Source organism: Tiliqua scincoides, chromosome 4, assembly GCF_035046505.1.
Source record: "Tiliqua scincoides isolate rTilSci1 chromosome 4, rTilSci1.hap2, whole genome shotgun sequence".
In the NCBI taxonomy this organism is placed as follows: Eukaryota; Metazoa; Chordata; class Lepidosauria; order Squamata; family Scincidae; genus Tiliqua; species Tiliqua scincoides.
Genome location: NC_089824.1, coordinates 68828536 through 69072328, shown reverse-complemented (window position 1 = coordinate 69072328; position 243793 = coordinate 68828536). Strand labels below are relative to the sequence as shown.

Here is a 243793-nt window from a genome sequence, read left to right as displayed (position 1 = left end):
TAATAAGTTGGACACAGGATTACCCCTCCCCCCAAATTTTGCAAGCACATTGTTCTTTTGTAGGTGAGTCACAGGAAGGGGGTGTACGTGCTGTTGATATATCATTTTCACAACCAGCTGCACACCTCACCCCTGTGTGAGCCTAAGAGGACATGCAGCAGTTTCCAGAACTCAGTAATTCGGTCTTTAGACGTCTTTAGTCACTTGGCAGAAGCTGACATGCACAAGCGATCTGCTAATGAATCAGCCCTATTAGTGGAATAATTTGTTTTGCAGGTGACTCATTTGGGGGCACGTAGACTTTCCCTGCGTTTTTCCAGAACTTTGTGCTGATGAGACAATAGTAGATCGTGTGTGCATTTAATATAGAACAGACCATTCTCCCGGCTGGGGGAAGACGTCAGCCTATACATCAGGGGTGGCATACACCAGGATCAGGAAGGGGATTCCCTGCGGTGACGCTCCAGCCCCAGTGGGTGCAAAGATCCCTCGCCGGCCAAAGGGCACTGGAAAGTTTGGAGCCCCGGCTTAGAGCTGGGCTGAGAGGGGGGCACAGACGCCCCCTCCCTGCTCGCCGGAGTGGAGCTGGCGCGGTGAATCATGTGCAGCCCTCTCCCGATTGCATTCAGCGCATGGTTTCACCTTCAGGTTCTGGTTTGCCTGTGTCCTTCTCCAGCCACATCACCTTTCGCAGGGGGGAGGAGGTAAGGCTTGGGGGGGGCTCGGAGGGGTCCGCTGGGGAGGGGTGCTGGGGAGGGGGGGCGAGGATCGGGGAATGGAGGGAGAGAGAGAGAGAGAGAGAGAGAGAGAGAGAGATGAGCATATTCTTCATACGCCCGTGGGAAAAACTTCGAGCTTCCAATTAATAGTTAATCTCGCTCCCTAATTGGAAGGACTTGGGCAGAAATGATAACTTTGAGCTGTTTGCCAGGAGAAAAGGGGGTGGTTTTGCGGGGGGGGAGCAGGGAGGTGCTCTTGGGTGGATTTCTGGACGATGTGAACCTTTTGGCTTTGTATACTTCGTCAAAGGCGGGGGGGAGGAGGAGGAGGAAGGAGACGAAACCCTGAATTTAATATTCATCCATTAAGACACACAAAGAGGCAATGTGTCTGCCTTGAACCTGGAATGCTTTGGGCTGCGATGAAGGTAAGGTGAGGATGGGTCTTCCAGCTTCTCCCAGCTTGGAGTAGCCACTTAATTAAGGCTGCAGTCCTAGCCACACTTTCCTGGGAGTAAGTCCCATGGAGCACAATAGGAGTTGCTTCTGAGTAGACATGCATCGGATTGTGCCCCAAGGGTGTTTTGCAGATTGTAGTGATTCGGTGGGGGCTTGAAATGCTTTTGTGCGCGATCTCCTCCCTCGCCACTTTTCTTTCTTTTTTGGTCACCCTCCGATTAAGCTGAATTAAAGGGCATAGTTTTATCAAAGAAAGTTGAGGGTTGCAGATGTTAAAACATTGATTCACCTAAAGAGGGGGAGAATGGGAGACCTTGAAGGGCAATAACCGTGGATGAGTCCTGCCCATTTGATGGCTATTGAATGTATAGAGAGAGAGAGAGAGAGGGAGGGAGGACTGGTGGGGGAATAAAGAGAGAAATAATGCAGACATTTTGTCCTATGAAACCCTCCTCCTGCTCTGCCCCCTCCCATCTCCACCCAAAATTAGCATACCAAATAGTTGCAACCGTCATTCGAATTAAGCTGTTCCTCCAAGTTGCAGAAACTTTGGAGGGATGAAAGTGAAGTTGTTAAAGAGTGGCGGAAGAGTGATTTGAAACAAGGCTTTGTAAGGTGGCAGGGAGAGGTTGCATCATCATCATCATCATCAACATCATTATTAAGAAACCGGTTAGCCTCTAGAAAATCTTTGCCCCTTGCTGGAGAAGTGTGAATGCTTGCTGGGGAGCATCGATCAACTCCAGGCACACTAGCAAGTATGTCCAAGGAATGTGCATTGTGTAGGGGGTCCAAATCCAATTCATTCCACGAAGCAGATATAAGCTTAAAAAAAAAGAAGACATTTGGACCCCCCCCCCCTCCCACGAAGATAGGCTTTCTTGGGAACCCTCCCTTGGTCTTTATCTAATCCAGATGCAACCCCTCCTACCCCCAACCTCCTCCCCCATATACCCCACAGTTACTGCCTTATTGTTAGTTTACATTTTTTTTTAAGGAGACTGGTGTAACCTGTGGAATTTGAAATGCAAATAAAAGCCTGTGTTAATTCGTTCTGTTGGGGCAGAACCAATCAGCATTTATAAAGTGGAAAAAGATTGAATGTCTTTGAAACCTTTGGGCGGATTCCTCCCCCCGCCCCATTAAAAAAAATGTATTGAATAGTGACGTCAATTCGTTTGGGAAAGCTCCCTTTGTGTATGTCTACATGCGTGTATGCGTGTTGTTGTTAATGTCTAAAAAGCGGGCATGGGAAGTGCTTACAGGAAAACAGATTACACGATTAACATCTGTTAACATGATCGTTTATCTCCAGCCAAAAATAGGTCAGTCCTTTCTTAAGGAAACATGATTGCCAGGCGCATGATTTAATAATGAAATTACACTAATGAGTTCATAAATTAGATAGAGTTGGGGAGCGTGCAGTTAGAATCCAAGGGGCCTGCCATTAAATCAGAAAATAAAAGAACCAAAAGGCACATGTACTAAATTCAGAGACTTTAGGAGATCAGTGTAAGGTCAAAGTCCCTTTGGAGAGAGCCACACAACTCCTTCTCTCACCTACCCTTCCCAGTCCCTTCCTCCTCCCTTCACAGCTATTAGTGTGTTCCAGCCTCTGGCTCTAGCATTTTCTTCTCCCACAGAAGCACTGCATGAATATTTTCCATCTCCAGTGCTATTGGTTCAGGAGACCAACTCCTTCCATGGAAATGGACGTTTGCTTCCAAAGCTATGTGCTCTGTGTGTGTGTGTGTGTGATTAGTGAGTCCATGGCAAAGAAGAATGGGCAACACCGATGCAAAGTAGCCTTGTTTTGCCTGGCGCTGCCTTCTTGCCAGGATTGGCAGGTCTACCCGCCAATCGCCAGCTCCTACTGCTGACTGTGTTTGCATTGCAACTGTACGTTGCAGCCACCGAAGCACTGTGTGCCCTTGTGTGTTTTCTAGATGCATTGCTGGGATACGTCACTATCTCTATAGGTAAACGAATACCTCCGCCTCAGCCCCTCCATCTGCTGTGAGCCAAAATCCAGTTCTTGGGACTGGAAGTCAAATCATGAATAGAGTTATCATAAGGAGGTGGTTTGGTTTCAGATATCAAGTTGAGACCTGCTGAAACCGAGGAAGTATAAAATGATCTATGGGTGTAGTTTAACAATGTGGCAGACTTGCTTATCGGGGGCGGGGGGGAGAGGTGGCATGCATCCAAAAATTACACCCATTTCACTCCAATAATGCGATTATTTATATCTCTCAAGAGTGATTGCTATAAAAGGATTTTTTGTGAAGGGGAAAAAAAAATAAATGGCCTGCAGAATTGCATTGAATCCATAACACAATAGATGGTGTGTGTGTAGATGTACGTGTGGTGTTGCTGGTGCATGTGAATTCTTCATGGCTTCCGAAGGATACTGCTGTACAGTACTGTAAAACAGAAAAAGTGACTTCCTTTTTCCAGTGAATAAGGCAATATTTCCTGGATTCTTTCAGCGTTAATTTTTTTTTTTTAATCTCATTTTTAAAAACAAAAGATAAAAGTTCATCTTAGTAAATTCTTGAATGTCAAACTTAACTGTCCTGGCACAACAGAAGTACTGTTGACCAACGTGTTACATGAATGCTATGAATAATGGTCATTGCTGGGCCTGTACAATAAGCACATTCACTTGGTGAATGGCGGTCATGGGCCTTGTCCGATTTTGTCCTTAGGAAAGTCTTCCTTTTGTGACTTTGCCCCTCCTCCTATCCATATGAGAATTGATTCTGGGATTGTATGGGGAACATACTGGCTGTTAGCATATTGATCATTGGGATTGACAGAGATCTCTGTGCTTCCAAGGGCAAATTGTTGATTGCTTGGATGCTTTCATGTTGCATCTCCAATGAATGGGTGGGATGGACAATTAAAGGACTAAATGCAACCTTTTGTGCAGAAGCCAACTACCCACTTCACTTTGAAGACTGTCAGAAGGATTCCTTGTTAAAGAGAAACCCCAGTATGGTCAAAAGGGAGTTCCTTTATGCTTTGGCCTGGTGCCACATTCTTTATTTCATAGCTGCTGCTCTAAATGAGTTAACTACCAAAGAGTTTTTCATTAACTCACTTGGCAGCCTTATATTTAACTTTTTTTTAAAATGAAGCATAACTCAAAGAGGACCAAACCCAGTAGCACTCTACTGTTCAGTGAAACAGTTTTAGAACCAGATTTCCCCCCCCCCCCCACTCTTGTGCCCTATGCCTCCTTTGCCCATCCTAACTTGGGGTCAGGTTCAGGGATGGGGGTGGAATTTCTGTGGATATTTCAAAAGCTTATTGCAATAGGCAAGCAGTCAGGATAGTGTTATTTTTCCACCATTTGAGCTTTAGTATCACCCCTCCTCTGGCTTTGATTTTTTTTCAGGATTGTAGTCATTGTTAGGCAAAATGGTTACAAAGCACAGTATTATAAAATAAATTAGAGGGACAGCTGTGTCCTCACTTGCCCATGAAGCATATTGGGTGAACTTGGGCTAATCACCATCTCTCAGTTGAGCCTATCTCACATGGTTGTTGTGAGGGGGAAAGGGGAAGTACCATGTAAACAACCCTGAGCAACTGGGTGGGATAAAAATATAATTAACAGCAATTGCAAAAGCAGCTTTTTTGCCATATGATATCAGCAGCAGGCTTTGGTCAGGGGTTTCAATCTATTATTACACCAACATGTTTGCTTACTTAGAAGTAAGCCTAAGTTTGCAGTCCCATGTGTGCATCCCTGGGAATGACTTCTAAGTAAATTGTACATACAATTTAGTCTACATAGGTCCTTTTTGCATTTCCGAGACCTGCAGTGCAAAAGTAGCATCCATTCTAGAATGTATGTTCCATTTAAGAATGTCTCTGTTGCTTTTTGGGCCAAATTCCTAGAAGAAGTGCAAGAGACTTTTGAAGGACAGCCCGATCTTCTACATGAGAGTTATTTCTGAATGAACCTGTGTCGGACTGCAGGCATCGTGTCATGCGCGAGGGTGCCTCCTGACAACACTGTGGTGCTCATAACTGGCAAACATAGTGGAGCTAGTTTGTGGCACTGTCAGATGGTGCGATGTGCAATTGTGAAGCATAATGGTGTCAGGAGTGCCACTGCAGCCTGATATCAGCAGGGGCATTGTAACACTCTTTGTGGCAGTGTCAGGTTTTATTATATGCCAGGAGCGCAATTAATTATCCCAGAAGTAGTTTTTAAAAAAGGCTCTGGATGCTAAAAGTAAAATTATCCTTACAGAAGAGAGATTTTGAATTGGGTTTGTAGCTGAAAGGCTACTGTGTTTGAAGGCAGCGGCGGGGGGGGGAGAACTGTACCTGTGAGGGAAGAGAGTGAAGCCCCTCTGGTCTCCCTGCAACAGCTTGTTGCTGTGCATTAGTCCAGAGGAGGGAGGAGGCAGCAGAGAGGAGGAGAGGGAGGAGTTGAGCTCTCAGTTGTTTTCTCCCCCTTTTCATGTAGCTGGAAACGTCACACAGCCATGTAACTGTAACACAAGAAGTGAAAGAGGCAGAGAGAACAGGGACAGTTCAACTTCGAACCCTGAACAAAGGCAAAAAGGATTTGTCCGGGTTCTATCAAGAAGCAGTGTAGGTGGGCAAAGGCTACCATCAGTGAAGATCAAGTCAGGCTCAGTTTCTAGAAGAGGAGGAGAAGCCGCTCAGGAGATTATAGCTCTGCCCTATTGGATTATGTGGGGCTCTGGCTGAAGCACAGTGGCTTGGAAGGTAATTGCTTTCTATTTTCAACTTCAGTTTGTTATTGTTGAAAGGAAGGGAGAAAGGGAGTGTTGCAAGGCGTGAGCCCCACAGTCATTGCATAATTATTAAAGGGGGGGGGAGAAAACACCCTGGGTATAATGGGTGGATGTGAAAGACAAATATGTGTGATGCACAGGCATTAAAAAAAATATCCAAATGGTGTGAGATTTCTCCCCCCCCCCCGCCCCATTGGTAAGCTTTTTTGGGAGAGAGAGTGAGTGAGTGAACTGAGGAATGGGGTTAAAGGGGAAGATCATCTCTCAAGTCTGGAAGAGAAGAAACTTTAGTAGAAATCCAGATGTATTTCTTGGGTGTGAGATGAATGTTGTGCCATTCTGCATAACAAAGGGAAAAGACTGGGACCTGAATTTCAGTGCTCTTGAGTCCCTTGTTCTTGGGTCTGTGGAATCTTCTTAACCCAAATTTGGATGAGTTCAACTCCGAATCAGAAGAAAAACACAACAGTGTCTTGTTGGATCTGATTCATTGGGGAAGGAAGGTATGCAGAGAGCATTCTTAAAAACTTAAAAGGAATCTCAAAGTTGAAGACAAGGTCTTAAATTGTTAAGGATCAAACGCCCCACGAAACACAGATATCTTCTGCTGTGTAATCAACAGCTGCATTAAAACGTGGAACAATTTCCAGGAAAGGTTGGTTTCACCAATGATCAAGTGTCTTAATACAAAAAAAGCAACAATAAAACACCCTGCAACTCGGTCCACAGAATGAAATGTCACTCTGAAAGGTAAATATTTTATCAACTAGGTGAATATTAGTTTTTCCAGGTATAATTCGTATGTGTGTGGGGAGAAGAGAAGTTTGTTTTGCAAGGTCACTGCCTTTTCTGTCAGTATACTGTACATTTAACTGGAACCTTTCATAATCTGGGAGAAGATGTGCTGCTACTTGGTAGATGTATAATTGAATGTGTCAAATTGATAGGAGAAAGGAGATAGACCTTATATGAGGATTTTGTATTAAAACTGGAGATGGGGTTTGCATTCTGGTGTAATTAGTACTGCAGCTCCGTTATCCAAGGAGACATCTTTAGTTTCACAAGAGTAACTGCCATAGCCATCTTGAGCAAGCCCTGAGTAATAAAGTGATTTTCAGTTCTGCTTGTTTCAGTTTGAGCCATTGATATATTAGGCATATATTTGTTTAGACTTTAGGTAGTATAAGGGTTGCATCTCATAATCCTCTCCTGCAATCATTTGCAGGGTTAGTTATTCTAGGAAGTGCTCGTCGCCAATAGTTTAAAAAAACAAACAAAACCAAGTGTATAAATGTTTGATTAGATTACATTTCATACACAATTCTGAAGAACATTTAAATCTCCAATGCAAAATTGATGACAAATGAATATGTTCTTAAAACTCTCTCTGGCACAGGCTGAACATGGCAGCCCTGCCAGCTCAGACCAAAGGTTCTTCAGGCCTAGCCCCCTGTTGCCAACAGATGCCCCGAGACCTTAAGACAGTAGCTCTTCTCCCTGGTTGCCTCCCAGCCACTGGTATTTAGTGACATATGGCCTTTGAGCAGGGAAGTGCCACACAGCTATCATGTCTAATGGCCGCGGATAGACCTGGCCTCCCTGAATTTGTCTAATTCCCTTTCGAAGCTTTCGAAGCTGGTGGGGCTGATCACCACATCTTGTGAGCAGCAAATTATGCCTTGTGAATTAATAGTCAAGGTAGTGTTTATATACCACAATAGTAGTGATAATTTTAAAAAATGCCACGGGTAATTGCCTAATGTGTTTAGAAGCTGAGCCTAACCTTTTCAATTAGGAACAGTCTCATTTATCTGTCTGTTCTTAAAAGTATGTTTGATTCTTGAAATCATTTGCAACATTGATCTGTTAGGAATATAATAACCCAGTAACATAACTAGTCTGAGTCCTGTGTCAGGTGGAGAGGTATGCCAAGTGGGCTTCAAGTGTCATGTCATGTAATATATTTACAGAATTAAAGTGTTTTCAGTTTGAGTAATTTTACATTTCCAAGTGGTAGAATAAAAGCCAGATTCCAAGTTCTTGGGAGGCTTGGGGGGCAGTCTTGCAACTTTTCGCGGTCTTTATTTTTCTGGATATTTATATACTGCCTTTCTATCTCCTAAGAGGCCCACACAGGTCCTGTTTGTCCCAATAAGGCTGCAATCGTATCCACCCTTACTCAAAAGAAAGCTCCATTGAAAGTTGCTATTTTGTCTGAGTGAAGGTGCGAATGATGGGCTGCAAAGCATATTTTCAATGGAACCCTAAGCATGTTTATAAAAGCAACAGTGCAATCCTAACTTACGCTGGCCAGCCAACTTGTGCTGCATTCAGTGCATGTTTGGGGCCAGAATCAGCGCAACCTGAGGAAAGGGGAAAACTCTCCCCCTACTCTGTGTTGCGTTGGCCCAAATGATGCAGGAAGTGGCACAAATCTGAGTAGACCGGAGCAGACAGAGGCTGCTCTTCACCACTTGGGTGGCAGGGTCAAGAACTGGTATAACAACCAGATTGTGGTTCTACCTCCCGCTTGCCACACTCCTGCCCCTGGGAATGCCCACTGCCTGTCCTCCCCCCACTCCGTAACACCTTCCCTCCCGCCCTTCCCAGACCCCTGCATCAGCTGATCTCGGCTGATGCAACTCACCGAGCACACGTTAGCGTGGGGAGGCCAGTGCATGCCTGTGTGCTGGCCTGTCTCCCCGGAATGTAGCACAGTAGAGCCTTATGGCACTTTTGTGACACTTTCAGGCTAGCACTTGCACCGGCCCAAGTGAAGGACTTGGATTGTGTTCTAAGTCTCATTGAACTGAATGAAGCTTACCCCCTTGTAAGAGGGTTTAGGATTGGTGCTTCAGCCGTAGAATACTGTTGATTTGGAAAAAGATAATCACAGGAATATGAATTTAGCCAGCAATACTACTTGGACAGCAGTAGCTAGCCCCCTCCCAGAACTATTTGACTAGTGCAGAATGCAGAGACTAGTCTCTGTACTAAGTAAGTTTTAGAGATCTCAGTAGTCCAGGGATGGCCAGCTTTTCAACTCTAGGGCTCCTGAACCTTTAGAAATTGTGTAGAAGAGGGAATGTCCAGAATGATAAGCTGTTCCTGCTGAAATTCCCACCTCTAAACAATTGTTAAAGATCCAGGAGCCCTAAATTTGAAAGATTGGGCACCCCTGAACTTCTGAGATCTCTAAATCTTATTTTAGTATAGAGCTGTGAGCAGAGAGAATTGGAGTGAGGAACGAGTTCAGCTGTGGTACCTTTACGTATGCAACTTTTTTTTTAAACTCATCTGATATGTTATCAGTCACTTCTCATAGTTACTTTCTCATAGATATGGCTCTTTCTGTACTTGTTGCACCTCATAATAATGTCCCAGGAGGTATTTTCGTCCTTTTGAAATGTATATGCTTGCTAGAGCTTGGAAAGGTGAGGAAGGTCAGGTATCCTACCACAGATACAGAAGTAACTAGTTATGTACCTGTACCACAGGTACAGAAGTAACTAGTTACGGCCTTGCAACCACTTGTTGTTTGCTGATGATGTAGTTTGCTAGTTGGGTAGACTGCACTAGTGGTTGCAGTGCATTACTCAATAGTAAGTTGCACTGTGTTCCATGGAGCCTACTCTTGGGCAATTATAGGTAAGTTTTTAGCCTTAACCTGCTAGGATACCTCCGTGTCAGTGGATAGCATCTCATGTTTTAAAAGAAACCCAGATGCATTATGCACTGCTGTCAGTAAGATTTAATAAGACCAATTATCACTGCAAGACTGTTAAACGAACAGATCAAAACAATGGTGTCATCATCCTAAATCTTTGCTTACCTGGCAGGTTTCAACTTTGCACTTTGAATTTCATTCTAACAAACATGAAGACAATGAAAAAAAATTCAGGCAAGGCAAGGCAGAGATAGTTCACTGCACCAAAGTGAAGGATGAAAGCCCTTTATGCATTGTGCAAGTGACTGGGAGATGTATTTCAGGTGGTAATATAAGATAAACAAGGCCAAACCTGAGAAGCTTAATAATGCTAGTATCTTAGCTTTTCATTGTGAGGAAGCGCGAGTGTGTACTTGGCATTTAGGGTTTGTAGCTCTTACACCAGATCTATTAATTTTTTGTTTCATATTTTTATACTGCCCTTCCTCTAAGGAGCTCAGGATGATGTACATAGTTCTTTTCCTCCCTTTGTCCTCACAACAACCTTGTGAGGTACATGAGGCTGAGAGACGGTGACTGACGCAAGAAAAGCTTTGTGGCTTAGCAGGGATTTGAACCTGGGTCTTCCAGGTCTAAGTTCAACTGCAGAACCACTGTATCATCTTGGCTTTCATACATTTATGTGCCTTGATTGGGCCGAATGCAAGGTAGCAGTCCTCTGCCACAGTGTCCAATAAGCACAATGCAGAGAACTTGGTCTTCTTGTGTTAAATGGGCCAGTGATTAGTGAGAAAACTATCTGTTTTTCACCAGTGTTTCTTGGCCAGAATGGCTCTTTTTCTTGAACTCTGCTTGCCTCTCCTCTCCTGTCTTGAAGGCAGTTGTAATCATTGCTAGGAAAACTATTTAATCATTAAAGGCCTACAAGTTAGTATATATTTTATTACAGCCAGATACAAATATCTGCACACGTGAGTCTATGTTGATGTGGAGTCATTTGTGGGAAGATATTTGAATGCCTGAGAGAGAGAGAGAGAGAGAATTTTTTTTCCTCCTGAAGCTTAGAATTGTGGAAAAAAGAGGAAAAACACTCTTATGAAAAAATTTTCTCATTCAGAGTAATGAGTGAAATAGCTTTTGAAGCAGTATTTTAAAATAATATTTGATATATATTGTAAATAATTACAATGTATATCAGTTTGTGCTGCTGCAGGTCTCTTAGATCCAGGATTCAGCGGCCCTGGTGTTGATGATCATAGCTTTGCTGCACTGTTTGACTGGGTTACTAAGCAAGCAGCACTCTGAGGACTTGATGTTGAAGAAGTTCTTTCAAATACTGCAGAATGCAGAACATCATCTAGAAATGATGCAACCTGGGAGCTTATCAAGCATGTTGTGCCTGCTCCATAGCTTCTGAGAGCTCCTGCTTCTCACTTCAAAGTGTTCCATTAGGTGAACTAAATTGAATGCTTGGAAATACTTGCATGCATCCAAGGAACATGAAAATGGATGTGAAAAAAACTTCAGACCTTTCAGTTCATTCAAAATTTGAGTTTCCTTCATGTAGCTCAATTTGAAGTTAAGAATCACACACACACACACACTTCAGTACCTTTATTGGCATATTAAAAAGTTAAGAATCATAAGCTATGGATCTTTCAGGTCCCAGCAGTGCACCCCTGTGCACATCTACTTAGAAGTATCCAGAACCCTTCTTTATTTAAATCAGTGTTTCTCAAACTATGGGTTGGGACCCACTAGGTGGGTTGTGAGCCAATTTCAGGTGGGTCCCCATTCATTTCAATATTCTGTTTTTAATATATTAGACTTGATGGTATGTGACTGCATTTGGGGAAATGTTACAACTTTTAACAAGTTACTGTGTATATTCTTTTGACAATGATAGTAAATGGGACTTACTCCTGGGTAGGACTGCAGCCTAGGATTGTTAAAAAATTTCCTACTGGTTGATGTCACTTCCAGTCATCATTTAGGATTTAGGGTCCTGACAGATTCTCATTCTAAAAAGTGGGTGTAAGAACCACTGATTTAAATGAATAAATGCGTTTTCTTACAGAAAATATAGTATATCCTTTTTATGCTTCTCTCTCTTTCTAGGATCATTGGGTCAGTTCCGATTGTCAGGATTGGGAGGATGGGAAATGAACTTCACAGCACAATCCTATGCAAATCTACTCAGATGTAAGCCCCATTGTGTTCAGTGGGATTTATTCCTTGGAAAGTGTGTATAGGATAGCAGCTGGGGCTCAGAAGCTCAATCCTCCCTATCTTCCCCTTCCATTTTCTCCCCACATGCAGTGTCCACTCTAACAATTTCTGCCACTGTGTGGGACCCTTCTATGACTGTGCAGCAGTAGAGTGGGGCCTCTGGATGTTCAGTGATGACTTCCGGGTAGTCGAGCTCTGAGCTGCACGGCTTCATGGCCATGCAATTTAAGGGAAATGTTGCTCACATGCTTCGATTTTCTCCTTCAATTTTTGGTTTGAGCAAGCCACGGTTTGCCATCTTGCCAATGGGGAAAGTATGCTTGAACCACAGTTTGTCTGCAAACCAGAACTGGAACTTCAGTTCAAACTGTGGTTGCTAGTTCTGCATTAAAGACAAACTATGGATTGTGGGAAAATCTAGAAAGAACCTCATGGCAAACTATATTTTGCTCAAACCAGTAAGTGAAGAAGAGAATTGGAGCACATGAGTAGAAGAGGAAATGTGTGAGCCTGAGGCTGATTCCAGTTCTCTAAGCACGGTTTGGAGGATCATTTAAACTGACCCCATGTTTCTGATTAGAGAAAGGAAACTGCATTATGATAACTTTCTCAAGGATATTTTATTTATTAGAATATACACTACATGTAGTCAAAAAAGTTTTCAGGATAATTAATTTTGTCTACTATAATACTTGCTGTGTGTGATAATATGTTATAGAATAATCCAGTGTTATATATTTCACTTAGTATTCAGATGTATCACTAGTCTCTAATTGCATTATAGGAAAGTTTCTTTCTGAGTTTTCCTCTAAAAATATGAGTTTATTCCATTTCTGCAATCAAGTAAGTTTAAGAAGAAAGTATTGATGATACTCAATCCCCCTCCCCCAATTTTTTGGTCCATTTTTCTCTCCCAAATTGAAAAACTAACAGTCCCCTCCCCACCATCAACATATCTAAAACTTATATCTCTAAGTATGGGAGGGGAAAATTCATTAGAGAGTGAACTTCCACTTTTATGGTTAAAATATTGCATTTGTGATGTTTTTAATAATGTATATAATTACAGGAGAGGAATAATTTCAGGCTAGTCACATGGCAAATTATTTTGCATGACTAGACCTTGCATTGAATTCTAGCTATACATGGTGAGATTGGAAGGAGAAGTTGCTTCCTCAACTTAAGGATTATGACAAAGCAAATTTTAAACTTTTTATGTCCTTCTGAGATCTTATAGTTTCTGGACTTTAACAGGACTTTGTTCTTGTTGAATTTTTGTTCTATGGAAAAGGCATGCTAAAGGACAACTCTTCTATTGACTTTATATATATTTTTTTGAATCTGATGCCAACAATCATGTAAGGATGCCTTCAGAGAGTCACAGCCCAAGCCTATGTGGCATTAATGCTTCTGGAACTAGTGTTTCAGTGTTTCACTGGAACTAGTATTCCAGTGGCAGAAGATGCTTCACGGGATCATAAAAGGCAGTCCGGAAGGTCATGTAGTTGCATGCTTCCAGATTGCACCAGAGATGCCTTGGAGGCCCTGTGTCCAGAAGTGGGGAGAAGAAAGTCTGCCGATGCTGGTAAGTTGGCAGGGTGGGCATAACAGGGCAGTGGAGTGAGCAGAACAGGGTGGAATGTGGTGAAGACCAGGGGGGAGTATTGGAAGTGGAAGGGGTGGCACTTGGGGTGCATGACTTGCACCAGATTCTATCCCCTCTGAAGTGATCCAGCACACCCCCTTTGTCTCCTTGTACTTGCTCTAGTTAAAGAGCTGGTGCAGGTCCGAGAAGATCCATTGGGGTTTGAGGGGCTTACAGAGGGTTAAGGGAAAATATTATTCCTTTCCCTCCCAATCAGGCCTTTCCGCCATAGCATGCAGCACAGCCTGTTCTGGCATGGCTGCAGAGCATAGGACTTGGCCCTTAATGGGTTGTACCCCCCAAAATATATCTTAACTAGGCATAAGTGAAATTCAACAGCAGTTAAGTTAGTTGTGACTCTGCTGATTTCAGTGGTTCTTACTCAGGATTCATTTTTTTGTATACAACTCAGTACATAACTGTATAAGACTTACTGGCATTATTGTGTGAAACTACCTGTTGCATTCCAGGGAACCAGAGTTTCATTTCACTCATTGCTTTACATTACTCCTTGCTTTGTAACTTCCAGAAGGAATGGCAGTGTTTCTTTGTTGCAGAAAACATAAGTCTTGTATCTTCTTAAGGACTGATATGGGTGAACCAACATATCTGTGGGGGGTCTATTCCAGGGCCCCCCACAAATATGGAAACCATGGATATGAGAACCATGTATCTGTAGCTCCCTCTCCCTACCCCTGAGTGCCCATTAACAAAGTTTAGAACCTTACTGGGGTGAAAATCTGCTGAAAATCATGAACAATTATCCTCCTTATACAGGTTGCTATAAGCATTCAAGCTTATAGTGGCGTTAAGGCAGGCTTCCAGCAGCCTGAATGCTTGAAAGGACTCGATCGAGGTTAACAGGAAGCTTCCTGGTTCCTGTTAACTTTGACAGAGTTAATGGTAGCCTGCCTTAATGTCACTATAAGCTTGAATGCTTATAGTGACCTGTATAAGGAAGATCATTCTCTCCCTAGTAAGGTTCTAAACTATGTTAATGAATGTATGGGGAGGGGCCTTTGTTAAATTAATTGAGGTATGGGCATAGGAAGAATTGTTTACTGGAATCTAAAATGACCTAGACTTGTGAATGATGGGCCCAAATAGCTATAAATTGTGAGGTGCACAGTGGGGGACTATTCTTGTGGTAACCTAAATGCAGAAGATAAATACAAGTAAATTATTATTTACATAAGTAGAGAGATGCTAATTTTTACCACATGTATATCTTGTATACTTTGTTGTACTGGACGCCTCATTAATTTTCATTTGTAGGAAGAAAGTAGAGTCGTGATTTTCAGCAGCACTTTGTCTTGGTTTTACCAACCTAGGAAGTTGAAATGCCATCCAGCAAGAGAAATCTTGTCTGAACCTGTGCATTTAATTTGTAAAATGCTCCAGTGTTCCAAAGCTTGCTTATGTAATTCATCTAGAGACAGTGTGAAGTATCTGTGTGAAGAAACAGTAATGGCTATTGTGGTTGTCAGTGTGTTTTGTCAAAAAATCTTGATCCCATTTGAGTTGCTATACAGTTTAGTATAGCTAAGCAACTGCACTTTCACTTCAACAAGAACATGGAGAACAAGATGATATAGGACATACTGTCACTTATTATGGTAATGTATCATTTGGCTTCAGTCTTTAATAAGTTTTCATGTTCCTAAAAGCATGGATGCATTCTTTTCTCACATTGTGTCTGGATAGCCATGCTCAGCAAAGTAAGAATTAAACTACCTCCAACCATTGGTGCCTTTTAAAGCATGAACATAAGCTTGGTTCCCCCTCACTGGGGCCATAAAACACCACCTTCTTTTCATTGTAATGATTTCTCATTGTTTAAATTTATGTAAGCTACTTTTTTTGGGGGGGGGGTGTCTTTCTGCCGGAGTGGTGGGATATAAATGTTTTAAATACATACATAAATTACAGAAAAGTTCTAAAACTTTTGTTAGGCTGCAGTCCTAACCACACTTTCCTGAGAGTTAGTCCCGTTGAACAAAATAGGACCTACTTCTGAGTAGACCTGGCTAGGATTGTGCCCTTAGAGAGAGCGCTACATATCCCTGTTGTTATTCGACAACATCCCAGTATCTTCAACACTGCACCCATTTTTCCCCCATAGCAGATTACAGTATGTATCCAGATGTAATATGTGATGTTGTGGCCAATGAATATAGTTGATTATGATTACTTATATACTGCTTTTCAGGAAAAAAAAAGTTCACAAACCATTTTGCATAGCAAAATAAATAGGTGGTTATCTTTCCCAAAAGGGCTCACAATCTAAAAACCACAGAAGACACTCTGGCAAACAGCCACTAGATATAATGGTGTCCTAGGGTGAAGAAGGACAGTTAGGGCACAGTCTTAACCAACTTTCCAGCACTGGCAAAGCTGTACCAGTGAAGCATGTGGTGCATCCTGCAGTTGGGGGGGGGCGGTCATGGAGGCCTCCTCGAGATAGGGCAATGTTTGTTGCCTTACCTTGGAGTTGCATTGTCCTTATGTCAGTGCTGGAAAATTGGTTAGGATTGCAGCCTTACTCTTCTTCTGTTTAAATATAACAGAAGCCGCATAAATGTCTCTCTTGCCCACTTAACTGGTTAATTGTGAGGAAGTGGTGCGCTTAGTTCATTGAAGTCAATAGGGTGTGAATTTGAGTAACCATTGAAATGAATACAGCTTAAGTTCCCTTTTCTCTGAAAAGGATGGCAGTTGCTTATCTCTTGAGAAAGGACCCACCAAGTGTGGGAAGAGCTCATGGAGGTGTGATTGTTATAATTCTGTCATTACTTTGGGTGTGACTTGTGAGAATCCACCAGCTTAATTAAAAAGACATGAGAAGTGGCCCCAAGGGCTGCCTCTCCTCTGACACATACACTGACAGTGACAGTTGTCAGTGAGAGTTGGGTGTGTGTATCTGAGGGAGGAACTCTGCTCTGCTTAGGTCATCACTGAAATCCTTGAATCCTTTTTTGAACAGTGATAGGTGGGGGATTGTAACCTTAGTTGCACACTGCAAAAAGAAAAAGTTCTAACTGCTTTTGTAAAATTAATGACCGGATAGCAGGACCCAGCAGAAAGGCCCATTTATTTGAGTAGACATCTTCAGTATAAATATTTGTACCTTGCAGCAACATTCCTTTTTCAAAGCAGACATCTTACATATTATAAATGTTTATACATTTGCAGTGCTAGGTTAAAGCTGTTATGACTCACTTGCAGCAACATTCTGATCTCCGTTACGTTGGGGTAATTCTGGCTACTCCATTGGGCATGGCAGTTTTGCTTGAGTCCAAGGAGAACATGTCTACAAGTTACTGTTTGATGTGCGTGTACTTTGTAGCAAGCCCTATGGAAGATGGTGGGACTTCCAGTCCAATCCTGTGCCTCCTGCTATGTCATACGTTTGTTTATTTAATTGCTATGATTTTTCACTAAAAAGTCGCTTCATCTGGAATTGTCGCTGTGACCTGAAAGACTGAACCTTAAGTGATCTGAGTCAATTATTTTTGCTTAGTGTAGCTGTAAATTTTGTGTTTTCAGTGCAAAATGTTTTTATCATTGGGGATTTGACATCTAGCAAGTGTCCTGTCTCATAGTTCAGTGAACCTGATTCACTGATTTGACTCACTGGATCTGACTCACTCATTTGAGGTTCACTGTTCTTTTTTGGGTAGAAGTGGTGTAGTAGTTACTTGACTGTATATCTCTGATTGTAGACCATCGTCAGCTATAGAACTACCTCAACCTTGATGACATGTTTCCTATGGCTTGTTTCTCATTGCATTCCTGACATTGGATTACAGCAACAGTTGTTTACTCCAGCACTCAAGACACATGCGTGTGTTCTGAGATGTACTTACTACAAGGACAGAAAAAAAAATTATTGGTTAAATAGCTGCCAGATAACTGTTGAAGTGAGGCTAAAATACAGGTTGAGCCTACTTATCCATGGATTTTGGATACATGGATTTGGCTCAACGCAGGTTCTCTGGACTGCTGTTGAACCAGTTTTGGTCCAACCTGAAACCTCTGGAGGCTCTCCTGAGGCCTGTGGAGGCTGTGTGCAGGAATGGCCTCTGGAGGTCCTAGAAGGGCACTTCCAGTTTTTGGCCGAAGAGCACTTCCACACGGCCTCCACGGGCCTCAGAAAAGCTCCAGAAAGCATTGGGAGACTGCTGAAAACCAGAAGTGACCTTCTGACACCTTTGAGGCCATCTGACATCTTCTGAGGCCTGTGGAGATGGCGCTTAGCCTCCACAGGCCTTGGAACAGCTCTGGTCACATTTGGAGCTTGGTGGTGCCCAAAATTCACATTATTTGGTTTCACACAAAATTTGGTATCTGCAAGGGGTCAGGAACAGAACCCTCACGGATAACGAGGGTCCACCTGTAAACGAAATAAAGTGTTCAATATTGTTTAAAAAGTTACAGGACCAATGATCATATGTCCGAGTGTAGTGAGTGTGGTTTCACAACTATTGCTGGAAAATGTTTACTGGAAAATATTTTTTTAAATAATACTGTACAGCATTTTTGCTGCATTAAAGTGGCCATTTTCTTGATATACAGTAATTGAAATTATCTTCAACAGAATATTGAATATATAGGTATAATCTAATTATCCATGAATATTTCACCCATGGTTTTATTTCAACCCAATGAGAAGGGCCCTTTAAATTAATGGAAAAATAACAATAGCCTCATTAATGTGAGAGAGGGCAGCTGGCTGACAATCCTTCAGTTCATTCCCTCTCCAGGCACTTAGAACAGCTTCACTCCAAGGCAAGCAACCCCCTCCCTTCCCCCATATCATGTGAAAAAAATGCTAAATGGCAATGATTATCACCTCCTCCATTCCCCTCCTTCCTGGTGAAGGGAGCTATTGCTGCCTTGGAGTGAAGCCTTTCTAAGTGCCTGGAGAGAGACTGATTGTCTGCTTGATGCATCACAGAGGTCAGTAAGACTGTTTCTAAATCGCCTAGCAAAAGGGACATTGTTTTTAAAATGGATTTGCTTTAATGCGATTTTTGCCATCCACATGAGTTCTGAGAATGGAAACCTCCTGAATAAGACTCTACCTGCATGGTCTTTGCCTAAATGCCCTCAGTAAGATGCAAGAAAAGGACCTTAGTGTTAAACAGGCCAGAACTGTATTATAAATAATACAGGTACCATGCAGTGCTCCTAAGTCCCTAAGTTTCCTCACACTCCACTCCATTCTGTGTGAGCACGTTTCTTAGGGGAAACAGCAAACAACTGTCTACTCTTTCCCCATTAAGTATTCCCACTCTGAACTGTGGATTGTCTGTAGATGATCCCAGTTTATCAGTCCTTGTAAAGGGACCAAGAAAGGTCTCAGTTGCATTCCCCCCCACCCCCCAGCCAAGAAGCCTTTGAGGTGGGGGGGGGAACCCTCACCAAAAGCCAATCTGTAGAATAGCAAAAAATTCCTACCCAGCCATAATAGGTGGCCAGGTGATCTACATGCTGTTGTCCTGGGCAGGTTGGTGGGGTCACCAGCAAAAGCTGACACTTCAGTGCAGGCACATGGAAGCAGTGGCTCCAGTGGTTGACAGAGCCCCACCCTCCAAGCTTCCCATCAATTAGATAACACAATTTTCTCTGTTTGTCCTGTGATGGAGGAGTGGTCAAAATTCCTCATTCCTTTGATCCTCCTGAGGGAGGGCCCATTGTTCCTCCTTCTCTCTCCCTCCCTTACTTAATATTGATAATATGTAGATCAAATGTTTACCACTGTGGATCACTGAAAGTCAGAAGTTAAGTTCAGAGGACTTGCTTAGAATTTAAAAGTGCATTGAAGTAGAATGGAGCAAAGCACATAGGCCTTGTTACTGATATGATGACAAACTTTAATTAGTTCAACAAGGAAGGAACCTTTTGCCTGTCTTGTCTTGGCACCTTGTTGTATAGTATTCCTTCTGTGCTAGAGCTGTTTATGTTTCATCTTTCAACAGAAATGTTTTCAAAACAGCAGATGCCCTACTATAAAATGGTATAATTTTGTGCTTCCAAAATGTTTAAGTGTGGTTTTCAAATTGATCTAGCTTTTAATTTTGTTCCCTTAGTGCAGCGTTTTTCAACCTCTGTGATGCAGCACACTGAGTAGACATGCCTAGGACTGGGTATCAAGTCTGCCCTGCATGCTGATTGGGCAGTGAGAAGCCTGGAGGAGGTCTGGGCGGAGTGAATGAGAATGAGGGAGCCAGGGCAGGCAAGCAGGTAGGAAGCAAGGGAATCTACTCAGGCCACCAGCCTAAGAATGGGCTAGCTAAGGGTCCACGAAAGTCCCTTCTCCTTGCCACAGTTGCCTGCAGCTCCCCAAAGCGACCCTCCCTGCCTTGTCTTTGCCTTTCAGAAGAAGGTCACTGGGCCACAATCCTATCCCCACTGTCCTGGGAGTAAGCCCCATTGACTATAATGGGACTTGCTTCTGAGTAGACATGCCTGGGCTGGGCTCTCAAGTTCCTCTCCTAGCTCCACTTTCCTGGGAGTAAGCCCCATTGACTATAATGGGACTTCTGAGTAGATATGCCTAGGATTGGGCTTTTGGTCACACTTTTTCTGAAATACAGGAGCAGGCAATTGGAGGGGGAGAATGTGAGGCAAGTGATTCTGGATCTTTGGAAGGTGCGGACAAGTGAGGGGAGGGACAGTAGGGGAGGTAATTGCTAACTGCAATTATGAGATGGGGGGAATGTGCCTGTAGGAGGGGTGGAGTGGGGGAGTGTATTGGAATTGCGGAAGATATTACCGAGGAGATAGGGTGTGGTGTCCACAGTGCCCCTTGCTCTAAGTGAATGCAGGATTAAGGCCCAGGTGGTAGCTGGAGGTGTGCTGCACAGCTGCAGCCACTAGAGGCTAAAGGAGATCCCTCAGGATATAAGGAGCACCTGAGATAGAAAGGATGGTGGGTGATAGGAATGCAGGTTGGAGGTAGGAGACTGACTGACTTGGTTTATGGAATTGGGAATTGGATTGTGACTGGACTTTGGCTTTGAACTTTGATTTGGATACCCTGATTGATTGGACTGACCTACCTGGAACCTGACGGATTGGACAGTGACTTGGCTTATTGGCAACTCTGATTGATTGGACTGGCTTGCAAGGCCCAGTGGATTGGAATTTGGCAAAACAATTGGTACCAGGAGTGGGGTACAAGCCCAAGGCAAGTAGTATCCCCTTGTCTAACAAGAGAGCAAGCAAATGGATCTCTGGCAGATCTGGGAGGCCCTGGACCTTGCTATATGGAAAGCAAATGCTCCTGTCCTATTATGGAATGTCTGGGCTACTTTGAGCATTCTTTGGACCATTTTCCAGATGGTGCAGTATATGGGAGGACTCATTAAATATGGCATCCTTTCCCTGAAAAGGCTCAGGGGGTCAGGTGGGGAGGATGTGGAGAAGAGAATTCTGAGAGAGGAAGTTGCCAAGTTAAAAGGGCTAATTTGCATTGAAAGAGAGAAAAATCTCACATATGTGAAGGCCTTTGCAAATGCCCACAAAGATATAAAGGCTGCAGAGAGCCTGTATAAGGCACAGGCAGGATGCCTGGTTGAACTGAAGTGCCGGTCTGGACTAGAGATAAAGGGGTGGGGCTGCAGGAGCAGCAAAGAGGGCCTCTTTGACTCTTTTCAGGCTGGCAGATTGGGAAGCACTGTGTTTGTTGCCAATTTGAAGTACAAAGTTGGCTGGAAGAAACTGAAGGATGTGTTCAGCATGGCCGGTGTGGTTGTCCGTGCAGACATTTTTAAAGACAAAGATGGCAGAAGTCGAGGGATTGGCACTGTGACTTTTGAGCAAGTAATTGAAGCTGTCCAGGCCATCTCCATGTTCAATGGACAGTTGCTGTTTGGTAGACAGATGCACGTGAAGATGGATGAACGAGCCTTACCAAACAGAGACTGCTCTCCTCCAGAGCAACCCCAGCAGCTTCCTCATGGACTTGGGGGCATTGGTATGGGGCTGGGACCAGGAGGGAGACCTATTAATGCAAACCACTTGACCAAGGGCCTAGGGATAGGCAACTTGGGACCCAGAACAACGGGTATGGAAGGCTTGGATTTTAGGATGAACAAAATGGGAGGAATGGAAGGCCCTTTCCATGGCATGGAGAGTTTGGGCCATTATCCTCCTAGAATGGGACTTGGCAGGATGAATAAAATGGGCTTTGCTGCTGGAAGGGGGTTTGAAAGAGCCTCCCCAAGAAATAGAATGGGAATGCCTTGTAGTTTTGGGGATGCCCTAGAGGGGGGAACAGATGGAAGTGGAGGAGCCAGCATGCCTGCAATTAATAGGATGGCCTCTGGACCTAATTGCAGGACCACTGGGATTGATAGGCTGCCCTCTGGGATGGGGCATGATATAGACCAAATGGGCACCAGAATGGATTGGACTGTATGGGAGCTTCAGCAACCGGTATGGAAAAGATGAAACAGACCAAGGGGTGGATGGTCCAAGAAAAAAGAGCAATTGATCAAGGGAACCACTGTGACACCAAGGGGTGGATTGTATTGGAATTGCGGAAGATATTACCGAGGAGATAGGGTGTGGTGTCCACAGTGCCCCTTGCTCTAAGTGAATGCAGGATTAAGGCCCAGGTGGTAGCTGGAGGTGTGCTGCACAGCTGCAGCCACTAGAGGCTAAAGGAGATCCCTCAGGATATAAGGAGCACCTGAGATAGAAAGGATGGTGGGTGATAGGAATGCAGGTTGGAGGTAGGAGACTGACTGACTTGGTTTATGGAATTGGGAATTGGATTGTGACTGGACTTTGGCTTTGAACTTTGATTTGGATACCCTGATTGATTGGACTGACCTACCTGGAACCTGACGGATTGGACAGTGACTTGGCTTATTGGCAACTCTGATTGATTGGACTGGCTTGCAAGGCCCAGTGGATTGGAATTTGGCAAAACAGGGAGAGGAGGAGAGAGAAGTGCCAATTGCCTGCTCATGTATTTGAGAAAAAAGAGTGCAACCAAAAGCCCAATCCTAGGCATGTCTACTCAGAAGTAAGTCCCACAGGCACATTCCCCCCCCAAGTCTTTGGCTGCAATCCTAACCACACTTTCCTGAGAGGAAGCCTCATTGAACAAAATAGGACTTACTTCTGAGTAGACCTGGTTAGGATTGTGCCCTTTGTCATGTAGTAATTTAATTGTATTCATTATATTAATTAAAAATTAATTGTAATGTAGTAATTTAATGTAAGTAAAAAACTGGGAGTGTGCCTTGACAATTTTAGTGCCTTGACAGTGTGCCGTGAGCTGAAAAAGGTTGAAAATGGCTGCCTTAGTGAAATGGAATCTACAGGAGATTTGCAGTATGCATCTATTTTTAGGATTCAGACTTTAGTGCAGCCATTTTCAACACCGATAGGGCTAATGGGAGATGTGAGCCCCCACTGGCAGCATGGTGTGCCTTGTCAATTGTCAAAAACCTGGTGGTGTGCCTTGACCATTTTAGCGCCTTGTCAGTGTGCCATGAGATGAAAAGGGTTGAAAATCACTGCTTTATTTTATAACACACTAAATATTTAACAAACTCTGTGAATATATGGAAACAGGATATTTCTGAGCTGCCTAAAAGTTGTCTGATTATTTTGCGCCTACTTAATGATTATATTTGGTCATAATAATTACTAGTGATTATTCTCTTGTTTTTCTAATGCAGAGTCAAGTAATTTTACTCTGAGTAGGGACAGCTTTCTGCACCAAGCAGTTGCAAAGTTGTGAATTATCTGTTGGAAAAAATAATAATGTAGCTAATGGCCCAATCCTGTCTCCCACTTACGCCAGTGGAGCAATCCTATCACCCTTACTGGGCCTGATCCACAAACATGGATCAATGTGGACTTGTGCTACTGATATATATCGTGGCTGCTGGGCTTACTCTGGGGCAAGGGGACAAATGTCCATGAAGACCTCCAGCAGCTGAAATTCTCCTGCAGGATGCAGAGTAGCCTACTGCAGGTGCTACTGCATCGCTGTACAGGAATTTAGTTAGGATTGGGCTGTCAATCCTACACCTGGGAAATGTACTAACAGGTATGCCAATGCCAAGACAACTCCACCATCGCTACAGGTACCTCATCCATCGGCTGCTGCACAGACTCCAGGGCAGCAGCTGGAAAACTGTGTGCCACCAGCAACAATGTGCATACTGGCTGCAGGCAGAACCCCAGAGAGGCAGGGAATGGGTTGGGATGAGGTGGGCTGAGATGCAGATGTCAGCCATTGTATCCTAAACCCCTTCCCTCACTGGACACACCCCAGTGGCTCCCAAGCTGTGTGCTAGCAGCAGATCTGTTGTAATTCTGAGGAGTCCCATAGGAGGCTCTGTGACAGTCGGGAAGCTCAGGTAAGTACAGTTAGTTCTCTTTATTAGCAAATTCACTGGCGAATTTGCATTTCTGCAAAGGGCAGAATTGCTACTTTCTCTCATTATCAGCGCCTCTGTTCTCATTATCTGCTAAGCAGAGACCTTCTGGAGGCTGCAGAAACCTTCAGAATGGCACCCGTGACCAGCATGGACCCCTTTAAAATGGCCAACAGAAGCTTCTGCTGGTCATTTTAAAGAGGTCTGCATTAGTTGAAGGTTCTGATTCTGAAGGCCCCTACAGCCTCTGGAATGTCTCTGCAGCATGCAGAGATATTTTGCATTCCTGCTCACTCTGCTGGTTTCCTGAGGGTCTCTGCTGGATTCTTCTGATGGCAGGGAAGGTACCCCTTCCCTTCCCCCCAGGGTACCTCTTGTATATAACCCGATTGATCCCATAGGTTCAGTGGTTCATCTGTGAATTCACTGCCCGCTAATGTTTTCCAGAAATCTAACCCCAACAGATAACGAGAACTGACTGTAGAACCCTATTCACTTCTCTTGATGGGCTTCTCCACTTGGATGGTCTGCAGACATTGTGATGGCAGCCCTGCAATCTCAGTGCAGCAGCCAGATAGGATTGGGATGTTAGGGGAGTTAATGTTAGGGGTTAATGTTAATGTTAGGGAAGTTAAAGTTACTCCACTTTCAGGGGAGTAAATCCCATTGACACAGTCTGAGTAGCCATGCATGGGATTGGCTGTGTTTTTAAGACCCCCCCCATCAAGATTTTATTGAACAGGACCCCCCTACTTTATCTGACAAAGTGAACTGTTGCCTACAAAAGCTTATGCTGCAAGAAAGTGGTTGGTCTTCTAAATTCTTTTAATTTAGATGTTCAACAATCAATCAATCAATCAACAGTATTTATATACCGCTTTTCAACTAAAAGTTCACAAAGCGGTTTACAGAGAAAAATCAAATAACTAAATGGCTCCCTGTCCCAAAAGGGCTCACAATCTAAAAAAATGCAAATGAATACCAGCAGACAGCCACTAGAACAGACAGTGCTGGGGTGAGGTGGGCCAGTTACTCTCCCCCTGCTAAAAAGAGGAGCACCCACTTGAAAAAGTGCCTCTTACCCAATTAGCAGGGGTAATTTTTAATTGTGCCTCTTTTCCTCAATTCTGTCTCTCGTCCATTCTTCATTTCCCTATATCTCTGCTTTCTCAAACTATCATTTTCACTCGTAATAGTTACTCAGTGCCTTCACAGAACCTTCTTGTAGCTCCCATAGTTCCCTGTGCTTTCCTTAGAGAGGTCTTCTGGCTAAGTTTTCCAGTCCTATCTCCTTCCAGACTCTCCTATCACTAAGCTGTTTCCAAGGTCTTAATCTTGGCCAAACATACAACGTTCTTTTCCCATTTAGTAGCTGTACTGTGAACATTCTGTTGCTGCCCATTCCCTGAACAGTTGGCATGTTTGGGAACATTTTGTCATGTTACATCAGTGCCAGCAAGCCACGTCAGAGGCCTTATCACCACAAGCGCAGTATAATGTAGCTGGTAGAGTTGGCTTGTCACCGCTCCTTCACTGTGATGAATTGCTTTTTGTCAGACTTCCTTGATATTGCTGTCCTATAATTATTTTTTCCCCTTTACATATTTAAAAAAAATGTGTTGCATGAGACTAGGTCTGTAGCACTGACTTTCAGGAAGTATTGAGGGCACAGGCTAATAGGAATTAAGATTCTTATTCTGTTTATTCATTATGATTTCAAACTATTTAAGATTTCAGAGACTTTTTTCCCCTGTGTTCAAATAGCTCTCATTAAAAGTGATAGTTAAAAAAAAAAAATCCATATTTCCTTCTTTTCACATTTAACTTCCTCCTCCCAAGAATTTGAAGGATTTTTTTTTCTAAGCCAGTCAGACAGATGGTAAGGTGATCCCCATATCCTGTAACTAGATCAGGGATTGCATTTAAGCAGTCATTCGGTTCAGTGTTTCCAAATGTTCTTTCCCAATGCCGGATGATACACTGAAAGTTGTGCAATGGATCTGTGGGTTTAACAGTTTATTGTGGTACTAGTTGAATGAGTAAGCGCTGTTATATGCTTTTACCAGAATAATTTATATAACATTCTTAAGACTTGGCTACTGGAATATGTGGGGCAACTTTATGCTATGAATCATCAGTAGAACATGGGACATATAAGAACACTAGCAATAATTGTGTGTCCTCATTTATTGGTTGAAACAAGGGCTGTTTGGAAGGCTGAGGTCCCTTGAGAATAGCATTTTTGAAAGCAGCTTAAAGACCGTTTATACATGTAGCATATACATGACATAGGGCCCAGTCCTATCCAACATTCCTAGGCTGATGCAGCTGTGCCAGTGTGGATGCATTCAAGATAATGGAGTTTCCTTACCTCAGGGCTGCATTATCACTGCATCTGTGCTGGAAAGTTGGATAGGGTTGGACCCATAGAGGAGTTTGTTTCCGGTGAGTAAGATAGGATTACAGCCCAAATCTTATGAACACAAGAGGCTTACTTCTGAGTAAAATAAATAATACTGCTTTCAAACGTCTCTGTACTACACCTCTACATGTAATTGTACCTTTGTTGTTCTTTCTCTTTCACAAATTAAGCTATATTGCAATGGGACTTAGACAGAAGGGTGTCTGATAACACCACAGCTCTGCCTCTTTGACCCTGTGGTAGAATTTTGTCAGAAATGTTCATGAGGTTGGCTAATTGAAAGTGAGCAGTTTTGTCACTTGTGTGCACCACTGGCAAACACATGACCCCATTATGATGAAATAGGCATATCATGAAAGGAGGGTAGCGTGTGATTGTATAAGTGTGCACAGAAGAAATTGCACAACGGTGAGGTACTGAGGATTTTAGCTGTGACGTCTTGTGCAGTGTGTTGCACAAGCACAATATCAAGCCAAGATTCCTTTTGAATTTCTAGGCATGAGAAGTTTGCGCAATCATTTCCTCCCTCATAGCCCCCTCACAGAAGCAGGAGAATAACTTGCGATACAGCCCAAAGTTTCGACTGACTTACACAAGAGGGTAATTGCTCTCCTTAGCCATGGTCTTCCAAGCATAGCTTTAGCATCTTTTGGGGCAAATATCAGCTGCACTAAGGTTTCATTCTAACTGAGGAAACTGAGCCGGGGCTGGACTACTTCAGTCCATAGGTGGGGCTTGTTATGATTGTATGGAGGAATATTCAGTCATGTGGTACAGTCTGAAGTGGCACAGCCCCAGATGCAAGTTTACCACCTCAGTGACAAACAGCCCAATCCTATCTTTTGCCCCCCAGTGTCGATACAGCCATGACAATGGGGCATATGTTGCATTCTGAGCCGGTGGTGGGGAAATCATGAAGGAGTTCTCAAAGTTAGGGAGTGCTTGTTCCTTACCTTGGGGCTGCCTTGGGGCTGAAAGGTGGTTAGGATTGGGCTTAAAGTGGCCTAGGTCTGATTGCAGTCAGCGGGTTCAGCTGTGATTAACTTCTGCATACCCATTAGGTGGAAGTGTTCTCAGCTGAACTAGAAGAACTTCTGCCTTCTACATAATTACGTTACACAAGAGGGATTGTAAAAGCTGTGAGTGAATTCAAATCCAAATTTCACCTATTAATGACAAGATAAATGTATCTGTCTGTGTGCCTCCTATTGAAGGGCCCACTCATTCACTTGGAGCACAATCCTACCTTTCCTTCCCTGCTGATGCAGCCGTCACGAAACTGAGCATGTTGTATCCAGCTGGGAATGGGTGGTGGTGGAATCAGATGGCTTCAGAGGGGAAAGGAGAATTATTTCCCCTCACCCCTCTCTAAGCCTTGCGCTCTGCCATGGGTCTCTTAGACCTCTGTGCAGGTCTGAGGAGAAGAAAGGGGTGGGGAGGCTGATAAAAGGGGGATAGGATCCAGTGTGTGCCATTGCACTGGATCCACCCCCTCCTGCCACCTTCCTGCCTCCATTCTTCCTCTTCTCCACCCCCGTTGCTGCCTTACCTTGTCCAGCAGATGCAGCGGGAATTGGCGACAGATGTGGAGCGCTGCCATCTCTAGTGCATTCTCCATTTGCAGCCAATTGATGACAGCGGAAGACTCTTCCGCAGTTGTAAATCCCTCCCCCAATAGTCCAGTCCTGGATAGGATTGGGCTGCTAATGGTAAATTAGCAGCCCTGCAGGATGCAGCATGTGCTCTGATAGTGCGGCTGTATCGTTGGGAAGGTGTTATATAGGATGGGGCTGCCTGTGTTTTAAAACATTTCTATTCCATTTCTTCACAGTTAGTGGTAGCTTGCAAAAATTGTTATTCATAATGAATAATCCCACCATTTAGTTCATTAATTTAACATTGATAATAATTAACATAATAGCATACTATTAGAATATGTTAGAAGCAGGAAACCCACCAGAGAAGCGGTTGGCCCTCTGGATGGTGAGGGAGGGAAAGGGGAGCTAAAAGGAGAATTAGAGATGGCAGAGAAATTGAATGAGTTCTTTGCATCTGTCTTCACGGCAGAAGACCTCGGGCAGATGCAGCTGCCCGAACGGACCCTTCTGACCAAGGAATTAAGTCAGATAGAGGTTAAAAGATGTTTCAGACCTCATTGATAAATTAAAGATCAGTAAGTCACTGGGCCCTGATGGCATCCACCCAAGAGTTATTCAGGAATTGAAGAATGAAGTTGCTGATCTCTTGACTAAAATATGCAACTTGTTCCTCAAAACGGCCACGGTGCCAGAGGATTGGAGGATAGCAAATGTCATACCAATCTTTAAAAAAGGAAAGGGGGGGACCTGGGAAACTATAGGCCGGTCAGCCTGACATCTATACCGGGTAAGATGGTGGAATGCCTCATCAAAGATAGAATCTCACAGCTGAACATGCCTTTCTGAGGAAGAATCAGCATGGCTTCTGTAAAGGTAAATCTTGCCTCACAAACCTTTTAGAATTCATTGACAAGGTCAGTAGGCATGTGGATGCAGGAGAACCGGTGGACATTATATATCTGGACTTTCAGAAGGCGTTCAACACGGTCCCTCACCAAAGGCTACTGAAAAAACTCCACAGTCAGGGAATTAGAGGACAGGTCCTCTCCTGGATTGAGACCTGGTTGAAGACCAGGAAACAGAGAGTGGGTGTCAATGGGCAATTTTCACAAATGGAGAAAGGTGAAAAGCGGTGTGCCTCAAGGATCTGTCCTGGGACTGGTGCTCTTCAACCTCTTTATAAACGACCTGGAGACAGGGTTGAGCAGTGAGGTGGCTAAGTTTGCAGATGACACCAAACTTTTCCGAGTGGTGAAGACCAGAAGTGATTGTGAGGAGCTCCAGAAGGATCTGGGCAGGAGGTCTGGTCTAGAGGGTTGAGCCTCCATTTGCCTGAAGATAACATCTGAAGGTCGCCTGTTCAAGGCCACTGGCACAGTGCGACCTTGAAGCAGCTGACAAGCTGAGCCGAGTTATTTCCATCTGCTCCAAGCGTGGGAGGATGGAGGCCAGAATGTGCAGCCAGATCAAGAAAGAAACATCTGATTGTTGTGGTTTCTTGAAAGATAGAACCTTTCAAATTGTAAAAATCCCTACGGGGATTTAAATTTGCCTGCCTATGTAAACCGCCTTGAATAAAGTCCAAGGAGAAATCTGAGGACCAAGAAAGGCGGTATAGAAATACCTGTATTATTATTATCTCTCCAAACTGGCAGAATGGGCAGCAAAATGGCAGATGCGTTTCAATGTAAGTAAGTGTACAGTCATGCACATTGGGTAAAAAAATCAAAACTTCACATATAGGCTGATGGGTTCTGAGCTGTCTGTGACAGATCAGGAGAGAGATCTTGGGGTGGTGGTGGACAAATCAATGAAAGTGTCGACCCAGTGTGCGGCGGTCGTGAAGAAGGCCAATTCTAAGCTTGTGATCATTAGAAAAGGTATTGAGAACAAAATGGCTAATATTATAATGCCGTTGTACAAATCGATGGTAAGGCCACACCTGGAGTATTGTGTCCAGTTCTGGTCGCCGCATCTCAAAAAGGATATAGTTGGCTGAAATTGGCTCGCAACCCACCTAGTGGGTCCCAACCCACAGTTTGAGAAACATGGGTCTAGTCCTGTATTCTGTCTCCCATCAGAGAACAACCAGATTGCCTTGGGCACCTTGCAAACAGAGCATGGAATAGGTATCTATCTCAGTCTGCTTGACTTCATACTTTTCCAAATCCAAGGTACACCTGTCTCTGACGAACATAGAGGTTCTTCCCAGCTTTCATACCCAGGTGTGATTCACTCACAGGTACTCCCAGAGTGTTTTGCAATATCTGCAGTTATAAGGTTCCTATGGCCTTGGATTGTGTAGCTGGTCTATACTACTCTGATGGGAAAACTCTCATGTTTGCTGTAAATAGCGGTGCATTTAAAACAGTGTGCTGACTTCGAGTATGTTGATCTTGAAGATCTGAGTCTTTAATTATTTTTGCATCAGTGAGCGGGGAATGAGAATTTGATTTGCATATTCTTTTTAGTCAGTCTCATTGACGGAATTTTGAAGGGTTCTACAAACCTCAGTTAGTAGCATTTTAGTGGTGTCTCCCCAAATTCTGCTTTGTGCCTCATACATTTTTGCACCTGCTCCCTTGCAAAATTGTATGTAGGGTAACTCTATCCATGGCTGATTAACACTGTTCCTTGGTGACATCCTAATTAATGGGTATGCTAATATATTTATGAGAAAAGGAGGCACAGTGTGTTTGTAGATACCTAGAATGCCTTACAAAGACAGGATGCTGGGTTCAGACTTGATCTGGCTTCTGGATGAATTTTAATGCGGTGAGTTAATGTCATGATGTATAATGCATAATTTATATTGTCATCAACAGGGATGTTAGGCAAATGTTTTCATGCCAGGTTAAGAAAACAGTGCTTTTAATCTTAGCAACTCTGTAGTCACGTACTACTTAAATTGGTGTTGCTGGAGATGTCTGCGTCAGTGGAATAATAAAAGAGTTCATCCTTTTTCTTAAGTGGGTCTGTTTGGAGGAATCTTTGTTATAAAAAGTGCACATGGCATTCAAAGGTCTGGCTGGCAGCTTGGATTTGAAAGTGTTTTTAAGGAGCAATTGTGCTAAAGCAGTCTCCCAAAGTCTTCAGTATCAAAAGAAATATTTGCCAATGTTCAGTGGAATTCATTGGTAAACAGGAGCTGGATATGAAAAATGCAACATGACTGATTTGAATTGATGGGTTCCTGGTAAGAGTAAACATGGCCTTAGTCAAAACCATTTCTGCCATCTGATTGGTGTAGCAGAAATGTTATATGATGTCATAATAGGCAAAGCTGAATATTTCATGTGGGTGCACATTGGCACTGCCTGAAATGTGATGTAAAAATTGGTATGTGGAAGTATAATTTCTGTATTTAAGAATGCAGATTTCTGTATTCTGTTTTCATAGAGAAAACATCAGACACAGGCTGCAGTCCTATTCACACTTTCCTGGGAGTAAGCCCCATTGAACACAGTAGGACTTATGTCTGAGTAGTATTTTGCTCCCAGCTGCTCAAAATATTCTCAGAAAGGATCAGGAGTTAGATACATGAGTCCGGCCCCCAGAAAGTTTCTGACACATCCTGTGGGCCTAAATCCTTTCCTTGGTATTCAACTTTTTCCAACAAAATGAGTGATTCAAAGCAAACTTACATAAAGATGTTTAATTTTTTGTTACTCTATGTATAGTGGGGTGTTTTTTTCTTTTTTAGTTTTATACATATATATTTGATTAATGTTAGCCTTCTTGGACTATTTTGATGAAAGATGGGCTGTAAAGCTTTGTAATTAACAGCCCAATTTAGTGCAAATTAGCCCTTGCAAATACAGCAGCACAGGCATGGCGTGTGCTGCATCCCATAGGAGAATTTAGCAGGCAGAAAGTCTCCTCGGGCTGAGAGAACTCATCCCCTTGCCCCAGGGAAAGGCCCAGGCTGCACAATGGGTATATTTGGACCTGTGTGAGCTCTGTAGCTGGTGCACGTCTGCATTTGACCCATGTTAGCAGATCAGGCCCAGGTACAGAATGCAGCACTCGCTGGTGGGCACCCCTGCCCCTGTTGTTGCCCTCCTCATTACATCCCCTTCCCTGCCCTTCCCCTACTTCTGTGCCGCTCAACATGGAACTCACCACATCAGGCGTGCGCCACTCCTTCTGCCAGTGTGCACAGGCCAGTGTGGGCCTTCCCACTGGTGCTGGCATCTGCTATGCTGTTGTAAAGTGCTTTAGAGCACTTTTGCGGTGGCTAGCAATTGAGTTCCACCTCTCATAAACCCCTCCACTCAATGGCCCAATCAGAGAGAAGAGAGTTTATTATAAAACTTGTTAGAATTGCAAATGTCTTTTAGAAATAATAAATGTTGAACTCATGTTTGCTAGGATTTTTTTAAACACTTGGTAGTAATATGAGTTTAATAATAATAATAATTAATAAAAGCTTCTTCAAATATGTTAGAAGCAGGAAACCCGCCAGAGAAGCGGTTGGCCCTATGGATGGTGAGGGAGGGAAAGGGGTGATAAAAGGAGACTAAGAGATGGCAGAGAAATTGAATGAGTTCTTTGCATCTGTCTTCACGGCAGAAGACCTTGGGCAGATACCGCTGCCCGAACAGCCCCTCCTGACCAAGGAATTAAGTCAGATAGAGGTTAAAGAGAAGATGTTTCAGATCTCATTGATAAATTAAAGATCAGTAAGTCACCGGGCCCTGATGGCATCCACCCAAGAGTTATTAAGGAATTGAAGAATGAAGTTGCAGATCTCTTGACTAAAATATGCAACTTGTCCCTCAAAACGGCCACGGTGCCAGAAGATTGGAGGATAGCAAATGTCATACCAATCTTTAAAAAGGGAAAGAGGGGGGACCCGGAAACTATAGGCCAATCAGCCTAACATCTATACCGGGTAAGATGGTGGAATGCCTCATCAAAGATAGATCTCACAACACATAGCTGAACAAGCCTTGCTGAGGGAGAATCAGCATGGCTTCTGTAAGGGTAAGTCTTGCCTCACAAACCTTTTAGAAATCTTTGACAAGGTCAACAGGCATTGGATGCGGGAGAACCCGTGGACATTATATATCTGGACTTTCAGAAGGCATTCGACACGGTCCCTCACCAAAGGCTACTGAAAAAACTCCACAGTCAGGGAATTAGAGGACAGGTCCTCTCATGGATTGAGACCTGGTTGAAGACCAGGAAACAGAGAGTGGGTGTCAATGGGCAATTTTCACAATGGAGAGAAGTGAAAAGCGGTGTGCCCCAAGGATCTGTCCTGGGACCGGTGCTTTTCAACCTCTTCATAAATGACCTGGCGACAGGGTTGAGCAGTGAGGTGGCAAAGTTTGCAGACGACACCACACTTTTCCGAGTGGTGAAGACCAGAAGTGATTGTGAGGAGATCCAGAAGGATCTCTCCAGACTGGCAGAATGGGCAGCAAAATGACGGATGCGTTTCAATGTAAGTAAGTGTAAAGTCATGCACATTGGGCAAAAAATCAAAACTTTAGATATAGGCTGATGGGTTCTGAGCTGTCTGTGACAGATCAGGAAAGAGATCTTGGGGTGTTGGTGGACAGGTCGATGAAAGCGTCAAACCAATGTGCGGCGGCAGTGAAGAAGGCCAATTCTATGCTTGGGATCATTAGAAAAGGTATTGAGAACAAAATGGCTAATATTATAATGCCGTTGTACAAATCAATGGTAAGGCCACGCCTGGAGTATTGTGTCCAGTTCTGGTCGCCGCATCTCAAAAAAGACATAGTGGAAATGGAAAAGGTGCAAAAGAGAGCAACTAAGATGCTTACGGGGCTGGGGCACCTTCCTTATGAGGAAAAGCTACGGCGTTTGGGCCTCTTCAGCCTAGAAAAGAGGCGCCTGAGAGGGGACATGATTGAGACATACAAAATTATGCAGGGGATGGACAGAGATGCTCTTTACACTCTCACATAACACCAGAACCAGGGGACATCCTCTAAAATTGAGTGTTGGGCGGGTTAGGACAGACAAAAGAAAATATTTCTTTACTCAGCGTGTGATTGGTCTGTTGAACTCCTTGCCACAGGATGTGGTGATGGCATCTGGCCTGGATGCCTTTAAAAGGGGATTGGACAAGTTTCTGGAGAAAAAATCCATTATGGGTTACAAGCCATGATGTGTATGTGCAACTTCCTAATTTTAGAAATGGGTTATGTCAGAATGCCAGATGCAAGGTAGGGCATCAGGATGCAGGTCTCTTGTTGTCTTGTGTGCTCTCTGAGGCATTTGGTGGGCTGCCGTGAGATACAGGACACTAGACTAGATGGGTCTATTGCCTGATCCAGTGGGGCTGTTCTTATGTTCTTATGAGTTAATGGCAGTCTGAGTTAAATTCAATATGATTTTCTGATCTCATGTTTTTTGAAACATATACTTTCATGGTGCTATTTAAATAAGTTATAATGTAACAATGTTTTGAGCAACTGACATGAATTGAACTCAGTTTCTTGGAAAATTGCCATCAAAGAAATGCATCATAGTGATGTAACTAAACTGCAGATTAGCAGTTGCCACTTTGATCTTTATCTGTTTCCAGTATATACTTTGGTGCTGAACAAGGTGCACTTCCTTGGTGTGCAAAAAGGAAAAAGGCTGTATGTTTGCTGAAGTAAGGAGAGAAAGAACAGGTGTTGTGTTTTACAAGTCTTAAGTGGACTGTGTCTTGATCTTCAGGTATAATTCTTATTATGTGTCAGTATTTTGTAACTGTTTTGCAATGGTTTATATCAGCAGTTTGCAAATTTACTTTGTTTATGGTGCCCTTTGTGTTGGAGTAACTTCTTTGTGGCACCCCTACAGTTCCACTGCTGACTTAGAGACATGCATCTGGAACTTCTGGGAAAATATCCTGCGGTGCACTGCAGCGCACAGTCTGACAACTGCTGGTTTATAGTCTTGAATAATCAATTGACATTTCTTGACACTGTGTATCGTCTAGTGTGAGTCTTCAGGGCCACTTCACAGATTGCCTTTATTCCACATAGAGGTGATGCTTCCTTGTGGAGAAAAGTACATCCACTGTGCCTTCTGAAATGGGGTGCAAGTGTTGTTTCAGCGAGCAGCAAACTTTTGTGTGAGATTTCCTCCTTCATGTTTCATAAAACTAAGGGCGCATTCCTAACTAGTGCTGGAACAAGCAGGACGATTGGCCTGAGCTGAATTCAGTTCAAGGTAGATGTGTACTGGGGCGCAACTCGGAGTAAGGGAATTTTATTCCCCTTACTCCAAGTTGCATGCCCGATAGCCCTATGGGGATACTTGGATCTGCACTCGTGATTTTGCAGATGGAAATCCGAGTAGCCTGTTTAATGTTGGTCAGGTCAGGGACGGGGTTTAGGATCTGTCCTGCGCTGCTGTGGCTGGTTCTGTTCCCCCCCTGAGCCACCCTGCCCTCCCCAAAATGCCACCTCCCACACTTCCATTCCACCCTCCCGCCACTCTCTCCAGCCCCCTGTACTGGCCTGCTTAGGCCTGCACAAACCTAATTTCTCCAGCTGCAGACCTGGTGCTGCTAGTCCAATGCACTTCCTTGTGCTGGCCTAGCCTGCTCCCAAGTAGCTATACTGTTGCAAAGTACTTTAGAGCACCTTTGCAGTGGCTAGCACTGGTGGCTAGCAACTGAGTTCCACTGTCATAAACCCCAGAAACGTGCTTTACGGCATGTTTGTGACATTCAGGAGCTGGTGCAAGGGACTTGAGCCAGCTCGGGAGGGGGGTTTGGATTGCTCTGTAAATCTCTGCATTGAAAATAACATCCACTGCAGCCTTTGAAGAGTGTCCTGTTGGTTTTTATTCAAGCATCCTGATAAAAATGTCCTCATTCTGTTCTGGGACTTTGGGTTTCTGCATTCATGGCAAGATGGCCTGAGATAACCCTGGGGAACTTGACTGTAACTCGTGCTGTGAACTAGTTGACAAGAATTTGTTGGTAGGTAAGTAGCCCTTGAGAGATGAAGATGTTATGTAACACCTATAAGTGTCTTGGCTTTGTGAAACATTTAATACTTCTTACAGCCTTCTTCGGCCTTTTTTTAATGGGCTTTTTGATCCATTGCATGAAGCCCAACATGAATGGAAGTGAATGAAAACAGGATATGACATCATCTTAACTGTGTTGTTTTGGATGCCAGAGTCAAGTGAATGTAATGAAAAATGCTCTTCCTGTGATGGAGCTCCAAAAATTGGAAAAGGCACTGTATGTGAATTCACTGTATGTACATTTGAGCTGAATTCCTATCTCTTCCAAGTTGCTGGTGTCAGCTGTTCTCTCATTCTTTTGACTTCTTCTAAGGGAGTAAGAAAGTGTGCCAACTGGTTTTAAATTGGTCTCTTCATAGCAAACCATCAGCCAAAAAGACGCCTGTCCTCTTTTATTCAGTTGCGAGGATGTCTGGTGAAACAAAGCAAAAAAAAAAAAAAAGAAAAAAAAGCAGAGGGTCATATGAAGAGAAATGTGAACAGAATAAACTTAAAAAAAAAAAATCCCTCTTCTGGTCTTCCTCCACTGATCTGTGGATCAGTACTTTGTAATGTGAAATGATTTCCAACATGTTTTGTATGGAAAACTGCGGTTTGGTTGTTGATTGCTGAAGAAAGTATATTAGAGCTGACTTTAAATGTTTATTATAAAGAAAGCATTTATGAGTGCATCACACCTTTCTATGTAACTTAAATAATAAAAGTCTGAATCTGGGGGATATTAGACCAATAGACTGTGCTAAGCCTACAAAAGCTATCCTGGACTGTCCTTTTCCCACTTTCTGGTACAGTTCCTACCCTGAGAAGTTACCTCTGAAGGTACTTCTCAGTGGATTTGGAGAGCACACAATTTGCTCTACATCTTCATAATGTTATTACTTTAACAAAAAACTGAGCAGTAATTTCCAAAACTGAAAGTTTCAGTTGCAGACACCCACCTAAAACTGTCTTCTCTGTAAGCACTGGGATGGTGGAACAGAATATGCAGTATTATTCCTGTAGTTATGGAATTAATTTAGCCTTGCAAGTCTGTCTGCAAAATTTGCAAGCCCACAAAATGCTTTACTAGTTGGCCTGTCCACTCATCCCAGTGTTAGTCATTTCTTGTACATTGACAGACTGAAACGCCTCTTTTCCAGTCTATAAAAGCTTCTTGGAGAAAATTCTTATTTGCCACTAGTGGCTAAGCAACTGGTTGTTTGCATTACATATGTATTCAAGTCAACAATTCTTTTGCTCTTTTGAAAGTCCCAGGAACTGGGCCAGACTGGCAGACTGACTTTTAATTATAAGAAATTTGCAAACTGGCTACAGCTTTAAAAAGTTGTGAAACAAACAGCCTCTTTTGATTTGATCTCCTGATCTAATAACTAAAAACCTATTTATACATGATAGGTGGGTGAAACTTTATTGTGAGTTTGTTCCCTTTTGCACTGTCATGTACAGTATCTCTGGACGTGGGCTGTTACGAATGTATGTCAGGGTCAAAGGGTCCAGCCTAGAGCTTTCTCCCTGCCTTGCTAGTTTTCTGTGTGATGAAAGTTATGGATGAAGGCTGTCATCTTAAATAGTCTGAAAGCTAAAGGGAAAAGTTCTTGTGGATTTTAATTGCTCTGAATTGCACGTTAAATGCACATTTTTGCTGTGATGGAATCTGTGCCAGTTTGGCTTTGGCTGGGAATGTGTTGTGCAGTCTGGTCTTGTGGAGAGTTGATGTGCCTAAGCTAATTTAAATCAGTGGGCTCAGGCAGTGGCATCGCTAGGGGGTGCGGGGGGTGCAGGCCACACCGGGTGACGCGCCCTGGGGATGATGCGCTAAAACCGTACTTTTATGGGCTACCATGTCACGCCATACACCGTTGGATGCGGAATAACCAGCGGAACACAATGCAAAAAGCCCCGTTGAGATTGCTCCTTTTGTTCAAAAATTATGGCCAAAAAACCAGATGGAAAAAATGCATGGAGCCCTATAGAAAGTGAAAGTGAGCCATATCGCGTGTTTACTCACGAGTAGGCGTGCTTGCCTTCTGGTTGGGAACCTTCAGTCTCGAAAGACTATGGTATCGCGCTCTGGATGGTGTGTCTGGCACAGCGTCTAGTGTGGCTGAAAAGGCCGATTCGGGAGTGACAATCCCTTCCACACTGGGAGCAAGTGTAGTGTGTCCCTGGTCTGTCTCCCTGGCTATGGGCCTTCCTTCTTTGCCTCTTAGCCTCAGACTGTTGGCCAAGTGTCTCTTCAAACTGGGAAAGGCCATGCTGTACAGCCTGCCTCCAAGTGGGCCGCTCAGAGGCCAGGGTTTCCCACTTGTTGAGGTCCACTCCTAAGGCCTTCAGATCCCTCTTGCAGATGTCCTTGTATCGCAGCTGTGGTCTGCCTGTAGGGTGCTTTCCTTGTACGAGTTCTCCATAGAGGAGATCCTTTGGGATCCAGCCATCATCCATTCTCACAACATGACCGAGCCAACGCAGGCGTCTCTGTTTCAGCAGTGCATACATGCTAGGGATTCCAGCTCGTTCCAGGACTGTGTTGTTTGGAACTTTGTCCTGCCAGGTGATGCCGAGGATGCGTTGGAGGCAGTGCATGTGGAATGCGTTCAGTTTCCTCTCCTGTTGTGAGCGAAGAGTCCATGACTCGCTGCAGTACAGAAGTGTACTCAGGACGCAGGCTCTGTAGACCTGAATCTTGGTATGTTCCGTCAGCTTTTTGTTGGACCAGACTCTCTTTGTGAGTCTGGAAAACGTGGTAGCTGCTTTACTGATGCGTTTGTTTAGCTCGGTATCGAGAGAAAGAGTGTCGGAGATTGTTGAGCCAAGGTATACAAAGTCATGGACAACCTCCAGTTCATGCGCAGAGATTGTAATGCAGGGAGGTGAATCCACATCCTGAACCATGACCTGTGTTTTCTTCAGGCTGATTTTCAGTCCAAAATCTTGGCAGGCCTTGCTAAAACGATCCATGAGCTGCTGGAGATCTTTGGCAGAGTGGGTAGTGACAGCTGCATCGTTGGCAAAAGAGGAAGTCACGCAGACATTTCAGCTGAACTTTGGACTTTGCTCTCAGTCTGGAGAGGTTGAAGAGCTTTCCGTCTGATCTGGTCCGGAGATAGATGCCTTCTGTTGCAGTTCCAAAGGCATGCTTCAGCAGGACAGCGAAGAAAATCCCAAACAAGGTTGGCGCAAGATCACAGCCCTGCTTCACTCCGCTTCGGATGTCAAAGGGGTCTGATGTGGAGCCATCGAAGACAACAGTGCCTTTCATGTCCTTGTGGAAAGATCTGATGATGCTGAGGAGCCTGGGTGGACATCCAGTCTTGGGGAGAATCTTGAAGAGGCCATCCCTGCTGACCAGGTCGGAAGCCTTCGTGAGATCTGTGAAGGCTATAAAGAGTGGCTGTCGTTGTTCCCTGCATTTCTCCTGCAGTTGTCTAAGGGAGAATACCATATCAGTGGTGGACCTGTTGCCTTGGAATCTGCACTGCAATTAGTGCGTCGGAAAGGGCAGGCCGAGAGGAATCCAACAACACCTGAATGGTCCCAATGCAGTAAATGCAGTCCCTAAAAAACACCCAAGAAGGAGGTCCCTATTCAGCCCTATGAAAAGCAAGTGAAACCTCGTGGCTGCATTTACTCACGAGTAGGCGACCTTGCTTTGCTCCGTCCAGAAGGGCAGACTGAGAGGACTCCAACATCAGAATGGTCCTGATCCAATGAATGCAGCCCCAGAAACACCTGAGGAGGAGGTCCGTCCCCCCAGCTGCGAGTGTATGGAGCCCTATGGGAAGCGAAGCAGCCTCACGTAGCGTTTACTCGTGAGTAGGCAGGCGTGCCTTGGCTGGTGATCAGGCCAGGCAAAGAATGTGAGGACACCAGAATGGTTCTGATCCGATGGAACTGGAGTGCAAAAAAAGCCCCAGAAGGCAGCCTCCCCCCCGCCCCCCCACTAGAAAGGACCAACAAAGAGGCTTGAACTGGTAAGGGGAAAGTTTTCTATTTTGCACTTGCAAAGTTTCCCTTACAGCCCAATCCTACCCACACTTTCCTGGGAGTAAGCCCCATTGACTCTAATGGGACTTACTTCTGAGTAGACAGGCATAGGATTGGGCTCTCAGACTTGTACAGCCAGGTGGGTTTTTGTATTGATGGGCTTGAAATAGAAGGACTTTAAGCTGGGCACTGGGCAAGGCTGAAGATCTCACTGATTCTTTTGGGGGGGGGTTATTGCAGGCAGACTACAAAGAAAATTCGCTTGGAGGAACAGGACTGGCTCCCCCTTATTTAATTATTTCTTTTATTTTAATTTAACTATTTATAATTATTTATTTTAATTTGCTTGATGGTGTCACTTCTGGCCATGACATCACTTCCAATGGGTCCTGGACAGACTGTCATTCTAAAAAGTGGGTCCCAGTGCTAAAAGTATGAGAACTGTTGCAACAAGGTGTTAGTAAGTTGACATGGGTGTGTGTGTGTGTGTGTGACTCCAAGTTTTCAAAATCACTAAAATCAGAATTTGGAGGAATAATACCATCATGTTATATTTCAATCAATGTATAATTTCATGCAGAATGCAGTGAAACAAACCACATTGAAATCTCTGTGTTCTATCAAAAGGCACTACCAAAAAACCAGTGGGGCGGGGCAATGGTGGTCACCACGCCTACCATCTGGGGTGTTGCCCCACCCACTGCATGGGGTGACGCGAATCCTAGTGACGCCGCTGGGCTCAGGCATGTGTGCTGGACCCCTCTTGTTCCACCTTGTCCTGTGGGGGGCAGGTCAGCATCGTACAAGGTCAGGTAGAACATGGGTTTACCATGGAAGCAGGTGGAGTAAATAAACCTATGGAGATGTGCAGGTGCTTTCAATTGCTTTTACTCTGGGTTCTCTGTCTGTTCAATTACTTGGTTTCCTGAATGCTTCTTCAGACCCCTCCTTAAGCCTCAAGCCTTTCTCCCTCTCAAACCCTTTACTCTGATCCTCGGAGGGAGTTTTTTGTCCTGACATGCTCACCCTAGGGATCTTCTCCTAACCACATAGTTTTTGGGATGCCTCTGGGCCTGGCTGCAGGGCTGTGAAGACTATGGCTTCTTATAGCTAGTGGGTACACCCCAACTTTATAGCCCTGGCCCAAGGACAGTCTGTAGACTGGGAGAAGCTGCTTTCCTCCTGTATTGTCTACCTTCATTTCCTCTCTTGGTCTCTGTCCCTTGATTCCTTCTTCTGTCTCTCCTTTGCTCCCTTGTGAGTTGGCTTTCCCCTTCATCTGCCTCTCCCTGCCCTGATGGCTTCCTTTTTGACCTCTTCTCTCTCTTTGCTCTCACTCATCATTATTATCCCCTTTGCTCTTGTTCTTTGTTCTTTCCTCTTTTTTTCCCTCACAACTCAGCCCTCTTTCCCCTTATTCCTTCTCCTAATACTTTCAACTTGCCCACACCTTTTTTCTTGTCCTGTTTGCCCCTTCTTTCACCTCCCTTTCTGCTTCTTCCTCTTCCTTGTCCACTCCATCTGCTCCTTTCTCTCCCTTTAAATCCCTTGCTCTCCCCAAACCTGCCACCCTTTCACAGAGGCTGGCAGTGGCCCCCTGCCTCTCCCGGAGTCCTCTGGTAGCTGGAAAAGACATCTCGCCAAGTGACTGAGGACAAGATGTAACCTGCTTGTTGGTATCTCTTGTTGCAGTGGAATACTGTGGCATTGGAAGGGTCTACAGCATGCCTGACATTGCATAGAATTGTGCTGCTGTTTGAAGCACATGTATAGAAAAAAAACATAATCAATTTCATCTTAAGTTTTATTTAGCTGTTTTACCATTGAAGCAACAAATATTGACAGGGAAGGAAAGGAACGTTGATGCAGAGGTGGATAACATCAAGAGCAGTGGTGTACCTGGGGGGGACAAATGCCCCAGGTGCCACACCTGCAGGGGCAGTGCCACCAGCCTCACCCCCTGCCGCCCATTTATCTCTTAAAAAAGAGAAAGAAGCCGGCAGCTCTGCTGGCTTCTCTCCCTTTCAAAAAAACAAAAAACCCCCTCCTGATGAAGGCAGGGGCAGCCCGGAATCACATCTGGAGAGTCTGTGAGTTGCTGCCTCTCTGGCCGTGATTTGCAGCTGGACCGGGCCACTCCCCTCCTCAGCCCCTTTATAGGAGGAGACGAAGGAAGCTGCCTAGAGCGGCAGTGCCTCAGGACTCGTAACTTGCAGTGTGCTGCTGCTCTTGGCCGCCCCCCTCTTCTCCTCCTATAAAAGGGGAGAGGAGGGGAGTGGCCCAGTCCGGCTGCGAATCGCAGCAGGAGAGGCTGCAATTCACAGCCTTGCCAATCGTGATTCTGGACTGCGTCTTTTGTCTTCTTGGAGGAGATGAAAGATGCTGCCCAGAGCACATCACGCCCGGAGTGGCAGCCACTCCTGGAGTGATTCTGCGCCACTCCTGGTCACGTCTTTCATCTCCTCAAAGGTGACAAAGACATGACAGAGTGGCAACATGCTGGGAGGCTCCTGGTGTGATTTTGCGTCGCTTTCCTTGGATGACATGATGATGTCACTGCAGTGACTTTTGTGTTAGGGGCGGAGGGACAGCAAACAGAGTAGAGGCCCTGGGCAGGAAAAGACCCGGGACCACCACTGATCATCAGAAAATTAGTTGATATTCCTAAACTACTTTTTGTGATTTCCTGCATTTTCTAACTAGTTTAGTAATTATGTAAAATAGAACTTAATTTTACATAAAATTTTTGAGTCAGTTACTTAAACTTTTTAAGTCATCATCACAGTTCTTGTTTGTGTACACGTGGGGGAAAAAATCTCAACCTTTGAGGCTTCTGTACGTATGTGTTTAATATTTCCAATCTTATTGACTTCTCTGGAGTTTTGAAGCCTAGGGCAAAACAAGTTCTGGAAAAATTCTATACACCAGTGCTATTTTTGTTTAATTAATATCCCTGTCAGTGAAGATGAGAAAGTGCCTTCACAATGGCTTCTGGTTCTTGGGCAACATCATGTAACATCTCTTACCAAAGAAAGAAAAGCAGAATCACTGCTGCAGACATGGTACCCACGTCATGCAAAATCTAGAGAAGTGTAGCTGTACTGTGGCATGATGACAAGCCACAATTATGCCATTATTGGCCTTCCAGAGGTCATGGTATCTAGAAGCTGGGGTGCTTCTAGAGTGGGGAAAAAAGCAGACAAACAGCTCTAAACCATGAACTGAGATCAAACGTTGTTTGAGTTCTCAAGCAGAGTTAACCCAGACTCTAGTGTAATGTCCAGAGTTATCCTCCTGTGTTTATTGAACATGTGGAGAGCAGAAAGCTGAATGCACAGGTGCCTGAGGGACATGGCAAACTGCAATATTAGCATAGTGGGATGACTAGCTGATGTATTTCCATACCTTCTATTAGGGGACATAGGAAGGTAGCTTCAGTGGTGTTCATTTGGATGATAGCATGGGGTAATTCTGATAGGAGACTCCTGGTTCACAGTGAGGTGACCCTCTGTCGGTTCCTTCCTTCTTGCCTGTGCATGCAAATAACTTAATTTTGAACTGAAAAAAATGTTTTAAATCCAGAAGCTGTATGTGTTAGATTTAGTTCATAACTGTTCATCCCCAAGGAACCTATTCCTCTTTCTTAAATGTACTTGATGAATATATTTTATTATCCTGAATCAGAACCAAATTAGCTGAACCAAAGAAATCTCTCGTCTAATTTAAATGCTAGTGGAGTTGGACTTGGGATAATTGTTACTAATTATGTTTACTTATTAAAGCCACAGTCTTGAGACTACTTACAAGCTTATTAAATCTTGCTGATTCCAGAGTTCAGTCTAAATGGTGACTTTGAGGTTTAACCTATATTTAAGATGATTATAGATTAACAGTCCAATCCACATTAGGTTATTTAGACATTTCATTCTACAATGACGATCACATTCACTGTGATTCTGTATGCAGCTATCTTGATTAGAAACATACGAGTATGGTAACGTAGAGCTCAAAGTTTTTACTGACAGCACTTACGAAAATTTGTGCTTGTATTGCTTCACACAAACCTTTGTCAAACCTTGGAAAATCTATTGATGTTTTCAGAGTGTTACTCTTATTCACCTGTAAATGTGTAAAGAATGGGAGGAGTAATTTGCATAGTCCTTGGCATTATATGCTTTTTCTACAAAATTCTAACCATCATAGTGCCTTTATGGGTGTAATAATACAGGTGCAATATGGGTGTATTAGTTAAAAGACAAGGCATAATTAACCACTTGAAAAACTGGCATCTCTAAAAACGTCTATTGTACCATTCTGTTTGTGATGTATCTATAATAAAATAGTCATTGACAAAAACTTTCTCACAAAATTCATGCAGAAAACATCATCTATAATGACAGGCCAATGCACCTTTTGCCAACAGACCAGGCCAACACACAATAGACTTGCAATGGGTATATTTGACGTGGTGATTCAAAAAATGGCTTTGTCGGTTTTGCCGTATCGTGTCTAGTTTCAGAGATACAGCATAGCATCATTAGTGAATGGCGCAGGCAACTTTCTCATGAGGACACCTACGCCGTGGCTTCCTCATGAGGAAGCTGCTTGAACTATTCAGTAATGAGGCTATGCCATATCTCTGAAACCAGTTTTGTCATAGGGCAGAACTGATGCCACTGTTTGAATCAGCACTCCAAATTCATATAAACCCTCCATAAATGTTTTTCTGACCCTCAGTTTCATAGGTCTATGTACTTAGACTATTTTTGAGGGAAGCCAGGTAATTTAGTAGATAGATTTTCTGCCTAGGATGTTTTACTATTGTTGAGAAATAATAGAGAGAGAGGATATATATTTTTTTAGTAATGAATGTTAAGAGAAGAATTCCAAGAAAAATGCTGTGAGTACTCAGGCAAATTCCTTGATGTACTAAGCAGCAATTTGGGGTTGGAATGAAGTTGCAGCTAAGATATACAATTATGTAAGGCTTATGTGAGCAAAACATTAGCAAAATTAACTTTAAGTTAATGAGCTGGGAATTAAACATGGATGAATCTTTCCTTTCCTTTCCTTTCCTTTTCTTTGCAGATGTGGGTCTAGATGCTAGAAAATGTCATCTTCGGTATTTTTACCATACCAATTGTTTAAAAAAAAAACAGGCAGCACAATCCTGTACTGAAGTTGCACTGATGTCGCTGCTGTGTTGGCATGACAACCATTGTATCCAGAGCCAAATAGAAGATGCAGTGGATCAGAATGCATACTCATTGTTTGTGAGGGAAAGTAGTACTATTTAGGTTTTGCATGCATCACTGCCTGTTGGGGGTGAGAACATGTTGCCTCAGAGCATTGTTTTCCTTTCCCTTCCCTTCCCTTCCCTGATGGGCTTTGCACTGGAACTTTGTGAGAAATGATTATTCTGCCCCAAGTGACATTGCCACAGTCCTGAAAAACAAAACCATTGCCAGAAGAGTGTGCGACAATGGTTGGAATACCTGGCATTCACTGGGAGAGACACTAGGCTATAGCAAAAAGAAGGGATAATTGTGTACCTATGTATGGTTGGCAACTTTCAGTCTCGAAAGACTATGGTATAAGCCTACAGCACCCAGTATTCCCAGGCGGTCTCCCATCCAAGTACTAACCAGGCCTGACCTTGCTTAGCTTCCAAGGTCAGACGAGATTGGGCATGTGCAGGGTAACCAGGGGCATTTGGCAGTACTTGAGCAAGGATGGAGAGACATGAGCCAGCATCAGTACATTGCAGCCTGAGATCCTCTCCCCTCTGTTGCTCACCTGGAGACAGAGTATCTGCAGTATAAATTCTGAGAAGCGTTAACAAAACATCTTTTCATACATGCTGGCAGCAGGCCGTTTCTGCAAAACGTTTTGTTTGTGCGCAAAGTACCCTTTGTCCATAGGTCTCATCACTTCAATTTCCATGTGTGCTCTAAGAGTGCACTACTTAAGTCTGGAGAGGTATAGCTTCGTGCCACATGCCCTGTCATCCAATGTCCCTGGCAAGGATTTTAGTGCAGGGGTTGGTGTGATGTGATTGGCTGTGAAGTGTCTGTATCTTGTGCTCTGCCATAGGAAAATGGACAGGGCAGAGTGAATGATGAGTCTTGATATTTTCTGAAGTTTTTTCTTTCTCTGTGGCTTTCTTAGGTTTTTTTAAAAAAATTCCTATGCCTGCTCTGATGTCAGTGTAGCATTTTGCTGATGTTCTGGGGATGTCTGTTGTCTGAAATGCATTTAGAATATGGTGTATGTTCACTCCTCCTTAATTCCTCTCATGCCCTATCCCTATCTCCATCCTGTTCGGAGGTTTACTTTGACAATAGTTGTGCTGCGTTGGAGGCACAGTCCATCTACCCATGGTGCATCCTGGTGGAACTGGGGCCACACTGGCGCAACTGTTGTTACTCTGGTGCCCAATGGCATGTACCATATTGTAAGCTGCTCCTTCTGGTTTCGGAAGAATAGGATTGCACTGTCAGGATAGATTCAGAGGTGTTCTGTTAAATTGCTTTCCTTTTCCCTAAATCAAACATGTTTCATAGTTCATGATTACAGAAGCATTTATAGTGTCTTCTGAGAACACATTCCTGAGATACTGTGAGAAGGCCTATGAAAAAAAAATTGCTTTGTTGGTAAGAGTTTTGAGAGAGGCTGTAAAGTTGGTCAGAGCTATATGTTAACTAATAGCCTAATCCTATCCTGTAGTCTGGCACAGGATCCTCAACATGCTATAGTCACCATTCTGTGCACTGTTGCTACGGCTGCTGCACCAGCAGCCCGGGCCTTTTGTTGGCGGAACATGAGTTTCATCAGTGGAAGGCCTGGATAAAGTTGGGCTGTAAGCCACTTCTCTCTCCCACACACACTTTGTAAGTGCATATAGTCACTATGAATATAGAAGCCCAGTGGAACTGGAGACTCGTGTTCTCAACAGAGTGGAACAAAATACTAATGCCTAGAATGTAAAAAGCAAGGTTGGTGTGTTCATTTAATCATCTTGAGATATTCATGAGTCTTATCTGAGCATGGACCTCAGTCTCCAATCTGAATAGAGAAAATGTTAGTACTGAGAGTGATTGCTTACAACATTTTATGTGTCAGTTACTCTTAGCAAATCATGCTTAGGCAACAGTGGTGCCCCTTCAGACAACTAGACCATCCAATAATATTACTCTGTTCTCTGATTGGAATAATTAGCACCAGCATGGTTTCCAGAAGAAACATGTGGTGATCCACATATTCCTCCTTCTCCTTCTGTCTCTGCTTTGTCTCCATATTATCAACCCTTTGAAGAGGGGCACACTGTGTTTTGACAGAACCTAACAAATGGGGTGCTGCTTTTGTTGGAAGCTTTTTGCTGAGCACAATTAGGTTTGTAGGTGCCAGTCGCAACATGGGTGGCTGCTTCAGATACGACAGGCAGGCAGCCCTCATCATGGGGCATGCTGCTTTTGTGAAGCAACTTCCCACATGGGTTGGACATTTTTCAACCGACCCAACACCCCCCTCCTTTATTTTGGCAGTTTTCAGTTAATGAATTAATAAAATGTATAAAAATAATAAACACCTGTCTAGCACTTTCAAGTGTTCACAGTGCTCAGCTTGTGTTAACTTCTAATCCTTACAAGAGCCCTGTAAGAAAAAGTGGTATTTTCATCCCCAGTATTACAAAAGGATGGGGTGAGGCTGAGAGAGTCTTGTCTAATGAGTTCATGCCATAGCCACGGTGCTACCTCAGAATTGCCCTGAACACCAGGGGAAATGGCTTCACACAAAGGGCTTCCCACATGCAGCCGTTTCTCTGCTGTTGCATTTGGAGTGATCTCCCACATGCCTGCTTGCATAGGGGTTATTGAGTCTCTGTGAGCCCAAAGTTATCATTGTTTCCAATAACCCCGAGCAAAAGATGTATGCATGATTGCATGCTTCTTTGTGCAATAGCATATTTGTGGTTTTAATGCTGCAGGACCACAAGGAGTCCTACAAAAATTCATAAAATAATGATGCAGCTTGTGAGTAGCATGCCTCGATGTTGGCAAAGTGTTAAAATTACAAAAACATCTTAATATATGTACTGTTGGCTTGTGAGCTGAATTAAACAAGCCGGAAAGAGTTTCCTGTTTCGAGGACTTGTGCTTTGTTTTCCTGGAATGGAATTCAGATAAAGCTTAAAAACAACTGTTTCTCCCTGACCTTGACTTATATTTGTTTTCCTTAGCATAATTAGAAAAAGAAACCCAGAAAACGCTGGATGGCAATACAGGCACAAGAATAAGACCCTGCATTTGACTGGATGCACATCTGGACATGCTTCTTGTATTGCCAACCAGTCATTTTTCTGCTTGCAGTCACATGCAGGATTGCAGTTGCTTGTACACGGCGGTGCATATGATTGTCTTGGGCTACTTGCATTGTACTGTGTCTCACACAGTAGTGAGTGGAGCCTAGCTAAACATTGTTGAGACATTGGTGTCTCAGCTACATTGGTGTGTAGCACTTTTTTCCATACTCACAAAAACTCAGAAAAAGTGGAACAACGATGCTTCTTTGAGTCCACACATGCTGTGCCACTCATCTCAAAAGTGTTGGATTCCCTACATGCACGACCCAATCCTATGTGGGTCTTGCACTGCTGGAACACTCTTTTTGGTGGCTTAAGGTCCTTTACAGGTGTTGCAAAATGCAACAAGCCATTAAGTGTGGCCTGGCTGCCTCAGCAAGCGGCGAGTAGCTGGCTCCCCATGCCAGTGGACTAGGGAAACCTGCTGGTGCTGGTAAGTAGGGGGTTGGAGGGAGGTAATAAGGGAGCAGAACAGGACAGGGAGGGGGAGAAACGGGAGCAGCGAGGAGAGTGGATCAGGACCGGCGCTATATTGATATCAGCAGCGCATGCCAATATCTTAACCTCCTTCCCAGACTTGATCCTCCAACCTGGGTCCACATGGACTTGTGCCAACTAAAGAGCTGGTGCATATCCGAGTATACCCAGTGGCCCTTCGGGGGTCTACCCCAAAGCGAGGGAACAAATGTTCCCTTGCCCCAAAGAGGCGTCTGGAGGCCGAAACTTCCTCATGGAATTGAACGGGTGATGCACTGGCACAGCTTCATCTCCACACAGGGAGTTAAGTACAATTGATCTGTAATAAATAGATGGAATATCACATAACATGAAATTTCATAAAGAGTGAGAAAATGTGTCAATCTCAGGTTTGACACTCATCTGGAATTGCCCTTTGACACTTAATAATCATTCTTTATTTCATTTTGTAGTTTATTCTTCTAAATTAAAAAAAAAACACCAGCAACACTTTGAAAGTTTGTGAAGTTCTTCTCTAGAAATGCTAGAAATAACTAGAAATGGACTCTAATATTTTGTGTATATGTTCTGCTTCATCATACTGGGCACTCTCTCTGGAAATATTTCATTGTGCATTTATTCTTATTTTGCAATGGGTTTGGGGCGACCAACAGCATTGTTTTCCCTTTTAGGCATTTTGCCAGTGGGGATAATAACAGCATAATAATATGAGAATTGCTGAATGAAACATTTCTTTCCTTGACTGGGCAAAAGGATAGAGAAATGAGAATGCAGATGTGTAATATAACACAGGCCTACAAAATTGAGGGTCAGAAAAGTTTTTCCCAAACTTTATGGTGGTTTGATATGAATTTGGGGTACTGATTCCAAAAATGGCATCCATTTTGCCGGATCACATCTAGTTTTGGAGATATAGTGTAGCCTCATTAGTGAATGGTTCAAGCAGCTTCCTCATGAGGAAGCTGCTTGAACCATTCACTAAAGAGGATATGCTGTGTCTCCAAAACTAGACACAGCATATAATCCCAAATATACCCAGGAATTAGTGTAACGCTTAAGGAAGCAAAATGTGTGTTGGCCTGTGTGATCAGGAAAGGGCGAATACGGAATGATTTGGGAGCAAAAAGAGCAACTGTTTTCAGGAATTATGCACAAAGTAGAATAAATCCGGATTTAGTACTTTGGTGTTCATGTAAACATTGTACAAAAATATAATACATGGAACTGCAAGATGGCACAAACTTTCAGCTGTGCCACTGAAACTGGTGCTTGCTTATAATAACAGGACACACAAATACTTGTGTAAGTATGTTCATTTGGCATCAAGGCATTGCATTCAGTGCAGTTGGCACCGGAATGAATACAAATTGACGTTCTTGCAGCTTGAGTTGTGATAGTGTAATATGGCACACAGTTCAGGCTAGCAACAGTTCAATACTCACATTGTATATTCCCTTAATTACTTGTGGAGGTCTAGGTGTGACTGTAAATGATTTTATGGTGTGACACATTGATCTTGAGATTCCTGTGTTGTGATAGTCAGACTGGCAAATGTGATTAAGGGAGCAATCCTAGCTTCCCCTTCGGCTGGCACAAGTCCCTTGCACTGGCCCAGGAGGGTCGCAAATGTGCCCTTTTGAGAGTTGGTTGGGCTGGCACGTGGAGGCGTGCTGGTTTGCGGAGGCTGCATCCAGCCTGCATGCCGACTCTCTGAGGAACCGTGTGTCAGCCAAGCTTGGCCGAGGCAAGGCTCTGGGGTGGGCGGTGGAGGGAGATTTTCCAGGGTGGGGGAGGCGAGCGGAAGGCGGTCCTGGGGTAGGAGCGGGAGGCGGGGCTGGGACCTGGCAGTTATGCTGGATCCCATCTCTGTTCCCTGAGCAACATGGAGTGGCTTCAAGCTGCTCCACTCTCCTCAGGGAGGGGTCAGTACAAGGGGCAGCTGACTCTGGGGGCGGGCAGTTCCCTGGGGAATGTCCTTTCGCCTTCCCAGGAGGAAGGCGAGGGGCCAAGGGGGTTGGCTCACTGTACAAGAGCAGGGAGGCCAGGGATGATAGGCGACCAGTGGAGGCAGGAGGCTGTGCAATTAACAGCCCCAGCCTATGACCCAAAGAGAGTAGTCATGCTAGGGAGAAGGAACTGGGTGTTGTAACCTCCTTCCCCAAGCCACTCTGAGGCCTGCCTGGGGGCTAGAGTGTGTACCCCGCCTCCTTGCCAAGGGACTTCCTCACATTATCATAAATATGATTATCATTGAAAGTATTTCATTTTCGGTGCTCTGTCCCTACTGACGGCCATTAGCTACTGCATGGTTTGTAGCTAAACATTTTCATTTCAGAAGAACATAAGAAGAGCCCTGCTGGATCAGGCCATGGTCCCATCTAGTCCAGCTTCCTATATCTCGCAGTGGCCCACCAAATGCCTCAGGGAGCACACAAGACAGCAAGAGACCTGCATCCTGGTGCCCTCTCCTGCATCTGGCATTCTGATGTAGCCCATTTCTAAAATCAGGAGGTTGCACATACACAGCATGGCTTGTAACCAGTGGTGGATTTTTCCTCCAGAAATTTGTCCAATCCCCCTTTAAAGGCATCTTGGCCAGATACTTTCATACTTGCATGTTTTTTGTGGTTGTGAGACAGCATTCTTAGTTTTACAGATTTTTTAGATTTCCTGGAAAATAAGGAAACATTTAGATTTCCTTGAAAAGTGGTACACAATATTTACATGATGATGGCATATATATTTATAACTTCTGTGGCAACAGTGGTAGTTCGGAAGCTCTTTTCTGCAAGCCAACAGTATTCAAAACTCTTATTTCATGACTTTTAGAATGATTTTAGTGGCTGACTCAGCAATTTTTTCCTTTATTACTGTAACTTTTTAAAAATTCGGATGCCACAGAGGAAGCACCAGCATTGATAACTGGGCCTTTAGGTGAGAGGCATGGTCATTGCTGTTTTGCCAAACTTCTTTTCTATGCCCATTTTAAGCTAATTAGTTTCCCAGACTCAGACCTGGCTCACTCTAGTGGTGTACAAAACTATTATTTACCCTCAGCACTAGCATGAAAGTAACCAGTAGGTAGCTTGCCTGTGGGGCTGCAGGGATCTGGTTCTCAAAGCAACAGCTCTTCTGGGTACAGTAGCTCCCCCATAGCTTTCTACCACCTAGCAGTCTTCAGCTATCCCTGTTCCACCAATCCTTGATAGTATGTTTGCCCGTGTGCCCATCCATCCGTCAGTCAGCCAGTCAATCCATTGTTCAGTCAGCAGGTCTGTAGTCTGTCAGCCAATCCATTAGTCCCTCAGTCTGTTAGTCAGTCTGCCAGCCAGCTAATCAATCAGCCATTCTCCTCTCCTTCTTCCAACCTTTCCTCCTGCTATCCACAAAAACTCTTCCTCTTCCAGGTACTGCTTTTATCCTGGAGGGCCTTGTTGCCTCTGTGGCTGCAGCTGTGGAGCACACTGACTACAATCTAAGGCCCTGGTATTAACCCCATGCTTCCCAGATCTATCTGAGCAGGGGGCTACAGTTAACACCACACTCTGTCTTCTTGAGGGATCTTGTGCATTTCCACTGCAATTGCATATTTCTAAATTAATTGTGGCTCTAGACTTAATATGAGGCTTCAAAGCTGAACATGTTGCCCGCTGATGTTATAGGAAATCAGTCAGTGTGTGTTTTTGGTTATGGATTACAGTGTGCTTGGCATACATATGACTTGTGTTTGCAAGACCCATGATTCAGGGGAAACACATGACAAGTGACAAAAGAGTATGTGTGTGTGTGTGTGTGTGTGTGTGTGTGTGTGAGAGAGAGAGAGAGAGAGAGAGAGAGAGAGATTTTATAAAGTTTGGGCTGGAAGCTTTCCTGCAGAATGAGGACCCAATAAAAATCCCTTTCAAGCCTGCTTTCCTTTGTAAAACTGCCTGAGGCAGCAGCGGTGAAATCATTTAAGAATGAATACCTGCACTGAAATCCTATACAGTATATTAGTTTGTACAATCTTGCAGATGAGTTTAAAAAAGAAAAAGAGAGAGAGAGAGAGAGAAATCCACCAGACCAAACAATTTCTAACTCACAACTTGCAGACACCTGTGGTGGGTGTGGCAGATTTGCTCAGAAATCATTGATACTCCTTTCAAGTGTATAGGCAAACAGGTAACTGCAATTCATACTACAGTATATGAATGTAGCACAGTGGGCTTCCAACATGTAGATTCAGGTGCTACCTTTGAGACCAGCTGTCACTTTGAACCATCAGGATCATTTTTAGCCTCCTTGATGATGCTTGATTCAATGAGGCCAAGCTAGTTTTTAGTGGGGAAAAAAATAGTGCAAATGCTATATGAGAATAAATGAAACCTGAGAAAGTGACTTGTGGACTGTCTGTGGCCTCATTCTAATGCAGCCATTTTCAACCTTTTTCAGCTCGCGGCACACTGACGTGGCACTAAAATTGTCAAGGCACACTACCAGTTTTTTTACTTACGTTAAATTACTACATTACAATTAATTTTAATACAGTTAATACAATTAGATCATTACATGACAAAGGGCACAATCCTAACCAGGTCTACTCAGAAGTAAGTCCTATTTTGTTCAATGTGGCTTGCTCTCAGGAAAGTGTAGTTAGGATTGCAGCCAAAGACTCACAAGAAGTTTGGAGAGGAAAGTATATGTGATTCTGGAAAGGATCTGGAAAATGTTATTAAAGTGTTATGCCAGAAAGTGTTGGCAAAGAGAGGTCAGACTGAGCACATAGTGGAGAGGTGTGAGGTGAAGGGCAGTGAAGACACATGATTGAAAGAAGTGCAGGATTCAACTGGAGTGGGGGGGGGGAGAGAATGTGAGGAAAGTAATTCTGAACCTTTGAAAGGTGCAGTGGAGTGAAGGGAGGGACAGTAAGAGAGGCGCTAACTGCTATTATGAGATTTGGGGGGGGGATGTGCCTGTGGGAGGGAGTGGGGTGGGGAGAAGTGCCAATTGCCTGCTCCTGTAGTTAAGAAAAAAGAGTAGATTTAAAGCCCAATCCTAGGCAATAGGTCTACTCAGAAGTAAGCCCCACTATAGTTAGTTTAAAGTGGGGCTTTAGTGGGTAAGTGTGGGTATAGTTTAGTGGGTATAGTCAGTGGGGCTTACTCCCAGGTAAGTGTGGATAGGATTGTGGCCCAAAGCCCTTCCTCTGAAAGGCAAAAGGCAAGGCAGGGAGGGTCGCTTTGGGCAGTTTCAGGCAACTGTGGCAGGAAAAGGGGTTTCATGGACCCTTCGCCCAGCCAGCCAGTTCTTGGACTGGTGGCCTCAGCAGACTCGCTCCCTTCCGGCCTGCTCCTGCCTTCCTCGTTCTCACTCACTTCATGGTCCTCCTCCAGCGTCTCTGGCTGCGCAATCAGCTTGCGGGGAGGACTTTACCCAAGGCGTGTCTACTCAGAAGTAAGCTCCATAATAGTCAATGGGGCTTACTCCCAGGTAAATGAGGATCAGGTTGCAGCCTTCCTCTTGCTCAGCAGCAGGAGATGCAAAGCAGCTGAGGCTGCTCCTTTTTTGCCAGCTGCCGCCTGAGGGTGAAAGCAGCCGCTTCTCCCCCTTGCGCGGCTGCTGCCTGCCTCCTCTGGCCCTGAGGCACACCTGAGACACACCAGTTGAAAACCCCTGTTCAAATGTGTTCATTCTAATTTGTATTCTAGTTCAGAAGGTTTGTTTTCAAACATTCCCACAGCCAGAATGACTCAGGAGAGAGATGAGGATTCTGTGGCTCAAGATAAGGGACTTGCTCCAAAGGGGTTGAAGGTGGGAGTTGCAATGCTGGGGTTGGCAAAATAGTCGCAATCTGCTTTAATAGTACTATGAATTCCAAATAAATAGTGAACAATAGGACCTGTAATTCTTTGAAACATGTTGTATGTAAAAGCCGTGGAACAAGTTGTGCCAAGGTGTGATCTGCAATTAGATCGCACAGAAGCAATGCTTACATTTCAGCAGGAAGGGAACGCCTTGCTTCTGGCTTTCAGCTGCTTTTCAGAGGCAAGGGACCAAGGGGTGAGTGAAACCTTTGGGGAAAGGCTTTTCAGGTGCTACTGGAAGTTTTGGGCATGGCTAGATCACATGGGCCAGACCTATAGCTCTGTCTGTAGCACAGTACGACACGGTTGTGTCAAATGCTAAGATGCTTGGAGCAAAAGGGAGCAAGTCAAGTTAAAAAATAAACAAAAAAACCCTAGCTTCATCCGCTTTTAGCAGTAAACCCTTTGGTGTAGCATAGCAGGAACTGTGGGTAAGACTTGATTCAGATGGTTGACCTGATGACTCTTTTTGGTGTGATTTCACCCAGGAAATCCTTATTATTGTGGATGTTGATTTATAGTTTAATAAAGTTGGAGAGATGTTGTTTGTCTTCTCCAGTCTCTGGCTGTAATGTTATCAAGCCTTCAAAGTACTATAGATGACCATTTAGTTATTTGATTCCATCTGTAAATTGCTTTGTGAACTTTTTGTTGAAAAGAGGCATATAAATGCTGTTGTTAATAATAATGATAATGATGATAATAATAACCTAGTGTACATGCACAGATTTTTTAATTAACTGACTTTTAAATCCTGAGAGTGATAAAACTACAATTGCTAAGTAAATATTGTTGTGTTTGTCTACTCTAAACCTAGGGCTGTTGAAATGTAAAAACTAGAAAAACAAATGAAGTATTAGCAGATGCTACAGCTGCTAATTAAAATTATGTTAGAATAAAGCATGTACTTAGCAAATCCGTTTGAAATCTCCTTGCATGTGTATTTTATTTTTGGATGGTTTTGAGAAAATAGTTTCTTTATTGTAGTACATTGGATGAAATTTAATATTTTTTTGCTTATTTTATTTATTTTCCAGGTTATTCTGTTGAACACACACACAAAAATAAACATGACCGTATTAAATTGCATTCAGTTTACTGTTAAATGTCATCCAAAATAAAACACACATGTACTGCAGTTTCAAAGCATCTGCTGTATATAGTTTAATTCAAATATGATTTCACAGTTTATATGCGCATTTGATTAGGTTGTGATATTTTCTCTTGTTAACGCTGTAGCTCTGAAAACGCATGCTGCGTGCTTTGTGAGTGTATTAAGTGGAACATGTGTATTATGTGCTTAATGTACCCAGAGTAATATGAGTAACGGGTAAACTTAATAGAAAGAACTTCATTTAATAAAAGCAGTATAACACAAATGAACACAATTGACTTTGGGTATGTAGAAACAGCAGTAGGCGTTTGTATGTTAGGAGCAGAATAATGACAAAGTCACAGCATAATCCTTGCTTATTTGTTGTGTAACAGGTTAAAGGATTAACAGTACAATCCTAGGCATGTCTACTCAGAAGTCTCACTGTATTCAGTGGAGCTTACTCCCAGGTAAGTGTGTATAGGATTGCAGCCTAACAGTGCTATCTTATATATATTTACTGAGAAGTAAGTTTCATTGTGTCCAGAGGGCTTTACTTCCTAGTTAGCATGCTTAGGATTGTATCTCAGTGGTGTATTTCATATTCTGCAATGTGAGAAAAAAACCCTATTTTCTCATTGTCCACCCAGGTGTAAACAACAAGAGTTCCCAACATGCTAAGTAGCACTGATATGTTTGTACATGGTACAAGCTGATATGTTCAGTACATGGTACTGAAAATAACATGCTTTACTTTGTCACTTTGAGAGGCTTTTAAACACATTCACAAGTTATAAAGATAGTGATGGAATCCCTTCTCCTTGAAGTTCCAACTATCTACTACTCTGGTCTCTTTTCAGAGTCAGGTAAAAACTTTTGTACTCTGCTGTGCTTTGGAGAATTAAGAATTTACATGGCCATCTACTGCTTCTCAGTATTGAGGACTTTAAAAAAAAAAGTGTAACAATGTTTTACTTATTGTTTTAGGGTTGGGGGTTTTCTTTTTTCCTCCCTAAACCACTTTGGAAATGTTTAGTTGAAAAGCAGCAAATGAATAAATATTATATTATCTGTAAAACATTGTAACACTTTTTTAAAAAAAAGTCCTCAGTACTGAGAAGCAGAAGATAGCCATGTAAATTCTTAATTCTCCAAAGCACAGTAGAGTACAAAAGTTTTTACCTGACTCTGAACAGAGACCAGAGCTGTAGATAGTAGGAATTTCAAGGGAAAGGGATTCTCTCTCTCTCTCTCTCTTTCTCTCTCGGTAGCCCCCTACACCCCCCCCCAATAACAGTAGTTCTTGGAGTGCGGGTTCATTGGCCAGTTGTAAAACTATGGAGGTGAAGAGAAGAGTATATAGGTGAGTATATAGGTGCTGTCTGAAATATTTAGGACTTGGCCCCCTTAGGGTTTTATCCAATATTGTCAAATAGTCTTGGAAACAAACTGGCAACCAACAATGTTTCAAAATAGGCATGGTAGATTCAAACCAGCCTACATCAGATAGTGGTTGAAAAGCTGCTTTCTGAAGCAGTTGCAGTTTGCATTATCTAATCCAGAAATTATCCAGACTTACATGATACAGTAGCTAGGTCTCTATCCTGCGGCAGGGAACAGCTGACCCAGCAACCCAGGTTGGTGAAAAGCACTCCAGACCAGGGCCTAGGAGAGGGGGTAAAGGGGGTAATTTGTACCTGGGCCCAGGGTCAGAAAGGGGGCCCAGGAGTCAAAGGAGGGGGCCCAGAAAGCTCCTGGGAACTTACATTTTCCTGTCTCACCCAAACTCACTGCCTATGAGTTATGCTGGGGGCATAACTGGGCATGCAGTGGCAACTGCTGCTGCAAGCCATATACACCCGGCCCAGAAATGCATCCATGGCCTTCCTTAATACAGTGTCAGATCTGGGAATAAACTGGCCTGCTATAGTAGCTCTTTGGCTTGTGTATCTGATAACTATGAAGAAGTGTATTGGGGCTCAGGGGCACAGCTGCAAGGCTACAGCTGCTGCAGGAGTGTGTTTTGGTGCACCCAGGACACTGTCCATTCTAGTGTGAGCCTAAATACAATGATGCTAATTTTCAGCAATGATTTTCTAAATTTCAAAGAGACTTAGAAGTGTGTTTGGTTTTTCATATTACTTTATCTAGTTGCCAATGCCACATGGTTGGGTAGACCTGGGTTCCGCATCAAGAAGACTGGTAGACCTGGGCTCCAAAGACTATTCTGGCTGTCAGCACCCCCCTTGCCCTATTTTGCCCCCCATTCTGCCTTCCCCCCATTGTTCCCTTCCCCTTTGGGAAGGCGCCCAAAAGAAACTTTGTACCCCCTGATAAAACTCTTCTCAGAGGTCCTGCTCCAGACCATGGTCCCTGCCTGATCATCTGGAAACATGGCCCAAGTTCATGAATGCTACCAGAATGTAGATCTTGTCTGATCTCGGAAGCTAAGCAGGGTCAGGCCTGGTTAGTACTCGGATGGGAGACCGCCTGGGAATACTGGGTGCTGTAGGCTTATACCATAGTCTTTCGAGACTGAAGGTTGCCAGCCATAAGTGTGACTCATTCAGGACAGAACTGGTCCACTGAGCTTTTGTCATAGGTTGAAACCTTATGCTTTATAATTGTTTTCCTTGTTTTTGAGCTAAGACTGGGATTTCAAGAGTGTTCTATTGTTTTTCTTCGCCCTTTTTGTTTCTTTCACATGATAATTGCAGGCCACTAGTTCATGCTGAAGCATGGTATATTTGAGGCCGACTGGTAGTTATTTAAATCAGTGGGGCCTAGAGGAATTTTGAAATACAGCCATACTATTGCCTTCTTCAAGACCTTTCCTTAATTAGGCACTTATAATTATATCCAATGGAGCAGTCCCCTTTGGGCATCTCCCATAAACCAGGAAGGGCAGAGGTTATGTGTGCAAGGGCTAAGCCTGTTTTAAAGTTCTCTGCCCCAAGAAGCTTCCGTAACTGAGACAGTGGAGAGAAGGGAGGAAAGAACAGCAGTGGGTGGGAAGGAACAGAGAGGCAAAAGTAAAGTAGTTGAACATAAATTCTTAATAAATATTCAGAGATTTTTATAAAGTAGCTAAACTGGTAAGGCAGACTTGTCTGCAACCTTGGGGCTAAAAAAGCAGGAGAAAGTTCAGTCCAAGAACTCTGGTTAATTTGTGCTTCAAAGTTAGCTCCACTACTTGCTTCACTTGACAGTCAAGAGGAGTGTTTCTGCCCTTTCTTCAAGGGGCAAAGATTATTGCTCAGTGAAACAGTGAGTTTATTGACATTTCAATTTGCCTGTTTTTAGATCACTTTACCTGCCTATTCTCTGGGCTAAATAAAATGAATTCTTGCTGTAGGCAGAGAGAGAATTCTTTTCAACTTCTGAGCCTGTGAAAGACAAATGCATCTTTCGATCTGCTGTCTGCTTTCTCTTTGCTGAAAGCAAGAACTTTGAGACCTGTTTTGGAGAAAAGAAAGGACATTCCAGTTAATCAGCCAAGCGAAGTGAGGCCTTGTACGTTCAGCCTGTTCGCTTTGCTTGTAATTTTGTCTCCCTTAAATGTTGAGCTGGACAAATGAAGCTTGGTGCGCACATTCAGGACATGAGTTAACATCTAAAGTTTGAAAAACTAACCTTGTGTTTGGAGGGGCACAAAATCATTCATAGCAGTTGCTCAGAAACTGTTAAACATTGCTCAAAGCAGAGGGATACTGGAATAAAGATGTAATAAGGCTGCTCAGCTAGGAAGTCCGAAAAGTATTCAGTCTGTTGCAGACTAAGAAAGAGCCATGTGTCACAGGGTGTGGTGCAGCCATTTTCAATCTTTTCCATCTCACGGCGCATTGACAAGGTGCTAAAATGGTCAAGACACACATCAGCTTTTTATACTGACAAGGCACAATGCACTTCCAGCGGGGGGCTTACACTGCCCAGTGGCCCTACTAATAAATGGTCTTGCCCCAAATTCCTGTGGCACACTTGCAGACCATTCGCAGCACACCGGTGGCCTTGGCACAGTGGTTGAAAATTGCTGGTGTGGAGGCTAATAATAATAATAATAAAAAACTTTATTTATATCCCGCCCTTCTCCCTAAAAGGGACCCAGGGCGGCATCAGATGCCAGAGAAATAAAGGTGCCCTATAAATGGATCACAGAACTCTATAGTTCATAGCAGTAGACTCATAGCAATGAGTGTGTGTAACTTAAAAGGGATTTTAAAAGGGATGAAAGGAGAAGGGTATAGACCAGTGTTTTTCAGACTGTGTGTTGGGACCCACTAGGTGGGTCGTGAGTCAATTTCAGGTGGGTCCCCATTCATTTCAATGTGTATTTTATTCTTAACGTATTCGACTTGATGCTACCATAGTAAAGTAAAGGTTCCCCCAGCATTAAGCTTAGTTGTGTCCAGTTCTAGGGGCGATGCTCATCTCCGTTTCTAAGTCAAAGAGCCAGTTTGTTGGTAGACAGTTTCTATGGTTGTATACCTGGCACGACTAGATGCCTAAGCGCGTGGAACAGCGTTCCCTTTCCACCGTGATGGTACCTATTTATCTATTTGCATTTTTACATGCTTTCGAATTGCTAGGTTGTCAGGAGCTGGGACAAGCAATGGGAGCTCACCCCATCGCGCAAATTCGAACTGCCAGCCTTGCTTTCAACAGGCTCATTGGCTCAGCGGTTTAGCCAGTCATAGTATGTGACTGCATTTTGGAAAATGTTACAGATTTGTACTTTAACAGGCTACTATGTATATACTTTTAACAATGATAGTCAATGGGGCTTACTCCCTTTGGGATGTTTGGGAAATGTTTTAAAAACACATCAGCAACTGCTTGGGAGGATTAGGAGGGTTCTTTATTTTAAATTTTTTAACTTATACTTACTGTAAACTTTTTTATTTACACAGTTTGATTTTGTCCTATAGGGGCTTGTTAAAGATTTTCCTGCTTGATGATGTCACTTCTGGCCTTGACATCACTTTTGGTGGGTTAATGACATCACATTCAGTGGGTCCTGGACAGATTGTCGTTCTCAAAAGTAGGTCCCACCTAAAAAAGTTTGAGAACCACTGGAGACAGTTCCGACCACAGCAGAAAGGGTGCGACTTGACTCTCTGTACCCTGAACCAAGGGCTACAGGCAATGGGTGAGGCTAAGAACGGGAAAATATTTCAGTCACTTGCAATGGGGGAGCTACTCTCTCTTGCCAATTGATTAACCCATTTTCACCTGGCCCACAGGTGTACACATTTGGTCCCTGTTGCATATATGCAAATGTTGGCAGAAATGGCTTAAGGACCTCTAGAGGATTTGCTAGACCAGCCAAGGGAGTTTGCTCTTAATGTGCATGGAGGCAGTAGCCTTGAAGGGAGAGTGCTAGGGAGCCAAGCTGCTGTTATCTGAGGGAGGGAGGGAGGGAGGGAGGGAGGGAGTGCCTCTCAAGAGAGGGGTGTCCCAAGTTGTTTGACAGACAAGCCTGAGCTGGTTTCAGCAGTTTCAGTAGAGCTTAAGAAGACTGAAGAGGGCAGGCTGAAGGGTGAGGGTTGCAGGGTGTTACCAAGGCTGAGTGCCAGCTGGCACTGTGGTTCTTGGATGGCGTCTGGAATGGGGATGCTAAAACAGACCATTGGTCTGTCTCACTTTCATGTATGTTGACTAGCATCCACTCTCCAAGACTTCAGGTTCTTTCCCAGTCTTGCCTGGAGATGCCAGGAATTGAAAATGAAACCTTCTACATGCCATGGAAACCATGTGCTGTACTGTGAACTATGTCCCCTTCTTACAGAAGCCATTGAGTCATCCTGCAATTTTCCCTGAAGGCCAGAATATTGAAAAGGCCCTTCATGCAGAGCCCCAGCAGCTCTGTTGGTACAGGCATTTATGCAAATCGTAGTTATGATTGAAAAGGGAAGAGAAGATGAGACTGTGGGGCATATTCAAGAGATCTAGAAATGTTGCCTCTGCCCTAGACCTACACAGACCAAGTTTTATTTTAAAATAAAATAGACAAAAGAGCCCAATCCAAATTGGGCTCACTCCAAGAGCCCAATCTGCAAGTTTGCTCAGAAGTACCCTCCATTATAGTCAACAGGGCTTACTCCCAGGCAAATGTGGTTAGGATTGTGGCCCAAATCAACCTCAGAATAGGTCAATGGTTGGTTAACTGGGTAAGGACTGCTCTATTGTTGTTTGGTTTCATTTCTTTCATTTTCATGTAAGTAGTTTGTCAGCCAAACAAGTACCTATTCCAGGGCTTTTCAAACTGGGGCATCATGACACCCCAGCCTGTGAGCTCTGGTCTCTGCCCCCTTAAGGGGCGGGGGCAACCTGGAGGCAGGGAGGAGGTAGCGGCGCGATCCTCAGAATTGTGCTGCCCAGGGGGGTTGTAGGGGCTTGGGTGTACTTACCCAAGCCTCCTGCAGCCTCCCCAGGCTGTGGGGAGCCCGGCGCGACCTGCAGCAGGGCTCCCCGCAGCAGTGAAAGACACAACATATGAAAGACAATCTAATTGTGACTTTTATGAAAATGAAGGGATAGTATTTGGGAGACCTTACTTCATTATAAGTAATATATGAACAGCAGGAACTTGAACCATTTATTTGTACATACCCATTTTACTTACAGAAATGCCTGAATTTAGAACTCCAGGCCACATGACTTGAAATGGGGAAATACTATCTTCCAAAAACTCGTTTTATAAAAGGAAAATTAAGTAATCTGAACTGTCCAAAGGGGCTGAGATGGTTGTGTTCCCCCCCTCCACATGTGGAATGTGAGTGATATGTGGTTATTGTGATAGTCACATTTTGAAAACAATCTCACTCAGTTTTGAAGACCTAAAGTGACCTTCCTATAAAGCATCCCTCAAGGCATATTTCACTTACCACAATAGCTTCCTGTGCTCTCATACTCTACTGTCTTCAATTATCAACTGTGGATATTGCAGCCTACTATAATTGTGCTTATTGGAACAAGAATCCTCAAATGAGCTTTAATCAAACTTTTGAGTGGGTAAAAATAAAATAAAATGATTTCCGTTTCTTACAACCCAATCCTAACTCCCCTTCCCCCACTGTGTCTTCTGGCGGGGGGGGGGGAGCAGTTATGAAAGTATCCTCCAATCCTCTGCTGCCCCAGTGGGTTTTTTTGGGTCTCCGTTTTGCTGGCATAGGTCTGAGGAGAGTAAGGGAGAGGGAACTGGGGAAGCAATGGGCTGAGATGCACTTCAGCTGGTATCCACCCCTCCTTCTTCTGTTCCACCTCCTCCCTGTCCAGATGCTCCCCCATTCCTCCCACTGCCTGCCCTAGCTTATATGTGGTCCCATGCACAGTTGATTGTGCGGTATGCTTCACGGTATACTTCACACATTGATGTATGGCCATGTACAACAATAATAAAGCCTAATTAGAATTGTGCTGTCAGGCTGCAGTCATGTAACATTTGGGAGTAAATCCTATTAAACTTATTGGGTTTAATTTTGAGCAGACATGCATAGTGTATTTAAGGCAGTTGGATACTGCTTTTGGAAACTAAGGATTCAGGACCCAAATCTGAATAATATAAAAAATTCTAGTTCTTGTACACCACCAAGGCACATAAAAATAGAACATGGATTTCAGAATGCTATTAGTTATCAGTACATTGTCTAAACCAGGGCTTTTCAAACTGGGGAATCGCGACGCCCCAGCCTGTGAGCACCTGCCTTAAGGGGCAGGTGCAGCCTGGAGGCAGGGAGGAGGCAGTGGCGTGATTCCCAGAATCGTGCTGCTCAGGGGGCTGCAGGGGCTTGGGAGCACTTACCCAAGCCTCCTGCAGCCTCCCCAGGGTGTGGGCAGCCTGGTGTGAACCTTTGTTAGGGCTCCCAGCAGCGGTGAAAGTGGAGTGATTGCGCTCAAACTCAAAACTGTCATCTATTAAACAGGTCTTTGCTGAATTAGCAGTCATACAGAAATTGGTCTTCCATAATGCTCTATTGAGCATTGAGAAATGCTGTACTGTTGATGTAAAAAGTAACCAGAAACCATCTATCAATAAATGCCCATTTGTGTTGATCCACCACACAAATATGCTTTGGAAGTGAAAAATTATTTGGAAGGCCTTGATTCTTGTTCCTGTGCATAAGATCAGTTTTCACTGATGCTAAATTTTCAGACAGATGAAAGGTTTAAAAAACTGCAGCTTTCAACTACTGTATATAAAGAACACGTCTGGAATGTTTTCTTCTGCTTCTGCGGGTACCATAGAAAGCGGAAGGCACTGTTATCTGTTCTCCTAAAATCTCCATTACTCGATGTTCTATAATAGTCATGTGGGACATGACTATTAGTCATATAATAGTCATGTGGGACTAATAGTGGGGCAGCCATGTAGTTGCATGCTCTCTGAATAGATAACCTTGTCCTGGACCACCTGTGTTGTGTACTGTCTTTTAGGATATGTTCTGTAGGAATATAAAGCACATCTATTCATAGCAGGCAAAGTTAGATTAGGAGCTCTCTGTGTGCAAGAGATGGGATGGAATGAGAGGTTCACAAAATACTTATTTGTGGTTTGCCTTGTTGTATACAGCAGGGTTCAGAGAGACAGTGAAATATGGCTTGGGAATGTTATTGGCAGGAAACGAACAGTGCTTCTCTTTTTGCCATTGTGTAGCCTGACGTATTACAGTGATGTTCCGTATAAATAGTTCAGCACTTTCCACCAAAATAAGGCAGACTGGGGTGACAGCTGAAAGGTTTGATTTCAGGTTCGATTACTCCTCTCAAGGGTTTTACTATGCCTTGCAGCTTTTGAAATTCAAAATACTCAGCTTGGGTTTCACATTTTATTTGCTATACAAAACTATTACCTTCCAAATTGTCCCTTTTTGTAGGTTTAAAAAAAGATCTGTCTGTTATTTAGGGCAGCTCAGTGTAGTGCAGTTAACATTGCTGTTGATACGCAGATGCTCATGAAATGTGGGCAGATCAAGACAGAAATAGGATGATTTTAGATCCCATGATTGGATTAATCTAGAAGTCTACAATGTCCTTTCTTTATATGATCAAAGAAGGAGGCTGTCTTGTGGGTCTCATTACCCTCTGAGGTTTGGTTGCTGGTGACTGACAAGAGGGTCTTTTTAGTGGCAGCCCCCCCAGATGTGAAATTCTGTACCTTTTACTGTGCTGTTGTCTGTCTCCTTGCCAGTAATTCATCAGAGGTTGAAACCATGGGCCTTTACTCAAACATTCCCTGAGTTCATTTTTGTCCTCCTCTATGATTCCGCATCTAATTAATTAATTAATTAAAAGATTTTTACCCTGCTTTTGCTCCCTGCTGGGCACTCAAAGTGGTTCAAATATTACTATTTTTAATTATTGCTGCCCACTTACTGTGTTCTGAATTTGTATTGTAAGCCTTCTTGAATTCCCCAAGGGGGGAAAGGCCGGGTAGATTTTTTAAAAATAATACTAATCATATTGGGTATTATTAGGCTATCCTTCATTGGTGGCCTTGCCCCACAATTCAATTACAGATTAGATAGATTAAGTGCTATTGTTGAAGTCACAGAAATACATTTTGTCAGCTCCTCCTGACCTGCAAGCTGTGATCATACTTGAGTCCGCATGTGCACAAAGGGGAAAGGAGTTTATATTTTCTTCTGGTATTAGTCTCTCATCCCCATTGCATGTTGCTCCAGAGGACCCTTAACTTTAGATTGGTATTTTTGGGCCATGGTCATTATCACTAGAAGGTGGAAGCTGAAAACTTTGTGCATGCAGGCTGTTTGGATCCCAGTCTGTGTGGCTGTTCTTGAAGAAGCTTTGCAAACATCTTTTAGTACAAACTGTCACTGCGTATTTTTTTTTTGATGTTCATAAGGAGGCAGGGATATATACAGGGAGCACCCCCATCCATGGAACCTCTATCTGTGGATTCAGAGCCCAATCCTATGCATGTCTACTCAGAAGTAAATCCCATTAGAGTTAATGGGGCTTGCTCCCAGGAAAGCATGGATAGGATTGGGCTGCCAGTTATCCACGGATTGGGTCTGTGGAGTATTCACCGCCCCCCTGTGTGTCCTCTGTGCGCCCTCCCCGGAGGGGGCACTCTAAAATATGCAGAATAATTCCTAACAAATTCTTCACATCTGTACTGGTTCTGTTCTGAGATTTTTGGATCTTATCAGTGATCAAATTGTGCAGTCATCTGTCTTTTATTGTTTCTCTTTTTGTGAAGTCAGCTTCAACTACTGGTCTTTGTATTCTAGGAAATAAGTCACTGATGACCTTGTGCATTAATAATGTGCATCTAATGACTAAAAGTTTGCCATTTAAGTATTTTTTCATTTAATTCATTCCCTCCCATCTGATATCCATTTCTTTCTGACAATTTTAATAAGATACGTTGATAAAAAATAAGTGTGTGTGTGTGGGGGGGAGAACTTACTAATTTGAATTGACACACACTAATATTTTAAATCTATATGGTAAAAATGGGCGTGCAGTATTTTTGTTTCCTACATGATAACTTGTTTGTTTACATGAAGTTGTGTTATGCGTGTTTGCTTATATCACCATTTAACAGTAGTTGGACACAATGTTGAAATGGTTATTCATTGAGAGAAAAAAGGAGCTTAGAAGAAAATAACAATGGAGGTGTCTCCATTTGAATATGTGCTGAGTTCCATTGGTCCTGCAATTATAGCAAGAAACTAATTTTTTAAAGTAGGATTTCATCAAGAAGAGAATGTGTGCATACTCATATGTGTCTAGTGTGTATTATATTCTCTCTCTCGCACACACTCACACACACACACAGAGGGAGTGTTTCTGAGATAAGGGGGTACTGTGCAGAAGTCTTGAGATAAAGGGGTACTGTAGATAGCTTTGTCAATGTTATGTATGACCAATCATTTCAGTCTTGTGATGGCAGCATTTTGTGTGTTCTGTATCATTGATTATTTCCCCCCCCCCCTCTCTCCATGGCAGAATTGCTAATACTGGCTGTCCTTTTATTCTTCATATTAGAGTGGAAATGTAGTTTGGGCATAATGGATTATTGATTGGTCTGGGAACAGCAGAAGCCCCAAGGCCTTGTCATCAATGGTACTTACTCTCCCATTAGTGAATGCATCACTTCATGCAGCTATTCGGGATCCAAATCTGTAGAATATAAGCTTATAATTGTTGATCTTGTATGGTATTTAGGGCAAGGAGCGCTTCATTGTTGTTATGGGTTTCCCCCCTCCCGGTTGTTCAAAAGAATAGCCTCTTTGTTTTGGTTGTAAGATAAGCTAGACCAGGATGTTAATGATGTATTTTAATTCATTCCTTATAGTGTTACAGTGTAACCAATAAAAAACCTTTCTTTGTCTCTGGGAGGACAAACATGTTCAGTATATTGAAGCACAAAATATGTAGTGAGTGGGTGACAGGCCCATATTTCTCAACATCTCCTGAAGAAGTTCTCTTAAGTGCTCAAGAATAAGGGGTTGTCTTCCTAGAACTCCTTCAGAAAGTGCTATATGAACTGTCTTAGATGTATGTTTCCACTGTTTCTTTTGCTTTTCCTTTCAAGTAACTTTCCCTCTTTTGCTTTGCTAGGGTGTTTTGAGTGTGTGTGCATGAGATAGACGAATATAGATGTTTATAAGTATTTCCCTTTTTTTAAGGGGGGGGGGGTGTGTTCTTTTTATAAGGGCTATTGTCTGTGGTGCTGTTTTAGAACAGCCTCACTATTCTCTCCGGAGGTTTGGAGCCCAATTAGAATATCATTAGATCAGAGGAAGGGGTGAGAGAAAGAGAAGAGAAAACAGATGACATGTCCTGAGGAATCGGAGAGAACAGTTGTAGGTTAACTGTTGCAAATCAAAAAACCTGAAAATGCTGGGTCCCTGGATGCAAAGAAGAGCAGAGACCACAAAAGAAAGTGGTCGAACACTGTAAAGATTTCCTTAAATACAAGCGAGCTGCGTGTTAAGGCTCCATGTTTTACAACCCTGTTTTGAGTGTAGCAACCTCTCCTTCCCCTTTTCACTTCTGCCTCTCTGCTTGTGACTCCTGCTCTCATTTGGTTGTAAGTTACAAAAGTATTTTGTTGATCAGTCAGTTTTCCATGTTTTTTGTGGGTGTGGGGGATGGGAACAACAACTGGCAAAGTTTAGCTTCAGCGGCTCTCAGAAATGATCAAGGCAATGTCATGCTGACTTTCCCTAATGCCTGTGTTTACTCTGAAGGACATATGCTGCTAGGATTTCCTGTGAATTCAAGGATATGCTTACTATTTAAAGTCTGCCCCCCCCCGTCTCCCCTCCCATTGTATTTAGCTGCCCAGAATTATAGAGCAGTTGTGTGATCTTTGGAAGTGAGAGACGCAGAGGTGAATCAAGTGGTCCACAACAGGACTACAGAAGAGCATGTCTGCAGTCTTCCCCCCCCCCCCAAGTAAGTGTTGGGCATTCCATTCAATGTGTAGGAGTTCTGGTTTATGCATAAAGTTCTGGTGCGCATCAGATCACTGACAGCTTTGCAGTTAGGAGTCGAGAAAGGGTCGCTGCAATAGATGGTTGGAAATAAAACAGGCAGACTTGAGTTCAAATTCTAGCACAGCCCTAAACTCTCCGGAAGACCTTGAGGACAATCACAACACTCCTGTCGTCCCAAGTCACATTAATTTCAATGCAGTACATTTCCAAATAAGCAAACTTTGAATTCCAACTGTAAACATGCATCTCAGTTTCAGAAAACGTGCCCCAAATGTTACGGTCTGGTTGAGAACGTTTTTGGCTGTTCCTCTGATGGGGTTGCTAGGCAAAGTTTGGAATTATCATCTCAGAACTGAAAGTTTATTTTTAAACTTGCTTCATTGCTTAAGTGACCCTCCCTGCAATCTTCAGTCGCAACAGATGTTACTCTGAGATGAAGGTGACCTGCTGTTATAGTAATGAAAGCCCAGATTCTTACCGCATTTAAATATGAGAGTATCCTCAAGCCTGTGAAAAGAATGGGTGTGAGCACTTCTTCATCTTAACCTAGGTCATGCTTAAACATACAACTGATCTGTAGGTAATGCTGGGGGCATCTGTTGTGACTGTGATAGCTGTGATTATTAAATCAACTCAGAGCTTGCTCATATGGGCTAGTCCTATATCCCTCACTATACCTGCCAGTGTAACTAGCATTGCTCTGGCAGAGGTTGCTTTACTGCAGTCGAAAAGCAGTTTCTACTGGTGTGCTCTTGTATTCAGTGGGTCTTACTCCCTAGTAAGTGAGTTTAGGCTTGCAGCTTAATTTGTTTAGTGATACGTCTCCCCTGTATTGATTGAATTTTAACTTAATCCATGTCCTTTCTCCAGATTCTTCAATATATTCTGTGAATTCAATTATCCTGTCTTCTATTTTTTCTTCTTCTTTTGGTTCTTCATAGCCATTATAGCTCATTTTTGAATGCTTACAGTTTTATTAAATTCCTGCTGCAGACCACTGGGGAGTTCTTTTCTCAGCATGCCTCTTAATTATTGGGCTGCTTTTAAAAATTCGAAACTGCTAATTTCTGTGATTCGTTCAGATATCCTCTTTGTACATGGGACATGTAGGTACACATTTTTGCTTGCAGTTTTGAGTGATGACAGAGTAAATCCATGCAGGGCATAATGTCAATCTGAAAAGAATGTCATCCTCTGGAGGCGCAATGTAGATTGTACGGAAAGCCTTTTGTGAGTGTTCATAGCTGTAGACCACCAAAAGTATAACCTGGATTCCCAGCTTTTAAGCTGGAAAATCAGAAGTCTTAGAAAGATGACTCAGCACACTGTCCTACTTGCTGTCTCGACAAGTAAATGTTCAGGATTGGGCCTGCTGTGCCAACTGAAAGGAAAGACTTGTGGTAGTGCATTGGTATCATGAGCTAACTGTGACTTGCAGGAGCCTTGGCTGAACTTGCCATGCTGGTAATAGCCATTATTGTTGGACAAAGCATTGTGCCATTGCCCACAGCTTTTCAGTGGCATGGAGCTGAACAATGAAGGGGCAAGACCCTTAATGATAGCATCTTAATAGTGTGCTCTTCTAATAATACCATCAGTCCAGTAAGGGCATCATTCACAATTAATGTTCTCTGGGGCTGGAGTTCTCCCTTCCTGTGCACTTGTCCAAGTCTAAAATCTTTTGGAAGTTCTGCAAGGTCCCACACACACATTCATGTTGATGACCTACGCACACATTCATGTCACTTGATGGCCATTTCTGTTCATGAAAGTTAGGAGGGGTGGGAACAGAGATGTCTCTTATAAGAGGAATGTGAACCTTCTTCCTGAAATGTGGTACATTTAAATGTTTCATTAATTTTCCAGATTTATATTCCACTTTTCACACATATTTCCAAAGTTTGTCAGTGCAGCTCCACAGAGCTGTTCGCAGGATGCCTCTGCCTCCTAAAGAGAGGATTTCTTCTTTCTTGGGAAGTAGAATGAAGGAGAACTCTTAAAATAGCAATGCATGCCTTCGCTGAATCTAATTGTGCTTCTGGTAAAAAAGTGGATGTTGTGCTCCTATACAGAGTGCAGCTGCAGTCCTGTGTAATGGGATTCCAAGGCAGTGGATTTTAAGTGTCCCAAATGTGTGAGGGTTTGCAGCCTAATGATGTTCAGGCACACACCCATGAATAGCTCTTCCCTAGAGACCAACAAGTATAATCCTACTCCTATTGAAGCCAATGAAAAATAACATTAGAACAGCAAAACACCCTTCCATTGATATTGGTGGTGCTGGATTGAGGCGCAAAGCATTTTTACCTTTTGCTCTTCTGTGTGTACCCCAAATGCAGTCTTCCTTAAGAAATTACAAGGTTTCGTTAGCATTTTTACCTAAGCAAGGTATGGGAAGGTTGTCAATTTAGGGCACGATCCTAACCAGGTCTACTCAGAAGCAAGTCCTATTTTGTTCAGTGGGGCTTACTCTCAGGAAGGTGTGGTTAGGATTACAGCCTTAATGTGCTAGTTTAGAAATTCTGTTTAACTGAATGGTTGAATCAAAATATGATGTACCCTGTGTACAGCAGACGTGCCTGAGATGCAGTTTTCATTATAGGGAAGGAGTACTGTACTCTACGAAACCTTTTCATTGGTAGGCAAACAAAAGTTTGACTGTTTTTCATAAAATTATATACATCTGTAAAACCGCAGACTTAAAATATTACTGCCACTTCAAGAAAGGGCTTATTCACTTGAATCTGTGCACACAAACACTTTTACTTGGTTTGGAAACAAAAATTAAAATTGTGTTTTGGGAGTTAATGTTCTCATTTTTAGTAAATGCCAGTAACCTGTTCCCATAGTCTGACACTAATATTTCATAGGTTTGTATAAATTGTTCTATTGAACATATTTATTAATGATTCTATTATTTAAGACAAAGTCATACTTAGTATAGTTGGTGTGAAAGTTAACAAGTTGGTATGGAGGAATATAAAAAATTTCAAATTGAACCTCTTGCAAAAGATTCAAAAGGAAGTTTTTTGAAAAAAATGAAATGCTTTGCATTTTGTAAATTTGTTTTGTGTTCTCTGCCTTGGTTTCAGATCCTCTTTGCCACCTGACTCAAAAACACCAAAGAATGCATATATCACAGATGCTTTCAAGCAGCTGAGGGAAAACCGGAATACAAGAATGAAGAGATAAAGTCTCATTCTGCAGAAATGGGTGATTGAAACGGCAGCCACCATTTCTCATTCCTGGCCATGGTTCTGCTCTTTTGACCGATGTTGCCATAATACTAATGGATTGTAGCATACAGGCAAACATGGAATTACGGAGAGCCTCCAGTCCGCACAAGATGAGCAAGAATGAGATGGATGCAGACAAGTCCGTCTTACACAGCTGCTGCATATGTGGCAAAAGTTTTCCTTTCCAGAGCTCCCTGTCGCAGCACATGAGGAAGCACACTGGGGAGAAGCCGTACAAGTGCCCTTATTGTGACCACAGAGCTTCCCAGAAGGGCAACTTGAAGATACACATTCGGAGTCACAGAACAGGCACAATCAGCCAGGGGCATGAAGTGGAGATGGGAGGGGAGGCACAGCTTGGAGAGATGAGAGTCTCAGAAGGCCTTGACGGCTGCACCAGCCCTACCAAAAGCACCTCTGCCTGCAACAAGATATTGAATGGTACAAGCTCTCCAGAGGGTGGCAAGATCTTGCTCAGAAGCAGTCGGAAGGAGGCTGTTTCAGATCCCGCCCTTGGCGACAATGTTAAATTATGTCCTTTTCAGTGCACCTTCTGCAAAAACAGATTTGAAGACAAGAAAGAATTGGAGCAGCACATACACCAGGTCCACAAACCTTTCAAGTGCAGGCTGTGCAACTACATGACGTTAAGGCAAGAGACGCTGTTAAACCACATAGAGAGAGATCACATTACCACTCAGGTCCCAAATGGGGAAACGTTCTCTGAGAACTGCAAGAGTGAATCGAGTGCAGGAGAGTTTCCTTGTGAAGTCTGTGGACAGGCTTTTAGTCAAACATGGTTCCTCAAAGCTCACATGAAAAAGCATAGAGGGTCATTTGATCATGGATGCCACATCTGTGGCAGGAGGTTTAAAGAACCCTGGTTCCTCAAAAACCACATGAAATCACATGGCCCAAAATCTGCCAGTAAAAACAAGCCAAAAAGTGATTTGGAGCCTGTAGCCACTATTAATGATGTCATTCAGGAAGAGACCATTGTGACTGGCTTGTCCCTCTACGAAGTTTGTTCCAAGTGTGGAAACCTGTTTACAAATATGGAAAGCCTCAAAGCACATAATTCTGTACATGGCAGGTTTCCAGGAGGCCGCAGTGAACACAGACTTGAAAGGCTGGGTGACGGAGACCTTGACCCATCTATAGCCAAGCAGTTCTTCCTCCAGTATCTGAACCTGAGGCCATCTGTAGGTGTAGATGGTGTTGCAAGGGGGCAGTCAGGCAAAAGAGTAGCTGAGCTGGATCCTGTCAATAGTTACCAGGCCTGGCACCTGGCTACCAAAGGAAAAGTTGCAGAGCCTTCTGAGTATGTAAAGTATTTGGGATGGGATGAAGTCCTGGCAGATGCTGATGTCACTTATGACAGAGACAAAAGGGAATATATTCTTGTCAGTCAAGAGAAGCGCAAGCAAGAGCAGGATTTACCCAGCTCTTCCAGTCATCCGAAGAAGAAGAGCTGCACCAGCGGGCGTTCAGAGAAAAGCAATAGCACACAGTCAGGGGACAGCTGCATCCTTGGTGAAGATGATCTAGAGTACAGGCCATCCTCACGGCAGAGCAGAAGGGTATCGCAGAACAAGTCTACCGAGTGTTTTGAGTGCGGCAAGATCTTCCGTACGTATCACCAAATGGTGCTTCACTCCCGCGTGCACCGGAAACAGCGCAGGAGCTGCAGTGAGAGTGTGGCAGCTGCTCAGCAGGATCGATACGGATCCAACAGTGAGGATGGGGACTCTGGTTCTGTTAGTGCGCCAAGCACGCCAGGCTCTACTTCTGCCCCAGAAGATTCAGTGACCTCTGGAGCGGGTGAGGAAGGGCCTGAGGATAGTTTAGAAGAAGCAGTACATGAGCCGTCACCATGTAAGTGCCTACAAACTATTTCACTTCCTTTTCCATTTCAGGGTTTGTTTTCTAGTTTGTTCTGCATAACTTTTTGTCCTCCTTTGATCCTAAGGAAGGGTAATGATCACATTTGAATTTTAAAACTAGAGAGATGTCTGAGCTGGATCTAGGAATCTTTATGTTAAAATATACCATATATTCAGTTTCTCTAAGGTTTTTTTTTTTTAAATAGCACCCTTCACATGCCAAACAAACACATATACACACATGCACAGAAAGATATGGAAGCTTCTTCCACATGGTGTGATCTCACACTGTGGGGATGTGCGGATGAATGAATATTATAGTCCTACATCTTGTTTCTCATAGGCCACAGTGGCAACTCACAAGCAGGCCAGACCATACATGAGGCCAACTGATGTGGTTGCCTCAGGCAACAGATTGGTGGGGATGCCCATCTCTGTCTGCCTACTTGCCTCCACTGTACTCCTCCTCCTTCTACTTCCTGGATTGGCAAAAGATGAAGAAAGGTGGAAAGGAAGAAGGTGCTGTACTGGAGCATTGAAGAGTGGGAGGAGCAGAGGCTGGCATATAATTAGGTAAGGGGGGCAGCATTTGGCATGCCGCCTCTGGTATCAGGACTTGCTTACAAGCATGTGTTGAAGCCTACCCTTTTCCTGCCATTGCTTTCCTGCAACTGGTATCAGACCAATACCACCCCTGAACTTGGAGGTCCTGTGCTGTAGGTTACTCTGCTGTTCCCTCTAAGAATGTGGCACAATCTGTGTTCTGTCACATGGATCGTGCAACGCTGCTGTAATGTTACTCCTTGAACGTGTTATTTTGGAGAACCATCTGTTGATTTCAGTGGGTTTGGGATGTCTCTGAGACATCCATTTCTGTGAGCAGCACAGTTCTGTGGTCTATGGTATTTGTTTATGCAGATGGAGATACGTCAGATATGCTGGGCAACACCACTCTCTCCTTTCTGCCTACACTGTTGATCTTGATTCATTGATGGCTGGCAGAGTCCTGTTTTGCTGATGCAACCTTAGTGTACCCAGTCTTGCTAACACTCATCAGTGAAGAAGTAGGCATTCTTTTCTTTTGGTTCTCTGCCTTCCAAAGTTGTGTAAGAAGAACTTCAAGGCTGTAATTAATCCCTCTGGATTACTGCAGTCCTCAGAGTCTAACTCTGGTTAAATGGAACAAATTATTCTCCAAATAGAAGCAATGTAAATATTTGAAGGAACAACTGCCAGTGCTTTTGTATCATTCTTACAATTTTCATTATTTATCTTCCTTTGTTTATAAGGCTCTTTCAAATCCCAAAGAAAAGAGGATTTCTTTCCTAGTGCCTTCCTACTATCGTTTTCCCTTCTTTGAGAGGCAAATGATGTGAGTTTAGCTTTCTGCGGGGGTAGCACTGAAGAAATAATCAGCACATTTTGGAACCAAATGTAGGTAATGTGTGTAGTCATTATACTGGCCAACATTTCACACATTACACAAAGGCAAACCTTACTTTGCCATCTAGTATATCCTTAGCAAAAAGCTGCAGCCAGTTGCAGCTCTCTGATGACTGTACTTTATCATAAGCCATTTGCAAACACATGTTTGTCCATGTTTATAGATGTGCTCTGTGGTGTACTCCTTACATTATACGTGTAAAGTGCCTCTAAGAGCCCTGTTCTATTCTCCCTCCCCCACTGATGCTGCAGTGCCAACATGGCTACCACTGCACCCCCAACAGGGGGCAGTCCAGGAGATTTCCCTGGGTAAGGGAACAATCACTCCCCTACCCGGGGGTAAGCCTCGGTGGCGTGGGGGGGGGGTCTACTTGGGCCTATGCTAGGTGAATAGCTGGCACAGGACCATGGAATTGGTTCTGGGAAGGGGTTAGGATATGAGGAGGTGGAGTGTCATTCTATTTTAAAAAGAGGCAGAGAAGGAGGCCCTCACAAAACCTGAGATTTGGCAATCCTAATTTTATATAATCACCATCCCTTCAATTTATTTACAGTTTATTTATCCTAACACATAGGATATTTGATGGAAGTGTTCAGAGTCTCCTGCAGATCGATTTTACCTTTTGCTGAACTCATCCAGTTATGTAATAATTTTAGCTATAAATTCTTGATCGTGGAGATAACTAGATGTTTAATATAATTGAATCCTGAGAAGGTTCTACCAGATATATGTGTGTCCATGCTCCTTCCTTACACAGCTAGGACAACTAGTGGATGTCCTGCTCAAATGGGGGTCTTTTAAAAAAGCAGTTCTTGTGAAATCATCATACAACTCATTGGTGATTGCTTTTTTCAGTTTTTATTTTTAAAAGGTAGGACTTTAATCTATAAGTAAATTAGCTAAAATTCACTGGAAATAAATGAGTTTTGCCTACAATCTTATATGTGCTTATTTCTGAGTAAATTCCATTGAGTTGAACTCAGTAGGACTTACTTTAGACTTGCATAAGATTGTGCCATTGGTTGATTTGTTGACCAGACTCAGTGACAACCCAATCCTGATCTGCCCGGGGCGCCCAGCTTCGGCAGCACTGAAAACGGCTGCCGCTGGATCCTGTGAGCCTCGGGCTACCGTGGGTGTCACCTCAGGAGAAGGGGACTTTTGTCCCCTTCTCTCAGGTAAGGGAAACAGCCCCGCAATGGGGCTACTCAGTTTACCATCAACCAAAAGGTCGGTGGTAAGGTAAATGCTTTTCTGTAGGGCGCCAAGCCCCACATGAACGGAGGACCACCGAACCCACTGCCCGCCCGCCCTTTCCACGCCTCCCAACCACACCTCCTCCCTGCCCTCTCTCCATCCACCACCTGCCTCCCCCCTCCCTGGAACACCCCCTCCCCGCCTCCGCTTACTGTGCCACAGCTCAGTGGTCCGTGAGACCGCCGAGCAGTGGAGGACGGGCGCCCGTTGTGCGCTAGCCCAGTGCCAGCCAGCGCTGGGCCAGCATGGGCACTGGCCTGGCAGTAATCCTCACAGACACATTATGGCACATTTGCGACAGTGCGCTCTGGCAGAAAACCGGAGCGCCGAGCTCATGCTTGCGCTCTGAGTGCTTGAAATATATCTTGAAAACAGAAGTTAGAATGTTGTCACCACCATAACCAAATAATTCCATCAAATATTTTTATTGTGTTATATTTTGTCTTGGGGGGGGGGTTACAGCATACTACCCTTTCGTTCATGTGTGTGTGTTTCTTAAAACTCCTACTTACTAGTTAAGTGGTTGATCTTTCCAGTTGATAAGAAAATTCCTGTAATTAGAGCCACAGTGTAAGATATAGTAATATTCTGAATTTGTATAGCGTATTGATGCCGTACTAAGATGAAACTTTAAACATAGTTGATTACAATTCTTAGCACTCATAAACTATTTGAAGTTTTGTTTTATTTACTATTGTTGTTCTTCCTGATTTAACTTTTCCATAATCTGAACTCTGTGTGCAGCTGTCCCTTCAGGCCATTTAGCCCTAGAATTAAGGAAAAGGTAATGAAGTTTAACGGCACTTGACTTCAGTTTAGGTGTATGATTTTTTGGCTTAGGACCATAATGATGAGCACCGTCCAGAACAAAATCAGAGAAGTAAACCAAATGCTGCTGAAGATGCTATAAATTTGAATAGTACCTAGAACAAGTCATTTAATTGTGGCAGATTAAAGTCAGTGGGAGATGTGCCAGAGACTCCAGTTCAGCTGGCATTTCCTTCAGGGTGGCATTTGTCTCCAGGGCTTAATTGTACAGGTTATCCATGATTACTTAAGTTAGTCAAGATGTGCTAACTCATATATGTTAACATGTTGAAGTAGATGTGCTGGCTGCAATCCAGATATGCTGGCTCTGTGCAGGTCATTGTGAATACATATGAGGAGCTGTCCTAGACGCTGCAGTCAGCGGAAAGTCCTTACTCATGTGAGATCTCCAGGTATACATCAGAGTAACTACATTTATAAGTGTCCCTAGATTGGGGCAATCTGACAGTGGCCTACTCTCAAAAGATGACTCTCTTTTGTCATCTTAAAATCTCTGCACTCAGCTGGAAGCAGTCTCTTGACAGCAATCCAGTCCTATTGGGCTGCTGCACCAGCAGCATTCTGCCACCAGTCTCTGCTGTAAAGCAGCCATAAAGTGCACTCTATCAGCTTGCGCTGCTGGTGCGCTGCTGGTGCTTGCGCTGCTGGTGCTGGCGCAGGAATGGTGCGCCAGCTTTCTGCACGCACCAGCAGATCTATGGAGACCCACCAGAGGAGTAAACCAGAGCAGGGTGTTGGAGGGAAGTGGGGAGGGGTTGACTGGGCCCAGGTGGGCAGAATGGGGCAGTGATGGGGCAGGGAGGAGGGTCAGTCAGGCCCAGGAGGGGGCAGGATTGATAGTGGTGCATGCTAAATCCTGCCCCCTTCCCAGGCCTGATCTGTCTTCCTGTGGCAATGTGGATTTGTACTAGCAATTGAGCTGGTGCAGGTCCGAGTTGCCCTGTATCAGCTGTTGGGGCTTACCTCGGGGCAAGGGGACAAATATCCCCTTACCCTGAGGAGACCTCTACAACCAGAACTCCTTTTTAGGATACTGTTGCATCACTGTGTGGGGAGTTGGATAGGATTGGGCTAATAAATCTGCATGTGTTTTGCATGAAGGCAGAGACAGAGAAAGAGACTTCAGGCTTCTCGTGTGTATCGGTCCACCGTGAGTTTTTTTGCAGTCTGTCTTCTGGAGATATTGTAAAATATATGCATGTGGTAACTGGTATGAGTAATGGATTTTTAAAAATTACAGGGGGAACACTGTATCTGCTGATCCCATATCCATGGATTCACTTATCTGGGGCTTCCCCAGGCATTAAAAACATTACTTCCAGTTTCATGGAGAAACCGGAAGTAGCTTTTTTTTTTTTTTTTACTGTTGGGCTCAGAGGACTCTGTGGAGGTGAGGGGAGTGGAGCTCCCTTCAGCTCCGGAGGAGTGGGAGACATTTGCCCGTATCTGCAGTTTTATTTAACTGCAGGGGGTTCTGGAACAGAGCCCCTTTGGTACAGGGACATGCCTGTACATATTTAATCTGTTGCATATTCTTATTTTAAAATGTGTTACGGGTAAGCTCATCGTTCTTTCTCAGCGACACAGGTTGCGTTTAAAATCCAGTTTAATTTTATGCCTAGGACTTGAATAAGAATTCAGGCATCTGTGTTAAATTTGCAGTCCATCACAGAAGCCTGAAATAAATAAGATTTCTGGCTGTCTGGGTGTTTTCTAGCTCGGTATAAGCCAGAGACTTCCAAAGTGAAAAACATATAATGTTTTAAAATATAGACATGTTCATTCTTTTTCACTGTCTTTTCTGGTTGATGATGTGTTAACAACATAATACTGATTATAGGGTATATGGTGATAATTATTGAATTCTGTATACTTTATTTTTTAGGAAACGTGTAGGAACAAAAAAAATACGAAGTTCATCTAAAATATGCGGGGGGGTTTTTTTTAGGATGGTAGACAGTTGAGTTGTGTCAAGTTAGAATTTATGAAATTCTTGAATAGTGTGTATGTCTGTATGCATGCAGGTGCCAGTCACCAGATCCCATAAAAGCTGTTTTGTTATTCCACTTGCTTTCCGCTTTGCTGCAATGGCTCATTCTCCCATTAAAATACCTGTTTTCAGCTGACAAATGTTCAAAGATTTGTGTTGCAACAATATGAACATGTATTAATTTGTGTGAATGCTCGCTGTAGCTGCCATGATTATTTTTTGTGAGTGGGACTTCCTACTATCTGGAAACCCTGTCTGTATCAATTTATTTGGTGATGAGCCCCTGCGCATTTGTTGCTGACCCTGCGTATGTTGCCAAAGAGTATGGAGAATGCTGATACATAGTATGGAGGAGGCATATATAGAGTCTGTTGATGCGTACTGGGTTCTGGTCAGGCCTCATGGATCTCGCCATCACTGCACATGAACTGAGAGGTCACTGTAAAACAACTGGAGCAGGAGAGGGTGAGGTAGAAAACCTTGTGCACTTCCATGAGCAACTTGGAGGATGGGTGGATAGAAATGTAGTGTTGTTATCAAAGCACCCCATAAAACAATTATTCTATTGCTGTCATATTGAAAAACAACAGTAGAGAATCCTATGTTGAAAGCATTGTTTAGTGAAAGAAACAAATAATAAGTTAATGCCAGAATTCTCATTATAAGTGCATTTGAAGCTGCCTCAGTGAGTGCTAATAGTTGTTCCTCGGCAAAAATACCATGATCTTTTTTTCACATGTTAATTCAGCCTCAGCTGAAAATGTGAAACTAGGGAGTTAGAGAGCTCTTAGTTTACAAAATGTTTAGGAAGAAAGAAACTTTAATTTTTTTTATCTCATGAAAGCATTTGTAATGGGAAGAGGGAAAAGTGGCGGAAGGAGCGTTCATATCAAAATTGAAAACAGCTTGAAAATGTATACATTTATGTGTACAGAAAATGAACAGCAGACACAGCAGCATCGGCAGGATCGTTGCACATATCAGAACTGTTTATAGAAGCAGACTGAAATGTGGGAGGATACCAACCACATCATTCTTTCCACTTGAAATGCATTGTAAAGTGGCATTATAATGTATGGGCAATTTAATGGAGGCAGAAGGCCCAATCTTGTTTGGATGCCATGCTCACGTCATACATATTGTATGCATGTCTTGGCAACACCACACCAACAGCGTGCTAATGGCAGCGCAACGTGGGCCAAATGGCAAGCCTGCCCTGGCAAAGCAGTGCTGGCACATCCCTTCTTAGTAACACCCTCAGCAGCCATGGAAATATTCACACAACTTGTTTATCCATGGTGTGGTGTCTTGATGTTGGCATGCTGTTGTGACGTTACCAAGACATGAGACGGAGTTGCAGCATGAGTACAGTGTGGCATAAGATTCCCCCCCCCCTTGCTTATCACTGTGGGATGCATTGTACTTTCCCCATGGGGGGGCGAGCGGTAGAGGTTCCAGCTGGGTGTCAGCCTCATGGGGCAGAATTCCTGCAATAAAATTTCTGAGGAGTCAAGTTTTAACAAACTACCTTGTCATAATGTTATGAAGGACAGGTTATTGTGAAGGAGGTTATTTGTGTAGGGTGCTCCCTTGGTGCACCAAGTGCTCTTTCACCATGGTTCCTATCTCCAAAGTTCCCCTTTCAGAGATCAGAGAGACCCATACTGGCTGTCTGATCATCTGAGCTGTAGTCTCCCTGGCAGGGTCTTTAGTACTAGGGCTGGTGCGGTGTGATTGGCTGCCAAATGTAGGTTGTATCCTATGTTCGATTGTAGAAAAGTGGGCAGGACGGGGGTGGCAGGAGTGGCAGTTTTTGGCTGTTTTTATTTTCCTCATTGTACCTTGTGGGGTTACTCCTACTTGGAGGGAAAGTTCATTCTGTAGGAAAAGTTCATCATGGGTTACAAGTCATGGTGGGTATGTATAAACTCCTGGTTTTAGAGGTAGGCTACCTTAGATTGCCAGATGCAGGGGAGGGCACCAGGGCACAGGTTGTGTTTTGTTGTCTTGTGTGCTCCCTGAAGCATTTGGGGGGGGCCAATGTGAGATACAGGAAGGCTGGACTAGATGGGCCTTTGATCTGATCCAGCGGGGCTGTTCTTATGTTCTTACGCTCCAGTTCCATTGTCGCAATAGCTTCTGGTGTTGAAAGTGTGTCTGAAGGGGGGTTAGAATGTGGTATACATTGACTCCCCATCCCTCCCACATCCCTCTTGTATCTCTCCCACATCATGCCCCAATCGCCTTTTTCTTTTTGTCCCTCCATCAGCAGAATTGTGCTGGTGTCTGAGTGACATATGAGGTATGTCTGCACATGTTTTCTGGTGTCATGCTGATGATGGATGTGCCATGGATGCAGTCTTCTACACCAGTGGGGCTTTTGAAGCATTGTCATGTGTGCCACCCAACTGCAGGATGCAGCCCACGTCCCATTGGCACTGCTATGCCAGCATTGGAAAGTTGGTTAGGATATGGGCCTGAGAGGCAGAGATTTTCTTGAGAGTGGTAAACATTAGTGCTTGGGCACTACCAGGCTGGATTTTTAATGCCAGGATATTTAATGGGCATATGCTTCAATTAATTGTTCAAATGTGTTCTTAACACTTTTGTTGTTCTGCATGTCGTCTCAGTTATTTTGCAATGAAAAGTCATTTATAAACTTTTGCAAGTAGAGAATCGGGCAGCGCAATCCTAACAGAACTAGGCTGCTCTTAATGATGGCGGAACATAGTTCCATTGTTGTAAATGACCATATGGCAGTCATTCTGGGTTTGCCAATGCAAGTGGTGGCAGTGTCTGAGGCCCACTGTCTCTGCTGGATAATTCTTGCAGCAAAGGGAAAGTGGCGATGGGGAGTGTCCGGATGGGGTTGAAATGGGTCGGGGAGGGGAAATTTCGGGGGGGGGAGCATACAAGAGGTAGAACAGGGGAGGGAGGGGCAGATCTCAGTGGCCCTGGTTGCATCAGATCTTAACCCCATTCCTTGTCCCCTTTCCTCTTCCTTAGACTTGAGGAGACTTCCTTACTCTCCTCAGCAAAAGAGCTGGTATAGATCTAAGGAGGCACATTGGAGCATGGAGCCTTCCCCTGGGGCAATGGAACAAAAGTTCCCCAGGATACAGCACACTCTCCATTGGTGCAGCTGCATCTGTGGGTAGGGATTTATAGCCCAATCCTATCCATACTTTCCTGGGAGTAAGCCCCATTGACTCTAATGGGACTTACTTCTGAGTAGAAATGCATAGGATTGGGCTGTCAGTTAGGAATAGGCCTTCAAGCAAACCTCTGACCTGCTGGTTCTTAATCTGAAAACATCTCTAACTTTTGTTGCGTTTGTATTGCCTGTTGAAGTCTTGATTTGATCTAAACTCTTACACTTAAAAGTCAGAGGACATCTACAGCACTTTTGCAGTCACTGCGGCACCTATTAATTGAATAACGTAGTTTGATTAAAAACATTATAAATATAATACAATTATATACAAATATTATATTAAATATAATAATATAAATGCTGCTAACCCAAATTTTGGTGATGAATTTCATTTCCAGCCATCTAGATCTGTCTGCCGCAGAAAACTGTCTGAGCTGATTCAGAGAAGATTGTAAATGTTAACTGCATTTCACTTCTTAACTTGTGTATATAAATAACATAAAATGCATGCATGCAACCATTGCTATACAATACATCAGAGAAAATCCCCACGGCCTATGACTGTGTGTCTCAGAAGGGAATAAAGATGCCCCCTCTTAATTACCCAAATTAATTCTGAACACAGAAAAGAAAACATTAGCACAATTAATCCTCAAGGCCTTTTCAGTTGCACAGTCTGAGTGACTCAAGTACAAGGAATGAGGTAAAGCAGAAGCAAAGGCCTGTAGTGAAAATGCGGAAGATTCTCCCGAGAAGACAGTGTGTGGTGTCATAAGAACATAAGAACAGCCCCACTGAATCAGGCCATAGGCTCATCTAGTCCAGCTTCCTGTATCTCACAGCGGCCCACCAAATGCCCCAGGAAGCACACCAGATAACAGGAGACCTGCATCCTGGTGCCCTCCCTTGCATCTGACATAGCCCATTTCTAAAATCAGTAGAAGCCCCTTGTGTTGACAGGTCTGGAAAGTACAGAGTTAACACCAGAACTTTTGCTTGCAGTTGGTGTAGTTTACAGCTGTAACCTAGTAGGGATAATGAGGACTTCAGAGATAAAGGTGAAAGAATCATTGCCAGAGTTTGAAGGGGGTGTGTGTGAGGGTGGGCAGGCAGGCAGGCAGGCAGGCAGGCACTAGAGAGTGTTGGAGATTGCTGGAAACTGCTGTGTGGCTGCCGAACCACAACACAGCAGAGAACCAAGGTATTGCTGCTGTGGCTGGGGAACCTGTTGACTGGAGCAGGGAAGGGGAAGGTGGACCTTGCAGCTTGAACAGGTGAGCTACCTACTGTTTGCCTTCACAGAGGTGGTGGGGTTCGCATAACTGAAGTTGGCTATTTTTGGATAAGGGAAGCTAATTAACCTAAAGTGAGCATAAGGTTTCTTGGTTTGGAAGAGGAACTCGCTTAGAAAAGGCCTACTTTTTGCAGTCATACCCAGGTGTGTAACCAGTGTGTGGCATCTTGTGAAGCCTGAACTGTCCTATCGTAGAACTAGAACCGCAATTTTCAATGTTTTTCTTCTAATGGTTTTCTCTATGGTCTTCGTCTCGTGTGATGTCATTTCCAGAAGACTGTTCTGGTTCTGCGACCAGAAGTAACGCCAGTGGAGGAAGAGGGACAGACAATTTGTTACTATAGACAGTTGTCCTAAAAACAGAAACCGGAAGAGTTTCTCATTGATTTTCAACCACTGGGCTACAAACTGCCATGGCATACATGTGGACCTTACATGGCACACCAATGCAAAGCACTTATAGTTACATTGTTAATTTACACTTCCATTATATCACATCCATTAGGATATTGATAAATTGAATTGGATTTTAATCATGAGCACATGTTTAATCATGATGCACATGTTGAAATACAAATAGAAATATAGGTCAGATCTACAGCTTAATTGGTCTGTATCTTTTGCGTTGGATACATGCAAATCCTTTCCATAGGGTACCTGTTTTCGCTCATTAATATGCATCTGTGTCCCCATCTGTCAAATACATGGAAATACATGAAAAATCTGTCAAATACTTGACTCAGTAAATATGGGGGGATCACACTCCGATTTAGATGCCTGCTCTGTTTTAATAAAATGGTTGGGATGTAAAATATTGTTTGACTCTTATTGGTAGTATTTTATCTTAAAGGTAGTGTATGATTGGCTATACTATATTATAATTTTAAAGGCCTATCTTTGAGTGGCCATTACAAAGACATGTAACACATGGAGACACAGTTAAACATTCTAATATCTTCTGGTAATATGATATGCATAAGCAAGATAGCAGTGCATTTAAGTACACTTCAAATATTTATAAAATATTTGTAGTACATATAGGTGCATTTATTGTGTACTTGGTGTTCTGTAAATGTTTGACAGGAGATCTTTATGGGGTGCTATCCATGTTAGCTGCAACTATACAAGTATTTAGAAAACAAAATACAAGCAATTTATATTTAACCTTATAATCATTATAGTTGAATTTTACTTTAACTTTTCTTACAACATAATTCCCATAATTTTGATTGTGATCTTCTGTAAATCTGTTAATGCCAGTTGTGTAGGTAAGGGGGTGCAAGAGTAGCAATTGCACTGGGCAACAGGCTTTAGGGGGGGAACAACCTGAGCTTGATACTAGTGGCCAAAATTGTGAAAACTTTGATATTTTTGAATAATACTATCATGTTATATACCATTCGATGCAAAATTTAATGCACAATGCAATGAAACAAACGACATAAAAAAATCTCTATTCTGTCAAAAGTTATATCCAAATAACCAGAAAATTAAAAAAAAACTACATTATGTAACAAAAACTGAATTTTCTTAACTCAGAACTGACCAATGAGACTGATTGGTCTGAGAGCCAATTAGTTGTTGTTGTGATTCAGCATTGAACCAATAAGGTGTTAAGATGAATCAGCTTTTATTTCCATGTATCATAATACAGTTGCCCCTTCTAACTGGGCAAAGAGACACTTTTTCAAATGGTGCTCCTCTTATATTTAGTAGGGAGAGAGTAACAGTTCCCCTTCATCCCAGCACAGTGTCTTTATCCAATATGGGGCACACTTTTTATTTATGTACTTAATTAATTAAACTTGATTTATTTGTGGAGAGGGGCTGCGAATTCTTCTTTGACCCCTTGGTAGCAGATGCTTTAGTGACAGCACTGAGTGGGGGGGGGGGGGGAGGTCAACAGAGTAAGTGGGTGGCGAGCTGCTGGGGGAGGAGTCAGATTTTCCCCCATTTTTACTTTCTAAAAGTCCGGGTGTGATGTCACTTCTGAGGCATCATTTTAGTCTTGGCCCTGGGCTACATGATCATTAGCTACGCCACTGATTAATGTTTCTTGTTTCTTTCTAATTAACAGGAGAAAGTGAAATTATGCTTGCCATGTGATTATTAAATAGTTAACAGTGCAATCCTGTGCATGGCTTCGCAGAAGAAAGCCCCATGGAATTCAGAGGGACTTACAGAATTGCATTTGATGCTATTGTGAAATATGCACTCAGTTCTTGGTAATACTGGCAACAGTCTAGGAAAACCACAAAGAAAATGAATTGCTTTTTATTCTGAAGTTATAAGGAATGTGGAATGAACCCTACAATCTGAAAATTGTTTCAAATGCGAACGCAGTGCCAAACTTTCTGTTGCCATGAAGAAACATATTCATGAATCTGTCTGAAGTCCACCTGTTAGCTACTAAATATTTGTGTTTCCTCAGAATCATACATACTCCATAGAGTCAATAATATGTCTGGTACATATATTTGAGTAAAAATTAGTAAAAATTGGGTTCTGTCCTAGGTTCTGTCATCAGACACTTTATCCAAATGTAAGATGTGTGGTCAAGCATGCTCTGAGACATGTATAACATGTGTAGAAGGGGAAGTTGGATGCATGCCCAGGAACCTCAGTAGAGTATTTCATGACACATGCCCAAGCAAAAGCAATGCAAGATTGACCTGGAACATGCTTGCCTGATATGCACTCAGTACCACATATAGGTTTGCACGTACATGTTAGAATAGACAATAGATACAACCTATTATCACAAACTTGTACACTAGCACCCCAATCCTACTAAACTCTCTACATGGCGATTCAGCTGCGCCAGTGTGGCATCAGCTATAAACCATAGGGGAATTCCAGCCTCTGGGTTTGTTCCCTTGCCCGAGGGTAAGCCCATGCTAACCTACTGGGTCTACTCAGGACATCCACTAAAATTGAGTGTTGGGAGGGTTAGGACAGACAAAAGAAAATATTTCTTTACTCAGCGTGTGGTTGGTCTGTGGAACTCCTTGCCGCAGGATGTGGTGACGGCATCTGGCCTGGATGCCTTTAAAAGGGGATTGGACAAGTTTCTGGAGGAAAAATCCATTATGGGTTACAAGCCATGATGTGTATGTTCAACCTCCTGATTTTAGAAATGGGCTATGTTAGAATGTCAGATGCAAGAGAGGGCACCAGGATGCAGGTCTCTTGTTATCTGGTGTGCTCCCTGGGGCATTTGGTGGGCCACTGTGAGATACAGGAAGCTGGACTAGATGGGCCTATGGCCTGATCCAGTGGGATGTTCTCATGTTTTTATGCGTTAGCTCTGCATCTGGCACAAATCCATGTGGACCCAGGTTGATGGCTTGAGGCTGGGAAGGTGGTTAGGATATTGCCAAGCATCCCTTCCTGGCCTCAATCCATCCTGCTCTCCACCCTGTTCTGCCTCCCTCCTACCCCCTGTGCTAATGTACTGGCACCAGCGGGTGTCTCCAGTCTGCTGGTGCATAGACCCAGCCTCTCACTGCTTGTGTCATACTGTGCCAAATGGCTTGTTGCATTTTGTGATAGCTGTAAAGGTGCTTATGCCTCGGGAATGACCGTTCCATTGGTGTAAGGCCCAAATAGGATTGGACTGTAAGGCTGCAAACTGCACACTTCTCTGGGAATAAACTCCATTTAATACAGTGGGGTTTACTTCTGAGTAAATAGAATGGTTCTTTTAATGCCTTTTCATGTTGCCATTGAAGTTCTATTTCAGTAAATGTTAGGCTAATTCCTAATATCTAGTTTAATAATGTGCAATTGGGGTTGTAAAATAGGCAGCGCACAGTAGTACTTTTGACACTCAGAAGCTGAAAAGCATTCCACAGAGCGATATGACTTGGCTTGGCTGCCTTTGCTCCTGTTTTAACCTGCCCCTGCACTTGGGATGACGGGAAGGGCAACAATTGAAGTCATCTGAGTTTTCTCTCATCCTTGTTATACGTAGCAGCTTAAAAAAATTTTCCTTGACTTCTGTGATTCAGTGGACATGAGCCTAATATTTTGAGAGTCCTATTTTGTTCTAGTTTTTTAACCTGAGAACATGATAAAAACATAGATGATAGTGGGCAAAATTTGACATTGTATATACAGCAATTATAGAGTGTAAATTCCCTGATTTTCTACTTTTGCCTTCATATCAGCACCAGTGTATTTAATAAAAAGGAAACATTATGGGAATGTGTGTTTTTTTTATTCAGCAAATGTGGTTATATGTCATTAAAGAGATTACAGTTTCCTTGGCCTTCTTTGGTAAGCTCAGTTACAAAATGTACCTTTTAAAAATCTGCCTGAAGATGCTTTTTAGTGTATTGGAATGTTTGGTCTGCTAGACTCATTCCAGGGTATAATATTCTGTGAGATTGATTCCATGCACAAAATACTTCTGCTAAGTATTTCTTTGGTCAAAATCCAGCGTCAGTGTTTGCTTCTGAGACTACCAAAAGTAGAAAAGGAAATGAAGCGCTGTTGTGGATATGCTGCTGATGCATTTAGGAAAAACTGTATCTTATAAAGAAAAAGGAAGAAAAGGGTTGTTGAGGGTTTTTTCCATGTGTTTTTTCTTGAAATAAGTGCAGAGCTTATTAAATTTGCCCATTATTAATTCTGCACAGGCTACAGAGGGTCAGTGCCACTCTAGGGGTTTGTGCTGGGGAGCAGATCCAGTGTAAGAAGACTAGCCCAGGAAATTCATTTATTGCATGGTTTTTGTTGAACATTAAAGACATAGTATTCCCATAACAATTGCTTCACAATGATTATGAAATATCTAGGAATAGTTGTAAATAATATTACTATCAGAAAATTGACTTTTCTTTCATATTATGTGATCTAAAACATACATATGGATTAATTTAATAATGCCGTAGGCTGCGGTTTGAGGAAAAACTTCATTCTGAACAACCTGATCAGTCAGACTGAAGTTTACAAATAAGTGGTGGTTGCCTTTTGCCTTCTTAAAACTATTCCAATAAAGGAATTACTGTTGTGTTGCACATGGAATGTTTGCTCTAGTACTAAGTGGGTGTTCATAGATTTGTGGGAGGGTTGCACCATAGCTCTTGTGCAGATCTGTTTATCTGATTTGCAGTGAGTTTCAGTGCAGAAATGGTTTTTGGGAGGTAGTGTGTGCAGAGATTAGAGAAAGGAAATAGTTAATGTTTGCTTGGTAGGCTACTAGCCGGCTAATTAACACTTACCTGGGTAAAGCTGTCACCATGAGAATAGCTATCTCTACTCAAGGGAAATGAACCTGGTGCAGAGGGCCGCAGAGCAGTGATGGATAAACATGCATCCTAAGTGTGTTGGAAATGGTTGGCACTGTGAACACATATCAGTCCCTTTCAGAAGTTTGTGGAGTTGGGGGGCTCCATGTGTTCAATGAACACACATAGTGCAGTAGGCTCTGCCTCCAGTACAACATGTTCTGTTGCACATTTGCAACTTATCTACATGTGCATATTCTTCTCTGCATGTTATAAGCATAAGCATATTGCAGGCTTGCAATGGAACTTGAACGTGATGTACTAAACCAGGGGTGTCAAAGTCATTTCATATCGAGGGCCGAATAGCATTCATTATACCTGCTGAGGGCCGGAAGTGATGCCATTAGGCAGGAAGTGATGTCATTAAACAGGTCATAACCAAAAATAAGCACTTTTTCTCACTTAAGAACTCATTAACTGCAAGTGACAGAAGAGAAAATATGCAAATCCAAATCATATTTCAAGATATGGGAGAGCCCAATTTTCATGTGGGCTACCCTTTCAGAACCTGAGGGCCAGATAAAAAGCTTTCGCAGGCCACATCCGGCCCCCAGGCCTTATGTTTGACACCCCTGTACTAAACCAACTTGTCATCATGTTAGCTGTATCTTGTACACATTCATGGAGCAAGTGGCGTGCCCTCTTGAACTCTGAAAACATGCTGTTCTCTGCCCTGAGAGAAAATGCCGAGTGGGGACCAGCATGTTCAAACCTGTTCCATCTCATTTTAGCATGTGGATCTTCTTTCATTGACAGTGTACATACCCTAACTACAGAACACCCCAGACTGAATCCTCAGTATCTCAGTTAAAAAAGGAACTTGGGTTCCAAGGCTGAGGAAGACTTCCTTGAATATGAGTGTGGAAGCTATTGCCAAGCTGTCAATGGTATGGCCCAGATGGGCCAATGCTTTGGTACCTTGTAATTCTTATAATTCTTTCTCCAATCTCCCCCTCTGTTTCTCACTGCCTCATTTTTCTAATCTTTGAACTGTATTATCCTGTGGCTTTCATCATCTCGAGGACTAGGGCGCACATCAGTAAATGTGTGTTCCGGCAGCAAACTGGTCATAGTGACTTGTCACTTGCACAAGTGCAAAGTTCCCCTGAGGGCTGGGGATAAGAATAGGCCTTCGGTTTGGCTGTACTTGTCGTAAGAGGCGACTGAACAGCCACCGGGTAGATGGGACTCGTTAGCCTGGGAAGGCAGCTCATCTGAGAGAAGGAAAACTCTGATCCCAAACCTCCACTGCCTTGTGGCTACATCCAATTATGGAAAAGGCTTCAGGAGTCAACCTCGAGGCAAAATCCGGAGCCGGAGTCCCTGAGGCAGTTCATGGCTGAACACAGTCACGTTCTGGCAACTCCTGCGACGTCGCTGGAAGCCGTATTGGCTTCTGCCTTACCATTGGACCATTTCAGTGATGTGGAGAGGGGGGATTTGCTGCATGGGTAACAGTCTATCCTCCATATCTACTTTACCCAGGCTTCGCGCACTGGAGAGGACACTCTGTTCCAGAACACTATTCAGAGTGCGATACCATAGTCTTCCGAGACTGAAGGATGCCAACAATAAAAGTGCAAAGACATTTCAGTTGGGGATCTCAAGCAACGTTGCTCCTTGAAGAAGAAAAAAATTGGATCCCTTTTCTCACACATGTGCACATTCACACGGCACTATAAGTGAATGGAATCAATGGTGAACTGTTCACCAGTACACAAGGTATCTGTTCAGGGTCACCTCTCTGAGAAGCAGCATAATGGGAATCTGCTGACTAGCAAAGGAGGAAATGGAATCCATCACCTTCCCCCCCCCCCACATCCTTTATGATAAACTATCTGTGAACATTCTTCCTTTTCAGGTAGTTTCCTTTCAAAGGATGAAGTAAAAGAATGTGAAGAGTTCTGACAAAGAGCACTGCAGGCCTGGGTGATTCTGGATGGCTCTCTTTGTTATATAGTCTTCTATTAAACTTACTGTTTTCTATTTGGATAGTGGAATCCTTTTGTTTCTTAGCAACCATCTGTTCCTTCCGTTTATTCCCCCACCTGAGGTTGTAATCCTTACTTTGCAGCATCACAACTGATTACTGTTGAATTGATTACAGGATGACTGTCAAGGAGGGAAAAATGCCCTTATTTCCCCTTCGCTTAAGGCACACCTGAAATTTCCGTTAATTTTTTCTGATTGGCAGGGGTTTTGTATATGTGAGGTCCCACTGTTATTTTATGAAGTAACTTTTGTTTTATTTTGCAAGAAATGAAAAGGGAATTGTCATTTTGCAGGAAGGCCTCTTTACTAAAGCATAAAACTGGATAAGAGAAACAGATTCTCCACAAAGCTAAATGAGAATACTTCCAAAAGCTTTAATTTTTTAATCTCAACTGGAGACACACACACCTTGTCATTGAAGATTTAACTTGACCTCTCAAGATTAACCTCACAAGTTAATCAAATTAAAACAAAAAAAACCCTTGTACATTCTGAAAAACTGCATTCAGGATGTAAAAGAGAAGCCATTTTTTTCAAGATTTTTTTGTTAACTTGGCCTGCAGTGTTTCTGGAACTCTGCTAAAGCTGAGATGCATCTCCCCGCAAAAGCGAAAAGCATTAGTGCCTGCTAGATTTTCATCTATGTTAAGTTCAAACCTCTTACCTGATTGTGGGAAATTGCAACTGTCACATCTATGCAGTTTAATCCTAAATGAGAAGCGGAATTTATCTGCTGCTTTCTGGCAGCTAGCTGCCATTAGGATCTAGCCAGGCCATCTGCTGTTATTGAGCATTGTCATTTGGCCACATGGTCATTTAAAATGGTTGAAAGGCCTTGGTCAAGTACCTCACTTGGGAGGCCTGGTCAGAGAGATCACTTTTCCCATTGTATTGCCCTATTCAAGTGTTTCTCAGACTGTGGGTTGGGACCCACTAGGTGGGTCACAAGCCAATTTCAGGTGGGTCCCCATTCATTTCAATATTTTATTTTGAATATATTAGACTGGATGCTAACAATGGTATGTGACTCCATTTGGGAAAATGTTACAGACCTGTACTTTTAACAAGCTACTATGTATATTCTTTTAACAATGATATTAAATGGGACTTACTCCTGGGTAAGTGTGGTAAGATTGCAAGCTAGGATTGTTAAAAAATTGTCCTTGATGATGCCACTTCCGGCCATGACATCACTTCCGGTGGGTCCTGACAGATGCTCATTCTAAAATTGGGTCCCAGTGCTAAATGTGTGAGAACCACTGCCCAATTCATTCCCTCCTCCGCCCAGATTTTCCAGGAAATGAGAGCACAATATTTAATGTTGTTGTCTAGCTTAACTGTTATTACAAAGGGATAAAGCAATGTTTTTCAAGCTTTATGAAATCATCCTTTGCCAGTGTACTAGGTTATCTCCCACCTCAAATTAAATTTCCATTAGGTAATCCTACCAGGCTCCCCTATCCTGCATGCCATCTCTTCCCTACAGACTCCACCATCCTTTGCAACATTCCCCTCCCTGCCCCCATCTACCTGGCTGCTGGTTCTCCCTTTGACGTTCTGCACTTCTGTCCCTATGAGAGAGTTTTTAGAGATCTATAGTATTTTTTTAAAGGTTCCGTTAGCACCACGGAACAGTTAGGTTACTTAGGAAATGGAGGAAGATAAGGGTATGTGTGTTCACACGGTGCAGGGTGTGTTTTGCAGGCCTTTGGGGTGTGTGGGTGAGTGTTGGGAGCATGTATTGGGGGAGTTGTATGGTGCATAGATGTATTTGAAGTGGTGGGGTGTTATCTTGAGGTACACCTAATAATAGAGGTGTTCTTAAACATGTTTATTTTTCACAGATTTTGTTTTTTCCCAAAGAGGAAAAGTGCAAAAAGCAGTGTGACATGTTTTAATTTCAAGGGTGCATTTTAATAAATTATAATTATGAATTATAGTTGCTTTAAAAGAGTAGTAGTTAGGTGTTATAGGTGGTATGTTGCCAACAGATGCAGCCACAGTCATTACCCATGCACCCCCCCCAGTCTAACCCATTATTATTTTTTTTTTTTTAGTTTTTTGCAGATTTCCCAGTTTATCTTTTTCAGATTTGGGGAATTTTTTTGTTTTATTTTATTTTTTACAAAAATGAGAAGTACAAAACGTGGTGTTTTTATTTCATTATCACCAAAAAATCACACTTCTAACTAAGGCAAGTTTGCATTAGTGGCCCCTCTGTCTTTTGCTGCACCCAGAACCAAGGCATTTGCAGCATTCTAAATAACTGCTTCATGTTCTGAGCCAGTCTCAGCTTCTGAAAGAATTCTAGATACAGGAACAGACATGGGCTGTTGCTTTCATATGCTGCTCATGAACATTCCAGGGTAAGAACATAAGAACAGCACCGCTGGATCAGGCCATAGGCCCATCTAGTCCAGCTTCCTGTATCTCACAGTGATCCACCAAATGCCCCAGGGAGCATACCAGATAGCAAGAGACCTGCATCCTGGTGCCCTCTCTTGCATCTGACATTCTAACATAGCCCATTTCTAAAATCAGGAGGTTGCACATACACATCATGGCTTGTAACCTGTAATGGATTTTTCCTCCAGAAATTTGTCCAATCCCCTTTTAAAGTCATCTAGGCCAGATGCTGTCACCACATCCTGTGGCAAGGAGTTCCACAGACCAACCACACATCGAACTGCAATATTACTGCGATATTAGAGATCTGGAAGCTGTGCCCTTCCTTTTGGATCCCAGAGACTGGTTCTGAAATTGTAATAGAAGTAGCAGGCTTAAGTCTGAAATACCTTTGAAGTTAGAATGCTGAACTGTGGTTTTGAAATTCCAGGTTCAGAACCACATTCAGAACCATGAAGGCCACTACGTGATCTTGGGCCACTCACTGTCTGCAGTTGACCTTTCCCACAGGACTGTTGTGAAGATAAATGGGAAGGGAAAGAAAACCACACATGCCTCCCTGAAGCCTTTCCACATGCAAGCTTCAAAGTGGTTGGCTTACCTTCCGCTCTACACAAGCAGCAAAGAGCTTGTGTATCCTCCCCATTATGCTTGCTTTACAAAGTAGTCTGCAGGTAACCACACTTTGCCTTAGTTTTTCATCTCCGAATTGAAGTAGGGAGGCTGTGCCTGGGAAGAAATTCAGCAAATTCAGAAAGGTAAAAATAATACAAGCAATGATTAAATGCATTACTGCTTCGATGTTAGAACCAAAATGGGAGTGCAACCTGAGATGTGGCTGCTTTTCGTCTCTCAGTTACATGGCTCAGATATTCCGCCAGCCTCCTTAACATGCCATTTTCCATGCTTTTTGGGGCAGAAGGGAGAATAGTAAACAGCTTAACCCTCATCAGAAACCAAAGCTTTTTAAAAAAAAAAATATTTTCATCTAGGTTCAACAATGGACTTTACTTTCATTACAGTAATACTAAAAGGTTTATGCCCTTTGAAGTGCAATATAATGTTTTCTTTTCTAAAACAAAAAAGGCAACTGAAATGTAATATGTTTTACCTGAAGACAAGGCAGAAAAACTAATCTGCAAAAAAAGAGTTTCAGCTTTGATAGACTATTAGCAAACAGATGATACATTCATATGACTTTTCTGCCTTGGTAACAGGAAGTGATCTTGTAAATCTTTAGAATGCCATCCAGCTGCCTCAACAGGGAGATCTAACACAAGCAGAACTGAAGGGAACACCTTTACCATGGCAGCAAATGTCTTTGCACCCTCCACCTATAGGTTTAAGACAACAAAAATCATCTTTGGTGTTCTTTCTTTGATTGTTAGTTTTTTTTGTTTTCTTAATATGAGTAGTAAGTATCTGCATCTCCAAAGATTAGCTACATTGTAGAGCACTGGTTCCCAAATGTTTTAGCTTTGTGGCCCACCTTGTTGTCCATAGTGCACTATAAAACATTCCTGGGAGCCTCCGGAGACTGTATCGGGGTTGCACAAGACCCACTATCCACTCCTTTGGCCTTCGTAGGGCCCAGAATGCCCATAAAAGCAACCGAGAAGTAAAAGAGATGTTGTGGACAAAAACCAGAAGTTGCTTACTCATTGCATTCTGAGGCCCACGGAGGACAGTGGAGTGGGTCACAGGCCCAATGTGGCTGGGAAGCAGCCTCCAGAGGCTCCCAGGAATGCTTTGCAGCGCAGCATTGAGCACCATGTCATGACTTACCACAAATTGGGTTGTGACCCACTAGTGAGTCAGAATCCACAGTTTGGGAAATGCTGCTGTAGAGCACGGTCTCCAAACTTTTCAGTATGGGGGCCACATTGCATATTATGCATTTTTGTGGTCCCAAAAAAAACAACAAACAGTTTTATATATGAGTGAATGAAATTGAAATGAATGAATAAGAACATAAGAACAGCCCCACTGGATCAGGCCATAGGCCCATCTAGTCCAGCTTCCTGTATCTCACAGCGGCCCACCAAATGCCCCAGGGAGCACACCAGATAACAAGAGACCTGCATCCTGGTGCCCTCCCTTGCATCTGGCATTCTAACATAGCCCATTTCTAAAATCAGGAGGTTGAACATACACATCATGGCTTGTAACCCATAATGGATTTTTCCTCCAGAAACTTGTCCAATCCCCTTTTAAAGGCATCTAGGCTAGACGCCAGCACCACATCCTGTGGCAAGGAGTTCCACAGACCGACCACACGCTGAGTAAAGAAATATTTTCTTCTGTCTGTCCTAACCAGCCCAACACTCAATTTTAGTGGATGTCCCCTGGTTCTGGTATTATGTGAGAGTGTAAAGAGCATCTCCCTATCCACTCTGTCCATTCCCTGCATAATTTTGTACGTCTCAATCATGTCCCCCCTCAGGCGTCTCTTTTCTAGGCTGAAGAGGCCCAAACGCCGTAGCCTTTCCTCATAAGGAAGGTGCCCCAGCCCCGTAATCATCTTAGTCGCTCTCTTTTGCACCTTTTCCATTTCCACTATGTCTTTTTTGAGATGCGGCAACCAGAACTGGACACAATACTCCAGGTGTGGCCTTACCATAGATTTGTACAACGGCATTATAATACTAGCCGTTTTGTTCTCAATACCCTTCCTAATGATCCCAAGCATAGAATTGGCCTTCTTCACTGCTGCCGCACATTGGGTCGATACTTTCATCGACCTGTCCACCACCACCCCAAGATCTCTCTCCTGATCTGTCACAGACAGCTCAGAACCCATCAGCCTATATCTAAAGTTTTGATTTTTTGCCCCAATGTGTATGACTTTACACTTACTGACATTGAAGCACATCTGCCATTTTGCTGCCCATTCTGCCAGTCTGGAGAGATCCTTCTGGAGCTCCTCACAATCACTTCTGGTCTTCACCACTCGGAAAAGTTTGGTGTCGTCTGCAAACTTAGCCACTTCACTGCTCAACCCTGTCTCCAGGTCATTTATGAAGAGGTTGAAAAGCACCGGTCCCAGGACAGATCCTTGGGGCACACCGCTTTTCACCTCTCTCCATTGTGAAAATTGCCCATTGACACCCACTCTCTGCTTCCTGGCCTCCAACCAGTTCTCAATCCATGAGAGGACCTGTCCTCTAATTCCCTGACTGTGGAGTTTTTTCAGTAGCCTTTGGTGAGGGACCGTGTCAAACGCCTTCTGAAAGTCCAGATATATAATGTCCACGGGTTCTCCCACATCCACATGCCTGTTGACCTTTTCAAAGAATTCTATAAGGTTCGTGAGGCAAGACTTACCCTTACAGAAGCCATGCTGACTCTCCCTCAGCAAGGCCTGTTCATCTATGTGTTTTGAGATCCTATCTTTGATGAGGCATTCCACCATCTTACCCAGTATAGATGTTAGGCTGACCGGCCTATAGTTTCCCAGGTCCCCCCTCTTTCCCTTTTTAAAAATAGGCGTGACATTTGCTATCCTCCAGTCTTCTGGCACCGTGGCCGTTTTGAGGGACAAGTTGCATACCTTAGTCAAGAGATCTGCAACTTCATTCTTCAATTCCTTAATAACTCTTGGGTGGATGCCATCAGGGCCCGGTGACTTATTGATCTTTAATTTATCAATGAGGTCTGAAACATCTTCTCTTTTAACCTCTATCTGACTTAACTCCTCGGTCAGGGGGGGCCGTTCGGGCAGCGGTATCTGCGCGAGTTCTTCTGCCGTGAAGACAGATGCAAAGAACTCATTTAATTTCTCTGCCATCTCTAAGCCTCCTTTTATCTCCCCTTTCCCTCCCTCACCATCCAGAGGGCCAACCGCTTCTCTGGCGGGTTTCCTGCTTCTAATGTATTTGAAGAAGCTTTTATTATTCCCCTTAATGTTGCTGGCCATGCGTTCCTCATAGTCTTGCTTGGCCTCCCGTATCACCTTCTTACATTTCTTTTGCCACAGTTTATGTTCCTTTTTACTCTCCTCATTAGGGCAAGACTTCCATTTATGGAAGGAAGCTTCCTTGCCCTTCACAGCCTCTCTAACTTGGCTGGTTAGCCATGCGGGCACCCTCCTGGATTTAGTGGAACCCTTCTTTCTTTGTGGTATACACCTCTGCTGGGCCTCTATTACTGTTGTTTTAATTGGATCTTTTATGTAATCAGCATGTTATTCTGAATGAAGAGTCATTCAGAACAAAAGAGAAATGTGACAATTACAAACAAACAAGGCTGTGCTTAAACTGAGAAATGGTATATAATGATTAAAAATGTCAAAAATTAGGAAATGCTCTGACAAAAAAAAAAGGTGCTGTGGGCTGGATTCGCTGGGCTGTAGTTTAGAGACCCTTGCTATAGGGCAATGATTTTCACTTATTCCCAATTTTATTTCTCTTGAAGCTATATTTGCACCGGATCTTTTTATAATTTTTATTTATTTTTCACATTTTTATACCGCCCTTCCTCCAAAGAGCTCGTGGTGTACACAGCTGCTCTCCTCCTTCTTGTCTTCATAACAACCCTATGAGGTAGGTGAGGCTGAGAGAAAGTGACTGGCCCAAGGTCACCCAGGAAGCTTCGTGGCTGAGGGGGGATTGAACCTGGATCTTCCAGGTCTAAGTCCACCTTCCAAACCACTACACCACCCTGGCTCTTGATGTTTGGAGTTCAGACAGTTATAGAACTTCCTACCAAGAGAATTAAGATCTACCTCCTCCCTTATGGAGAGGGCTTAAAACATTTTTGTTACAGTTAGAGTTTGGGTGATGGGTTGTCAGCCTCCTATACCTCTGTAACAGTTGCTTGAATATAAATAATTTTTGTCCTCTTCCAATTGGTTTTTATTTTTTTTAATTTATCTTTTGTGATTTTATTTATTGTTTTTATACTGTATATTTCTATTCTGTTGCATGATTTTAGGTACAAACTGTAAGCTGCCTTTGGGCATCTGCTTCTGCAGAGGAAAGACAGGGTAGAAATCTATTAAATACATAAATTTGAATTACAGTGAAGCTCTGCTTAAAAAAAAAATCTGCTGAAGTTCATTACATTAATGATGTAAACCTACAAAGAGAAAGAAATGTGGTGGTTTACCCAGTCATCTCATTATATATAAAATGTGCTTTTTGCATACAGTGCCATGTTAACGTCATAGGCAGGTTCTTTGAGTATCTAAACTTGCAGTCCTCCTTTGTAAAAGGACAATGTGGTGTTTGATCAGGCCTCTGAAAAACTAGAAGAAAGTTTCATAGAAAATCAGTTCCACAGATTCCAAGGAGTTTAGCCCTGGGGGCTTGCTTTCTGCTGCTCTTCCGTCATATTCCACAGCAGATGTATTGTGCATTGTATTCCAGAGATGGCACGAGCCTTTCTGTCATTCTGCAGCAACTCTCCTTACTTCATCTGCGGAACTTACTAAAAGTTTGCCACAACAGTCCCATGCAGTTTAGCTGTCGCAAGCAGCATTAGGCAAGATGTCTTAATTCAACCATACATTTGACTGAGCACAACTTTCACCATTCTGATTTCCCTGAAAGATTACTGTCGTGTCATAACCCACAGTGCCTCTGAGTATGTAACACTTCTGCCTGTGTGCGTTCTCCCTCTGCTCAAGACACTGTCTTTAATTCATTGACTGAATTCTAAACTCATTGTAATAGCTCAGGAGGATTGCTAGCATTTGAACAACTTCTAACTGGCATTACCCTCACTGCCTGTCATTTTCTTAGTTGTGTTATCAGTTGTTGCTTGAAGAATAAAAAGATAGCTGTTGCACAAGTTAACTAGGGATCATTTGCATTCATGATGAACGTCATGTGGACGGGTTCTTTCCTCAACCCCAAGCTTCAGTTGCCAAATAATCTGCTGTCATTTAAATTATTGTATATCTGTATATCCTAATCTGTATATCATTACCCCATTTTTGGCAAATCTTCTTCAATTTGCAATTTACAGATATATCACTGGAAAGTAGCATATGCCACTGAACATAAACAGCAACACTCTTGAGCTCTGCAGCTCATGAATATCCAAGCTTTAAAGAAACTTGAGAATGCGACATACAACTTAGCTGATTTTTTTCCTTGCGCAAAATAAGTAGATAAAATAGTCTTTTGATCTCTCTCTCTCTCTTCCCCCCTCCCTTTTTACTTCTCTGCACAGCTAATCCTTTGGAGGATTAGCTCAGTTTTTTCTTGCAAGGTAATGTTGCAAGAGATCTTGAGATAAGCCTGGTCTGTGGTGGTCATGACTGGTAAGTTTTGGCCGACACAGTTGGCTTCCATTTAAAAACAAAAATTTGGGAAGAAGGCCTAACTTGCAAAGCATTCTATCCTAATTGATGTATGTGTTAAGATATTAAATGTCTCCTGCCTGTTTCAGGGAGCAGTTTGATGGGATGCATCTATCTAGCCTTCACGGCAATGTTTCTCAAACTGTGGGTTGGGACCCACCAGGTGGGTTGCGAGCCAATTTCAGGTGGGTCCCCATTCTTTTCAATATTTAATATATTAGACTTGATGCTACCTCGTATGTGACTGCATTTGGGGAAATGTTACAGACCTGTACTTTAACAAGCTACTATGTATATTCTTTTAACAATGATATTAAATGGGACTTATTCCTGGGTAAATTTTCCAATTTTCACTTTTTAAAAAGCCCGGGCGTGATGTTACTTCCGGTTATGACATCACTTCCGGGGCAACATTTTGAGGTTGGCACTGGGCTACACAGTTATTAGCTATGCCACTGGCTAAGTTCACCCAGTCTAAGGAAGAAAGAAATACATCAGCCCAAATAAGGGGTGGCCTTACCCTTACCCTTGCCCTTGCCAGCAAGTTGGGACATTAGTAGTCTTGGTGTTTAATTCTTATGAGAATCCACTTAGGACTTTAGGCAGCAAAAAGCAGAGGAACGCTTATTGAAGTATTTCTATAATCTTTCTCAAATAAATACTTATGACTAATAAGGAACTAAAAATTTGAATAATAGGCTGTAAAGCAAGGGGATAACTTCTATTATTTATTCATTACAAAAGCAATATACAGTAAGAGTAGTGTTTGCTGCATGTTCTGAAATGCAGTTGATTCACTTTGGAAGGGCCCAAGATCTATTAAGGCCATTTTATTAATTCAACTATCTAGGTTTTGCAACCTGTTCATGCTTCATTCTTGTCATAGAACTATTTTTTAAAAGTTAGTATCTCAAAAATGGCAAAGGTTTTCAAATAAATTACATGTTTTTTATAAAGCACATTTTGGCCTCAGATTTTTCTAATACAGCTTTCTGTTTAGGAAGAAGTTTGGGCTGTCACTTGATTTCAAGATATTTAGATGATTATCTGTATGACTTTTAGCAGATAAGTAGAATGATTTCATGTACGTATTGTAAGACTGAAAAATTATTGTTTGAGCGCGCCTATGAAGTGACAGTAGATGTTCTGTTTCTAAGGAAGCCATTTTTTCTTGTTTTGGTTTAGATGCAGACAAACCATCTTTGTTAATTTGATCAGCTTTGGGATGTTGCATTTATTTATTTATCCTGCTTTTTGGTAGTATTGCCCTCAAAGGGGCTTATAAAAGCTTAAGAACAATAAGTATGTATGTTACAAATAGAAAAATGATTTTTAAAAAGATCAAATAGAAAGTGTTCTGGCACCCTTGGGCTTCTGAGTTTGACAGAGATTAACAACTATTGTTATTTTTTTGATATTGTAGTTAAATTGTAGTATTTCACTTTGATTCTAATACTGAAGCTTGTTTAAAATACCAGCCATGCTGAATGCTACTTCACAAGTCAATGAAGCAGTTTCAACACGCGGGGCATGGTAAAACCTGGATTGTCTATGAGGCTTTTCATAAATCGCCATTGGCAATGCCACGGGCCCTACCTTCCTTAGACTCCACTTGACGGTGGATGATGGCGGAATGCAGCACAGTCGTTAGTGTTCTTGGCTTGGTGTGCATTGAAGATAAGGGTTTGATTTATTAGATATCCCAAAGGCATTCTGTGGAGAACCAGTTAATGGGGAACTACAAAAAAAAAGATGCTCCATGTAAACTACTTGATCCTTGTGATATTTTAAGGGTTCTGTTGATAATAGGGATAAGAATTCATAGTGTTAGTAGAGAGGTTGTTGAGAGTGATGACTTTCAGATGTCCTCAGACTTCTGCGAGTTTTAGGGGTTCTGATATTGACACCCAAATCAAGCACAACCAGGATAACTAGTCACTTGTTTTCCTCTGCATCACTTTTTCTGATCAGAATTTTTTCAGGCCAAAAAAAAAAAAAATCCCCTCTTCTTAACTCTGTAACATGTCCTATCTCCCTTTCGTTTTTCAGTTTTGCTTCTAGCAGGTGCTGCTTGGCTTCTGCTACAGTGATAAGGGAGGCACAACAATTTTGCCTTTGCTGTGATTATATCTTTGTAGACAGAAAATACCTAGCCTTTTGTTTGTTTGTTTTTGGCAGGGAAATATCATGTTGCTGTTCTTGGGTTAGAGCTTCATCTGAATGTAAATAGCAGCTTTGAAAGTCCCATCCTGTCCAAAGGACAGATTGGCGGGAAGGTAGGGATAGCTCTTAGCGTCTTGCCTTTAAATCTGGCCTTATTGATGAAATGGCAAGAAGGGCAATCAGATAATGCTCTTGGAAAAGAGTTTTTACCATAAGGGGAAGATGGGTAAAGAAGGTTCAGTGCATAAAATGAAGTTTGGAAATGGCTCCATATGTTGACATTCATATGTTCATATGTTTACTATTTTGCTGGACTCAGAAGATTGGGATATCTCATGTTATAAATTCATACATGGATATTTGCAGTGCTTTTTTTGTAAAAAAAAAAAAAAAAAAAGGTGCCAGAACTCACAACTTGTTAATCTTTTATTTGTTTGTTTGTTTGTTTGTTTTTAAACTGTACTTTGAGAAGTTTTGCAACCTCAGCTGGCCCCCCTTTTGGCAACTGGCAACCAACCTTTATATTTTGCAGCCATGGAGCACTTCTCCTCCAAAAAAAAAAAAAAAAAAAAATTACCTCATAGGGATTTGAACCCCTAGCCTCTGGCTCCACAGACCAGCACTTTAACAGTTGAGCAATAGGAACTCTTAGACTCAAAGTTTTTGGAACTAATACTTGAGGTGCTGATGGCCACCAGCTGGGCTCAAGACCTTATATATTAGTTCTGAGCACTTTGACTACAGGCTTTCCTATAGCCCAATAGAGAGAGTGCTGGGCTGTGGAGCATGAGGTCAGAGGTTCGAATCCCTCCCTAGCCCGCAGTTTAAAAAAAAAAAGGTGGAGCACAAGGTCAGAGCCGGGGGTGCAAAAAAAAAAAAAAGGTGGAGCACGAGATCAGAGGTTCGAATCCGTCCCTCAGTAAAGGGGAAAAAAAGGTGCCGGAACACCATTCCGGTGTGTTCTATTAAAAAAAAAGCCCTGGATATTTATATTTGTATATGGGGCAGATTGGGAGTGAATAGGGTGGATCTAGGCAGCACTGGCAGCCACTGAATCCTATACCCCCATCCTGGACCTGACATGCCCTCTTTTACGAAACAGATCTATGCCAGCAAAAGAGCTGGCATAGAGTAGGTCCATAGAGGACCAGGCAGCATCCTGAGAGGTATATAAAAGTTTTCTTTATTTTTCCTAATTCCTGACTGGCCTGCAGAATGCAGCAGATTGTAGAATAGGATTGGGCTGACCATCTTTTTATTTGCTCTCTGTACACTATACCGGCACTTGTAGACACTGGTTTGTATTGAAAAAAGAATAATGATTAAATTCTGTTGAAATTAATGGAAGTGTAGTCAGGGTCCATCCTAAGCACACTTTACCAGAGAGTGAGCCCCACTGAACAAAGTGGGACTTAGAAGTAAGTCAATGACACAAGTTAGTAGTGACTGTTACAGTAGTACAATCTTATGCACATTTACTCAGATGCAAAGACACAACCTTATTATAAGTGCGCATCTCAAAGTAAGGGCCATATTCCCTAGCTGCTGTTGCTGGACTGCAAAATCAGAATGAAATCCAACTCCAGTTGTAATTAGTGTCAAATCTGTAAAAAACAAAGGATACGTTCCTTGTTTAAAGAGGATGATGCATGTTTGTAATCGTTATGTTAATAAACTATAAACATGACACAAAGCTGTAAGCAGCAGGCTTTATGGCCTCAGGAAATACTACCAGTATACTCAGTTCTGTACATAAGCCTAAGATGTACAGACAATCACAGTGGTGGACCTCTCATTAAGGATGATGGGGGCAAATGCCTGAGGTGCAAGCCTTTAGGACCCCACGGAAGCCTCTCTGAAGCTCCCAACGGGGTCAGAAACTGCTTCTGGAAAAGTGGAAGCAGAGTTTAAAGCCTTGGGGAAGTCTCAGGAAGCTTCCCCAATGCAGCTTGTGGTCACGTGAGGCTCCGTGGGTGACTGGGGAGGGGTGGATTTGCATGCGGGGGGTGCCAGCATCCCATGGGGGGGTGCCATCTTGGACCTTTGTCCTAGGACACGAGGCTGGGGCGGTCCATTGTTGGACAATCATCTGGTTCAAGTGTGCAGTTGAGATGGATTTTCAAGCACAGTGAATAAGCTTTAAAAAAACCTTTTCCTCTGTCTGTGTGTGTGCACGTACAAGTGTGCACACGTTCACGTGTGTGCCTGCCAGGTGCTGTGTCAGTTTAGTATCACAGAACCATCCACATGGGAAAGAGCCCTAGTTATGCACATGGAACATATGCATATTTTGGGGGAAGAAAGACAGCCGGATATTCCTTCAGCTACTTAAGTCCCAGCCTGCTAAACCTCACATGACAAGCAGTTGTGTACCACAAAAGACAAATTAAAATGGGTAATCACGTTCCACTAAGATATGTCCCATTGGTAATTCATGGGGATCTTAAATTGAGTCATAAAACTAAAAACTTACAATGCAGCCTTACGATATAATTTCATTGTGTCTTTTGACTACTTGCAGAGTCTCTTCCACCCTTGAAAGCAGGTGTCATTGATTTGATATGTTTTTCTGCAGGTATTTTCACAGCAGTTACCTCTGGCAAGATTCAAGATGATTGCATGTACCACACAACTGTGGCATAAGAGAGGGTGCAAAGCACCAAGTTTTGCAAGGCACCTCACGGCGGCAGGCAAGCGACTCCTCCCTTTCAGAGCCATTCTGGGCAGGGGAGCAAAATGGAGGCACACACTGTGGTGAGACGCCCTGCAAAACTTAGCGCTTTGCACCCCCTCTAGCTATGCCACTGCCACCCAGCTTTGCTTTTGTCTCCATACTGCGTTCACATGTTCTCCATTAGGGCTGGGACCAAGTATTTTCTTTACTAAAGACAGGCCCCTCTTCCTTCCCTATGCTAGCATGAAAATCTTATAAGACATATAGTCAGCCACCTGGAAGAAAGAACTTTGTTCACGTGTAGCGTTTCTTGTAGAAAGTTGGTTTCTTTCAAAGTACTCCACGTGTGTCTAGATCTCTCCATAAAGGACACATTTCTTCTTTGGTAGGCACTTGATAGCTACATTTGTTGGGTATTCTTAAAGAGCCACGGTCTGGAAAACACGCTTCACCTAGTTGACAGTCCTATTCTGATACTCAGCATGGGAAAAGAAAGGAACTCCACAGCCCACAATTTGCTAATATAATCACTTTAAAGGAAGTGATGATTGCCAGAGCACCTTCCCTTGGTCTCTGCTGGAGACCAAAACCACCTCCTTCATCCCCTACCTTCATCATATTGTGTTCTGCAGTTTAGTTTCTGTTTCCAAATATTTCACAAATTTCACTACTGTACTAAGGCTGAATTCTTCCAGCTTCCTCAAATGCTCTCAAAAAAATGTGATCCCAAAATAAGAGGGAGTAAAAAATGAGAACGTACCCCGCTGTTTTTCCTTCTTGATTGTATCCAGTTACCTTTCCTGTGCATTTTAGAATAGGGGGGGGGATCATGCTACTAAGTCCTGCTCATACCTTTTCCAGCCTTTCTGATTACATAATGGTAGGGAACGAACACAAAATATGCCTCTGAAAACCCTAGAAGTGCTGCATCCTGGGTCCTGGTTATGCAGTGGGGACAAACTTCTCTTCCTGGGACCTGGTTATGCAGTGGGATCAAACTTTGCTTTGGCATGGGAAAGGCGGGATGTAAATTTCTTAAACAAACAAATAGAAGAGAGATTATCTTTCACAGTCCTGCACATGGTCTGGATGTTGGCTTCCTAATTAACTGTTCACAACTCAGATGCGTTGATCCCAGGTGCAGTTTTTGTTGCGAATCTCTGGGCAGTGTTTAGTAACTTCCACATACCACATTCCATATAGCATATTCATTGCCTTTTAAAATTTGCTTTTTGATTGAATATCATGAGTGCCTATTGGGTATAATTTCTGATGAAATATTTGCTTCCCTTCCGAATGACGCACTTTTTATTTTTTCAAACATGCCATGTCATTTGAACCTTTCATTTTTAAGCCTAAGGTGGCTTTTGTAGCTCGATAAAATGTGGTGGTCGTCGTCCCCCCCGTAGTTCATTTCTCATGGAGTATATATGTATAGGAAATTTTAAAAGCATGATCCCTTTCCATCCTATTCTTGCAGAATACGACCGTCACTTTATTGTTATTATAGTAAATCGTAAGGAAGAGGTTCTGTGCTCGTGTTGTGTAGTGATCATTTGTGGTAATATGGTGGAACAGCTGAACTACATTTGGGCTGGACAGGACCATAAGAAATTATGAAAGGTAGTTTTGACAGTCTCCCACTCAACATATTATGCATCTCAAAATCAATAGACTAGTCAGCAGAAAGTGGAGGAGGATGGAGATAGCTGTATCAGTTGTCATGCGTATTAATTGTTGTTTATTTACAGACCTACTCATATGAGGCTATATAGCTCTACTGTGAACTGACATTCATTGCTAGAGCATATATTGTGATCACACCTATGGGAACTCCACGCGAGGTGATATGCATGGAACTCTCCACCATGATATGGAGAGTAGCATTCCCATAGCTAGTTCTCCACTCACTCTGCTAGAATATTTAGTATGGTTTACTGTGCAGAAGGCTGCCAGCATATAGAAAGTTTTGGTTTCACTTCTAGCAGCTGCCTGGAATGTGGACAGGCTGTGTTGACTCTCTTCTCATGATGGTGATGACCGGCATTGAGAACTATGCTAAACTTTGGCTGGTGGAGGACTTGGCATGAGGGTGCTCTTCTCCAGCTCACAAAATCATCCTGCGAATACCGCATACCACTGCTGTGGTTTGAAAAGTCAAATTGTGAGAACATGGACAGAGTTACTACTGCACAATTGTTATGTTGTCGCGTGGTTCTTCTTTGAGATGTTTGAATGATCTGAAAACCCTAGACTAGTGAGAACAAAAGGCGCATAGTTGGTGATGCAGTTTGTGCATAGTTGGTGGTTCTAAACCAGGGTGCCAGAGGGGAAATTCAGATTGAAGGTCCAGTGGGCAGATTCCAGGGATGATTTCTCAATACATTGTCCCCACCATGGTCTTTGGAGCATCAACCAGCTCTGGAGAATGTTCACATACTACAGTGGCTCAAAATAATGTCACGCTAAACCCACACCGCAAATTTCTTACGGGCAACCCAAGTTTGTAAGGAGGAGAGAAGCTAGGATGTTACTAAGTTTCCCTTTTGTAGTTTGTGTTAGAAATCAGTCCCCTTAATCTTGAGTCAGAGCCCCAACCGACGAAGCCTCGTTCAGCATTCTTTTCTTAATACACGTCTGAATACTTCTCAAAAGACATCTTGCCCAATTCCGATACAAATATAAATAATTTATAATTTTCTGCAGAGTTGTTTCCTTTGTTAATCTCTGTTACTTCCGCAGGAAGAATTCCAGTTTCTGTTTACGTGTGAATCATGTATGATTACTGCTTTGTAAACTTTGTCTGAACTTTTTCTAACATTGTGACTCAGGCAACAGTCTGCATAGTTATCTTGGTTTTTGCTTTTTTTATTTTTAAACTCAGCTCGTTAAAATGCATTAATGCCTGTCGACAGTAATAAGAAATTATTTTCTACTATAATACAGTAAAATCAACTTGCTGTTTGCCATTAATCCCTGGTAACCAGAATTTGACTTAAATATCAAGCTTAAGTCTTTTGTTTTTGAATGCTCTTTCCGCAGATGTAGATTCTTTATTAATGAAAACTTTTTTTGTGTTCTTGAAATAATTCCATTCATGGTAGCCAGCCTACCATTCTTCAGTTATCTCCCTGTATCAGATTCAGCATTTCCTTTCCCAGATGTCTTATATTGCATAATGCAATGTCTGCTGTGATCCTTTGACTCAGAAGTAATTCCCACTGAAATTTTGCTCGAATCACAACTTCTGTTTTCCTTAACCTTATGCAGTGCCTCTGCCTGAACAGTCATTGTCTCATGCTCCAGGATCTGACAAATCCTGGGGCATGGTTTATTTAAACCATTCTAAAATGCAGCATTGTTTCCTTCCATACTCTTCAACTCTCTGGAGTGTGTTTTGTTGACTTCCAAGAAGTCATATGAAAGCAGTGACCAGTTTTGTTTGGTTTTTTTGGTGGCAACCACACAGTTTTCATAAAATTAGCATCAGGCCTAATGCTCTTTCCATCAGAATGGCAAAAACATTGCAGTCATATCTTGGTGATCTTATATAATGCAATAATGCAATCCGTTGTTGGCAACCTTCAGTCTCGAGAGACTATGATATCGCGCTCTGAAAGGTGGTTTTGGAACATAGTGTCCTCTCCAGTGCGCGAAGCCTGGGTAAAGAAGGTATGTCACATAAATATAATATAATATATTACAATTATAATATATAAGATAATGCAATAAAGGTCACAACTAAGATAGCATTGTTACATCACAACGTTTTAAAAATTGTAATCTCATTTTGGACAAGTATTTTCATTCCTCTAAATGTGCTGTAAACCAAGGACAACTCCCATACACGAGGAGTGTGGGAAACAGAATTATCATCTTACAGCTGGTATCCCGTAGTGACTAATAGACTGAGCTCTGAACTAGGCCTCCCCTGGTTCAAATATCACTTTTACATGAACTTGCTAGGATGCCTTAGGCAATCCGTTTCCCCACTGGAATATAGGACAATAATTATTTACTTACTGCATAGGTTTTGTCGTAAGGATTACAACAAAATCATATGTGTGAAGCTCTTGTACACTCAGAAAACACTATATGAATGTTGAGAACTGTGATGAAATTTTCCTGGCAAGATATTGGTTTATTCCTTGTCAGTTCAATTAAGGGCACAGCACGGTCCTGTGCAAAATTTTTGCTGGCTGGGGTGCTTAAGGATTTGATGCAGGATCCCTGTACTGGCAGTTCCTAGATACAGTGCCACCACCACAACCAGCATTCCTATGCCAGGGAAATGTTCCACACGTGATTTTCAACCAGTGTGCCGTGGCACATGGGTGTGTCTGCAAGTGTGCTGCGGGAGTGTTGGGGAGGGTCATTTATTAGCAGGGCCCGTCTGAGATGTGAACCCCCGGGCAGCAGCATTGTCTGCCTTGTCAATTGTCAAAAAACGGGTGCTTTGCTTTGACAGTTTTCACACCTTGTCAGTGTGCTGTGAGATGAAAAAGGTTGACTGTAGCTGTGTTGCACTAACAAAAAGAGTCACTTTTTGTAGGCCAAAAACACTCCCATAGAACCTCTGGATTGCTTAGCTGGTAAAAGTAACTTTCACAGCTATACAGATGAGATTTTGCCATTTAAGAAAACATCAGAAAGGGGTCCATAGTTTTTAAAAACATTGTTAATACCTCTCGATGATGATTCAGCACTTACATGCTGAGCTTTAGTGAATTACTTGATTTGCTTCTTCCTGGATTGACGGTTTTCTTAACTACGTCTAGGCATTCTTGTCAGTGGTCCTCCTTGTCCCCTTCCTTTATGGCAGTAAGAAAACAAAATTATTTACAGATGGATCTGCATTGTATTTAAGATAAAAAGGTTCTTTTGCAACACAGAAGCAACTGAATCCATAAAGAGTGAGAATGCAAGATTGAAAAAGGCATTGGTGTGAATATTTTCAGGGCACTGTGTTATTTAAAAGTTTCCCTTAGCTTTGATTCATTGTTCTTGTTTACAACTGTATTTTGTATAGGAGACATTCTGTTGCTGTTTGATCCATTTCTATTTACAGTTCAGTAAATTGTGGAGGTGAGTCCTTGTGGGATGGATAAGCTACTTTCTAATACAGAAAAATCATATCAGACTGCTGTTGGGTATATGTTGCTAGGAAATCAAAATAGAAGGTTGGCAGAGCTCCAGGGGGGAATAATGTGGAGATGCAAGTGATTCAGCCACAGAGTCTCTTTCTGGAGATACTTGTGGACACTGAGGGATGTGGACAAAATAGTTTACTGCTGCAGACAACATTAAAGTGGCATGAACATATTTTATCTGGATTTTTGAAAACTTTGGTCTTTGAAAAAATTGCAGTGTAAGAGCTGATGGGTAACAGCCCTGGGGCCCCCCTATCCACAAATTTAGTTATCAGCAAATTGGGTCCATGGGCTCCCCTGCATGAACCCCGTCTGGAGGTGAGAGGACCTCTGCTGCCCTCACCCTGGAATAAGCTTCTGAGCTCAGCAGAGACCACAGATGTCTGTCTGCAGACTCTGCTAGATTGAGCTCTGAAGGTAAAAAAAACAACTTTTTAATGACTTATAAGGCATTAACATGTCACTTCCTGTTTCCTCCGTGAAGCTGGGCGTTTTTTCACCTTCAAAGCTCAGTCTGAGCCTGGCAGGCACTGCAGAGGGATGTCCACAGCCTCTGCTGAGCTCAGAAACCCCTCTGGAGGGGAACCAGATTCCCCTCCACTCCAGAGGGTCGAGACCATAGGGACAGGCATTCACCCACATCCATGGTTTCAGCTATCCATAGGGAATTCCGGAACCGAATTCGTGTGAATATGCAGGCAAGTCTGTATTGCGTTTTGCAATAGATAGTCTGTGTCCTGTTAGTACTTTTTTCCTTGCCTTTCTGCCCTCCCCCCAAACAGATAATCAGATTTCCAAAAGCTTTGATGGATGGTAGCAGTCAAAAATAATCTAGATTATTCCACTATAGTGTTCCCCCCAAAAACTTTATTCTCTGCCTCTCTCAAGGCAAACAAACATGAAAACACTGTCCAACCATTATCATGGCTTCATCAAAGTAGTCTCTTTTACCTTTGGCCATTTCAAATAGATCATTTATTTTCTATGATAGTGCTCGTTAAATAGTATTTTAGAATCTGAGGAGGAACTGAGACTGAATTTTTCTCATTTTTCTCACATTACTTGTCATTAAGAATAAAGGTGTTTTTCTAATTTGAAGCTCAGCAGGAATGACACTTTTACTTCTCTTTTCAAAGTTTGCTTGCAAATCCCCTTCTGAGAAATGTCTTAAGTGTTTGGATTGTGTGAACATGTTCAGGAATGCAAAGAGTTGGGGGAGGGGGAAAATGAAATTGGAAAATGTTACCTTAATATCAGTAGCTAGAATATACAAGTGTCTTTAAATCCTAAAAGATGTTCCTGTTTATTTCTATAAGATAATAGCAGTGATTGTGAAAATTTGGCAGGTTCCAGTTGTCATGGATTGGTCAAAGCTTGACATTCTTCAATCCTATTCCTATGGACTTGCAGTGAAGACCACACACCATGTAAAGATTACAGTTTAGATTATAAATTGTGAAGAGGTGCCATCTTGTGGTGTTTTTGATACAAAGCACTTCCAACTGAATAAATTTGAGGCAGCTGTCCTCTGAATGAATGCCAGTGTCTTATTGTATTACATTCTTAACAAAGATCACTTATGTTCTGGAATGTTTTTTTGTGCAGTGGCATACACTATGGACATTTCACAGTTCAGGTTTAGGATTTTTTTTTTAAAGAAAGAATACTTATCAAAAAAGCGATAAACCTTTTAAGAATAGAGATTAATGGCTAACTTTCTGGAGATTTGTTTAAATAAAATGAACTGTTTCAGGACATCTGCACAATTAACAAAATGTCCAAAAAGGTTTTTTATAAGGTCATTTTTCTGTAGAATGTCTCAATGATTTCTTTGTACTCCATAGCAATATACTGAAACATTATGCCACAAAGGATCTTGCATACATAGAAATCCTGTATTTTTATTTTTGTCAGAGGCTTAGTGACAAACCCATGGGGTTTTAAGATTTGCATGCTATAAATCCAGAGCAGGAATTTCTGCATTGTGCATTGCAGATGTTTCATCATTAGTTAATTGCAGTTAAGCCATGGCAGCAGCAATAAAAAATTCTGTGTGCACCCTAAAAATCGCCTTTAGTAGGAAGGAGGTAATTAGTGCATCATAGAGCCTTCTTCAAGAACTTTAGCAAAACCTTTATTTTCAAAAAAGAAACCATTAGCAGTGTTATCTACATAAGGATTGTAGGATTCTAGAGTGGCCTGAAAGGTATGTGGTATATTTGTAAGGTTGGCTTTGTGTGATCCACAGGGAATATTATTAATGTTAATCCTAAGCATCAGTAGAAATCCTTAGGTAATGCGGAAAATCAGAATGTACGGTCAAGACCTGATAGGTGACAAAAGCTAGAGTTTTTCTAGAGGAGAATGTTTTTCTTGGGGAGAAAAAGGACAAACCCTATACTGTCATTGTTGCTCTCTGACATTGGGAAAGTATAGCTTGCACCCATTGCAATCCCAAGGGTATTTCTGAAGGGGGAAGAGTTATGAATGAGAATCAAGCTGTTTTAACCTATGTCCTGTTCTGCAGTAAGGGTTTTTATTTGCGATCACCCTTGGGTTGCAAATATTCTCTAGGCTATCTGCAGAGGTTCCTGAAGTTTTAACAGGGAAACAAGAGAGACATATTGATATTGGCCTACCCTGTGGAAATGGCATCAAATGTGAGTACTGTCAGGGAAGCTGCAGATCTCTTCCAACCAGAATTGCAGCCTCACACGTGAGCATTCAGCATAGCAGAATCTTTGGTAATTTGGTCTAAATAAGGCATGAGAGAGGCTGCAATCCTAGACACACTTATTTGGGAGTAAGTTCCATAGAAGTCAGTGGGACATACTTCTGAGTAGAAATGCATATGATTGCACTCAAACACTTGTCATGTTCCTTCTGCCATGATAATTCTTTGTTGATTTCTGTAGTCATTAAAAATTCTACTACCTCTGCATTTTCACTCTGCACAAATAGTCACCTACTTTCTTTCATCAGACTGAAATCATCTGAGACTACAGGTGAGCCTGTTTGGTGAATTCGGTCCATCAACCTCCTATATAATTTCCCTAATCATACCTTTTTGTTTTTGATATTTGTGTACAGGTGTTCCATGTTGTATTTCTTCACTTGTGGCTACTTGCTTTCCTCAAGTGAAAGGGAGCACATATGACTTGAAGTGAGTTTTCAAAACAAAAATGATCTGACTCTGATTTTCAACCTTTTTCATCTCATGGCACACTTGGCAAGACACTACAATAGTCAAGGCACACCCAGTGGCATAGCTAAGGGGGTGCAGGGGGTAGCAGTTGCACTGGGCATCAAGCTTTAGGGGGGCAACAAGCTGAACTTGACACTAGTGACAAATTGTGAAAATATTGGTATGTATGAATAATACCATCATGTTATATATCATTGGAAAGGTAATTTCATGTGGAATGCAATGAAAGAAACCGCATTAGAACATCACTATTCTGTCAAACGTTATGGCCAATTAACCAGAAAATGAAAACACAACTGCCTTTATGGAACAAAAAGTGGATTTTCTTAACTCAAAACTGACATATGAGACTGATTGTTCTGACTGCCAATGAGATGTTATTATGATACAGTATGGAACCAATAACTTTTTATTTACTTTACAAATTAAATTTGTTATGGAGGGGAAGCTACAAAATTTTCTTTGACCCCAGGTAGCAGATAGATGCCTTAGCAATGCCACTGAATGGGGGGGCAGCAGAGCAAGTGGGTGGTGAGCTGCTGGGGGGAGGAGGTGGGTTCCTTCCAATTTTCACTTTTTAAAAAGCCAAAGTGTGACATCACTTCCGGGGCCACATTTTGAGCTTGGCACTGGGCTACAAGTTCACTAGCTACACCACTGGGCACACAATCTGTTTTTTGACTACTGACAAGGCACACTGTGCTGTCAGTGGGGGGGGGGGTTGGGCTCACATCCCCCAATGGCCCTATTAATAAATGACCCTCTCCCAAATTCCTGTGGCACACCTGGGGACCATTCACGGCACACCAGTGTGCCACGGTGCAGTGGTTGAAAATGGCTGATCTGTTGGGATTTTGTAGGGCTGGTAAAAGCAGTTTACAACACAGAAATAATAATTCCAGTATTTACCGGAAAGAGTATACATAGGCATCACAGATTCTGTGATGGTACAGAGTGACCATTTGATATACAGTCACATCTTACGTGCACTTCACTTATGCAGATACGCACTTGGCAACAACAACAAAACAGAAAAATAGCAATTTAAATCATTCAGGCAAATTCGCCTACCATTCCAGTTACTCAGTATATGAATGCCCCAGAGTGAGCCTGAGATGGGAAAATGAATCTGCTGTTCCCTCACTTGGTCTCAGCTTCCACAAGTTTCTCATAGTTTTTAAAGAGACAGTATGTATTTTTCAAATGTAAGAGATCTTCAAGGTAATTTTTAGTATACCCTATTTTAGCTTTAGGCACTGTCTCTGGAATGCAACCCTTGCATAAGATGCAGGCTGACTGTATAGCACAGCGGTTCCCAAAATCTCGGGGATAGTTTGGGACTCTGTAAGTGTTGGGAGGGGTGGGGGGGTGGCAACACAATTGCCTGTCATCGTGCTGCTGCAGGGCACAAAAGGGCTTTTAAAAACTTACCTGCAGGTTACTGTGGCCCTCCTGAGGGTCCAGCAAGCCTGCGGCCCCCTCTGCTGCCATCCCCACACCTCTAAAGTACTGTAAAAAGCAAAAGGAAAAAAAACCCACTTTCGGTTTCACAATGAAAACTAGAAGTGGCTTTGTAGTTTGGAGGCCCGGGCAGGACTGCAGAAGGGGGTTGCAGGCTCCCTGGACTTTCTGGAGAGCCATAGCGACCCCCAGGTAAGTTATAAAAAACCCTTTTGTGCCATGTGGCAGTGTGATCATGTTGCCGCTGTCCCCCCACCCTTAAGGGGGCAGCAACAGAGGTTTCCTGGCTGGGGCATTGCAGTGTTCCAGTTTTGGAGCCTCTAGTATAGCACTTCTAAAACCAAATTGTTGGAGAAACAAATAAAATGGGTACAGGTTTGGTCAGTGTCTCATGGTATGAATGCAGCTGTCTTGCAAAGGGATTGAGAATTTTGAAATATAAAGCCTTGTGACCTCTAATGACTTTTATAATTGAATTTTGTTCAGCAAAAGTAATCTGGAACCCAAAAACTGCTTTGAGAATATTTATGTTGTTGAAAAGCAACATGTATATATTTTAAATAAAATAGAAGACCAAGTTTTGAAACAGAGTACATGCATTAATTAATTCATATGTAACATTTTAATCAGTTACATTTTAATCCAAGAAGCTCTGGACAGGCATACATGGTTCTCCCCCTCCCCACTTTATCTTCAGAACAACCCTGTGAGGCAGTTTATCTCAGAGACTGTAACTGAGTCACTGACTGAGTGGGGATTTGAAACTGAGGCTCCCTAGTTCAACACACTACCTTTGCTCCACGCTGGCACTAATCCACATCAATCTAGGTTGCTTACTCTCTTGATAGTACTTCTGTCCTGACAACGAGGAAACAAAAGCTGATAGGATAGTTTACACTTCTCAGGGTGAGTCAACACTTAACACTGCTGTGTACTGAGGCAAATAGATAGTGAAAGAAAAGGGACAAGAGCAATTTAGCCAAGGAGCTTTAATATTACTTAGTGTTTACAACAATTTGGGTTACTGCTTGTTTCTTAATCAGTTGTCCTTTTCTATTATGTGGGGTGTGGCACAGAGAAAATCTTGATAAAGGACACACTATAAGTGGCAGTGTTGTCTTTTGATCCATGTCCCTTTGATTCAGATCTTTTCTTTTCAATAGAACTTAGTTCCAGTATTTACTTAAGATGTATTGTTTTCTCTGTGGAAAACAGTGGCGGAGGAGTTGTTGTGTTAGGGTGCAATCCTAACCCCTTATGTTAGTGCTTTCCAACACTGGCATAGCGGTGCCAGTGGGACATGTGCTGCATCCTGCAGCTGGGTGGCACTCCCAGAAGCCTCTTCAAAGTAAGGGAATGTTTGTTCCCTTACCTCAGAGCTGCATTGCGTTTATCTCAGTGCTGGAAAACACTGACTTAAGGGGTTAGGATTGCACCCTTATCTATCAAAGCAAAAGCAATAAAGAGCCCTATGGCAGCTTTACCCATTTTTGCCCGGCCCACAGGTGTACACATTTGGTCCCTGTTGCGTATATGCAACGTTGGGCAGAAATGACTTAAAGACTAACACATTTATTTCAACATAACCTTTCACTTCATGTATCTGATGAAATGGACTGTAATTCACAAATGCTGATGCTAAAATAAATTGCTTAGCCTTGGAAGGTGCTAATGGACTCTTTGCTGTCTTTTCTGTGAAACCTCTCTGTTGTTCTCGTACAGATTCTGACATTTCTGCAGTGACTGATGGGTTAGATTTTTCACCCAGTATAAGCTGCTGGACACTGTGAGCATGTAACCTCTTTCTTTACTTTGCTACTAGGGTGATGGTTTTCACTTCCCTTATTTGCATTGTCCCTTTAAGAAGCAGGTTCAAAAGGCCTCAGGATGAGATCAGCCATGTGAAGGAACTGGAAGAAACAGTTTCACTTTTGCAGCAGAAGTATTTGTGAGCAACCCTGACAGGCGCATGTGTAACCAGAGACAGTTCACAGATGATTTCTGCCTGTTGTTGCACCAATCTAAATTTTCTTAGACCTTTCCAGTGAGTTTTAACCAATAAATAGGTGGCATATGTAGAAGAAGACTAGTATGTGCTGCTGTTCTCAAATATTCAGTAGTGTGTAGCAGTCAGGTCTTTGGATAGGCCTGCCTGTATTACAAGAAAGAGTTGTTTGTGAGTAGAAAAAAAATACACTGAGAGCATGGATGTACTACAGTATTGTTCTTTTTTCCTGCCTACATTAGCTCACGTTCAGAATAGAAAGAGCTTTAAGTTTTTCACTCACTTTTTCTTCTCCTCTCAGAAGGAGAACTTCCACACTGAGCCAGACAGTGGCAGTGTGTTTCAGCGTTTTCTTTGTGTACACCAAATGGCCTGTTTCCATGCAGTTCCTAATTTGAATTGGGGGGGGGGATCTTGCATGTAGTCCAACACTGAAATATCTGCATGATATGAACTACCATCCTTTTCCTGCCTTCTAAAAATTAATAGTGTGTGTTGTATCAATTACTATGACTCACCAGTCAGCTACCAAATCAGTACTGCATGTGGATGGAGTTTATTTTAAAGGCAATGTTGTTTTTTTAAATGAGTTTGGATTTCATTTCTTCTCATGGTAATTTATGCAAAAGACCTTATAACAGAACTCCAGGTTGCTTTCCTTGTCTCATTCATGAAAATATTAGCAGTACCCATTTTAAAAAAATGCTTTCTGATTGTTGGTAGAATTCATTTGAGGAATAAATGTCCCCTGGTTTCCCTTCCTGTCATGTAGAAGGGTCCCTCTAGTTCAAAATAAATCTGCTCTGATGTTTTGATATTGATTGGTGTCTCCTCCCTCCCCTTTCCTCTTTAGGCCTTTATTCATTCTTTCAGGGATCTACATTCTTTCAGCTGCTTAGTCTTTCTTATAGTTTAATTCATAAAATGTTGGATTTTGAAAGGAGTTGTTTCTTCACATCCTTACGGAGTCCTTTCCCCTGATTTTCAAAAGTTATGAAAATTAAATAAAGCTTTCCCCTTCTACATTTTAAAAGTAATGCAACACCATAGTTATTACTGAATTTTTTAAAGGATAGTGCCCCAAGAAGTGACCCCCCTGCTTCCTTGTTCGATTCTCTCAGATTTGTTGTCCCATTGACTCCAAAGGAGTTTATTGAAGTTGCCAGTAAATGGCTGATGTCTTTGACGATCTGAGCAAGACTGTCACAGGACGGTTTCACAGCAGTGTTGAAAGACCATTTACTTTTTTTTTTTAATGCCATGAATAGTTATTGTTGCTTCTTCAGTTCTTGCACAAAGGAGAAAATGGAAGACAATGGAAAGAACGGAAAGGGAAATGCAACTTTATTTAGTGTTTGGTTGACCTGTGGAATTTTCAAGCACAGTAGAGCATTTCAGACAGATCCTGAAACCAGTTTCTAGAAGAAGGTACACTGGTCTGTTCCAGAGTCATTAGGCTCTGTGGTGTCTCCAATTATGGTATGATATGTGAACTTTGTAAAGGAAGCAGCCAACAAAACTCAATTCTTTCTAATTACTTGTATCAGTTCTCATGTTTAAACTTTTGTTTTTACTTTTTTGTCCATCTGGGATGTTCTCCCCCTTAGTTCAGCTTTCACATTGATTTACCTCATCTTCCTCATTCTTTAGCTTTCTGGGGGGAAAAAAGCTGGTGTTTTCCATTGAAGACCATTTTATTCCCTTCGTTTTCCACTTGTGTTATTTGATGAAATCAGTACAGGCTGCAAATAAGCCCCCAAAGTACCTGGATGGATTGGCCCCCCATGTGGTTTGTCCATTTGGGGGCTTATAGTTTGGCAAAACAGGTCATTTGCTAACCTCTGTAGTTAAACCGGCCATAGGTGCCATGCTAATTGAACAAATAGTACCACTTATCACTTTCTTTCCACAGGGATCTAATTTCCTACTTTTACTTTAGTCTGCGTTGTCATAGTCAATGGAATACCGAATATTCTACATTTGAGCAGTGACACTGACACGATACTCCAATTGAGGAGTCTGGCATATCTTTTACTCCATAGTAAGTTACAACCACAGTAAGGACTGTTGTACCCATTACATATTTTCCTATATGGATATTGTCTCCAAACATGTGGTCCATTATGTGTGAACACTACAGGTGGGTTTTTGTTTTTTTTTCTGCGTAGGGTTTGTTGCACTCTGCCTATTTGGAGAGAAAAGCAGGAAAGAAATAATTCAACCCAGTTTTGTCCAGTCCACAGGTGTACACATTGGTTGCTGTAACATATATGGAACGTTGGGCAGAAATGGCTTCAGTAAATAAATAAAATTTGCAGTTAAGTGTCTTTATAATATTCTTTCTTTCCTCTCTCTACAGTCTTCCTTTCTTTGTTTCACTGCTTTCTGTATTCCTAACATAAAGATACTGTAGTTTTTTTTCCTCCTCTCATCATTCCAACTTTTCCTCCAGTATTGTTGATTGCTGAATGAAATCCTACCTCTTGTGATCTCATGGCTCACAAACTTGGTCTTTGGTCATGAGGTGGAATTCCTTACAGGAAGGGTTTATGTTTCACTAACACACACACACCCCTACCTGAAGTCATTATTCCTGAAAATGAAACAATTTTGCTGATGAAGCCCAATAGCCTTTCAGAATGCAGCCCCAGTTGCAGTCAGCATTTGGGAACAAAGAAGCACACATTGTATTGAATTAGTCTGCTGGTTGTCTATTCATCTTTTTCACTGACTGAATTGTAAGCGTCTAGTGGCTTCTGTTTTCCTAAGCACCAGGTGCCCACTTAGACAATATTTGAGTAATTAACAATGAAATATGTTATGAGTTGTGGAATTCCTTTGGTATGTTTTTTTCTCATTTTTGGTATCCTCATTCCTTCGGTATGTTTTATCCTCATTTTTTTCCTCATTCATTTACTGCAGAGGTTCTCAAACAACCTGCAGTAAGTCCTTGCGGGGGGGCAGCAGCATGATCACCAGGATCGTGTCGCTGTGAAGGGGCGCAGGGGCTTTGCTAGACTTGTAGCAGCCTCCCAGGGGTTTGGGGAGCCCTGCGTGACCATCCGCAGGGCTCCCCGAAACTTAAAAAGTGAAAGCAATCGCACTCTACTTCCATTTTTTGTAGAGGTGGAGCATGATTGCTCCACTTTCACTTTCTAAGCTTCGGGGAGCCCTGCAGACAGTCACGTAGGGCTCCCCAAACCCCTGGGAGGCTGCTGCAGGGGCTGATAAGTAAATGCCAGTCCCTGCAGCCCCCTTAGCGATGCAATCCTTGGGATCACATCTCTGCCTCTCCCCTGCCCCCACCCCTTAAGGGGACAGAGGCCAGGGTTGTCAGACTGGAGGATCGCGACGCCCTAGTTGGAGAAACTCTGATTTAATGGATTTTTTCATAGTGACTTTCAAAAAGAAAAGCAGAGTTCTTAAATGGGGAGGTGGGCCATTTCTGCTGTTGAGCCATTGGGTATTCTTAAGTATTTAACAGGAAAAAAAAGTTAAGGCAGAAGATGGTCTTCCATCTTTCAACTTTCACTAGAGTTAAAGGTATGGAAAATGAAATGACAAAATAAAACAAATGGTTTTATAGAAAAGAACCTTTGGCTTTCCTTAAGACCCTTAACAGATTTTCCTTTCAAATAAATAATTATTATAACCTTTCTTTGCCCAATCCTCTCCCACTGACCCCAATATTCAGCTTAAAGTGACCAAAAATTATGATTACTGAATATTTACATTTGACAATACATAGATTGAAAAATAATTGAGAAATCTCTTTAGCCAAACTAGCAAAAATTATGTCAAAGTATACCTGGAAGCAGCAAAAGTGACAGAAAACAACAAAACACAGAACCAACTGAAAAGCAACCAGCCTAATTTGATGTCTTTACAATGTTTTATTTATGATTTTTGTGTTTTAAAATGAGTCATGTGAGCATTAACCAAGGTTTCCGGGTGCATTAAACCCTCATTTTAATATTAGGCTGCCAATAAAAACCATCTGTATTAGCTCCTCATCTTCTCAGCTACCAGAGTAAAATATAAAACCTTGGAGGCAGCACCACCAATCAAAACGGAGCCAGAGGTCTAGCAATAAAATGTAATAATAACCAAAAGCCATGTAATACAAAACAGAGCTGCTTGTTTTGCATCTAGGTAATAATCTCAAGGAGTACAAATATCAGGACTTAAGTTCTTTGTAGTTAAGTAGGTCAGGCCTGTGTTTTTTTACCTTCTCAGTGAGTGAACTTGGCAGTGGCATAGCAAGGCTGGTGCTGCCAGGGTGACCTGCTCCGAATAGGGCACTGGGGAGGGGGGAGTGCCATCGCTGTTTGAGTCTTCAGTCTGGAGGGGTGAGTGGAGTTCTGCTCTTGAATGGGCCCCCCTGCCATCCCTCGCTTCCGATTAGCCCCAAATCGGGGCATTCCAGAAGCAATTGGTGATGGCACGACAATGTCATAGTGTCACCTGACTCCTGAACATTATGTCAGCCAGCACTTGCATGACTGCTATGATGGGGGAAAGTTATCAAATGAAGGCAGTTTCCAAGAGATCTTCTCATGATGTTTGCAGCATGGCCCTCGCTCTTAGAACTGACCTTATTTGACTTTCTTGCTTTAGAAGCCCTGGATAATCCTCTGCGTAGGTGTTTGGAGAGGTATTGCTTAGTGCCGAGGCTGTAGGGTAGAGAAATGGAACCTGGGCATGAGGAAATGAGGGCATGAGGAAATGGTGAAGACAGAAGTTTATGCAGCATCAGGTCAGCCATGAAGGTGGAAGGTAGCCATGTCTTCCCAACAACTGGCCCAGAAGGAGTGGCACTGCGGGCACCAAGACCCATGCCACTCCTCCAATTTAGGAGTGTTATCTATAGCAGCAGTTTTCAACTAGTGTGACATGACACATTGGTGTGCTGCAGATGGTCTGCAGGTGTGCCTCAGGTGCTTTTTTCAGGGTGTGTGTGTCCTGTATTAGTAAAGCCATTGGGGATGTGAGCAGGGGCAGCAGTGCAATGTGCCTTGTTAATTGTCAAAAAACTGATGACAGGCCATGACAATTTTAGCACCTTGTCAATGTACCATGAGATGAAAAAGGCTGAAAATTGTTGGTCTATAGAGTGCTTGGGTATAAAGGCCTACCCAAGTAAAATACTGCTCAGGTGAGGAAATGGGTGTGTATTTGACAACTGTCATAAGAGGCAAAAAGAATGTGAATCCAAATTGGAAGCAGTGGCCAAGCAGCTATTTGCACAAGCCCAGAAAGGAGGAGGAATGTGAATTGGTCCCAAAAGAGTTACTCCCACCTCACAGAAACTTTGCTGATGGCAGTGCACAAATAGTATCATGTAATGTTCCTCTTTATCATCACACTGTGCTGCCAACTTTCAGTCAGACCCAGCTTTTGTCATTTGTATATGAATACCTGCACTGTCACAAAATTTTCTAGCCTCCCAAACCCAACAACTACATTAACATAGTCACTGTTCTTTATTTATCCAATCCTACAACTACCTCCCCACAACATGAACTTTTCATGCTCAATACTTAGGTGTGTAGATGCTGTTCTGTAGAGCTTGAAACTCAAAGTGCTGAACTTTAGGAATGTATATGATCCCAACTCCTATTAATATTCACTCCACATCCTTGTGGAATCTTGTCCCCTACAATGCAAAATTTGCCGGCCTCTTCTACCAGAGCCCTCCATGCACCCTCAGATTGTATTCTAAATTCCCACATTCTCTTAGCTGATCTGTTTTTCCCCTGGCGGTGTAATGCCGTTGCCAAGTCTCTCCTGACAGTAGGTCTCTTGATTGGTCAATAAAGAGAACTCTTTGTATTATTACCGGGGGCACACTTAGAAGAGTTCATTAAAAAATTATACTCAGCAGCACCTCCAGCAGCTTTTTGACATCAAGGACGAGTTGTGGGATTTGGGGAATGAGGGGGCCGTGGCTAGGAAAATATCAAGGCGTTTTTCATGCAGGATCCTTCTGCAATAGTTTGCCTCTCTTTAAGTCAAAGCAAGTCGTTTTAAATACTGAATATGAAAATGTGGCACAATTTTTAGTTTTGTGTTTCCTGTGCATGTCTAGATGTAGATATTATGCATGTGGAAGCTGTGTAGAAAAAACTGGTTTGTACTGCATTTCACCCATCCTTCCTCCTCCAAGATGTGTTGTGGCATGTTCTAGGAGTGGTATTTATGGGCGCATGTGCTTATGACCCCACTAATGCATAGGTTGCCAACCAACAAGAAAGCACTTACTTTCAGGAAAGAAGCAGGGAAGCTGATTGCCTCCCTCTGTCGTTTTCCCATTCCTGTTCTAAATTATTTATTTTATTTAAGTTAAAAAAACCCGAATGCACAGCATGTGAGCCTACATTCGAAAATGGTTCAGAACTGCTGATGACTCAATATGAAGCGTCTGCTGTTGGATACAAGGAAGTTTACTTATATAGTATTCTATCTGTTAATGCCAGGTTGGTTAATAAAAAGATCTATGTGAACTTGATCCGAAATGAGCAAGCTGATTTTGCATCTGCAGCCAAACCTATTGGGTGAAGGACGAGAGCTCTGCCTAGGAGATTGCAGGATAGGCTAGAGGGCAGCGAAGTAGGATTCTGGTAGCTTATCATGACTCCATTCCCCTATCATTGTGCCCTGTCTGGCAATCACCTGATTTGAAGTGCGTGTATTTGTGGTGGATGACTGGGACAGGACAGGGATTGTGTTGGTGTACCACCCCCACCCCACAGCACAACAGTTTGCTTGCCTGAACTGGCAGGGATGTTCTTGCAGGTGTGGTTGACTTCTCCTAGACCAGCAGATGCCAAACCCCAGCCCATGGGCTGGATTCGGTGCCTGAGCACCGCCTTCCTCATTGAGGACTGAGCTTACTGTTCTGCGGGGCAACCTGATATCTCCCTCCCCAGAACTTTGTGCCGGGCAGCCACTTCCTCATTCCGTCAACCCAGCATGCTCTGCACCTGGATTTCTGGGCAGTCGCAGCTGCCCAGTGCAAAGTTCTGGAGAGATTGGCAAGGAAGATATCAGGCTGCCCTGTGGAATGGTAAGCTCCATTTGCACCAGGGTTGGGTTTTTCATTGTGCATTTGTTCCTGAGTTTGGAGACTGCTGTCCTAGACTAATTGTTGAAGGTTTCAACCTCTATGCTGAGAATGCTCCTCTAGATGCAGCAGCTTAGGAATTCATGGTCTCCATGACAATCATAGGCCTGTCTCAAATAATATCTGACCTCACACACCTTGCAAGGCACGTGTTCAGTCTGATGTTCCTGATAAAACAGTATGATGGTGATCTGAAAGTGGGGAGATGTCACTATGTCCTAGTCAGATAATTTCCTTATATATTTTAGACACCAATCAGTCTAACTTCCACAGGGGTGGGTGGATAGTCTGTTCCCTGAGGGAACTGAGGGAGTTAAATGGTTTCCTGACCAATGTTCCTTTGCAGCTGCACAGCTCAAAACCATTCGGAGCTCAGCTTTCCCGGAAGTCTGGCAATGACGTATGGCATTATCATATTGACTTGGTCCTCAGGGTGGTGGAGATGAGTTGTTTGTGTCCTGTTGTGACAAATTTGTGAGATACTGATAAATGTGCTTGTATCCGTTCCAGCTTGGACTTCTTATTGAAAGTTAGCCTTACAATGTGCCTGTGGCACCTTCTTGTTCTATTATGTTATATAGCTTTAAAGGAGTTTTGCAAGAAGATGTAGACAGGCTGTTTGGAGATTTGTAGCCAACCACTTGCCCTCCTGATCCTTGCCCTTCCTGGCCCCTTAATGAAGCCGGGGTAGGATTGGGTGACTAAAGTAGTAAGTACTTCATTAAAAGAGGGCATGGTACCAGTTGTGATGAAGCAAGCAGTGGCAAGATGTCTACTGAAGTAGATCTGGATCCAGCTGACCCAGGAAATTACTGGTCAGTTTCCAATCTATCTTTTTTGGACAAGGTACTTGAGCGGGCAGTGGTGACTCAGCTTCAGACTGGGGTTCAGGACCAAAACTGATTTGGTCACCCTGACGACCTGAGCTGCAGACTGGAGATATACATCCCTGTTTGTTTTGTTGGACCTCTCAGCAGCTTTCATTATCATCTATCATGGTATCATTCTGGACTGCCTTTCTGGGATGGGATTAGATAAGCAGGCACTGGGTTACAGTGGTTTATAGTGGTTATAGTGGCTCCACCTCTATACAGAAAGTAGGTTATAGAAGGTGGTGCTTGTAGAAAGTGGTGCTTGTAGACTGCTGTTTGACCCTTTGTCCTATAGGGTCCAGCAGGAATCCATCTTGTCTTCCATGTTTTTCAACATCTACATGAAATCCCTAGAAGAGGCGATTCAGAGCTTGAAGCTGATGTATCATCAATATGCAGATGATGCCTAGTTCTACTTTTCTTTTTCAGCAGATGCTATTGCAGCAGTGGCCCTGTGATGTTGCTGGCTGTGGGCAATCAAGCTGAAGTTGGGGAAGGGGGTACAACCCATTTAAGATGGGATAGTTAACTCCAGTGGAGTAAAGAACTATCCTTCCCTTCCTTTGTGGTGTTTTGGTGAGAACTCAAAACATTTTTTTTTGTCAGGCATTTGGGTGATGTGTTGGTGGTTACCTCCTGTGTCTCCCTGTGTGGCGTATCATCTTGCTGCTATTCTTTCATTGATGCTTTTCTATTTTTAATTTATATCCTGGTCTAACTAGCTCATCCCAAATTGTTTTTATTTACAATATATAAAAGTTTTATTGTTTCTTATGGAACTTTTTAAGCCAGCCTTGGTCATTTGGCTTGACAAGAGAAAGATGGGCTATAAATTTTAAAATAAATAGTTTTCCTTCTGAAAGACCAGGTTTACAGTGTGTGTGTGTGGGGGGGGGGTGTCTCCTGGATCTTGCTTTGTTCTGGATAGTTAGGTAGCAGCTGTTTCCAGGGGTCCTTTTACAAGGTCTGATTAGTTCTGGTGAAAGCAGATCTGCCTGCTGTAAGCTGGTCCAGAATGTGGCAGATTCTAGTTGGGGCCTGAGCTTGGGAGCCTGTGGACTTCGACTCTGTACCATCTGCATTTTTTACCACAGGTGTCCCCCACTTAACAACCTTCTGCTTAATGACAGACCATTTATACAACGGTGGTCAAAGCACAACAAAAAGGCTCTTATTGAGGCAATCAGATCTCCCATAGCCTGCAGGAGAGTGTCTGTTTACACAACAAAGAGGTTCTTAAATGCAAAGAAGAGGCAATCAGTCTCCAGTAGTCTGCTCTGCCAGAGAGTGTCTGGTAGGGAGTGTCTTTTTACGCAACAAAGGCACTAGATTGAGCTGAATGTCCACTTAATGACCTGATCACATAACAGGGAATCGGAAATGTATCCCCATTGTTAAGTTGCAGACACCTTTAGTTCATTTTTGGGCTCAGTTCAAAGAGTTTGTTTTGAACTTTAAATCTCTAAATCAGTGGTTCTTGAACTGGTGGCTCACGGCCCACCGGTTCGTGTAAAGTTTCTCCCATCCCTTTAAGGGGTGGAGGAAGGCGGAAGGCAGTGACACAATTCCTGGGATTGTGTGGCTGGCAAGAGGGATGCTTTACCTACTGTGGGTTTTTGCAAGCAGCAGGAAGTGAGGGGAGCCCTGTGCAGCCCTCCACAGGGCTCCCTGAGGTTTGGAATGTTGCGAAACAGCGCATGCAAACCACTTCTGTTTTGCAAGACGTGGTTTGTGCACACTATTTCTCAGCATTCCAAGCATTGGAGAGCCGTCGGAGGGTTGTGCAGGGCTCCCCTCACCTCCTGCTACTTGCAGAACCCACAGTAAGTAAAAGCACCCCCTTGACTCCCCCTTAGTGACGAATTCTTGGGAATTGCATCACTGCCCTTGTTCCTCCCCCGCAAAGACTTACTTAGGAAGTAATGCTCCCTAAGAGAACCACTGCTCTAAATGGCTTGAAACCAAGTTCTTCCCCTATGAATCTGCCCTCCCTCTTCATTCTTTACCTGAGGCTGTGTTCCATGGGCCCCCACTATCAGTGGCTCAATTGAAGGGTAATGCAGGATAGGGCCTTATCAAGACTTGTGGAACTCTCTGCCTTTGAATGTTTATTTGCCCTTTCACTATGCTTTATTTGCCCTTTCAGTGCAAATGTTTTTGTTTTGTTCCACGTTTCAATTGTTTGATTGTCCTCCTGTTGAATTGATTTGTTTCTTTGCGTCTGTCCTCTTTAATTATAATTAATTATAGATATAGAACTATATAGATATTAAGGTAGATATTGTAGTAGTTATAATTATTTATTAGCTGTTGAAGGGTTTATATATAGAAATGTAAAAATTGTGTTACTTTGGTCCAAATCCTAACCAACTTTCCAGCAGTGACATAGCTTTGTCAGTGGGGCATGCGCTGCCTCCTGCAGTTGGGTGGCAGTCATGGAGGGCTCCTCAAGATAAGGGAATGTTTGTTCCCTTACCTTGGAACTGCATTGCCCTTTCCTTGGTGCTTTAAAGTTGGTTAGGATTGTGCACTTTGTTAGGAGGGATAAAAATACTTAAGTAATAGATAGAGGTTTGTTGTGAAAGTAAGCTTATACGGAGCTGTAAACTCCTTGGAGGAATGGTATGATTAAAATGTAATAAATAACACAAATAGTAGTTGCTACCTACCACTTGATTTTGCAAAGACATTTCATTTTGCATTCCTGGACAGCGTTTAAGGATTAAAAAAAAATCTGTAAAGTTATTGCAATACTTTGGAAGGCATGGCAGTCACTAGATGGAAATATATATTTGAAATGTTGCTTTAAGTCTTCAGAAAGGAGTTATATAAAATAATAAAAATATGGAGGAACTGAGGAAAGAAATTGGTACATTAGTACCAAGAAGTTCTTCTGCTGAGCATGTGAATTATAGGCTTACAGTATTGTCCAGGGTCTTCCATTTCATGACTCTTGTTTTGACCAGGCTGTGACAAAATCTCAGATGTTTGTAATAACATTAGTGCCCCAATTGCACTTGTTAGTACAGTATTTTATGGTGAGGTTGTTGGTTCCCCTTTTTAGCAGACAAATTGTGAGAGTGGGCCAACCAGAAATAAACGGAACATCTTTGTAATAAGAGAAGACCCTGTAATAAGAGAAGACAGAGCATTCTTGAGCCTATGTACTATTTTTGTGTGAGGAAGGAACAATATGACTTGCTTGCTGAAGTGGCCTCAAAAGTAGAATAAAAGGCTCCCTGTAAGGAGATAACTAACACAGTGAACATGCTGATTAAGTTTACTTATCCAAGGAAGCAATTTAAAAAAGGCACCTGCAACTCACACTAAAATTGTACCACTTACACTACTACCGTACTTTAATATTTAAGCCACCTACAGCCCATCCTCTGCACATCTACTTAGAAGTAGGTGCCATTATGTTCAATGAGACTCCCAGGAAAGTATGTTTAGAATTGCAGCCCTAATTGTGTTCAGGATTGAAGTAGTTCCTGGTTTTTGCTGAACAGACAGGGAGTTTCTCTTGTCCTGCAAAACCCCAAAAAACTCTATAGCAAGCCCATTGTCCACCCCTTCTTATTGTGAATTCTATTTAGTGGAAGGCTGTAGATCCTTTTCCTGCATTACAACTGATCTGGAATGCTTTACTTACATACTTCCATTTATTGTCTAGCATTTAAAGCAAACGAATTGTACAGCTCAGGCTTAGAATTGCAATGCCCCAATATTGAGCTGTGACAGATGTGCTTTGAAAATAACACAGATGTGCAGCGTCAGATTACATGAATCTGTGCAGCTCTTTTGATTTGGAGTGTAGATTTCACGAGTAGTGTTGGGCATGGGCTTTCAGGAAGTCTTAACTTCTTGTAAAACAGGAAAAAACACTTTAAATACAAAGGACCTTGTCCCATTGAGAATTTGAAAAGAAAATGATCGTAATGGAATACTCAGCCCTGCTAGACAGCAAATCTATGGGTTATTTTTAAGCTAATTACTCAGAATTAAACAAAGGCTTAAGGCTTTTTGCCTGAATTGGAGCAGAGGCCAAATTAAATTGAGGCTGAGACGTTGTTTTTGTTGAAAATTCAACCTAAAACAGATCACATTTGGCAGGGTTGGAATAGTGCCTGTGGTATCAAAGTTATGCTAAGCAACAGTGATGTGTTTGACTTTCCAAAACACTTGCTTTTATAGTTGTTGCTGTGAGGAAATACAGCTATAGAAAAGGCCACTTCTGATCTGATTCCTCCACTCGCAGCTGTTCCAAGCATTCTGGGCTATGGTGTTCTATAGATGGTACATACTTCCCAGCTACCCTGGACCTTTACAGTTTAATGAAGGGTATAGAGTTAACATAGCGTGGTTTGGCATGGATTATAGAAGGGACAGGGGGAAATAAGGGCTTACTTGGTTTGAAAGCAAATGCTTGGTGAAGTGATCTAAAGTCATGCTCCCCTCCCCCCAAGTAATTTAAATCTAACTGTTATATATTTATATAGAGTTTTGGCTAAGCACGTTAGTTGTACTGGAATGTTGGGTGTAAGACAATAAGAAACCAAGTTGGAAGATGCTTTAATTGGGTGTTTTAGGCCTGTAAAAGTATGGACGTGCAGGTATACCAACAGGGATATGGGGGCTATCACTGCCTAATATTCAACTATAAATATATGCTAATGTAAAACTCTGAGTTTATGCCAGAAAAGGTTGCATACAACTAAGGCTGCAATATACACACTTACCTGGGAGTAAGCAGTGGGTGCCATCACATCCTATCCACCCTTCTGCCTGAAAGCCCTACCTGAAACGACTTGAATCTGCGCCAGCAACTGAGCTAGCACGGATCTGATCCATAGGGACTTCTGGGGCCCGACATGGGGTAAGGGAACTATCATACCTTTTCTGTGCAGGCTTCCTTCTTTCTTTCCTCTTGGACAGTGGTGCATAATGGTCTTGCAAAACTACTCTTAAAGGAACCACACCATACTGTGCCTCTGAGTCAAAGGATTTGCAGTACCAACTGGGGTAATTGGTTGAGAAAACTTGCGTAACTGCTGGGATGGTGGCTGTGCTGTATCATCTTTACCATGCTGTGCAGATTTGTGCAAGCTCAATGTACAGGTAGATTGCAACTATTGCTTCTGCTTCATGCCACAATGGGGCAGCAAAACAGAAATGAGAGGGCGGCCTTAGTGCTGGCTTACATGGTGGTTTTGGGCTGGTTTTGTTTGTTTTCATACATGAATTAACCTCTGTATGATCATGTGAAGGAAATACATGTTGAGAATGAGTTGCTAGACAGCCTATAAAAGTGTGTCTGTGTGTGTACCGTTAGTTCATATGATCCTTTCTCCATGTTACCTTAGGCAGAAACATACTTAAGGAGAACTGAATGGCGGAAAAAAGCAGCAGTAAACATGACTGTGTGAACTTACCTGCTGTCTCTGAATTCTAACTTTCGTGGATAATTCAGTTATTTTTATAACACAAATACGTACTATCTAAGCTTAATTGTGGGCTTATGCCATGGTTCTGGGGGAGATTTTAAAGGTTTAGTCCAATTCCTGAAATATTTTGGATTAGGGCGAAGTCCCTTTTTTCACAAGTCACCATTTATACATGGATGTGCTCGTGGAACTGTTATGCACAGTTTTCGCTATTTCTTTTCAATGGGGGCAGTTCCCAGAGCACAAAGGAAACAGTGGGAACATTTTGCGGTGGAGAGAGCTCTCTGGTTGAATGAGAGACTCCGTACTTAACCTCAGTAAACCATGTGCTGCAATGTATGCTTTTGAGTATCAGACTGCCTATTTTTCCATCCGCAGATTTCCAGCCCTTCTATTTATCTTGAAAATTGGCATCTCATTTATCTTTTTCTTTGTACTGATTTTGCTTTCTTGTGTGCTCTTCAGGTAAAAAGCCATACCTCTGTAGTTATCCTGAAGAAGATACTCCTGTGGCAGCTGTACAGCTCAACCATGGAAGAAACAAAACACAAGGAAATTATGTCAGTGAATCTAAAGCAAAGATACCAACTGTGGCGTCTTCACTAGAAAACAAGATCAAACAACGCTTTCCAAAATATGTGGAGGGCAAAATTTCCCCAGACTTCAAGAGGTTGACATTTCAGCTAAGCCAAGATCTCCCTTGCTCCAGTCGGACTGTTGACTTTGTTTCTAGTACAGGCCAGATGTGTTCAGATGTGAGATTAGATTTGCAGACCCCATTAGAAATGCATGATAAACACCCTAAAGAGAACCATCCTGATCTGCAGGAGCACTCTGTGCTCAGTAAAGACGTTGACACACAAGAGAAAATTCCATTAGATCTGAGTGAAAAGTCAACAAGAGCTGATTCATACAATAGGAGTTTTACCTCAACCTTGCAGGCTGCTTTGATTGTCCATCCATGCCCTTACTGCAGTCATAAGACCTATTACCCAGAAGTCCTGTGGATGCACAAAAGAATTTGGCACAAGGTCAGTTGTAACTCTGTAGCTCCTCCTTGGGTTCTGGAAAATGGATTCAAGAGTATTAAAAACCACACGGTTTTTATGGCGAGAAGTGGGCGCACTGGACCCCCTCCTGCTCTTGGTGGGAAAGAATGCCAGCCCTTAGCTGTTGCCAGATTTACACGTACTCAGGTGCCGAGTGAGTTGTCGGGATCTAAAACCAGTTCTTCTTGTCTTATTGTAACTGGTAAAGCTGGGACTATGCCTAAGGAGGTACCATCTACTGGCAACTATGGCCCACAGTCATCCGGCGTGGATGGGTACAGGCAGTCCAAACTGAACCACACCCATGAACAATATAGCACAGTAGCCCAACAACCTCAGTTAAAAGCAAAATTTGAAGTGAATTCCAAGGTGATGCAGGCAGGATGCTTTAGCAGAAGTTCCTCCTCTTCCCATACAGTTATATCTAGACCCAGCTCACAGCCCTCCAACAGCAAGCAAGCAGAAAAGTATATAGTCCCCCAAGTAAGTGCTGGGTTTCCCCCTATCAGTAAACATTGCAGTTCGGATGCAGGGAAAGCCAAATTTGTCTCTCCACCTCAGTACCACTCTCCATGTAAAACTGAGCCATATGTTCCTCAAGAAGATCTGTCAGTGCCTCCGCAGGAAGCTAGTACGAAGCGAGAGAATGAGATGAGGGCGCTGACAAATTGTACGGCAGGATCCAGGGCAAGTCCACTGATGCAGCCTCAGCCTAATGCAGCAGGGCCTCCTTCAACTGTACATTCCATCAAACAGGAGCCACCGTCTGAGGGGCATGAGAAGCGTTTGGACATTTTAAACATCTTCAAGACCTACATTCCAAAGGATCTAGCTACTCTCTATCAAACATGGGGTGCCAATAGCCCTGTAGTGGACCATGCTGGTAAGAATGCTAAGAATTCTTTACAAGAGTTTTAAAATTCATAATTAAAGTAACTGTTAACATTATGGATTCCTTCAAACGATGTGGTGTGAAGGTTATAAACACATTCTACTGTTTTACTTTGTCACCGAGTCATTTGGAGATATATCCCTCGTGAGGTGCTGGATTATGTTATATTCTATTCTTATAATTTAGTGCACAACAGAAAAATTTAGTATTCCTGGGTGGCACAGTTTTGGGGCTGCAACACTGCCCCCACACCCATCCGATTCTTTGCCTCCTGACCTGTACCCTTCTGAATGCCACCAGAACGGTGCATCAGTCACATCCAGAGAGTGTTCTGAGTCCTGTGGAGGTTGTGCTGTGCATGATCTCCCTGGGCCTCAGGAAGTTCAGTGGTTCTCAAACATTTTCAGCCTGCGGCTCCCCTGATCTCTATGGATGTTGGTCACGGCTCCCCATTCATTCATTCATTCATTTATTTGATTTATACTCCACCTTTCCCCCCAAAGGACACCCAAGGTGGCTTATATAACCCCACTTCAATTACCTCCAAAATTGGGATGAAGGTGTTATAATTATACAAACAATCATAGAAAAAGTGAATTTGAAGGCACCAGGGAACAAAAAACTAGAGAAGCCGGAACTGCCAGCACCCGAGGTTTGTTAGCAGCAAACCTGGAGGATTTTGGAAAGGGACTTTTTTGTTTCTTGTAAAGGGGGGGGGGGAGAAGCGAAGAAATTTGCTGGGGGAGGCAAAGACTTGGTTTTGAGTGATTCTGCTTATTGCACACTGATGAGAAACAGAGACCCAGGCTGTAATCCTAAACACTCTTTCCTGGGAGTAAGACTAATTGAACACAATGGGACTTACTTCTGAGTAGACATGCATAGGATCATGATGCCAGAGACTGTTCATCTTATAGTAGCATCCAATGTGGGATGCCAAAAAGAAAAAAAAACCAGGAGAAAAAAGAGGATGGCTGAAAAGCAATGTGTATTTTTATTTTTTAATCATTTTGGGAGACAAAGCTTGATTGATCAAGTGTGGCTTTTTTCTTTTGGGGGGGTGGAAGGGAGACGAGAAAGAGGTGATGATTCTTGGCTAAGTGGACACAGAGTGAGACCACAACTCACTACCAAAGTAGATAGTAGGGGCATGCTCGCACATACACCCCAACTGAAACACTCACAGAATCCACCCCACTTCCCCCAGGCTAGACAGAGGAATGCAGACTGTGGCATTTGGACCTTCTCCCCCCCCCCCACCTCCATGACTAAGAACAGACTGTCAGCCCAATCCTATCCACACTTTCCTGGGTGTAAGCCCCATTGACGCTAATGGGATTTACTTCTGAGTAGACATGCATAGGATTGAGCCCAATCCTATGCATGTCTACACAGAAGTAAGTCTCATTACTGTCAGTGGGGCTTACTCCCAGGAAAGTATGAATAGGATGAAGTTCTGGGCTCCCTCTCTGTTAGGTGGAGGGAAGTCCCTCACTGTGTGCACTTACTTGTGGAGCCCCCTTTATCTTTGAGTTTCCCTCCCGGTCTGGAGCCTGCTAGGAGGATGATGCGCACCTCCCTCCTGACTGGGAAGGAGGCCAGAAGCTAGAGGGGGCTCTGTGCTGATCAAATGCAGCACCCCCATCCTGCCACTCTCCTCTCCTCCTGCTGCAGAGAGACCCAGCCAGTAAGCAAGGTCCCACGCTGAGCGAGCTTGCCAGTCAGATCCTCTCTGGCCTCGGGCTCCCCTTGGTCTGGAGAAGGCTTGGCTGGTGAGCAGGAGCCTTCTCTGTACCGGAGGGAAGCTTCCTTCCTAGTACGGAGGAGGCTCCTTTTCGCCTCCTCTCCAGCCAAGCCTTCTCCAAATGGCTGCTGATCTCTCTTTCTCTCTCTCCGGGGGTAAGCCTGATGCTGGGGAGGCTCCACCACCCCCTCTCCACCATGTTTCACACTCACCTCATACTGCCCCACCCACCTCATTCACAACTGCAGCTGCTGTTTTTCCCCATGAAAGCAACAAGCAGAGAGGCCACTACCTGCAGCTGACCTGCTATGTTCACATCTCTCCTGGAGATACCTTACGCCCCTGGGGGCTTTCTCCGCCTCCCCAGACCATTGTGATGCACAGATTAAAAACCTCAACCTTAGAGCATCACTTCCAGTTTTCCAGGAAAAACCATTATTCATTTATGTCAAGTTGCAAAATATATATGGGAACAAACAGGAAAAAAGTAGCAGCCATTTATACATAGGCACATTCAGAGCACAACAGCAGCAACAGTGGTTGGAGGTCTAACTGCAGGGAAAAGAAGCTGAATCTCCAAACTAGGTTGGTTCCTATAGTTTACGCTGTGGCAATCTTAGCCAGGAACTTTGTTACCACCAAAAAGCTAAATATACCAGTGCTTAGAGTTTAACAGTTATGTGCACAATAAGATAATAGGGCAAGGGAATAGCAGGTACTTAGCCTCACGGATATGTCTTTCCTGTGGGACTCTGCTTGTATAAATTGGTTTTGAAATCTACTTCCTTTTGTTCAGTGCTCTAGAGTAAACATCTTTTTTAATCCTAGGGTTTTGATTGCTAGAGAGCACAAAATAAATATAACGGTTACACTTAACTTACAGAGGACCCAATCCTATCCAACTTTCTAGCAGTGGTGCAACCGCATTGCAGCCCCGAGGTAAGGGAACAATTGTTCCCATACCTTGAGGAGGGCTCCGAGACTGTCTCCCCACCACAGGTTGCAGCGCATGTCCCATTGGCATGGCTGCACCGGCAATGGAAAATTGGATAGGATTGGGCCCTAAAACAGCAAAGATTTTAAGAAACTGCAACTAGATAAATATAATGAGATCCTTTTCTGAAGTGTTTCTTGCAAACTTGTACATGCCCACCGACCTCAGCTTGGACCATAGAAATATAGTATATATGCAGAACTGCAAAGGAAGAAACTGAGACAACCGGTAGCACTGTATCTTCCATAATAATTGTTTTAAATGTATATCACCTTAACTTGTATGTTAAAAGTTTCTGTTGTTTAGGCCCCTTCCTCATGTTCTCTTTATGTGTGGAAGCTTCTGGGCCAATCTCTTCCTTTGCTGTGAAGGCACTTCAGAAGCCCCAGGTTATGTGACTATTTTTTGGCAGGGATAGTCCGTGGGGAGGTACTACAATGTGCACTCTTCCTATATGGCTCTGGGATTCAGATGCTAACCATACTGGCAAGGGCCCATTGCAGCAGCCTCTATGCTGTGACTGTAAATGCGAGAAGATACTTTGGATTGGGAGCTTTGGCCAAAGTCCTTCACTCTAGTTCTATATGTTGGCTTCCCAGAGGTAGAAGCAAAACTGCTGGGGATAGTGAGCCAAGGACAATTCCTAGAGCATGATGATGATGTCATTATACAAGCAAAGCAGGCCTTTCTCCAAATCTGACCACAGGAGCATGATTCAGCAGCATAACACACCCTACAGTTTCCTGGAGTTGGGCTGTGAATGCTATAGAACAGGCCCAAAACCTGCTTGGCAAATGTCAGCTAAAGGCCTCCATCCTTCTACTACGCATTGGAGATTGATCTTGCTGGCCACAGACCTGTGTTGTTGCTATGCATGTTTCATCCATCTGTGAAATGTGTGATTTCTCTTGGGTTCCCAGTAAGGAATTGAGACATTTATAAGAAGGAATAGGGGGAATTAGGATGCAAGTGGGATATGTTTTTGAATGTGTAACTGTAGACTGACTGATTTGTCTCAACATTCAAGGATGCCAAATTGCAGGGGGAAAATTGCAGCATTGTTAGACCAAAGCAGGATATGAACTTCATCACCCTCCCGTTTAAAAAATAGGATGTAACTCAAGCACACAATTTATTTCTCTGGAACATTACTCATCTTCAACTTCTGAATATTCAGTGTACTTCTCTTTTTCAGTAGACCTTTATTAGTCCCAGTAGAACATTCCCTTATGAATGTTTAAGTATCAGGAGGAATTGGGGCAGGTTTGGAGCTTTGGCTTTTTACATTTTAAATTGCCCCTGTGTTCTCAGGAGACAAGTGCACAGTTTTGTTTCCTTCTAGTAACAGTGATTTCCCCATCCCTCAGAGACGTAGCTACAAGTACTGCAAGAATATCAGTGCTAGCTATTAGCATTTGTATTATGTCAGGCATTCACTAGCTTGATGCTTGCTTAAGAATTTCTAAAACAACAGCAAAACAACAACAAAGAAAAAAAACCCACCTCAGCTCCGTAAAGGTTATTTTTCTGTTTTACTGTTGGTGTTATTCACAGCAAAATATAGTATTAAATGTGACACTGGCAGCATGGTAATTACTCCTGATTTCAAAGGAATTCCCCCTATATGAAGAGAAATTGAAATTTATGTAAATAAAAGTGACTAATATTTATACTCATCTACATCCTCTTAATATAATATAGTTTACCCTAAGAGTTAATTTCACAAAGGCGGTGTTGTGATCTGCATAATACCCTGGGAACGGCTGTTTCTCCGTTTGCTGGGTAAAGCACATTCTCTTGACACCCATGGTCTACTTTGGACAAGTCCAGTATACCACCAGTGAGCAGATTCCTTTCTGTGCCTTTATTCTGCACAAAGAAAACACATGCAAGAGAGAAAACTAGTAAAAAAAATGGTTCTCTTAGTAGTTCAGAGTTGTAATCAGATTGTAACTACAGGTCCAACCTTGTTATACACAGATTTTTTATACACGGATTTCACTCAACATGAATGGCCACTGCAAATGAGAAAGAATGTGCTGATCCCTGGAGAAGGGGAAAAATGCATCCCTTTAAAATCACAGTTTAAAAACTGCTTTTTGCTGTTGTCAAGAGACGGTCATGCAAGTGATTACAGATATAACCTAATTATCCATGGATTTTTCACTGGGGAGGGGGAATCCACTCAATTCTATCTCAAGCTGATGAGAAGTACCTTTTAAATTAAAGGAAAACAGTCATTTAATAATGCAAGAGAGAGGGCAGTCGGCTGACAATCATCAATCATTCTCTCTCCAGGCTTCACTCCTCCCTTCCCCCTGAAAGAAGGCTAAATGGCAGTGATTATCACCTCCTCCATTCTTTTCCCCTCACTGCTGCTCCTGGTGAAGGGAGGTACTGCTGCCTGCTAGTGAAGCCTTAGCTCCTGGAGCGAGACTGATTGTCTCTGTGTGCATTACAAAGGTCAGCAAGGCTGTTTTTAAATCACTTAGCAAAGGGACATTGTTTTTTAGATTGATTTGCTTTTGTGTGTTTTTTGCCATCCACATGAGTTCTGAGAATGGAACCTTCGTGAATAATGAGGCTCAAGCTGTATGTTAAAAATGTTTATTTGCTATATGTCTTGGGGTCAGTTTAGTGGCTGTTTTGACCTCCTGCATTGCCTTATAACGAGATGATAAAAAATATATATATTTAACATTTGTATAGCGCATCTCAAGTGGTCCACATACATTGTCTCAGTAATTTATAAGATTACCCTGGAGCACTGGTGTCCAAACCTTCTGTCTTTAGTGAACCTTTTCTGCATCGGCCTGTCTACCTGGAACCTTTATTTGTTAAACCAAACATTGTGCCTTTTAACCTACCGTATTCTAAGTTCTTGCAGGGTGGTAGCTAGGCCTGTTGGACTTTACCAGGGGTGCCCAAACCCTGGCCCTGGGGCCACTTGCGGCCCTCTCAGTGTGGCCCTCAGGGAGCCCCCAGTCTCCAATGAGCCTTTGGCCCTCCAGAGATTTGTTGGAGCCCGCACTGGCCTGACGCAACTTCTCTCAGCGTGAGGGTGACTGTTTGACCTCTCATGTGAGCTGTGGGATGAAGGCTCCCTCCGCTGCTTGCTGTTTCATGTCTGTGATGCAGTAGTGGCAGCAAAGGAAAGGCCAGTCTTGCTTTGTGTAAGGCCTTTTATAGGCCTTGAGCTATTGCAAGACATTCATTCATATAAGTTCATCTTTAATATATTCATTTATGTAAACTTATGTAAATTTATTCAAATTTTAAATGTAAATTAATTCTTTTTTCCCCGTCCCCCGACACAGTGTCAGAGACATGATGTGTCCCTCCTGCCAAAAACTTTGGACACCCCTGGACTTTACCATTGCCCTGAATGAATGGAGCACCCCTTAGAATGCACTCAGAGACCCAGCAGAATTAGGAAGCTATCTCTCAGGGGAAAGTATCTGCATTACAGATCCTATAAGTAAAGAAGCTTTCACGAGCTTCAAAGAACACTTGGGTTTTCCTGGAACATAATTTCCTTTAAAGTCTGTTCTATGACTAGTTCCAACAGGGTTAAACTTCCTTATTATTGCTTACATGGTAAACTTCAAAGATTAGGTTTCCCAGGAATGTGTGGTGGAAGAAAAGTCCAAATTCATTTCTAAATGTATTCACAAGATGCCTTCTGTTTGAATTACACAAATCTTCCCAAGATTTTGCACACCATGGTGTATGAGAAAGAGAGAATGTACTCTCTTTGTGTGTCTTTCTGAAGAGCAGCTTCAGAAGAGGCTCCACGCACATGGTTACACAGTTTGACATTTATCATGTAAAGGAGCCTCTTCTGAAGCTGCTCTCCTGATTTAGGAAATACCTGCTTTCTCTACATGGGAGAACCTTAATTTAAAAGATGCATCATGTACAACTGACAAAGTAAAAATCATCTTGCAATGACTTCATAGTACATCAAAAATGAACACAAGGGAGAGGAGGAGAAGCCAACAGTGGACGAACAGACATGTCCCCAGGAGCTCCTGGGAGACAGTTTTCCCCCCCCCCAAATACTGCAGGTCTGAAGAGGATCTGAAAATCTTTGTTAGGAGAGACATGATCTTCATTGGTGCAGGTATCTGGGAAACTGAAAGCCCGAGGGGGGGGGCTTTCTTCTCAGAGGAATCTAACTGTTTGTGACAGTATTGGGGGAGGTGCAGTGATCTGCAATTAAGCTGCTGGCTCCGTGCTGAGGTGCCATATGGAGGGGGGGGGAAGCGTGAAGTGTAAAGTTTAAACTGGAAATTTAAGATAAGCAAGTGTTAATATTGTCCCCAGCTCTGATTGACTGATTTGGCTAAAAGCCCTGGATATATTGGAGGCGTTAACGAGAGACTTTTTAAGGAGGTTGAAAGTACTCTTTTTCTCTATCGTGGAATAAATTATTTATTATCAATTATTATTATGATTGCAACTTTAACTTGGGTGTGAACTAAAATACAGAATTATTCTTGGACATAATTGGATATAAATATAATTCTCATTAGATTTGAAAGAGCTTTGTTTTCTCTGCCCCAGAGACGGTGAGACTGTTTTGTTTTGTTTTTCTCACCGTTAACCGCACTGGACTGTTATCTGCAAGAGGTATGTAAGGAATGCAGATGGCAGAGAAGTAATGATGTGGTGGAAGTGAGGAGAATAATATGTTGTGGACATCTAGTGGACTAGAGAGAAATTGCAAAATGGACTCTGTTCCAGAAATGTGGATACAGAAAATCTTGATTAATATGGAGAGATTGCTGGTTATGGAGCGACAACAGCTGAATTGGTCCTTGCAGATTCAAGCCAGTCTGGAGACTCTTTCCCAGCACATAGATGTCTGTAAGGAACAATTGGAAGATGTGAAGAAACAAGCAGAAGATAAACGAGGGAGTGAAAACGCGGACAAGGAGGAAAATCAACAGGATGATCAACAGGACGAAGAAGAGGCACTGATGGAGATTAAGGAAGATAAGATGGACAGAGTAATAGGAGTGCACAAATCACAAAATTTGTTGGAACAAGGAGAAAATATATCCCAGTTAACTGGAAGAATGAACACACTCTATATAAGAAAGTGTGGATTTATCAGATTCTGTTATAGAGATAAATTATCAAAGATATTACAGGAGAAAAAATGGAAAGTAAGAAAGAAAAAGAACCCTGAGGGGTAATCTGAGGGTTAAAGAAAATTGGAGGATTTATTCAGCCAATAACAATGGTCCAAATTTATTTGAAGGGGAAAAAAGAATACATATAAAATTGATAAATATGAATTAGAATGTATTAGAAAAATATAGCTGGAAATGTAAACATGTGGAAGAATTGTTTTATATGTGGTTATTATGTCAAAAAAAGTGTAATTAGATTGGAGAATTAGATGGGAGTTGAAATAGCTGAGGTGATAATTTTGGTAATTAGATTATTTTGTTTTAATATTTTAATTTAATTTTAATTATTTTGTTTTAATATTAATGAGCAATTGAAGTTAGTTTACGCTTGGTAGAAAGTGAATATTTAGAAAATATAGTATAGCACATTAGGGAAAATTTATTGTATATTATATAAATTAATGGATAAATCAATAAGAGGTAGAAATAGATGAGTAAGTAGATTAGGAGATATCGTATGAGTCATTAGTAATGGTATATGGTATTTAGCACTCCTAAATGTATGTTATATGTTTGTATGTTTTTGTGTGTTAATATAAAAAAATAATTAAAAAATGAACACAAGAGTCTTTAGAGGCAGTGCACATGAAATGGCCATCATGTGAAGGCTGTTGTAATTTGCTCCCTCCATAACAGCACATTCACATGCAGCAGTTCCCGGTGTAGTTTGAGGTAATTAGTCCACTCCTGGTTCTCCACCGCACCCCCAAGGTTTTGCATGGACACAACCAAGGTCCCATGAACAGTGTGGTAACTTGCACAGAGAGAGACAATTACAAGAGAAGTTTAAAGCAGCTTCTTCACGGCAGATGTTTTTGTGTGTGCATGCAATTTTCATGAACCTCACATTTTTACACCCATCTGCACTTGATAAGTAGCAAAATCCTCCTTGAAGAGAGCTTACCCTGGCAAAGTTTGGTCCTTGGTACAGTTGCAGTGTCTGGAAGCATTTCACCTGGTGATAAAAGGCAGACACCAAGAATAAAGGTGCTAAATGAATTAGCATTTAGGTGTTTATAGTAAACAAACTGGCAGCATTTTCATGAGAAGGAATATAGTTCTAGACCTCACCCTCTTAGAGGTAGTGTCATTTCAAAATGTTACCACATAAAGTCCCCCCTTCCCAGTAAAACCTTCCACTAAGAAGTAACCTGATATATTTCTTTAAAAAAGGACCCTAAAATACAAGAAAGTATCATGGCTGCTTTGCTAAGTATGTGTATAGGCTGGTAGACATTTTTGCTGGAATTCGTTCAGTAGGTCATAGAAAGTCATGTTTATGCTATCTAGGCTATGGCTACTGTTTGTAGTACATTCTGGTAGCACTCAGTGTCTGCAAGGTAGAGATTTCTTCTGATAGATGAAATCCCTCTGTGTGTGTATTGACTTTTAATATTTCTGAATTGTCTGTCTGAGTTGTGTCTGGAGTGATATATTTTCATTTTCAGTGAGCAAAATCAAATACCACTTATTTTGGTTTTTGCTTCCTGGAGAAAAATTTGAAAAAGTATAACTCCTACTATTTTATCTTTATTTTTCTTTCAGCAGTGTTGGCGCATTAGAAATCTTAAAACTTCACTGACAACCCTTTTCGGTTTTTTTTTTTTTTTTTTAAAGCAGGACATTCTAATGGCAAATAAAATCTCCCCTTTTTTTCTTGTGAGAAGAGACTGTCTTACTAAAATAGCAAGGAAGATGCTCAAATATTTTGAGAAAAGAAATAATCCAATAAAAGTCAAATGTGTCCTTTTTGATCAGAGTAAAAAGGCAAAGACCAGCCCTTTAAGTCAGATACTGTAAACTGACCTTTGGAAAAAAAGAAGAGGTTTGAGTCATTTTCCACAAATGCTAATGGCCTAGAAAACATGTTTATCGAGGGCTGGCAGAAGACTGCTGTGTTGCTACTAGCTCAAAATGTCCACCCTGACACTTTGATTCACAGATGTCTTCCATCTGTGCCAGAGGTCTGGGGTCAAAGCGGCACCGGCAGGCAGGTAAGGCAGGGCTAAAGGTTTGATCAGTGTGTGATGGCTCCACTCACTCCGCATTTGTCTCCGAGGTATTGCAGCCCAGGGGGGACAGTCAGGCTCTGGTTCTACTCACTTCCTATTATCCATGTGACTTGTCTCCGCCACGCTGGAGTCACTTTGATTTGCCTGATGTACTGCTTGACAAAGCTGGGTGATGGCTGAAAAGTGGATCCAGCTGCTATGAAAAGCGCACACCTGACATGCCAGTCCTGGTGCGGGCACATCATGGGGAGCATTTTTTAATTCAATGTAATTTATGCATTCTTGCAGTCCTGTGTGTGCCTGGCCTGTCAGCCGGTGCCTAGATGAAGGCTGACAGTTGTCATCCAGGGCCTGAAGGTAGCCTCACATAATGACACATTAGACATACTAATGATGTTTTCCTCTGGCATAATGTTTTCTTCTCAACTTTCCTTATTCCTCTCTTTTCCCTCCTCCCTTTCTCTCCACCACAGGGATGCTTAGGACACAAACACGCCAAGGAGACTATCTCTGCAAAGAGTGTGGGAAGGGCTTTACCCAACCCAGCCACCTCAGGACTCACATGAGGTCTCACACAGGTACCTTTTCCTTTTAAGTCCTTCAAGAGGGGTGGAGGGAAACCCTCAACTAACACCTTATTCACCTTGCCCAAATCCCCTTTACTAACTGAAATGATTTTTAAAAGCTTGCCAACATGTTTCCTTTCCACGTGTTTAGCAGTATTGCTCTGGTTCCATTTCAGGTACCTGATTTCTCCTCACCACCCTTGCACAGAAATACATTGCAATTGAAATCAGCTTATTTGCAGGGCTTTGTGTTTGTGTGTGTTTTTAACATTTTAATTAGAGAGCCGAATACTCTGGAATGAGTATGCTAATGAATTCTATTGCCACCAGCACAAATTGAAATCAAAGAACCTTTTTGATCAAAACATAAAGCTTTGTGTTTTTTTTCTTTTCTCCTTGCTGTGGACTGAAAGAGGTCTGGGGTTTCTTTTTTTCTTTAAAATTCTAAATCCACCTCAGAATGAACACTTATAAAGTCCCAGTCTCTGTGTTTCTGAAACTGGAACTGTGATATGCTGTGGAGATCTTTACAAGCTTAAATCCACCAGTGTGTCAAGGCACCTCAGTAACATTAGATGAGACAGTAAGACTGGTAGTTTCCCTTTTTCTTTTCTTTTTTTGAGAAGTGTGAATGATGCATACATAAGCCAGTCTGATGCAAAATGACAGAGGCCAAATGGTAAGTAATTCAAGAAGAGGGTCCCTTTACACACATACTGATAATTAATGTTGTCAGTGATTGCTTTCTTCAGCACTGAAGTCTGAATTAAAAAGGGCAGTGGCCTTAGGCTGCCATTAACACACTCCCTTACAGTAAGTGTTACGGTAAATTGGTATTTTCCGGCTACAGGCGAGGAGCTGGTATCTTTGCTTTTCCCTCCCCCCCTCCCCCAAATGTGGTTAATCTGTAATGGACTCAAATAATGTACACACGCTAACGAAGCTTGAATGTTCATCTGTTAACAAGCCCCCTTGTTCCCACAGTGGTATTTGAGTCTAATGGACTCCGAGGTACCGAAGTTCACACCACCTCCGCAGATGCCCCCAAACAAGTATGTTTTACAATTAATTGGGTATTTGGTTTTTAATGTGGTAGCTTGGGGAGAAAAAAAAAGGTTGCAGAGATACTCATCAGTAAAGCACTGACTCTTTAGACAGTAAAGAGTATAAACAGGAATAATTCTGTGTTTGTTTTAAAATCCTAAAATGCCCTGGCTCAGATGAGGCAATTGATGAGTTAACATGTACACAAAAATGCTAATGATGTATTGAGAGGGAAGTTGGGAGAGCAATTGTGTAATGTGCATATTATAATGGGTAAAATTGACATGTCAGTTTCATTGGCTGGTTGTTCAGCAGGAATCTACTGACTTCTCTGAACTCTGAAATGAGGCAACGGTATAACTAATCCATAGTCTGTGTTTTTCTGAAGAGTATTCCTACTACAGTCTTACGTAGTTCCTATCTTTGAAAGACGCTTATCTTTCAAGCTCTGTGGACTCTGTGTGGTGGTGTGTGTTCCTGTTTTCAATGCAGACCGTTTTCCTCTCTTGACAAGCACCTGGCTCTACATTTCTCAAATTTCCTTATTCTCACTAATGCTGAGAGCTGTCCTGAATGTTACATGTCTTACTTCTTCTTCCTCCCTGGTGTTTTCAGTTTCATTTTTATTACCAGTCAGTTCTAGTCCTCCTGGTTCTCACCCACCCATCCATGCATAGCATGGACCTAATGATCTAGTGCAAACGAGTTCAGTTGCTATTCCAAGTTCTCAATGTGATCCTTTATGAGCACTGAAATAAAATCCAACCCCGGTGCAGGCAGTACTACACAAGACTTCAGGATTTTAGTCTAGTTGAGTGATTCATCAAGCACTACCTCTAAACATTCTCCATAAATTTCAATGTGGCAGTAGCTCTTGGTAGACTGCATACCAAGGATCAAGCTGTTGCACCTGTGGACATTGTATACCTCCCATTGTATATGCAAGAATAACATGCTTGACAGAGCTTTGACAAAGGCTGGCACACCAAATCAGGATCTGAGCTTATCACTTAACCACTTGCGTGATGTTTACATGGGCATGCAGCATACGAAATACATTTGTTCATTCGCTTTAATTTCATGTTGGAAAAAGTGGCATTTGAAGCAGAGCACAGTAACTCACCTATCATTATCTCAGTAAGAGTTAACATGTATAATTGTGTCTTGTAGGATTACAACTCTTCCAAAGCTGAGGAAAGAATAGAGTTTGTAAAAACATACCTTAGCGTTGTGGGTGGGGTCAGTGTTAGGTTAGTTTCTCCTGAAAGCAGTAAGGCAGTAGCTTCTTGGACAGGTCCAAGATGTGCTTGTATCACAGGGTGGTTTTGTTCTTTTTTGCAAACATTCTAGGTGGCTGAGTTCTATATCTCTTTTCGCAGCTTTACTTTCATTTTACATTACGTTTCTGCTGGATTGCCAGTGTTGTTGTTAATTAAATTGCAAACATTAATTGTGTCTACTGTTGTATTTATCACTACTGTAAACAACAGTGCACTCTATCCTCAGTCTCACTTTCTTCTGGTTCATTCTCAGAGATGAGGAAGGGATCTCAGTGCCTCTAGCACTCTGGTAACACCATTGTTTTTCTGTGATAAATTTTGTTCTCTTAATTGGAGAAAGAACTATTCAAGATGCTGGAATAATGTTTGCAATACTGTCTGAATTTCCAGACTTTTCCATGCCAAATAATTCTAAAAGTTTTAGAAGAATTGAAATTATTTTTGCAACAATAATAAACTTTGCATTTTTACAAATTGTGTCACAACATTCTGAAGAGACAATTTTTGATCAATTCATTTTTAATGCAGAATAAGGCTGTTCTGATGGTTCTTAACATTGCAGGTAGAATTGTGATCATATTTAAGAATGTAAGATAACAACGTACATGCCAAATCTTAGGCTTGAGTGGCTAACATTTTTGGCCCGCTCTAGATACAGTTAAAGGTACAATTTTCAGAATGAAAGAGCCTCCATTCAGCGAGATCTGCAAATGACTGACAATTTTGTCAAATCATATAAATTAATTACTTCCAGTGCAATCTCATGCATGTCTACTTAGAAGTAAGCCCCACTTAGTTCAGTGGGACTTAATTCCAGATGAGTATGCATAGGATTGCAGTGTTATGAAAGTTTCACTGAATCTTTGGAAAAGTTTATTGTCATCTAATTAGATAATTATCTGTAGTAGTTTAAAATTGTGCCCAAATGGCCAAAAAGTCCTATTTAAAGATCAGGTTTTAAACATCCAAACCCATATTACTCGTTTGTAATAAACCTAAAACAGGTAAGTACCACTTTGCAACACTCCAAACAGCGACAGGCCGCATATGTGATGCAGCCTCTGGTTCCTGCACACACCTCCAAGGCTTCTCTGAGCCTTGGAGATCTGCACGCTGCCTCTGAGGCTCAGAATGCCCAAATTGCACGAGAGACTCAACTTCCAGTTTCCTTGGAAAACCGGAAGTCAAGTCTCTTGGATGATTCTGGCATTCGGAGCCCCAGAGAAGCAGCGCACAGATGTGTGCTGCCTCTCTGAGGCTCAGAAAAGCCTCCAGAGGCAAGGGAAGCACAGCTTCCCTCATCTTTGGAGGCTTCACTTTGCATCAAGCCTCACTTGGCAACAGGTGTTCCGGTTCACATTCCTGTTGCATATGCATGACTGTATATTCATTTACCTTGTAATGGTTGGAAGTACTTAGACGAGGTAGATTTATACTTAATGTCAGGATTTATACTTAATGTCAGGAATCGGATAGGATCAGAGTAAGAAGGATTGAAATGCATAATATCCTTGGAAACGAGTACAGCGTGACCACAGTATCCACAAGGTTCCACAGGGTATCCACCCTGTGGATACTGAAATCCATGGATACCGGGGTCGCCATTTAAATGTCTGTAAATAAGGGGGGGGGGAAGTGAGAAAATTTTTTCTTACCATTGCAGGGTCAAACAGTGAGAATTCCAATTTTCAGGTGTCATAGTGGCTTGAATGTACCTTTGATGTAAAAATGCCTACCCTCAGTCTATTTTGCATTAACAGCAGCCACAAGTGTATACAAATAGTATTTGGGAGGTTCAAAGACATTTTTAATATCTTGTGTGAAAATGTCCAGAGATGGAGTGAAAAAGAGACTGACTCTCACTGCAGCCCTCCCCAACATTAAATTATTGGGAGAAAACAGATTGTGCATTCAAAGTTCTCTGCCTTGGTTTGCAATGTGACTATAGCTAAACCGCTTTAATAAGCATAAGGCTTGAAGCACTTGGCAGCCTGTACAGTTCTGTACAGTACACATAATTATTAAAAACTGAGACTGGACTGAGTAACATGGACTTCCAGAACACCAGTTTTTGCCATTCACCTCAGTGGAAGGGACAGAACTAAGGATTTGAGGTGAAAAAGCTGCTCCCTCCATAAGATGTATGCAGGCTCTGGATTGGGGGTATTAAGCTTTGCTTTTCCTCCTCAGTCCTCGCTAGCTGTCAAAGACACTTTTTCCAGAAACCCACATGTTGAATACCAAAATTGGTGCTGCTGTGGAGGTGGTCCCACAAGTGAATATACTGTGTGGACATTCGTAGTAATTAAAAAGCAAGTAATATAGCTCTCAAAGATCCTTTCAGTGGGATGGAAAAAAAATTCACAATATACATTGTCTGCCTAAAAGCCCCTTAATGACTTTCCGGCCAGTGACAGGTTGCACATGCGACAGTTGTCACTGGCCAGGAGGTTTTGCCCCCAAGGCTCCGAAGATGAGGGGAGTTCTGCTCCACTCACCTTCAGAGGCTTTTCTGACCCTCCCTGCACTGCCTCTGCAAGGCTCAGAATACCCCAATCACACGAGAGACGTGATATCTGGTTTCCTGGAGCAAACTGGAAGTTTTGTCTCTCTTGTGATTCCGGCATTCTGAGCCTTGCAGAAAAGCCTCCAGAGCAAGGAGAGTGGAGCTTTCCCTCACCTTTGGAGGCTTCGCATAGCGTCAAGCCCTCCACATCCGGTCCACATCCCTGTTGTTAAGCGGCACATGACTGTATTAACAGTAAACAGCTTAATCCTAACAGCTATGAGGCACTTCTGTGCCACTGGGAGAGTCGGCACGGTACCTCCACATGCCATCCCAAGATGCGTTCCTGCTGGTGTGAGGGTCTGGGGAGGGCAGGGGGAGGGCATTTCAGAGGTGTTCCAGGGCAGGGGGAAGGTGAGCGGCTGGTCGGAGGACTGAGTCTGGGAGGGGGGCAGGACCAGGATCCAGCACTTAGACCGGATCCTAATCTCCCTTCCAAGCGGCCCAGCCTTACACTTGGCTTCTTGCATCTGCGCCAACGATTTAGGTGACGCAGATCCGAGTAGTCCCATAAGGGTGGCTGCTGCATAACACGGGGTAAGGGTAACGAATTCCCCTTACTCTGAGTTGCACTGCAACCTGACCCCACCCTGCTCTGATTGCAGACCAGGCTGTTGGCCTGCCTGCTCCAAGGCAAGTTAGGATTAGGCTGCCCATATTCTAAAATAAAGGTGTTTTTTTTCAAATGCTAGTTGTAGAAATGAACATGTTTTACAATACACCCAAACCTCTGTGTATTCAAGTGAGAACAGAAAAATGAGATCAAAGAGAAAATGCAGCAAATACTACTACTAAATCTTATTTTTGACAATTTTTCCCCTCACAGTGTTGTGCCAGTGTATCTGATGTAGTAAGGAATCAAATTCCAATCAAAAATATAATGAAACTGTACCAACTTCAATATCTTCAACTAAAAGCCCTATTTATGACATTTCACTGACACATAGAATAAAACATGTTTCTTTCAGTTTTTTTAATCCCATGACTAATAGTTTATTTTTGATTATTGCAAACGTTATTTTTAAATAGTTCTGTGGACTGCAAGAATTCTATTAATCAAAATATTGTGTAATGAACAAATAAATGGCAATCTAATTTGTATCCTTCACAGCTATGAATATTCTAGTACAAACAAGAAACAGGTAGTTTGTGTTTGAATAGGAGTGCTATGCTTGTATCTTTTACCTCACTGATGATACTCAAACCTGTTTAGCCAGAGCAGAACCACATCCCAGCAACCTTTAATTTTTAGCTGAAAATGCACATGTCTACCCATTCACCTGCTCACTCTTTAATTATCACAGCTTTTTAAAAATTAAGATGAATTTGCATATATCTACCTAGCAGCCTAACTAATTTCTTCTGCAGATTTCTTGAAGGGGGAGAAGAGAGAATTGTTTCTGACTTTGGGGACCAAAGCTATGGAGATTTCATGACCTTTTTATTCCACACTGCACATAGTGTGTGGGTAAAATTGCCCATTATAAGGGCTGGGTGCTGTTTTTTTAAAAACATTTAAATAAGGAGTAGTAATCCTAGGAGAACTGTATATGTGGGTGAAACTCACAAAGAAAGACAGACAATATGAATGGAAAAGAAATGCAACTAGAAGTATTCATACAAACATTTCCTAATTGTCATTGCATTATACATTTTTTGTAATAACGGTTTAGAACACTGGTTCTCAAACTCACTTGGAGTTTGAGCCTGAAAGTAAGTCTTTGCAGGGGTGGGGAGAATGGCAGCAATGTGATCCTCAGGATCGTACTGCTGTGACGGATGAGAGGGCTTTTAAAACATAACTTACCTGGTGCTGAGGTCTGGGGGAGTTGTGGGGAGCCCCATAGAGCCCTTTGCAGGGCTCCTTGTGGCTTGTAGAAAGCAAAAAAAAAAGGGATTGTGACCCACTTCTGGGTTGCAATCACAAAACTGGAAGTGGGTTGTGATGGCTTTTTTTGCTTTCTACAAGCAAGAATTGTGTTGCTGCTTTCTCCCTGTCCTTGCTCCTTAAAGGGAAAGAGGCAGTGGTTCTCCAGTTGGTGGGTTGTGACCCACCAGTTTGAGAACAACTGGTTTACAGAACCGATTGTTAAACAAAAATTCAACAATTCTGAATAAAAATTCAAAAATAAGTTATTTCCATCTAAAAATCATAATGCAATAACTAAATATTTGTATTTAGGCAAGTGTAGAGATATCTTTAGTACCAAAATTTAACAGAGAGCCCAATCCTGTCCTCCACTAGACCATGCAGTATATGCTGCATGCTATGGACTCGGGGGGGGGGGGGAGAAGAAAGCCCAGGAGAGGAAAGTAAAGAAGTTTTTTACTTCCCTATCCTTGGTCTCCAATGAATCTCCACAGACCTAGGCCAGCTGTTTTGCTGGCATAAGTCCAGGGAGACTAGTAGAGGCAGGTCTTGGCTGGGAAGGGAAGATAGGATCTTGACATGGATGGCTGCTGCTGAAATTCTCCCCTTCTTGCCCCTGAAGTTCTTGCCCCAGCCTGCTTCTAACCCCGATCCTCTCCCATACCACTTCTGCTGCTGACCTACCCCCTCCATTGGCGGTTCTGTGGTCCACTGTGCAGGCTTTACCAGCTCCCATGCCATTGGTAGTGAGCCGCAGAATGGGGTTGCTGCAGTTTCTGCCATTCCAGCTTTAGACTGGTGGATCTTGATCAAGCATAAAGCCGGAACAGAATTGGCCTGAAAATCTCCCTTTTTATCACCAGTGATTCCTTTTCAGTGCCAAGTCCCTCAACCTTTTTATCCAATCTAGAATTGATTCAGATTACAGGTTTGTTCATAGCAAATTGAGGGTTTGAGTGATTCTCCATTAACAGGGATTGCAGGCTACCAGGGATATCTGGAATGTCCAAGCAGCACTCCCTGTTTGGCAATGAAGCAATGTGTAATCTAGGAGATGGACTCCAGCATTCTAGCTTATGTAGAAAACTGCCTCATACCAACTCGACCATTAGTCCATCTAGTTCTGTTTTGTTGACGCTGACTGGCAGTAGGTCTCCAGAGTTTTAGAGAAACCAGAGATTGTACCTGGAGTCTTGTCTATCCAGAAGGTGTGCTCTACCACTGAGTTACAGTCCCTTTCCTACATCCTCCGTGTCACTGCAATAAATCCAATGCCACAGCTCTTGGTTAATATGATTGAGGACTCAGTCCTGTGGCCACCACTGCTTCCTGTGGGGTACTGGTTCCCTTACCCTGTGTAGCACTCTTGTAGCCCCTACTCAGATCTGCACCAGCAATTTCACTACTACTTCACAGGCTACTTTCAGGTGTGGAAGCAGGGATGGGATTAGGTGATAGCCTCTGCCACCGTCCCTGCCCTCTCTTGAGCCTGAACTGCCCCCGGGTTGCCTGCCTCCCACCCAGTTCCCCACCCCTGCCTTCCCCCTGTCCAGGTAAACCTTCCCTCTGAACGGCAGAGCACTCATTGCTCGCAAGCAGCCAGCATGTTCCAGCAGGCTTGGAGGCCAGCACTGTCTTCCTGCATGCGCCTCTCCTTTCCTGGTGCCCCAATGTGCCCCATATGTTTGTGACAGCCGTTGTCTGGGCAGCATGCGCATGAGTGGTGCTACCTGGGCGGAGGATTGGGCTGTGAGGCACCAAAGTGTCTTGGCCCTGCTTCTGGAAGGTTCACAAGGACACGGTGACCCCATGGGCTTGTATCCCAAAAATGAACTTGGTGTGCCTAGTGAAATATTTGACTTATTCCTGTTGAGTTACAGATCCTCACACCGTATGACAAACGGCTTTAGATACTTGGGATTCTTGCAAATCTTTGGAGTCCCAAAAAGGTTCTGGCTTCCACCTCTAATCTTGTAATCCATGATAATTTCTTCCTCACAAATAAAATGACACAAGGCACCATTCAACTCGCCTCTTGATATACCAGTGCAATTGTGTAGGCTGGACTGCAGAAGGAATTTATGGCAACCTTTTATGTCCCGCAGGCAGCTATGATAAACCATACTTGGAAGGACTGCTATGCCAACAGTAGCTTTCTACCTTCTTTTAGCAAGAAAAAAAAAACCTGTATATTGGTCTGAGGTATTTTTATTTGGTTTGAGAAAAAGTGTGTGAATATGTGCAGGCAGCTTTTGTAAGCATGTAATCAAAGAATTGATTTGGTCAATTGGTTTGAAACTGGTTAAGACAGACCTTGGTTAGCTGGAATCTTTCTATCTTAGTGGAGCTTTAGTGTCTCCTTAGCTCCCATCTTTAATGGCTGCACTTCGTCTATTTTGGCACGTAATGGAGAAACTTCTCTTCATACTTTCTTTTTAGAGTTTTCCACCCTTGTGCCTTCTTAGCACTTTCCCATATGAAATGGAACATTCGCAAGGTAATTGCATATTCTAATTTAGCACAGGGGGCTATGTTCCCATTTAATAGCATCAGCGTGGGAAAATCTGGCTCTTAGCTATGGCTCTCTCCTCCAGTGCTGTGCCCAGCGAGAATTCTGCTAGTTTGGTCTGCTTAAAGAAAAGTTTCGCCCCCTCCTACTTCATGCCTCAGCCTCTGGCCTTCTCTTTAGTCTTTTATTTTTGGGGATAGTGATAACCCCTTTCATGTTTCTCTGCAATGTGTGATTCCCCACTGTGGATGGATTACAACGGGATCTGTAGGGCAACTCTTCCCATGAAATCTCTGATTATGATGACTGTCCCACATCCGTACCCTAATTACACCCTCAAGCCAAGGTTCTTCCACCCACCTTTTTAAAAAAATTTTTTTACCCAGATAAATTCAAGTGAACTATTACTTTCCCCTCTCACCACACAGGAGCCTTGTCATGTTCCCAAGTGAACCTGTAACCTAAGTACAAGTTAGTGAGTGAGTGAGGGCCCAATCCTATCCAACTTTCCAGCATCGCTGCAACCACAGTGCAGCCCCGAGATAAGGAAACAAATGTTCCCACACCTTGATGAGGCCTCTGTGACTGCCCCCCCAACACAGGATGCTGTGCACACCCCATTGGGCACCAGGATGAGGTTATCTGGTGTGCTCCCTGGGGCATTTGGTGGGCCATTGTGAGATACAGGAAGCTGGACTAGATGGGCCTATGGCCTGATCCAGTGGGGCTGTTCTTATGTTCCTATGGCTGCACCGGCACAGGAAAAGTGACTAGGATTGGGCTGTGAGTATGTATGCATGCAGGGTGGTTTTTGTTTTTATGATTAATGGCTCTTCTTGGAATTATGTATCTATCTCTTAGGCATGATGTAGCCGTGCAAAAATATAAGACATCTTTCTTAGTTTACTGCAAGAAACCCAGCATCCAACTAAAGAAGTTTTATCACATCTCTCATTCAGTTACCGTTTCCTACATTTCAAATATACTGCAGCCTGCACAGCAGATTTCCCCCATCCCCCCCCTTTAATTTTGTTGCAAATCTTTCCAACTCACAGCGGACTTTGACTGGTAAATGTCATGAATCTTGGGCCAGCTTTAATTAAGATTTTTCTAAATCTATTAACAAAGGAGAGATACGTAATACATTGTGTCGAGCAATGCTGGCTCTTCTCTCACGTTTTCCAGGACTGCCATAGGCACAGTTTGAAATTTGCTGGGAATATTTGTACATGGGTGTTGTGTCTTATGTTGCGTTAATTAAAAATGTTCTGTTTCCCTTCACCAAGGCTTTAGCTTAAGGTCAATGTATGAATGCAAGATGCAACTTGCCATGCAGTTTTAGCCGTCAGATTCTAAGCCACATTGTTGAGACAGTGGGGCTTGGAATGCCATTGCCTAGGAGCTGTAGGCTCCCATTTATTCATGAGGTTCATGCTGAGGTTCACACTGGTCTAGAATAGCTTCCGTGCTTTTTACAGCCTGGTAACTTTGCTTCTTGAAATTGGTCAAAGCTTTTTCATTTGGAAAAAGTTGTGCTGCTCTCTTCCTTTGGAGCTCCCAAACCAGGAATGGTTTGATCATTACATGAATGTCTATTTCACAAGAGGTACTTTATTTGCATTTATTTTGTCTTCACATGATGACATCACAGGACATTCTGTTCCTCCAAGAGGAAGGCTTATTTGGTAGAGATAGCCATCTCAAGAACAGAGCCTGATTGACATATGCAAGCAGCTGTGCAGGTTGCCATTTGAGCCACAACCGTGTGGGGGATGCCCCATGCAACAAGTCATTTGAACTTCCCACATGGTTCCAGTTGGATTTGAATGCAAATTCTATGGTGCATGAGTTTATGATGAAAAATAACTGGAACCGTCCATGGAACATCGCCTGTACCATCAATTCAACCAGTTGTCCACACAGCTACTTGCACATCTGAATCAAGTTGGTTCTGTTCATAGGAGCAGGATACCATCTTGTTAATTGAGGCTTGTTTCCTCTTCTTCCTCCGCCCTATTAGAGTCAAAAAGGTAGTCTTAGCTTTCTTTGTTAAGTATGTGAGCAACTCAGCAGGACCTGCAGCTCAGGTAGGGGTCCTTGCTTGAGTGTAATGATCACAGAATTGCTGTGTAGCGTGTAGGCCAGCAGTTCCCAGACTGTGTGTAGCAACATCCTGGGGCATCACAAGACACTTAGTGGAGTGTCACAAGCCGTCTGCCCTGACAGGAAGACCACTCCAAACAGCTGCTCCACTCCACTCCAAACAGTAGTTGGAGACTTGTTGCAGCAGGAAAAGCTCCCGTGCACAGAAACTGCACACTGGGGAAAGCCGTCCCGCCTGCCCTGCCCTCCTTACTACTGTTTGACGCAGCATGCAATTCTCAGAACCCAGAAGTGACTGGCGATTACATCATTGCTAGTTACTTCTGGGAGCCACACATTACTAGTGCAGCATGCAGGGGCATAGCGGACCCCAGAAGATTGTGAAGCACTGGGGTGGGCTTATCCTGCTTCCTTTAGACTCTTCTAAAACCTCACAGCCTAGGGCATGGTCGTTCTTTTCTTGTCATATGGTCAATGAGTACACTACCTTGTACATTCAGATTTCGCTATGGCTGCCAAGCATGGACCCTTAATGACCATGGATACTATACTGTGATAGTATAGTATAGTGCAGTGGTTCTCAAACATTTTAGTGATGTCACTAACCTGGAAATGATGTCAAGGCCAGAAGTGACAGCATCAGTTTAGGCTTCAAACCTAAGCCGTGATCAGCCAAAGATCCCATGACACAGCACACTTGTGCTGTCATTTTGCATAGCTCGGAATTCAAACATTCCAGCTCAGAAGTCAAAGTGGAACACAGGCTTGGATCCTTCTGCAGCCACACAGTCCTCCCCCCCCTTCCAGCATCCCTTCTTCCCACCTATTCAGCTGAAAGCACCCATGTCTCTTTCCCTCTGGGAGCCCACTGTGCTCAGCGGCTCTGTACCATGTAGTTTCAGTTCTGTATTTTCAATGGCAGCTGTGCTAATTGGCTCGCAGTCCACCTGGTGGGTCCTGACCCACAGTTTGAGAAATGCTGGAATTGAAGCTGCAGAGTGGGGACAGGGTTTCTTAGTACTTTGCCCCAGTGCCTGGTGATAATTTGAATTGATAACATTCTTCCACAGAAAACCTATTCTTATAAAATAGCATCTGGGACCCTGCAAGGGGGCCCTGATGCCCTCCCACTCCCTAACATGTTTTTGGCTTGTTCTGTCCCAATCCCCCTGCATCATTTAACGAATGACCTCACAAAAACCTAATGTTTTGTGTTTAGGTGTTTAGGATCACATTTTTAATGGGTCAAGGGAAGGATGCCAATGTCTTCCTCTAGGACTGTGTCCACCTGTGTATCTATAGGCTGAAGGAGTAGCTTTGGGATGTGTTGGGTCCCTGGATGTAGTTCACCATATCGTTCCCATGAACTTTAATCCAGTACAGCTACCAAAATCAATTTAAAGTATACTCTATCATTCAGTTATAAATCCCCTCAGTTGCTATAAAATTTTTTGCCTCTTCCCCCTCATACTTTTTCTCCTTCTTCTAGCCATTCTTAACCTTTTCTTAAATGCTCCTTCAGTCACTATTATTTGCTATTCTGGTATGTCACAGAGTTTATATGAACTTGACGTGCTGTGCTCTCATAGGAGATGATTAAAAATAACTCTTTGTGATGTATTAGGTCAAAGTTAATGGGCATAATGCTAATAAAAAGATAGCTGTGGCCAGTAAAAATGTACGATTGCTCAGCTGTTCTAGCCTAGAAAGGGAAGCTGGAGTAAAACCTGTCACTAGGAGATAAGAATAATAATCAGCTGCTTTCTCTCCCCCTCCCCCGCTTTCCCATTTTGTCCTTTTTTTCCCCATTTAGGTGAGAGACCATTCCAATGCAGATATTGTTCATACAGTGCCTCTCAGAAAGGGAACCTAAAAACACATGTCCAGTGTGTACATCGGGTACCCTTTGACAACAGCCAGTATCCTGACCGACGGTTTCAACAGCCTCCGAATAATTATTCTGACAACCCCATGGAAGAACAGCTGGAAAAGCTCCTTGCAAACCATCCGGTCCCTGGAGCAACTGTGTTATAGTGAGACCCGTGCTCTGTGCTTTGCTAGAAGAGCGATGCCTCTGAACTGTTAATCATTTTAAAATAAATGAAGAAGCTACGCAAGATATATACAAATTGACGTACTAATCAGTCCCCACGGTTCCTTATTTCGTTTATAATAAACAGTGGAGTTAGCAGGCGCTGTAGCAGCACAAGGCATCTATATTAATCAAGATAACTTTTTTAGACACTGGAAAAAAAATTAAACTTTATATGATTTGGAGGGCAGCACTGCAACAAAAACCTCCCTCATGGTTGTGATGGCTTGTTTGATATGTTTAAAATAATAATAATAATAAATAATAATAATAATAATAAAAAACCCGGGTGGATTTGGGAATATGGGAAGGAATGATGAATGAAACTGCCATTGGTTGTCATGGTGGAACAAACAACTCTTACAAACAAACACAAAAAGGAAGAAAGAAAACAAAATGGAGGAGTCATTCAGAGCTGTGAAAGCCAGGCTTGATGAAGGACGGAAGGGACTAGTGAGAGAGAGAGACAGAGAGAACCCATCATTCTGCAGTGGGGTTGTTTCATGATAGGTTGGGGACCACTTGGGCTTATCCTTGACTGCACACCATTAATAGTATGTGAATATGGAAACTGAAACACTTCTTAAGAAAATGCTTCTCTTCTTACTTCAGAAAGAAAACAGCTAGTCAAACACTAAGGATTTGAAAAAAACAAAACAAAAACAGGCTTCTGTGTTTTTTATTCTCAGGGCCTTTCTATTTGTTTGGTTCTTTGCTTTTCTTTCACAGCACTACTGTCTGATCACAAAGGAAATGTGCATGCTTTAAAATTAACAAAAAAAGGTAAAATATTCCATTCAGCTATCTAAAGCTGCTGATTTATATGCTTTTAATAGAAAGGAGGAAAAAAAAAGATGCTCAGGCAGACCTAGGCCCTTAGGGTACTGTATGTGCCTGTATTTTTGTGCAGCAAGCCAGTTACCCTTTCTGAGCCCTGGTGACATTTTGAAAAGAAAAAATGAATAACTTCTTTTGTGGTGGCAGGTCAGTGTTCATCTAATGTGTCATGTCTTGTACATGGTAATCACTGGGCTGAGGGGGAGAGAAAGGAAGCTTTATATACCTCTTCTACAGTAACTGTTTTAAATGCAAGTTTCAAGGTAGGGGTCAGGGTGGCAGGTTCTTAACCATGCAGTGTCCGCAGTTTGTTAAAAGAAAAAATGTATTCCACAGGTATAAATATTTTTTTTTTCCTTTATTGCTGTGACACTATGTGTGATGGTAATAATTCAAAGTTTCAGATTTTGCACATATATAATTTTATGCATCATCAAAAAAAAATGCTGCCTTGAAAGAAAAAAATATGTCCTGTGAAAAAATGTTTTGCAAAACAAATAAAAAAGCTTTACTAGATTCTTTTTTTAATTGTAACATTTTTGTAAAGGCAGGACGTGGATTTTTTAATAAAAACTAGCATGCTAAATATATTTTTCAAAAAAAAGCAATAATTTTACATGTACAGAAATGGCGCTAACCCTTTAATACTGATTGAGAGCAACCGTTTACTTTCTACAATAACGGGATAGTGCTGTTTTTGTAGCAAATGGGCTTCTTACACAAAGATTTTTTTAAATATGTAATTTTTCTGTTCTAATTTTGTTTTGTTTTGTTAATCTTGTCTATATTTGATTTGGGATTCTACTTGTTGCAAATTACTTGACTGTTCTTGCTTTGCGATGGTTGACGTAATGCAGTTGTAACATTCGTATGTAATTTGCTGGTTTGGGATTTGCGTGTGTGTAATTTTTTCTCAGACTCGTACACCAGCTGTATGTCAGCGTGCTCTGTAATCCTGGTGTAGCTAAGAATGTCTGTGTAAATGCCTATATAAGTGATTGATTGTAATCTGCTCTCTTTTGAAGTTATTTTGCAAAAAAATTGCATAGACACATTCCACACTCCTTCCCCTTCCTATCCCCTGTACCCCTCTCCTCCCCCCCCTGAAAATCAGGTCTTTTTTTGTGTTGATTAACAATTGATGGATTTGGGATTCACACTCAAGTACTTTTTTTTTTCTTTATCAAGCCCTTATTTTCCTTGTTTGAAGTAAACAGGTGAGGATTTCAGGATGCACAAAGGTAGCTGCTTTGCCTATTTGTGTATTGTAGTTATTAAAAACCCTTCTGTGCTCCAAAAGGATTACATGTGTCATGTACAGCTGTAATTATTTTTGTTTGGTTGATTGGGTGTTTGTTTCTTAAAAAAAAAAGAAAAGAAAATTATGTTTGGGAGTGGGGTTTTCTTGCAAGCTGATATGGGAGGATCCCAGCTAATATTTTGAGTTTAAAAGCTCTTCCTGGAGACTGTTTACTTCAGGACTGTCTTACACCGAGAGAGGAAAGTGCTGTCACTGCCATTACCAGGGTACTAATCAGCAAAGTTTACAATCATAATTTAGCTACATGAAGAACAACAGCAGGGGAAATCAGTTTAAATAATTATATGCTGTGTATAGCACAGAAATGAGAGTTTCACTTAATTAAACAAGAAATGGGAATGGAGAGGGGGAGCCATCATTAAAGACCAGCCGTTTTCACGTGTGAATCCCAAGCTTTGTAATTTCTTCCTTTATCATCCATATTGTATTGATTTGTTAATTCAGTTAGACCCTAGTGCTTAGTATGATTTGTGTTCTTATTTATTTAGTTGTATGGGCTTCAAATAGCCTTTTTTTTAAAAAAGAAAGAAACTTGATAATTTTGTAGCATGACACACTTTTTAAGCCATCTTCTGACTGTTACAGAGACTTTCTACTACCTCTATCAATCTGTTTCTTTTCCTTAACAGGTTTTCTACAGTGTTGCAGTCTAATGTACCTTAGACAATAAAGGGTTCGATTATGAGCACTGCAGATGGTGTATAAGCCATCCCTTTCTCTATCTCACTCCTTTCACTTTGCTTTCATTTTTTGCCCTCCAATTTAAAACAAAACCATGAGCTTCCCAGCCACAGCAATTTTTAGAAGTCCCTTCTTGAAAATATTATACAATAATGAAAACCCAGACACAGGTGTAGTGGCATCTTGGAAAACTACAAGTTTCTTTCCACCTTGATATTTCTAGGATTCCTTTCATTGCAAATCAGTGGCTCAATTTTGGTATGATTAAGAAAAGATAACTGTAGGGGTTTCTATTACAGTTTTAAATCTGTGTCAGAGCAGCCTTTTTTAAAAATAATTATGCAAGTGGACTTTTAAAAGGTGACGGCAGAAGCTGTGTGTTGTCACAGTTTCAGATCAGCCCAATGAATGTTGGACATGGGAAAGCACACAGATTTTCAGAGATGGTTCACATACTGCATGATAATAACTCATCTGCAGATTGCCTGATTCCATCATGGAGACAATTGTATAGGAAAGCAGTTCCCAAACTGGGTCCGGGATCCCATTTTTGGTGGTTTCTGAAACTGATAGGGTAGAATAGGATTTGTGCATTGAGGGTTAAGCAAGCTGTTTCTTGTGGGGGACACCGCTGCCCAATCACCATTATAGCCATACCCATTGGCATTTATAAATCAGGCAGCAGCCTCTCGGGCCTCTAAAAGTTTGGAAACCACTGGTATAACACAAGCATAAAAGTCCCTTTTCCAAAGGTCCCTTTTCCAATAGTAAATACTATTTCTTGAATTTTGACTGGAACAAATGTTTTAGAAGTACCATTTTAAACAGACAGATTCAGCCCATGTAAGTAAGAGCTCTCTAACTATTTCCCACCAACTGAATATAACCCATTGAAAAGCAAACAAAAATTATATTGCATATCATTGACAACCAGTCAAAAAACTAGTACGTAATTAGAAAACATCTAGAAGTTGTTTCCACACAGCAATGAATTTCTCTGATTTCACTCTCCTCTGGTATGTCTGTTGTAAATGAAATTTATGATTTCCAAAACTGCAATATGGCGGTTATACTAAAACTGACTCTCAACACTTAAGGGTGCAATCCAGAGGCACCCTTGGACTGGCACAAGTCCCTTGCACTGGCCCAGGAGGGTCAGAAACGTGCTATAAGGCACTTTTGTGCCTCCGCGGGAGTCGGCAAGGCCAGCACGCATAGGCGGACACAAGCCTCCATGCTGACGGAGACCCATAGGGGCCAGGGTGCCTTACCCGGAGGTAAGGGGAAACTTTTCCCTTTACCTCTGGCTGAGCCAGTTTAGGCCCCTATCCTGCGCTAGATACAGCGCAAGCCTCTTAGCTTGCTGATTCCAGCGCAGGATAGGATTGCGCCCTAAGTGGTTCATCTATGTTTGGTGCTTTAAAAGTAAGTAGCATGCATGTTTTTATGTGACAAACAGGGCCAAAACCACAGCAGAAGGGTTGGGGGCTTTAGTACTGAACCCACCAATGCAGTTCTGACCCTGAACATAGTTCCTTTGAAATCTGTTTTTCATTGGAAAGCAGTTTTCATTTCATTGTAGAAGTTATTTTTTCAATTAGAAACAGCACCCAGAAGGGACTATGTTAGGGATTGGAACCATGTCAGGGATAAGTACTAAAGTCTCCACCCACAGCTGTGGTTTTGGCCCAGTTTATGGTCTCCCCCCACACACACTATTTTAAAAATCAAACATGCAAGGACTAATAATGCATGTAGGGTACAACTAGTTTGACTGTAATTTGTTTTGCCAGCTAGTCATACTCTAAGGGTTCAAAGTACAGTGGCTTTTAACTCCTGCTCGTGGGCTTTCCAAAGACACCTGTTTGGCAACTGTGGAAAACTATAACTAGATGGGCCTTCAGTCTGATCAAGCAGAGCTCTAATCTTATGTTCGTATATTCATCTTTTGGAAGTATCCTTCTCAGTAAGATGTAACACAGAATAAAATGAAATTCAGATTTCAATACAGGACCAACTTGATTCTGTCAATGTCATCATTCAAAAAAATACTTCATGATATGACACATTCAAAGCATACAAACTGGGGTCACTTGTGTAGTAGTATTCCTTCTAGTTCTGTAAAATGCCCAAATGAAAAATTGGGAGAGCTTCACAATTTTCTACTGAACTAGCCCAACTCATAGATCTACAGAAGATGAGATTATTTATTTAAGGGCAGGTCTGTAGTGTTAATTTGTGAAATGGAACTTTCCTGCCTTGCTTCTTCTGCAGCTTATTGCGACTACAGTACAAGTTTCTTTAGGCGACCCAATAAAATTATGAAAGATGTGAATGGAAGCACACAATCTTAGATCTACTATGCTGTTCTATTCTCCAAAAAGATGCAGAAATCAGTAGCATATCTTTAATAGAAATCATGCTTGTACATGGAACACAGTAGCACGATTGTTCATGTGAGTCTGAATTACTAATTTTGAGAAATTTTTCAACATATAGAAAATGAACAAAAATTAACAAGTATTAATATACGGTTTCTGCTTATTTCTTTTACTAGTTATGATCTAGAACAGGTCTACAGGTGTACAACTGGCAGAAAACCTGATGCAATATTTCCTCCATTGATTGGTGTGTATTGGCAAGGGGTTGGACTCGATGGTAAATACTTTCCAACTCTATGATTAAATACCGTTTGAAGTATGTGTTCTCTACTTAAAAAAAGTACCAAACTTCATGTGTGTTCTTTTCCATGCACTGCACCAACAAAATCATGCAATTGAAAGGAAAGTGGTGACGGATTATTAACTGGTGACAATAAAAGGATTATTGAAGCCTGCTGAAAATCAATGCTGAACAATGGAAATGGCAAGGATATAGATTTTGGTGGTGACTAGTGAAAATGAATTATGGAGGGGAGAAAGCACAGGACATGCTGCAAAGGATATTTATCAATAAGTAACATGTTCCAGTCTCTTCTTTCTAAGCATCACATTCTAATTAAGAAAGAGAAGCAGGGTGCGTAAAATATACATCAGCCTTAATTTTGGCCATCATTCCATTGTTTGTCAAATCTAAGGTTATTGCAATTTATGGCCAATAGCAAACATGTAACTTCATGGAACAGGCATGTACAAGGTCTCTTCCCCCAGCCACACAACTGCCAAAGTATTCCAATAATAATAATAATAATAATAATACAGGTATTTCTATATCGCCTTTCTTGGTCCTCAGATTTCTCCTTAGACTTTATTCAAGGCGGTTTACATAGGCAGGCATTTTAAATCCCCGTAGGGATTTTTACAATTTGAAAGAAGGTTTCTATCTTTCAAGAAACCACAATATTCAGATGTTTCTTTCTTGATCCATCCTTGATCATGATCCTTGTTTCTTTCTGGCCTCCATCCTCCCAACGCTCAGAGCAGATGGAATAGCTCGGTTCAGCTTGTCAGCTGCTTCAAGGTCGCACGGTGCCGGTGGCCTCGAACTGGTGACCTTCGGATGTTATCTTTAGGCAAATGGAGGCTCAACCCTCTAGACCAGACCTCCTGCCCAATGATGGTCTCATCTCAAATTATACAAACTGATTTTCTCCACAAGCTATCAAAATGGTGAGTCTAGAGCAGAGGTGTCCAAACATTTTGGCAGGAGGGCCACATCATCTCTCTGACACTGTGTTGGGGGCCAAGGGAAAAAAAGAATTAATTTACATTTAAAATTTGAATAAATTTACAAAAATGAATTTATTAGAGATGGAACTTGAATGAATGAATGAAGGTCTTGCAGTAGCTCAAGGCCTATAAAAGGCCTTGCAGAAAGCAAGGCCAGGCTTTCCTTTGCTGCTGCTGCTGCATCACAGACATGAAACAGCAAGTAGTGGAGGGAGCCCTTGTCCCAAGCTCAGGTGAGAGGTCAAGCAGTTGTCCTCATGCTGAGAGCAGTTGCGTTGGGCCAGTACAGGCTCCAGCAAGTTTCCAGAGGGCCAGAGGCTCACTGGAGACTGGGGGCTCCCCGAGGGCCTGATTGGGAGCCCCTGTGGGCCGCAAGTGGCCCCTGGACCGGGGTTTGGGCACCCCTGGTCTAGAGCTTTAAATACTGTTTCGCGTTTTTCTTCCTAAGAAAATGCTTCACCAGCAGACCCTTGAGGATGCTTGGGGGCTAGAACACATAGCACTCTCCAGTTCTTAGTTTGTAAGCGTTAATAGTTGTGCATTGGATGAAAGGGACGCCCTGAGCCTTTGTGAAAGTGCATTTAATAGTTAAATAACTTCATTCTGATCACTTATTTGAGGGCCCAATCCTATCCAACTTTTCAGCACTGGTGCAGCTGTAATGTAGCCCTGAGGTAAGAGAACAAATGTTCCCATACATTGAGGAGGCCTTTGTTGACTGCCTCCCCACCACAGGATGCAGTGCAGACCCCACTGGCATGGCTGCACCAGCACTGGAAAATTGGATAGGATTGGACCCTGAATCTCTTAATACCAAAAACCTCTACATTAGGTAGAAACAAGACTGATTTTGTGCTTAGGGACAGGTGCTCTATCTGATAGACCTACATTCAGAGAGGAGTTGCTCTTCACGAGGTTAGTAGAGTTACCAGTGAAAATATATAAAGTCTCCCTGCTTCAGTCCTGTAAAATAAACTCATGGCATGTCATCTGTTATCTCCATCATCTTGAGTGCAGTGCCATAAAGAGTCCTCAAGGGAGAAGAGTTATTCTGAGAATTGAAAAGGATTTATTGGCCTCATGAACACAGCCCTCAAGATCTTGATTTATAACCCCAGGTGGGTGTGATCAATATCAAAGTTGTGTCGTTGATGTTGGAAAGTCCAAATCAAGCACTGAAAAATGTCAAAATTTCACCAATTTCTGTTGAGCCCCACCAGCTGACTTCACAGAAGCTAAACAGTCAGATATTAAGGAAAGATGGATAGCAAAAAAAGGGGTGGTTGCCAGCTGCCCAAAATGTGAATGGGGAATAGAAATCTCATTCTGAAATCGTCATTCAAAACTAAAACCCTGAGATCCATCAATGGATCAGATGTAAAAGAGTGTTTTGAGAAGAAGATACATGCTTAGATTTAAGTAATAGGGTGCCTCTGAACACATGCTAAGTTCAAGAGTTGGTAAGTTCAGTGCTAGAAATGTACTTAGTCCTTTCACACAAAAATCCAGTCCTGTTTTTCTCCCAGGTTTCTCTCTTTTCATTTCAGTCCCCTAAATAAGAAGAGGGAAGCAGAAATTCTGGATATTGTTACTATTGATTGTCAGCTGAAAGCCACTTACTATCTACTGCAAATCAGTCAAAAATTTGCAGGGAGATCCTGTTCACCCTGACATCCATCCCCAATCTACACATCTCCAAATTCCTTCCTTTTAACTGAATATAATCTTTACAGTGACTTGACCATTGCATCTTGAACAACGGTGTCCTGGTCAAATGTGCCTCTTATTTGAGGATATTATATCTTTGAGGGGATTAGAAGTGCAGCACGTGTCACAGATTATTATTTTTTTTTTTAAAAAAGCTCTTGCCAAAAACATCTCCCTAGCCTCTGTGCTTCCTTCACGTATCAATTTAACCTTCCTTTTTTCAACAGATATTTCAATGCGATTTGTTTCATTGCATTCTGCATTAAATTACATATTGAATGATAAATTACACGATTGTATTATTTGAAACTACCAAGATTTTCACAATTTTGGCCAGTAGTGATGTCACCAGCACCCTGAGTGCATCACCTGGTGTGGACTTTGCTTTTCCTTTCATCTGTAAGAAATCCTCTCTTCTCTGTTCTGAGAACTTCCCAAGCCCCCTCTTTCTGCCCCCTAGATTGTGAGTTGGATGCTACTGAGGGTTCTGGGGGTTGGGTTGGTTCTGATGGGCATGGTCCTTGACCAGTGATCTTATTATGACAGCAGGGATGGCTTCCTAAGACTCCCTTCCTCATTATATATTGCTGAAGGTTCTTCTAACCTGCTGGTTCTTAAACTGTGTGGACAGTCACTCATTGGAGTGGGCTAAGTGGAAGAGAAGGAGGAAGAGAAGGAGTGCATTGGAATTTTATGTTCTTACAAGTGCCTTACATGCAGAGACCAGATAAATCTTCTCTTCCCCACCCCACTTAAACCTCAAAACAGGACAGAAACATGAAGAGCTTGGATCTAATCCCAACATCTTCCCAAAAGGCAAACACAGAGACAAAACAAACAACATTTTATGCAAGACAGGTGGTCTGGAGGTTGAACTGCTGTCTTGACTGAAAGAAGCTAAGCAGGATCAGCTTAGGACCAGCTGATGGGTGACCAGAAGCCACTGGCTAGAGACAAAGGGATATGGAGTGGCAAAAAATGGATAACATCCTGAGAACCAGCCTGAGGCGTGTTTTTCAGCTGTCTGTGGAAGCTTGGAAAGCGTAAGAGCTGTGCAGCTAGGATGACTGCCTTATGAATAATAATATTATTATTGTTATTGTTGTTGTTGTTAATAACAATAACAATAACAATAACAACAACAACAACAACAACTTTATTTTTTACCCTGCCTTTCTTCCCGAAGGGACTCAAGGCAGCTTACAACAGATTAAAAAACATAATTTAAAACAAATAAAAACATATTAACACATGTCATAAAAACAGCAGTCAGATAAAAAATAGGTAAAAAGAGCATAGAGCAGCAGCAAATCATAAAAGAATCAGGCCTGTAAAAAATATTAAAAGATGTTGAAAAAGATGTTAAAAAGGCTGAGAACTCAGAAGGCCTGTTTAAACAGAAGGGTCTTCAGGCCTTGTCGAAAGGACTCAAGAGAGGGAGCCATTCTTAAGTCAAGGGGAATGGAGTTCCATAGCGTTGGTGCCACTACTGAGAAGGCCCTATTTCTTGCCGCCGCCCCATGTACCTCCCTAGACGGTGGCACTTGTAAAAAGGCCTTCTCTGATGACCTAAGAGGACGAGCTGGATTGTATGGGAGTAGGCGATCTCTAAGATACCCTGGCCCAGAGCAGTATAGGGCTTTAAAGGTCAAAACCAGCACCTTGAATTGGGCCCAGAAACGAATGGGCAGCCAATGCAGCCGCTGGAGAAGCAGACTGACAGGGTCGAACCGCCTACCTCCAGTAACCACACGGGCTGCCGCATTCTGCACTAGTTGCAGTTTCTGAACCGTCTTCAAGGGCAGCCCCACATAGAGTGCGTTACAGTAATCTAACCTCGATGTAACCGAGGCATGGATCACCGTGGCCAGGTCTGCACGATCCAAGTACGGCTGCAGCTGGCGCACCAGTCGAAGCTGAGAGAAGGCCCCCCTAGCCACAGCTGCCACCTGGGAATCCAGGAGCAGCTGCGAGTCCAGGTAGACCCCCAAGCTGCGGACCTGCTCCTTCAGGGGGAGTGCAACCCCATTCAGCGCAAGCCGATAGTCCAGCACCTGCATTGAGGATTTCCAAACCAGGAGAGCCCCTGTCTTATCTGGATTTAATTTCAGCTTGTTAGCCCCCATCCAGATCCTCACTGCCTCCAGACAGTGCTCCAGGCCCTCAACCGCCACCCTGGAGTCTGGAGAAAAGGAGAGATAGAGCTGGGTGTCATCGGCATATTGATGGCACCCCACTCCAAAGCCCCGGATGAACTCTCTCAGTGGTTTCAAGTAGATGTTAAATAGCATGGAGGACAGAATTGAGCCCTGTGGCACCCCGCACCTCAAGGGCCAGGGTGTTGAACAGGCATCCCCCAGCACCACCATCTGGGACCGACCCTCCAAGTAGGAGCGGAACCACCGCAAAACAGTGCCACTGACTCCCAACTCGGCCAATTGGCCCAGAAGGATACCATGGTCGATGGTATCGAAAGCTGCCGAAAGGTCCAGCAGGACCAACAGGGACGCACTCCTCCTGTCCAGTCCCCGGCGTAGGTCATCCGCCAAGGCGGTTTCTGTCCCAAAGCTCGGCCTGAAGCTAGATTGAAAAGGATCCAGATAATCCGCTTCATCCAAGACCCTCTGGAGTTGGGATGCCACCACCCGCTCAATTACCTTGCCCAGAAACAGGCAAAGGAACCATCTAGAGAAATGGAGGGTTCAATGAAGTTTCTCTCATAGAATAACACTTGTAAAAACTCCATTTGAAAAAATGGGTTTTATGGTCCGCCTGCCTACGTAAAACCACTTTTAGTCTGCTAGTCTATGAGAAAGGCAGTACGGGTGGAGCCTGTATCTGCGGATTTTATATTCATGGATCAGGCTCAATGCAGGTCCCCAAGACCTGCATTGAGCCAAACAGAGCTCCGTCTGAGGGCTTCCCTGGCCCCCCTAATACCGTTCAAGGGCATAAAAACACTACTTCTGGTTTTTGCCTGAAAACTGGAAGTAGTTTTTTTGTTTTTTTGTTTTTTGCACTATGGGGCCATTCTGCAGGCCAGAGAGACTGTGGGTAGATGTGCACAGCCTCCGCCATCTTCAGAAAGCCCTCCAGAGGGGACTGGAGCACAGCAGAAAATCATGGGGCAGAAAATTAAGGGGCAGAAAATCATGGATTTCCTTATCCGCAATTTTTGGTGTCGGGGGGGGGGTCTGAGAACAGATCCCTGTGGATACCAAGGCACCACATATATAAATAGAAGTGGGCCCCCTTTTCCGCAGATCTGGTATCCATTTTTTCACTTATCCGTGGATGTGTAGATCCAGGGGGACCCCACCCCCATGTCCATTACAAGTACCTCTATTTACTGTAGTAGCACTTGCAGCATGGGTCCTTCTTGCTTAACGTTCTTCCTTAACTGAAAAACCGAACATGCAATTTGCCCGCATGCTAGAATGTGACTAGCAGGAAACAGGAACTTGGTTTTTGGTTCTTTTTCTGCAGACACTGGTGTGCCATCGGTATGGTGATGGCAGGATGGGCTAAGACAAACATTGCATTGGTGTCAGTGTGCTGTTGGCATGGCATCCAAATAGGATTGGGTTGAAAGATATAAGATGTGGATTTTATTGCTGCTCTCCGGAGAAATCAGATTCTCACAATTATTTGGTTGTAGTTTTTATCCATGTGTGTTATGTTCATATACAAGGATTTGACAAAGTACTACAGTATAATCCTCTAATAATATCCATTTTGTCCCATAAAATTATTATATGCAGCCTTAAAATGTTAAATATGTCACTATTAGGCGAGAGTAGCATAGAATCCACTTTATTATATTAAACGTCCCAAAATGACACAACGTAATCAATCATGCACTCTGGTGAGATTAAACTTTCCTTCTTTTCTTTAATTTTGCATTTTTAGTTGAACAAATTGAGATTAAAGCTGCCACAGTCTTGTGCTCAAGGTCTCCTGGTGGTGAATGGCAGTAAAGTTCCCAGTAAAGAGGTTAGAAAACAAATCGCACCAACATCTAATATTTAATAACATCCCAGACAGAGTACAAAGATTTAAGACCCTGAACCACAATCAGCACTGGATCAGCAGAGACATGCTAGTAATTATGGACAATGCATAAAAAAAACAAAAATGAATGTGGATCATCAAAAGGCTTGAATCACTACTGAAAAATTGAAGTGGCTTTTTTTGCTTTGTTTCTGAAGGATTCTTCTGTTCCTTTCAGCCTTTTTGAGCCCAATCCTATGCATGTCTACTCAGAAGTAAGTACCATTATAGTCAATGGGATTTACTCCCAGGAAAGCGTGGATAGGTTTGTAACCTTTGTGTCTTAAATTCATAAATCTACATAATCGGTCTGCTTTCACTTTCCTTCAGTGGCGTCCCTGGGATTTGCATCATCTGGTGCGGGAGTCCAGCGTGTCACACCCATTATGGACCTTCTCCCATGCAGTGGGTGGAGCAATGACCAGGATGGTGGGTGTGGTGATGTACCATTGCTTTGCTGGTTTTTTTGGCCATAACTTTTGATAGAATGGAGATATTCCCTCCGGGTTTTTTTATTGCACTCTGCTGTAAAGTACGCATTGAATGGCGTATAACATGATGGTATTATTACTGAGAGTGTATCTCTGGAGCACCTGGGGTTGCTGGATTCAGTGCAGCGGAAGTGTTGGATGGGATGACATCTTCACTGTGTGTCAATTCACTATCATCTGGAGTCTGTGTGGTACTATTAAAGTGGTTTGTTGCGAGACACATTCTTCATAACTTTATGGAGCTCTCTCTGTGCTGTGACCATAGGGTCCTTATCATTTTTATTTGATACGATGAATGGTAAGAGGGCATTTGTATCAAGGCTAGAGATTTTTAATAAACACCATGTCTTCCACTTGGAATGTACTATTGTGACTCCTCTGTGTTGATCAGTGTGATATTTTGTTGCAAGCTTTGCCTTTTCATCACACTGATGCAGGAATTGATCCTTGCATGGGATATCAGCTTGAGGTAATTTTGTCCACACCTGTTTGCCAGACATGATGGTAACAGGTGCCATGCCAGTGGAAGAGTGAGAAGTGATCTGGTAACTGCAAAGAAATCGAAATAATTATTGTTTCAAATCAGCTCCTTCTGTTGTAGGAATCTGTAGAACTTCTTGAGGGACCTCATAAATCTCTCAGCCTACCCCTTGACTTGTGGCCAGTGTGATTTGATTTTCCAAGGTTTAAATCCAAGACAGGCTGAAAATTGAGCAAACAAAGGTGAGTGATTGTCACTTTTCACAACAGCTGTTATGCCATATGGTATAAAAAAATTGTGCCTAATTTGTGGATTACAGCAGCTGCCAAAGTAATTGTGAGATTTTGATTTCCACTTCTGGATACTGGCTGTAGGTATCAATAATAACCAATAGGCATCTTCCATTGGGGAGATAACCAAAACCAACACTGACTTCCATCTGTGGTGATGGCGGAAAAGGGGGGACATGTGGTGTTGTGGAGTGATTCTGTAGAATTGCTGCCTGCATTCGTTTGTCGTTTGGTAAGGGTTTCAGTTCCAGCAGACCATACTGTCTCTGTTAGCAGAGCTTTAATTTTAACTAGACCTTCATCAGCCAACTCAATTGCATGGTTCCAGAGACAATGTGGAATAATCAAACAAATTTTTCGAAGTAGAAGATCATTCCCTATGACAGTAAGTTCAATTTTTAGGAGATGATTGCTTGTACATTGGAAGTCAAATGATCTGAATTCTTTAATAGGGCTTTCCGCTGGTCATTGTGGACACTTCTTCATGCTTGATTACATTTATGTTGAGTGTAAAATGACTTCTGTGCTAGGAACACTTGAGCAGCCTAATAGGTGAGCTTTATGAAGTTGCAGGTATCTCAATTGAAAGGATATCCTGTTTGTTATGTGCTAGCACATTTTATTCAGCACTTTATTCATTTTATTCAGCACTTACTGGGTGGTGTTGCTGCTTTCACAGTTGTGACTTTGGAGGTAAACCTGTTGGAGGTAAACCTGTTGAATTCTGTTAGTTTAGTTTTTTTAAAAGCATACCTGGTTATGTGAATAATTCTGTGAATTTCTCCTGTGTTTTTTGGTTTGTGGTCTTCTTTGCTTGGGGTTCTTTATCATTTTTGTTGCCAATGTATTAGACTGCCAGGAAGTTCCAAAATCACATTAGATTGCCAGGACTGTTCCAAAATCACATGATTTCAGTTTTCAGGACGCAAGACATCTAACCCTATTCTACATGTCAACATTCAGGGGGAAAGATAACCTTACAGTGGTTTTTTCTCTCCTTAGAAAGGATCATACTGTGAACCAGAAATAATTACACAGAGTTTATTGCTGAGTTTCTCTCAGCAGATGGCCACCAACAAACTGCTGTCTACTTCTTGTTAGAATCCGTCTGCCCCTCTGTCCCAGTAAAAGTCCTGGAAAGGACTGCTAGTTTGTGACCAACACAGGCACTTCAAATACCAGACTGGACCAATGAATGGCTCAAGTACAACACAGTTGTGCCCTTTGAGAATATTGTTATCAATGAGAACACTATTTTAGAAAACAGAAAACTTCCTGAGAAACTTACTTCTGGAAATGGGAAGAAGTTATATTAGAGGGACAAAGAAGGAAGTCTGGCCCACAATGGCTAATCAGGAACCAGGAGATATCTGAAAACCAACCGTTGATGAAGACCATGAGAACCACGTTGTGATCCCTATTATACAGAGGTTTTGGAACTTGGCAGAGGACAAGCTGCTTAGGAGTCATGGTGTAGCCAATGAGATATCTGACAATTCATAGTTGTGCCATAAGGGGTGAGTTCCACAAAAGAGAAAAAGGAGAGGGGATGATGTTGTCTGGCCACCATCACCCCAGTCATTTTCTGGCAGTCGTGATGATGCCTGAACCCCAACATTCTGTTTATTAAGTGTGAGGTGTGCACAATTTACCTTGATGTGTCCTTTTGTTAGACCGCATTTCACAAAAGAAAAAGTGAGCATAGGAATGAACTGAAGGTGAACTGAAGTTCCACAGTAAGGTAAAGGAAAAGCTACAGTGCAGTTAATCAGGCACCATAATGCTCTTTGCACCATAATGTACATATCAATTGGTTAGTGATGCATTATATAGCATAATCTAATTCAGCATGTCAAACTTTTCAATCCAATTTATACATTTAGTGACATGAGTCTCTGCATTATTTACACTGAGTGATGTTTCAGCTGTTCAGAAGAAACCAGCTAGATTTATGGTGTACATAAAACTTGGGGACTGCCAGTGAACAAAACGAAAGAAGCACACCTTGCATAGAAGTACTAGATGATTGTGTATTATACTTTGTTCGGTGATCTTTTTTTTCTCGACTTCCCCCATCCGTACCTTTCCCAACCACCCCCCACCAATAGAGCTATCCAGTCTGGGATGTGTCAGTGTGTCTTAAATTTGCAGTCGCATTCCAAGGTATGTCTTTGAACTGCTCAATGACACTTTGCATTTTCTTTGAGAGCTTGTATGGTGAAGACACAAAATGTGGACTAAAATGCTGTGAGGTTGTCTCATTATTTCTCTTCCAGTTTTTTGTTTTTTTTAAAGTTCGGGTTAGACAGGTGTCAAATATATTACATATATACGTATTATTTAAGCACATACAGTGCCTCTTCCTTCCTTGCATGCCAACATGGTGAGATGGAAACCATTTTCGGATGACTAGGACAACTGTAATGCATCTCTCCTGAACAAAGGAACTATGCAAAATTTGATGTCTATTTTCCACTTGATCTCTTCCTTTAAAACAAATTTATTAGAAATAAAATAAAAGTGCAATGGTTGTAGCCCAAAGGTATTTGAATGCCTGATGGATCCAAATCAGATCCCACATGGACAGCATGTGACAATTGGATGCCCTTCAACGCAACCTCAAAATGTATTGCCTGAGATGGTTTGCTTTACCCTGCCTAATGCTAGAACCAGCCATGGCAATGGTTTCAAAAGAGATAATTGCACAAGTGTGGCCAAGATGTTGGCATGAGGTTCTCCCACAGTGCTCAAACTACCTTTCTTATCACTGGTCAAACAGAGGCTTGTGTCTACCCAGGATATTGGCCTATTGACAGCACAATCCTATGCAAGTTTTCTCAGATGTAAGTTCCACTGTGTTCACTCCCAAGAAAGTGTGTATAGAACTGCAGCCTTAATTATTTAACTATGCGAGTACCTTGGACTATATAGCCAGTGTTTTAGCCAGAAGTAGATATAGTCCTAAGAAAGAATGTCACATGTGGTCTGAAGAACTATTGGAATGGAGGGTGATGAAAAGAACTGCCCTCTGCTAGGAGGGCATAGTATTCTTTACCTCACGCTCGCTATGTGGTGCTCCTAGCAAGAAAAAGGACAATAGTATTGTATTCAGGGCAGTGGCATAGCTAATGATAGTGTAGTCCACTGCCATGATCAAAATGATGCCCCGAAAGTGATATTACAACCAGAAGTGACTTCATACCTGGGCTTTTAAAAAAGTGAAAATGGGGGGAACCCACCTCCTCCCCCAACAGCATGCCACCCACTTGCTCTGCCATCCCACCCCAGTCAATGATATATAACATGATGGTATTACTCATACATACCAAGATTTTCACAATTTTGGCTCCTAGTGTCAACCTCAGCTTGTTGCCTTCCTACAACTAGTTGCCAGGTGCAATTGCCACCCCCTGCACCTCCTTAGCTATGCCACAGGTACAGGGCCACTGGCAGCAGGTTTAGGGTCCCGATGAAAGCTTTTTTGGGCCCCCAGCAAGGGCAGTTCAGTCAAAAATCTTTATAAATGGCAAAAACATCTGCAACATAGCCATGCCCTGGGCCCCTTCCTGAACCTCCAGGCCCCAGTAATCTGTATTGGCTTCCTCTCCCCTCTTGTTGACCCTGTTTGTATAGTCACTTTTAACTGAATCAATAGTTTAGTCCTTTTCATTTCTGTGTGTGTGCAGAAGAAATTAAAAAGGTGTACATTTCTGTAAACTGCTTTCTGAACAAGTTGAACAGTTTTTTTTGCTGCTGCTGCAATTAGAAGTCTTTTACGAAGCGACAGTGGAGTGGGCTCTTTTAAAAGTGTTAAGGGATTCGCGTTCGCTGCATCAGTTAGTACTTGGCACTAACACTCATAATGTGTAATGTGTTAAACACATTTAATTTTTACAGATCTATTTTGCACATGTCTGATAGGAACATTATGTAAACAGGTAGTGGGAGGGGATAAATACAGTTTGGTGCACAGTCTCTGACATGTACTATTTTATAACTGTAAGCAAACGTATTGCTTATGAAATGTGAGATTGTATAAATGGGATCTTGTTCTGAGTGCTCGGCCCAAAGAAATATAGGACCCCTGAAAAATAATCTTGCTTATTTAAGGATGGTGTGCAGGGTTTTTATATTATAAGCAAATTTGTTTCTCAACATATAGAGGACTCACTCAAGAAAACAGGTTGGGACATACGTATGTGGCATTTATGCAGGTTACTTTTGGAATGCAATGAAGAGGGCGAAATCCATGAGAAAATTCCCCTGTGTGCCCACTGCAAGGAGTTGGGAGCACAGTAGTTTCTTGCAAACCCCATTCATTTCAATGGGGCTTGCTCAACGAAAACTTCCAAGTGGACTGTTCCCAGGCAGATCTGGAACTGCGGTTCAGTGAAAGAATAATGGCTTTCCTGCCTGTTAATATGCCTCTGAAACATTAAGCTGTACAGAGTTTCCCATGTATTGTGTAATGCCAATGATCATTGCACCCTTTTCCTTTCCCATCACCTTTGTTTTTATAAAAATTTAATACCTGGCTACTTTTATCAAATCCATATGGAACACTGAATCAGGCACACTTTCATTGGAAAGCCAGGTCTGTGAAACAAAGCAAAACAACCCCAAAAAATGCTTTATGGGGTTAAGAGAACTATTTGACTGGGCTCCAGCTTAATGGGGAAAAAGGGAAATGGTACATATCAACTTAGTTTGACTGTCTGTGCCAGAACAGGGGTTGTCTATAGGCACAGAGAGAAAAATTCCACTCCAAATTTCTGCTGGTGCAAGGAATAAATAACTACTTCACTCCATCCATAAACGCATTGCCTCCTCCCATATGTCAAACACCTTCCAAACAGTTTGACTTGGAGCTTTAAAAACATCTGTTTCTTCTCTTCTCTTTCCACACCAGTTCATTGAGATTCTTAACTAGTGTGATAGAGGGGGAAACAGTTTTGTAACAATCAAGAGTGCTGCCATTGCACCTTCCCCCCACACACATACACACAAACAATAAAATGGAAAGGATACTGTGGATCAGTTCTTTCATATGCTTTTAACCAGTATTTCATTCCCACAAATAGGGCAGATGGAACTTTGTAAATGCTGAATGTCTCCCCTGTTCTTCCAAAGAGCAGTTACATGGAAAGCTAGATATTTTCCTATGTATTCAGGCATATTCTCATGGTAGCTGTCTGTACAATACTTAGTGCGCAAGTTGTCCAGGATTCACCTTTCCCTAAGTGAATATATATCCTTATTCACAGCCGAAGCCACCTATGCACAGTTCACAATGGTCTTTGGCAAATATTGGGATCAGCCAGAGAGCCACCATGGTGGAAAGCACTGTAGCCATGTGTGCTGTGGTGCCAGGTCTTAAGCCCTCATTGGGTTTTGAACTGATGACTTAAACCAGGCCAGATGCTCCCTCCCCTCGTCATGCCTGGACCTCGCCACTTCCCGTCTCTTGAACTGGCACCTGGGTTGGCTGCTCACTCTGTCCACTAGTCAACTGAGAGAATGAGTAAAATGAAGGTGGCTGGCCAGAGCAGATGAGGCAGTGCACGGGGGCCTTCCCTGTCAGTCCACCACCCCAAGTTGGTTTACCTGGCCTCATGGCTGCTTTACCTGGCCTCATGAAGAGGCAGGCACTGGATCTGATGGATACAAAGTAAGGATTCAACCTGCGCACTACCACCCAGCTCTGACTAAAGAGTGGACTGCTGGAAGACCAGGCAAGGGCTGCAATTCTCTCCATATTCACCTGAGAGTAAGCCCCATTGACTATACTAGGAGACATGGCTAGGCTTGGGTTCAAGGAAACTTCCTTCCACCAATAGACCACAGCAGGTAGGTGATTATGATTGACACCTATAAAAACTTCCAGGTCAGTTTTGTTTACAGGTCTGGGGAACAAGAACTGTTGCTCCCGAGAAATCTAAAATACCTTCACTATCAACTGCTTGAGATCTGACCTGCAAAACTCAGAACTCTTTACAAAGAACCAGGCATACATACCCTTGGCGATCTGAAAAGCTCTGTGGATTACCAGTACTTCATCATAAATAAAGGAAGGCTATGTAATCATGGTGAAACTGCTTACCTAAGCATGCATAGAAAGGAGTAAAAATGGATTTGGTTATTCTGCTTTATGATGTGAACAAAATCCAGGCAGGTGAAACATACCAAGATACATTTGCACCTGTTCCTGTGTTATATAAGAAGACTGGGCAGACTGGCTCTTTTTAAAATTTTCTATGGCTGCAATCCTATTCTAATTTACCTGGGAGTCAGCCTCATTGAACAAAATAGAACTTACATTTAAGTAGACATGCATAAGATTGGACTGTATATGTCAGCAAGAAGAGAGCACCTTTGTGATGAGGGAGAAACCTTTTAACATTAAAATCATAAGGGTTAGGGTTTGGTTATTTTTTGTCCCTGCTTGTTTAATATTTATGGAAGCTGTATAGTCTGATGTGTATGAAATGCTCATAGTTGTAGGGGCATTCTATGGATCTCTAAAGCAGGGAGCCTGGCAACCAGATGCTGCTTCCTTATTCTTTATGCCACAGAAGCAGCTGGCCAGAAGATGGAGCTACAAGTACACTGTGCCAGCTCTCCACTGCTCCTGGGGACTACAGAAGCTGACTGGAGGGACTACATACAGTCACACTCTAAGCTCTGCTTACTCCACGGCCTGTCAGGTGACCCACGGAATCCAGGCTGTGAAATGTGACGGCCTTATCTGCATCTTCATTGTGAGAATGGACGGTCTTTCCTGCTCAGCTTCCCATATATGCACATGCCTGCCCATCCTCTTCCCACGCACGCCTCAACTTGCCCATTTTCACTCCCTCTGCCAGCAGTAACCATGTCACCCCACTTCTGACTTGGTTGAAGTTCCCTTTCCATTACCCTGCCCTGCTGCTTAGGATCTGCTAATACTTTTAGAAGATGTGGCTTAGAAAGAAAAAAAAAAAGTGCAGTCCAGTCACTGGGTGGCAGGACTCTTACTGATGGTGATGATATTAAGTCCAAGATTGTTCATAAGCAGACCAAAGATGAAAGCCAGGACATGGCAAAGCCATTTCCAAAAATTCCCCTGAACTCCATTGTGCAACAAATGTGCCCAGGCTTCTTGGCCAGCTATCTGCTTTGCAGATCCCTTGGAAAATTCTGTTTTAAGTGATGCAAATGATAGATGCCATTGGTGATGGGATTATTTTTAGTACTTCTGCCACTCCATTTGAACAAAACGAAATGTCACTTAAATGTAGTCATGGTTATAATTTCCCAGCTGCAGTCACAGAGGCTGCTGTGGCATAAGATTCCTTGTGTTTAAAAAGAAAACTTCAGAAATTATGGTATCAGATTTATTATTACAGGCAGAAGCACAATGCACCTTTTCCAAGTGCTGAAAATCAGACAAATTAATAAAAAAATGGTAGCATTATGTCTCTCATGGAATGCTTGGCTATGTCAGTTCAGGGAACATCATTAGTAATAATACTAGAATTGGACTATAATTTTCTTTGTTTTTTCTCTATTACTATCAGTCTGAAAGTGGGCGTGTGTGTAATATGTTACAGCACAATAACAATCCTACAGCACAATCCTATATATGTTGCTTGGAAGCCATGTCCATTGAGTTCCATGGAGTTGGCTTACACCCAAGTTAGTGCATACCATCTGCAGTGGTTCTCAAACTTTTTAGCATCAGGACCCACTTCTTAGAATGACAATCTATCCAGGACCCACCAGAAGTGATGTCATTAACTTAGAAGTGATCTCATGGCCAGAAATGACATCATCAACCACAAAGTTGTGGTGCCATAATTGTGATGCCAGAGCCTGCTGCTTTCCTGAGAATGCAACAATAAGTTGGGTTATTCCTCAGCCATTTTCCAATAGCAAAGTGAATAAGAAAGGAAAAACAAAGCCTATTTACAAGCTTGACACAAGCAAAATAACCACACAGCCCTCTTCCTTTCCAGCACCCCCATCTTCCCAACGGCGGCTGTGCTAGATGCCGTATGACCCACCTGAAATTGGCTCGCAACATACTAATGGATCCCGACCCACAGTTTGAGAAACGACGGCATGTAGGATTGCAGCCATACCTTTTACGGCAGTAGGGCTAGAGTCCAGCTGGCATGTGCTGCTGCTGGGCTTTTTAAAGCTCCTGCTGCAAGACTGCAGTTAACAGCAGATCCACCACTGTCAAAGGCCAGTCCGGATGTTAGAAGTACAATCCAAACCAACCCCATGATATAGAATCACAATGGCTGAACATACAGGTATAGCCCAGTACAATTTAATGTGTGGACACTCCTGGAATTATGTCAGTCTTGAGAAGAAATTAAAAAAACTGACTGTACCTCTATAATTTTTTTAAAGTTTAAAATAACATTTTACAATTTATACGAAACCCAGTAAATCAGAAGTTGGATACAAAGTATATGAACTACCATAAACCTAAGAGGAATGGAGAGGAAACTTTAACGGATAACACCTAACAAGTAAGAAGTTGTGGAGAAAGAGGGGGCTTAATGGTGAGGCACACTGCCCTTTCTTGCACGTACCAATCTATCTAGTAATCTTGTCACTATGATGTAAGAAGTTAATTGCTCCACTAGTGGTCTATATACAGAAAACAGTAAAGGAGAAGCAGATGTTTTGATTAAATATCTCTGGAGTATCTTTGTTTATGCATAACTTGTTCTTGAATGGCAAGGAGAGGTATATTTTTCCATCCTGTTCAGGGCTGATGAGGGAACAGTTGTCTCGCAGCCGTTAAATCAGTCACTTGGCTTCCAAGTGGGAGGGCACAGCCAAGCTCTGAACCATTGTGAGGAAGTGTCCCAACAGTGATACACATAATACATGTGCCAAGCAATTAAGCACCAGAGTTACAGAGAAATTGCTTCTGATACTTATCGTTTACCTAGAATAGGAAATCCTTGCAGGTAAACCCATATTATGCCCTGCTAACTGGGTTAAGATGCACCATTTAATGGGGATTCTCTTATATTTAACTGGGGAAGAGCTATTGTCCTTATTCAACCCCAGCACAGTATCTGCTTACCTGGTGCCTTTTACATCTTGTTTTAGATTTATCTCTGGAATAGGAAATGATTTTTTTTTTGAAAAAACATCTTTTGCAATGTAAACAGCTCTGTGAACGTTTTTTTTTTTATGTTGGAAAGGAGTCATAAATACTTTTAAAAATACCAAGATACTAACCCAATGGTCACATCACCAATATTCCTTTCCACCCAATTTGCTAAGCCCTTTTGGATACAGTTTGTCAGGTATCCTATAAAACCTGACTACATGTTTCTTCATGATTTGTTTCTTCATAATGTTTCTTCATGAAACACAGATCTAGATCAAGAGCTGAGCATTTTATTACCCCAAGAGATACTTTCCATTGTTCCTGTAACACTGGCTGATTCTGTTCTTTGTTCCATTAGTCTCATGGTGCCCTAAGTTTGTGTGCAAAACAAGCTGTTTGCTTCTGAAGGAACATCTCACCATTTGGCATGTCTGAAGTCAAGCAGCCCAATTCTGACCTGCCCAGCGTGTGGGGCTGCAGCAGCACCGAAAATGGCTGCCGCCACATCCAGCATGCTCCAGGCAGCTGCTGGCAGCTCCTCGGAAGAAGGGGACTTTCGTCCCTGTCCCCTGGGTAAAGCGAGTAGCCCCGCAATGGGGCTACTTGATTCTACGGCAACCCATAGGTTTAAAATCAAGAGTCTCCGTGTCGGGCAGTGTGTTGGGCGACACAGAGGCTCTGGATTTGGTGGAGTGAAGCCCCCACCCTGCCATCTCCCCACACTCCCTCCGCCTCCCCCTTCCCCGGAATGCTTCCTCCCTGCCTCGCCCCATGCCTCCACCTACCTCTCCGCTGCTTGACGGTCTATGCGACTGCTGAGCAGCAAAGCTCCAGTGCTTGCCCAATGCTAGCCCAGCTAGCCAGTGCTGGGCTAGCACCAGCAGAGCACTGTAGCTAGAGCCCACAAACATACAGCACATTTGCGACAGTGCACGCCGGCGCTGAACCGGCGCTCCAAGCTCAGGATTGGGCTCTGACACTGTTTCCAGTTCACCAACTACAGTTCAATCAAGGGCCCGAATGTGATAAGAAAGTTTTTTTCACTGTAAAAATTGCCAGTGGGCTTTAAGACGGAGCATTTGTGTTGGAAATCTTCAAAGTGCAAGAACTTATTGGGTTGTATCCCAGGTTGCAAGATCATGCAGTTCAACTTCCTCCATCCCTCAGCAGTTTCCCACATCCTCCAGAAAACTCTTCCTAAAGGGCAGGGCACTTGGAGAGCCAACTTGGGGGAGTTTCTGAAAACTGGGTGTGGGAACTTTCTATAGATGGAACTACACCCATGGGAAATGCTTAATCCTGACTGATCATTCTTTTGGGTGGGAAAAGTGCCTTTTTATAGGCCCTGTTTTCACCTTGGGCCAGAACTCTTAAGGAACTCCAGGCAAAACCCTGGGTATTGCCAGTCTTTTGGTGATGCAAGCCCCAAACCTCGACACTGTATTGCAAAACAGATTTCAGGACCTTTCCCAGCAGCTGTATCACCGCTACCTTAGTTATGGTGGATGGGTGAACCTTTTGGCTGGCACATGAAGTCACTCAGAAGACTGGAAGGATATATTACCACTACCTTTTTCAACCTAAAGGTGGCCACTTTGGAATGTTCCTTTCACACTGAGTCAAAATCAAATGCTCTTTAAAACAGGCTGGTTGCTTATTCTTGTTTTGTTTTTTCCTGGCTATGTACCTCAGATAATATCACTATAACTCCACTTCCCTGAGATAGGCTGCACTCTGAATAAAACACATGACCATCTGGAAAACAGTGTTAAAGATATTCCCACGTACAAATAACTGAAACATACCAACCAGGCAATTGCATTAAGATTCAATAATGTTATCTCTGCTTAAAAAAAGAAAGAAAAAAGGGGGTATCAATTCACTTAATTTTTGAAATAAAAAAATTACTGTATTGATTCAGCAATGCAAATGAATGGTGCGTGTGTGTTATTGGAGAAGATAATGCATTATTCCTGATGTCTTTGTAGTGTTGCTGGTACAATAATTCAGTGATCCTCTAGCAACTTCCAGTAAATGTTCACCCTCTGGATTCCCTGCTGGGGGATTTAAATCAAGCTTTATGCTCACATGGATATTTCTCTCCTAGGGGGAAAAGAAACACACAGAAAAGAACTACTGTACTAAAGTTATGCTGTGAAGGCTCCTGCCTCCTAATTGTATTGGCCACTGTGATTTTGACTCCATTAGGAGTCCATTTTGAAAGGGCAGCCTGTCTTCAATGGGTTAACTGGTGCCACATTAACAGAGCAGCTCTAACACAAGGAACAAATATAGTTTAATGCGCCCTACTTTGAATTCAGAGTCCATATGTATTCCAGACAAAAGGCCAAACAAATTTACAAGACTTCATGCCTTTCTATAGAGCTTCATTTTTTTTCCAAAAGGATATGTAAATATTGCACTAATCAGAGGGTCTAGAATTCCAAATGCCACAAAAGGTTATGACCTGAAGCCCTGCTAATAGATGACTAAGGGCGTAGACTAAGTACTTCTGAGTGACAGCAACCACAGGGTGTTTTGCATGAAAAGCAACCTCTAATAAATGACCTCTGCTTTTTTCTTCTCAAATCTATGACAGTAATGAATATGAAAGGGGAAGCTTCCAGCACATCAAGCAGTATTTACACCTAAACAGGGGAGAAATGGAATATGGTGTGCAGAAGGGATGCGCTTCAATTCACAACAGCATTTCCCCCTTTCAATACATTTTAGCAAACTAACTCTACATCACTTGAGATTTTTATTTTTTTAAAAAACTTTAAAACAAGTAAAGGCACTCTTGTTTCGAGCAAAATCTGTCTTCCTAATAAATAATTTTTTTGGTTCTATGCATTATTTTTGAACTCAGATAGAAACATGCGTATTTATCCAGGCTTGTGTCCATCGGCTGATTGCTATATGTTGGGTGGGATTCAGCAACACTGAGAGCGCAATCCAGAGCGGGCTGTGAGCTGGCATAGGCCCCCTGCCCTCTTGAGTGTCACAAACGTGCTGCAAGGAACATTTTTGCATAGACTATGGAGTTGGCTGGGCTGGTGTGGAAGCCTGCACTGGTTCACAAAGACCAGATCCACCTCACGTCTCCTGTATAGGGTAAGTTTGTGCCACCCAGGGCAGGCTGGTGTAGGGGGTGGGATGGGAGAGGGTAGAGGTAGGAGGAATGGATGTGGGGAGGTGGCTTTTTGGTCGGGGGAGGGAGGGAGGTGGATTGGGTGCAGGAGGGAGTGGGATCAGCTGCAGTGGCTCAGTCCACATCTTAACCTCTGCCCTGGTCTGAGCAGCCTTACACAGGTTGCTCAGATTTGTGACAGCTAAATAGCTGGTAAATCAGGGTGGTTGGGACTTGATACAGGGTAAGGGGAAAAATATTCCCTTACCCCAAGGTGAGCTCCAGCCTGCAGCTAACCTGCACTGGATACAGGGTAGGCCAGTCAGACTGCCTGATCCAGCACCAGTTAGAATTGGGCTGCCCAGCATTTAGTGGCTGTGTGGAAGCCTCCTAAGCACAACTAGAAAATGTGAGAATGATGGAATAATCATGTTGTGCTTCTCACTGTCCAGGAATGAGAGTACATTCTCACCTGCATGTTCTTTTCTTGGGAATAACTGATGAAGAAGTCATTGCGAATTGGTTCGTACATGCAAGTTTACAAAGATAGGCAAATCTAGCACAGCTTGACTTGAGTTGAGACACAAGTCTCTGCCCCCTTTAACTCAACTCAAAAACCAGTCCTAACAGGTGGACTTTCAGAGTCGCCCAGAGTGTTTAGGGGACTTGAAAAGACTTGAGTCCCAAGTCTTTTCCTTAAAAAAGTTAGTTGTGGCTCTGTGGAAAAAATGGAGCTACTGCCGCGATATGTGTGTTGGATTTCTCTTTACACACTTCCCTGATGTCCCTGCCCATTCCATCAATAAACAAAAGCCATGCTGTTCTTCAAGTGAAGGCAGCAGTGCAGAATGTGCCAATCTGTTCCTTCCATACAATCCCCAGCCAAGTCAAAACCCACCCCCCCTTCACATCATGGGCATGGGTGGACCTACAGGGAAGGAGGGAGGACACTTCCCAGCTCAGCAAAGCAGGAGGGGACTGTTTCAGCATGGAAGCGAGGGCTTGTGAACTGCTGAGTTATAAGATAGCCAGTAATGCAGATACATATGCGAACTGGCTTAAATAGCACGAATGAAGACAGATAGGACCAAGTAGATGAATATCAAAAGAAAAAAAAAATTCAAATGTGAAGCTGCCAGTATCTAAATTCTGTGTTTTAATTAAACTAAGTAAATTGTTTGAATGTGTATGCAGTTAATAGGCAGTTCTCTCAGGATCCTGAAAAAGTGTGTATTTTTTGTAGGGGTGCAGAGTAGGAGTAATGGGGGGAAAGAGAGCGCTAAGGGACAGGAACAGACTGACTGAGAATATTACTCCCAGGAGAAGGGTAAAGGAAGGGTAAAGGTTGTAATCATGGGGGACTTCAATTATCCTCATATTGACTGGGTCAATTTGTGTTCTCGTCATGAAAAGGAGACCGGATTCCTTGACATGCTAAATGACTGTGCCTTAGAGCAGCTAGTCATGGAGCCCACCAGAGGACAGGTGACGCTGGATTTAATCTTGTGCGGGACTCAGGACCTGGTTAGAGATGTCAATGTTACTGAGCCGTTGGGGAACAGTGATCATGCTGAGATCCGTTTCGACATGCACATCGGGGGAAGAATACTAGGCAAATCTCTCACAAAAACCCTTGACTTCCGACAAGCAGACTTCCCTCAAATGAGGAGGCTGGTTAGAAGGAGGTTGGAAGAGAAGGTAAAAAGAGTGCAGTCTCTACAGAGAGCATGGCGGTTGCTCAAATCAACAGTAATAGAGGCCCAGGGGAAGTGTATACCGCAAAGGAAGAAGTGCTCGACTAAGTCCAGGAGGGTGCCCGCAAGGCTAACCAGCCAAGTTAGAGAGGCCATAAAGGGCAAGGAAGCTTCCTTCCATAAATGAAAGTCTTGCCCTAATGAGGAGAATAAAAAGGAACATAAAATGTGGCAAAAGAAATGTAAGAAGGTGATACAGGAGGCCAAGAGAGACTATGAGGAACGCATGGCCAGCAACATTAAGGGGAATAATAAAAGCTTCTTCAAATATGTTAGAAGAAGGAAACCCGCCAGAGAAGCGGTTGGCCCTCTGGATGATGAGGGAGGGAAAGGGGAGATAAAAGGAGACTTAGAGATGGCAGAGAAATTGAATGAGTTCTTTGCATCTGTCTTCACGGCAGAAGACCTTGGGCAGATACCGCTGCCCGAACGGCCCCTCCTGACCGAGGAGTTAAGTCAGATAGAGGTTAAAAGAGAAGATGTTTCAGACCTCATTGATAAATTAAAGATCAATAAGTCACCGGGCCCTGATGGCATCCACCCAAGGGTTATTAAGGAATTGAAGAATGAAGTTGCTGATCTCTTGACTAAGGTATGCAACTTGTCCCTCAAAACGGCCACGGTGCCAGAGGATTGGAGGATAGCAAATGTAATGCTGATCTTTAAAAAGGGAAAGAGGGGAAACCCAGGAAACTATAGGCCAGTCAGCCTAACATCTATACCGGGTAAGATGGTGGCATGCCTCATCAAAGATAGGATCTCAAAACACATAGATGAACAGGCCTTGCTGAGGGAGAATCAGCATGGCTTCTGTAAGGGTAAGTCTTGCCTCATGAACCTTATAGAATTCTTTGAAAAGGTCAACAGGCATGTGGATGCGGGAGAACCCGTGGACATTATATATCTGGACTTTCAGAAGGCGTTTGACACGGTCCCTCACCAAAGGCTACTGAAAAAACTCCACAGTCAGGGAATTAGAGGACAGGTCCTCTCATGGATTGAGAACTGGTTGGAGGCCAGGAAGCAGAGAGTGGGTGTCAATGGGCAATTTTCACAATGGAGAGAAGTGAAAAGCGGTGTGCCCCAAGGATCTGTCCTGGGATCCGTGCTCTTCAACCTCTTCATAAATGAACAGGAGACAGGGGTGAGCAGTGAGGTGGCTAAGTTTGCAGATGACACCAAACTTGTCCGAGTGGTGAAGACCAGAAGTGATTGTGAGGAGCTCCAGAAGGATCTCTCCAGACTGGCAGAATGGGCAGCAAAATGGCAGATGCGTTTCAGTGTTAGTAAGTGTAAAGTCATGCACATTGGGCAAAAAATCAAAACTTCACATATAGGCTAATGGGTTCTGAGCTGTCTGTGACAGATCAGGAGAGAGATCTTGGGGTGGTGGTGGACAAGTTGATGAAAGTGTTGACCCAATGTGCGGCGGCAGTAAAGAAGGCCAATTTTATGCTTGGGATCATTAGAAAAGGTATTGAGAACAAAACAGCTAATATTATAATGCCGTTGTACAAATCGATGGTAAGGCCATACCTGGAGTATTGCGTCCAGTTCTGGTTGCCGAATCTCAAAAAGGATATAGTGGAAGTGGAAAAGGTGCAAAAGAGGGCAACTAAGATGATTGCTGGGCTGGGGCACCTTCCTTATGAGGAAAGGCTATGGCATTTGGACCTCTTCAGCCTAGAAAAGAGATGCCTGAGGCGGGACATGATTGAGACATACAAAATTATGCACAAGAAGGATAAAGTGGATAGAGAGATGCTCTTTACACTCTCACATAACACCAGAACAAAGGGACATCCACTAAAATTGAGTGTTGGGAGAGTTAGGACAGACAAAAGAAAATATTTCTTTACTCAGCGTGTGGTTGGTCTGTGGAACTCCTTGCCACAGGATGTGGTGATGGCATCTGGCTGGATGCCTTTAAAAGGGGATTGGACAAGTTTCTGGAGGAAAAATCCATTATGAGTTACAAGCCATGATGTGTATGTGCAACCCCCTGATTTTAGAAATGGGCTATGTCAGATGCAAGGGAGGGCACCAGGATGCAGATCTCTTGTTATCAGGTGTGCTCCCTGGGGCATTTGGTGGGCCTCTGTGAGATGCAGGAAGCTGGACTAGATGGGCCTATGGCCTGATCCAGTGGGGCTGTTCTTATGTTCTTAACGGCACATGGCATTGTAATAGATATTCTGGGCCTTGCTCATCTCCTTCAGGCTTGCTTTCTTGGGAACATTTGGCAATGGAATTTAGACATGCAAGCAAGCAAGGAGGCAGTATTTAATGTTCCACTGCCTCCTTAGATGTCCCTGTGAAGATCTTCCTAGATTTTCTTGTTCACATAATGTAACTATGCAACTGAGTGTTTTCAATGTGATTAATTAAAGGGCAATCCTAACCATCTATTATATGCACACAATCCCATTGATCTGAGTACTAAGCACAAAATAGCATTTGCATTTTTGCTGCATGTGTGTGTGAAAGTGTGTGGACACACATGTGCATATCTAATTGATATACTTAAAAGATGTGTAGCCGATCAACAGCTCTGGGCAGGTTGGCAACAGACAATTACCATTCTATTGAAATGCACAGAAATAGAGAAGAGAGGCTTCCTGTCCTGCAGGCTAAAAACAGATGTATTCACAAGACACATCACATTGGTTGCGGCTTGTGTACACAACAAAAAAACAGAGGCGCTGATGCTGCATTCAAGGAACACTTGCAAGAAAACCAAAAACAGTAGATGAAGGGTTTGGTGGATCAATAAGGAAATGCAGGATAGGTTCTTTTTTATGGACAGAATCTATATTTTCACTTTCATACAGGAAATAGAGAGGTTGCTTGTGGTGGATCTCAGAGTGAAATATGGCCTTGTGAAAGACTATACTGGACACTGGGTTGAAAAAAAGAGGCCACCATAGACCTCACAGTAAATGTCAACACTAAGCAAGAGTTTAAACCTCAGCTAGGACTCCCACATACAAACTTTTCTACTTGCAGAATCAAAATTGTCAAAATTGTTCATCACAGGTTTTATCACAGAAAATGGAATGGGTTCTTAAGTTGTTCAGGATTCAAATTGTTGTTGGAGCTGCTTTATCTACTCTTTAAGAGGGTAACAGTCTATCCTCCATATCTACTTTACCCAGGCTTTGTGCACTGGAGAGGACACTCTGTTCCAGAACCACCATTCAGAGCGCGATACCATAGTCTTCCGAGACTGAAGGATGCCAACAAGAGGGCCAGTTCACTAAACTAGTCATGAGAGCACTAATGAGAACAACAACTAAATTGTACTCCTTATTGTGTGGGAACCATTCCTGTGCAGCAACTCCGCAGTGTCTATCTGTCCAGGCATAATCCAGATCAACCAGAATTCTTTTTCCTCTTGTTCTGCTAGGCATTGAATTGGTTAATCTGGAAGTGGTATAGCTTAGTGCAGCAATTTTCAGTGTTTTTCTTCTCATGGCACACTGCCCTCTATGGCCTTCTCTATGGTCTTCATCTCTTGTGGTGTCACTTCTGGTTTCCTAGAGACTCTTCCAGGTTCTGCAGTTCTGTTTTTTTCTCCACCAGCAGAGGAAGAGGGACAGACAGTTTGTTACTACAGATAGTTGCCCTGTTAGTTTGCAGTTTTTCCGCAATTTTCAATGGCTGTGCTCCAAACTCCTGCAACACCCTTGTGAACTTTTAGTGGTACACCAGTGTTCCTCAGCACACTGGTTGAAAATTGCTGGCTTAGGGCACAATCCTACCCAATTTTCCAGGGTTGATGCAGCTGTGCTAAAGGGGTATACGCTGCATCCTGTAGTGGGAGGGCAGTCATGGAGGCCTCCTCAACGAAGGGGAACATTTGTTCCCTTACCTTAGGGCTGCATTGCAGCTACATCAGTGCTGGAAAATTGGATAGGTTTGGGCTGTTAGTGACCAAAGGCCCAATTCTATCCAACTTTCTAGCGCCGATGCAGCCTCAGTGCAGCAGAAACATCCTCCCTGACTTTGAAGAGCCTTTGTGACTGCCCACCTGCTGCAGAATGCAACGCATGTCCCGTTGGCACGGCTACATCAGTGCTGGGAAGTTGGATAGGACTGAGCCCTAAGGCTACAATCCTATACTCATGTGACTGAGAGTAGGCCCCGTGGAACTCAATGAGACTTACAGTGGTGCCTCGCATAACGAATGCCCCGCACACCGAAAAACCCGCATAACGAAAGCGTTTTTGCAATTTTGTCCGGTGACTCGCAAGATGAATTTTCTATGGCCGTGCTTCGCATAACGAATTTTTTTAATGACTGTGCTTCGCATAACAAATTTTTAAAATTAAAAAGTTGAAGTTTTGTGCTTGAAATTTTTGAAATCCTCAGTACAGTATGTATGCCTTTAAAGAGCACTTAATAAACACTTTGTAAACCAAATTTGACTTTGTTCTGACTTTTCTTGCCCATAGGAACGCATTAATTAAATTTGAATGCATTCCTATGGGAAAACGCGATTCGCATAACGAAAAATTCGCATAACGAAAGGGCTTGCGGAACGGATTAATTTTGTTATGCGAGGCACCACTGTATTTCTGAGTAGACATACATAGGCTTGTGCTGAAAGACAGTGAGTTGCCAGTCAGGATTTCTCTGGTTTGAATCTCACTTTTCTCACGAATTCTCACTAGGTGGCTTTAGACAAGTCATTCCTTCTCAGCTTCAGTTGCAACATGAGGTAGAACATTTGCTCGCTTTTTTAGGTTGCATTAAGAAATCTATCAAAGTAATGCGCATGAAACATTTTGCAAACACAGAACATGCGATACAAAAGGCACATATTAATTTTGGATAACAAGAGAGATTGAACAGCTGTAACAAGAAAAAACCCACGAAACTAGGAGTTTAGAAAAAAAAATCATATCTGTCATTCCTGGCTTATATCTAGGATAACTCCTTTGTATGTGATAACACTGTATAAATAAACCACGGCAGTCAACATCTGCTCACCAGCAAAGGCCACTCAAGTATGCTCTTAAATAGTCTCTTTTTCCGACACAAGTGGCTCATCTTTTCCCAAATTATTTTTGGCCCAGGCTTTGTCTGGCCCCTCTCGCTTGGCAACACACGATTGGATGATGGAAATGATTCGTACAGCAACTGTTTAAGGTAAGTCATTTTCCTTATCCCCATGTTGTGGATGAAGGCAGGCTGACCCTAAAATAGGGGCTCTCAAACTTCTGTTCTCAAACAGTGAAAATAGCGATCACAAACCACTTCTAATTTCGCAATTGCAACCCAGAAGTAGTGGTGGTGGTGGTGGTTGTTATTAACTTTATTTTTACCCCACCTTTCTCCCTGAAGGGACTTATTATTGCTATTTTCATTTTTTTTAAAGCTGCAGAGAGCTCTGCAGAGTGTTCTATGGGGCTCCCCGCACCCCCTGGGTCTCGGCAGGAATTAAGATGTATTTTTTTAAAAATCCGCCCTGCTCCCACAGCTGCGGAGTCCTGGGGATCACATTGCTACTTTCCCCTTCCCCTGTCCTTTAAGGGAGCAGAGGCCAGGGCTCTCAGTCTGGGGTACTGGGATGCCCCAGTTTGAGAACCACTGCCCTAAGAGATAGGGCTGATTGGATAGGGATGCTTGTTGAGTTCATTGCTGCAATCCAATTTTAACTGAATACTTCCCTGTCTCAAAGCACATTGTCTTAACTAGAGATGGGTGAAACCTGCCCATCTCAGTTAGAAATATGTTAAGTTTTTGAGATTTTTTTTGAGAGTTTTCCAAAAAATCCTCAAGCTTTTATGAGAGTTATCTGAAAGAGTTATTCTTTACCCAGTGAACAATAAATCTGTGGAACTCCTTGCCACAGGAAGTGGTGTTGGCATCTGGCCTAGATGCCTTTAAAAGGGGATTGGACAGATTTATGGATAGGGTTACCAGATATAAATGGGGACAGAGTGCCTACACTTTTAACCACTGTAAAGAAGAGGGAATTTTGGCAGATGCAGCTTAACATGAAAGCTGTACCTGTCAAAATTCCCTCTTCTATACAATGGTTAAAGGTATAGACACATCACTAGGGGCATCACTAGGGGGGTGCGGGTGGGTCCCAGTGGGTGGGTCCCACTAGGGGCATCACTAGGGGGGTGCGGGTGGGTCCCAGTGCTAAAAGTTTGAGAACTGCTCCAATAAGGTGTTAGTAAGTTGACACCCTGGGGGGAGGTGACACCACTAGTGACCAAAATCACAGTTTGCAAAAATAATACCATCATGTTATATATCAATCAATGTGTAATTTCATGCAGAATGCGATGAAACAAACTGCGTTGAAATATCTTTATTCTATCAAAAGGTACAGCCAAAAAAACCAGTGGGGACAGGGTGATGGTAGATCACCACGCCCACCACCTGGGGTGTTGCCCTGCCTACTGCATGGGGGTGACGCGCTGGCCTCCTGCACCGGGTGATGCGAACCCTAGTGACACCACTGATTTCTATTCCCCCAAATACTGGAAAATTGCTTTCAGCAGCAGCAAGGCAACATGCAGAGAAATTTTGTCTGAGTTTGCAAATGAACCTGGCATTTCTGGAAAGGGGGTTGTTTCTAACCTTCTTCCTGCCAATTCCAAAATGCAGCAACATCACTATTCCTAATGCAGGTCTGTGTCTCATAATGACAAGTCAGTCAACAACTGCTTGCATATATGACAGCGGAGCTGTAGCTCCCAAACTGTGGGTCATGCCCCAATTTTTGGTGGGTCATGGCAGGTGCACTGTGGTGCCACAAGGCTTTTTGGTGATGTACCAGATGTTGCAAGGCATTCTAGGATGTTACCTGACTGCCGCAAGGCATTCTGGGATGCTATCCAGCATTGTTTGGATAATGACAAACATGTCTAGTGATGGGTTTTGGACAACATATCCTCATCATTAAGCAAGATATACCTGTACTTATGTCAGCTTTCACTCTAGGGCAGGGGTGTCCAAAGTTTTTGGCAAGAGGGCCACATCATCTCTCTGACACTGTGTCAGGGCCGGGGGAAAAAATAATTAATTTACATTTAAAATTTGAATAAATTTACATAAGTTTACGTAAATGAATATATTAAAGATGAACTTATATGAATAAATGAAGGTCTTTCAATAGCTCAAGGCCTATAAAAGACCTTGCAAAAAGCAAGGCTGGTCTTTCCTTTGCTGCCACTACTGCATCACAGATGTGAAACAGCAAGCAGTGGAGCAAGCCCTCATCCCACAGCTCACGCAAGAGGTCAAACAGTCGCCCTCATGCTGAGAACAGTTGCGTTGGGCTGGTGAGGGCTCCAGTAAGTCTCCAGAGGGCCAGAGGCTCATTGGAGACTGGGGGGTCCCTGAGGGCCACATTGGGAGTCCTCGAGGGCCGCAAGTGGCCCCAGGGCCAGGGTTTGGGCACCCTTTCTCTAGGGTTAGTTGCACATAGATTTATTATGCGTATTTATGGATGACTATATGCACATGCACATTTTTGAGTGTGAATGTGATTGTGTGCTCATTCATTTTAAAACAAGTGGATCCCTTGAAAATATAGACTACTGTTGTACATGCATGGTGCATAGCATGAATAATTGTACAGAATATCAACCATCACATGTGCACAGAAGCCCTCTTCACATGTTATGCATGTTCCTTTATGCACGAATGGGTATGGCAGGAATGGAAAGCCCCTGCCCCCTGTCTAAGCACTGAGCATGGAGATGGTGGCAGGATAGGCTTTTGCATACATGTCATCAATGGAGTGGCACTTCATGCACATATCATTGGCAGGGTGAGGACTTGCTACATGTTCTCCCTGGCCCCCAATCACCCACATGTGTAGGAATGTGTGGATGATAATGTGTGAAAAGTGTTTGACTTTATATGCATTGAATGTAATGTGAGAATAGGGTTTCTATTAGCTTTCACTAGACCACTGTTGACAAGCTAGGTCTTATCACAAGATCTGTGAGGCCTAGCAGATGAAGAGGCCCTTTTATTTTCTAGAGTTTGGCTCAGGAATCCTTCATTAAACTCACGGAGATACAATTTGCTGCCTGGTTCTGGTTCTTTCTGAAACATGGTGGTGATAACCATATTCTTGGAAAAAAAGGCACTCCTTCAAGCCACCTTCATATTCATGGCAGCTGTACAGAAATTAGATCATAATCTAGTTTTTCCACATAAAATCCTCCTCAAGAGCTTTCCAAACACAGTACAAAACTAATTGTTTTGTCTTTTCAGCCTTTTTGAATGGAAAAGCAGATCCGCGCGATACAAACGACATATTTTGGAGATATCTGGTTGAAGCCATGCAGTCTCTGAAGGAAGTCATTTGTAAGCATGAAAAAGGTATGCTCTCTTACTGCTCATGCAGTGGTGTAGCTAAGGCATCTGGTATCCAGGGGCACAAAAAACACCCCCACATAAACAAAATCAATTTTAACACCCCCCTTGCATCTGATTGCCACCTCAGGGCGGTGGTCTGAGGAGTGGAAGGCCGTACTTGGCCTCACTACACCTGGAGGCCTTAGACTCTAGAAGGCCTTCTGAGACTCTGGCTCTGTCTTGGGATCTACTGTTGGGGGTGCGGGTTGACACCCCCTTAAGGCATGCCACCTAGGGCAATGTAACCCGATCTCCTTAGCTATGCCATTGCGCTCAGGCAGACTCCCAAGGCAACACCTGGAATGTTGCCCTGTTAGGGTGCTCTATGTCAGAAGGAAAAAAGGAAGTAGAATTATTTCAGATTAATTCAATGTCATCCCCTGAAGAGAAGGGGGCTGGTTTTGGGTCTGCCTGGAAAGAGAGAGGGTGAAAATCCCAGCCCCATTCCCACTCCCCTTCAAGCACTTTCCCCTTAGAACTTGCTACGAGTTTCCCCAAGTTGCAGAATTAAAAACCTGCCAAGGAATATTCTTATCTACCGTTAACTTAACAAGTAACAACCTTGATTCATGGGGGGAGAAAAACCCAGTTTCCAGTTTGAAAGCGCTTTGGAAAGAAAGGGAGAAGCTGGCAATGAATGATGATGTGTCACAGCCAAGAACAGAGGGGCTGGGAAGGGGGGGAGGGAGGGAAAGGAAGAGAAGTTACAGCAGCCTGCATTAGTAGATTCTGGCAGCAGTTATCAAAATCCCAGATGTCTCTTTGCTGATGTATGAGTAATGACATGGCTTGATGTTTATGGACAGCTTGTGTTCTCATACTGAAGGTGTAAAGAAGAGCTGTCACTCTCTTCTACCACAAGATGTCACTAGTACTGCTTGGCTGCCGGATGTATATTGACAGCATGTCGAGTGAGGCTGCTCATATTATTAGCAGGGTGTCTTTAATTGTTCTCCCCTGTTTTGTGGATGGCATGACAGCTTTCTTATTTATTATTATTAACTGAGTTAATTCTGCAGGAAACAAAATCCCCCCCCCTCTCCCTGTTTCTTTCTTTTTCCTTCTCAAAAAAAGTTTGCTCAGAGTGTATTTGAATGACTCTTGAATGTTGGTTTGAGACAGTGTTGAAATGGGAGTATAGAGGAGCCATGAATGCCAATAAGTCATACTCCAAGAACATTGCATCTTAAGCAACTTTGTTCGTGTTTTCAACGCCAGTTTCTTAACTTTGGTTTCCAGCTTGTGCGTGATTTGCAGTTGCTGAGAAAGCATTGTATATTTTCCGTAGGCCGGGCGGTACCGAAATCGCAGCCTGACCCTATGCAAGTCAGAAGAAGGTCCCACTGCCTTTGGTGAGATTTAGCCCCATGTCAGAAATAGCCTACATCAGTGGTTCTCACATGTTTAGCACCGGGACCCACTTTTTAGAATGAGAATCTGTCGGGACCCACCAGAAGTGATGTCATGACTGGAAGTGACATCATCAAGCAGGAAAATTTTTAACAATCCTAGGCTGCAATCCTACCCACACTTACCCAGGAGTAAGTCCCATTTACTATCATTGTTCAAAGAATATACATAGTAGCTTGTTTAAAAGTACAGATCTGTAACAGGTCCCCAAATGCAGTCACATGAAATGGTAGCATCAAGTTTAATATAGTAAAAGTAAAATATTGAAATGAATGGGGACCTGCCTGAAATTGGCTCGCGCCCCACTTAGTGGGTCCCAACCCACAGTTTGAGAAACACTGGCCCCTGTGTTTCACTAGCAGTGTGCTTGACCCTGGTATCTATGATGAAATCAGGGGTGCTAAACATAAGGCCTTTATCCTTATCTTCTTTATCCAACCTGTGTGGTAGTTGGGCTCTCCTAACACCACCACCATCAGCTGCTCTCAGCTGCTGAGCTGTGCTGAGGTGTCACTGTTGAAAGGGCAGCACACATGATAATCTCCCAGATCATGAACATTTGATCAAAACTTGCATATTTTCTTTTCTGTCTTTTGCAGCTAATGAGTTCTGAAGCAAGAAAAAAGTGCTTATTTCTGGTCATCACCTGCTTAATATCACTTCCTGGTTAATGACATCATTTACAGTCAAGCAGGTGTCATGAATGCTATTCGGCCTGCTTTATGAAATGAGGTTGACACCCCTGATTTAAATAGTAGCCACCTGATCTGGAACTGAACATGTGCAGAGAAGCCCTCTTCACATGTTATGAACATGGAGGAGATGGCATTAACCTTTACCCTTTGCTCCCACTATGGGCCCAATTCACATTGCTATCTCTGCCTGTCCCTGTTACAGATGCTCTTTGCCCCTGTAATGTAGGCCAGCACCGACTGGCCTACATATGCATTGGATTGCAGACTTTGAATTCATTACACGCCACAGCTAAAAAGCTCTCTTTATACATAAGCTGCAAAGAATGTCATTTCATCGTAGGTGTTGCGAATGTCTCATCCATTTAAACATATAGGATTTTTCCCCATGCAGATAGATATGTAAATCTTTTCTTCTTTATATCCAACCAGCTGTTTTTATTATGAGATTTAGACTAAATGCTGTCCTTCAGCACAGGCACAGAATTCACATGTACACTTCTTTAATACATTGAGATCCATCCCTTTAGCTGCATTCCTAGGGTGTAGCTTTTCCAGTCAATAGTACATCAAGCACTGCTTGATAAACATAGACACAAATTCACTGGAAGAGGAGATCCTTGTGTACTGTAATTCCAAAATGCAACTCTGAATGTTTGTTTTCCTCACAATATAGATGTCTTTCCCGCTATCTCCCTCATTTCTTGCAAGGCACTTGCTGCTTTGAAGAGCCTTTGCCTGTCCTGTTCTTGGGTCTGGACTCCTTCACATCTTATCACATACAAAGAGTATACTGGCTTCACATGAGGAAATGTACAGTACTATTAGCCTGTCCAGAGCAATGAGTTTAACCATTCTCTCTGTTCTGTAACAGATTTGAAGACTGGATTAATTGTGCATACTGGAGAACTCTGGCTACGTCTATGTAAATACAGGCAGACAGTATCTATGGGTTTCCTGTAGCATAGTGAATGTTATGGAGCCCTTCAACAGGTTAAGCAGTTTTTTACTTTATGAAGGAGCCTGAGAGCTTTGGCTCCATACATACAGACACACAAACACTGACCATGTTCGTCACTTAAGACTGGTTCACACGTGGTCCCTGTGTCAATTTCCTGTGTGTTGGGTAGTGTGGGTATGAACCTCCATCTCTCTCTCAGCCTGTGTGGCCCTTCCACCACTGCATGTTTATGGAATATAATGTGACACAGGATTTACACATGTACAGCCCCCTTGCATGAGCCATCTAGTCATTTTTGGCAGGTGTGGACTGAAATGGTTGTGCCTGCGCTCCTATGACTCTGTGGCACAGCTCATGCTCTGCATGTAAGAAGGAGAGTAGAAATTCAAGAATTTTAAATTGTAAGCTTGTCAGTGTGAGGATTTGATTTGTTGTTAATCTGTAAAGCACCTTGCAGATTGCACTATGTCAGGGGCTCCCAAACTTCATCCATATCCAGTTCAGCCACACATTTTGACAGGTCAGCTGAGCCTGGTGGTATTATAATTATATGCACCTTCCACTCACCACAATGCACCTTCTTCCCTCTGCTGGATGAAGTGCCTGCTGGGCTGGGTTGACATCGCTGAGAGAGAGAGAGAGAGAGAGAGAGTCACCTGCAGCTGTAAATATTTTTGAAATATTGTGAAAATTCTTACAGCCCAGTCCTAACCAACTTTCCAGCACTGGTGCAGCTGCAATGCAGGACTCTGTGACTGCTCCCCACCACCACAGAATGCAGTGCATGCCCTGTTGGTACAGCGGCATCAGTTCTGGAAAGCTGGTTAGGATAGGGCTGTTTGTTACATACAAAAGGCATACATTGTTTTCTGTAATTGATCCATCTCTCACCCACCATGAAAGCAAAGCTGTGTGATATGGACCTGGCATCTGAAAGTCTAGGGACCCCTTCACCATATAAATACTGTAAATGACTTCCCCATTCCTCACCACATGTAAATGCTAATGCCAGCAGTTTGTAGCATTGTGTATTTTGAAATGTGAAAGCCAGTCAACAAGTGATTTGTCAAAAAATTTCAGTCAGATTATGCAACAGGGCAGATGAAGCGGTAGTTGCTATTTATCCTTAGCTTTCTTACATTTTTCCTTGTTTTTTCAAAATAGGGATGTGACTTAAGACTGATTTCTCATCCCTAACATGGACTAGAATTGAAAAGTCACAGAAGCCACCCACCAATGCCTTCATCCACAGATCTCCCATTCATTCCAGAGGTTTGAGGAAGTTCTGAATGTGGTGAATTGCATTCGGTGTGGTTCTGAAATCCATATGCTCCCACACACTCCAAGATTATGTCTTCTTAGGACAGATGTGAGACAAAAACATGCCAAACCCTGCAGCATAGGAGGAAACAACAGAGTGCTGTGGAATAGACTGCAGTAAAAGCAGATATGAATGTGGCTCCAGTGAATGCCAGCTAAAAATTGGCCCACGTATAAAACCAGTGAATGAAACAGCTGGCTGCACAGTGAAGCAACTGTATGATTAATCCACTACACACTCCAAATTGTTGCTCAGCATAGATGTGGTGAGGAATTCGCTTTCATTCATCAGACACTGAAGAACAATTTGGGTTATATGTAACGGGGTTTGGGTTTGAAAACAGTGTTCTTTGTTTTACTCAGAAGTAAGCCCATTGTGTTCAATAAGACTTAGGGCCCAATTCTATCCAGCATAGGAGCCCCAGAGCCAGATGGCAAATGCTGCATCCTATGCTGAATGCAAGCAGGCTGGTGGTCTCTTTGGAGTAAGGGAATGTCACCCCACGTAAAGCCCCAGCCTGCTCAATGGGGCTTCTTGGAGATGCACCAGCTATTTCGCTGATGCAAACTCAAGAAACCCCATGTCAGGCTTCTGAGCCTGGGAAGGAGGATAGGGTTTTAAGGGGATCTTTTCCTTTAATTTAAAAGGTTCCTGTTTACAAGTTTGGTCTGTTTCCCTGGTCTGTGTGCTGAAGGATTAGTGATTAATTGCCCCTTAATTGCCCCTTTAGTAAGTCAACCTTTTTTCCCCTTATGGGAAGGAGTTTTTAAATGAATTGTTTCTATTAGTTTTGTTGTTGTTTTATGGCTTTGTGTTAAAGTAAAATAGTGCTATTTTACTATATTGGAAAGAAAAAGAAGGGAAATTTTAAAAAAAAGTAATTTTCATATCCCTCCCCACTGGGATATGACACACAAAGGCACACAATGACACACAAATATGACATTGGGACAGACACACAAAGGCTGGCTGAATAAGGGAAAATCAAGGGGCAATTCAATACTGCTCTCACCAGAAAACAATAAAAGAGGCTAAAACTGAAAAATAGACGCTATCAATTAGCATTCAAAATGACAAAATGCAAGCTACTTTAGGTGTTATAGAAGTAGACATTATAGGAGGATCTTGGCCATGGGGAAAGACATGGCCGGATTGTGTCATGTTTTATTGAGTGCTGTATGGCACCTCTGTTTTAATTCTGCTTCCAGCTAATTGTGACAAAGCAGCAGTGCCTCAGTGATGTTACTGGACTTTAGTGTGGAAGCAATCTAAGTACAATCCAGCCCAAGGTATATATACATTCATGTCATCCAGTTTAGTTCAGTGGGAGATAATTAAGGCTGGGCTTAACTCTCTTGTCAAAATCAGTGAGATTTAAAAGAGTTTTTAACTTGGTTTGATTGTGCCAACTAATGTTTGTTTATTATTATTTTTCCATTTCAGAGTGTTTTTAATTCAAACCTGGAAATCCTTCCTCATACAAATAGCCCGTCCCTAACTATGCATGTGGTCAGACAATAAATCCTGTGGGGCTACTCATTTGAATTAAATGCAATAGTATTGCAAACTGTGATATAGGGAATATTGGTAAATGAATAACTTTGGATGCTTTAGACAGGCCAGCGTGTCTGGTTTAGCTCTCAGCTGCAGTAGAATGTCCATTACTTAAGTGAGTGAGATAACAGGCCTTTCCTCAAGGCATTACATTCCAACTTGCTATCCCATTAGGCTAGGCCTGGTCAGTTTGTTATTTCATTCCCACATAGCAACCTCTGGGATATGGGATTAGGCTGCCACAGTTTATTTTTAAGGAGCTGGATTTTCTAAATGTGTCCACTAGATAGCACAATAAACTTTCTTCGTCTCCTGTTGGGAGAAAAAAAAAAGTCTCTCTTTTATTCCCTCCCACCCAGAGAGCCATTAGCCTTTCAGGCTCAGAGTAATGGAGCTTCAGAGAAAGATCAAAGTTTTTCAGATAAGTATTCTTTTACACAATGTTACTGACACTCCACTTTGTAAACAGTTTTTTTTTCTCTCTCCTTTTTTCCCCTCCCTTTTTTTTTTTTTTTTTTTTGGTTAAAAAGGACATATAAACATGCCAAGTGAGATAGATAGACTGTCACTTTTTCTTTTTCTTGCTTGCTTTGTATGTGAGTTAACTGTTCAGTGAGTACCATGGTTGGGTTGCACTGATATAAATGAACTTGGGCCTGTCTTTTGTATAAACAGTCAAATAAAAAATGAAGGGCATATGAAATAATGCCAAGCACGAATTGTGTTTCAGGAACATTGTTTCAAACTTTGATCTCTCTCTCTATCTCTCTCTCTCTCTCTCTCTCTCTCAACTTTTGATGGGAAAGGGCTGTCTTGTCCCTTGGAAAGAGGAGCAAGCTGGCAATGCAGTCGTGTACTAATAAAGTTAAAGCCTTGATTCAGATGAGCTTTGAGATTTTTCCCTTCATGACCATGGCAAATGAAACCAGAAGAAATTTTGACTGATAAGAAGCAGTCGAATGAGAGGCAGTCTGCTATGCAAGTCTTCCCCGTATCCATGGGGAGTACGTTCTGCCTGCTGTCATGGAGACCTGAAACTGTGGAAATTTGAACCCTAGTCAAACCCCCCCCCTCCGCCCATGATCATGAATCACCTTTCTTCATTTCCAAATGCTTTGCAAAAGGCAGCTTTTTCTTCCCTTTGTTTTGGAACACTTTGGAAAAGGAAGCAGACAGCAAGAACCTAGGCTTGTAGTTGGTACTACAAGTACCGACGCTAGAGGAGGCAACAGTGAGAATTCTAAGAGGGGGGTCAACATGCAATACTGATTGCTCTACTCAGTCAAAACATCCTGTAATGTTTCCACTGCTTCAGTTTTTCCTCCCCAAAGCCTCATTACACGGACCTGGGAAAAATATGGTTTCTGCCATTTCTGTGGTCATTCCTGCATGTCTCCAAAACTGTACAACATGTTTAACATCATCGCATACAAACAATGCCTACCAGAATTACATTCCTTTTGTGTTTGGAAAAATGCTGTAAAACAGAACAATATGAGTGGAAAGTTTGTATATTCTTTGAGTATCAGCATCTGTGAAGGCAACAGCAATTAGAGCATTCCTGGTGCCGGGAATAGTTTGGACTAAGTTTGGACTAATAGTTTGGACTAAATAGTTTGGACTAAGGGAATCAAAGGATTGTCTGTCCACTATGATTCTGTCCACCAATTAAGATATTCCAGAGAAACTCTGCTCTGCTGAGACTGGCTGTGGAGCATATGGGATAGGGCCTTTTTTGTTATGGCACCCCGTCTGTAGAACACCTTTCCCTGGGAGATTCATGTGGCTCTATCACTCCTGCCCTTTATGTCAATTCTGAAATCTTGGCTATTGGAGAAGTTTTTTAACCTGAGCAGTTAAAGAGGAAGGAGCCTCTGTTATGGCTCTGTTTTATGTTACAATTCTGAACTGTTAGCTTGTTTTCTTGGTGTATTGCTCCTTTTGTTCTATGTTATTTTTATATTGTTGTTTTACTGTATTCAGATCTGCCTTGAAGGCATTTAGGTGGAAATGTGGCATATAAGTTAAAACAATAAATGTGAAAGAAGTCTAAGAGGGAGGTCTATCTGAAAGTGAAGGTAGTGAGAGCTCAGTTGTGAAAATAATGTCCTATTTATGTGACAGATTTAGACACACACCAAACTTGCATACTGAAGTTCACTCTCATTTGGCAAACTGCACCATTCTCTACAGCATTTGTCAAACAAAATGGGTACATGTGTTTTATTGTAAGAGAGGGAGTATTTCATCATAGTAGATTACTGACCAAACATGTGCTCGCCGCTTACATGTCTGGAATACCTTCTTGAATAATTTTGGAAGGTCCAGCATTAGAATGTCCACTTCCACACTAACTAAAGCATGATTTCCTGTTTAATTACTATAAATCTATATATTTTTCAACATCATACAGATCAAGCTCTTAATTACAATTTTCAGAAGTTTGGACTTGATATACCTGATACTACTTTGAATTTGACCAAAGCCAGAAATTTGTTGTTTTGGTCCATTATTTTGCATTTTGGTCCATTTTATTATTCCACCAGTAAAATAATTTGCAACTATATTTCAGCTTACGCCAACATTAGGGACAGGCAGAAACAACTGTAAATAGGCTGATTCACATGTGTATGTTCATCCTCATGTGTATGTTCATCATTGTGATTTGTTCACATTATCACAGATCAAACTCCACAGGTGCTTTTGATGAGTCAGTTTGCTCACTCAGGGACAGGTTCAGAGCTGGGTAATTGAGTATAGAAACTTTCTATACTAAAGCCCAATCCAAACTCTCAGTGTGTTTGGCAATGCAGTGGTGCCAATGTAGTGCCCGCTGTATCTGCAGGGGGTTTTTCAGCCTCCGGAAGTCTCCTCAGGGAAGAAACTGTGATATTACTGGTACAAGTCTGTATGAACTGCTGCCGAAGCTGTCCCCTTCCCAGTTCCTCCCAACCCTCCTCCCCAACTGCCCTATTCCACCGAACTACACCCTGTTCTTCCCGCCCTGCCTCCTCGCACTCCCCACACACGCTTGTGAGTGTTTGGCAAATACATAGAGCTGGCTACTCACCACTTGCCAGGTGGTGGCCAGGCTGAGCACTCCAGAATGTTGCCAGCCTGAAAAGCGCCCAGCACCACTGGCGTGCTTGTTCTGGCGACGTTATTTGCCTTTAGGACTAGGCCATAAGGCCGAAACCCTCTACACACTTCCCTGAGAGAAAGCATCATTGACCATGATAGGGGCTACTTCTGAGTAGACATGAATCAAATTGCCTGTAAAAGACTGGGAAGTGTCAGGTTCAAATTTTCCCCATGCCATTAAATCACTAGATGGCCTCAGACATGCCACTTTCTCTAAGCCTTGGTGTGACCTTTAATCCAGGGATAATAATACTGACTACAATATTGTTGCATGTAAAGTTTACCATGAGGTATATAGGAGAGCAACCTTGAGCATTCTAAAGTGCTATATAATTGCTTATTATTCATGGAGCTGACTCAGTCCCTTGGGTCATCTTCTAGTTTCCGGCTCTGTGAGCTGTTCTTTGGCCTGTCACTGATGCACATTTAGATTTGTGATGACCTGTGGTGGGGCCTTTTCAGTGGTGGTGCTGCACTTATGGAATGCTTTGCCCAAGGAGACCCACCACGCCTCCCCCTCATTGCCCACCTTTAAGTGTTCCCTAGAAAGCCACACATTCTGCTTTATTTTGAATGGGTTTTAGTCTGAAATTTTTTAGTGAGGAGATGGTTTTTATTGTTGACCAGGCTTTTAGCCAACACATTCATTTTAGCAGTTCATGACGGTTTTATACAGCTGGGTTTGTCAGGTTTCTGTTGTGTGTTGCTTTATCTTGTTTTATGCTTTTTATCATGGACTGCTTTCTGCAGATTTACTTTTGGAAAAGTGATATACAAATCTATTTTGAAAATAAAACCATTTATTGTTATTTTATTATTATAGGAGATATCCACCTTATATGCTAGCAAACTTTTTATGGTCGTTTGAAGTGTCCTGATAAAATGCTGAATGAGCCAATCAATGTAAAGAAATGAAACAAATTGATCTATGTCAAAAACATAGATCGGTGGTTGTCAAACACTAGAGCAGTGTTTCCCAAACTGTGAATTAGGATCCACTAGGTGGGTCGTGAGCCAATTTCAGGTGGGTTCCCATTCATTTCCATGTGTATTTTATTTTTAACATACAGGTTGAGTCTGTATGTGAAATACAGTCTATTTAACTGTATTAAATAGTCTATTTAAAACAAGTCTATTTGCGAGGGTTCTGTTCCCAGAACTCATGTGGATGGCAAATATTGCACTAAAGCAAATCCATTTGAAAAACAATGTCCTTTTGCTCAGCGATTTAAAAATAGCCTTGCTGACCTTTTGTAGTGCATACAGTGGCAATCAGTGTCTTTCAGGCACTTAGAAAGACTTCACTCCAAGGCATCGACCCCTCCCTTCCTGGGATCCCAGTGCAGGGAAAGAATGGAGGAGGTGATAATGACTTGCATTCTTTCAAATGCTCAGGGGGAAAGGAGGTGTGCTTGCCTGGTAGGCTGTTCTAAGTGCCTGGAGAATTATTGATGGATTGTCTACCGGCTACCCTCTCCTCCATTAACAAGGCTATTGTTAAACGGCTTTTTTCCTTTGATTTAAAAGGCCCTTTTCATCCCATTGTAATAAAATCGCAGGTAAAAAAAATCAGTGGATAATTAGGTTATGCCTGTATTAGACTTGATGCTACCATGGTATGTGACTGTATTTTGGGAAATGTTTCTGATTTGTACAGGCTATTATGTATATGTTTTTAACAATGATAGCTGATGGGGCATACTCGCAGGTAAGTGTGGATATTTTCCACGCTGGGGATATGTTCCCCAGGTAAGTGGGGAACACTTTTTTAAACAGATCAGCAACTGGTTGGGAGGGTTTTTCTTTATTTTAAATACATTTTAAAACTTATTGTAAACGTTTAATATATTTAATTGATTTGATTTTGTTGTATGAGGGTATTAACAAATTTCCTGCTTGATGGGGTCACTCCTGGCCATGACATCACTTCCAGGTTAATGGTATCACTTCCAGATTCTCATTCTAAAAAGTGGGTGCTGGTGCTAAGAGGCTGCTGCCTGATTTATAAATGCCAAGGGGTATGGCTGTAATAGTGATTGGGCAGCAGTGCTCTCCCCTTCACAGTAGCTTGTTTAACCCTTAATGCACATAGCTTAATCTGCCCTGTCAGTTTCATGAACCATCAAAATTTGGGTCATGACCCACTGGGGGGTCCCAGACCCACAGATTGAGAACTGCTGACATAGATACTGTCAGGTGCTTTAAGTTTAATTGTTGTACGTGAATGCAACTTAATGCACAGGTTGACAAAAACTTTCATCACAAACTTTAAAAATCTCAAAAGGCAAGATATATCCCTTAATAGTTTTAAGATAATTGTTAACTGCATTATGCCATGCTATATTAACAACATTGTTTGTTAATACAAACAACACAACCCTATGCATCTCTACTCAGAAGTGAATCCCATTGAGTTCAATGGGACTTACAGGCAAGAAAATGTGTATAGAATTGCAGCCTATGATGTATACCACAATAATTTTATGGAGCTAAATATACATAATACATGAGAATATGCATGCATTCTAGTACTGTAATCTTCTTTGGAGATTTTTATTAGGAATATTCTGGTCTAGTTCCCCAATGTACTGCTATAGGGAAAAAAGACATTATGCTTTTGAAATAAAAGAAAGCATTCTTGTTTCTAGTTTAGATTTGAAACTGCTAAGAGGCTAGTTTTTTTCTAGGAATTCTCCCCACTTTATCCATTAACACAGCTAATATGATATGTGTTTAGTGGGGCATCTGATGCAATGAAGGGCTTTTTGCTCAGTTCCTTATGAGCATCCCCCCAACTGTGAGGAACACAGTTGCTGAGTGAGCAAAGTACAAACTGGCTTCTTACTGCTGGGATTTCTTCCGACCAGCTTGAAGCCTTGAGAAAAACGAGCTGGATCATCTCAGCTTAGTCCCCAATGAGCAGTAGCTGTAGATCACGTTACAAAAACTAGCCACGCATAATTTGGCACCACTGACAGAAACCTCTGCAGCAAAAGGCTCAAGGCTTGTAGGTCTGAGATAATGTGCAGCTTAAAATCACCTTTGGACCTCTCTCAAGTGGTGAGCTGAAGTTACAGTTGGGAGTTTGTTTGGGATTACACAGAGTTACATGGTAACAATATAGGCTACGGAGATCATAGCATCACTCTGTGAAAGTGAACATTTCTCTGCTGGACTTAAGAAGTGCATATCATTAAGTCTTAGGACCTCTCCAAGGACAAGGCCACAAGAAGTGGCACACTCCTTAGGGAAAGTTGTGTTTGTTTGTTGCAGCAAAACAAGGGGTCATGTAGCACTTTAAAAACAATGTGTATTGTGATTTAAACTTTTGCGGCTCCCCCTTCTGAAGTGCATTTGTGTGCTAAGGAAACAGGTATTGATGGGTGAGGAGTCTAGGACAGGGGTATCTAAACATTTTGGCAGGAAAGCCACATCATCTCCCTGACACTGTGTCAGGGGCTGGGGAAAAATGAATTAATTTACATTTAAAATTTAAATAAATTTACATAAATGAATTTATTAGAGATGGAACTTATATCAATGAATGAAGGTCTTGCAATAGCTTAAGGCATATAAAAGGTCTTGCAGAAAGCAAGGCTGGCCTTTCCTTCGCTGCCACTGCTGCATCACAGACATGAAACAGCAAGTAGTGGAGGGAGCCCTCATCTCACAGCTCAGGTGAGAGGTTGAACAGTCGTCCTCACGCTGAGAACAGTTGCGTCAGGTCAGCACGGGCTCTAGCAAGTCTCCCAAGGGCTAGAGGCTCATTGGAGGCTGGGGGATCCCCATGGGCCAGATTAGGAGCTCCCGAGGGCCGCAAGTGGCCCCCAGGCTTGGGTTTGGGCACCCCAGGTCTAGGACAATAAACATGTTTCAGTATTTTCCTAAGAAACTTTTCAGCTCTGAACATTCTGGAAAATAAGATGCAGCTCTACAACTACAGGTGCATATAGATGTACTATGTTATGTGCAGTGAGCACAATGTGAATACATGGTCACCTTATGAATACACATGGATACAACTGCCGCTACCTTTAGTTGAACCTGGACTCCTGCCTAGGGAAATGCTTTTGGCAAGGAAACAGTTCTTTTTTGTTGTAGTACAAGATGCAAGGGATTTTCCCATCTAAGATCCACCTTGATGCCCATTTCTTCTACTTCTTGGAAACAGAAGACAAAAGACTTGTGAAAAAGTGGCAGGGAGGCAGGCAATAGGTTTCCTGCAAGGAGTGAGTTGAATGAAAGACTGCTATATGCTCACTGAGGGGCTTCTCTGGTGTGGTTCCAAATTACCAAAGCCACGAGGACACTCAAGCAATTTACTATTCAGATTAGGATCTATATACAGTAGTCGTCCCATCCCCCCCATCCCCCTAGTATCTGTGGGGATATGTTCCAAGACCTACCACAGATGCCCCAAACTGTAGATAGTAGCAAACCTATACAATTCAGTGTTTGCAGATGGTGGGCTTAAAGACCCTTAGGCATCCTGCCTGGGTGATGGCCTCTTCCATGATAACAGCCACTAAAGCATCTCCAAGATGGAGGGAGCTATTCCGTGAGGCACAGTGATCTACTTTTAGGAAGGAAGGAAGGAAGGAAAATTTTCTGTAATTTAGTTTTAATATTTTCAAGACACAGATGGGGGAGGGGGATACTGTAGTTTGATTTCTCAATAGGCAACCCAGGGTGCTCAGGTATTGTATGAACCATGTCTTGGAGGAGCATGAGGAAGATTGAGAGGTGTGGAGAGCCTACAAAATCAAGTGTGTAACTAGGGGAATTGGGCTGTGTGTAGTGTTACAAGTGTTAGCCATATGAACCTGCCTTATACCAAGTCAGTGATGTCTAGACTGACTGGCTAAGGTTCTCCAAGGCTTCAGATGGGGTATCTCTCAAAGCTTCTTGGTGATGCTAATGACTAAACCTGAGATTTTCTGCATACAGATCAGGGGCCCCACCAGAGTGCTACAGTGCCCACCCCAGTCAGCACTTGGAAGGTAAGCTCTGGCCATACTGCTCTTTCATTTAGAGCACTGCAACAGCTAACCCATTTCAGTGGGTTCCAGCACTGTGGCAGATGTGAAAGGCATCATTTTTAGGCTATAACAAACAGTTGGGTCCTGGATAAAGATCAAATGTAGACATTGTTCAGCCTCCATTTTAGAAGAATCCAGGTGAGTGTCGCTGGCATGCACCTTCTTTGTCCTCATTCTTCAGCTGGCCCACAACAGTGAAATTATAGTCCTGATGGAGAGCAGAAGGTGAATGTACGCATTCTCTATTGATGGAGCTGGCAGAGGAAATCAGACTTTTGGACAAACAACCATAAATCAGGGTTGTCCTGATTAAATCAGGCATGGCTGGCAAGTAAGTTATTAGCTGCCTGTGAAACTAAGTGTGATACAGATACACTCAATTTTGCTGTGTCTTTCACAGTTGTGATGGGAAACAGCTGTGAGACCTGAAAAAAGGAGGGGGGGCCCTTCAGATTCAGAATCCTGCATGTCCTTTCACGAAAGTTTTTTGGTTTTGCTCTTGACAGTTACTCTCAGCAGGCAGAACTCAGTCAGGATGAGTGCACTATTGCATTTAAAGTACACCTAGTGAAGGAAGGAGGGAGTCGGAAAGTGTCACAAAATGTCCTAGAATGTGCAATGAATGTATGTTTAACATGGTTGGTTGTTGGCATCCTTCAGTCTCGGAAGACTATGGTGTCATGCTCTGAATGGTGGTTCTGGAACAGAGTGTCCTCTCCAGTGCGCGAAGCCTGGGTAAAGTAGGTATGAAGGATAGGCTGTTACCCATGCAGCAAATCCCCCCTCTCCACGTCGCTGAAATGGTCCAATGGAAAGGCAGAGGCCAATACGGTTGGTTCCAGCAGCGTTGCAGGAGTTGCCAGAATGTGACTGTGTTCAGCCATGAACTGCCTCAGGGACTCCGGCTCCGGATTTTGCCTCGAGGTTGACTCTTGTTTAACATAGGTTGGAAACATACATTAGGGCATGAAAGGATTCACCAGATAGTGATGTGCTTTGCATACATCAGAGAACTTTAACATCTGAGCTAGGCTTATGACTATATTAACAGCACAATCCTAACTTGCACTGAAACAGGAAGGCCAGCAGGCCTGCGCTGTATCCAGCGCAAGGTTTGGACTCTTCAGCTGGTGCGGGTCCCCTGCCTCAGCTCCTGCATGTCACAAGCATGCCATAAAGCACATTCACTCTGACTTGGAACTTGGTTGGGCTGATGCAGAGACCAGGTTCAGGACAAGGTGAATTTGTGGAACAGAGGCTGGGAGGGGTGTTTTTGGGTGGGGAGGGTAGATTGGGAGGTGGATTGGGCACAGGGTGAGACCGGCCTGCACCTCCGCCACATTAATAATAATAATAATAATAATAATAATAATAATTAATAATGGTATTTCTATACTGCCTTTCTTGGTCCTCAGATTTCTCCTTAGACTTTATTCAAGGCGGTTTACATAGGCAGGCAATTTAAATCCCCATAGGGATTTTTACAATTTGAAAGACGGTTCTATCTTTCAAGAAACCACAACATTCAGATGTTTCTTTCTTGATCTGGTCGCACATTCTGGCCTCCATCTTCCCATGCTCAGAGCAGATGGAATAGCTCGTGTCAGCTTGTCAGCTGCTTCAAGGTCGCACAGTGCCTGTGGCCTCGAACTGGCGACCTTCGGATGTTATCTTCAGGCAAATGGAGGCTCAACTCTCTAGACCAGACCTCCTGCCCCATTGTAACTGCCACATTGTAACTGCCACTCATGGGCCTGGCAGCCTTACATGGGTTGCTCGGATTTGCACCAGTGAAATCACTGGTGTAGATCTGAGTAGCCCTATAGCGGTGCCTGGGGATCAACATGGGGTAAGGATCACCCCTTACCTTGAAGTGACCTCCAGCCACCTCTTAACCTGCACTGGATACTGCTCAGGCCAGTCAACCTGCTTGTTCCTGCACAAGTTAGGATTGTGCCCTTTGAGTCAGTTGAGTATGGTCCAGTTAAGTACAGTGGCCTGAAAAGCAGAAATCTATCGAGTGGGGCATATACTGAAGGAGTGCAACGTTACATACTTTTGACATGGAACTTGGCTGTGCCAGCACCTCCTCTGTCAAACAAAAAAGCATGTGCAATGCATGTAGAAGGTGCAATGTGTATTCCTGACCTGGAATAAATGGTGACAGGCAGATAGTGTGCCAAGGCTTTGAACTCTGTTCTGCTTCCCTGCCGTCATCTAACAGTGATCATATCTGGCAATAGTACAGAATAGCCATCACCCTTTTTCATCTCCCGGGAAAAAAGACGATAAAAAAAACTGTTGTTTAGTCAAAGTAGGAGGTGTCAGTTGGGAGAGAGTGTCTGATCTGTGAATCCCTCAAATGACAGCTAAATCCTATTCACCTATATCAATTAATCTGTATATAGCACTTCTGCCTATACAAGCAGATGGTTAAAACAGTGTGCTTTGAAACTGAGACCACAGATGAGAAGGAAACAATTTTATATGAGCATCGGTTCCAGGCCAAATTGGCTGACCTACTAATATAGTCAGTCTCTTTGACTTTAGGTAAAATGTCAACATTTTAGAAAACAAAGTAAAAATCTTTCTGTGTAAATATACCAGTGAACTGCAGGCAAAGATTTGGCTGATATGTTTCACCTACTACGAATTCCCTCCACCTTCCCAGCTCCTGCTCACAGTTTGTTTCCTGGGCTTCAGCCGCCAAAATGTCCCTTGCCTGTTCACTCCGCTTTCAGTGTTGGCAGCACAGAACTCTTCCTGTGATTATGTGTGAGAGTTTTTTTGTTTTGTTTTGTAACTTCAGGTCCTTGTTTCCATCAATTCCTTCAGATGTTTCCTTCAGGTTCTGTGGAACCAAAGTTTTCTATAACATTGAGAGAGAATGGGGGGATCCTTGAAGTGCCATTGCCTTATTAGGGAACCTATAATAAGAACATAGTGAAGTTATGAGCCTTTATTATAATGTCTCAAAAAGTATCCCCCTTTAGATTGATTTTACATTGGTTGGAGTGAAGACTACTGCTGTGGTTTCATTCCGTCCCCTCAGAAAGTCTGAAAGGGACTTCAGTGTAAGAGATTTGCCATTGTGAGTGTAAGCTAGGTCCCCCCCCCAGCCATAATGCACTGAAATATATAGGATGTCTACATTAAACAAAATTGTTTCAGAATCCCATTTGTTTTTGGTACATAGAGGATGCAGCTCTATGCACACCGACTTGAACGTAAGCCCCACTGAAAACTGTGGGACTTACTTCTTAATAAACATATTGTGTGAACAGTTTGATTTGTTCTGAGGGCTTTGGTGTCCTGCACCATTCATTTAGGGACCCATTTTCAGTTTTCCGAAATTTGTTTTGGAACTTCCTTCATTTTCAGGTGCTTATAAAAAGTTACTTTTTTTCCCCCCGCATTTGTGTCAGAAAACATGGCTGCTGCCATTTTTTTTTTAATGGTGGTAGAGGTCCTTTTTTTTTTTTTTTTTTAAACCACACAACCCCAGGATGATGACAGCATGGGACAGTATGGGAATTCAAGATGGCAGCTACTGGCAAATGGCAGTTTCTGCTGCTACTACTGAGAAGGAAGCAGTGAAAACAAAAATAGAAATGAGCTTTTTCAGTTTAAAAAAAAGGAGGGGGGAATTCCAAAAGGCAACATGGTTCATACCCTTTTGTTACTATCCAAATTTCTTTTGGAATGAAAGGGAAATTAGTTGAAAAGCAAGACACAAGACACCCCTACTAAAATGGTGATGTGAGCTGGACTTGTTTAGACAAGAAAGCTTTTTAATTGACATGCATTTTGTATGTATTTGTCTTATAAGAAACTGTACTCTTTTATGAATGGTTTATGATCTTGGAGGATAGAAGCAACTTGGAGGACGAATAATCTATTTCTGAATTTTCTGCCCACCCACCCCCCAATCCTGGCTTCAGTCCTTCTGGGAAAATCTATATATGTTATTCTAATCCTTGACACCTGAAGATTTGCAGGAGCTGCTAGAATCTTACAGCATCAAATGGCATCAAATGTGTGAAATAAAGCCGAATAATTGTTTATTAGAAGTTAAAAAAACTTCAAAAGTAGGAGATGGGCGTCCCAATCCTGATCTGCCTGGCGTGTGGGGCTGCAGCAGCACCAAAAATGGTTGTCGCTGCATCCACCAAGCTCCAGGCAATCACCACCTCCTCCTTGGGAGAAGAAGACTTTCATCCCTTTCCCTCGGGTAAACCAAGTAGCCCCACAATGGGGCTATTCAATTTTATGATGACCCAAAGGTCGGCATAGAATTCAGAGCCTCTGTGTTAGGCGGCCAGTCCGACACGGAGGCTCTGGATCCAGTGAAGCGAAGCACATTTACGTTTGCGACAGTGTGCGCTTACGGCACGTTTGCGACAGTATGCGCTGGCACTGAACCGGCGCGTGCTGAGTAGGATTGGATCCTGAGGCTTCAATCCTACATACACTTGCTTGGGATAAGATTTCAAATCCCCATTTAACCATGAAGATTGCAGGGTGATCTTGGGACAATCAGTATCATTCAGCCTAACCTACCTCACAGGTATGTTGTGAGCATAAAGGTGGCATCCAAAGTATGCCATCCTGAGTACCATGGAAGGTGGAATAAATGTGATTAATAATAATAAATGTGCTATTGCACCTGTTTTTTCCCTGAAGCGGTGTTGCATTGTGACATTTTCTTAAGAATGACTTTATCTTTTGCGGTGTTTTTTAAAAGCTCTCTTTTAATGCACTGGACAATAGGTATTTTTGAAATAGGATACAGATGGATTGGAAATAGCTTTTTAACTTTGCTTAGGAATGTGGATGAATGCTTGGGTGCACGTATCAATCACATGATTATAGTTTCATAAGGGGTTTAGGCACACAGACCTTCTTCACATGTATGGTAGCTGGATTGACAAGACAGACCATGATGGCTCCAAAGGGTCAATATAACATGTGCCATGAAGGATTTACACAATAGACAGTAATGGCTTCTTTGGAGTGGTTATGGTCCATTGGGTCAATAATAATCCACTTTTTAAAGAGTGCCAAAATATGAATTTACGCAGCAGACCACAGTGTCTTCTGATCTATCGGATAAATGATATGGATTGTCAACATTAGTGTCCACATTGCCCTGCACATCTAGCAATTCACAGAGAGTACAGTACAGTGTAGAAAATATGTAGTGCATTTTACAAAACATACAGGGCACGATCCAGCAAAAGTTAATTTCTTTTAAATTACAGGTATGCATCACTTAATGATGGACCATGATGGTGGTCAAAATACAACAAAGAGGCTCTTAATGAGGGCAGACAGGTCTCCCACAGCCTGCAGCAGAGTGTCTGTTTACACAACAAAGAGGCTCATAATGCAAAGAAGAGGCAATCTGTCTTCAGTAGCAGCCATGAGTGCCTGGCAGGGAGTGTCTGTTTACCCAACAAAGGCACTAGATTGGTCTGAATGTTTGCTTAATGACCTAATCCCATAACAACAGGGATTGGAGAACGTATCCCCATTGTTAAGTGAGGCACACCCGTACAGTTGTTTCAATGAGAAGACAGTAAAACATGCTCCTCTTGTTTGCATAGAAATCAATAAAACGTATGTCTTAAACTTTGCTCAGATCATACCCCCATATGCATGAGAAAGACTTAACAATTAAAAGAATCTTTACAAAATTTGGAAAAGCAAGAACTACAATTAGTCGATATTAATCCATGTGATAAAACAATGCAGTCAAATAAATGGAATAGCTCAGGTTTCCATCTCTGGTATTTTGATCAGAAATATTTTGTGAAATGGACTCTCACTGATTTTGCTAGAAAGAGTTTCTGTTCTTCTGGGTGCAATCTAGAAAGGTTAGGCATGCTTAAGTCGCACTGCTATTGACCGGAACTAAGAACACAGAGTGCAGTTACTAGATATAGCTCATTGATTTCAAGAGGACATTTGCTTACCAGCCTGAAATTTCCATCTATTTTATCCTTTTGGGGGGGGGGGGTATAAGTTAAATTAATATGAACCAATAAGCACCATAGTTTATTATTTAGAATTTACTCATCAAGAAATTCGGTTCTGTCTATTTAGGCTTGAAACAAGATTTTTTTTGGGGGGGGGGGGCCTGTAGGAGTTTCTAGACATCACAAAGCTAGGAAGATTGTGAATAACCGCAATTACTGATGTTGTGAGTTGCCACCACAGTTACACTAAATGGTCGCAGAATGTACCAGTGTTCCAGAATGTACCAGAATGTACGTAGTGTTCTAACCATTGGGCTCTGTTGTTCACATGGAGGATAACGCTTCATGCATCTGATTAAGTTGATTCTAGTCTGCAAAAGTTTATGTTAAAACAAATTGGTTAGTCTTAAGGTGCCACAAGAAATGTTCTACCTTTGTGCTTCTGGCAGCCTTCTCTGAAACACATTTATGTGGATGACAGAGTAATTTCACACAACTAAGCTGTCATGGTGTGAACAGTAGTAACAACGTTTTTTTTTTTTTCTTTTAAAAGTTTCCCTGCCTGTACCATGGGGACTTCCTGGCTAACAGATGATTGACAATATGATAACGTAGCCCTTGGGCTACAGAGTTAGATTTCGCAGCTTAGGAGGAACCCAATCATATTGCCGATAGCTGAGAGAAGGAATCAAATTTGTGGTCTGTGGTGTTGCCTTGCATCCCACCTAACAGATCAGTGTTGTAATACTTTCTCAGGCTGCAGACCTGCCCCCACCCACCAAGCCCAAGGAAAGCATTATCACAAGGTTAATACTCTGTTGAAATACACATCCAAACTCAGTGAATAGTAAGAGATATTTAGAACATGCACTGAGTGCTGTGTAGCTACTTTTGCACTGCTGGTGGGCTGAAAGCTGGATTAAAATAAACAAGTACTGTAAAAGCCATGAGGATTTAAATTATATTTCCTAGGGGGTCTTATGGTGTGGTAATAGTTTTTGCGATATGTCAGCCTGCTCGTGGGGGAGACTGCTTCAGATACTATTTCCTTTTGGGCTAGGCCTGACCTGCATCCTGGACAGAACCTCAGAGGCTCAAACATCCGGCCTGTACCCAGTCCAGCCCAGCCCACTCTGCAAGACCCTCTGCAATGGTCTCAATGGCAACTGAAGCTGTTGCTGGGGAGGAGAAACATTTCAGGAGATGGGACTTGACACTTGCTTTGCATTTGGGTAGAACCACAAGTACCGAACTCTGAGCTCTTTCTTTTTATATTGGACTTCACCTGAACTTTTTTAATGCCCTGAACGATTTCTTTTTTCATTAAGATTGTGAATCCCTTGAGAACAGGATTGCTAACATGTAGAAAAAAGAATATTGTAAGCTTCTCTGAGCCCTGGGATAAAGTGGAATATAAATCTTCTTCTTCCAGAGTTTGGTTGTAGACTATGGGTTTCATTATGAATGGAACCTGGTAAAGTAGAAATACATGTAGCCTCCAAATTGGAGGTGACCTGTTTTGCCAGCATTGTGGTGGGAGTGAGCGAGTCAACAAGGCTCTTTCCTTTCTCTGTCTGCCCTTCTCTTTGCCTTTCTTGTGCCACAGTGGTTAGTGTAGCACTGCCTGTCACCCCACTGTAGGGCACAACCGCTGGTCTCCTATGTGCGCAAGCCAAAATCCAGCCAAACTCCTCAGGACAGTGCCTGTTGCCAAGCTTGATGGCCTTTAACGTTTCACATTTATAATCTGGTGCCATGTGCGCATGTTTCCAGTTCACCTTGTGCAATGCACAAAAACACAAAACAAATCAGAAAATGCAGTGGGAAAACAAGATATGAGCGGGAAAGCCAACGTTGCATGTGCCAGCAATTAGTGGCTCGGGCATCTATTCTATTTGTTCCCCCCCTCCTTGGTCTGTGGGCAACCTACTATTGTAGGGCTTCTATGTCTAAACTGCACACACATTTTGACCTGCTTCTGAACTGCAGTCTAAACTGCACACACATTTTGAACACATTTCTGCTGTTCCTCAGGTTTAAAAAGTAGTTTGCGTTTTGGGATTGTCGACCATGGCTTATGGTCAGGAGAAGAGAACCAAATCCCAGCTCCACACATCAGTTCATTGCACATGGGAAATGGAGCTTGCTGGACTGGAGCCTTCGCATACAGTAACCTAGTGAAATACAGACCTTGCCTTTCTTCCCAGTAGAGAACTGAGAAGTACACGACAATAAAGAACACTGAGCAATACCACCAGCCCTATCCCCAGGCTGCTTGCCTTCGCAGTGTCTGTTTTCAGTGAATATCTTCCATCTGTAGTATTGACTGGTTTATCAGGCAGCAGGTATCTCTATCAGTCTATCTTGAATTGTCATCCCACAGAAGATTAAATGCTCCTGCCTCTTCCTTGTGATTTTCAGTCTTCACATCACCACGCTTTCAATCAAATTTCAGTGCAGTACATTTAACTTAGAGAACTTTGAGGACTTATCTTCCTCCTGCAGGTGATTTAGGCCATATTTACCTTGTACAGTTCCAAGATATTGCTACCTGCATTGAGGCTTTGAAATGCTTCCCAAGCCCTTTGTCCTTTCTGCTTTTTCCCCCACTTGCTGCTTCCTGCTTCTCTCCATGCCCAGGCTGCCCACCAAATAGGGATTTAGAAGGAGAAAACAAAAGATCCCAATAGAACTGCAACAAAGCCCTGGCTAATAGGGAGGTGCCAGTTTGCAGAAGGCTTATCCAAGTACAGCAACCTTGGCTTGCTAGCTTTGACAATGAAAGTAGTGTAACTGTAGATGGCCTTGTTTTGATTGCTTCCTTACTCTTTTGAATGCACGTATTGCAGCTGTGAATCAGCTCAGGATTCTGCCCAGCCATAAGAAGGATGTCAACCACACAGACACACGTCTTGGGTTGCCTCTGATAGCTCAGGAAACTGCGTCCCATTAGGTGTCCTGCAAAATAAACTCTTCTCTATTTGAAATAAATTAACTGGGAACTTGTTGCTGAAAGAAGGGTGTGTGTGTGTGCGTGCGTGTGTGTTGTTTCCCAAGGAGATTAAGCCAGAGCTGTGATGGATTTCATATGTGAGCTTCAGTCCTGCCTGGATAGGGGTGTGGCAGAAAAACAACTTGTGTGTAAGATGATCTCATTAGCCTGTTTCTCCTGTGTTCTCAGAGTGAGGCTGGGAGCTGAGTTCTTTGGCTGCTCTGGGAAGCAAAGGCTAAAAATAAGTGAGTGAGAGGTACTGATCTGAGCCACAGTTAAGAAATTGTATTTGTTATTAATACTTAAGGATGCACTGTCCCGTCCCCCCCGAAACATCTCCTGTGCATGTTTTGCATGGGAGAAATGAATGAAAAACCTGTAAGAGCCTGAGATTCTCAGGAATATAACAAATGGAGGATGGGCTGTAATATGGTGGGTTTTGCAAGAGCAAATGACACTTCTGATGTTGCAAAATGCCTGCTGAAGGAGCGTGGAACAAATACTGGAGGATGTAAGGATGCAGAGGGAGTGGGGAGGGGGCAAAATGGGGTGAGGAGGAACTGGGAGAATGTGAGGGGGGTATGATGGCAATGGTATATAGTGGATCTTATCCCCGTTTTTGCTGTCTTCCCCTCAGTCTCTCATAAGAACAGCCCCACTGGATCAGGCCATAGGCCCATCTAGTCCAGCTTCCTGTATCTCACAGCGGCCCACCAAGTGCCCCAGGGAGCACACCAGATAACAAGAGACCTGCATCCTGGTGCCCTCCCTTGCATCTGACATAACCCATTTCTAAAATCAGGAGGTTGCACATGCACATCATGGCTTGTAACCCATAATGGATTTTTTTCTCCAGAAACTTGTCCAATCCCCTTTTAAAGGCGTCCAGGCCAGATGCCATCACCACATCCTGTGGCAAGGAGTTCCACAGACCAACCACACACTGAGTAAAGAAATATTTTCTTTTGTCTGTCCTAACTCTCCCAACACTCAATTTTAGTGGATGTCCCCTGGTTTTGGTGCTATGTGAGAGTGTAAAGAGCATCTCTATCCACTTTATCCTTCCCGTGCATAATTTTGTATGTCTCAATCATGTCCCCCCTCAGGCATCTCTTTTCTAGGCTGAAGAGGCCCAAACGCCATAGCCTTTCCTCATAAGGAAGGTGCCCCAGCCCAGCAATCATCTTAGTTGCCCCCTTTTGCACCTTTTCCATTTCCACTATATCTTTTTTGAGATTCGGCGACCAGAACTGGACACAATACTCCAGGTGTGGCCATACCATAGATTTGTACAATGGCATTATAATATTAGCTGTTTTGTTCTCAATACCTTTTCTAATGATCCCAAGCATAGTATTGGCCTTCTTTACTGCTGCCACACATTGGGTCAACACTTTCATCGACTTGTCCACCACCACCCCAAGATCTCTCTCCTGATCTGTCACAGACAACTCAGAACCCATTAGCCTATATGTGAAGTTTTGATTTTTTGCCCAATGTGCATGACTTTACACTTACTAACACTGAAACGCATCTGCCATTTTGCTGCCCATTCTGCCAGTCTGGAGAGATCCTTCTGGAGCTCCTCACAATCACTTCTGGTCTTCACTACTCGGAAAACTTTGGTGTCATCTGCAAACTTGGAGTTTTTTCAGTGGCCTTTGGTGAGGGATTGTGTTGAACGCCTTCTGAAAGTCCAGATATATAATGTCCATGGGTTCTCCTGCATCCACATGCCTGTTGACCTTTTCAAAGAATTCTAAAAGTTTTGTGAGGCAAGAGTTACCCTTACAGAAGCCATGCTGATTCTTCCTCAGTAAGGCTTGTTCGTCTATGTGTTTTGAGATTCTATCTTTGATGAGATATTCCACCATCTTACCCGGTATAGATGTTAGGCTGACTGGCCTATAGTTTCCCGGGTTCTCCCTCTTTCCCTTTTTAAAGATCAGCGTGACATTTGCTATCCTTCAATCCTCTGGCACAGTGGTCATTTTGAGGGACAAGTCGCATATTTTAGTCAAGAGATCAGCAACTTCATTCTTCAATTCCTTAATAACTCTAGGGTGGATGCCATCAGGGCCCGGTGACTTACTGATCTTTATCAATTTCTGAAACATCTTCTCTTTTAACCTCTATCTGACTTAATTCCTTGGTCAGGAGGGGCTGTTTGGGCAGTGGTATCTGCCCGAGGTCTTCTGCCGTGAAGACAGATGCAAAGAACTCATTCAATTTCTCTGCCATCTCTAAGTTTCCTTTTGTTTCCCTTTTTCCTCCCTCACCATCCAGAGGGCCAACCGCTTCTCTGGCGGGTTTCCTTCTTCTAACATATTTGAAGAAGCTTTTATTATTACCCTTAATGCTGCTGGCCATGTGTTCCTCATAGTCTCTCTTGGCCTCCCGTATCACCTTCTTACATTTCTTTTGCCACAGTTTATGTTCCTTTTTATTCTCCTCATTAGGGCAAGACTTCCATTTAAGGAAGGAAGCTTCCTTGCCCTTTATGGCCTCTCTAACTCGGCTGGTTAGCCATGCAGGCATGCTTCTGAACTTAATCAAGCACTTCTTCCTTTGCAGTATACACTTCCCCTGGGCCTCTATTACTGTTGATTTGAGCAACCTTCATACTCTCTGTAGAGACTGGACTCTTTTTACCTTCCCTTTCAACCTCCTTCTAACCAGCCTCCTCATTTGAGGGAAGTCTGCTTGTCGAAAGTCAAGGGTTTTTGTGAGAGATTTGCCCGGTATTCGTCCCCCGACGTGCATATCGAAGCGGATCACAGCATGATCACTGTTCCCCAACGGCTCAGTAACATTGACATCTCTAACCAGGTCCTGAGTACCGCACAATATTAAATCCAGAGTCACCTGTCCTCTGGTGGGCTCCGTGACTAGCTGCTCTAAGGCACAGTCATTTAGCATGTCAAGGAATCTGGTCTCCTTTTCGTGACCAGAACACAAATTGACCCAGTCAATATGAGGATAATTGAAGTCCCCCATGTTTACAACCCTGTCCCTCCTTGTCACTTCCCTGATCTGTTTCCTCATTTCAAGGTCCTCTTCCAGTTTCTTGTCTGGAGGACGATAGTAAGCCCCCAGTATTACATCGGTCCTCAGTCCTGGTAATTTAACCCACATAGGTTCTATGGAGTCGGACCCACCTTCAATCTCTACTTTGCTGGATTCTATCCCTTCCTATCCCCTATCCCTTCCTTAACATAAATGGCCACTCCTCAGTGACTCTCCTCAGACTTGTGCCAGCTACTGAGCTGGCAAGGCCTCCAAAGCCTCTTGATTTGCCCCCTCCGTCAGCTGGATACATCGTGCTCCTTTTTGGTGAGGCTGCACCAGTGGGGGCTGCACCAGTGGGGAGGAGGAGGATAGAATTGGGCTCTGAGTAGCGTGACACATGGTCCTCTGAGAAGTCTCTCCTGACCAAACTCATCTAAGGGGATGGATACTGACATGCCAGGAACTTGTCATTCTTCACTGCCTGCCTGCCAACACAGACAGCCTGTTAGGCACAGCAAAATGCTCACTTCCTGGCTCAAAGGCTGTCCCTTTAAAGATCCTCACTCTGCATGGTGGAATCTGAGGAATCACTAGTGCCAGGAGAAGTAAAAGAGCTCACTCAGACCAAGAGGGTGAGATCAGATTGGTTCCTCGCAACACCCTGAGGGCCTGTACCACCTTGCTTTGCCTTATTTTGCCTTTCCACTTATCACACTACTCCTCACTCCATAAGGCCAAGATAGAACAAATGGAAAGTGGTCGAGTTTTATCCTGGTGGTAGCCTGTTGCATTACACGGGACATTGAGTATCTTTTGACCTCCAGATGTGCTTTACTGGGGGGCTACCACTGGTATGGAGAAAAGTCTCTATGTGCATCGAGAACACTGCAGAAGGCACTTTAGATCCTGACCCATAATCATTTTCTTCTTAACCCATTTCTGCCTAGCCCACAGGTGTACACATTTGATCCCTGTTGCGTATATGCAACATTGGGCAGAAGTGTTAGTCTGCTGAACAATGGCTATCATTGCCACTGAGCCAAATGAATTCGCTAGAGAACAGGCATGTGGTGGGAAAGATTATAGGCACGAAACATATTTAAAACAAAACTTGCATTGCAAGTGGTTAAACATTAGTTGTGAGTAATTGTGTTGCAACCTCCCAGCCTGAAGAGATAGATACTTGATGAGCAAAATCATGCTCATAAAAGTTTCTTGGCCGCACAGGATGGGGAGGGTTCATTCATCCCCATTTAGGTAAATAGCCGCCAATAATGACTGTAACTATGAGCATCATCAATCTCTAGAGATAACCTTGGGTATAGCTGATGTGGTGTTATAAAGAATATTTATATACTGCTTTTCAACAAAATAGTTCACATGGTAAAATAAATAAATGGTTCCCTGTCCCAGTGAAGGTACAATTTGGTTACTTTGTTCAGATTTTGGCTGGAGACATGATCCATTGCTCATTCTCCTTTTGTTAGGCCAGGCTTCAGTGGCAGCAATGCCAATGCAGCTGTACGGAAAAGGCATTATGGTCTCTCTGTGCCATGCAAAAATGTTTAATTGGCCTATGGAAATTGATGTATGCAGCCAAACTGAAACACAACCCTCTTACCTCAGCTACCTTGAGAACTGGCACAGACTGCACTCTTTCGAGTTGCTACTGTGCTCCCATCGTTGGTGTTCGTGTGCGGTAATTACATTGCATGCAGAAGGACACTGTAATCTGAGGAAACACTATGGCAATCTCTGAGTTCACACTTTATATTGCATGCCTCATTTGCAATATTTTAACGTACATTTCTGAACGGAAGGCTTTGCATGGTTTCATGGGGAACTATCTAGTGGGATGGCTGGGCTTCAGCAAAGCAATGCTGTAAAGCCAGTTTTGATTTCCAGGAAAGTTAGAATCTTAACATGAATGGATATCCAGAGCTTGAGCATGGAACATGGACAAAGACATGGGTGGAGGAAGGAAAGAGTAAATTAATGTTTCTTATGGACTTTTCAGTATGATCTTACCTGTCCTAATAGAATTGGCAGCCAGAATTATTACATTTGGAAAAATGGGAAGTGCTTCATCATATAATCTATGTACGATGTACATTTGTTTGTTGTACTGAACTCAGGTGCATGGTATATAACCCATTGGTATTTTAGGGAAAGCATGCTGAAAGCTGTTCACTTTTTTCAGTGACTCTATAAGCATATGATGTTGCTTAATACTGAATCAATTTTTTTTTAAATGTAAAAAAATTCTGCCCTGACTTTTCCTTGCCACAGCAGCTTACAAAATGTTAGGTTAGGATAATATTGTGTATACTGAATGATAATATGTTCCAGTTAGCAGTGGCGTAGCTAAGGGGGTGCAGGGGGTTGCAGTTGCACTGGACAACAAACTTTAGAGGGGGGCAACAAGCTGAACTTGACACTAGTGGCCAAAATGATGAAAAATTTGGTATGTACGAATAATACCATCATGTTATACGAGATGCTTCATGTTTTCGTATATCATTGGAAAGGTAATTTAATGCAGAATGCAATGAAACAAACCTCATTGGAATATCTGTATTCTATCAAAAGGTATGGCCAATAAACCAGAAAACAAACACAACTGCCTTATGGAACAAAAAGTGGATTTCTTTAACTCAAAACTGACCTATAAGACTGTTCTGAGAGCCAATGAGATGTTATTATAACACAGTATGGAACCAATAAGGTGTTAATATGAGTCAGCTGTCTTCCATGTAATACAGCTACTCCTGCTAACTGGTCAAGAGGCAATTTTTCAAGTAGGGCTCCTCTTATATTATTATTATTAACAGTATTTATATACGGCTTTTCAGCTAAGTTCACAAAGTTATATTTAGCATGGAGAGAATAACTGTCTCTTTTTACCCCAGCACAGTGTCTCTAACCAATAAGGGACACATTTTTTAATTTAATTAATTAAATTTGATTTTGTTGGGGGGGGGGGCTATAAAATCTTTTTTGATCCCAGGTAGCAGATAGATGCGTTAGCTAGGCCACTGGCTGGGGAGAGGTCGCAGATCAAGTGGGTGGTGAACTGCTGGGGGGGGAAGTCAAGTTTCCCCCCAATTTTCAATTTTTAAAAAGCCCGGGCGTGATGTCACTTCCGGTTGTGACATCACTTCTGGGGCATCATTTTGAGCTCTGCACGTTCATTAGCTATGCCACTGCCAGTTAGAACAGTTTTTTGGGGTAGAATTTTCTCATATTTTGAGTGGTCCTTTCCCCTGGCATGGCAAATACAACGTTTTGTGAAATGGGGATGCAGGCAGCTTCTAACCACGCTTAGGGCGCAATCCTAACCAACTTTCCAGCACTGAGGTAAGGGCAATGCATGTCTGAGATAAGGGAGCAAACATTTTCTTACCTCGAGGAGGCCTCTGTGACTGCCCCCCCCCTCCCACTGCAGGATGCAGCACATGCCCCATTGGCACAGCTATGCCACTGTTGGAAAGCTGGTTAGGATTGGGCCTTAGTAAGGCCCATTGACCATAGTGGGACTTACTTCTGAGTAGCATGCATAGGCTTGGGCAGTCCAACATCTTCCACATGACACAAATACAGTAAGCTCTTCTCATGAGGACTTTACCCTATCAAAACACAATGCCAGAAAACTCAGCTCTGAGCATACATACCCTGAACTCATTCAGTGTGCATGATATATGCATTTCACTGCTATGTTTACATTCTCCACACATAGAGAACAACACTATTACTGGCACTAGCTCCTTCAAGGCTGACGTTTGGTGAATTCATCAGCTTTTCTTCAATCAGTGAGACAATTCCAAATATTTCTGGGTATGTTTGAATCAGAAAATAATTACATAAACTGTTCTAAAACCTTTAGGCAATGTTTGTCATGCTGGCACTATAATGGAGAGCACTGGTGTGTGAAAGGAATGGGTGAAAATCATCTCTACATAATGCAGGATGGAGGAAAAAAAACAACAGTGAATTGACAGACACTGTTCAAATCAGACCAGTGTCCAGAGCCTGGACTACATTCATTTTTACAAAGCAGAAAACACAAAAGGAGCAAGCTGATTGATTATCTAAATAAAATATCTCTAACTTACCTCCCAGACATATGCTCCATTAAACATAGGCAAGGATATAGGCATTGTGATCTCTGTTGCACAATTAGGCTCTTTGTCATGAAGATGGTTAGGTAGTTATCCAACTTTTATCCAAGACCCGCATGACCTGTATAATCTGAATCAGAAAGGGCAATTAGGTATTTAGCTTCACTTCTGAATCTCTGGACCAAGTGTCCATCAGCTGCCACTACACACAATTATTTATTCATTTCAGATCAGTGAGAATCTGAGAAAATAAATCTGGCGTATTTTCTCATGGTGATCAATTGATGCCACTGTTACTGGGTTGTCGTGCCAAGCTGTCTCAGTGCACTCCTGCAATAGTTTGGGCAATAGAATTGTGGCACAGTATTACAGCTTAACCTCGAACAGAATGGCAGTATTTAATAGGGTACAGAGAATCAGAAAGGGAACTAAAAAACTAACATAAATGGACCCGTTTCTCATTCCTTAACCTGATTTGTTTTTGATGTTACATTCAAAGTATTTGCTTGCAGATTTACCATTTTCAAAGTTTTGGTTACATGTTCCCAAATACAGTAAACTTCTGATGATTGGAAACTTTTGGGACCTGGGTTGTGCCAGATTATTATACACGGTGGACTATCGGGAGGGGTGTGCGCGCCCTATCTCTTCATCCCCTCTCAATGCTGTGTCCTTGTTGCTTTAGCAAAATGATTGCTACCTACAATACTCCAAGCCTTCAGTTTGTCCCTGAGGAGCAGATGTAACATGCCCGTGGGACTAGTGAAGTTGGGAGTCTGCTTCAAGCTGAGAATACATCTGGCAAGATTTTGATGCCAGACCATTGGGAGGGCTGGACAATCAGAATATTACTGTCGCATATTTGTATCAATTCTGATTAAAGTCAAGCTGTTTCCAGCATTCTCTTTTGAAACTGAGAAAAGTTTGAAAAGCAGTTTTAGATAGGGCAGTGGGAAAATGTTCTCAAAAGAAAGTAATCAAAGTTTCCACTGAGCATTTCAGTGGCAATCCTATGCATATTTACTCAGCAGTAAGCTCCACTGAATTCAATGGGACTTACTTCCAGGTAAGTGTATATAAGTTTGCAGCCCTAGAAGTTTCTTGGACCCAAGCTGCTGACAATCAACCAGAACACCTTATAATTATTCATGAATTCATGCAACATTTAAACAATATATAGACTTTGCACATGGAATTTTCTTGAACTAAAAGCTCTAGAAGTTGGGGCATTGGATAAAGAGATTGCACATGAATAAAAGCTACAGGGTCACATCTCAGAGTAATGATTGCATAGGCACAAGTTCCCTTTGAGAATAGAAGGGTGTTCTCATTCGAAGAAAGCATGCAGGAACAGAAAGGGCCTTTTGCAAGAGAGAAACATCTAATGCCACATTTTCCAGTGTGAATTTCTAAAGAAACAATGCAACAGGAACTCAAGCAGCTCCCCTGATAAGTCTTTCAAACATTTTTCAGTATTTTAAAACGTAATAGAAACTTATGTTCATGTATAAAAGCAATCCTTTAGAATGAACAGGGAACTGTAAAGCTATTAAGGAAATGTGCTGTTATTGGAGAATATTCTGTTAGAAAGATTCACAGTATATATATTCAGAAAAAAAGATTTAAATGTTTATAGCTCTTGTAATTGATCTCTTTCACTTTAAGGATATACGCTTTTAAAAGCCAGATACAATTTTTCTGTCTCAATATGTCTACAGTACTGTTAATGATGTCCCTTTTCTCAATTGCAGAGGGTATTAAATGGGAAAGTGATGTCTAAGAAAATGTATCACTGAAGTATGATTGCATTTTGCATTATCTGTTCATCCGTTAACCCTCACAAATGGGAAAGACTGACCACTGTTCTGCCTAAGAATTAGTAGCTACCCTGAAATTTTGACTTCGTAGTTGGTGAAAACATAAAATTCTGTATTAATAGCATATTACAATTGAAAATACTAAATTAAAAGTTGAGCTGTATTCAAACTTAGTTTCAGAATACTAAATAGACAGTCTAATCTATTGACGATCTTTCTCATTTTCTCCTCTGCTGCTCTACTTGTGGGGTACTTCTACTGCCAACACCTTGACCCACCCCCACTGCTTTCCCCACAAGAAGGAAACAATGTGCTGGATGATGCCTTCAATGCCAAACTGCTGAAGTATATTTTGAATCTGAGTTGATGGTTCAGCGAATCCATTTCTGTTCCCATTTCAAATGTTGATGCTACATTTGTGAATGTACACAATTTTCAGTCTGCTGATGATGGAAGTATGTTCCAGAGCAGCAATTTTCAACCTTTTTCATCTCATGGCATACTGACCAGGCACTAAAATTGTCAAGGCACACCATCAGTTTTAGGACAATTGACAAGGCACACCACACTGTTGGCGGGAGGCTTTCATCCTCCAATAGCCCTACTAATAAATGACCCTCCCCCAAATTCCCACAGCACACCTGCAGACCATTTGCAGCACACCAATGTGCACAGCACACTGGCTGAAAATAGGTATTCTGGAGTATTTTCTAGTTGAGAAACCTTGGGGCAGGTTTCTAGATTGTGCTACATTCATTCCATCTTAGGCCTTTCTGTGGCACGACCTAGGGGACATTTGTGGGACTGCTTTCAACTATTCATTCCTCATATGGAAATGACAAGGAATATGAGATGCATATAATGAGACTGGTATGGTTGGCAACCTTCAGTCTCGAAAGACTATGGTACAAGCCTACAGCACCTGGTATTCCCAGGCGGTCTCCCATCCAAGTACTAACCACGCCTGACCCTGCTTAGCTTCCGAGATCAAACGAGATCAGGCTTGTGCAGGGTAACAGTTGCTTTTAATATCTTACTCAAGACATGATATTTATTGTGTAATAGAGGGCAACTACAAGCACGGTGCAAGCAAAACACTACATGGGGTGAAGCAATGAGAACTCCCACCACTCAATGTCCCTGAATGTTTCAAAAGCATGCTTGGGAAGGATTCTCATAGCGGCCAGGACTGTGCATGCAGAATGTAAGCCAACTTTACCAGTAACATATACACATGTACAGTATTTTATATAGTAACTGTCAATCAGGTCATATGTTAATTTTTCTCCATTCTTTTATTTCCTTTTATCATGTTAAGCTAAAGCTTTAGGTTTTGTTCTATCTGTAAAAGCACATATCAAATGTTTCCTCATTTCTTTTCAAAATACCATGGGAAAGGGTGTTTTACCTTTTCTTTTACAAGTTAACATAAGTAGAAATTGTCACTCTGAAATTGACAGGTATTCGTTACAGTCAACAATTGTTCATATCTTGGTTCACCCACCAACACAGGCACTGCCTGTCAGGTGTCACAACAATGTGGAAATTTATTAAACTATAAAGAGCTATACTATAATATAAGGAATGATGGGTAAAAAGCTAAAATTGTCTCAGTTGGCTTGAGCTAGTGAAGTCTGTCCTTAGCGAAACAATTATAGTTCTTTTACAGCTTGTATCAATGAAGCTTTAACTTCCAAAGGAATGTGGCCTTTAACTTCCATTCTTTAAGGCATCCCCACCATATTGATTATGGAAAATTATAGACTGAACGAGCCATTTTTTAAATATTCAGGGATGGGGCCAGAGTTCAGTTGTGGAGCACATACTTTGCATGCAGGTCCCAGGTTCAATCCCTGGCATCTTCAGGTGGGCCTGGGAAAGATCATTGTCTGAAACCCCAGAGAGCCGCTGCCAATTAGTATAGAGCCAGATGGGCTAGAAGTCTAACTTAGTATAAAGCTGTTTCATATGTTCAACACTGGATATCAGAGCAATCGGTGAGATCAGTGAATGCCTTTGGACAACTTTGTGTTGTTTCCTTGTATGGTAACTCCAGTGTCATCAAAACCTATCCAACCATAAGGTAAGAATGTACTCATTTGACCAACCATTTCCCTCCAAATGGCATTACTAGGAAGGGAACAAGGTGCACCAGTGAGGTGCCATTATTTATGAATGTATGAAATTGTGCATGAATTGTTGCTGTGGCCAAAGGTCCTTGAGGTGAGGCACAAAATTGGTCAGCTGATAATAAAATCCACTAGAATCCAATACCTGAAGCATTTATGGTCAGATGGCATGCGTGGTAGCACTAGTAAGATCAGCCAATCAGAATTTTTTTTTTTTTTAAAGGAGTAGTCTGGAGTTGTTTCTGAAGAGCAGAAATCAGGAAGAACCATTATGCTGTAAGGTCTTACCTTGGATAAAGTGGCATCCCTTTGAATGCATAAGCTTATAGCACCAGTACAATGCCAAGTGTCGTAATGCCGAGTGACCAGGGGCCAAATGTGAATCTAGCCAATATGCACATAGCTGTTGCAAACTGCAGATCAGCAGAGCTGGGAAATGACAGGCTGGGTATCTGCCAACATGGCATCCAAAAGGCATCTTGGCCACTTCTGCACAATACTTGTACCAGATATTTGGTGGTGACTATGTATTAGCAGACTGCTACTGACAGGGAACACAAGATAGACCTGTCCCACAGGATATTGCTTTAGCCACATCAGGGCAAGCCAGAGTGTGCGCCGTCACAGCAGTGTGTATCTGTAGTATTGGGTTGCCAACCACATAAAGGATGCTCAATCCACTTGCTATTTATCTAGCTATAGAAACTCCATCAAGTACAAATGTAAAATGCATGACACTCCTTCATCCCAGCTCTAACCTAGATGGTTATCCGTATAACAAATAAATAGGCCAGCACAGAATCAAGAATGGATAAGAAAAATGATAAACACTAAGAAGAACAAAAAGCTGTTGTTGATGATCTTGGGAGACACTGCTCGATACAGTTCCCTTAAGATCTTCTATCGCAACATCAGAGTAGGTTTGACAGTCAAGAAGCATTTAGGGGAGAATACAAATGAGAGAAGGTTCTTTTCAGACCATGTACTCAGCACCCTCTCAAATAATACTGTCATGGAGGTTCAGTCCTATTTAGATCCCTGTCTTCAGAAGGCAGAACACCACACACTGAAACCCAGCACATGCTGTGGATATCTTTTCTATGACAGGATGAGCCATCAGCAAGGAAGGAGAGGTCACGTAGGTGACTGGGCAATCTTCCAGGAGGAAAGGTATATGAGGGCTGGTTTCCATGGCCTAATTTGCGCTGGGCTACATGGCAGAGCTCATGAAAGTGGATCCCATGATAACTGACTGAACTCCAGCAAAAAGCCTCAGCATATACTATGACTCACAGCCTAAAACCACACGGCCAGGGTGGTGTAGTGGTTTGGGAGGTGGACTCAGACCTGGAAGATCCAGGTTCAAATCCCCCCTCAGCCATTAAGCTTCCTGGGTGACCTGGGGCCAGTCACCTTCTCTAAGCCCTTACCTACCTCACAGGGTTGTGAGGAAAACAGGAGGGGAGCAGCTGCGTCCACCCCCTGAGCTCTTTGGAGGAGGGATGGTATAAAAATGGGATAAATAAATAAATAAAATAAAAACAGATGGAAGGAACAGCAATGGGTAGAGCTGTTTGAAAATGGGTGTTATTTACCTTACTCAGAAGTAAGCCCATTGTGTTCAGTAAGACTTAGGCTGTAATCTCATTTTACTCACCGGAAACAAACACCTCTAACACTGAGTTCTTACAATGATTTCACCCTGAATGACCAGCTGTTGGGTTTTGTGAACACAGATGCACACTCACATGAAACAAGGCAACTGGTGCCTGTATTGACTTATTAAGCAAGTCTTTGCTTGAATGAGGTGGAGCCTCTGCCGAAGGTCTCTGTGAGGGCAATCGGTTGCAGTGCTGCAGGGAATCTGTAAAACATTTGGGCAATATGTGGTAAATACTCCTACCTTGCAGTCTATCATGATGACCAAAAGCCTTTGTGACTTTCACAAATGGGATTACATAAGCTCCATCCCTGCTCTTGTCCACATAATGCTGGAAACCCTTAGAGATAATTGTGGTCATGTATATATTGAATTGAAACTCTGGCAGTATCTCTGCCTGCCTTCAGGTGGTGCATAGGATGCTACAGATGCCACTGGCACTGAGGGCTCAGGTATGCTGTCTGATGGGTGCGGTCCTTCGGCCAGTGCCTGATCAGGCTGAGCCCTGACACCACCTCTGAGTGTAGTACAAAAAGCACATGGCACCAATAGTGTTGGCTCAGGTAGCACTTAGTACTTTTACTGCTGTGATGTAACTGGTTTGCATGCTTTAACATTTAAACCATCTGATGTTCTTGGGAGGCTAGAAAGAGTTATGTAGCTGACAAGACATATTGGCAATAGTGGGAAGGGTACACAATGAGTATGGTTACTCAGTCTACTTACATTTGAATTTGGATAGGTGAACAACATAATAATGGGAATGTGGGAATTAGAGCTCAGTGAAAAGCCAGATTAAGGGCCCAATCCCATCCCCTACCAGCCCAGTCCATGCAGCACAATGTTCTGCCAGATTCCCACTCCAAACTCTGCCTGGAGAATTATGCCCACTTTAAGCAAATTAGCTCCCCTTCTTTCCCCCAACAAATGACCCTGGTTCTGCCCTGCAGTCCTGCTGGACCCCACCTCCAGGGTAGCTTGCCTGTTCAACCTGCAGAGGTCCTCTCTCCTGCCAGCAGCCTCCCACCACTACAGCAGACCCTTGGTCCTCAGCAGGTCTTGGACACAGCAGCCACACACAAAACTCCAGTGTCTCCAGCAGTCTCCAAAGTCCATTCACCAATCAGTCCATCAGCAGTCCATTAGCCACAAAGTCAGTCAGTGTATCCAGGGCAAAGTCAATAAACCCAGTCAGTCTCCTCTCCAACCTACACTCCTTCTACAACCCATACCCCCTTCCTGCCTCAGGTGCCCTCAGATATAAGGATATATCTCTGAAGGCCCTATTGCCTTCAAGTGGCTGCAGCTGTGCAGCACACTCTGCTGGATGCCCAGGCCTTACCCTTAAAGGGGCCACTGCTGACACCACATTTACCTCCTTGCCAGATCTTCTGCGATTCTAATACACACAACTAAGGGAGCATGTGCTACATGCTATGGGTGAGGAGGGAGAACCAGATGGCCCAGGAGGTTCTGAAGGCTGCCTGGGTCTCCTCAGACATATGCCAGTTCTTTAGCTGGCATAAGTCTGAGGAAACTGGGCAGCCCTGGGTAGGGAAGGGGGGATAGGATCTCAGCATGTGTGGCTGCTGTGTGATCCTCCCCCGAACCAACCCCAGCCTGGCCCAATCCCTACTGCAACCCAGCAACGTTTGACCACTGAACTGCTGACTTACCTGCTGCTGACTTACTGGTGATGAACTAGCCCAAGCAAGCATCAGAGGGTAGCTGGATTTGGGGACAGAGGAGGTTTAGTTTTCTCTAGCCATTTGCTCTGGCAGCCACGGCCCACTGAACAGAGAGGTGGTTTTCCTGCTGTTGATTTGGGACTTATGCTGGTGGATCGTGAGATAGATAGAATTTGGCTACCATATACATAGTGTGGTATATTTAATGAGACATTCATTTGTCTGTAATGGAGTAGTTTTCAATAAACAGAAGTTGTCTATGTCCACCTGCCTCTGTGGTGGGCTGACCTAAGAGTAGGGCCTATTAGCGCCTGGGAGCCTGAGTGATTATCCCACCCTTGAACCCACAGCCACAAAGAGATATCATCATACATTATGTACGTACACATATATTTACTTCCACCATATATCAGGCATTTTCAGATGCATTGTTTCAGAGTTCATAATGCTTCCCAGCTTAGCATTAGTTTCCATCACCACTTCACCCCCACCGCATCCTACCCAGCCACGCTTCTTCTATAAAGGAATAGATTTTGGAATATGGCTGAGGAGATTTGTAATGTACACTGAGTTAATTCAGACAGCCGGCTCATCCCCCTCAACAAAACTATGGCCCATATACAAGTCAAATCTGTTTCTTTCCTTGGGCAATGATTTATTTCCCTCTTAAATTGGCTGGACCAGTTAGTTTTTTATTTTTATTAAGTCACACTATTCTTAAATGAAACTATTGATTTAAAGTCAGCTTAGTGAGGATTTAATTTGTTTTCAGGGGATTAGAGCAGGTAACATGGGATAATTTTACAATAAAGTGGAATAGAAGCATTCCTTCACATTACCCTCACCTCTTTTTTCTTGCCAAGCTGCAGAGACATTACAAATTTTCAAGTAAATTGTGAAAATACATTCATAAATCAGTCCTAATTCCAGTGCCTGCTTAGAAGCTATTCTAAAGAATATTCTCCTCTGACCTTGTCCCTGTTTGTCCTTCTATTGATAGCCTATGCATCTGATGATTAACACACAAACACAGAAGCACACATAAATGCTGGGGGTGGGGGATAATTTCTGTAAACTTTGGAAAAAGAGGTGTAAAACACTTTTTATTTTGTTCCCTGTGCTCTGAAATAACCCATCCATAAAGAATATAATGAAAATAGAAATCTAAAAATGGTAAACACAATGCTAACAAAAATAGGAATACCCTCTCTTAAATTTGACATAGATTTTTTTTTTTTGGTATATAGTACAAGTTATTTTCAGAGCTAAATTATATGGGGAAGATAAACTCTACTTTACAGCAACCTCAGACAGCATGGGGTTCCTGTTATGTATTCCATGATGCATTATTTGTTTGCTGTATCAAAGACATACAGAATGAATGGCCACAACCCAAATATACACCTACAGAAAAATCTGCTGCATAAAAAAAACAGTGCTGGAAGTATTTTTATACTGCCCTTTCTTCACGAGGTTCAGTCTAAATGGTTCTCTTCACCCCTTTAAGCTTACAACAGTCCTGTGAAGTAGGTTAGGAAGAGAGCCAGAACAAACTCCCTTTGTTCATGTGAATTTGATGGTTATCTGATTGGAATTTCACATTTTCACCCACAATTTGTTTTTCTAAACCATTAAGAATGTTTCTCCCCCCCACCCCCGCAAAACTGGGATTACAATCTTTTACACGCGGTTCATGCTCCTTATGCGTGTATGTTCAGAAGTCACTGTGAATGTAATGTTTGAATCTGCAAGTTTGGTTTGGAGCAAGAGACCTTTCTCCAGGATTCTTTCTCTGCAGCAAGGAAATAGCTTCAGAACTCCATCCTAAGAACGTTTGATTGCTGATTCAAATAGAAAACAAGCACATAATAATCCTAGGTGTGTAAATTAAGAACATAAGAACATAAGAACAGCCCCACTGGATCAGGCCATAGGCTCATCTAGTCCAGCTTCCTGTATCTCACAGCGGTCCATCAAATGCCCCAGGGAGCACACCAGATAACAAGAGATCTCATCCTGGTGCCCTCCCTTGCATCTGGCCTTCTGACATAGCCCATTTCTAAAATCAGGAGGTTGCGCATACACATCAAGGCTTGTACCCCATAATGGATTTTTCCTCCAGAAACTTGTCCAATCCCTTTTTAAAGGCGTCCAGGCCAGATGCCGTCACCACATCCTGTGACAAGGAGTTCCACAGACCAACCACACACTGTGTAAATTCCCACTCGATAACGCAGGCTGCACTCCTATATACACTTATCTGGGAGTAAGTCCCATTGAATTCAGCAAAACTTACTCCTGAGCAGACATGCATAGGATTGTGCTGTAAATGTTTGTTCTGGTTCTGAGAGGGAGTGGCCCAAGATTGTATTGCGAGCTTTGTGGCTGTGGGAGGATTTAAATTCAGGTCTCCCAGCTTCTAGTCAAATATTCTGGCCACTGCACCGTGCTAGTTCTTATGAACCAGATTTCCTGTAACTTGGGCAAGTATTTATTTTTGGACTTTTTCACCATATTCATGTGTTTTTATCTCCCACTTATAGTGCAGAACATGACAGAGCATGAGTAATTCACATATTTATTTTGCACATTAACTCTACTTTTTACAGCCTAATTCTAAGGTGCTCTTAAGCCACCAGAACTAATGTTCTGGCAGTGTAAGGTGCTTCATGCTGGTCCTTCATCAGCAGGAGCAGCCTGGCTACCTCTGATCCTACCTATTCCATGGATTCTAGATGTCAGATGATTCAAACAAGTGAGACAAGATGCAGGGGAATTGCTCCTTCATTTCCCTGCAAATCATTAGTCTGCTTAAAATGAGAGTAATTTTTTCTTGACTCCAAAAATGAAAAAGCAAAAACCATCCCTTGATTTTTCCCAAAGGGGAAGTGGGGAAGGAAGCGGGGAAGTGTTATAGCAGGTTTATTTTACTTCTGATCCCACAGATATTTAATATCATCAAGGAAATACTACAACTATTCTTATTTATTTTTTAAAAAAATTCCTTCCCTCAAAGTTCCACCTGGATATATGTGTGCATTTTAAACTTCACTATGTGTAAGTAAAAGTTATTTACAGCCCAATCCTATGCATGTCTACTCAAAAATATATTCCATTATAGTCAATGGGGCTTACTCCCAGGTAAGTGTGGATAGGATTGCAGCCTTAGATGTATACACATAATGACCAGTTTGACCCTGAATTACTGGCCTGCATGGACCTTACTTGAAAGTAGACAACTTTATGTGCTATACCAGTGTTCAGTAGCAGTCCTGTGACATAAGATGTAACATAAACAGACATTTAGTTTGCAATCCTTTACTCTCAGGTGAGTATGTGATCTTCAGTGAATATGAGAAAACATGCATATAAACATGTATGTATGAATTAAAACCATCACAGAACAGATTTTGGAGTTAATGACTCTAAGGGCACAATCCTAATCAGGTCTACTCAGAAGTAAGTACTATTTTGTTCAATGGGCCTTACTCTCAGGAAAGTGTGGTTAGGATTTCAGCCTAAATGACAGGAGGGATTTCTTTGAATAGGTAGGATGCAAATCAACAATTCAATCTCTATTTGATAAAATACTGGTTTAGAACCCAATCTTGAGCTGCCTGGTGCGCAGGGCTGCAGCGGAGCCAAAAATGGTTGCCGCCGCATCCTGCGCACTCCAGGCAGCCACAAGCAGCTCCTTGGGAGAAGAGGACTTTTGTCCCTGTCCCCTGGGTAAAGTGAGTAGCCCTGCAATAGGGCTACTCAATTCTACATCAACCCAAAGTTAAGTGTAAAACAAGAGCCTCCGTGTTGGAACCGGTGGGCGGTCCTGCCTCCCTCCTGCCCCACTCCCACCCTGGAACGCCCTGAAACCATCCTCCCTCTGCCTCCCCTGTCCTGGAACGCCTCCTCCCCACCTTCCCCCACCTCCCCATCTACCTCTCCACTGCTCGGCAGTCCATGCCTGGCCAGCGCTGGGCCAGCACGATGCTAGGGCCTGCAAACATGCCTTGTGGCACATTTACATCAGTGCACGCCAGTGGTGAGAACTCCATCCTAAGAACATTTGTTTGCAGGTTCAAGTAGAAAACAAGCACATAATAATCCTAGGTGTGTAAATTCCCACTCAATAAGGAAGGCTGCACTCCTATATTCACTTATCTGGGAGCAAGTCCCATTACTAGTTCAGGATTGGGCTCATAGACTTTTGTTGCTCTTCATCAGTTGATAACCCAGCTTTGGGAAGTAGAGAATGTTTATGTATCCATGATGCACAGCCTTGGAAAAGTACAGATTTTAGAGGAACAGCTTTTATGCTAAAGTTGCTGAGACAATTTCAGCAAGACATTTCAGCAGCAATCTGCAAACAACTTATTCTGGAGGTAATTCCAGAATACTCCCAGCAGTGATATTAGCAAACCACTTAAAGCAGCTTAATTGCACTTAAGTCATTTTGGTCACATAGGTGTTAAGGCTGCAATTGACAAGTCACTTAATACAAACTGGATACTTGGAATTTAATGAGACTGTTTCCGAAGAACTGATTGGTGGAGTCTGCTTTCTAAATTGGTTTAAATGCAAATACAATTGTATAAATGGTATGTGGATAGCACCCTTAGGCTGCAACTGAAACATGCTTTCCATAAAGTAGACTCTATTGAACTCAGTGGGACTTACCTCCAGGTAAAAGTTTTTAAATATTGGGTTATTAGTGTGTCTTGTGAACCTTGCATGTTTGGTACCAAAAGCAAAATGTTTCCTGATACTTAACATAGGATTATGTGACAATTTGATAGTCTCCTTCATATAAACTGAGATATATAATTTGAAGCCCTTCCCAACTTATTTCCTAATAGCCACAAGAACAAAACTATCTGCTGGGATTAAATCAGATATCTGGATAAGGAGGGTGGGGAGAGGGCGGAGAGAAGGTTTGCCAGGTTGAAGGTGCAGGGCAGGAGGGAGACAGGGCTAGTTGAACCGTAGTAGTCTTATTTGCCTTACCTGGGGGAAGGGGACAAAAATCCCCTTCGCCCAAGGAGGTGGTGACAGTTGCCTCAGGTATGCTGGATGCAGCGGCCGCCATTTTTGGTGCTGCTGCAGCCCCACGCATTAGGCAGTTCAGGATTGGTTGCAATCCAAGATTGTGCTAATTCTGTACACACATGGAATTTTTTATATTGCTCCTTTTAAACAGCTCCCCCACCACTAAAAAACAAATAACCCTTTCAAACCTCAAGCTAAAACATCCTAAGGTTAGCAGAAATGTTTTAGGGGTTTAGTGTGGGAACTGCTGATCAGGAAACTATCAGACAAACCCTGGTGCGTGCATGCACGTCAACACATTAGACTGTAACCACTGTCCGAAATCCTGTCTACATTAGCGTAGAATTAAATTCCATTGATCCCAATGAGATTTACCATCCTCATCACACATGCTGAAAATTGATCTGGCAGTGACATGGAGCAATCAGCTGGCTGCTGTACTTCGTGGTCAGCTATCCTGTGTAATCAGAGCTGAATTTGGATTAATGGGAATGGTCCTTACTTATTTTATTTTAACATGCAAGTATACAGAGGAATGCCATCATAAATGGTATGCATGGTAGCAAGTTTGTGAAAACAGCATTTTTACTAGCATTGTCAGTTGTACTTCCTGAGGTGATTTTTTTCAGTTGATACTTAAAGGATTAAGCACCCATTTTCTTTAACAAAACAGAAATCACACCAAAACACTGCATGGGAGAACATGCATCTGTGTTTGAAAAGCTAAAGAAACATCTCTTGCATTTTGCATTATAAGTAGTCATTCTTTGCCTCTCTCATTACATCTAAATTGTGTTTGGAAACTGCTTATTTCAATAAAATCAGAATGTTTTTTTAGAGCCCATTTAAATATTCAAAAGAATAAAGGCACAAATACATCCTTAATTCTTTCTGTCTCTATGTTAGTATGGACATTTTAAACAAGATGTTTAAGGATGAAAGTAGTATTCTTGACTCCTCGCTAGATCTTTTTCCTCTTTCACATACTTGTCTTAAACACATTTTAAAAATCTACCTTTAAAGTTCTCTTATAGCTGGCAAAATATGTGTTGAAATAGGTCTTTATCACAAATAGGAACAACATTTTGTTACATGACTATTAATACCTGGAAGGGGTTAAAAACCACAACAAATGTTACACTTGTCAGATGGAATAGTAAAATTCTTACAGGGCACGTGTGGGTCCAAGGGTTGTTTTCACACATTCCCTCTGCAGCAGTTTGAGATAACCAGACTTTTCTTGTCTAATTTCAAGTCCATGCAAGATTCTTCAGTGTGAAATTTGATCCTTAACTTGTATGTTATAAGGTTGTATTTATGGGAATGAAGGAGGAAGGAGAGAAAAAGGCACACTTAAAAGGAGCAGGATGAAAAATCAGGGCAGCGCTGGCAGCATGTAAAATATTTGCAGAAACTGTGTGTCAGGAATGTGTGCTAAGAGTGAAAACGAGCCAGAGATTCCATGAAAATTAACAACATCTGAGTAAAGAGTTCATCCTAATGAATAGGAGACTTACAGCCCAATTCAATGCTGGTTTAGAGTGATGGTTCTCACAACCCACCACAGTAAGTCCCTGGTGCAGCAGATGCTCTGCCATTTAGCAGGCTGTGGCTCCAGTGCAAATGGTCAGAGACTGTGTGCAAGTGATAATAGTTTGCTGAAACTTCTCTCTCCTCTGGTATTGCTGGTAAGTCAGCCGCAGGGGAGGATAGTGGGTGGGTCAGGGCAAGGAGTGGGCCAGGCCAGGGTGTTTGGGGGGGGGAGGATCTTGGTGGCAGTTCACACACTAAGCTCCCATTCCCCCTTCCTAATGCAGATCCACTCCCACCCCCAGGAGTCTCTTCAGACTTATGCCAGCTAAAAATACCCATTTTGAGGCCAGGATGCCTATGGAGAAAAAAACAAATTCTATATAAAAATGTATTTATCTCTTTTGGGCTGCCTGGCCATCTCTCCTTAGCATGCAGCACACACTCCATCAGTGAGCCCCCTGGCAGGGGCTAGGATTGGGCTGTTACACTCTTTTGATGCCATTGATGCATAGGACACAGAACTGCATGGTTTGTGTGGAAATGATTAGCACATGGCTGGCTGCTATGAATCTGAAGGGATACAGCTGGTTTACTTAGGGTGTAATCCCAACCCCTTATGTCAGTACTTTCCAGCACTGTCATAGTGGTGCCAATGGGACATGTGCTGCATCCTGCAGTTGGGTGTCACTCACAGAGGCCTCCTCAAAGCAACAGAATGTTTGTTCCCTTACCTCAGAGCTGCATTGCCCTTATGTCAGTGCTGGAAAGCACTGACATAAGGGGTTAGGATTGCACCCTTGGTGGCATGTCCTAAGCTACTGTTGCATCCTTTGGTGGCAAAGGGCAATCCTGTAACAGTGCCTATCAGAGAATATTCATAATTGGAACTTGAATTGGCTGTTCAGTTCCTTCAGACTTTTTGATCTAACTGGAATGAATGATGCATGGAAGTGCAAGGTGTGATAAACTGGGCTCTCCAAGCTCCAGTTTTTAGTACTTCCACAATGAACTCAAGACTGTTCTTTAAGAATGTTGACAGGTTCACACAGTGGGCTCACCATGCACTTTCAGTCTGGCTGCTGAATGTGGCTCGACCAACATTTAATCTTGCCTTTGTGCACAAAAACATAATGCATTTGCCATAGGAAACTGCCTTACATTGCATCAGATGACTGCTCTATTCATATACCACTGCATCCTGCAGGGGGGCAATTGCAGAGACTTAGGGGATAAACCTCTGCAGCATGGAGGGTTCTAATTAGACCTGTGTAGCAAATTTGCTGGCACAGGTCCACATGGATCAGGTCCAAGAAGGACGCTACAATTTGGCCATCATGCTGCCACTGAACCCACCCCTTCTTGGACCTGATCCACCTTCCCCACCCCATCATTGCCTCGTTTCACCCTCCCCTGCCCCTGTTTTACCCTCCTCCCACCCATCTGGCCTCCCCTGCCAACGTACCTGCCTCAGCAAATCCAGGGAAGGCAATTTTTACAATTGCCATAAAGCAGTCAGCAATGGTGGAAAACTTGTTCCACCAGTGGGGCAGCCCAATAGAAACTGACATCAGTTTGTCCTTGGGTAAGTAAGACAGATTTCCTCACTCCACTGTCCATGTACACACATTACGAAGGAATATATGTGATGCAGATGAGCCAGTCCATCTCCACATCCATTCTCTTCTTCATGCAGATCTTAGGTGGTTTCAAAACTGCTGACCCACCCCTCCTTCCGCATACCCTCAGACATCTGCATACACCTTGCTACGTGAAGGACAGGATATCCTCTATGTTTTCCACATCTTCTACTGCAGTTAAATTACTCCTCAGAAAATCATATTTGCTAAGTTAAAGCAGAAAAGCTGGCATTGTTCAAAACCACTTACCTTAGAGTAGTCCCATTTACTTTGCTGCAGTACATTGCACTTTCATATACAATGTCTTGAGCTTATTGTAGTTTTATTTCCCACCTATCCACCGCTGGAAATCAAATATCTAGAGATTTAGTATTACCCATACATAAAAAGATTCCAGATTAGTCTCCTCAGGCTAAGAAATCTATTTTTTTTTTGGGGGGGGGGGGGTCTGGGAGCTGCAAATATTATCTATCTGTTTGCTTACACATACGCACTCACACTACTGTGCCAATTCTGTAAGTTGCCTGTTTTCGGTGCTGAGCACAAAGGATATCTCACCTCAGTAGCCACTTACCTTTCTGTTTATATACATTAGTTATTCTGAAAGGTAAAAGCAGTGAATTATGCGCTCTGTAAATGAAGGCACAGAGCAGATCTTTGCCTTCTGATGCTTACCTGATGTAACATTGTGTCTCTGCAGTTTTTAATTCTGTATTACATTAATGAAACAGCAATAATGACTAACCTCCCCCCTTTTCACTATCTACCCCTCCTCCCATCTCGAACCTGCCCAGAAACATTTTAAGTTAAAAATCCAAACGCTTAAACTCCGTGGGATTTTTTTTTCTTATTGTCTCGTTCTGTAGCTTTTCAGAAAGAATTCGATAGCAAGAGAAAGAAAGAAAAATGGAACGCAGAGCATGTTTCTTTGCATAGAGAGGAAGAAACCCATAAAAATTAAGGGCGGGGGGGGGGGAAATAAAGGCCAGAGGTAAAATCATTTAATTGTGTGAGCTGCTCTTTCTCTGCTGGTTCCTGCCAGCTGCTGCTGCTGCTATTGCTACCTTCCTGTTTCAAGATGAAAGCAGTGATGGTAGACACATGCAGACACACAAAAGAACCTATTTGGACTGGCATGTCAGCTCATCTTTATCAAATGTTGCACAGGTATATTTTGTTGCCATGCTTCATTACCCCAGAATGGCGTGCCTGAAATGTTTGTCTCTTCCATAAACCCAATAGCTTTCCCACCGAGTCACATTTGACAGAGCAATAGACGGGTATTCACTTGCTGGCATCCATTTGGAAAGCCAGGGCAATTATATATACTCTGTGTGTGTGTGTTCGCACACACCACACGTGTGTGAGCATCTGCTCATGAAAGATTCGAACTACAGATAATCAAAGACAACTAGAGAGTAATAAATAACAGACCAGCTAAATAAAGAGGGCGGAAAAGCTGAAAGAGATTTCAATTTGATCTCCAAATGTATGAACAAGTGAATGTAAGTTGTTAATATTTTATTTACTGGCAGAAGCCTTTGCCAACATGGTGGTAGGGGAATGGTAGGTAGCTCTTTCTCAGTTCCCCTGCTGGGGAGAGGGAAGAGCATGGATCTTTTCAGCTGGCAAGCAATAGTAACAATAGCCCTCTTTATCGAAGGTGTTGCAAAGAATTGGGCAAGAAATGGCCTTGGCAGTGTTTTTTTTTTAAACCTGGATATAAATCTGGAAAATAGATAAGTTTATTAAATGGTAGTCGCTTTTAAATGGTTAATATATTGCAAGCTTCAGTATATTTCTGTTGATAAAACTTCGCATTATGATCATATTGCATATTAGATCAGGCGGTAGCCTAAACTGGAGACAGTAGAGAACTAGAAACGGAAAAGGTAGTTTCAATAGAATTTGACAGTGCATGTCTCGATTTTAAGGATGGACTTTCTATATTCTTCCACCTTCCACTCACTGTCATAGCAATCATTGACTGCAGCTTGCTAAAACAGTTCTTATGCTGAATTGTGCATGTGAAAGGAGATCTAAGCAAGCTGTTCAGTCAGCCCTGTGAAGAAGAAATTTCAATGTTGTACCACCACTTGCCTAACTAGTAAATGCAGACTTAAGACCACATTATTTCTGATTACAATTAGACCAGTGTTTCTCAAACTGTGGGTCAGGACCCACTAGGTGGGTCGCAAACCAATTTCAGGAGGATCCCCATTCATTTCAAGATTTTATTTTTAATATATTAAACTTGATGCTATCATGGTATGTGACTGCGTCTGGGGAAATGTTATAGCGCTGTACTTTTAACTGGCTACCCTGTATGTGCTTTTAACAATGATAGTCAATGGGGCTTATTCCTGGGTATGTGTTGGTAGGATTGCAGCCTAGGATTGTTAAAAGTTTTCCTGCTTGATGATGTCACTTCTGGTCATGACATCACTTCCAGTGGGTCCTGACAGATTCTCATTCTCAAAAGTGGGCCCCAGTGCTAAAAGTGTGAGAACCACTGAATTAGACCATTTATTTAGAGTGAAACACAGTAAACAGCAACTTTGCCACCACATTATATTTACATGGCCATCTTCATAAAGTGAACAGGAAATCCTTTGGGGAATTGCCAAACAGGCTCAAGACTTCTGTCTTAACATGCCCATTTACAAGGTAGAGAATGGAAATGGTTTGACTACAGAGAGAGGAGAGATTGAAATAGTACATTTTCAACTGTGGAAAAGGGAAAGGGAGAAGGGTGCTTGGAAGCCGAATTGTTGAGAAGGAGGCCAACAGTGGAGAACAACAAAAGGACAGTTTTCTGAAGGAAGGCCTTAGGGAAGGAAGCAGCAAGAGGGCACTTAATTAAGGGCAGTGTGTCATAGAGTCCTTTGCTGAAAAAGCAAACAAAATTAGGGAGGGAAAAGAGATTTATATCTGCTGTCTTTCCATGTCTGGGTTCAAACTCCTGATTCCTCACACATCACTTGGACTTGCTAGATGGAAACCATAAAGGATCTAGTTACAGATAAGGAAGGAAGTTACGTATTGTGGCTATTCAAAGTGAAAAAAATGTTTTCTTTTGTTCCTCTTCAGTTGCACAAAGCTATTAAATGTCAGCTAAAGAGACCTGTAATTTCAAATACAATTATGGTTCTTCAGGTTCCATATTCTATTCATATTTCTAAGGATCTTGTTATTTTCTTGTGCATCCCAACTGCATCTCCTTCACTTAGCAGAGGGAGACAGTTGCTGATTATGGCCCACTGTCCAAACCATGGTGTGGAACAGGTAACCATGGCTCCCTCCTGCTCAACTGCCAAACCCAGTTTTAAAGTAATGATGCTTTCTAGAGAACTGTCCAGGACTCTAGTGAGGTCAGCCTTGCCAAGCCTAATGGCAGGTCCCAAGAGACAAATTCTGATACGGATGAGTGATCACTGCCACTTCTTGGCTATCCTTGCCATGAACCCATGCATGGGCCTGTTGCCCTTAGGGACAGGAGAGAACAGAACTGGGGGGGGGGGGAGCTAGCTCAAATTGGCTAGCTTGTACACTTGTGGGACCCAAGTCACTATTTACTGCATGTTTAGGATTTGTTTTAAAACTAATGCAGTGCTGTGTTTAGGCCACTTCAGCTATCTGTTGGAGATAGGATTTGCTGTATGTTACATTTCTTTGCTTTTTAACTGTTTGAATTACCCTTACTTATCTGGACATTTAATGACTTTTTGTCCTACTGACTATTTATGTCATCTGACTTCTCCAGAAGGCTCAAGATTAGAGCACTTGTGCCCAGATAGATGGAGTCGCTGTCCTCCAAACATAGAAGAGTTGCGTTTAATTTTGGTTTTTCTTTTTGCTCTAAAGGTAGGATACTTTACTTACTAGCATTTACTACAGGTAAGTAAAGTTCAGTTCATGTTCATGTCGCTATTCAGTGGACAGCCCCGGATCACAGAGTTGTGGTTAAAGAAATTCTAAAGACAAAATTGAGAGCACTGTAAAAGAGGTCTACAGGGAATAAGGCCTTTGTTTTTATACTGAGCTAGGGAAATGCTAATGTCATTTCTATAGGTAGGCATGTGGAGACACAAAATGAAGGCACAACATGATGAAAGGAATTTGTGGCAGGGCAAAGAGTAAAGTGAGCCAGAAGGGCTTCGTATTGTTCAGTCGGTGCTTTATCCTAAATACTCTTTCTTTCGGCACACACAGCCTATTTAAGATCCATGAGTATTTTAAAAGCAACCCTGCCAACTCTACATTGTAATTAACTGGCTATTGTTCCTGTGTCACAATGACTCTACCATTGGAATAAGAAAAAAATTCTCGGCTATGATTCATGGGCCTGATGCCACCAGGCAAAAACTAAAATCTTCTTTAGCTGGAATGGAAAAGGGAGGGCTATGGTATTCGTCATCCATCTTCAGTATGAAGTTTAGACAGATTTAGAGCCTGATTCTAACAGGTGTACCACTGATGCTTCAGCCCCAGAGCCAGCGCTGGGTGCCATAAAGTGCCATGAAGCACTTTTTCAGTGTTGGGTGAAAAATTCAGCACCAGCACCAGGAGGCCAGCGCCAGTCAGCTCTGAGCTTTAGTGCTGGGAAGACATAGGACTGGAGTGCGGGGCAGTGAGTATCCCCGCCAGCTAGCAGGAAGGCTTTTCAGGGTGGGGAGAAGGTAGAACTGGGCAGAGGGAGGGTGGGTCAGAGAGAGGATTGGGTCTGGGTGTGGGAGGGGGAAGTGACAGAGTCTGTTGCTGAATCCTATGCCTGCTCCCAAGCTGTGCTGCCCAATATGGGCATCCTTGGTTCTGCGCCTGCTAAATAGTGGGTACAGCTCAGAGGAGACCCATCAGGACCAGTGTCACTCTTCTCAGGGGCAGTCTACTCAGCATAAGAGAACAAATGTTCTCTTACCTTGAGGAATCTCTGGTTGCTACTCTGGCTCCATAGGATACAGCAGTGGCCATTTCAGTGCCACTGTACCTCACGGTGGTGCCGGAACTTAGTATTGGGCTGCCCTTAGTCACAGGACAACACTGTCTTATGACCAATACTGGTTAGTATTTAGTACATAAAAACCTTCTCATGCTATGTCATGAGACATATGTATACCTCATATGTATGTATGTATGTATGTATGTATGTATGTATGTATGTATGTACCTCATACGTATGTAAACCTCATATGTATATCTATGCTATATCTAGCTTCATCCTGTGTTCTACTAACAACAGCACTCCAAGGTCTCAGATGATTATCCTTCTCAGCCTACTCTCAAAGATCTCTTGTAACTGGAGATGTCATGGATTGAACTGGAAATGCAATGCACGTAAAAACTCTTAGTTTTACAATACTTCCCAATGCCTTTTCTTTCCTTGAGCACCCTTCAGAGTTTCAAGTCCCGGACAAATTGCCCTTTCCTTTACAATGAGGGAAACCCACCATCATTTCAGTGTCCATCCATATGATCTGTGGTCCCCTGCCTTTAGGAGTGGAGACTTAGGTCCAAATCCTAACCAACTTTTCAGCACTGGCATAGCTGTGCCAGTGAGGCATGTGCGGTGTCCTGCAGTTGGGGGGACTTCTCAAGATAGGGCAATGTTTGTTCGCTAAACTCAGAGTTGCATTGCCCTTATCTCAGTGCTGGAAAGTAGGTTAGGATTGTGCCCTCAGAAGAACTTGGTATTGGCTATTCTGAATTTTGGTCAGTGTTTGTTCCTTTCATTTCACACTTCACTTTCAAAGGAAAATAGAGTGGGTTGCATATTATGCATTTGTATTCTGTTTGGGCACATGCTAATTTGGATGGTGCTGTTATGTGAATTATTAGGGTTTATAGAGCTTTGCTGCAGAGCTGTGGGCTGGACAAAGTGACCATCAGGTTACCTTGACCAGTCAGCTGCCAGATAAAAAATTCTGTCCTATGTAAAAGTCATAGCAGTAGATTCCTTTGTATTGTTTTTCTTCATTCCGTTCTTTAAAAAAAAAAATCTCTCTAAGGTAACTTAGGTTGACTGAACTGCAACATAAGGAAGTGGGAGACAGGAAATGGAGTGTCTGTTATTTCATGTAGGGAGAAAAAGAAGCAACACCTTGGAGGTGAATGATAGATATTATTATAAGAGAGTTGTAGCTTAGGGCAGGTGAGTGGCGTGTTAATGAGGCAGCCCCTTCTGCTTTCTGACAGATGACTGTCATTGTTCACAATCTACCATCAGACAGATTAATAACTGGGTCTTGTTGCCCTGCAGTTGGAGAATACTGTCTTCATTCTTCTACTGACTTCTCTAATCTGCTGACCTGGAGATGACCTACAGGAGGTGGAGCTCAAAGGGAATGTTTTATCTCCAGTCTAGAACAACAGAGAAGATTCAAAGCGAAAGAACCGAATTACTAAATTGTCATCATGAATGAAAATCATTCTATATTTTTAGAGGTGAATTTTTAGTAAGGATTGAAGTCATTCAACAGTGATGCCATTTTAATCTATGAGAAAAAAATGTATAGGAGCACATGCACCCCAGACTGTATTATGGATAGGGCAGCTTTTCTCAGCGTTTGTCCCCCGCTGTACCACTTCACATGATCCACTACTGGAAGTACTACCAGAAATAACTGGTGATGATGAACTGGAGACCAGATGCAATATAACAAACACCAGTAAGAGGCTCAGAGTGGATTTTTGAGCATGTGAAAAGCACACACTGGAGCTCTGCGTTCTGAACCATGTATCCTGTTACTGTTTGTCATGTAGCATTGCTGGTCTCACTGCCGGGTGGAATGGGTCTGGGGGGTCCCCTGAGTACCAATGGACACCACTTTAAGTACCACTGGTGGTACGAGTACCACTGGCAGAGAAACACCGGTATAGAGCTCAGTCCTATATGGTGACAGCATCTTCTATACCT

At 42.7% G+C, this 243793-nt stretch overlaps 1 protein-coding gene across 4 annotated transcripts; it reads left to right on the top strand.

Moving 5' to 3' along the window:
- The first annotated feature begins 636 nt into the window (after positions 1–636).
- Positions 637–155528, top strand: ZNF516 (zinc finger protein 516). 4 transcript variants are annotated; one of them, XM_066626117.1, is made up of 6 exons: positions 637–704; positions 71243–73261; positions 129792–131258; positions 141689–141793; positions 142766–142833; positions 154967–155109. In XM_066626117.1, exons 2-6 carry the CDS (start codon positions 71440–71442, stop codon positions 155024–155026), a joined length of 3522 nt encoding a protein of 1173 aa, XP_066482214.1. In that variant the 5' UTR covers positions 637–704; positions 71243–71439; the 3' UTR covers positions 155027–155109. The 4 variants fall into 4 exon arrangements, with proteins under 4 accessions (XP_066482214.1, XP_066482211.1, XP_066482213.1 ...); XM_066626114.1 differs by lacking the exon at positions 142766–142833 and having other exon boundaries at positions 154967–155528; XM_066626116.1 differs by lacking the exons at positions 637–704; positions 142766–142833 and adding an exon at positions 1113–1147 and having other exon boundaries at positions 154967–155528.
- Positions 155529–243793: the final 88265 nt, after the last annotated feature.

Bases quoted from the DNA above. Each gene is read 5' to 3' on its own strand.
- ZNF516 (XM_066626114.1), top strand. From the start codon at position 71,440: ATGGATTGTAGCATACAGGCAAACATGGAATTACGGAGAGCCTCCAGT. The intron at 131,259-141,688 runs GTAAGAATGCTA...TCTCCACCACAG, and splicing joins CCCTGTAGTGGACCATGCTG to GGATGCTTAGGACACAAACA. The intron at 141,794-154,966 runs GTACCTTTTCCT...TTCCCCATTTAG, and splicing joins TCACATGAGGTCTCACACAG to GTGAGAGACCATTCCAATGC.